Source organism: Rutilus rutilus, assembly GCF_951802725.1.
Source record: "Rutilus rutilus genome assembly, chromosome: 16".
Taxonomy (NCBI): Eukaryota; Metazoa; Chordata; class Actinopteri; order Cypriniformes; family Leuciscidae; genus Rutilus; species Rutilus rutilus.
The window spans coordinates 6,609,564-6,897,921 of record NC_140224.1 but is presented as its reverse complement, the minus strand read 5'-3'; the positions used below and the strand labels follow the sequence as shown (position 1 = coordinate 6,897,921).

The window sequence follows — 288,358 nt, the reverse complement described above, 5'->3', positions numbered from 1 at the left end:
ACTGTTAGTATAAGAATCGTTTGTCACAAGGTGCAACCCCTGTAGCAAACACTAATAATTGTGTGCCAAGGTTAATATGTTTCTTAAAGTGTCAAGTGTAATTTGATGTTTTTATGATAAAGCAATGTTTGTTCAGGTGAGGGTTATTATCGTCCACTGAAACAAATTAAAAACACACACACACACAAAAAAAAAACATTAACTGAAAAACCCTAAACTTATTTTATTTCAGCTAGTTGCCAAGTCAACATTACTAATTTTCATTTAGTTTAAGTTTGAAGTATGAATAACTAAAAACTAAATAAACAAACTTAATCAAAACTAAAAATAAACTATATAATGCATTTAAAGAAATCTAATGAAAATGACCTTTTTTTTTTACTGAAATATGAAATAAATCAAAATATTAAGAGATGCTATGAGTATATCTGTCACAACACAGAAGGCACCAGACGGTGGATGTAAAATAAACAGGGTTTATTGACAGAGTGGGAGCAAAACAGAACACAACAGGTGAAGGATGGTATTACTAGATGACACGTAGGACTTAGCTGACCGTAACGCAAATGAAGATGAAGAAAGTGAGGCTGAGGATGATGTAGATCTAGGAACGAAGACACAGGGAGGTTATGAGGATCCAAAGACTGCAGACTACTGAAGAAGACGAAGATGAGGATGAAGATGAAGATGAAGACGAGGTACGGGAATGCTGGGAATCTCTGGTGAGAGCAGGAAGAGTCTGTGTAACATGTGACGAGACCAGACAGTGAACTGGAGAGAGTGCTGGCTTGATATGGTGAGGCTGATGAGGGTGAACAGGTGCAGGTGATTAGAATTCCGCTGATGATGAACGAGCTGAGTGGATGGGGTGAGTGACTCCGTGACAGTATACCCTCCTCCACGGACGGCTCCTGACGACCGGAGATGACGACGGGGACGGCCTCGACCTCTGGGCGTGGGTCGATCTGAATGGTCAAGGTGAAACTGGGTCATTAAGCTGGGGTCCAGGATGTCGTCTCTAGCGACCCAGGAGCGTACCTCTGGGCCGTATCCTTCCCAGTCTATGAGGTACTCGAGGCGCGTCCCTCGTCGTCGTGAGTCAAGGATGGATTGGACCCGGTAGATGGTATCCTCGTCGGCGATGTCAGGCGGAGGAGGTACGCCATCGTCACCATCACCAGATCCTGTGGAGGGAGACAGAGGGTCAGTGTAAGATTTGAGAAGGGAAACGTGAAATGAAGGTGAGATTCTGTAATGTGAGGGGAGTTCCAGGCGAAATGTGACATCGTTGAGCTGCCTCTGCACCTTGAAGGGACCCATATAGCGGGGACTCAGCTTACGGCAGGGCAGGCGGAGACGGATGTCCCGGGTGGACAGCCACACCAACTGTCCAGGGTGATATTGGAGTGCGTTCCCTCGTTTGATGTCTGCCTGTTCCTTGTGTCTCCGCACTGCCTGCTGGAGATGGACATGGGCTGAGTTCCACACCCTCTCGCTCTGCTGGAACCAGTAGTTGACAGCTGGAACTTCTGATGATTCGCCGGACCTGGGGAAGAGAGGTGGTTGGTAGTCCAACACGCACTGGAACGGAGTTAGGCCAGTTGTAGCCTGGCGAAGGGAGTTCTGGGCGTATTCCGCCCAAGGGAGGAACCGGCTCCAGCTGTCCTGGTTCTGGTGGCAGTATGACCTCAGGTACCTCACGATTTCTTGGATCTTCCGCTCAGTCTGGCCTTTAGTTTGGGGATGATAACCGGATGAGACTGATGGTGATACAGAGAAGTTTGAAGGCTTGCCAGACAAGGGAGATAAACTGAGGACCTCTGTCGTAGACAATATCTTCTGGGAGACCAAAGTGATGAAAGATGTGTTGAAAAAAAATTTCTACGACCTCGAAGGTGGTAGGAAGTCCTTTTAGGGGGATGAGCTTGCAGGATTTGGAGAACCGGTCGACAATGACAAAGATGCAGGTATGAGAGTTTGAAGATGGAAGGCCGGTCATAAAATCGATGCCCAGATGGGACCAGGGACAGTTGAGTATGGGTAATGGTGTGTGATGAGTTTATCTTCTGAGTTTACCCCGTCGACTGGGAGTGTTGCTGATGGCACAGACTATGCATCCTCTGACGTATCGGGAGATATCCTGAGCCATAGAGGGCCACCAATAGCGTTGGCTGAGGAGCGAGAGGGTTCGCTGGCTACCTGGGTGTCCAGAGCCCGGAGAGGTGTGAGCTGAGTCCATGAGGGACAGACGATAGGTTGATGGTATAAAGATACGTCCCTCAGGACCTCCCGGTGGAGCAGGTTCAGTCAAAGTGGCTTGACGGATTTGGTCATCGAGTGCCCATTGATGATGAAGACAAGAGAGAAAGAATTGTCCGCCTTACAATTCTTGCTTCCAGGTCGGTAGGTGACTACAAAGTCGAATCTTGTGAAAAATAGAGCCCATCTGGCTTGACGAGGGTTGAGTCGTTTAGCTTCTCTTAAATCCTCAAGATTTCTGTGTCCGTAATGACTTCAAATTGGTGAGTTGCTCCCTCCAGCCAGTGTCTCCATTCCTCTAGAGCGAGCTTTATGGCGAGGAGCTCACGATTCCCAATGTCGTAATTCTGCTCCGCCGGGGACAGCTTCTTAGAGTAGAAGGCACATGGATGGAGGCGTAGGAGATCACCCTGCCGTTGCGACAGCACTGCTCTGACTCCAGTGGTGGATGCATCAACCTCAATGACAAACGGTAGCACAGGGTTCTTAATGCGATCTTAAGGTCTGTGAAGGAGAGGAGGGCAAGAGGTGTCCAGGACAGAGACTTGGGCCGGTTTTTCAGGAGAGAGGTAAGCTGTAACTCTTGATGAAACGACAGTAAAAATTGGCGAAGCCCAGGAATCTCTGCAACTCTTTAATGGTGGTGGGTTGTGGCCAGTTCTGGATGGATTCCACCTTCTTCTGGTCCATTTGGATGCCATGTTGATCGATGATCTACCCCAGGAAATGAATGGAGGAAGTCTGGAACTCGCATTTCTTTAATTTGAGGTAGAGTTGGTGATCCTGAAGATGCTGGAGAACTCGTTTTACATGTTGATGTTCCGACAGGGTTTTGGAGTAAATCAGAATATCGTCTATGTAGACTAGAGATGCGCAGTTGGCGGTTACAGCCGCGGACTCGGGCGGGCGGATGACGTGACGAAAAATTATATTTTTATAAAATTTGGGCGGGTGGCGGGCGGTTGAACCAATCAAATGAAAAATATATGTATACATTGTTAAATATTGTTATCTGACTATACCTACATCCAAAAAAAATTATAATCGAGCACACTTTGAAATAGTCAAATTTTCAGCAGGCAGTAATATGCCCTAGTCGAGTCTATGCAGACTGCTTGTTATTATCAGAGATGGCAACACTGGCGAAGGAGGTATGTGACAAACTAAAAAAAGGAGAATTAAAAACAAAGGAAATAGAAGGTCAGAAAACTGTTTTAAAACAAGTTTTACAAAGTGGTAAATCAGGATGACACCAGTGCAGGCTATGCAATTTGCAAAAACTGCGAAGCAGTTTATGTTCATGACAGCCACAAGACGGGTACGTCTAACATGGTGCATCACAAGTGTGCTGCTAAACCTCAAACCTCCACGAACACCTTGACAAGTTTCGTCCGTCGAGATCCCAATAGAGTACCACAGGATGTAAAATCAAAGCTGACGGATGCATGTATGAACCTGTGCTCTCTTGATATGTGCCCGTTCGATATTGTTTCAATATCCACCAGGATCAACTCACACACTTGATCGACTTTCTCACCCTTTTCAAGTTAGCAATCAGTGAGCTTGAAGGGGAACATTACCCAACCATTCACATGGTGTTGCTATGGTTTTTTAAACCCAAGTTTGGAGACCCACCTTACATGAAAAGTCTCCGCTCTCGCACGTCTGCCCTTCTTGATGAGAAGATGTGCCCTAATGCTACTCATAAAATCGCCACTTTTCTCCACCCGAAATTTAAGTCCCTGAAAATGCTGGTAGAAGAGGACAGACGAGAGGTGATTAAACAAGTTCGCGAACTTCTACCAGAGGAAGGCGTCTGTCTAAGTCATGATGGAGAAGGAAGCAACCCTGTCACCGAGCCCATGCCAGCAACAGAGCAAGGTGGGTCGATACTTTGCCTATAGGCCAGGGGTCGGCAACCTTTTCGTTATAAAGTGCCATTTTAAGTTTCCAAATTCATCACTGTGCCACAACCCATATATACGTAGTATAACTTGTTTTATTAACTGTATTATAATTTATTAATAATCATTTATAATTTAGGAGCTCTTTTCCAAAACGCGATAAATCCATTTCAATAGTTTTCAGGAAAATGAAAGTTTTACCAAGACCCACACATTTTGTGAATATTCAATTTATCCTGTTAAAATGTTTTTTTTTTTGGCTCAGTCTGAACATGTTGAACAATGATTATTAAATCAAACAACAATATTGTTGATGATAAATTCAAAGTAAATTTTTTTTCTTTTCAAAACGCTATAGACCAATTTCGAGCCTACGTCACAGTTACGTCACAGCGTTAGCTGGTGGCAAAACGAACGGAAAACTGGAGGTGGCCAATACAAACCAGCACAGATTCGGCTACATAATAAGGCGCTTAAATTATTATTATTGTTATTAAATGTCATCTTGTTGTGTTATTGGGTGCAAGAATCGAGTACAGGAATTTTATCGCATTATTTGTGAATTATCTATGATTTTATACATTGTTTTGATTGATTGTGACTATAACAGTTACTTTTTGAAGAACCTGGTAAGAAAGGGTAATCAAATACATAATTAAAAAATGAATATGCTGTATCTGGAATTTTTTTTTCTAGAAAATATTCACATCGTTAAAATTGCACCGTAATGTCACTCTTTACATTGTCGTCTTTGTGTCTGGCCGTGGCGCTGGCTAGGCAGAACTACAGATCGTAGGCTACCACACAAGTCTTGTATGTAACGTGACCATTTAGTTAGAGGGAACAACCTCAGTTTCTCTTTACGCTCAGTTTCTCTATCAGGTAGGTCGTAGGTGTAGAAGTCAGGCCACTCAACCGGAGGTAGCGTTAACGTTAATCCTGTCAAATCGTCCATCCATTGACTGAGCGTGTCCGTTAAAATTAACTTTTGCAAATAACAATCGCAGTCCTGGACAGTGAGTGACCTTGCACATTAAGATAAAATCGGATTTTCTCCAGTCATTATTAAAAAACAAGCTAACAAAACCTGCAAACTAACGTTAGTAAAGCGGCCAGAAGGATCGTTCTGCCACCACCTAAGCTCCGCCCACAAAAAAACGTCACCATGTTTACCAACTGAAAATTGGTCTATAAATCCATCCATTTTTTTCCCCCAAAACGCTATAAATCCATCAATTTTTTCCCCCAAAACGCTATTGTCTTTTTTAAAAAGTCTTTTGTCATTTATTTTTCGTGTTTGCATTTATGAGGAAAAAACAATGTTATGTGACAGTTCTCCATTACGGATGCGACCACTCTGAAAGCGGCACTAAAAGACTTTCAAACTTTCACAGAGACCTCAAACAGAAAGCACAAAGCCTTTCTTTAAAGCGAATTTCGTTTTGTATTAATTGTATCTTAATTTTAATCCATGTTTCATTAACCAATTTCCTGGATTTAATAAATAAAAAGTAAATAGGCTATCTTGATTGTGTAGGCTATTTTTCATTATAAGTGTATTGAATATACTTGGCTGAAATATTAGGCTGTGTATACCGACATGGATCAATTATTAATATTAGATTTCATCTGTCTTTTGTAGGCATAGCTGATGGTGCACCAACGAAAAAGCCTAGGACTGACTTCACAGAATGGGAGGAGGAATCGGATACAATAATTCTGGATGAAGTACAGGAGTATTCCTCTACAAACTTCCGTATAGACGGATCAGCAGAGGAAAATCTACTTTCCTTTTGGGAGAAACAATTCCAGTCATTCCCACGACTACAGCACCTTGCCAAGATAATTCTATGCATTCCAGCAACAAGTGCTGCGAGCGAGCGCTCCTTCAGTGCAGCAGGGCACGTTATAGAGGCCAGGAGCTCTCGTCTGAGTCCTGACACTGTAGATGCTATTTTATTCCTGCATAGTGCCAAGAAAAATTCTAACTAGACCTAAGGTCAGGCATATTAAACCAATTAGCCTATGTTACCTAGGCTACACATAATAGCCCATGTTTGACCTAAACTTTTGAGTTCGGTCAGCTGATAATTTTACGTTCATATTGGTTTAGCCTATTCTATTCTAGACATATTGTGTGTTAGTTATTTGGCCTCGCTTTTACGTTCCGAGGCTTAAGGCTATTTTGCCAGAATTTCTTTGTCTGTTCTGTCTGCATTTGTTAAATAAACCTTATTATTACCTTCATCATCGTTTGTTACCTTCAACAACCACCACCAGCCGTTACAATATGATTGTGCAGTTGTTTTATCCATACACAAATACACCATTCTTCCAATATATTTTCATCCGTGGACCATATAGCACTTACCAGGAAATTGCACCCAGGCTTGTGGGAAATAATTTAACTTACAGTCAGATGGCATGGAGGTGTTTTTCCATTTTAGTTTTGTTTTTTATAACCCCAGTGTACTACTTTGTTCTAATGCAGTCACATGAACATCATACCGATATGGAACTCTATGAGAGTGTTTTAGCTGTTTAATGATCAGCAGTGTTGATAATGTTTAAGGATCATGTGTTCCTGCATTTGACACCGACACTATTGTGAAGTTTGTGGATGACACAACTGTAGTGGGGCTGATCAGGGATAATGATTAATCAGCTTATAGAGTAGAATTCCAGATTTTGCAGATTGGTGTTTGGAGAACAATCTATCTCTAAACATTGAGAAGACCAAGGAGCTCATGATTGACTTTAGGAGATCCCAGGATGGGAATTATGCTCCGGTCTTCATCAATGGAGAGAGGGTGGAGAAGGTTCCCATAATCCGTTTCCTGGGCATTTACATTACAGAAGACATTACTGAAATACTGTCACGATCCACACACGGGAAACAGGGGTTAGATCCAAAAGCAGCTTTATTTGGGTAATCCGTAAATCATAATCCAGAAACAGGCAAAAGGTCGATATCCATGTAAGCAGTCCAAAACAAGAACAAACAAATAAACAAAGCAATACAAACTCTGGGAAACGGGTGACATAATACAAGGACCCCAGAACAATCACAGAAACAGACAGGGATTTATACACACAGAAACTAACAATCATGATGGGGAACAGCTGGGTGCAATGAACAGTGATGAGTGCAGACAAGGATTGTGGGGAATGCAGTTCCTAATGTGAATGACACCGTGGGGAAGAGGACCTCTAGTGGACACCCAGAGAAAACACAAACCAGACACTGTGACAAATACACTGAATAAAGCCGGACTGCCACAAGAAATGGAAGCTTTAGTGTAAGTTCTGCCAGGAAGACTCAATTGTTACATCACTTATTACTTTCTCATCTAACCAATCGTGTTCTAATACTCGTAGTATAAAAGATCTGTACTTACACATGTTCGCAGATGCTGACTCCAACATTCACCTCAATCCTCCCTACCACCACCAGGATGGTCCCTTCCCATACCTCCCAGGGGGTCGGCTGCGCCCCTGCCTTCGTCTTCAGGCAGGAAATGCAGAATCTGTTACTCTCGGATTGCGAGTTACGGATGGGGCCTACGCCAAAGAATTTATATCACAATACTTGCTTGCTGGGCTGTTAATAAATGTATGCTTTGTTATGTAATTTTGCCTCCCGAGTCTTTCTGGTAGAACTGCTGGTAACCTTCTACAATTGTTCATCATGACATACTGTATTTCAACGTGGTATCAAAGTTGCACTGCAGCGGACAGGAGGGCACTTCAGCGTGTCATATCCAATGCACACAGGATTATTGGGACTCAACTACCAGCGCTGGAGCATATATACAGCACAATGTGTCTCAGAAGAGCAAAACGTATCTGTGAGGATTCTACACACCCATTTCACTATCTTTTTGAACTGCTACCATCAGGTAGACGTCACAGAGCCATTAAATATTGCACAACCAGATTTAAGAACAACTTTTTCGCTAGAGCTGTGAATGCTCTAAATCAATCCCGGAACTTACAATGCAACTAATCGTCCACATATCTGCTAAAGCATCCTTTTTACATACATATTATCACACATAACAGTGAACATTATTATTTATTATAGTGCTGCTGCATTAATGTTTGTACTGTTTACCATCATAATATACTGTTTTACTATGGACAATAATGTTTACAATCATGCATGTACCTGTAATACTGATGTTGTTTTTAAAGTACTCTTGTCTTGCACAACCTTACTTTACAACAACACTATACTGTGGTTGCACTACTGTTTATACTGGGTATTGTTTAAATTATATTTATATCATTTATTTTCTTATGCGTCTTTTTTAGAGCTGCTAACTCCATTGGGTTGATGTGTACTACTGTGTGCATACAATGACAATAAAGAATCTTATCTTATCTGGATTGTAGGACGGTTGAGAGCACAGTGATAGTCCTTGTGGTGCTTCATTTTTATAATATGCCAATACTTTACCCTCTATCCAATCTCAAGGTGACGCATGCACTCTATTTAGCACAGAATATCGGTGTAGTATGATTCGCAAGGCTCATGCAGACACTGACAATCAATCATGTGTCAGGAACCCAAAGGCTATCATTTGTAGAGGATGTCAAATTATGAGTAGTTTGTACATTTTTCTCTGGCTCTTTGTCCTCTAGTATTCTGTTATGTGTGTGTGAATATCATAATGCATGGTCTCCTATACATTAGCGGGCATCTTTTGTATTGTGGGTAGTTGAGAGTCACAGACCTTCAAGAATTGTGGTAGGTAGGGTTTCAGTTTCAATTGATTTAGAAATGATTTAGTAAAGAGAAATGTTAAAGGTTAAATTTTTTTTATTAAATAAACACTTTTTGTTATACTGGTTGAAACTCTCTTCACATCCTGATTGCAATCAATAATAAGTGGTCTACATCTTAAAGCATGCACATATCTTCTGTGGAAGTCTCAGGACCAAAAATGTTCATCCAATCATTGCATTCGGTCCAACTGGCCACTCTTCATCCGGAACTTGACTCACCGGAAGCTAGTGATTATAGTTTACAGTTATTTTACTTTATGAACACCATAGAGCTGTATAGATTACTTTTATGATGGATGGATGAGCTTTTTTGGTCTTCAAAATCTCAGGCTCTACTCAGTCCCATTTTAAGCTTGGAAGAGCTTTAAGAGCAGAGTTAATATAACTCTGATTGTGTTTGGTTGAAAGAAGAAACTCATATACACCTAGCGTGGCTTGAGGGTGAGTCAATTATGGGATAATAGTAATTTTTGGGTGAACTAACCCGTCACCAGGTTAATTCTTTAATTAAAGTGTTAATTCTTCCATTTAAAGTGAGTTTTCAGGACAAGATGTATTTAAACTGTAAAGGTGTATTAGTGTAATGCATTAAGAAAGCTGAATTTGGCACTGCTGAAACATCCAGCTGAGAGGCATGTTCGGCCATGTCACTGTTGTTCAGATTAGTGTATGTGTGTGTTTCTGTGTGTCTACTAATTGAGTCTTAATTAAGATAAGTCTTTGAATTTTGGCATCACTGAATGGCCACCTAAATTCGGCACCAAGTGTACAAGTTCAAACCAACTTGCAAAATTAGGCTTAGTGTCCTATTTAGTAAATCTTCTGTTGTGATTATTATTACTTATATTTTGTAATTAAAGGATTAGTTCACCCCAAAATGAAAATTTCCTAATAATTTACTCCAATGCCATCCAAGATATCCATGTCTTTCTTTCCTCAGTGGGAGAGAAATTATGTTTTTTGAGGAAAACATTTCTAACAATGGACTTCATTGCTTACCATCGTTTTTAAGTCCAAATCAATGCAGTTTCAAAAGTCTTTGAAGTGTTTAAACGGGCTGTACGCGATCACAGCTGAAGAAGAGGTTATCATCTAGCGAAACCATAGGGTCATTTGAATTTAAAAAAAATAATTTATAGACTTTTTACCTTCAATAGTTTGGATTTAGCCGATCAACAAACGGACAGGGAACCACGTCATCACGTTGAAAGGTCACGCCGGCGCCGGCAGAAGTACCGCCCCACTGTTTACAATGCGACCGTACGTAGGAGGATAGTTCAAATAGTATTGTTTGCTATTATATATATAGTAATAGTATTCAGTGAATATGAATATGAATAGTATATGAATAACATTCTGATGAATATGAATAGTCGTTCAAATAGTATTGCCGGCGCCGGCATGACCTTTCAACGTGATGACGTAGTTCCCTGTCCGTTTGTTGATCAGCTCAATCCGAACTATTGAAGGTAAAAAGTCTATAAATTATGTTTGTTTTTTTTAAATTACCTATCGTTTCGCTAGATAACAACCTCTTCTTCAGCTGTGATCGCGTACAGCCCGTTTAAACTCTTCAAAGACTTTTGAAACTGCATTGTTTTGGACTTAAAAACGATGGTAACCAATGAAGTCCATTGTTAGAAGAAAAATCCAGAAATGTTTTCCTCAAAAAAACATAATTTCTCTCCCACTGAGGAAAGAAAGACATGGATATCTTGGATGGCATTGGGGTGAGTAAATTATTAGGAAATTTTCATTTTGGGGTGAACTAATCCTTTAACAAGACTGAACTAAACAAAGTAAACTGCCGTCTCAGCTACAGTTTCACTTAAACCCCAGGCATTAAGTCCAAAATGATTAAAATAAGGACCTAAAATATAGCATTTTATTACAAATATACAATAATTGCATTGTATACATTAAAACATTTACATTTATTCATTTAGCTGACGCTTTTATCCAAAGCGACTTACAATTGCTATATATGTCAGAGGTCGCACGCCTCTGGAGCAACTAGGGGTTAAGTGTCTTGCTCAGGGACACATTGGTGTCTCACAGTGGATTCAAACCCGGGTCTCTCACACCAAAGGCATGTGTCTTATCCATTGCGCCACACCACCACGATTTTTAAAACTGATTTTAAAAATCTATAGCGTTTAAAGGCCAGACGAACTGTAACAGGGTTAGGTTGACAATAATGATTAATTAGTCTTCATTTTGATGAACCAATATCTATTCTTAAATCCGTCAATGGTTCTTTTAGTCGATGCTGTTTTCCGTTGATGCGTGAACAAAACTTTATTTGTAAAGTGCATCCCATTCAAACATCATAATCTTTATGTTTTGTTACTTTTGATATGAAACTAAGTCTTCGCTTTCAAATGCTGTCCATTTTATCACAAAATTCAAACAACAAAATTTCGTTTTGACGCTTTTTAATGTGTCTGTTTAATAACAGCCACCTCAGTTCAATTGGCATGTGAACCGGTCATCTCTTCCACTTTATTGCTAGTTATAGCTGAAAATAAACATGAACGGACATCAGAACGTATGTTTAAAGAAACGGTACTTCTTACTGAAATGCGTTATGTGATGAACCAATGAAAGACCTGAAACACTTCAGCTACTACTATTAATTAAAATGGAAAAAAGCTTAACTAATCCTACCAAATTTAGGACTAAGATGGTTTCTTTTAGGTATTCAATAATTACTGAATGAGATTGGCCTCATTAATAACTATCAACTAACTATGACAAATTATAAAGAATTACCAATAAGAGTTCATGTGCCAACAGTCCGTCATTAATAGTTACTTTATTCTAAATTGTTTTACATTATTCTAAAGTGTTCTTTGTCCTTAAGAAAAACTGACATACAGTACCTGATATCCAAACTAATTGATATTTAATTAAATCAAGAGCTTGTGAATCAGAATTGAATTGATTTGTGAAATCTGTCAATACCCATCCATAATCTGTAAGTAACCACACAGAACAGGCTAAAAACATTTCCGAACACTCTAGCATAATGCAGGTGATTTTCACTGTCTATGAGAAAGACAGAGAAATACATTATCTTTATGTCTATAGTTCCAGAGCAGTGATCCAGAATCCGCTTGAATGTTGTGAGGAGTCTGACTTCCGGAATGAACCATGTGCACGATTAAACTCCACAAGACCGGTCCGAGGCAGATTTATTAGCCAGAAATGAGGGAGTTCATGCTAGTTTGCACAGTGCATGTGATCGATGAAGTGGCTCGGTGGGCCGTAGCGAGTGTGACAAAGGGAGCCTGAGTTAAAAGAATACAATATTTGTCATTTTAAGATGATGGGCCAGCCAGTTCACAGCTTCCAGGCAGCAGTCTCTTCTCACAAATGGCTCACATTTATATCCCTACAAAGCAGTGAGACCTACTGAGTGAGATGATTAATGAGTTTGGGTGCTACTCTCATAAATCCAGCTTTCCTTTGTGGTCTGTTCAACTGAGCATGACAAACCTGACGCTGGATGCTTCTGCAAGCATGTTTTTATCATGTAGCATTTGTTATGGTATTTGTCAGGTATTCCAGTGAATAATATTGAGTTTTTTGTTTGTTTGTTTTTTTATTTAAAGAGCTTTTTATTTATTTAAACGTTATCGTACCACTATCGTACACTAAAGTCAGCATAAAATTAAAATGGACATTTTTTTTATTTTTTTATATTGCAGGTAATTACGCATGCACATATATTTTTTTCATTAATGTGCCCTTGTAATCTTTAACCAAAATAACTTCCCCTCCCTCTGCAGTTGTCAGGGTGTGATGCAGGCAGAAGAAGACGAGAAGGCAAAAAGGCTCCAATACAAACTTTTACTAGCAATTCCAACAGCTACAGGCAGGCAGGATACTCACACACTAGTACAACAAATAACGGACAAAGACTGACTGAACTGAAGGAACTTAAATACAACACAGATGAACACTGATGAACACAGGTGATGTAGATGATGATGAATTAGACACAGGTGATACAAATGAACTAATAACGACCGTGAAGACATGTGGCAGACATGACAGGCAGACAAGTCCAATGAAAACAAACTAAACAGAACACAACTGTGACAGCAGTGGCATCTCTTCTCTGGCTGCGTTCCAGTCCAAAATTGTCATGCCCTTCACTCGCTAACTTCCCTCCGTCTCGTTCACTCGGATGTCCGTCATTGCTTACGTTGCACGAGTGCCCACTACTGGCGGAAACTGCAATGGGCTGAATTGGAACGTCCTAAGCCCTTGATCACTTGGAATCAGCTATGGAGTTGATTTATTATTTACATTTTTTTTCCGTTTAAGAATTTGTTTAATGCAGCATCCAAATGTATATAGGTGTGTGTGGGTTGTTTTAAAAAAAAATTTTTTTATTTAATTATATCATAGAGTTGTTTGTTGTGATGGTGATTAGACGAGATTTGTGGTGACGTCACAATCGTACTGCATTGTGGGACATATAGGTGCCTGAAGTGTACATATGAAGTAGACTCGCTCCCTCGGTCAAAATCGAGGGAACGAGGGTCTGTCCATATAAACTTCCCTTGTCCACTTCACGAAGTGGAACGCACTTCAAAATGGCGGCGGGGATTCCCCCGAGGGGAAGTGCTTAGGGAAGTTCGCAAGTGCGTGTCTAAAAGTGGACTGGAACGCAGCATAAGTGTGTTTACTCGTGTGAGATTGGGACAACCTGTCACTCACATGAGATCGACCAATAGCAAACCTCAACCACCCAATCAATTCCCGGTGGACAAAATCAAGTCCCGCCCTTTTTGCAACTATTGCAAATTTCTGTTTCATGTCGACTTTAACAACTCCAAACTTGAAACAAGAGTGTTTTAAAATTAATTGTTCCAAATCTAAATTGTGCGTGGATAAGGAGCATTTAAAGACCTTATAAAATGCAGATTAACTTGACACTTGTCAGAAATGCTAAAATCGGATATTCACATAATAAAATGTGCCTTACTGCAAGCCTAATATCAGTCCTGCTCGTTTCAATATGTACTTCACATACTAAAATCTAAAACTGTTTTAGATCAAAGACCATTTGAAGGGCTTTGGTAACATTTACAAATGCCATTGTCACACACAGAAAGTGTGAGACACAAACTCTCACTGGAAGACATTTCAAAATCATTTGCCTACAGAAGATTTATATTATCTCACTTAGGTGTCTCGCATGCCATAGCAGCCATTTCTTGCCATTTTCTTATCACTGAAATCAAATGCAAAAGTATCGGCTTTCAACAAGTGCTCGGTCTCAATTATTACTTCCATTGTTCTCACACTGTGGGCTCTGTGTCTCTGCTGATATGCTGCGGCTGTGAACATTCACCAGTAGTCAGGACAGAGAACTATTTCCACAGCCTCTGGGGCTTTAGGAGTGTATTTCTTTAAGACTACAGCAACAACATATGCTGTTGTGCCTCCAGAGCTGGGAATAATTTACATGGAATTCATGTAAAGATATATTTACCTTCACAGATAGTGTGCAGCTTTGCATTTTAGAGCTGGTCTGCATGTATTATTTAAGAGAGAATTAAGTTTTAATCACAGCAGCCAGGGAACCTTCATTAAACGAAAGCTTGTCTATGTAATGATAATGTGTGTGTGCGCTTTGTACAAAACCCACATTTCTGACTTCATGAAAGAGATGTATCATGAATATACTGTTGAATTTCAGAAGTATCCAGATTTCAGGAGTTTACTTGATGTATTTTCATGAATCTGTGTAGATCTTTAATAAAGAAATTTAGTCTGATGTGCAATTCAGGTGAAAATATGTATGTCCTGGTGACAAAGAAACAGTGGCAAATATTAACTCATTTTTTGCAAACAGGTACTAACTCTTTCCCTGCCATTTTTCTGAGATGAGATTTTCTGTCATTTATGACACAACACTTCCCCACCAATTACAAGTTTCTCCAGCAATCCGTATTTTCACTGTTATATGGAAGGGGATGCTGTTACAGATCTTCTGAAATCTACTCTGTATCCAGAAACAAGTGAAGAAGGATATCTGCGCAAACCAGAAGGACCGGATAGAAGCTGTTTATGCACAAGTAAGCTAATATGATCACCAAACATTCAACAGCATATAAAACTGCCTAATGTTACTGAAAAAAAATGTTGAACCCACATGAAGAGGTAACGACTTTGCAAACTTAGGGTGTGTTGATGGACTCGATCTACTCCATCTATGTTTTGTTCATCATTCTGAATCCAATCCAGAGGAAGTCTTTGACAAAAACCTGATTTTCTCAGCTTTTCGTTTGAAATTTTGTTAGCAACATTTACCCACATTTTTAAATGTCGATAAAGAAAAATGAATGAAGCTAGAAACTACTTTTTTAAAGCAGAGGCTCTATTCTTTCTTTTGATATATGTACTGTTTACATATTCATATAAAAAATATTCTGGGTCCCATTACATTTTTGAAAAATGTAAAAAGCTGGCGATGGATGGCTACTTACAGAAAACATTAAATGCTGATGAGGAAAGAGTTAACCAACCTAACCTTACCCGAATCCCAATAGCAGAAATAGTGTTTTGCAATACAACATGGATACAATAAGCACACTCTACCTTACTTTTATTTTTATTTTTATTTTTATGTAAATATACTATGTAGTACGGGGTCAAATTTGGCCGCTGTTAATTGCTACTACCCAAAATGAACAAACAAAATTTTTTATTTTTTTATTTAACTTCAAAAGCCCAGAGTGCCACTTCTGGCCCCTGCATAGAGACACCTAGTGGATGAATATTGAACTCATAAGTGCCAGAGTGGTAGTAACAAGATGGCTGACCACATGCTGTTTTGTTGAGCTGGAAACCTACCCAAACAAAATCGTCTTCTCAGCAAACCAGCGGTTGGTAAAATTGTGTATTTTTTGTTAATCTATTTAGTATTAGCTTGCAGAATGCCTAGAAGTACGTTTTATATTCTTTTTGGATAAATTAGCGACTCTGAGCTAGTTCAAAAACCGATGGGCCAAAAATGACCCTCTGGGTGTATGGGTTGAAAAAATGTCGGGTCATGACCCTTTGGTTCTTTGAGTGACTTTGATGGAGAATGGTGACAGTCTTGTATTTGGCTAAAGCCATGAAATAATTTCATTAGTATAATATATTTTAATAAGTTACCTCAGTAGTACAGGGCCAGAGACTAATAAAGTAGTATATCTTTTCAGGGAGTATGGGCGCTACCTTTTCAGGACAGGGAAAGCAACAGAGAAAGATCACTGTAAGACAAGTATTGGAGCAACTTGAAGCTGATGATAGTGACTTTGGCCCTGAACTGGACAGCGATAGCGATTCTGATGAATTGTTTCAACCGCATGAAAGTGATGGTGGTGAATCTTCTGCCCAAGAAAGTGACTCGTCCAATGACTCATCCAGTGATGAAGATGTGCTGTTTGCCGAGACTGCTAGCCCACAGATGGAGCCAAATCGTGCCGCAAAAACTTACAGTTGGCGAAACAAAGGCTTTGAGTTGCCTGACATGAACTTTCAAGGTGAACAGGTTGAGTTGTACCAGGATGGCATGATACGCCTAAAGCCCAATGGGTCAAATTTGGCCCTAATCCTAATACGCCTAAAGCCCAATGGGTCAAATTTGGCCCTAATCCTAAATTAGGGAATAAAGGGTTAAAATTGAAAAAGTGGATATTTTGGTGTTCAGTGAACTTATTGCAGTAATTTAATGCATAGTTCATAATTTTCCAAAGAAGAAAAGGGTTCTTGGGTTCTCCAGGGTTAAAAACACTTAGGCCCAGTTTCACATACAAGGTTTAGATTAAGCCAGGATTAGGCTTTAGTTTAAAGCTGGGGTAGGTAAGAATGGTCTAAAAAACTTATTTTTCAAATTTGTTTAAACTTTATGTATATATCAATACATAATTAAAATGTAAGTATTCTGAAAAAGAAAGTATAAAAATCGAGTGTATGTAGACCTCTAACGACTAACTCATTATTTCCATTCAGTCCACCCTCTCCCTTCTGGGGTCCTTCCAAAGCCACGCCCCCAAAACACATGAACGCGCGACTCCGACAGCTGAGCTGAAGACGCATTATTTACCTGAGACGAGCGGAGAGGAAGGAGCGCAGTGCATGTAGCATCATGTCAGAATCACATGTAATAAAAAAATCTAACTTTATCATTATGAATATAAACAAATAAGATGTATTTTAGTAGCCTACTCACTATCAAGCTATCATATCGATATTGGTAAAGTTTAAAATATATATTTTTTGATTCGCTAACGAGCTAGTTATAACTATAAGGCAAAGCTAAAAACAGGTTGCATTGATACACGTTTTTCCATTTCCATTAGTTGCACTGTGATGAAGATGAATTTCGTGTAAGATTCATAACATATAACGTTAGGCCTACTAGCTGTTAAACGTATTTTGTTATGTAAAGTTCCCCCCACAGCGGAGCCTGCCGTGAACGCGCAGGCTAGTAAACATGCAGGGTCACCGATGACGACGGATAAGATATAAGGTTGTCGCTAGATATAAGGTTAGCAGGTTTCAATTGTTGCTTTGCACAGTGCGTGACATTTTATCTGTATGTTATGCGGCTAGAGTTTTAACACTGAGTCAATGGGCTCCGATGGGCTTGTTTATCGTCATCGGTCTTTTTCCGTTTACCTGTCTTTGTTGTATGAGCAGGTTCCACTCGAGAAATTGTCAGTTTTGGTTGTTTGTCCGCCATTAGCACAGCTGCTCAGCACACCGGTACGGTTAAGATTTCACAATCTTGATTTTGAAAGACGGTACGCGCTGTGCAAGAGAGGGGCGATCAGCGCGTACGCGAACTTGATTGACACTGCTAAGACACTCCTCCTGGCTCTGAAGGCATCTGATTGGTTCTTTACATTCGCACCGAATGGCAGTGATTGGTCAGAGTTTTTACTGTCCTGCAGCTGCTACAGAGGTCTGATTGTTTTCATTCCTTTTTTTGAACACATAATGTATTGACTACTCTCAGGATGGAAGGACCATTTCACCCAGTATAAAAAAAAGTGTTTCTGAACAGGATTACCTACTATAGCTTTAAGTAGGACATTTAAGTAGCTTTTATAAACTTGCCTTAGAACAGTGGTTCCCAATTCCAGTCCTCGTGACCCACTGCTCTGCACATTTTGTATGTCTCCCTTATTTAACACACCTGAACCAGATCATCAGCTCATTAGGAGAGACTCCATGAACTGAACTGAGTGTGTCAGATAAGAGAGACCTACAAAATGTGCAGAGCAGTGGGTCACGAGGACTGGAATTGGGAACCACTGCCTTAGAAAATAAACATTACCGGTGTGCATCTTGAGACAAAACAATGCCACTGACATTTTAAGATATGCCAGGCTTAAAGGGGTCATGAACTGCATTATTTTATTATATTTCCTGGGGTGCACTTATAACGTTAGTATGATTTTTCCATTAAAAAAATGCATTTTTCCTACCCTGAACGAAGGGGCGTGTCTGCCGTGAGACTTAAGTGTAAACGCCCACTGCTGTGATTTGCTAATATCTTTGCATATGAAATAGCTGGGTAAACATGAGGAACTCTCTCGGAAATGTTTAGCAACTTTTTACTTAAGATTAACTAATTATGAAAAGTATTGATTGTAGCATTATATTTAGATCTATAGCATTATATTTAGATTGTGGCATGAAAGGTTGAAGTGATGGGCATTGTAGCTGATCACAGACATGTTGAGCGCATGAATGCAGTGATCTCGTCATTGCAACTCGATTTCTGCACTAACGAATGCTTTCATTATAACTAAGTGCAAACGCGATGTAAATAAGAGATTCGTTGATTATAACGGGAGTTTTGGCTAGAGTCCAGAACACAGTCACTGACAAACTCGTAGTGTTTTATTGACAGTTCCAGCGATTGTAATTCTTTGATCATTTTCTATATATAATTTAATCACAGAATAAATCACAGATTATTTTCATCCTACTAAGAAAAACAATGTGAAGTTGACCGTTTAGTCACTGGTTTGATTTGACTGACACATAAACAACGATTTTGAGACAAACGTACAATACATGACTCATTACACATCAGAAATCACTGGTCACTGGTGATTTTGGTTAGACACGTACACATAATCACTACATATCAAACTATCTTTAACAAAGCAATATTGAAAACGTTGATCTTCTTCTGCAGAGGCGGTCTTACACCTATGATGTCATAAATAGGCACATTCCAAAACGAGTCGTTCTCTGGGCTTGGTTTCAATTAAAGCTGTTTTTGGACTAACAAGGAAGTTTTCAGTTTTGAAACCTTCAGGATATTCTTATAGTATGATGACCTCTTATAAGTCAAAAGCTCAAGGAAAATTTGATTTCTCAATTCATGACCCCTTTAAGCCTTGTCTGTGAAACTAAAGAGTGACCAAAAATAGTCACTTCCATTTCTTATTCTCTTGAAACAAACTCTTTTTTTCTTATGTTTGTTATAGACAGCCTTTCAGAAGATGTATATAAATATCTTTTAGTATAATTTAATTATTTAATCCAGAACTAAACTATACATTGAGCTAACATATATTTTCACATGTTTTCTCACAATGAATTTCACTACTGTAACCTTTCTCATGGATATGTCATTCTCTCCTCTGTTTCAATGGAACTTTCTTCAGAGTTTTCTAAAAAATAAATAAATAAATAAAGTTGTTTTGTTGAAATTTGGACTGGGATGTCTCAGGGGTCATCATTATCCTGACTGCTCTTGCTTTGCTGTGATGCGTTTAAAGTATCTCAAGAGCGAGTGAACGACTGGGATGAGCTGCACTTGATGAATCCTGACCTCTCTGAATAAAAGCACATCACTGCAGCTAGTTTTAGGCATAAAAAGAAGATCTTTGAATCCCAAATGCGTGAAAAGTGTTCAGAATACTGACCATGGTATTTAGGAATTTAAGAGCTCACACAATGTGTTTCTCCATTCTGTTAATGTGTGTGGTATTTCAGTTGAATAATTTTTTGCTTAGCAGCTTGGGAAGCAGCTGTGCAAGGAAAATTGTAATTGAATTAAAGTGGCTCTTCATTCCCGTGATTCTCAGAAATGTTCAGGGTAAGACACTCAAGCTAGGGTTGCTGCACTTTAAAATCATATTTAATTCCTCTAAGATTCTAAGACATTTCCATGACATGAACATTTAAAAAAACAAAAACAATAAACAACAACAAACTCAAAATCTCAAAATACATAATGTGTCATAGATTGAGATCCAAAGAGGATTGACACGAATTCTGCATAGCCGCAAAACTTAAAACTGCAAATTAGGGTATTTGTAAGTTTAAAAAGTAACACTTTACAATAAGGTCCCATTAGTTAACATTAGTTAATGCATTAACTAACATTATAAGAATGAGCAATACATTTTTTTTTTACAGTATTTATTAATATTTGTTAACATTAGTTAATCAAAATAGAACTGTTCATTGTTAGTTCACGTTAGCTCAGGTCCATTAATATCAACAGATACAACTTTTGATTAGTCATTTTGAAATGAACATTTATTTATTAAGAAATGCTTAAGAAGTATTTCTCATTGTTAGTTCATGTTAAAGCTACAATATGTTGTTGTTTTTTCGCCACTAGGGGTCGCTAACCTCTTACAATAACAAAGGCGTAGATTGATGACGCATTGATAAGCGGAATCATGGAACTTGTTGTCATGCTGATGGATCTAATAATGTTTATGGATGAGTGAATACATTGATGTTTTTAACATGACTGTGGTATGAAGAAGGTCGCGATTGCTAATGAGAGACAGATACAAGCACCACACGCGAGTCCCGCGGATATAAAGGAATGAGGACATTTAATTCTACTGAAATGAAAGCTTTAGCGTAAGTTCTGCCAGGAAGACTCAATCAGCGCGTCATATATTACCTCACTTCTACCCAATCATGTGTTAACACTCGCTGTATAAAAGATTGGTACTTACATTTGTCTGAGTTCGCAGATGCTGACGCTGCCAATTAACTCCATCCTCCCCAACCACCACCAAGATGGTCCCTTCCTTTACCTCCAGGGGGTCGGCTGCACCACTGCCTTCGTCTTCAGGCAGGATATGCAGCTTCCGCTACCATCGCATTGCGCGCTAACGATGGGGCCTCCGCCAAAGAACTTTATAAATGTATGCTTGCTGGGCTGTTAATAAATATATGCTTGTTATATCAATTTAGCTCCCGAGTTTTCTGGTAGAACTACATGCAAGTGCTGAATTACTTCTCACACAGGTCAGTTTATTAGACGAATTAAACTCGTGAGGTGATGCAGCGTTGTTTCACTTGGTCTACACTATCACACTAAACTGCATATGAGTGTGTTGAAAGTTATAATGTTATTCTATGTGTTAGTTTGTTGCCTATATGAGACTAGCAGTAAGCTAGATCAACATTAGAATAACATACTGATCATATTCTAACATTTCATCATGTTGAGCTATATAACATTGATTCGTTTTATGTACATTTGCTCACCTGTCTAATAAAGCACATGCAAGAGCGGCGTCTCTGTCAAGTTTGTCGCGGAGCAGACATCTCGAAAACGCCACGCTGAAATTGATCCTTGTTTTATTTCTACTTTTGTCCCAAAGTCTGCTTGCCATGGCCCATAATGTTTGAACGAAACAACAACAGCGTGAGCTGGACGTAACGCACTTGTCCACGTCTGTCGCCATGGTTACTATGGCAGTACAAGCGGAAACCAGGGATAAAGCGGATATTATGTCACTGACAGCTGACAAGTGACAATGGACGGGCACTATTTAAAATTGTGCATTTCTCTGAATTTACAAATTCTTGGAAACAAGTAATGTAAGAAATGTATAACACTGTGCAAGTGGTTTTTGGATATTTTGATACAAAATTCTTACATATTGTACCTTTAAGAGAATCAATTTATTGAAATGAACAGAATGTAAGCCATTTTCAGAATGCATCCCAAGTGCTAAGAAAAATTAATACTTTTTATAATACTATATGGAAGCTTGTTTTACGCCATGGGAATAAATCATTTAAAAAGTTAATTACGACTTTATATCTCACGATTCTGAGAAAAAGTCAGATTTTTATAATAATAAAGTCTAAGTTTATATCTCACAATTCTGAGAAAAAGAATTGTTAGATATAAACACATAAATAAATAAAAAATACTTTTTTTTCTCAGAATTATGAAATTTAAACTTGTAATTGGGAATTATCAATTCACATCTGTGAGATGTAAATTCTTAATTGAGAAAAAAGGTAGAATTGTGAGATACAAAGTCTCAATTACCTTTTAATTCTGTAGCGGAAACCAGCTTCCGATATGCATACTTTTATTGCTTGAAACTTAGAAAAGTGAACAATTCCCCAAGTAGATTTTTTTTTTTTTTTACTTTAAACCTGCCGGGGAACCTGGTTGGGGATCAATGCTCTTATTAATCAAGATAAAAAGAAAATTGCTCACTAACATCCACGTTTGTAAGAGCGAGAGAGTGTTCGACCCTCTGGGTACTTGACAGATCTTTGATCTCCACCTTTACTGTCACTAAAGGGTTTTACATCAAATGATGCAATTTACAGCTTTCCCTCAAACACAGATGAGCAGGACAGTGAAACTGCTGATCTCCAACTATTTTATATAGCTGATTTTGGCATATTCCAAAATGCTGATAGTGTAATAAGCACTTTTCTCATTTTAATGTAAAGCACAGCTATTTATGAAACCTTTTCAACCAAAATAAAAACAACAAATAGTGCATGTACTTGTCAGTCGTGGGTAAAAGGAATTCAGAATGCTGGTATCCTAAAGTCAATGTGAAACTGCATTCAAAATCCATTTTACTTCCATAATCAGATGTATTTTTGAGTGAAACAGGATCTGCAATGAGAAGAAATGTGGGGCGGTACCTGATGTTATCCATTGAAAATTGATTGGATCTTGAAAAGTGGATTTTTAGTCAAGCGGTTTGAGGGGAAGATTTGCAGGCATTTGGGTTGGCTGAAGGTTTTTCAAGGACTTCCATGGTGATATATAAATATATACATAAAAATAAATAAATGAAATAATATATATACTGTATATATATATATATATATATATATACATATGTATATATAATTTTATTTTTTTATTTTTTTATTTATTTTCAATAACGTGCACCAGTAATTCATGGACAATAAGATCAGAAATGTGTATTAAAAAAGCAAATGGGGCTAATTTTAATTTCATGTTGATGTTCAGTGCCCTTTTACTTTCATTCGCTTCATAATCCTCATGGTTTTCCGAATACCATGATCATGTTCTAATGCTTTTTGCATATTTTTTATGTTCGAGGGCTTATGGCCACCTGCACAGGTCTGTGTCAATCATCCAGGAGCCCAGCTTACAGATCTGGGGACGGTTATGCAAACAGTGTGTAATTGGGTTTATTAATCAAATATATCACTGGACAAGCCCACATGCTGCCACGAAGGCTTTTTATTTACGGAGAAAGAACCTCTAGCGTCTTCCTCCTTTGATCTCTGAATTGCTGGCAATGCTTGATTTGCTCTGAATGAAAGCCAGTCTGCAGGGCCGTCTCCCTCCACAACAGTCACTCTGCCGAGCACAAGGGGTAATGTAACAGCAAGATTTTCAGCCCATAACAAACCATATAAATGCTAACCCAGAATTTAATAGCTTTTTTCAGTTTCATTTCAAGCCAAAATAAGAAAGGTGATTTCATGTTGGTTCTGGTATGGAGATAGAGTTGGCGTGAGGAGGTTTGCGCAAGAGTTCCATAAATTCAGTTACTACAGTTCACGTATGTCCTTGCTGTTAAGGAGTTTTGAGAGCCCCGCCATCTAAGTGCAAGTCTTTCAAGCCTTTTGAGTTAAGAGTTAAGCCCAGAGTTAAGTTCCAACCCTGCTCAAACACAAATACATGTAGTTGTCATATAAGGGTACATTTACACGACAACGACATGCTTAAAACGGAGAACTTTTTCCTTTAAGTTTTCCACGCACAGACGACACCATTGTCAAAACGATCCTCATTCACATGGATCCACGAAAACAACTAAAAACGCTGTATTCTGCTGCCAGGTCATGAGATGGTGATGATACACTATAGACTGAACACGTAATACGCATGTGCAAGACGTCATCGTCTTCAGAGATTCGCGATTTTGTTGTTTACATGGAGGCCGGTTTCAAAAACGTGCACTTTTGGTACGTTTACAAGACAACAATATGCTTAAACCGGAGAACTTTTTCCTTTAAGTTTTCCACGTACAGACGACACCATTGTCAAAACGATCCCCATTCACACGTATCCGCGAAAACGAATAAAGACCCTTTATTCTGCTGCCAGGCCATTAGATGGCGATGAAACACTATACATTGAACATGTAATACGCATGTGCATGACGTCATCGTCATTTGTGTTATTGTTGTTTACACGGAGACCATTTTCAAAAGTTTGCATAAAACGTTTTATGTTTTTATTTGAAACCGGTGTCGTGTAAACAGCCCCTTTGAAACCCGTTTTCAAAAGTTTGCCTTTTCAGGCACCCAAAACGCCGTTGTCATGTAAACGAATGGCCAAAACGCATAAAAAGTTTTACATTTTTAGTTGAAAACGGTGTCTTGTAAACAGCCCCTAAGCCTGAAGCTTAATCAGGTGCATATCATTACGGTTGAAGCTATACCAGAGATTGTGATTGTGGAAAATGTCACCACTGTAGGTCATTCATGCTGAATTGAGAATTACCATAGGAACTCACATCATCGTTCAGGGAGAAAACTGGACAATGAAATATGCTTTTTCGCCTAAAAAAGGGAAGCAGGATGAGGAGGACTTCAAAACTATTCACAAGCTTCTATGGATTTGATTATGGTTATCATTTGTTGAAATAAATACAAAAATACAACGTGTCGGTGTCTGTCCGCTGAATGTGATCCTCTCCGATTCTTGCCATATGGGAAAGCGAATATTTACAATGACAACAATAAAACTTCAGTTCCCTTTCAGGTGGTCACGTTAGACGTCACGTCTCCGTTCCCTCCTTTAGGGAACGAGGGTTACATACATAACCGAGACGTTCCCTTTCAGCCGGTCACGTCGACGTCACTGACATTGGGATCCCAAAGAGTAGGGCGGCGCTGGGGCTGGGCTAAGGGGGCTTAAGCCCCGAATGTTTTGTTACCTTGTCTTTCTCATAGAGCAAATCAATTAATCAGAAAAACAAATGTGAATAAGATTACAGCAGCCGCGATTACCTAATCATGAAAAGTGCATATTAGAGTTTTATTTATATTTTCCCTTTGCATTAAAGGTACTTATGGCGTGCTTTTGCAGTGTTAAGCATTGAAGCCAATCACAGACATGTCTGTTGAACGCATCGGCCAATCAGAGGCGTTTAAATGAGTCGAGGTGCTGAAGATGTATTTTGCGCGAGCTCACCGAGTTCTACACTTTCGCAAACCTGTCATTATTATTGGCAATAAACTTAAGATGCAGATAAGAGATTCACTGCAATATATTTGATATTCTTGATGCTGCTCTGATGCACTCCATTACGCACCGCTCTGTTTGTTGTTAGGATGACTAAAAGTTCAGCGGTCTAGCTCATCAATGTCAAAATGATTAAAGAAGGCGGGGCTTACTATTCACAGAAGGCTGTTAACAGTGAATGAATGCCTGGTAAAATGTAAGTAGATAAACATTTAATATTTGACTTTTACAATAGAAATGTTCAACTACCGATTTAATTTCCTTGATTCATTTAGAGAGAATGCATGCATAATTCAAAAATAAAATATTATTTGCAAATAGTTCAAATTATTTCACTAATACAATAAGCCTTTCTTTTTCTTTATTCCCTTAAATCGCTTTTATAATTAATTAATTAATTAATTCCTTTAAATAAAAATACCCAATTTTAGTTTGTCTAAAGCCCCGAATATCCACCGCCCCTGCCAAGGACGTTACATTTACACCTTTCCAACAAAAATATTACGTCTGACTCAGGATCTGGGTTACACAAAAACTACCCAAACACCGGGCTGTTACGTCTGACCCAGGAGCTGGGTAACGCAATAACTAACCAAATACTGAAAAAAATAACCCCAAAAAATTACCCAAAAGGCTCAACCCAGGATTTTAAGTCTAGGACACAGTGTAAGGCAGCATTTTTTCTGCTTTCGGGCAGCCAGGAAAGAAAAGTCATTTCATGGGGTCTTTAAATGACAACACACACTAAGATGGCACTAAAAAGGATTTAAAGTGTTCTAGCCCATTACCTGTGTAGTAACACCCTTACTATTTCTGATATTTGTTTTCCAGTTGAACAGTCATCCTGGGAGAGCCGTTGTTTTGAACGGAACCGTGCTCCTTTGCTCTATAACGAGAAAATAGAGTCCTGTTTTATTCTGCCAAGATTCAGGTCTCTTTAGAAAACATAATGGAAACATTGTGTCAAGTGTCAGAGCGATGAATAACAATTTGCAGCATTGAGCTCAGAATGTCTCTTTGTTGGTGAGTCATAATGGGGTGGTGGTGTACTGACTGAAGGACTCTTGGGACAGTGCAAATAAATGCATGCGCTCCCAAAAGGGTAAGGAGGGATCGCTCGTGTCTCTTTGAAGGATGAGCGAGCATTTGCATGCTCTGCACAGCAATCCTTATTTCCAATATTGAAACCGAATGAAATGAGCTGAAATATCCTCAGAGACCAAGATTCATATTTATTTATATACTTTAATTTTGTTGCTTTAATTTCTCTATAAATCTTTGCAGTATAAATGGACATTTTTCTATGGATTGTGATGACATGGAGCACAAAGGTATTGATTTTGATTGACCATTATAAAACCATACAGGTACATTAATGAATTTCTTAGCAAAACATGATGAGAATGGGCATTCAGCATTAGAGTATGCTGGTTTCACACAGATGACCGGTGTAATATAGAACCTAGATTTCTTTATTTGTCTTATAAAACAATGCATGTCTGTGATGGTTTCAGTGTGTGTGCCATCATGACTTGGTGACTGACTTTGAATGTAATTTAGCCATGATTATAAACACCACTGAGAAAAACAAAATAATTAAGATGACAACACAGGGCTATCCTATTAAAAATGCATGATCCCTTTTTTTTTTTTTTTTTTTTTTTTTTTACAAACTGCAGGGTCACTTGTGTTTATGTAAAAATATATACAGTGAGATTAACCAGATTAGCCAGCTGGACATTTGATCATCTGCCCGGGACCACAGTCACATCCAGGGGGTCAGGATACACAACTGTAATTATGAAGCAACTGCCATAGATGTTCCCAACATTCACTGAGCTTGTTTTTTTGTGTGTTTTTTTTACTTGGAATATTAAAATTCTGAATTCAGTTCAGTTTTTTTATTATGAACTGTATGCAACAAAAAAAGTGCACATCTAAACATCATCTTAGTCTGAACCAAGGAAATACTAAATATTTTTTCCTATTCTTTAAAAAATTATATTCAAATTTTTGCTTATTTTTGCACACTTGTTAGGCCTTGTAATGGTTAACTCAGAAATAAATAAACAAACATACATACAAACAAATAAATAAATATACATTATAAATAAAAATACAAATTAATTAATTATTTTATTTATTTTATTATTTATTATTATTATTATTATTATGCATTTTATTTATAGGCGCCGACATGACACTCAATGACACTTTTCAAACACAATATAACAATAAAATTAATCAATTAATAATTGTAAATATAAATAAATAACTGTAAATGTAATAGAAGTTGTGTTCAGGATAAAGACGACAAGCATTTTTCTCAGGCACCTGACATTCAAATATATATATATATTTTTTATTGAAATCACTCTCTTGACCATTTGAAATGTTTGTCATGTCTAGGGACATATTTGTCACCGTATTTTGAGTATTTCTGTATACTAGAACATTGTGCTGACCAATCAGAAGGACCATAACTATCATTTTTACTATCATAGTGCTAGCTGGTTTATTGTAAGTTGAATGTTCTTGAATTGCTTGTAAAATTAATCTTGTTGTAATGCAGCACTAATCCTGCTATGTCAGTTATGTAATCGCCATTGATGTGGAAATTATGCTCTATTTTTAAGTTAGGCTTATTCAGGAAGACTTTCAGAACTCTACCAAATATATATATTCTTTTTTATTCGTTGGATCTGTGGTCAATATGCAATGCATCTGAGGTAAATGATCAGATAGTCTTCAGTGGGGATGGAGTTTAGATAGCTTTGGGCCATTTAGCATTAGGGTTTAACATATAAGCCAAAAAATGATCCTGCCTTCCCAGCCTAACAGGACAGTCCAAATACAAACAGATCAATATGATTATCCACCCCCAAGAAATCTAAGACAGTTTAACCTTTCAATTGATCATTGAATTCGCCTAGTTTTTCGAGCAGTTAGGACTGTCTCCACATGTCTGAATTATATTGCTAATTCTGGTAAAGGTCATAGAAATAGATTGTATGTATTTATCTCATTTATCTTCACTCATGTTTTTTGCCTGTTATGGACCAAAACTCTGGGCCTCAGTATCATTTATCTTGGTTTGAAGTGACTTATGACATGTGTTGGTAATCCTAGTTTCTTCAAGATCATGGCTGGACAGTTAATGCTAACTCATGGTTCAAAGTTTGTTGTCTGAAGCTCAGAGAAGTACAAAGACAACAGCAGAATTCTGAAAAACCTTGTGTGGCTCAAAAAAACGTAAATATTTGGGTGAAAGGAAATCCATCTTAGTCTTATGTCTTAGGTTAGAAGATGGTAAGCATGATGATGTGTCACAACACGCAGTGCATTGCATTCTGGTTTGAGGATCTCAGAGATCATTTATAGATTTATAAAAATAACTTTAAATTCCTTTCTGTAACAGACCGGCAACCATTGAAATAAGATTAATACAGTGGTGATAGGATCATGCCTGGCCGCTGCATTTGAACCAGCCTATAACCATTTATGTATTTGTGTAAATATATACTGTATTGTTCTTGGCCAGAATAAACGACAATGTGGACCAGACCTCATGCTGATAGTCAAAGCTATGCAACAATGTAGTGCTGGACTTACATGTGTTTTTATTGCAGATTCAAATTGATTCACATTTCCTGAAGTATGTGACTCAGAAAGTACTGTGTGCTGGATAAAAGATAATTACTTTTTTTTTTTTTGTGTGTAGATCACAAGACAGCTACATTCATCTCTGCACCGGTGTTCAAAAACAGACACTTACTGTTCTGTAGTTAATGCTGAGAGACAATGAACTTGTTAAGTGAGTAAAATCTCATTTCATTTCATTCTGTTTCGACCTGCCTCATAAGACATATTTAACGCTTGAGGGAGTTTGCAATGGTCTGAAGGATCCAGCAAAGGCTTTTTTTTTTATTTCTTTGAAGGAAATGAGCTCCCAGATTAATTGAGCTTGCTAACATTAGGGCTGATTTTTAAGGTGGATCTTGTGTTCATCACTCTGCTTTTTAAATGAGATCAGGCTATGTGCTGTGTGTTCTCACAGGATTCAGTGATAGTGGAATATGCTGTTAAAAGGAAATATGTGTTGTCATTAATATCTAGATGACCTAGCCAAATTGTCTCTTGCCTAAATGCTTCTGCAGATCAATGACATTTGTTAGGCTTACAGCTGGCAGGGACTGACAGGTAATTAAAAATAAAACAAACATGGGTTTCAGGGCCATATAACCAATAATTCCTCATTATCTCCTCAAAGCAGACATTAAGGGGAGAGGGAGAGGGGAATTTGTGGAGCGGTGGTCATCCAGCTGAATATCAAGCTCATTTCAGGATGATATAGGGAAATATGCAGAGAAATGACCTTTTTCAAACAAGAACTTTGGGGAAGCTGGTTTGCTTAATAGTATTAAAATAACACACAGCACATTACACACACAGCTGCAACATCTAACAGCTTAGTAATGTGGCAAAATAATGGCAACATGTTTGTTTAATTGGAACTGTTGATACTATTCTTTGCTATTGAATAATAGCAAAATATACATACATACATACATACATATGTATGTTATTTTAGTATTGATCAGATACTATTATAGTTTTAATTAATATTTTGAATTCGTTTTTATTTTTGAATTTTCTGTTTTCATTTTAACTTTATTTAAAGGTTTACTAATTTCGTTTGTGGTTTTTGTCATTTTTATACACTTTTGTTTTTTAAATATGTCTAGAAATTTTCTATTTACTTGTTTTTCAGTTTAATTTTAGTACATCAAGTTAAACTAAATGAAAATGAGAAATGTTACCTTGGGAACTACCTGAACTTTTTTTGAAAGTTTATTATTATTATTATTATTATTATTATTATTATTATTATTATTATTATTATTATTATATATATATATATATATATATATATATATATATATTTTTTTTTTTTTATGGTTATAGTTTTAGTTTCAATTAACTATAATATCCCTGACATGGAGTTACTCTTTTTCCAGTGACATTTCCCAGTGAATATTTATAAACATTTGTTATCTTTTATAATGGTTTCAACACTGTTTTAAAATCACTTAGTTCATCCAAAAATTTTAATTAGCCCATGATTTACTCACCCTCAAGTCATCTTAGGTGTATATGACATTCTTCTTTCAGGCAAATACAATCAGAGTTATATTAAAACATTTCCCGTCTCTTCCAAGCTTAATAATGGCAGTGAATGGACGTTTCTGTTTTGAAGTCCATTTTGAAGATACATTTATCCATCATAAAAGTGCTCAACACGGCTCCGGGGGGTTAATAAAGGCCTTCTGAAGCAAAGCGATGTGTTTGTGTAAAAATCCATATTTAATTTTATAAAGTAAAATAACTGGCTTCCGGCCACATGAACATATACAGATTCCACTTAAGTCTAAGCGCAACTTATGCGATTAATGCTGCTGCTGCTGCTGATATTTATGCTATGCCATGACGCACTACGCTACTTACGACGTCACAAGTTGCCCATTAGGCACGTATGCCGGAAGCTAACGTGTTAAATATTAATATTTTTCTTACACAAACGCATCACTTCGCTTGTGGTGTTCTAAAAGTTCCGATATTTATGAACAGGGATGTTTAACTATTTCTGTGCTTGTGGTGTTCCAGACCAGAGCAGAAACGCAGAAACGCACACACGCGCACACACACACACCATTGTTAAGTATTTAAAGTGATTTAAGGTGCTCAGCTACAAAAGCCTTCATAGATCTATTTAATGTGAATTAACTTACTCAAGCAGAAGACAACATTGTCTTAGATGTGCACACTTTCTCAAAAATGAGTTTCAAGCCGAGTCATAACTTTAGGAAGTGGATTGTCACCAGCCATAAAGAAGAAGCTTGAATAAAAACAGAAGCAAACAAATGGACTGGAAAATAATCTTCTATGGCCTTGTGAAGTCATGTGACCTGACTAATGGCACCACTTTGAACTGTTTGCTGAATGTGTGCTTAACTTGTAATTGAATTCTCAGTTGTCACAGGTATGCACATCCAGTTCTCTGACTGTATCGAGTTGAGGGCTTGTAGAATCTATTGACTGAGGGGAAATAACATCTTCTCTCAAATCAAGCCAGCAGTTTAATTTAAAGTGAAAATGTTGCCTGGTGTTCAGAAATTGGGTGGATGGTAAATTCACTCACCGGTCGTTCTGCTTACACAGCACTTCTGAACCTACAGTAGCTTCATAAAAAGAAACATGTTTGACACAAATTTTCTATTTGTCAGGACTCTTTTTAAAGATTCCCAATACATTTCTGTAATTTAAAGCTGCATGGAAGATTTTTGGGGGGTTAAAAATAAACTAGTTATTAAGTATATATATATATATATAAAAACAAGCCAGTGTTCAAAACTGTCTCCATCCCTTATAATAATTTTTTATTTGAGGTATCGGTTTAGCAGAAACCATTACAAACCGGCTTGTAAATTCACACCAACATTAATAAAGACGATACCCTCTTACTCTGCCAACTTTACCAAAATCATCACATATGCATAGCCTACTGTATACATTGGATACAATGCCCTGTGGAGTGGTTTAGTCCGTCAGCCACCCGAGGAGCAGGATCTCGTGGAGGACCTTGTGGCGTCCTTCTAGTTCACTTGTAATTAGCTTCATTAGTGCAAGTTCACTGTGGAGGGCATGTCGTCTCTCAGGTGCCACAGACCAGAGCTACAGGCAGGTGGAAGTAATCTGTGGTAATCACCCTTCTGCAGCGTCTTCAGGATCACAGTAATGACTTTTAGCTCCCACAAACTTTCACATTTTTAAAGTCATTTGAGTTTCTATAGAAAAAGACTCCGATCTGTGGATTCTAAGGCTGTGAAGTTTCCTGAGAAAAGTTGGCAAGTAAAACATGAATCATTCCTAATTATGCCTCCAGAGAGGCAGGTCAGGAATTAGGTTTTCCGGAGATTAGAGAAAATCGCAGTTATTTGCATGGGCCAAATCTTCAACCATTTTTAATATAATATAAATTGCATGGGGCTGCTGGCTGACTGTTTGTACGAAGATTCAAGCATCTTTAAAACGTCTACGTAAATGCCCATATTTTCCATTCACATCAACATCACAGCAGCTCAAGATGAGAGGGCTGAACCATGATCTTTATAATTGTGATGGAAAATTTGATGCGGTGAAACCCAAAAATGTTGTCCCAAGAATTTGTAATTTTCATGCTAACTTTAATTAGCATGAACGCACTCTTTTCCCTTTTTGCTGTGCTTTGTTTAATAGTGTCACAGGTGGAAGTAATAGTGAAGCGAGGATTCAAGTTCAGGAATGAAGGGTCTTTAATAATAAAGATGAAACAAAATACAAACAAAACTCCTCAAGGGGGAAAAACAGGACAGGCATCAAGACACAACAGAACTATGGCAGGAAACATGAACACGAGGATACATAGATGACGAACCAGCACAGGACTGCAAACACAGGGAGAATAAATAGGGAAGCAAACAAAAGAGGGTACCTAGGGAAGGAGGGTGGGGCAAATTAATCAATCAGATAACAAGATGGGAGGGACTAGACAATCAACAGCACATGGCCAAGGAAACACATGCCAAGCCATGTGCTCACAACAAACAGGACTATAACACAAGCATATGACAAACCGGGAGTGTCAGAGCTCTGTCACCAAACCAAGATATAAACTAGACAGAGGTGACAGAACCCTGACGAATAGTCTCAAATAAGCACCACTTGCTGAGAGCAAAACCATGTTATAAAGTCAAAGTAAACAGAAACCTTACAGGGCTGAGAATGAAATCTGAGTCACGATTCAGTAATATTAGAGTTTAATTCTGAGCCTAAAATGTTCAGTATTTAGTGAGGGTCATGCTTAAAATAAGAATAATAAAAAGCAATAGGGAAAAATATATATATGTCAATATTAAAAGTATAGTTAATCCAAAAATAATAATAATAATAATGATAATAATCTGTCATCATTAACCCTCATGTTGTCCCAAACCTGCATCACTTTATTTTTCTGTGGAACACAAAGGTTTTTTTTTTTTTTACTTCACTTTGTTGTTTAAATTATTATAGCCATATTTATTAGATTTTCTCAAATTATATTTATATAATTTAAGCTCAAACCTTAAGTTTTTACTTACTATAAATCAAAAATGTTTATTATAATAAAAGACAAAAACAGCCATATAATTATTTATTACAAAGAACATATCTTAATAATTGTAGCAGTTTGTTACAGGTGCTGGGATAAAAAGGGACCCAAGAGCAGATTACTAAATTTATTGTCCAAAAAACAAAACAAAACACAAATATAAATGGCAGCTGAGCCACCAAGCAAAGGGGAAGGGACAGAGGCGAAATCCAAGGGTCAGGCAGGGGGCAAAACCAGAGGCAGATCCACAGCCCCGGGGGTAAAGCCAAGGCAATAGTCCAAAACAAGAGCAGAAGATCAAAACCAGGTGAGCAAGCCGAAACAGGATTGCAGGGACTAGGCAAATCAGAGAGAAAAAAACAAGATTAAATACACAGACAAGGCATGTAGCTAGGTACGACTAGAACAACACTGTTTTTTTTGTTTTGTTTTTTAGGACAGTAGTGAAACGGTTGGTAACTAAGACACACTGACAGAGAAGCAAAGAAAGAGAGAAGCATAAGTAGTGGAGAAAATCAATGCAAAATGGGAGACAGGTGTGTGTGTGTGTGTGTGTAAGGAGAGCACGAGTACTGATTAGAATGAAGTGCACCTGTGATGGCAGAGTGAGAGAAACTGACAACTAAAGGCGGGCATACACTGTGCGATGTCTGTGCGATTTCAGCAAGGTACCTACTCACACTGAACGAGTAGAACATATGCAATGTAAAGCCAAGGCCACATTTACACATAGCCGGGTATTTAGAGAAACGAATATTTGTCTCCCTCCGTTTTCAAAAATAACATCGTGCACACAACATCGTTTTCAAAAAAGTTGTCGTTTACATCAACCCGCATAAATACGCCGCCGAGCAACATCATAACTATGCCAAATCTATGGGCGGCAGTGTAGGGAGAAGGATAAAGCCATGCAAGCCAATCAGAATCCTCAAAATCGGCAACAACGAATAGCACGAGCGACTTCCAGTTCCTTTCAAAACAACAGACATGGCGCGAGGTTCGTTTGTGTGGACAGACAGCGAAGCAAATGCAAACAGGCCAAAAACGTTTGCACAAAAGTAAAAATGAGTACCACCTTAACAGCATCCATGATCAAATAGTAGCCAAACAAACTCTAAACATAGGGCGCTCACATGACGTAAGCATTTTCTGGCGCATAATGTGACGTTTGAGAACCTAAAACCCTGTTTCTCCCAGTTGACACGGCAACACATAACCGGCGTTTTCAGAAATCTCCACTTTGGCCGGATTTTTTTAGAAATAATCGTTTTCTGGGATAAAAACGGCGTTTTCGTGTAAATGACAGGCCAAAACGCAGGGAAATATCGGTGTTTTCCCATCTTGTAAACGGTGCCCAAAGCTCAGGATTTATGTGCTCACACTATGCGATCCGAACGTCGAGCTGCGACTTCACTGCTCACACTATAGAGCTGGTAAGTCCCGCCCCCTCCGCTAACCCCGCTGGACCTCTAGGTTGAAAAATCGTCAATGCAAGTGAATGGGAGAAAATCATTATTTTCTGGTCCCGTTTGAATTGTGCCATGAATGTGAACATATGTTGTCTGTGAATTTTTTATAAAATCTTTCGTGTGAAGAATGCTACAATTTAGCGGGTAGAAGTTTGATACGGTTAGACTTTGTGTGAGAGCACTTTGTGGACTACAACGCGTTTGAAACGTCACCACCATTCGCACACGGACACTAGCTCACGGATCCCGCTAAACACGACTGTGTCTTTGGTGCACTTCACCGCCTTCTTTCAGGGAGAGGACAAAATCGTTGAGGTTGGCGAAAACCACGGGTAAGTCAACTTTATGGGGTGACGTCACATAGGCGACATGTAGTCTTTCTCGTTATGTCTTTTCCACAACTGCTAGCTGAAGAATCATACCATATACTGTCAAACTCGTAACATGAAAGATTATATAAAAAATTCACAGACAACATATGTTCACATTCATGGCACAATTCAAACGGGACCAGAAAATAATTATTTTCTCCCATTCACTTGCATTGATGATTTTTCAACCTAGAGGTCCAGCGGAGTTTTACGGAAGGGGCGGGACTTACCAGCTCTATAGCCTACATGTGAAATATGCGTGAATCAGCGCGATAAACCCTCGTGCCAGGTTGCGCCTATAGACGATATCAGAGCCCGTCTACCGAGAGCCTGGCCACTCCCTATTAAGTCCTATTGTACCGAATTGTGGTTGTAGTTCCACCAGAGTTCCACTGGGGGCGATCGCCCATGAGTGCAAAATGAATGGGAGTCTATGGGGTTAGACGGCTAAATTTGTCTCTTTCACCCGATTACCGTTGAGAAATCTCAGATTTGATTGTAGGATTTGCAAGTTCCACATGGGTTATAGGTCGAAAGTTGAATGAACGAGTACTTATGTCCTTTTGATTTCTTACAGGTTGAGTTGTTGTTGCCTATAAAACGCTAGCATTCTGCTAATGAGCGCTGATTGGTCAGTGAAGGACTGATTACGACCAGAGATACCGTGTGTGTGTGTGTGTGTGTGTGTGTGTGTATTTTCGGTGTGGTCTTTTAAAACAACAAAACAAAAACTCTTCTAGCACGTGTATTTACCTGTGTCAGCTGTGTTGTCGATGCCTCGTTCAGAAGTTCAGAAGCCGGAAGTTTACTGAGAGTGGAAGTTCTCCCCTTATTAGACATTCTCTGACGATATCATGTATCCAGAGATATTGTCCAAACAAGCATCAGCTATCAATATCAAGATGATTTAGCATTTCCAGTTTATGTATTAAATTATTAGTAGTAGTATTGTATTATTATGATTAGAGAAGGCCTAGGCTACTTTTATTATTACATTGATAGGCTATTATAATTAAATTGCCACGCAATAATTTCATAGCACATCACTGCAAAACCAACGCGCTGTGAGGATAATAAAATATTACATAGAAGCTTACTCCTCCTCATTGAAAATTGTCAAAAACATTTAGGTCGATTGCAATGAATTATAGGCATATAATTAATTATTAACAGTCTATATGTCCGAACACTGCAACAATTCATCAATGACAATTTAAAACCAGCTTTATTTCAAAAACATTGTTTAACAAATTAATAAAAGAGGCAAAGTGTACATCGCAGGTGGCTTGGAAGACGTGGGTAATGGTTAATCCATTTTGCAACACGAACCCAAGGTAAGCAACAGTAATTTGTAGCTAGTTTGAACTACAGAACTTAAAGATCTCCCTCTTTTTGTGTTTTTTTTTTTTTTTTTTTTTTTGCTGCAGATGAAACTTCTGTTTTCGCGCAGGCGCAGTGAGGGAAAAAACACTGAGTTTAGGGCAATCGGTTTGTAGCTCTGCTTCAACTGTGTGATATAGAACTTCTAACATGCCAGAAGTTCATCCGACCATCCGATTGCCGGTCGGGAGAGGTTAATCGCCTCTCGTTTCCCCCTGTACACTGCACGACAAACGGCGCACGACAAAGCTGAAAATCGGCCCGACCCGAAAAAGAGTCGCACGAGTCAGAATTCGCTCAAAATCGGACGAAAATCGCACAGTGTATGCCCGCCTTAAAACACAAAACAAACACAACAGAAAGGCTGATGATCAAACCAGAGTCCTGACCGTTTTAGATTACATACTATAAAGAAAGAAATCTTCAAAATACCTTAATGTGATGTGTTTTTAAAATATTGTATCATATTTTCTGTTCTGTACTAATAAAGAAAAAAAACATTTTACAAGTAAGAACACCCACAATAATTTCTGTAGTCGTGAAGCTAGTCAGTGTTTGTTTCTTGTAACAGAGGCAAGCTAATGAAAGGCTGCAGTCTTTAGCGTTCTTGTTAAGACGCCGGTTCGAATCCTGCTCGGAGTGGGTCGAGTAGGACGGTTATATTTGGTGCCGTGACCCGGATGCGAGTGAGGTATAAATGAAAGTCATATCCAAACAAAGTCCATGCAAAAACCAAAGACTTAAGATAATGGAAAATAACTGAAACTGACTAAAATAAAACAGGCCTATGAAAATAAATTTCCCCTGTTGACAAAAAAAAAAACAGAGAGAAAACAAAACCGAGATTAATTAATTAATAAAAAATACAAATACTTAAAAATAATTAAATAATTAAACAAATAAATCCCATACAACATACAAAAAATATACACTTTATCACAAATAACATTCTTCTGGAACTGCACAAGTTTGGAGACGGAAGCTCCCTCTCCCTTTGTTTTCTGACACACGGAATGCATTCGTTCACTCCATGGACCAGAGTGATCTAGGACTCTGGTAAAGTTGTCCCTTGTCCTGATTTTTTCTCTCTTGTTCTTATTATAGATAAGAGGATTTCAATAAAGTAGCGAAATAACCATTTTAAATTAAACTTCAAAATATCCAATTTAAACAATGGTAGAGTCTCAATATGTGAGGTGGGCTAAGTACCCTTAACAATTTCAAAGACACACTATCTGCCGTTGGTGTTACCCCATCTCACTCCATTAGTTGAGTCAGTACCTGCGCTCCATTCTGAAGGGTCCTTTGCCTTAATCCCTTCGAAAGGTTTACCCTCTAGAGTGAGAGCTATGAAGGGATGAAGGGTGCAGGGAGCCAAAAAACATTCCTTGGCCAATTAAGGAGGCGCCATCATGGAACAATTGTGTACACTGCTTGTCTGCTCATGCATGGGAGTGAAGTGTCCAGTTGAACCCTTCGGAATCCTTCATTTCGAAGGGCCCTTTGTTTTAAGTAGGCAGTTTTGAGCTCTTTTCGTTTGGAACAGTACTTCAAGATGGCTGCCATGATTGTTCTCACTCCGAAGTGCCCTTTTGAGACGGATTATTCCCATTTGGAATGCACCCAGTGTTGCTGTGTCAGGCTGACCAGGCTGCTCAAACAAACACAGGGTTAACATCTTTTGTTTTGGGTGAATCAATCCTACATATAGCTGAATTATAGTTGTTTATGGGACAAGAGAGAGTATTTCAACATAAAAAAATAAACCAATTCAGCATTAAATAGAAGAGCTGTGTCATTTGATAGTGGTTTTGACATTTGGAAGCAGATCGGCGGTGTGTTTAGCCACCTGTCACGTTGCTGACCCCTGAGCCTCCACTCCATCACCAGAAGAAGCGCAATTAGAAATGTGATGATAGACTGCACTGTGGCCTTTTAGTTTTATGGATGAATCACTTGATTGGCTGATTTCATGCTGGGGCTTGAGCTCACAGATTTCATAAGCTGGCCTGCACATAGCTCCTGCCACCAGCATGCATGAGACATAAGATTACGATTTGTATTTTCTTACAGTGAAAAATACAGTTATTTAATTTCCTCACATACTAAATGAGTCTTTATGCATGAAAGTACACTACCGTTCAGTCAAAGATTTGGGGTCAGTAAGATTTTTCTAATATTTTTGAAAGAAGTCTCTTCAAAAATACAGTAAAAACAATAATATAGTAAAAATTGCATTAACATGTTTATATTTGAATACATTTTAAAATGTAATTTACTCCCGTGACTGCAAAGCTGAATTATTCCAGTCTTCAGTGTCACATGGTCTTTCAGAAATCATTCTAATATGCTGATTTGCTGCTCAAGAAAAAATTCTAATTATTATCAATGTTGAAACCAGTTCATATTTTTTTGTGGAAACCATGATGCAGTTTTTCAGGAACCTTTGATAAAAAAATTATTCAAAATAATAAGATCATAGTTATATACAGTATATATGTATATCTCTGTGTATATCTGCGTGTGTATGTGTGTGTGTGTGTGTGTGTCTGTGTGTCATGACAACACTCAGAGTGTTTGACAATGTTATGACAATGTTAAAGGGATAGATACAAACAGGGCAGGTCAACCGCGTTCGTCATTACGCTGTGTTCAAAGGTTACTTTTTCGCCGTAAATCGCCGGAAGCTAGTTATTTTAGTCGAGACGAAGTTTTAAATATGAATATTTTTCTGACACAAACGCATCACTTCGCTTCAGAAGGCCTTTATTAACTTATTAATACAGAACTTTGTATACAGTACATACTGTATAGTAGGGGTATTGTGAAAAGGTGAATACAGTGTGTAAACATCTTTATGAAGGTTAGGATAGGGTTTTGTGTGTGTGTTTTGTCTAGACTCGCTTTCATTTGTTTCAAATTAAACACATCTGCCCCTCTTTAAGTCTGTTAGCATCGTCCTTCTGCTTTGGAGGCTCATGTCACGTTTCAGAAAGCTTATGAAGTCTCATTGGTCTTTGTTTCAGGGACATTACAGATCCAATTAAATTGTAAGGACACATCTTAGATGCTGAGGAAAATGACATGAATGGAGTCTGTAACCCAATGCCATTTACTTTTGAGAAATTATATTTTGAAATTGAAAATAAAAAAGGCATCCTCTTGAGCTGATATATTAGGTTATAAAATGAACAAATAAAATATTGAACAAATGATTTATTTTTTATTTATTTTTTTGTTAAAAGCACACACAAGCCCATCAACAGACCAATGGTGATGGATGTAGATTATTTTATGCATGTATGTCGCAGAACAATGTGGTTTCTTCTTTGATGAAAACTGAATAAAATCCTCAAAATACGGTGATTTAAAAAATATATATATTTCATCTATGAAGAGAAAGGCCATCCTATGTTTACGACAGCTTCCTGTCCAACAAATGTTAGGAAAAAGCTAGAAGCACTGCTCATTTTTAAAACCTGGGCCTGCAGAAACCAAGACTCTCCTCAAAGCCCATCTAAAAAAATGTCAGCTTCTTTCTATTGTCCAATTTCACTGCAGAGGAGAGTGTGTTCAGCACCATGGACAGCACAAGAGGAAAACGGCTCTATCATTGCCTGCCCATTCCGGGCATAATGGATTGTGGTTAAATTGGCTTTATTTTCAAACTAACATGGCCAGTATTAGTGTTTATTGTTTACATTTTCAGAGAGTAGCCTCTCTTATTTATAATATAAATTGAACAAATAGACAGCTTTTGTACCTTTTTTTTTTCTGAGAGTGTAGAACTATTTTGCTAATTAACATCTTCCTATCTGAAACTACCACTTGTATTTAGATATGTAATATCAAATGAAAGTATCTCAACCTATGACCTTATCACATTTTCCCTCTCATCCTCTCATCTTACTTATTTTAGGTATAGAGGAGGGGAAAATTTGGGGCAGAATTGCACAGGTTGGGCACATGTCCAAATGAAATTAAGCTACATATAGATCCCTGAAGTAATTAGGCAAATAAAGATGGATATATTGTTACAGTCTGAAGCAATGAGAGATCAGTACTAATCCACTCTTGTGTTGTGTTAGGCAAAAGAAATGAACAATTTAATCCAAGCTAGCCTGACGTAAGACCTGATTTCATTTGCAGTCTTATTTTTTTCTATTATGCCACGCCACTACTATTGAGCAGCACACATACGCTTTCATTCATTAGTGCAAACCGCTACTACTAATTTCGGCTTCAACAAAAAGCTTTCTGATTGCATGTGCTAGGAAAGCAGGTGAAGCAATAGGCCTTTAAAATTACGTAAAATTACCTACAAGTACCTTAATGCACATATCGCCTTTTGAATCAGTTATTCGTTACCCATGACATGCAGCAGTAGAGCTCTGAATGTTATCGAGGCTGTGTAATTTGAATAAACCCCAGTACAAAATGTTTTCAATAGTGTTTTCTGGCACCAGACTGCCAAGACCTTATTGGCAGTTTGGTTTCACGAGTCTCTCTGGGGAAGAGTCTCTCTGTGAGGCTGTGAAGAAAATAGCGGGTTGGTAATGCTAGAGAATTGATATTGTTATAAGCACAACAAAAAGCTTTCAGACACACAGGATAAGTCATTTTTGAACGCAATAACGTCACACCCAGCATGTCAAACACTTCAAGTGCACTTGAAGGGCTGCACTATGTCTGCTGCTAGGTTATATAGCATCTATAAGCGTTATTCATGCCAGTGTGTAATTGCAATGTTTTTTTTTCTTTTTTTTTTTTCTTGTTTATATTGGTGCTGTACATGAACCCATCCGTCTTTCTACAAGAGTGGCCTCTTTGTAGCAGGCATTGCGGTATAGACTACGCATTTGAATGCTTCTCTTTGACAAATATGCATATCGAGTGGTATTGCAAGCTCTTCAGGCTTGGGTTTTAAAGGCGCATCTGAGCACCTGGCAACAAACAGTAGCCCTCAAATATCTGGAAGCTTATTTTTATGGTCAAGAGGTGCTATTCAGATCATGAGCACTGAAAAAAAAGAAAGAAAGGAAACGCATCACTTAATGAACAGATGTGTATTGTAAATCACCTATTACGGCTAATGAAACATGCATTTTCAGATTGTGAAAGCGCTGAACATCTGCTCTCGGTTGTGTAATGCCTAAACAAACAACACACAGTGTGGATTTTTATAGATTTTTAGTTTGATTTTAGTCATACAGTCGTAGAAGAAAAGGTTTTATATAGAACTTTAAAGGGTTCTGTCAGGCGCTTCAATTTTTCTCATTATGGGATCATTTTATGAGTTTAAGTTTAATTCATAAACATGAACATTAATCACTATGTTGTTGTTGTTGTTTTTTTAAACATAATCCATTAGTCATTGAAGACATTTCTCCTTTTTGACATAAATGGTTCTTTAAAGATTAAGATTTTTAGGCAGGAACCCCCATTAATCCAAGAGTGTAGTTCTTGTCTTTTTTATGAATTTATCATTTTCATAAATCTTACTTCTTCGTCGTATTCAGTAGTTTTCAACAAACTGCAAAATGAAAACAAATATTGACATTTTGTATATTAATTAAATCATATTTCATTTCTTGTTTTCATTAGTCACATGTCTTCCTTTGTTCTGTTTTCCCGCCACTCATTTGTTTCCACGGTAACCTTCATTAGTTCATCTGTCACACCTGTTTCTTTGTTAGTCTTGTCAGCTGTGTCTCATTTCCCTGGTCTGTTTCCCTATGTGTTTAAGCCCTGTGTGTTGCCTTGTTCATTGTCTGATGTTGTATTAAGTGTGTGTGAACCTTCTGTCTGTCTTTAAAAGTTTGCATTGGAACTTGATTCTTTTTCTTTTTCTTTGTCTTTTTCTGCCTGCACCACACCGTGACTAACAAAAGCATGCGGAACTATCCTTGTGATTTCTTGAAATAAGTTGAGTGCACTATATTGAAATAAAATATTGTGAATTATTTTTGCAGTAGTTATTAATTGTCCATTTTTAGTGTGTTATGGAAACAGTGTAACTTACACGTTCTGACTAGCTCCCCCATAGAAATGATTGAGAAGCGCTGTCAAATATACCGGTCGCAAAATTGTCTGTGAAATTGTCTTTATTCATTTTAAACTCTAAGCTTTTGTTTTGGATTATTACATTTTTAAAGTCCCCATGAAACCAAAATGGAAGTTTTTTGGCTTACTGTTATGTGCTAGTTAACTAGTGTGCTCCAAAACATTGACAAAATTCTCATTTAGAAGATATAAGCATTCAAAACTCACAGTCTCTCACTTATGGATCAATGATTTTGATGACATCACTCTGCACTTCAGCTTCTCATCAGATTTTCTGTCCAATTAAATGCTCTCTAGAATCTGAAGCGTCCCACCCCCTACACTATAAATAGTCCCTGATGAAACAGCGGCCAAAACTGGTCACTTGTTCACACATTTACTATTTTTTACACTATACAGGGGATAGGGAACGATTCAGGCAGTGTAAATGAAGAGTTCAGATGCAAAAGCCTCTAAATGCCATTTGAAATTTTCTTATAGAATGATCATTTTTATCAAGCTTGTATATTTAAGTTCAGTAATTTCACTTAAATGATAATTAATAGGTAATCTTCATTGCCATTTAAGTGAAATTATTGAATTTAAATATATGAGCTTGATAAAAATGATCATTCTATAAGAAAATTTCAGATGGCATTTAGAGGCTTTTGCATCTGAACTCTTCAAATATGCTTTCCATTGGGGTGAATGAATTCTGATTTCACATTAGTGTCGTGCAAACCGCCGCAGCGCGCACATACTCAGCTCCGGTCCAGAGACAGGACGGCACAGAGTGGATCATGATGTGCGCGGCTCGGCTCAGACCAGAAAACGCATTGGAGCCATTTGAATTCTACACAGAATGCTGTAATTTAAAGCGCAATGGAAGAGAAACAGTTAGAGATTAGAAGGAAACTACAGCTTTACCGAGCTCAACGACTCTGGCCGAGCTGTGATATAAAGTAAACGCAATTGGCCATTTAAAAAAAAGGGGAGGGGCTGTTGAATATCTCCAACCCCGTCTTCCTGTTTGAGTGGAAATTACGTCAACACACTGAATAATGCTGCGTGTTTCAAAGCGCTTCAGTGGGACTTTAATAGCATGTTGAAGCTTAGCAGATAGGCCGGCTATTTATTAAGTAATAAGCTGTCATTGAATTTCTGTCAGAGTTGTACAGTTCCTGTTTGTGGATCCCAGAAATAAATGGGAAGCGCTGTAAATGGAATCCTACCTGTTGTAAAATTGCCTGTGACTTCTCTTATAAAACAGCATTTTTTTATATATTTTTTTTCAGTGTAAACTCCAAACATGGATTATTCCAAAACAAAAGATTAATAGCAAACACATTGAGGAGTAGCAGACAGGCTGTCGATCTATTAAGTGATAAGCTGTTTCTCCACAAAAGCACTTTTTTCAACATACTGAAACCTTAACCTCGCTGACACCTATTCCAAAAAAAAAGCCTCTTCCCCGTGTTTTTTTTTTTTTTTTTCTAACCTTGGAGGTTTGCCTCTGATTTGAATCAGTTTGTGAATTCGTCGTAATATTCTGTTTATGACGATGCAATAATTAATCTCAGATTTACAGAAGCTTTTGGGTGAGATAATTAACCCACTAGTGAAGCACTTCAGTAATTCACCGGTGTTCATTGATTTTTCAGCATCAGCTCAAGCAGGTCAATCCTCAACATTACTGACTGATTAGACTATTTGAAAATCAAACTCTCTCTATATTTTTTTCTTCAAAAAGCGTTTTTGCTTTTTTATTGTCATATTTTCATTAACACTGGTTTACAGTAATTGTCCTCACAATGTACATTTTTCATATCATTTTTGTTATTGATGACAAACAGCATCTTTAATAATTCTGCCTGTGATGCATCACAGCACAGACACTCTTTTCATGGCTTAATCTTAAGTGTATTATGGTCTGTCTCTCCCGACACAGTGCAATTTTGACTGATCTTATATCCTATTAACATGAGTGTCCTAAAGCATGCTTGTTTAAAGTTCCCTGTATCTTTCGAGCTGTCCCCATACAGCTTATCAATTCCCTTTCTCCTTGGTAGACTATTTGATGGCCTCTTGGTGGATGGTTTTCTTAATACTGGGGCTGAATAGGATTTAATGTAATCCCACTCAGCGAACAGATGGACTGATAGCATTCCCTGCCTAAATACAGACCTACGTTTAACCCATGGGCTATATTTACACCCCCAGTGCAGCCCCTCCCAAAGCCTCTCACTGTCTTGGATTATATCTAGACATCAGTTTCCCCCCAACAATGATTCATTCTAGTGCATGAACGTTTAGAGATGGATCTTCATTTTGGAGACTCTTTAATGAACCACTTGCTAATAAAATGCCATATCAATTCATTTCAATAGTACATTGAGTTTATTTTATCCACATCTCATGTTTAATGTAATAGTTTCATTCTTACATATATTACAATATGTTGTTAGTCCAGAGATTCTTTACATTAATGAATAAATACTTATATCCACAACTAGCAATTGGATTCTAATGGTTTGGTGGTAGAACATTTGGTAAGTGTGTGACTGTGTGTCAGAGGTTCCGGGTTCTAATCCGCCCTTGTGTAGTTAGCTTTTTTCCTCATACAGATCAAAGATGTTCATCAATGATTGCATATCAAGAGCAGGGACACGTTTGTATGCATTTTGTTTTGTGATTTCACCGGATAGAATAGCAAGTCTCCACAATGGCATTAGGCGATAGATTGAAGCGCTCGTCTGTGTGAAGACTGTGCAGGAGCCAAAAGAGAACGTTCCGCAACTGAAAACATTGGCGACAAACACACAGCATGATTTAAAAAAAACGACACATTCCAGTTTGTCATTTATTTAACACAAGTGAATGTCAACTGGATATGTTTCATTTGTATTTGGTATATCAGTGCAGGGAGATATCGACAGTATCGACCCTGACAAAAAGTGGTGGGGACATGTCTGTAATTGCTTTTATAAAATTTGCTTCACAATCTGCTTTTAAATTGGGCCCATTCACTTCCATTATAAATTCCTCACCACAACCTATTTATATATTGTGGTAATCATTACAAATGCTTAAAGCTACACCATGTACATTTCTGTAAAAAAATATGGTAAAACCATAAAACTGTGAGTACTGGTGAATGTCACTGAGGACATCAAAACTCTCCGACCTCTGAATAGATAAACTAGCAACGAAAGAAAAAGATGATCAGAAAACTTTAAGCTACTACCACACCATATGCGTGAAAAAAAGAACGCACATCACACACATGCAGTCTATTCTTTATTTACGGAAACACACACAGACTAATGACGGAAGTGTGCAGTTTCCCGCGTAATTCGTCCCGACAGCTCTAAATTATAAATATTAAATAACAATATACCCATTATTATATGCTTAAAAGCTGTCAAAAAAAAGTTACAGTGTAAAAGTTCCCAACCCAAAATGTAAAGAGACACAAATGAAAAATATTAGAGCTATGCAAATAATATGAATAGCAAGGCTCAGATCCTTTTGGAGAATTTGACGGGGAATTTTTGAGATTATATTGAGATGTCTGACTTTTATTACAGACTTAATGTGAACACAGTTTAACAGCTCGTCTTTTTCTCAGGAGAACAATCTGAGAAGCATGAAGACTCCAATTGTTCTCCCTGTAATCCCATTGGTAGTAGCATTTGAGATTTTAAAGAGATATCATTTGTGTGTTTTTTCCCTCTCATGTGGGTGGCTGTGCGCTCTTCACACTCTAATAAGATTACTCCCACGCCAAGGCAGGTGCATATTCACCAATTTGAGCTCTCAAAATAGATGGCTGCCATTAAGGCGGATGAGACCTCAGAGGCTAGATCGCATTGCCACCCAACTTCGTGATATTTTCTCTCTGTGTGGGAATCCTCGCTTTCCTCGGGAGTGAATTAAAGACAGAGGGCAGCAGAGCTCCTAAACCCGACTACTCGGGATGTGTTCGGCACTGAGGAGTTTCTGATACTCTCCAGCCGTCTGAGGAGGATTTGCATGGCTTTACAACTCACGCGGTAAGACTTTCTGCGCTTCTTCAATCGCTGCGCAGTAGCGCGTCAAGGAAAGTTAGTGACACTTCGCGCGCAAAGCGACCCGATTTTTGGATTGTTATTCCGATGGTTGACAAGTCGTTGGATGAAGAGGTGAGTAGAAATAAGAGAGGGGTTATTTCTCTGTGGGTCGGCAGCACTGAATCACATTTGGGTCTCGGGTTGCGTGTGATGTGAATAGAATCTCGGTTCTTGGCGCGTAACGGCGCCTGGACATGTTGTGAATTTTTCACAGGACGCGTTGACATGCTAGCAAATGCATTTAGAAGATTTATTGATGAAAACCGGCAAGTGGTTTTGGTACAGTGACTGGCACAGTTTTCCAGCCTGACAAGAGGGATGTGTCTACAGGATTCCGGATTACCGTATGTTGCTCATCCTATTACGCCGCACATTCCCGCAATCTGTTGCCCCCGCGTTTAATTCATTTAACGAAAGTAAAAGAGAAATTGATCAGACTTTTTCAAACATTGACCACAGTCTAAAACATAAGATCCGAACGCATGAAAAGTTTGACTTGCATCCAGTCATTTTACTATCGTAAAAATACACAATACTATAGTTAATACAGTTATTGTTAAATCATACAATTAAGATCAGATCGCTTTTAAACAATACTCTTAATTTATCTTTATGACAGTGGTGGCTATTAACTTCTTCCAGTTTTACAGTGTAACAATTGCAACTATGGCGTTTTGGTGATCATGCTAGATTTTTGTAAGGAACTAATGGTAAATTATGTTGTTAGTGTTAATGAAAATGATCTGTCTACAGTAAAACAATGAAAATGTGCAGTTGTTACCTTAGGGAGCTATTTCAACCTGACTTGACCCTTGAAAAATGACTTCTGTATGTGTAACCATATTAAAGAAACCACTTTAGGTGTTACCACATGAAGAGAACATTCAAAACATATACATTTAAGTTGCTCCTTGACAAAACTAGATCATGTCAGAATTATAATCGACCAGTATTCAAAAGAGAAGAAACCAAAAAGATAATCTCAATAATGTCCAAATCTGATACCAATATGAACTTACTTCTGAACAATACAATTTCTCTCTGGGGAATGTCCCCATCTCAGTGTTCCTCTATAAGTAAGTGTGATCTGACACCAGTGATGAATTACAAAGTTAGACCATATAGAAGGAGCTGATGTGGAACTGCAGGAACACTAAATGCCAAGTGAACACAATAAAGTGATGCTGGTCTTCTGATAACCTCTTCTGGAGCACGTATGGCGTCTACCCCTCCTTTCCTCATTAATTATTGACCCCCACCACATGTTCCTCAACTCCCTTGTTATTTGTGATGGTGTCTGTCTCTGTGCCGCAGGTTAGGTCAACAGCTTGTGAGTCACCCAGTGGGTCTATTACCATGACGCTGTGTTTGCCCCTTTTAAAAATTTACAGAAGTAGACATGTGCTGGTGGGTGTTACAGTAAATTAAATACTATGTGTTTAATGAGGTAATCCAACCTAATCCCCATTTCCTCCAGTGACAAGAATATGTTAGGGATAATGTACATCCAGCTGGTACAGCACAAAATAAACCCAGAAAGAGTTATCAAGTCTCGCATCAACCTGAAGGGGTTTATTTTTTGTGATAACAACTATATCTGGATGTACATTTCCCTGCTTATTACACGGCTGCTCGCCACACAAATAATTATACACTAAATATTGTTTCAAGTTGAAATATGTTATTAGCTCAGTAAACGCAAAGCTTCCATGAAGAAAAACAGTTCTTAGCAAGCAGCTTTGAGCCTAGACAAATGAAGACTGATAATTTACAGTCGTATCATATCAGTTGAGGACATGAAATGCATAACATTTAAAAATCTTCCTGTTTATTATCTTATAATGTACAAAGCAATTGTGCTAGCAACAAGATGAACACTTCAACAACATTACCATAGAGCTACTATTAATACTAAAGTCCTCCAGTTTTATTTTCTTGTACATACAGTCATTAACTAAGGCGCAAGATGGCACATTTTAGGAAAACGAGAGAGAGAGAGAGAGAGTGAGAGAGTGTTATACGAAAGACATGAAAGAAGTGCTGGTCCCAAATACCCATAAGAGTGGTCATTATACAGCATTGCTATTGACAACGGTGATTTTTGGGTAATAAATGACTCCGGAATTTCGCAACTGACCTATCAGAATCAAACATTTTAGAGGGCAGTGTAATAAGGTAAATTAAATTCAGTGTATTTAACTCTTTCCCCGCCAGCTTAAAAAAAAAAAAAAAAAATTGCTAGCCAGCTCCAGCATTTTTGATAATTTTCACAAAAGTTCCATGGCCCCCAGACGATTTTGTTGTATGACTTTTTGAACATGCAATATATCAAACAAAATAACAAACCTACTGCTTTTAAACAGCAAAAAAACTTTTTATTCTGGCTTCGCGCATTCTTTTTTTATCAACACTTGAATGTGGGTGAGTTTCATAAAAAAACATTTTAAGCAAAAAGCTGAGAAAATCGCATTTCGGATTCAGAATGATGATTAAAAAATAGACAGAGTATATCGTGTCCATCAACACTTCCAAAGCTTCACAGTCCTATACCTCATCCTGCGTCGACATTTCATTTGGTAACGTTATAGGCAGTCTTCCTGTTTAATGGTCATGGCATTATTTTACATATGCATCTGGTTACATATGCTATCGCTTGTTCTGCTTCTTCACATGTGTTTTGATCCGGAGATTCTCTCTCTTTCAGAAGATGTGTCATAGCTAGAGATTTTCTTGACCGATTCAGATGTTTTTGTAAGTGTGACCTGCCGATACCGATTTTTGTCGATTCCGATTTTCTTTTAAAGAATAGCATATATGATATATATGACAGCATATATAAATAAAAAATTACCTTTCTTCAATGCAAAATTACATTTTCATTAAAAAAAAGACTATATATAATCTTATAAGTAATCTTAATAAGTAACAAATTTCAAACAACAGCACAACTAAATGCAATACAATAAAGAGAGATATGCAATAAACGCAGCTTTAAGTTTTTCATGGTGGGTATACAGTACATTCAGGTAATACAGAAATTAAAGTGATCAAATGTCTTCATTGTAAAAATTAAATACAGATTAATGCTTAAAAGTAGATACAAACGTTATTCAGTCAACAGCAGAGAGTAATTTTCTTTGTCTTTTGTTCTTTGATTAACATGACAGACAGCAGCAGGAAAATTAGACTGCTGTCACTTTAAGAGCTTATGCACAGATCCAATATACTGATACACAACTTGCGTTATAACTTGCGTAAGGTTCCAGAACTGACTGTGTTTAACTGAATACTCATTATTTTATTGGAGCGAAGGAGACGACTGAGTGAGAGGAGGCGGCTGTGTGTCACTTCGCCGTAGGAGAGAAGAGAGTGAGAACGCACAGCTGACGTGATTGCCTGTGCCGCTGGCAACAAAACAGACCAGCTCGTAATCGAAAAAAACATGATTCTGACCGGCCAGTTACCGAGCCGGGCCGATCATGTGGAAAATCGTCCAATTACGGTCCATGGCCGGTGGATAGGTGCATCTCTAGTCATAGCGCCTTCTACCATGTAACAGTGAAAACACGGAAAGCCGGAAAATTCCGTAAATGGCAGGGAAGCGTGGTTTCACAAATTGCAGAAAATTCCATCAATGGCAGGGAAAGAGTTAATGAGCTAATCCAAACCTATCCTCATTTCCTCCACTGACAAGAATATTACTACATAATTTCCTCACAGTTCTTAGTGCGCGTATTCACACTGGCTATTTTGAAATTGCCAATTTGGCCAAAAGCCAAGCATCCATCGCTTTTTAGCTACAGTATGCCCTACATGCTTGTGATTCTGCATATCTCAGTGTACCCTCCCCAAACGTCTTGGTTTGCGTGGGTTGATTCATTGCTAGGCTGCCCATCATTGTTTCACTGTCTCTGGCTGTCTCATTAAAGACATTGGCTAATAGGATTTATCCTGCTCCGAGGCAACCATAATAAATGCTCATTTAGCTGGAGCACCCTCATCAAATGGGGCCTCTGTAATCAGACACTCAGGGACGTTCGTCCCTCCAATTCAACTCGGCCACCTGGTCTAAACACTGGCTGGAGGAGGCGGCGGCACCGCGGAGGGCTTGTGGGATACAGTGAGCCTGTCATTAGAAAGAAATGACCCGTCTGGGGTTGGCAAAACCTGGAAGGGGAAAAAGTGAGAGGGTTTTGACCCTCTGATGGAGGTCGACCTCTGACAGAACCCTCAGTGGCTTTTACATTTGCTCTTGGGCTGAATTCTGTCAAGGGTTGAGGACCACATGTCTTTCTCCAGACTAAATACTTTTCAGCTAGAAGTTCAATGTCAGATTTGAGCTTGATATTTATAGATTCTTTTTTATTTCTGTGCTACCCTTGCAGGTCACAAGCTCAAAATCCAAGAAAAATTAGATAAAAGATACTTCCATGCACTTGTTCACATGCATTTCAAGAGATAGTTCACCCCAAGATGACAACTCTGTCATTATTTACTCACTTTCAAGGGGTAGTTCTCCCCTCCAAAAAAGAAATATCCTGTCATAAGTTTCTCTCCTTCATGTTCTTCCAAAACTCTTAAGACTTTTGTTCATCTTTGAAACACAAATGAACACATATCAACACACAGACATAGAGCTCATCAAATACAGTCAACTGAAGCTCAACCTTGCTTGCTTGTCAAGCAAGAATATTTGAGCTTCTGTTGATCTGCTGATGTGCTCAATGAATGTTCACTGATCATTGTTTACATTTGAATAGAAGCCTAAATTAGATCTGTTCATCATATAATGTGTTTGTGCCTCTTCAGACGACATTGCAGTCGGATTAAACCGCTCGATTCATAAGTATTTATTTTAGGATCTCTTATTGAATCATAAAAGTTTTGGTGGAATGGACTTTGAAAGGAGGGCTAGAGATCTATCAGGTTACATTTAAAATATTTGTATTTGTGTTTCAAAGATGAATCAACAGACTTATGCTTTTGGAACATCATCGGGGTGAGTAACTAATGACTGAATTTCCATTTGTTGGTGAATTTATTTCGTGTCGTTCCAAACCTGTATTTGTTTCATGGAACACAAAATGGAAAAATGTTACGATTGTTTACGTAGTTTTTTCCCCCCATATAATGGATGTCAGTACAAGTTGTGCATTATATTCCATATCGTCTGAAGCCACAAAATCATTATTCACTGAAAATCTGGTAACACTTTACAATAAGGTTAGTCTAGTTAATGTAACTAAAGTTAACAAATGGAACCATAGAGTGTTACCAAAACTCTCACCATGAAAATATTATTCTCATTCTGCATTTCAAAATGCCATACACACATGGAGCTAATGGTGTTTTGCATCAATGACAGCATGAGAGTAAGTAAATAATGACAGATGTTTTAATTTTTAAGTGAACTATTGCTTTAATTTACAGATAATGTGCTTGGATGCATCTTTAAATCCTTTGCATGCATTATTACACAGTTGTTTGTCTGGGTGACACCCAAATATAATAAGTCATAAACCCATGCTCATGTTTTTTTGAGCCTAAAAGGGTGTACAAATTAAAGAGTCTGTCTTTCTCTCCATGCGTACTGCAACATTTGACTAGATATAATGAATCAGCATGATTTATTATGTTCTTTTGAAGGAATGGTTAATAATGTCTCTCTTAGATGAGTAGTAACTATATCAGTATAAAAAATAAACAAATAAAAAATGATCCAAACAAATAAAACCGGATGAGATTGGAGATTACACGCTTCCATTAGTTTATCAAGATGGTTTTTCCCAATGTTTTTTATGCAGAGAATTTAGATTTGCATTAGTGACCTGTTTAGTTCTGTAATGGAAAAGAAGTCCGTTTGAAGCCATTTTCATAATTTTCCCATTTCATCCTTCCTTTTAGCATGCTGAACTGAAACATCTGTGGAAATTATCCTATGAATACTTTCAGGAACAGAATGAAGCGAGGAAATAATCAATTCAGCTTGTGTTTGAGGGACTCACACTGGTACACATACCCTGCTTATTTTACACTATTGATCACAGAATGGAAAAAAGTACATAATTTGACCATAAACGTTCTTTTGTGGCAAACTCAATTCATTTGATTCCTCATCTCAGAGCCAGCAACTCATAGGGATCTTGTGTTTTTGAATGACAGGAAATTATCAGCAAATGTAGATAAAACCCGTTAATAATTTATCCTCATTCATATATAGGCTAAACAGTTTTACTTCAAAGAGGATATAAGCTCAAGAAGCGTCACTCGTCACAAGGCAAATAGACAGAGAATAAGTCATGAGCCAGAGGAAAGACTTATTTTTGTTCATTTGCCGTAGCAGATGACGTCCCCCTCTCTAAGAATACACACTGCCTGATTACCTCACACCAGAGATAATGAAAGATGATTGATTTCAGCCACTCTCCTAATGGACAGTAAAACACCCTTGGCAAGATCAGGCCTTTCAGGAACTGTTCATCCAAAAATTAATTATTTTAAAAGTCTGACAGTCATGGTCACTGTGAACATATGAAAAATCATTTTTCAGAACTTTTTCACGTTAAAAATAACAGAATACAAGATTTGTTTTGACAAATAATTTTGTCAGATAAATGCCTTAACCAAGTTTAGTGTTGTTCTTCCCTCATATTTAAATAGTTTCCATTCCCCAAATATCAAAATATCCCCTTCAGACATCACATTTGGCCACTACTGTATATATATATATATATATATATATATATATTGGTCAAAAGTTTGGAACAATTAAGATGATATATTTCATATTTTTGAAAGAAGTCTGGCTCACACCAAGGCTGCATTTACTTGATAAAAAAAACAGTGATATTGTGAAATTGTATTAAAATTTAAATCTCTTTTCTATTTGAATATATTATAAAATGTAATTTATTCCTGTCATGGCAAAGCTGAATTTTCAGCAGCCATTACGGTAGTCTTCAGTGTCATATGATCCTTAAAAATCATTATGATGTGCTGACTTGGTGCTCAAGAACCATTTCTAATTATTATCAATGTTAAAAAAAGGTTCAAAAGGTGAGATTTAATAAACCAACAACAACAACAACAAAACATTTTATTCAGCAAGGATGTGTTTAATGTTACAAAGAAAATTGTTTTTATGAACTGTGTCCATGTAAACTTGTATACATGTAATACAGCTAAGCAAAGCTATCTAGCGTGGTCAACAGTGGTTGAACAGTATGTTAATTTCCTCATGGCAGAATAAATCACTGCCTCCTGCAGTTCCATCACACTGCATTTCGCCCCTGCCTCATTATGTCCTGACCGTTGTTTTCTAGCTGGCGTGTGGCTGAAGTAATGGTGTACTGTTCCACAGTCAGTGAAACAGAGAGGAGTGTAATGGATTACCTATGTTGACAGGTTCAGTGTGGCCCATTACCTTACTGATCTCTGTCAGAATCCCAGCCCACTCAGTTCAGCATTGAAACGGACTGATTTTAGCATTACCCACAGTTCTTTACTGAAAGTGCTTTCACACTTTGTCTTGCTTGTTGCCAGGAATTAAAAAAATGGGATCCATCCATCCATCCACCAACCCACCCACCCACCCACCCATCCATCCATCCATCCATCCATCCATCCATCCATCCATCCGGGCATTCAGTTTTTCTCAAACACTTTGGCACATTTTATGAAACAGTCTTAACATTTTCTATTTAATTCAATTTAATTTTTTAAGTTAAATTGTCACAACTGTTTACTCGAACATCTGAACTCTATTGCATGTCTGCAAAATGTAGTAACTCACCCAAAACATTTAATTCATGCTTCAAAACCTAGTTAATGTGTCAGTAAGTTCAAAATCAAAAGTGTTTTTGTCATCGTTTGAGCCACACTTGTCAAAATGTTTATATGGAAATGGAAATATACAATATAACAAGAAATTTGTTATATACAAATTTTAGGTTCATTTTCTACTTTTTTGTTGACACTAACTGCTTTATACTATACTAGAATGTCACTTTTGTCCACCTGAATGCTCTTATGGATCACACTGAGCTTTTTAGATCCAGATCCAGACAGTACATTTTACTTGAAAGGTCAATACTACAGTACACAAAAAGAAATTGGACATTTATACTGTACATTTATTTTTGCAGAAATTTGTAAATGGAAAATTCTTAGTTGCTTGTTCATTTTTACACACCCTGTTATGTCTTTCTCTAACATACATCTTCTTTCATATCTTCATATTGCTCTTGATTGGTTGATTGATAAGATTGTAGGCCATTTGCCAAGTTAGATATTTATGGGATATAACATGTCTTGACCATTTTGACAATTTTCAATGAAAGAATCTTTAGAGGTTGTGAATAGTGTGACAGTTTCTTTGAGAAACGACTTTTCAGTTTAAACCAACACGCCATGTGCATTAAGTCATTGTGCAAATTCTAGACAATTATTGTACTGACTCTTTTACACACATGTGCAAAATCAATAAGACATTCAAATCTGATGTGAACAAGAAACACATCACATTCAGAGATCTTTGAAATTATCGTTTGAGAAGAATTGAGCCAAATCAATTGAGAAAAACTGCACATAAAGGTTGCCTAGTGGTAACTGGTGGCACTCATGTGCACTCATCTCATAAATGCAAGTATTCTGACGTGATCTGAAGGCAGCATATGTTCAGCCCCTCTTTGTGAAATTGTGGCTCTGATAAGCCTTTACACAGTCAAGCAGGTGTTGTCTCAGTTACTCTGAAAGATTAGGATTGAACTAGAGAGCGCTGTTCTAGACCATTAGCTTATTGGAGGCCTGCAGCCTTATTGTGCAATGATTGTAGGACTGCACACAAAAGCCTGCACTTAGTTTCATGAAATTTCTCGAAACCCCCAAAACATTCGTAGGAAACGCATTTATAGAACTCGCCCCTTGACATATTGTGTCTGCCGTCAATCCGTTGCATTCTCACAGCGTAGCGCTGAAGCATCTCTCATTGATTGTCCTGAGGAAGACCTTTGTATTGAGGAACACAGGGGAGAGATATGCTTCCGTCCTGACAACAGAGGATGAAATTACATTCATGTCTCAAAAGACTCTTTCAGTTTGAAAGAACAAAGACCATTCATAATGATAGTCAGCGAGCATGGCAGTGCAATGATCGACTCCGGTGTTGAGGGTTTTGATGTAGTACAATTCGAAAGGCTTGAAAGTCTCCCTTTCTCTCTCGGTTGTCTCTTTTTCTCTCTGCATTGGATCTTTCAGTCAAGTATCTTTGGATTTGCCGTTTTGATTTGATGTCTGGATCACAAGAAGTTATATTTTTGTTGCTATTACTTTTTCAAAATAGCCTATGTACGTTTTGCAAAGCCATGTCCTGATACCCGAAGGGAATCTGTCAGGATTGTATTACAGATGCCAAAGACTAGCTTGTTCTCAGCTGATGTTCATGTAGCTCATGTCAGTATTTTATATTTGCAAATGAACTTATTTCCATTCATGCTGTATATCCGTCAATGACGTCTAATGATTTATTTGTGTCACTGAATCTGAGTACTGGGACAAAAATAGGTCACAATGAAAAATTGCAATTATGTTTTTGTTCAACCAAGTTAGTTTTTTTTTCCCTTTGCTTATTAGCAGACCCATATATGGAAGCTTGTTTCCACCACAGAATAAAGAATAAAACGAAAAAAGGTAATTGCGACTTTTTATCTCACAATTCTGACTTTTATTTTCTGACTTTATAACACGCAATTACTACTTTATATCACACAATTCTGACTTTATTACTCGCAATTGTGACTTAATATCACGCAATTCTGAGAAATAAAGTCAGAATTGCGAGATGTAAACTTGCAATTGTGAGATAAAATGACACAATTATCTTTTAAAATGTTTTATTCTGTGGCGGAAACAAGCTTCCATACCCATATGAATTTGTACCTGCAGAACTCATTTGTAATGCTCTAAACATATGTTTCACATGTTTTTCTTTATTAAATATTAAATAGCTATTAATGTTTAAATATTTTCAAATATTTATTTTTTGTTTTCTTATTAATGTTCATGATTATTTATTATTTATTATTTATTATTAAAGTTTAGGCTAAATTCTTGATTATACTTTCAGCTACCAATAAAACTGTTGTCCTCTCAGTTCCCATTAACACATTTTATTATGTTTAAATCAATTCAGAAGAGTTTCACAATGTCATAATCAGTATAGGTACTACACAGATTTTGTTTGGGTCTGCTCATCATCTGCTCATGGATCAACATCAAGTGTACTGTCATGTCAAATATTATTTATAAATATTAACAAAAATAACATGCAACTTTTATTAAAAACCAGTAATGGTCCTCAGCTCCATCTATTGAACAAGGTTGACCCACAGTTTTGGGAAAACCAGGTCTGGATCTGGAGTGAAATCAATTTCAGAATGCTTTCCAAAGGGATGTCACGGTACCAAAATTCCAGTTGTCGGTACCAATTTCAGTACCACAGCAAAATTTGTTGGAACTATTTTTCTATTTTATTTAACTATTTGAAAAAAATATGAAATTCAATTCAATTACTTTATTTATGACGGTAATCATAAGGAAATAATACATATAAGCATTAAAGGCTACATGCTGTTTAAACGTAAATATTGCTTATAAAAAATCCCATGGAGACGTAGCTAAATCTACTGTACAGTAGCCTAATTATTTCTGCCAATTTCTTCAAGTTAAACCGAACTTTTATTTTGACGGGTTGCCGTGAAGACATTTGAGTTTCTGTGTGTGTGTATGATATGACGATAGTTTTTTCTCAAATTAAACGGTAAAATGCTCATGAAGTGACTCTCAGAGTGGCTTTGGAGATGAATTTCATCATGTCATCATATCGTGAGGCAACAGAAACTGACAACCGCGCATCTGCGCCATTAATTCACACAGAGACAAGCAGAACATGCAGGGTTAATATTTAAATAGTCTTTTTGCAGTTTAATATACACAGACACTATATATATCGTGGTATATATCGGCTACAGACAAAAAAAAAAGTTAGTCTGGAGCCCCGCGCTTAGATAAAAACACGGAAGCGACTTAAAGCAGCTGCCTATTAGTGGGCATCGAATATACCCGGTACTACAGAAATGCTGGTATCGTCACATTTTCAGTACCGACTTGGTACTGAAGTAGCAGCTACCGGTACTTTGACAACACAGTCAACAGTAATGTAATGCCCTTTCCACATTTCACCTGTTATCAGCTACACAAAATCACACAAGCTTAAAGGTTGTGCACAATCATGATGTCAACACTGCCATCCAAACAAAAAGTTGTTTTGGATAATTTCCCTCCTTTTAGAGATAGATACTGATAGCGGTTTGACCAACAAAAAATTATGATTCTTTCATGTTTTGTTCATCATGAGAATTTTCACAAATCAACTTTTTAGAATTTTGAAGCATAAATACGATCGCCAGAAGTAAAAAGCTATAGGCTACAAAAGAACTAGCCTACAGCATGATCACTACGCTTCTTACAACTCTTTCAGTCTTTATTTAAAATGCATTTAAAATACCTTACTTACCCTAAAAGTTTGAGTTAGAATAGTTGGCAAGAGAGCGATTATAAACATAATGTAAAAGTGAACTAGTGAGTAGATGAGTTTACCTGTTCTGAACTTCTGTGTGATGATATTTAATGTCCCGACAACCTCTGAATGAATGTTTGTTCCATTTGTTCTCAGATTTAAAAGTCTGTCCATTTTATTATGAAATTTAAACAATATATTCAAGCTATTTTAAGGCATGATCTTTTTTTTCAAGGAAAACGTTTAAATATGTCATTTTGGTGATTGGTGATCAAAGATGAGTTTTAAGGTATACAATTATTGACTAGAGGGGGACTTTAAATGATGTTTTATAAACAAAGTTCGGGAGGAGCACGTTCAAATAATCAATCCAATCTACTCGTCATCAAACAATTATGTCTACCCTAATCAGCATGGCAAGAAGTATATATATATATATATCCACTCTGTCAACTCACCTAATATTCCTTGACAGTTTTCCAGCATCCCTCCACCACCCCGACTCCTCACTCTTGGCTCAATCTTTTACAGCCAGGAATACGGGGGGAGTTCTCTGGGTTCGGGCCGAATACCGAGCCCGGAGCCCTCTCCTCGGACAGCACGCCAAATATGCTTTTATTCTATCTGACTTATTTGTAAGTGTGAACTAGTGAAGTTAAGCTTAAAAAAATCACAAGGGGGTTATTACTGAAGTATGTTGTATAAAAGAATAAAACGTGAACATATCTTGAGCTTGTGTTAACCACAGACCTTATTTCAGGCATCGGACCAAAACCCTTTAAAAAAAAAACATTGACTTCAGGACGATAGAACAGGAGGTTCTAAACTCATTTACAGGTTTTGGCCTACAAACATTCGTCATCCCTACACCACTTTGTTGGAATGACAGGAAGAGGAGCTTACTGATTTATAGTTTAAAAAAAAATCAATCATAAATATATTATGGTTTTTACAAAGAGCTATAACACAGCTGTGAAACTTTGTAAAACAGGGGGATACAATAAAACAAAGACATAATAAAGTGAAATTGTACACTTGTTTAGAACATTGTCATTTCAGATAAAATGGAAGTGATATTTTCAAAAGTAATGATCTCAAATTAGGGCACCATTTTGTCCCGTGTCTCAATAATCAGTATTTTTTAGCACTGTTGTCATTCATTAAAGCCTTATCTAAATAATGACTATTGATTTGCTTGCATTATCTAAATTCTTTCAGATGTTACAGACTTGTATCATTGTAAGAATCACTTCTGACTCTCCTCTGATTAGTCATAATATAAATACATAGACTTTGGACCAAAGCTTATCTTTCCCTTGCATCCAGACCTGCCAAGACAGGTTGGTCTTTGAGTCTTTTCCAGGAAGGAGTTGTTTGACCCCTTAGACATGTTGCAGACTTCAAAGCTGCACTTGTTGCTGTGGATTGTTATGTCTCTCACATGGATCATAAACACTATCTCTCTGCTCACTTCAAAGGAAAAGGTTATATGTGCAGCAAATGCTTCCTGCCCGCTGTTATTACAGAGAATTTCAGTTTGATGCAACATCCCCAAAGCCAAACTTTCTATTATTTTTATGATGTAAAATGACTCGAGTAATTATGGTGGGGAAATTGACTCAGCCAGCTTCATTGTCTGTTTTGATGCCAGAATTAATTAGAACGTTCTTTGAGTAAACTTCAAAGTCTTGGGATTGCTTTTTATGGGAAATGGTAAATAATTTTGTCAAAGAGATGAAAATCAAACGGTCACTTGGCATCCGAATCCCCCTGTAAGCCCGTCTAAATAGGCCCAATGGAGGTTTCCAATAGAACGGGTGAAGGTGTCTGCGTGTTACTGTCTTTCTGTGTCGCAAAGTAATTTAATTTAATTTAAGCTTTTATCTGACTCCATTTAATATCTGAGTCCATTTTATCATGACCTCGAATTTAGGTTAGATTGCCAATTGGTTATTGGTCAATTATATAATAGTTTAGCAATACATTTGGTTTTTCTATTTAACTCTTTACTTATATTTTACCCGTTCATATTAGGAAGCTATGTCGCTCAGAGGTCCTCACGCCTTGTTTAGCGCGGGTCTCTCGATCACAAGCTCGCCAGCTTCGGTCACTAAACAGAGGTAATTGCTATATACCTGAGATTGGTCGCATTCACGCTTACACAATCAAAGATACTTTGGTATAGCCCCCATCATGGACTTGCATACACTTGAATTTAACGTAACGTTTACATCAGTAGAGGTATGGCCACTAGTACAGATATAAGCTGACCAACATTACTTCTCTAATAGCTTTTGATTGGCCATGCCAACACATTCTCATCCTAGGGCGTCATATACTGACGCTTTTGACATTTCGTCTACATCCAACGCACATGGCACCCTTTAGCGTCAATATGAGACGCAGATAGCTTTGTTCGGTTATGGGTAGGTTTAGGTCTGGGGTAGGGTTAGGGTTAGACCGCTAGGAGGCGCCTTCTGGCCCATATCTCTCTGCGTCTCATATTGACGCTAAAGGGTGCCATGTGCGTTGGATGTAGACGAAATGTCAAAAGCGTCAGTATATGACGCCTTGCGATGAGAACGGGTTGGCCATGCCGTGGTTTCCCACGTACACTTATCTAAAGTAACATTAAATTAAAACAGAGGTAAGACACACCCAAATTTAGATTGGTCAAGCAGCATTTGCTGTTCTAAAGGGAAGTTCACTTCTTGTCTTTGCAAAACCATGTACACTTGAATTAGTGCCAAATATTAGTCGCCACTAATCTGACGCAGAACTTGCGGTAAAATACGAATCCGTTTAATCTACTTGGGAAAATGATTTCAGAGTCAGTCGGAAATTATATCAAATGTAACAATTTATTATGTCAGGTAAATGTATCATGCCAATTTCATAATTAGTTCAAAGATAATAAATACAAAACATCAAATGCTCTGTAATAAAGAGAGAAGATGCGAACATGATAAAATACATGATGCGGAGTGGCTGCATACACTCCGCATCACAGGCTAATGTGAGTTACAAATCGCCACAAGCCTTCTTCAGCATCTCCCTAAATACTCAGACCAAGGCAGAAACTTCTTTCACATGGAAACATTGGCTAACAGTGGGAATTTGCTTTCAGAGTTTACACCTTTTTGGGAGCAGAATGCCATTTGCCTGGAGGAGCCACCCCTCCTCTATGTGCAAGTTATCTCTAAACTCTTAAGAACTTTATTACCTTTTGGTTTACTTATTTGGGAATGAGACATTTGTACCAGTCGCACTGAGACATTTCAAAGGATACCAAACATGTATAATACTGTATGATAATTATTCACACTAAACCATATAGATTTTGGGGTGAATATCTGGTGATCTCAGCGTGAGAGAGAGACAGCATGGGGGAGGTGATTGACTCGGGGATGCTAGTTTCTCAAGGGAGAGTCAAATGTTAATTTCCAGGAAGGTCCTTTGTCTTCTCGGGAGTGGTCGTTCCTCAACCAGGCATTTCTCAATTCTTACATCCCTGAGGTCTGTTATGAAATGCACCGTATTTAAAGGGTACCAATTATACGACATATGACTCATGCATCTTAAATGGTGCGCCATTATGCAGCTCATGAAAGAAGTGCGAAAGAAGCACTTCAGTCATAGAGGAGATCGTAATCTGTCTCTTTATGTTGGCAGGTGAGCATGCTGTAATACATGAAGATGCGCCAGAGGTCGTGGCTCTATAAGTGGTTGGGAATAGGCATTGGCGTTCTTCTGCTCACTGCTGCTAGCTATTCTCAAGATTCAGAAGGTAAGTTCTTCCTCATGAAGTTTCCTCAAAATCTTGCATCTCCAGTATTCCTGCTTCTGAGCAATTGAATTTAGATGATGATATCTGTGTTTTCCAAAACTCATAAGTTCTGTTTCATAAGCTGGCGAGCTGCCCACATACACAGGCACAGTCCTGATGTTCTGAAACGTAGGCAGCATGATTATGCTGTCTTCTGAGATAACCAATGAAGCATCACATGCATCCTTCGAGAAGAAGAAGAAAATCAAAGAATTCTTTGCTTTAAGCTCAGTCAAAAAAATTATCTAAGATGGCATACAATGTGAGAGAAATGTTGATCGTAGATGTAAATACTTACTGAAAAGTAGCAGTAAGTAAGTAATAGCGAAATGCTATTGTAAAATTTTGGCATTAACAGTGTGGTTCCGAGGTTCAATTTTAGCAGTATACAGCAATGTAGCACACTAGGTTTTGGAACAGAGCCCTTACATTTACAGATATAAAATGATAATTTTAAGCTTAATTTTGTGTAATTGTTTTTAAAACAAGAAACATTTTAAACCTTAGTTCATGAATAATAGTCTTTAATAAAAACCCTGACAGTATGAGTATTTTTTCCAACTATATGCTCTTTTGATGATGTAAAAATGATGGTGGTGGAAATGACTTCCTTAGGCTAATTTCATAGTTATTTTTATTTTTAATGTATTTTTAATTTCATAGCTACTACAGACAGTCGTACTGATATAATTTGTAGTTATATCAACTATTTTCACACAATAAAAATTCTTATTTAATACTATAATACTTTCACTTAGATTTAGATTATATATATATATATATATATATTCCCAGGACTCTTTATTAGGTAGACTACAGCTCTTCAACTGCACGTTAACTCAAATATCTATCACATGGCAGAAAATCAATGCATGTAGACATGGTCAAGACAATCTGCTGAAGTTCAAACTGAGCATCAGAATGAGGAAGAAAGGTGATTTAAATGACTTTGAATGTGGTGTGGTTGGTTTGAGTATTTCAGAAACTGCTGATCTACTCGGATGATCTTTAGGGTTCACAGAGAACGGTCAGAAAAAGAGAAAATATCCAGTGAGCGGCAGTTCTATGGACAAAAATGCCTTGTTAATACCAGATTCTGGTATTAGGTCAGAGGAGAATGGCCAGACTGGTTCGAGCTGATAGAAAGGCAACAGTCACTCAAATAACCACTTTTTAACCAAGGCCTCCAGAAGAGCATCTCTGAACACACAACACATCGAACCTTGAAGCAGATGGGCTCCCACTCCTGTCAGCTACGAACAGGAAAAAGAGGCTACATTTCGCACAGGCTCACCAAAATTTGATAGTTAAAGATTGGAAAAACTTGCCTGGTCTAGTGAGTCTCAATTACTGCTGTGACATTCAGATAGGTAGGGTCAGAATTTGGTGTAGACAACATACATGCATGGATCCATCCTGCCTTGTATCAACGGTTCAGGCTGCTGGTGGTGGTGAAATGGTGTGAGGGATATTTTCTTGGCACACTTGGGCCCCTTAGTACCAACTGAGCATCATTTAAATGCTACAGCCTACCTGAGTATTGTTGCTGACCATGTCCATCCCTTTATGTCTACAGTGTATCCATCTTCTGATGGCTACTTCTAGCAGGATAACGCACCGTGTCACAAAACTCAGATCATCTCAAACTGGTTCCTTGAACATGACAATGAGTTCACTATACTCAAATGGCCTCCACAGTCACCAGATCACAGTCCAATAGAGCACCTTTTGGATGTAGTGGAACTGGAGATCCACATCATGGATGTGCAGCCAACAAATCTATAGGGACCAAAATCTCTGAGGAATGTTTCCAGCACCTTGTTGAATCTATGCCATTAAGAATTAATTACTCATGCTGTGATTACAGAAGTCAACCCATCTCGTTACTGATTGAATCATCTTATTGATCATCATACATGTGACACTGTCTGGGTGGTATGGTTTTTAATGACGGGAATGGTTTTCTTTGAAGAAACATCTTAGAGAAGCTAATTACTGTACATGTGGCAGACAGCATGGATTAAAGCTGTTTGAATTTAACCATTTTATTTTGGTGGGAAAGATAAACCAATTTTGCCATTTTTGTAAAAAAATGCAAGCAAAAATAATAATAATTAAAAATCAATGAATCAAAATTAGGTTTTTTATTTTTTATTTTTTTTTAAACAAGTAAAATTATCTGCCAATGGTGTAAGAAAAATAATCTTAATTCAAACGGAAACATGGTTGATTCTCTTAACCTATTGGCAGATAATTTAGCTTGTTTTAAGCAAAAACTCTCTTCATTTTTTTTTTTTTTTTTTTTTTAGAAAACAAGACATTTTATTTGTCTAGTAAATGCAACTTGATTAAAAATCTTTAGATACTTGACCTGGAAACAAGACAAAAATACTAAGTAAGAAAAGCATTTTTTTTTTTTTTTTTTTTTTTTTTTTTTTTTTTGAAGTGTTTAGCCTGTCTGAATAACTATGATTATGGATAATTCATCTGGAGTGTTTTGTTTGTGAATGTTGTACAGAAGGTAGTATGACATATTATTTTAGGTTTGTTTGTATGGAATTTATGGCTCTACAGGGAGGCAATACATCTATTTAAATGTGTTTAAAAAAACAAACAAAAAAAACAATGCAAATAATATCCAAGGTCCAAGCAAGCCATAAGACATGCAAAAGTCTAGATTATTAAAAGAAAACAGAAGATAATAACTGAACAGTATATGGCAGGTATACTCAAAGTACATCCCCCCCACCACAATTTCGACATGTTTTGAGAATTTATTAGCAGTTTCTGGGTCAACAATACACATGAACACTCCCTTTATAATCAGCAAAGCTGGTTACATCCCAACAATTCATAATGTGAAGTGTTTAATTTCCCCTTAGTATATTTTACAACTGTGTAATTAGATGCATTTACAAAAGGTTTCACAATTATTATTCCCCTTTTAATAATTGTAAAGCAAAGCATTAGGAAATGCAAATACTGTAATCAGTGATTTGTGCATAGTGACAGACTGCAAGAAAATAGCACACAAATGTCAAAAGCTTGATAGCAAAAAAGACAATTTAACACAAAAATGGAACGATTGCTAAAACACTCCATCCAATTACTATGGAATATTGCTGTTCTGGACGATAAAAATGAATTATAGTGAATTTGTTGAGTATTTTCCATTTTTATAACAGAATAGAATTCTATGATAGATAGATAGATAGATAGATAGATAGATAGATAGATAGATAGATAGATAGATAGATAGATAGATAGATAGATCTAAAATATACTTCTTTTACCAGGTCATTTTGTTCACTGGCCCCTGAACACCCTGCATTTTCTGAAAGTGACCCCTGAGCTGTGCAATTTGAGTATCTGTGGTATATGGTTTTACTGCCCCAGGGTTTCTATGAAGAATCTCTAGAAAAATAAAAGGACAGTGCAGTGCAGGAATGACATCCACGTCAACACACTGCAGCACATGGATGGTTGTCCAGCGGGACACATCCATCACAGCTAAGGTCAAAGTTCTGAACTTCTACCTTCTGAGTGGGATGGATGTCTCCACGGGGAGCCATTCACTACTGTCTGCTGATCGGTCCTTTTCACGTCTCCTATACATCAATCTGCCCTTGTGCTTACAGTAAGTCACTGCTCTTGCCAGAAAATAAGTGTGAAGATGAGCACTCAGCAAAAAACTTCCAATCAATTTAATTTGTTTTGAATTTGAAAGTACAAAAGTTTGCATGAGTGTTTTAAAATTTTAATTGAAACTGTTCCGGGTGTTAATGCATGCCAGGACGCAATGATTGGAAGGAAGACGAGGAGGGAATTGCAGTGATGACACACGTACAATAACTGTCTGGTTTTTGCTCATTATGTATCCCATAACTTTAATCCACAAGCCAAATTTACTTTAAATTACTTTTAAGTCTTTAAATGAGGACTGACCTCTTTTGAGTGGAGAAATCATCATCAACTCCAATGGGCCTGCAGTGTATTATGCATTATGAACAGCTCTGACCTGATACAATATAAAAGTGTTGACTCACACCGCGTGGCGTCCCTGAAGGGAAACATTATTGCAATTCTAATGACCACTGAAATGTTTAGCAATGAAGCATGTCTGAGCTGCGAATTCATACAGCCTGATGAAAAATGGATGAGATTATATTTCTTGGAATGAATCTCGGCCTTGTCCTTAGTTAGCATTCAGTGGACACCGTGCCTAGCTGACCTACTCTGGCAGAACCATGTCCCTGAATGGAGCGGGTGCATCTGAAACTTCGGGGGCGAAAGACAAACCACCTGGGAAGCTGGACCGCCGAACTCTAGTGGTCTTGGTTCAAGTGATTGTGTAATTGTATTCTCGCACACTGCAATATGGGAAGTGTCAGCTGTTCAGTTCAAGTCCGCAGGGGTAAAAATACACCAGATAACATACAATATCTAATAGTATCAAAACTTAGTGGACCAAAAGGACAAGGTTTAGCTGGTTAGCAGTGGCCAGTTAGCAGCTACAACTACACACACTGTTCTAAAAAATGTTTTTCTCAATGGACAATCATAAATAATATATCAGGCAAGCTACTGCCATCGAGATGAATGGGAATGCTTAGGGATAGCTCTCTCTAGACCTCCATGTAAAGGACAGGAACCACAGCAGAGACAGTTTGAGAGATAAAGTCATTGACAAGTAGAGTCTCACAGTAAATTATCCTCTCTGTTGGTTTTGTCTTAAAGCTGCCATCAAACTGAATGAGTTTTGGCATCTATTGGAATGCAGCTCCATTTTACTTAAGCAACAAAAAAACAGCAAAAGCTGTGGCCCTGTTTACACCTAGCCTGGCTAACGTCAGACCTCTTTCTCTTTGAGACGTGGTCTGGGAACCACATGTGCATTTTCTCGTATTTGAGGCGTGGTTTACGAATGCCCAGAGCCGTTTATTGGGCGCTACAAATGTCTATCAAATGCGCCTGTACGTAGCTCATAGCCAATCGCTTCAATTATACCAGATGACGTATGTAGAGCGACAGATATTCAACGAAGAAGACGACGATGGGTCAGAGATTTATGTGTACACCAGAGTCCTGCACGGGTCCGATTTTGTAAATCCGCACCCGCCCGTACCCGCAGTGCTTAAAACCGCACCCGACCCATTTTCCCACAGCAGCACTAATTAAAATCTGCACCCGACCCGCTTAAAATAGAACCGACACCCGACCCGCACCCGAAATAAAATCAGTTAGACTATCACATTATAGACACACTTACAAAAATGTTTATTGCTGCCAGGTCATACAGAAGTTATTACACGACAATTAACACAAGGACAACTTCAGCCGAAGCTTTCAAAAGGCCGGTACATGAAGAACATGGCTAACGTTACCACAAAACTGAGTAGCCTTATAACATTTTACCAGTCGAACAGACGTGGCTACAACACTATATGCCACGCAATTTCGTCTAGCCTACATCTGACCATTTTGGGTTCAAACACGCCCTGCACACCACATATACTTAACAGTGTTAAATCTGAAAAATACCAATCGATAGAACTACTTTCTTACCACAGTTTCTGCGTGCTATCCAACACGAAAATGTTTGCAGCAAAGCCTTCATTTTCTTCAGATAACTCCAAATTTCTCCCACACACTGGACTTGATTTTTGATGACGTATTTTTGACAACTTTACAATCTCCACTATATTCTTTTATAACTATAACTCCTCAGCATCCATCTCGACGACTGCAGATCGCGCGCGCGGTTATGATGAATTTTTAAAAGTGAAAGTACAAAGTAGCCTAGGTAACGTTATAGGTCCCGGGAGGGCGTGGCGCGTCGGCACAAATAAACTGACGTGGATTTTAAATTATTTTATCAACTTGAAATACAGGCATATTTTTGTAGATGTGTTCCTAAAAATATGCATATATTTTTACGTCTGTCATGTTTGATCCATAGATATAAACAAACTGCTTCGGTGTGTCGCATAGATGTCGTCATCGTCTTGCTGCTCCCTCCCCGTTCTGTGATTGGTTCCCTAGCTGAGGTGAAAATCTTGTCCATGGTATCCAGACTGCCTAGCAGCGTGAATAAAATTGCGCTGCGCTCAAGGCAGCATGGGGAAACCCAGGCTAGTTTACACCTGGTATTAAGAAGCATTTTTGTCAGTCCGATCACAAGTGGACAACACTAAATACAGGTGTAAACGGGTTATAAAACGCTTTGACCTTGTCCACCTTCGACCACTTTCAGAGGTAGTCGAAAACACATTCGACCGGATTGCTTTCGTAGTGTGAACGCTCGTGTGGTCGAATGTGTTCGAACAGCCACAAAATAGCAGGCGCCTGCTCTCTGCCTACTGACTTAAATGCATAAACATTTTAGGAAGTGCTCTAGAAGGGATTTAAAATTTGTTGGCTGAAGACCTAAGTTTGGCTTGAAGACGAAAAACGTACCAAGCGCAATGTTCTCTCATCATTCCTGATTTCTAACACGCACTCACTGAGTTTGCCGTGGTCTTATGGCTATCAGAGCAGAAATGAAAGCTTCGTTTTTTTTCATTCATGCCCTGTTGCATTCTTATGGAATTTATGTGAGCTTATTTCATCCATTAGATTGAAAGATCTGAAAAAGCCCATACATTTACCCACCCATACACTCTCCCCTCAAAGAAATCAGGACCGAAGGGGTCGAAAGTGGACAAAAGAGACGGATTACGCAATGGCGGATCGACCAAAATACCTGGTGTAAACAGGGTCTGTAAAATCTACCATATTTCCCAAAATATAAGGTATATATATTACCTGTGGGAAATATGGTAGATCTTACAGACCTTGTTTAGACCTTATTAATAAACCTGGAGGTCAAATGGTCTTCAACCCAGACATACTTACTGTAGGTTAAATGAGTGGCTTCGTGGTACACTATATGGACAATTCCAGTTGTAGTTTGGCTTTTCCAATCATATCTGTGAGGACAAAGAGTAAACTATTTCTATATGGACTTTGTGCACGGATAAAATGTCATCATGGAACAGAAGAATGCCCCCTGTTGCCATAAAGTTGGCAACCCATAATTCTCCAGAATGTCACTGCTTGGTGTAGCATTAAGATTTCAAAAATCATACAGCTTCCAAAACCACCAGGGGAGGAGTCCATCTTACCTTATAGTTACTTTCCATTTGAACTGGATCAAACTGTTTATATGGGGGTTCATTTAGTATTCAGCTATTAAAGAACTGACAGTTTAATGGAGTTGTACAAAGCTGTTTTATGATTTCAGAAAACTTGAAAATAACTCAGCCATTATTTATACTACTTTTGTGAATTTCTGTCAATGGCTATGGTAACTATGAACTACTGTTGAATAGAGCTATGTGAAATTTTTTTTTTTTAAACTAATATTATTTTGTGTTAAATAATTGGGAAAAAATTATATTTTTGGGTTATATTTTAGTCAATACTCTAGGTAAAAAAAAAAAAAAAAAAAAATTGTCTAATTGTCTCCAACAATAACATATAGAGTGTGTTCAAGAGAAATTGGGGAGAAAGATCAATATAGAGAGTTCCTCTGATTTCATATCAGTGTGCTACATCAATAAAACACTAGGAATTAGACATCTGCGTTCCAGTGGCATCCAATGTGACAGTATATAGTGTGCGTGAGAAGAGAATCTAGTTGCGTTTAGACAAGCTGGAGATGCATTGTGCAAATTTTCTACATCACAATCTGCATGAAATTAGCATCTATCTTACTGTCATGCCAAGTCATTATGGTTTCTGCAGAGACTAATGTTTTCTACAAGCAATGCATATGAAACCGTGACTATGCAAAAAACAAACTGTGTAGCGTTGTATCAGTGAATATATGAGAATATGAAAGCATGTTTATTATATTTTGAGCACTTTTATTTCTCATGGGTTGTTTTTTATTAATTTTTATTAATTTACTTATTTTGTCACATGAAGGTAACATTGAAACTGGATTCTTTTTACCATAATTTCATCATCTTGCACCTTTTCAAGTGCCATTTATGGATCGATTTTACCATTGTGCCAATCCTGAAATACGAAAATCCATCATAAAAAAAACAAAAACAAAAAAGTATTATTCATTACACTCACTGGCCACTTTAATAAGTACACCTTGCTAGTAACAGGTTGGACCCCCTTTTGCATTCAGAACTGCCTTTAACCTGTTAGATCAGAGCAGTCTCAGATGCATCATGGAAGATTTTATGTACCAAAGTTTCACGCATGTCTTTAATGTTTATTTACATTTTATACTGCAGAAGAGGGAAATGGCAAATATGGTGTTAACTTAAGTTTAGATATTACAGTGTTTTCGGTTTCGATTACAGTTTTTTACTAATAAGGGCAAAAAAATCTGACAATTATTATTATTATTATTATTACTAATCTTTATTTAACCAGATAAGTCACTTAAGAACAAGTTCTTATTTTCAACAACAGCTTGGCAGGAGAGTTTAAATCTCCTGAAAGTCGTACAAACATACATTACCATACACACACATATACATTCATTTAAACCATTTACAGGCTGTAATAAAAACATTGATTTTTTTTAAATGCAGAGATTGAAATATATGTCTCTAATTTTAATTACTTTTGTAGCACATTCCAATCATTTGGAGCAGCAAAACCAAAAGCGGAACGACCATAAACAGTTTTCTTATAGGGATAATTAAAAGAATATGATTAGATGATCTGGTTGAATACGTACTAATGTGAGGTTGCAGCAACTCTCGTAGATATTTGGGTAACAAACCGAATAGGACTTTATAAATAAAAATATACCAGTGTATTTCCCGTCTAATATGTAATGACGTCCAATTTAAAAGGGAATACGGTTCACAGTAATGCGCTCTATAAGGTGCATTAGTAATAATCGGTCTAAAAGCTGCATGATATAACAAATCTAATCGTTCTAGAACACCTTTACGTGCATTCCTATACACATCACCATAGTCAAACAACGGTACATGTATCCATGTATTCATACCTCATAAATGAACCTTAAAGTATTTAAGTATTCACTCATTTATGTTGATCTTTTACTCTATCCATTTTATTCAATGTAGTGTCATTCAAGAATTAGCTTGTTGTATTTACATGTTCCTATATGTTAAGAGATATTTTGGTACTCGTGTTTTGTCAGATATTGGACACTTTCCAACTACTGCCTGAGCGATAATGTTTTTCAGAATTAGTAATTTACGGTACCAGGTGTGCTTGATGTACTAGGTCTCTTTTCCGTAAGATATGGTATTTGAAAAGTGCTAGCTTTGCTGTCTTTGTTCTAAACCACACTTCATATATCTATGTTCGTTTATATTTGCAACAGTCACGACGAACCGTCACGACGACCTGCTGTAAATATCGCACTGTGACACAATGGATCATTCGTTTGACCTTTTCTTATCAGAGCAAAACACACTGTATATGTTCGTTGCTCTTGTTTCTCTACTCTACTCTTCTAGCTCACTGCTACAAGGGCCCTTCTTTTGTGTTCTCTTCTGGCAAAGATGAATGATTTAGATAGGCAATTTAGGCAATCCAATTTAGGCAAATTCTTTCTTTTTACTTCAACATTGTACTCAATTATTAATAGTTGATTGTCATCATTTAAAATTGTTCTTCATTGATTTAACAAAATAAAATAATATTTTATCCAACTTCTTCATCTGCCTGTATCTCACTGCATCCTTCCTGTCCTCATCCTTTCCTTCCTGTCTGCTGGCTTGTTGCTGAGTATTGATTATTTGTTTAAAAATTTTTTCTGTGATTACTCCCATTGGCTCCACTCCAAGTTTTCAGAGGTGTGTTATCTAAGGCATTTGTAAGACCGACTCTCACCGTCTTGATTTTACACCTTTGATTTTGCAGTGAAACCTGGTGCCATACATTTAAAGAATGCTTCACCCAAAATTACAAATCTGACATTTACTCACCCTCATAATCAATCAATCAAATACTTTTTTGTTGTTGTTGTTGTTGAGTGGATCAACTGCTCTTTTCCATACAGTGAAGTGTGACCATGGGCTATAAAGCTTCATAAATGGCAAAGAGATTATCTAATAATGACTCAAATGTTCCTCACGCAAAGCTGAGATGTAGAATTGGAATGATTTCAGAAAAGTTGGAATATAGTGCACTAGTTGTATGGACCAGTGCTATTTTAGTATCATTGACATATTATTTTTATTTCATTTATATTTGAATTTGATTTATTTTTCTATTTCTATTTTAATTTTAGTTAAATTTTTTTTGTCATTTTGTTGTGCGTTTTAGTCATTTTTAATAGTTTTTAAAAAATATTTAGTAAAAGTTAATTTAGTACATCAAGTTAAACTAAATGCTAATTATTTAGTTTGAATTGAATTGTTGCATTTTTTTATTTTTATATTTTATATTTTTATATTTATTCGCATTTCAAATACTGAAAATGTTTTTTTTTTTTATGTTTGTAGTTTCAGTTAACTATTATAACCCTGGTATGGATTACCTATGGACAACACCTATTGTTATATGAAAAAGAGCTGCCAGAACATCCTGACAACCTCTTTTTTCGGTCGACAAAATACAAAAGGTCGACAAAAGACAGACCATCATGTTGTTCCAAAGCCATATTTAGTTGAGTAAATGATGACAAAATAAACATTTTTGGGTGAACTCTCTCTTTAACAGTGCCATATTTGTTTACTAACTTCAGGCTATACACAACACAAATCCAGATAGATTTGAGAATGGAGTTTTTGTTTCAAAACGCTCTCCATCCATACTAGCGTTTTCAAGCATTTTCCAAAAGTTTCCCGCCCACACTGAAACATTGGAAGATGCTTTAATCATCTGATTAAATGATGACAGACCAGACATAATAAAGTTCTCACTCTGTTCTTATGACAAGATCATTTTATTAGCAAAATCTCTCACCTGGTGCGTTCAGGTCGCACTGAATAGGCACTCATTATTTTGTCTGAAACGCAATTGGCCTCATGATATGCCATCGGACATCAACTGCGAGTACATTTTCTATCATTTTTGCAGGAATATAATTTAAAGACTGTACAAAGTAACATATCTTTAGCAGTCTGAGACAGTGAATGGCACATACTGGAAGAGGTGTTAGTGAGGCCAGCAGGGGGTGCTCACCCTGTGGTCTGTGTGGGTCCTAATGCCCCAGTATAGTGACGGGGACACTATACTGCCAAAAGAGCACGTCCTTCGGATGAGACGTTAAACCGAGGTTCTGACTCTCTGTGGTCATTAAAAATCCCAGGATGTCCTTCGAAAAAGAGTAGGGGTGTAACCCCGGCATCCTGGCCAAATTTGCCCCTTGGCCTCTGTCCATCATGGCCTCCTAATCATCCCCATATACTGATTGGCTTCATCACTGTCTCCTCTCCACCAGTAAGCTGGTGTGTGGTGGGCGTTCTGGCGCAATATGGCTGCCGTCGCATCATCCAAGTGGATGCTGCACATTGGCGGTGGTTGAGGAGATTCCCCCATCTATGTAAAGCGCTTTGAGGTCTCAGAAAAAGCGCTATATAAATGTAACGAATTATTATTATTATTATTATATCAATTATGATGATTACTGTTCTGAAATAAGACATCCGTTATGTCGACAAATGTGACCTCCAGGGGACGCAGCCTCCGAAATGAGACAATCGCATTGATCTGTACAATATGTGTCACATGACTAAACATGCATCGTTATTTTCAACTACCTCTGTTAACACTCCACATTACGAAGCAATTTTATCCACTTGTCTTCAAAAAGCGTAGTTTTTCACAGGACAAAAACGCCATCTAAGTGTGGACCGAAGGTCAAAACATAAAGAAAAAGATGTGTTTTCAAATGCATCCGGATTAGCGTAGACTTGGCCTCAGAGACTACAGAAACTCTATACTGTGGTTCTCACCTCAGCTGAAGCTGAGATAAATGTAGGTCACGTCTTAGGCTAAAAGAAAGACAATAAAAGCTTATTGGTCTAGGGTGCTACTTAGAACCCAATTTGTCCCAAGTTCATCAATGATACCTATGCTTCTGCCTGAGTCATGCTTTTCCTTTGCTCAGTATAAAAGGGCCCCACAGCCATGAATCTTTAATGGGAACACAAGATAGTCTGTCTTTCCTTTGAAACCCTGCTCGCCATCATAGGCCTAGTTGCTAAGAGAGCCCAGCTTGCCTCGGTTTAATGTGTCAGCACTTCTGATGTTAGGTAACGCCACACAAATGCTATCAATCTCTAATTCATGAGCGGCAGGCCAGAGACAGGACTTGGAGACACAAGCACCGATGCAAACGGTCGTCGTCACAACACAGCAAACCAATCCCAGGAACTTTTACTGTAGACTTGACCTTCATTTGCTCTTCAGACTATTAACCTTTGCGTAACGGGACAGTTAATTTCCTACTTGTCCTCTTTTGTGAATGAAGCGCGGTTTAGCGCCCCTGAAGAAAACCCATTTTGTTCATAATCACTGATCTGTGTTGCAGAATTCATGGTGTCGATTTTGTATGATTTATAGTCTACTGTCTTCTTCTCATAACTTGCCATTAATTTTCGGATAAGGGTACGTAAGGAGGAGAGACCGGTGGAGAAAAGCCAGCGAGTTGAGACCGGATTCCTCCCGCTAGCAACAGCGAGCAACAGCAGTCGTAGATCTGGTCTTGCCTACCGTGAAGGAGCATGTTAATCAAATCAGTCACTCAAGGACTGCAGCGTAGCACTGTCTCATTGCTTGCCACTGTAAATCAAGAGAGCGGGATAGTCAGATTCTGCACTGCTGCGGCGAAATAAAGCACGCAGGAGAAAAATGCAGTTGAAGCTTAAAGTAGAATTAGTTGGATGGTACAAGGTTAGAAGTTAGAAATTGAGGATTTAAGAGATACTTTGATGATTAGAAGTTGTGGATTTAGGAGATGCCTTGGTAAACATCTTGTTGCTTTTCCTGTTTAAAAGCAGCCCCCTTTTTTTTTTTTTTTTTTTTTTGCCGTTTCTTTTGACTGCAAAATTCAAAAGTGGACTGTACAAAATTTGAAGGTTTCCAATGTCTCTCTTGTAACTTCAAGAGGTGACATGTCTGAAGAACATTTGCTAATGGCAAGGCAATGGCTTTGAAAAATGCAATCGCTATACTGTCAGGAACAATTATATGTATGTCAATCATCTCTTTGTTGTTCTTAATACATGTAGCACTGATGTAGAAATTGCATCGGACTCAAACTGTTTGCAGCCCATTTTGCTGTCAAGCTGTACAGCGATTTGGACAAATGGGACATGTTTAGGATCATCATCCTTGTTGGTCATGGAACAAAATTACGTTAACCATTTGCGGGTTGGAGTGTGAAGAACAACTAGACTAGGTAACTAGAGAGAGTGTCAGCTCCATTTTGGATCCCTTTCTTATGAAGACTTCAGATGCCCCAACACCTGTGAAGAGCTCAATGTTTCTGCCATAAATTAATACATTGTTTAAATTCATATATTATTAGCCAACTGTGTGATTTGTATATGCACACCTCTGATAACAGATCACTCTTAATTGTAATGTAGACACATGCATTTTCTGTAAAGCTGCTTTGAAACAATATGCATTGTGAAAAGCGCTATACAAATCAATTTGAATTGAATTGCATTGAACATTCTTATCAATCTGTGATTTGATTTTAGGGTTAACGTTAAGGTTGTGGTTGGGGCTCTTGTTAGTCTTATCAACCAGAGTTTAAGGCAAGGTTTAAGGCTGGGGTTGAGATTCAAAAAAGTCATTCTTATCAACTCTATATTTTCATCGGTTTTTAGACTTCAAGGTAATGGTTAAGGTTAGATGGAGGCGTGTATACTGTGTGGTTAAGGGCTTTATTAGTATGAAAGTATTGCTGTTCCAGGAAAACTTGAAGATATTGATCTAGGTACAATTTGCCCTAATTGGCCAACTCATGGTCCAGGTCATTTGTGATTGTGACAATAGTCTTGCCAATTAGGCCATGTTCCTGGATCAACATTTTTGTTGGTATTGAATCAAATGTGTTTACCACCAACTGGGTTTTAAGTTTGTAATTAGTTTTGTTTAATGGGCTTGGATTTAGGCTAGACTAACATTCATTTAATTTCCCTTTGATTTTAGCAACCCAGGCTCACTGGAAATGTGCAACATTTCTAGAAAAGGGAAATGTTTTGTGAAATTTCTGGTTATGTTTGTGACATTTTCAAAGTAAAATGTCCAGGGAGTGGCATGCATGTTCAGTATTTTCAAAACATATTATTAACTTGACGGATCTGGTAATATTTTATTAATTTGGTTGGTGTACACATTGCAGTAGTTTGGAAATTAAATGTTGGTTAAGTGCTAAAAGATTAATGCTCTATTGAATTTGAAAATAATTCTTTATGAATTGATAATCTGCCCCTTTAATCATAATTTGTGTGAAAATGAATAAAAGTTGTTGGTGTTTTACTGCCACTAGTGTTTATTTCAGCTAGAAACTGCAGTGAATTATATGTAGTGTTATGTTTTTGCAAAAAAAAAAAAGAAAAAAAAAGGGAAAGTTTGTGGTCCACTTACTATATTTTTTTCTGAAAATAAATAAAATAAAATCATGATCACCTTGAGGTCCATTAGAAAATAAATGTACTCAAATGAACACCACTTGCACTGCTTGTCTTCTAAAATTCTCCATGTATATGTCTCTACTCTTTGGTTATTTTCTCTGTCTTATCTCATGAGCATTGGATGAAAATTTGATTTTGTGCTTCTTTCTCTTTTTTTCTTCTCTTTCCCCACCTTTCTGTCACTCCATCCTTCTCCTGCTCTCTGCCGATGACACTATCTGTAACTCCAGACTGGCAGTATGAGGGTAAGACAATGTATCTTATCTTTCTGTTACTCTTTTGTTCTCTCATCGGGCATGAGAGCACACCTCTATTAACCCTTCACAACCCCAGTGGTAACAGCTCTCTCTATACACATAAAGATATCATTTTGTAAATCTATCTTTGACTAGTGGTCCCGCGGTCGCAGTGGTGGATAGGTTACAGTACTCATAGATCTTTTTTTTATGTGTGGGTTGTGTGACTTAATGTGAGCTGAAATTGAAATGTCTTGTTTAGTATGAGTTACATCGAGGTCTAGACTGGATAAAATTCTGATGTCTCTTTTTTCCATTCCTTATTTCCATTTACTCTGTGTCCTTGCTTTTCAGAGTGCAAGCTCTCCAGAACAGGCCCACCTGCCACCATTGTAGCCATAGATGAGGAGAGCCCTAATGGTAAGTCCATATTAGTGGTTTCTTTTTTAAGCAGCATTTCATGAAACTAAAATGAAGGTCAGTGAGTTTGAAGATGTGTGGTCAGAATTCTTAACAGCACTTAAATTTAGTCATGAAATTCAAGTCTGCCAATTTTTGGTTTGGCTCAGATTATCTGTGATGGACAATTCACTAAAAATGAATTGTGCCCAGTCAGTGCGGCATGTTGTTGTTGTTTTGTTGCTGATTCACGAAAGGAATTATGCCAATATGGTAATAACACAAACATGTTCATAAAAATGGGCTGAATGCAATTTGAATGGTGCAATTCCCGATCATGCAGGTCTAATGCTGGGTTGTGGAGGATTCTGGTTTGCAAGCTCTTTATTCGATTTGAATTTGATTTAGTTTGGTTAAATTTAGGAATGCACCAATCATGATTTTTCAAGGCCAATTTTGATTTTTTACAAGAAAATGGGCCGATTCCGTTACCAGTTGATGATTGTTTTTTCTTTTTTTTCTTAAAGCTAATTTATTAGTCTGTTTGCACTTTTACAGACCAATCTGGTCTTAAATGAGAGGCAACCATCGCATTTTAATCAAGATCCAAGCAAATATGCTACACACATGTAGCATGAGTTGTTTTTGTTTTAAATTAGATGGTATCATTTCTAGATTTAAAGAAGCTCTGACATTAGCTTTTTTTGAAATTATGCAATATAAAACATAGGCTACCTGCTCAAAATAAAAACAGCTGAAAGTACTGAATGAAAATGCAAATCTGACAGTAGGTGGCACTTATGGAACAGTAGCGAAATAGCATTTCCTTGGTTATTGCTATACACAAAGCAGCGCTGCGCTTATAAACACTAAAACAAACTGGTTCAAAAGAGTCATTTGGTTGTGAATACACTGATCATGCAAGGACAACTCTAAACGAAGACCTGTTTTCTTGCCATTATTTTGTGGTAATGATCTTTTACATATAAAAGAGGTGTGCTTGTGCAGAAAAAAAAAAAAAAAACCGACTTAAATGACTTTATTTTTGTATACAGTGTACAAAAGTGGCGCAACTCTCCTGTGCAGTTTCCCTTCTATACGCGCTAATTGACAGTGATTAATGTGAACAGATTTGCTCCGATCCACTGGAGAACATTTGGACAAAATGATGTGTATGTTGCACTGATGAAAGCAATTTTTGTTCTTCACACTTATCTTAGACCTCCCATGGTGCACCTCACCAGGGTGCAGATGCACAGATGGTGTACAGTACGTTGCTTCTTTGATGGGCCTTTTCAAGTACTGTCTTTTCATTTTCTCTACATCTGCTCTCTGTTCTGTGTGCTCAAATTCTGAGGTGCAATAGAAAATTGACAGCTTACAGGTGTGATAAAGGGTCAACACTTTTGCTGACCTTCTACTCAGCTAACAGGGAACGTTCTCTTAACGTTCTGGCATGATTCTCTCAAAGTTATGAGCAAACATTCTTTCAGTGATGGTAATAGAAAGTTCGGTCAGAGCTATCTAGTCTTTAAAGGGGACCTATTATGCAGAATTCACTTTTACATGGTATTTGAACATAAATGTTTTAATCCCCATTAATCATAAACAGAGTCTCAGAACAAGCCTTCGTTTGCAGTGTGACATCACATATGCTTAGGCCCCGCCCACTACAATAACTAAAGTTATTCAATCAAGAGCAGTGAGTGATTTTCTGTTTTTCTTTTGTTGTTTGATTCATATTAAAAGCATATATAGCAGTAGGTACTGTATATTATGCTGCTTTCACTTTAATACACAGATCTAATAAACACATGTGATTTCTTTACTTGCTGTTTATGCTCACAGACATAACCGACTGTGTTTATGTGAACTTTGTGTTTTTTTTTACATAAACTTGTGTGTATTTGACCATTTAAGCGCAATAACACGTGAAAGAGAACTTAGTTTAATACTCAAGGGACACTCTATCTGACATCCAGCTTTCTGTGCGCGTGCTTCGGATGTGTGTTCGCTCAGAAAACCATATATCTGAAGTTTAGACTGATATGGCCTTAAAACGCATGCATATAAAAAAAAAAAACTTTCATGATGATGAAGAACTGCAATGTCATGTGAGCGCGACCGTGATAGAGATGATAATCAAAACCAAACAGATGTTTTGGCTGAGTATCTGAGGCAAGAGCTGTTAAGGCTCCGTCCTCTTCTGGAAAGTGGGGTTTGAGAGCAGCAGCTCATTTGCATTTAAAGATACATGCATGAAACCAGCATGTTTTTCCTTCTACTCAAAAATACGCTTTTACAACATGGTATAATAATGATCTGTGGGGTATTTTGAGTTGAAACTTCACAGACCCATTCTGGGGACACATGAGACTTATATTAAATCTTGTAAAGAGCCATAATAGGTCCTCTTAAATTATGTTCTCAAAATGTTAGCACAAAAAAAGTTATTTATACATCGTTCACAGAACATTTTTTTATGAAAAATGTAAGTTGGATGTTCATCTGTGGGTTTTTTTCTTAAATGCTAATACTTAGAACATTCAAAGAACTTTCAAAAGTAGCATTCCTATAATTTTTGCAAAATAATAAAGTGGAATGTTACCTTAACATTTACATTACCCCCATTTTTTTTTAAATGCTTTAACATGGAGATGGGGGTATGTGGCGAGGCCGGTGCGTGCGATTCCCTTGCCTCGTTCCAACGGAGTCTGGGTTTTCCAATGTTTGGAGATCATCTCAGCAAATAATTGTATTTTAGTATGAGTGAATCTCTTCTCTCTGTTTGTCTATAATACCATATCATGGCAGAAATAGATGAAATAGTTGAGCTTTTGTCCAAAAGTTGGAGAAGTGTTTACTTGGTCAAATTAAAGAAAATCGCTTCTCTTAGGCTTATTTCAGAGCTTCTATAAGTTGTCAGGATTTGTGGTAATCTCTCCTTTTGCAATTTACCTTGAAATTTCTCTCCTACAGCTGTGAATCTCTTCGCAATTATTAGAGTAAAGAATAATCATATTCATCCAAGAGTATTATCCTCCTTAATATATGCAATGCGACGCTGCCTTTACCTCAAATTACAGATAATATGCTGTTTTCCTCCATTTTCTCTCATTTCATCCTCCCGTCTCTGAGATCCACTCATTATCTTTAAAACCCCTTGAAAGCTACACCACATAAAGGATCATCATTTGACTAAAAATGTGTCAACTTTGGAAAGCTCAAACTGTAATCAAAGTTGCCACAGGGAAATAGCGATAAATGTTTTAGATATTAAATCTTCTCCCTCTCTCTCTCTTTCCTTCTCTGTCTGTTGTTTAATGCACTTAGTTACACTTTACACAATTCATGTTTGTAATCACAATATAATTACTTGGGTAAGTACCGAGTACAAATATTAAACATCATCTACTTGGAATGGGCAAGATGGCCAAGTTTTTGTCCAACAACTGACTAAATGATTGCTGAGGACTTCGGAGTTTTCAAACTGATGGCTGTAATGGTGGTACATTAAAGGGAAATAATTAAGAGAAGCAGCTTAAGCATGCGTTTTATTTCTTCCTTTGGAAGGGCCGCATTTCCCCATTTTGTAAAATTTTTTTAATCGCTAGTCAATGTAAACGCCGTCATGCCATTTTGTCACATCTCACTGTTTTTTTTCTTTTTCTCATGCCATGAGTTAAAATGAGTAAAGTTTTAAACATGCGCTTTGTGAATACCCTGCATTCCTTTCCATTCTGTTGTGCTTTATCTAAAGCACAAAGCGTTGGGGTTCTGGTGCACCCTAATTATGCGGGGTCTAAATATATGTATGAATTATTAATTCATAGATTTCCCGTATTGACAGTCATGATGGTCTGCAGGGGCCCTTTCTATGACTTCTCATTGCATTTATTTATTTATTGCATGTTGGTTGCATCACAGGGAAACTTTTCTTTGTAAGAATAATCAAAGGTTGTTATCAGAATTGTATGATGATTTTTCAGTTGCATAACCCTGGTCTGTTTAAAGTATGCACTCCAAAACAAATCTTATCAAACAAGAGGTGTATTCAATTTGAATTGTTTTTAAATATATTTAAATAAATTGATCCTGAAAGTGTTTTAAGTATTTAGATGTATTACAACTAAGCATGACTCATTCCCACATGTGAGATGTCAAACCTTCTATACCCCTATAGAATATATAATTTCTCAGGTTGTTGCTATGTTTGTACTTGAATGAAATATTTATGACTTATGTATGAAACTACTCACACACTATACTCAAAATCTGGAATGTTCCTGCAACTGCTGGGAAATTCATCTAAATGAAATAAACAATTTTTCCAATGGCAGGAAACAAATAAAACTGTAACCTCAAGGACGATTTCACTTAACGCTTGTCTCAGCAGTTTCTTCAAATGGCTGGAATTATGATTCTAAATAGCCTTCCACTGAAAAAAGGAACGATTTTCATCAAGAACCTCTCACCATTATTTAGTCCTGTAAGGCATTGGAGGACCATTGCACATTGATCATTATTACATTAGCACCTCATTATTGTTCTTGTGCTCCTTTTGTTTACAGTGAATGTGAGGTATTGGGGGTGAGGACCCTGGTGTTGATCGAGTGTACGTTGGAGGTTACTGCATTGGTTGCTGGATAGATTAATTGTCAGAACTCGACGAAGTTGGTGGCTCAACGGATGACCAAGCAAACCTGGTTTAGCATCCCCTTAAGTGTCCCCAATATAGGTGAGAAGACAAAGGTGGGATGCTTGGATCAGTGGGTAATTATTGCTACGTTTGAGTGACAGTTAGGCGGTTGGATGGAAAGACTATTGATCTAGGCAATATAAGTCTGGAAAAAGTGTGGGATTTTGGTGTCAAGGTAGAGTTGGATTTGTTGGAGGCTTTTGAGGACTCTTAAGGGGCTGTTTACACCTGGCCACTTCATGCGTTTTCTCAGATCGGATAGCTATCTGATTTATCAAAATGATTCCATTTACATCTGGTCCCCGATAACGCTCACTCTTAGCGTGGCTAAGAAGACTTGAAAGATATATCTTACCAAAGTTGTTTATGTTCCTAAGTGTGTTCCCCGAACCATACCTTAGGAAGCTGCTTAAGATATACCTTCTTACGTGCGACGTTACCGGGTGCTGTCCATGGCGATGGTGCTGAATCTGCTCGAGAATCAATTATTCTCTTGTGCAGGGGCTGTTTATGTGAGAAAGCGGTGTTCTTTATAAAAGAAGCACTTCAGAAATAGTTGAAATTGCATTTATTAGGACTCATGGGATATTATAAAAAAAAATCAAAACTATAATAGCCTATAATAGCCTAGCCTACATATTTTTTAATTGTATCATATATTGCTGCCATAATAACCATTTCAAATTTGTACGTGCTTTCTTCTCTTTCCCATTTTTGTTCGCTGAGGTGGAGCTGCGATGAAATATTGTTCTTGGAAATACTTTCCAGCATTTCAGTAATAAAAGTGTAGGCCTACATCTCGGTGCTCGGCAGTGATCAAAAAGGGTTTAAACAGTGGATTTTGAATCTCTTCTTGTAAACTCAGAGATGTGGATTCAGACGGCAATTAAATTACCACACGAACTGTTTGTCAAAAAACAGTAGGTACTAATTTGGCCAGGGATTTTTATGCGGGTTGGGTGAGAAAAAACACTGACTCACTAAAATCACCGACTCACCCCTATAAATGTTTAAAATACCATACAAGCCCATGAGAAACAATATTAGCATCCGCATAGGACTTAACTGACAGTAGCCTATGCTTTCACTGGCCTTTAAAAGCGCTTTTTAATTAAATTAATAATATTGTATAATAATATAATAAAAAATCTAACAACAATCAGTGTAATGACAATTTTATTCTTTGCATGAAAACACTTGAATTAGCCTAATTGAATACTGTCTGGGTGTATTACAACTTCAGAATTATATTCGTATAGACCTGTAACAGTGATAAGGTAAAGCTAAGAGTGGTCCAGACCAACCTTACGAAAGTGTGACTTACAGAAGATATACTTAGCGTACGAACGTGTCGGGAATCGTGCCATAACGTTAAGAGAGAGGTTAAGGAATATGTCAAGAACTACTTAGCGATAAGAACGTTTTGGGGAACCGGGCCCAGATGCACACACTTGTCCAGTTTTGTCTGGAATAAACTGACCTGTTGTCTGACTGCAAGGATGAAGGACATCCATTTATATCCCGACATTCGACATGTCTTGCATCAACTCATCATCTTCATCTGACCATGCTCTCCTCTGGCTTTTATTTTTACTTTTCTGGCAAATTTTTTATTTTTACCCACGCCAACAACTTAAAAGTTGCCCAGCGTGAGCGTCGAGTATGAGGAGGAAAGGGAAAAACAGCTCTATCCAATAAACAGTATGAGGGAGGGAAAAACAGCTCTATCCAATATTTTGACATTTCAACCACTAGCTGAAGTTTACATAGGGGATCTAGAGTTTATATACTACTTTACATACTAATCAATTTAAACTCTAGATTCCCAACTTTTTTGTCGTACATTTCAAAATTTCTCCACTGCATATTTGTTGTATGTACTGTTATGTAACATTTGCAGTCTGAGAGGTGTTTTATTATGACATTTTCAGGTAAGATCTTTTTTGGTCTTGGGTTACAGAGGTACTGAAGTGACGGTAGAGGTAAACAATTCTTAAAAACTGCTTGCGTGGTTTGGAGGATAAAGACTATTGTTAACATGAGTCATTGTGGTGACAGATAAATTGTTTCATAAGTCAATATGTTTGGCTCCAGTAATGTGCAGCAGATCATTTTAGCTGTAGCCTATAGCTGTTTCGAGTTGACAAAACCAAAACATTCCAATCAGGTCATGACACTGATCATCAACTTTCTCTATCAACTCTGGCTTTGATCCTGAGTTAAGGAGTTTAGGTGTGACATCATAGAGAACAGCCAATCACATGCTGTGGAACATTGGAACCACGCTTCACCTCTCGCGAGAGAAGCAGCACGAATCACTTTTCTCTATCTGCAAAATATTACGAGGTAGAAAGATATTAAGAATTTAAACAAATTTACACAGCAAGAAGAAAAGAATTATTAAGATAATAATTGATAAACTAAAATTGTATATGTGTAATGGATTAAGGGTATAATAATTACATAAATAATATCTAAATCATACAAAAATATTTTTAGAAATAAGCATTGCAAAAAGCCAGACGATTTTGTCTTTAAAATTCATTTGCTATATAGTGACCTTTAATGGGAGTATAAACAGGTGGAATGACTTTATTGCATCAGACATGTGTCACTTTGCTCACAGCTGATTGGCAGCCATTTTCGGAGCGTAAGTTACTATGGCTATGAACAGGGACGTCGTTAGGCCTATTTTAGGGGGGCTGAAGCTACCCCAAAATGTTCCTAAGCCCCCCTAAATAACAATTCGATTTATCAATAATCCGATCCTCATTTCATATTTAGACGCAACAAATTATATATATATATCCAGCAGCAAAAAATAGCCGAAAATTCGGAAGTTGGACAGAAGTACAAAGAGTCGTAACAGAGCTGCCAAAGCATTCACCGTGAGACATACGCAATAGACACTTTTCACACGCTCTCGCGCCACACATCCATTTTCTCACGCACAGAAAAATCGCGAAGACCGACAGACTAGACAGAGCAGGTTACTTTATGATATAAAAGAATCTCAACTCTCAGATTCTGTCCATTTTATTACGAAATTCAAACAATAAATACCGTTTTGGCGTTTGTAAATGTTCCGTGACAGATCCCTAGCGCATGTGAACCGATCATGTCTACTAGCTAATAGTAAAAAAAACACGAACATTGTTGAAAGATACAGTAGTCTACAACTTACCGAAATATATATTCCTCATACATAATATCGATCAATCAGTGTTTTTTATCAGCGTGAAGAGGCCAATAACATAGCTGGAGAACAATTACCTCAGGAAAGCCATTTAATGAACATAATATAGGCTATAGCACGTAGTTGGCAAGAAAAAAGCTATAGAGTATTTTGCTAAATATGTGTTCTATATTAGGCCTACATATTTATTATATTTTTACTTGTATCATTAAATAAAGTTGTTATTATAATAAAAAACACACTATATTTAATTTGAGTTATTTTTAACATTAAATAGGCTGATATGTTTACAGCATTAGGTTAGTTGTTTTTTTTCTTGAGAAAAATTAACGCCTATCTTGAGTAGGCCCTACCTAATATTTATCCAAATGAGTCAATATTAAATCAAATCACAATAATTGAATTGAAATAATAAAAAAAGCGTAGCTTACCAGAAATTGTACCATGCACCATAACATTTACATATAATTTTACACTTATGCTATACTAAAGCCTGAAATGGGCACTTTTTGTGACAGCAACCCTATCATTTTTGATCAAAGATGTGGTACAGGGTTGAAGAGACAAATACAGCTAAACATATACATAGTTGTTTTTTACTCAAATTCACTGTAAGATTTTCTATAAACGCAAGTTACAAATACCCTGGGGGCTAAGCCCCCCCTGTTTTCCAATCCTAGTGACGTCCCTGGCTATGAACACTGCTAAAAGCTGAGCCACTTTCATGGTGGTTCATCGCCCGTGTTGTCAGTTGGACTGCAGTACCCATTTCAACCACTAGCTGTCAATATTATATACTGCACCTTTAAATATCCAGCAGCGGCTTTAAATGCTTTCTGCTGGAGTGCACAGAGTATGTTTGAGCCATGTGCCTCATAGCTTACACTAACGGCAGCTCCGGGTGAACTTCTTTGGATGAACAAATTTTTCTGTCTCTGTGCGTAAACTAAACTAACACAAGACTAAATATTATATAAATGTGGCTCGTGCGTCTTGTTTTGTGTGAAACATGACAGGGACTGGGAATGAACGTAAACAATGTGACGCGTTGTACGCAAATCAAAGTATTTACATAATTTGCGTCATCGATTACGTCAGCACTTCATTTAGGTCATAGTCCCAGTTAGCTTCAGTGTTTCCTCTTCAATGTGGAGCATAGCTTGGCACCAGACCACCCCATTCCCCACATCCATTTCTTCTAACGACAATCTGCCAGGCCATATATAGGTTTATAGGGGAAATAAGCCTGTCTCAGCAGCTAGAGTCCTTCCCAAAACCACTTCATCACTGACATTCACCAAACCCTAGAGTTTGCATGGTCTCTTATTTTTACTAGCCGACTATTCATCCAGAAATGCACTTATCGACTAGTCAATGTAAACTCTAGATCCCCAACTTTCTCCACTACACATTTGTTGTATGCACTGTTATGCATTCGCAGTCTGAGAGATATCTTATCATGCACTTTTCAGGTAAGATCTTGTTTGGCTGAAGGTACTGACGGACGGTAGAGTTAACAATTCTTGAAGACTGCTTGCGTGGTTTGAAGGATAAAGACTATTGTTGACATGGGTCAGCCAGTGTGGTCACAGAGAAATTTTTCCATAAGTCAATATTTATGGCTCCAGCAATGTGCAACAGGGAATTTTAGCTGTATAATATATGGCTATAGTGAAGTAAACACACAGATGGCCTATATTTGATTTGTGCATGTTGTGAAAAGAGCTGGTGGAAACTTGGTGTCCGTGTTGTCAGTATTTTGTCTTGTCATTCCAAACCTATAGTACTTTCTTTGTTCCATCAACTAGGGATGTTAATTTCATCTTTTGTTTTCTAACCGACAACTGAAGCTCATTAACTAACAAGATTATGTGAAATTATAATTAAATTAAATTAGAATGGATAAGTGTCTGTGACTCTGAGTTTTACATGTGCAAATAGCAGCATAAACAACAAGATGAGGATTCAGGTGGATTTATCGTCACAACACGCACCCGCAGTGCTTCCATGAACGGAGGAAAAACTGAATAAAATCATATATATATATATATATAATGATTATAATGATATATATAATGATATATATATAATATATATAATGATTAAATATGCTAAATATATTTCTTTAAAATAATTAATAGATTCAAAAAACGAAAGTATAATAATAATAATAATGTATTATTTTCAAATTGTTTGGCTTCATAAAAACACTGTTGTACATTTAGTAATGTCAGAGAACGTCTAATGAGGGGAGAAGTGCCACTCAATAAACTTCCGGTTGCAGTTCCACTCTTGTTCCATATGAGGGCGCTCACAGGACGAGTGCAGAATGAATGGAGGTCTATGGAGCTATACCGCTCAAAATCCACTTTTCTTAGGATATAATTTTTTTTGTCTAGTAATTTGAATGTTGTTTTCGAAAGGGGATGCAAAGAAATTACACATTGCTTGGTGTTAGATTTTTTTAGAGTCACTTATTTGCTTTAAAAAGTCTTTCAAAATGTCAATGACGTCAGAATGCTGACGTCATTAGCAGAATGCTAGCATGTTATGGGCAACAACAACTCAACCTGTAAGAAATCGAAAAGAAATAAGTACTCGTTCATTCAACTTTCGATCTATAACCCATGTTGAACTTGCAAAACCTACAATCAAATCTGAGATTTCTCAACGGTAATCGGGTGAAAGAGACACATTTAGCCGTCTAGCCCCATTGACTCCCATTCATTTTGCACTCATGGCGAGCGCCCCCAGTGGAACTCTGATTGGAACTACAACCAATAGGACTTAATAGGGCGTTGGAGTGAACAGGCTTTCCGTAGACGGGCTTTGGTAATGTCTAGGTGGTCACTGAAAACGGGTTGGTGCTCTACATTTTGCTGTCAAGGTCCACCAGATTTATGTATTTAACTTTAAAACTTTAACCTGATTGTTTCCCCTGAGATTTCCCATACAAAACATTCTCATGGGTTAGGTTAAATGTACAGTATGTAATTTTTTTCGCCGCTAGGGGTCGCTAACCTCTTACAATAACAAAGGCGCAGTTTGATGACGCAACATTTGCTAAGAATTATGGATCTTGTCGTCAACGTCAAGCCGACCGATCTAATAATGTTTATGGATGAGTGAATACATCGATGTTTTTATCATGACTGTGATATGAAGCAGGTCGGGGTTGCTTAGAGACAGCTATCAGCTCTACACGCGGCGCGAGTCCCGCGGATATAAAAGGAATATGGACATTTCATTCTACCGAACTACACGCAAGTGCAGAATTACTACTTACAGGTCAGTTTATTAGACAAATTAAACTTGTGAGGTAACGCAGCGCTGTTTCACTTGGTCTAACATTACACTATCACACTAAACTGCATTTAAATGTGTTGAAATGTGTGTTAGTTTGTCTGTATGAGACTAGCAGTAAGCTAGATCAACATTAGAATAACATACAGATCATATTCTAACATTTTATCATTGTTGAACTATATAACATTGATTTGTTTTATGTAAATGTGCTCACCTGTTTAATAAAGTACATGTAGGAGCGGTCGAAGTCTCGGACGTGGAGCTCTCGTTTATATACGGTCTATGGGAGCTCTCGGCATCTCGAAAACACCGCGCTGATATTAATTCTCGGTTTAGTGCTCCTTTTTTTATCCAAAGTCTGCTTGCCATGGTCCATAATGTTTGAACGAAACAACAACAGCGTGCAAATAGACATTGCGAACTACACAGTTGTCCACGTCTGTCGCCTTGGTTACTATCAGAGGGCTCTGGTTGCTATGGCAGTAGGAGAGGAAACCAGGGACAACGCGGATATGACGACATTGGCGGCAACTAAACGGAAATAAAGAAACGTGACGTGTCTTCGAATTAAATTGCAAATTTCTCCTAGTTTGAAAGTTGTTGGAAACAGTCGGGATAATGTAAGTACACAACAAAAATATATATATATAACATAGATATAGTGATTTTTGCTATTTTTAAAGCAAAAAAGTTACATATTGTGCCTTTAAGTGAAGCAAAGAAGTGGATGATGTTTTTCTCGTTTTATTACACAAAAAGACAAATCTTTCAGCTTTCTAACGTTTCAGAAATAAAGCCTTGAAGTCACAACTCTAGAGGCAAACGAAATATAAATTCTGAGTTTCATGTTTTTGTTATAAGTTGGGAATTAGAGAACAGAGTTTGCTGTGCAGCTTTATTGGGATGCACAACTTTGGAGATGGTTTAGTATGTCTTTTAAGTTCCTCCCTGTGCACCCTCAGTTGTCAGTTGTCAGTTGATGTTTGTGTGTGTTAACCTTCGTTTCACACACACACTTTGTAACACTTTCTGTCAATTCCTGAGTTTATTGTATTATTAAAATCACTTCGTATTGGATCATGTGTACCTTCGTCTTCATCCTCATCTTCATCTTGTGACAACATTATTACATTTAAAGATAGTAAATAATACATGCGTAATTGTTACAATGTTACAAATCTATATTTATTTGACATAAAATTATGTCTATATTTATTTTATAGATATATAAACATATATCAAAATTACGCCATATGCTCTCATCGACAAATGCGGAACAATTAGTTCATGCGTTCATGACATCAAGGTTAGATTATTGTAATGCTCTACTGGGTGGTTGCCCTGCACGCTTAATAAACAAACTACAGCTGGTTGAAAACGCAGCAGCTCGAATTCTTACCAGAACCAGGAAGTATGACCATATTAGCCCGGTTCTGTCAACACTACACTGGCTCCCTATTAAACATCGCATAAATTTTAAAATATTGCTGATTACTTACAAAGCACTAAATGGTTTAGCTCCGCAGTACTTGAGCGAGCTCTTAACGCATTATAGTCCTTCACGTCTATTGCGATCTCAAAATTCCGGCCAGTTGACCTAGAATATCAAAACCGACTGCTGGCGGTAGATCCTTTTCCTATTTAGCACCAAAACTTTGGAACAGTCTTCCTACCATTGTCCGGGAAGCAGACACACTCTGTCAGTTCAAAGCTAGATTAAAGACACATCTCTTTGACCTAGAATTCACATAATACATTATAGACTTCTATAATTCAATGTTAGGCTGCATAGATTAGGTCAGCCGGAACCGGGAACACTTCCCATAAATCCTGAAGTACTCGTTACATCATAAGAAGAATAGCATCTACGTTAATTTTAGTGTCTTTGTTTATCCCGAGGTTTTCCCGCAGCCTGCCGGATCCAGGCCGTATCCAGATCTGACGAAGGACCTTCGCCTGGACCCGATGACAACGCAGTGCTGAAGTGCCAACTAGTCTCTCCCTATGGAGGATCCCTTTACTACTCCAGATAAAGCGTTGTCGGGAAAATTCGCTTCGCGTACCTACCCTGAAGTGACAAAATAAAATTCTGTATCAAAATGTATAAGGAAAGACCAGTACTTTGTTTAGGCTTGGTTTGTAGGGAATTACAAACCTGCGCACATATATTCAAACACACATAACTATAGAACCAATTCTTAATGCGCATGTGAACGCCATCAGCGTTTATCACAGGTTCGCGTGTAAAGTCTGTGTAGAGAGAATGGTGTCGTCTTAGCGGCCCCTAATTTAATAACAAATGATCGTTGCGACGGAAGCAAATCAATCAAAACTAACTTTAGCTGGAAAATAACTTCATTAAAGAACCGCTATAAAGCCAAAACAATCTCTGTTACCTTAAATGATACGGTTATCTCTGTAAAGCTGCTTTGAAACAACCTACATTGTTAAAAGCGCTATATAAATGAAGATGACTTGACTTGACTTGACTTGACATAATTACTCAAATAATTGGAAATAATTTGAAAATGAATCACTTAAATACTTTAAGTAACTTTAATAAAACAACTTTTTAATTGGTAAAACTAGTAAAAATACTGACTTCACGTCAAACTTCACATTACTTTGTAAAGTGTATTGTTTGGGAATTGTTATTTAATATATAAAATATAGTGTTCAAATACTCAAACACTATAAAACCAACAACTGGTCAGTAATAACAGGCAGTTTCTCTGTGAATCTGATGAAAACATGGTGTCCTGTGTAGTTTGTTTGAATTGTAAATGTCCTTATCAATGTTAAAACCATTCTTACTAATATATACGTAGATGATATTCATGGGCTTTAATATCAGGGTCAGGATGTAACAGTCTGGCTCCGCTTAGCAGGAATGGCTGATAAAACTGCCATTTGGTCTCCAACTGAGGGAATGAGAACAAATGTGCAGTACATTTCTCTTTTATACCGTTATCAATGTGAGTGATAAAACATTCACAGAATGTCAGATTCTCTGTGCCCAAAGAGTCTCTTTACACCACGTACATTTTCAGGCCAAGAATGATAGAGCTGGAAGGACACGGTGTTTTCTGCTGGGGTGGAACCCTGTAGAGAGAACAGTGAGAACAATGAAGGAAAGGAGGAGGATTCACATTGAAGTGTGAACAGAGATAACTCAGCATACTGTGCCGAGCATCACCCAGGTGTGCTGCCAGCTTGCAAGGGCTTCGGCCTGCTGCAAACCAGCTGCCAAGGGACATCCAGGATCAGGCACACCGCTGTTTGAGACAGCAGAGAGAGGGAATGGCGTGCCGCTTTCCAGAGTTCGTCCCAGTGCTCGCCAAGAATGCGTTCATCACCCATTGGCGTGACATAGAAAACCATCTGGCCGCATGCTGAGAGACAGGGCTTTAGAGAGGGGGGGAGGAGAAGTGGTTACCTGCAACCTGGAATAGTGTGAAAGAGCTGTACTGTAGGTGTACGCTGAGAGGAAGAAAAGAACACACTAGAGAAAACACACTTCTAGTGCTTTGACGAGCTGAGGAATATCATTAGTATGTTGTCAGAGTATATTTTTTCCTTTTTTTTTTTTTGCTTTTGTTTTTTCTATTGAAGTGTAAAGAAAACACACAATCCTTTTCAGTGGACCACAAAATATCTATCTGTCTGTCTGTCTGTCTATCTATCTTTTAAGTAAAATGAAAGGTCATCTAATGTACACCAAGCACCTGCAGAGTCACAGGTCACTTTGCAACCATTAAAAAAGTATGTTCTATATAGTATGAATGTGTGTATTATGAATTCAATTCTACCATAGTACATCTGTTATGTTGTCATTGTCATGTGACCTATGGCATCAGTTGCGTCGTTTCACCTCCATTCACAACTCTTCTCCCGTGGCCTCATGGGATAGTAAAGTGTCCATCGAGTGTACACTTCAGAATCTCGCCGGAAGTAGTAGGTCATCCGGGTACTTTCCGCTTACTGTTTTATGAATATGAATTCGGACATGTTACTGAGCTCACATACTGTTTTTTTTCCCGCCTGCTATATAGTTTGGAAGAAGGCATATTCAGATGCAGCGCAAGTCTGCTGAATTGGAACAGCACTTCAATTTCTATTGGCAACTTAAGGAAAGGAAATGATGTTAGCATTATAATGTTATAGTGCTCTTACTGTTAGATGCACTTGGCCCTTTAAAATGACACTGTGTTCCCAGGCTGTTTTATGGACAGTAATCACTGTAGCTGATGACTTGCAGGGAAAAGATGACTTATGAAACCATATTAGTTTATTTTCCATTGCTCAAGGTTTGTGCTTTGTTTACCCTGTTATGTGTCTTAGTGCACCGACTATGGAAGCTATGGCTGTGTTTTAAACATAAATTGTCTCTTACAATACGACGCAAACATATAAAACAATATTAAACAACAACTCAGTGTGGAATCTCCTCTAGGATTTAGTTTGAATTAATAATGTCCTACAGCTGTTTGAAATGAAAGGCTAAAGTGAGCGTGAGATGTTCTGCTCTACTCTGTGAACTGCTACTGTTGCTCACGCAGTGTGCTCTTATGCTGTCAGCTGCTTTAAATTACCTGCTGCAGTCAGAGAGGTCTCATTAAACCCACACAACAACACTTGGATACTGCTCTACACCGTTTTTGTTTGCATTTTCTGTGCAAAAGAAGTGTGCTTAGTGTGACTGTTTCTTAACACGTAAAACGTTCATTATGTATTAATGTCTAATGAAACGATTGAAGGACAGTTTAAAATGTTTTAATAATCCTTTTTCATGCTTTAAAAAAGTACACTTTTTGATTTTGATGAGTTGTGTTAACTGTCACGGGTTGTGTGGGAGAGACTCAACACACGAGGATGATGAAGTAGGTAGACAGGCTTTAATTCCAACTACGTTAATCCAACACGGTATCCAAAACACAACTGCACAAAGACGAGACCCAACCAAGACACACCAACTGAACTGAACTTAAGTAGGGGAGATAATGACACGCACACACTTGAACTCAGTGACGAAATCAAATGAGTGACCATGACGACATACAAGGCATCAAGAAACGGTGAACAAAAACAAATAGTTTTTGATGGTGTGACATTAACATACTAAATCACATGTAAAATACTTGATTATAATTTTAATTGAAGTTTGTTATTAGTTTTTTTTTTATATATATATTTTAAATGTACTATATTGCAACTTCATCATTACAAATGTGTAATTACAAATATATTTAAATACGTTTCAATAGTATAGTGTCAATAGAAATAAAATTACATTTCTAAGTTTAATTGACCACAAATACACTTTAACCATGTTTCAAAGACAATAGAAGTAATTATGAAATGACATATATGACAGACTTGTTCTGCACGTTGCACTTAACTGTATTTTCTTTCTTGAAGTTGTTCCAATCATATTTCAAGCAATTCAAAACCATCATGGTAAACAGTGTGTATCAGAAATGTCTCAGCTGAAGGAAATAATCCTTTAATATATCGGCCAAATTTTCTTATTGAATATCATTCAAACTGAACATATATTGGCTGATACCGATGTGGTGGCCTATATATCGTGCACCCCTACTAATTTCATTTAATATAAATGTAAACTATAATACATTTTCATTGAATTGTAAATAGCATGCAATTAAGTGTCTGAAAACATTACATTCATTTCGCAATTGTTATGTTTGGGCAGGGATGAAGAGAGGTGAGTATCCACTTTGTCCATTCAAAGACAAAGATAATCCAAAATTAGGTGCCTAAATCAAAAACAGGAGCAGGAGCAGAAACATGAAACAATGAAACATGAATCAGCTTTTACAAACAAAGACAACTGACAAACCAAGACTGAAACACAGGGGAATATGTACACAGGATAACAAAAGGTTAACAAGGCACACCTGAAACTGATGAATCACTATAACAACTAATGAGGGTAACTATGGCAACAAACAGGGTGGCATAGGGCACTGAACAAGGAAGTAAACATAGAAACAATGGGAAACAGAACACACTTCAAAACAAGAGTCCATAAACACAAACCAAGACGGGAACACAGACCGGGATCATGTCAACAATAATATCATTTTTTTATATTTTAAAGCATATCATTTAGTATGATTAAGTGATTATTTTTATTATTTTTTTCACAAGGGACAGTGTGATTATAGAACGATAAAATGGACGTGGATTCATTTTCAGGTCATTTGGTCTTGGAAGAATTTGGTGAGGTTTTGTTTAGTTCATGTTGATATCTTTGCAGGCAAACATCATTGAGATCTATTCAAAAAATTTAGAAGGGAAATAAAAACACATCTGTTCATCCGCTCTACATCTTAGGTCTCTAATTAGCTTTATTGTTTCTTCCTACCCAAAAACAACTGACACTTGAAAAAAAAAAAAAAGTCCCTAATTATATTAGCATGTGTGCCATTCTATTTGCATGCATATGACAAGAACAAGCAAATCATGCATTTGCATTTAATAGTATAATTAAATGATTAGGAATATGCCCCAAATGCTTTTTGAAAAAGAAACAGTGAGCAAATAAGAATGTTTGTTTGTTATTATCACAGGAACCCTTCTGGTGGAGAACATGCAGATAAACGGGAGAGCAGAAGACCCTGACAGGACCATCTCTTTATCTCTACGGGACAACCATGAGCACTGGGTCATTCTGGACCCGGTCAAGCAGCGCTTGTATCTCAACAGCACCGGACGAGTTCTGGACCGAGATGTAATTATCTGAAATCCTTTTGCTATTCAAGTCTGAGACCCTGAATTGAATTGACCCTGAATTGAATGCTAGTGATGCAGAAATGAACACACTTCACCTTTAAACATTACAATAAAACATGGGAATATTTTGGATTTTTTATGGTATTTGAAAAGCTTGCTAATTTTGTTTCTCCTACAATAGATTTACAGTGCTGGTCAGAATTATTTGCCCCCTTGGTAAATATGATCAAAGATGGCTTTAAAAAACAAATCTGCATTGTTAATCCTTTTGATGTTTTATAAATAAATAAAAAAGCAAAAATCTAACCTTTCGTTGAACTAAACTAATTGAAAGTACGGGGGGAAATCACATTATGAAATATATGTTTTTCTCCAAAACACATTGGGAACAATTATTTCCCCCCCTTTATTAAATACTTGGCCCGTTATAAGATTTCTAGCACAGGCTGTCAGGTTTAGATTTTTTATCTTTTGGTATTTGATCGAATCCATGATGCCATGTATCTGAACAAGATGTCCAGGACCTCTGGCAGAAAATTAGGAACACAGCATTAAAGATACAGCAGAGCTTTTTGGCAGCAAACACAAATATGGGTTTGGTTCATACAGGGATAAAAAAGTACCCCATGTGTAAAATGAAATACTCTGTATGCAATGTATATAATGCTGTTCAGATGTAGCATTACATCTTTAATGCTGTGGGCCTAATTTTCTGCCAGAGTTCCTGGACATCTTGTTCAGATACATGGTATCATAGATTCGATCAAATACCAACAGATAAAAAATCAAAACCTGACAGCCTGTGCTAGAAATCTTATAACGGGCCATGTTTGGATCTTCCAACAGGACAGTGATCCAAAAACAAACATCAAAATCAAAACAAAAATGGGTCACTGAGCACAAAACCAAGCATCTGCAATGGCCATCCCAGTCCCTAGACCTGAACCCTATAGAAAATGAGTGGGATGAACTGAAGAGAAGAAGCGCCAACATGGATCTGGGAATCTGAAGGATCTGGAGAGATTCTGTATGGAGGAATGGTCTCTGATCTCTTGTCAGGCGTTCTCCAAACTCATCAGGCATTGTAGGAGAAGACTCAGAGCTGTTATCTTTGAAAAAGGAGGTTGCAAAAAGTATTTAATAAAAAGAGGCAAATAATTGTTCCCAATGTGTTTTGGAGAAAAACATTTATTTCATAATGTGATTTTTTCCCCCCACTTTCAATTATTTTACTTTAAATACAAGGTTAGAATTTTTTTTTTTTTTTGATAAAATATCAAAAGGATAAACAATGCAGATAATGTTTTTTACAGCCATCTTTGAATATATTTACCAAGGGGGCAAATAATTCTGACCGTGCATCCAAGGTAAAAAAAAAAACAAGTTGTAAATTTTTTCATAATATGCATTGCACATCATCTCATTTCCCAAAGAGTCTGAAAATGGCTAGTTTGAAGATTCAGTCTCTCTAAACCACTCCTTTCCGAGAGCCTACTCTGCTCTGATTTGTCTAATGGCCCAGTCTGTTGCGATTGGTCAACCGTTTACAACGCATGTAAGAAACTAAACTCTCCAAAAAAAAAAAAAAAAAACTCTTCCAGACCTCAGAGGACGGGTCATAGTAGACGTTGTTTGCGAGCAGCCAATGAAGACCATAGGCTGTCATTAATCAAATTTGTTACATTGTTACATAGGTTTGTAACAGGAAGTGGATCTGGAATCGACGACAATAACTTTTTGTGGTTCACTTTGATCTTTAAAACTTTGCAGAAATTTTCACAAACGACTATATATACTGCATGAAATGTAATATTCAAATAAGCATAATAGTGGCACTTTAAAATCCTAAAATTGTTAGGCTGATAATATAATTTGGAATAAAAAATAAATAAAAATCAACCAGTGGTCTCAGACTTTTGGACACTCTTTATCTATTCATTTCTTTAGGTTCAATCAGAACTATGATAAATAATAAATAGCTGGGAAATCTGTTGTTCACAGCATGCACTTTGTAATGGGCTTCATAATGGACTGCAAATGGTCATTTTTAGTTCATCCTGCTGAATGCACACCATGCAAATGAACTGCTTGAATTCGATCTTTTCTTTTTGTCTTTTAGCCTCCCTCCTACATTCAGTCCATTGTAGTGCAGGTTCAGTGTACTAATGAGCTTGTTGGCACGGTGATCCTACACGAAGTGCGGATAGTCGTCCGGGATCGAAACGACAACACCCCACGCTTTCAGCAGCCACGATACTATGTAGCCATTAATGAGGTGAGTTTCTATTTAGCAGGGCTTCTTTTGTTCTTCTTCTGTAGTTGTAATGACTTTTTCATGAACACCGAAGTCACTGGCATTCTGGAGCACACGTTATTAAAAGTTTGGAGAAGTGAGTTGCTTAGCTAAAACTGAACATTTGCTAGCTGTAATTGGAAATTCAACCAGTGACTTGTGTCAGTATGATGGTTTACCTACGCCGGGGTTATTTTGCGGTAAATGAATTGCACTTGTGGGCTTTGGAGCTGAATCATTTAGCTGTTAACATTTCTCTGTATTTGACTGCCATGTAATTACCCCAGAAGTGCTGTAGCTCACTGAGTAAATCTGCCAGTCACCTTTTGTGACTTATTTAGCTTCTCTTTGTTTTTCCACAGCAAGGGTTGTGTGAATTCCCATTACACCGTTGTTCAGCATACACAATATTGAAATTTTAGCTGAAACCTTCTTGTGATATACTCTGCCCCTCTCTCTTTTTTTTTTTGCATCCCAAATCACAACAGCTAACATTCATCTATTCTGATCCATTCAAAGAGTCAAAAGTTTGTAATAATTAAAGGGACAGGTAACCCAAAAATCAAATAGTCACTCTCATGTTGTTCCAAACCCGTAATACTTTCGTTCATCTTCAGAACACAAATGAAGATCTTTTTGATCAAATCTGAGAGATTTCTGTCCCTCCATTGACAGCTACTCAACTGACACTTTGACGCTTCAAAAAGTTAATAAAGAGATCGTAAAACTAATCCATATGAATTGAGCGGTTTAGTCCAAATTTTCTGAAGTGACTCAACAGATTGAATTTAGGTAACAAATAGATTTTTTTTTTTTTTTTTTGGAAAGAAGTCTTTTATGCTCGCCAAGGCTGTTTTCAGTTAGTTAAATTTAGAAAAACAGTTACAATTAAAAACAGCTGTTTTTTATTTTAACATATTTTAAAAAGTAATTTAGTCCTGTGATGGCAAAGCTGAATTTTCAACATCATTACTCATTACATCATTACAGTCTTCAGTGTCACATGATCCTTCAAAAATCATTCTAATATGCTGATATCTCATTTTGGTAGCTAAATGCATTATTAAGTCCAAATATAAGAGACATGCAATGGGCAGGGGATGTGTAAAACTTTGTGAATGACAGTAATGCTGGTTCCGTGGAGTTTCATGGTGGAGATTTTGTGTGGGCCTCCCATTACGGTCACGATACACCACATTCTATGACTCTATCTTTCCCGTTAAAAATGGCGTCCTTTTCTGGACATTCATTAGACCTATTTTTATTTTTTCCTTCATTTTTGATTAGCTTCCGAGAACATTCAACACGTAGTGTCATGGTGGGTCTGTAGCAATGCTGCCTCGGTCTCCAGAGATCTTCTCACATTGGATTGACTGCATGGAGAGTGTGTGGCTTTCAGCTAATTGAGAGTTGTTCCCCGGAGAGCTGTCAGTAGAGATTTCCCTCATTAGGAGGCAGCTTCAGTGGCAGGCAGCCTCCTCTCGAGTGGCCTCAAAAAACGGCAGGCTGTATTGCCCGCCATTGATTTAAACCGGAGTTTGAAACGTCTGACTGACACACAGATAAGGGGGACTAACACAGCTCAGTCCATCAGTCAACAAGCACTGCAGAGTGCACTATAAAAGTCCACCGAGTGGTATGCTGAGTTTAAGAGAGACGGTGAAGTAAATAATAATGTTGGGGGGAAAAGCATTTGATGGACGTGTGGATTGAATTGCAAGTGGTTCTAAATGGCTAAAGGGTTGTTTGTGTTCATAGAGTGTCTGCAGATGCTGTGAAGTTATAGAGAAGTTCAGGTGTTCATTGATCAATGTCACTAACTTAATGTCCTTTTGCCCTACAGCTATTGAGATTGATTAAACTGTAAGGTACAAGAGGCTGTGCTATACTGAAATTTGTCAGGCTGACAACTGTTGATGACCATTTTAGTCACAACTATATTTACTTGTAGCATTTTATTTATGTCAGATCCAAGAACCGTGATTAGCTACTGTACTTGCTCTTCATGGCTGTCGGACAGAAACCTCATATCTCCATATTTCGTGTTTAGTTTTTCTTTTCTTTTTTTCTTCCATAAATCATTACTATTGGTCACACTTTATTTTACACTATTAATTTTGGTCAAATGTTAATATAATGACACGCTCAAGTGTCTAACCATATGTGACCCTGGACCACAAAAACGTGGTCAATGGGTCATGGGTAAATTTTTTTTTTTAATTGAGATGTATCCATCACGTATAAGCTGAATGAATAAGCTTTCCATTGATGCATGGCTTGCTAGGATAGGACAATATTTGACCGATATACAATTATTTGAAAATCCGGAATCTGAGGGTGCAAAAAAATCGAAACATTGAGAAAATCACCTTACAAGTTGTCCATTTATGTTCGCGATTGTGCTGCATTCACTCACAAAAATAAATGTTTTATATTTTTACGGTTGGAAATTTACAAAATATCTTCATGGAACATGGTCTTTACTTAATATCCTAATGATTTTTGGCATAAAAGAAAAATCTATCATTTTGACCCATACAATGTATTGTTGGCTATTGCCACAAATATACCCGTGCGACTTGTGACTGGTTTTGTGATCCAAGGTCACATATGTAAGGCCACAGTATCTACTTTGACAACACATTGCTTGAAAAAAAAAAAACAAAAAAAAAACATTTTTTTTTTCCATTTCTTGAAAAATAGTAGCCTGGCAAGCCAGACGTACATCAAGATGTTTAGTCTGGCAACTCACCATAGACACATAGGGATAAACGGCTGTCTTTCAAATTCCCTCTGCACACAATAGGACAGCGCTTCAACCAACCAGAGCGTTTTCCCAACAGCGGAGCTAACGTTAGTTGATAGATTCAACTTTTAAATCTGGCCGACAAAACTACGAACACATCTTCCTTTTTTTAAGAATGACTTAAGTGCCGTTCTTTGTTCTTTTCTCAAAGAAAAACTTAACTCCAAGTCCTCCAGAGTTGCGGCCAAAGCCGATTCGAAAGACCGTTGTTCTCCATCCGCAGCAGCCATTCTTTGTTTTCAAGTGGCAGGGAGCCGTCACAACTCTGTCGTCATATGTTAAGCCCGCCCCCGCCTACTCTATACAAGACGTGATTGGCCTGACCCAATTTAGGTTTTTGCAGCAAAAAGGTCTATTGAGAGTTGCTAGACCCACCCTGGCTGCAAAATAATTTTGCTGCCGCTAGGGTGCGTCTAGATTTCTAGGCTAGAAAAATAGTGAATTTGGGCATACAAGGTTTCCGTCTGACAGCAACACATTGCTTGTGAGAGCAGAAAGGACATTCTCAGTCTTAAGATCAATTGATTGGACAAAAATTTTAGTGCAAGATGAGTATTAAGACATTAATATTTCATCCTATAAAACCTGCTTACAGTGTATATATACAGTATATATATATATATATATATATATATATATATATATATATATATATATATATATATATATTGTATTATATGTTAAAAACTGCAGAGCTTTGATCATAAAAGTATTTAAATATAATATTACTAAGACATATTATTGGGAGATATGGAATGACAACTAATATTTAATGCATTAAGTAGTCTGCTATACTTTTAAAAAAAAATCTCACTGATTGCACTTTGTGGAACATATGCTAATAGCTATGCTATTGTGCTTTATTTGACACTGTCAGATTTACTCAGGATTTTGTTTCTAGGAACTCATTATGCATAACAGGCTGGTTAATTATTCTTTGTTCAGATAGCCTTACATGACCTCATCATGACAGCAGTCAGAGAGTTTTCCTCACATCGTGATGGCGGTTATTTTCATCATAAAGGCTCTCTGAAGCATCCTAACTCTCTTTGCCAGTTTTGTTGTCTGGAATTTGTCTTTTTTTCTGTGTAATATGTCTTGTCAGAATGTCAGAGTAGCGGCGCAGGAACTAACGTCTCAGTTCCCAGGTGCCTGTAGCTTCCGCAGCAAATTCATACCTTTTACTTCCTCTTTTTCTTTGCACTTCTGAGAGCCGCACAACGGCAGGGGCTTCTCGGATCTAAATAGTAATGGGATACTAGTAATTGTAATGGGATACTATCAGAGAGCTATGTATTATGCTGACAGCTTGTCAACCACTCTGTACTGCAGGTAAAGACAATTTGTATCCATAACAATGAAATGTAAAAAACGTATAAAACATACTAGAAACTCTCTTGTTAACTCACCATTAAATACAATATTAAATACCATTACAACCATTCTGGTTCCAGTTGTTTTGAAAAAAGCCAGAATGCTCTGAAAGATATGAAGAGAATGAGCGCTGTGTACTTTATAAGAGCATCAAACTCTCCCTGTTTAACACAACGGTCAAGACACTTAAAGCATAAACCAGTCCGCCAATACCAGCACCAGAAATCAAGCACTAGATGATGAAATGGCAGTAGCAACTAAGGATGAAACCACGTTCATGCTGATAGGCGGCCAACTGAGGAAGTGTTAAAGATGCTAAACTTGTGTTTCTGTCTTTTTCAGCTAACGCCTGTTGGAACCACCATCTTCTCAGGTTTTACAGGGAACAACGGGGCTGTTGACCTTGATGATGGTCCTAACGGACAAATTGAATACACCATTCGGTACAACCCTAAAGATCCAGTACGTGTTTTTCTTTCTTTCTTTTTTTATTGCTCAGAATGTCCTCAGAATAATAATAATAAAAAAGCTTAAAGCTAACATCTTCAAATGTGATTTGAGTAATGAATATGTATTATACCGAATATGCACTGATATGAAAATACAACAGCATCAGCATCAACAACAACAATAACATTAATACTAATTTATATTGATTATAAGAAAAGTAACATCAAAATATGATTACTATTATTATGAAGTCATTTTAATACATTTTCAGTAACACATTATTTTACAATGTCCTTGTTCTATTATACAGTACATGTTCTTACTATAGTAATAACAGTAAATTCTGTATAATTATAAGCAACCCAAAACCAAACCCTAAACGCATAGTAAGTACATGGTGCTCATTTTAATTTATTTTTAGTTGTCCTTATTACAATGCAATTATACATTTAAGTACTGAGTAATAATTAACTATGTGTACTTACTATAGGGTTATGGTTAGGAGGTTTGTTGCAGGGTTAGTTGCATGTAATTATGCAAAATGTATTGTTATTACTATAGTAACCATATGTAACGTGTAACAATATATTTACATGTTTGTGTAATTACACTGTAACAATATCACCTTTAAATAAAGTATAACCCAATTTTCAGTTAGTCTGCCTTCTAACAACTGGTCAGAAATATTTTGTTATACGTTTAATCACAATTGTGTTTTTTTATTTTATATGATTTTTATTGTTTGTTATTTTACTTTATTTTATTGCCAGCCACAGTTTTATATTTCTCTCCAGGTTTATTCATTTCTCTATATGGTCTAGGTGTGCTGGAGCGGTAACAGAGACTTTTCAGCAAGTTCTTTTTAATTGATTTACTCCACAACCTTACAAAACCTAAACATTGGTGAATACATTGTGCATCATTGATACAAAGCATAATTGAGCACAATTTGGCAACATGAAAATATACAAAGCAGTAAATACACCAAATTTAATATAGCAGAAAGTATGCATGCGATGAAATGCAAATACAATTCAGCAAATCGTTTAAATGAATATGGTGGTATTACACATGCAAATTGGTGACATTCTCTGATTGCTTCTTAATGAGTGCAGCATTATTGCTTTGAGTGGAGTGAGAGGAGCTAAACACCACTTAACCATTTCAGGAATATTTTATTCACAAAGTTCAAGTGTTTTGTGTGACATCTCTAAATTCGAAGTATCAGCCTCAAAGTAATGCCTTTAAACCACCCACAGTCTGTTCACTGACCATCTGACGCATATGTTTACTGAAAAGCACTCTCAATGTGAAGCAATGAAATCTGTAATTGAGCTCTAAACAGTAATTTTATAAGTTCACCTGGGTAAAAAAAAAGTTGCTTTCAAGGTATGGCGGAAAATTTTCAAGGTAAATAATTATTCCGTCTAAGTGGGTGATTCTTGGCCAGAGTAACCTGCAGTGTGGATTGGATTTAATGTTGAAATTCAAAGGTCTAGCTATGCAAAGACCACTGCGTTCACTTTCTAATTCATGGTTAGGTAATTGTGATAGGTGGCCATTTACACATCAAACATTTTTATTTCAAAAGAGCAAGGAACATCCTGTCTCCATGTCCCTTTTAAAGTGTTACGCATTGTATGTATTGCTAATAAGGGTGAGAAGGTTTTGAAAGTCAAGCAGTTTTGTCCCATCAGCATTCTCTTCTTATTGAAGCAGATAGATGATGAATTTCTCATGAGGCTGGAAGTGTGTGAGCCTTTGTGTATTTGTGTGTGTGTGTGTGTGGGAAACCCTTTTGACCTACTCTTTCCTTCTCCACAGACCACAAACAGGACATTTGACATCCCTCTCACCCTGTCAGGATCTGTGGTTCTGAGAGAGAGGCTGAATTACGAAGAGATCACACGCTACCTGGTCATCATTCAGGCCAACGTAAGTCCCCACGGGAGGAGATGATATATAGTACAAAAGAAAAAAAGAAAAATGTATTCAGCCTCATGTCATTCCAATCCTGTATGACTTTCACAAACTGAGATGTTAAACAGAGTGTCCAATCTTCTTTTGCCTATAAAACAAAAGTGGATGGTCGTTTACATGGCCAAACTCCAAAACGAAAAATGAAGAACAAAAAAAAAACTACTTAAATGTAGTTTATACAACTCTGAAGTCATATGAGAATTTTGTGTGAGGAACAGACTGAAATTGGAGCTGTTAATCACTGGAAATCTCTGAATCCCTCAGGTCGCATTTGCTGTTGTGTTCAATTCAGAAATGGTGCCTTTAGACAAGTAATGCTTTGCGTTTAGCGTTAATTGGAGCTAAATGGCATTGGTTGGACTTAAATTTCAGTCAGTCCCCTACACAAAGGCTGAAGTCTTGGAATATAGTGGGAAAGAGTTGTAGAAACTAATTTTGTGATACTTATTTTGTCATTTTGAAGCAAAAATGCGGTCTTAAGGTGGTCACATTTACCGTTTTAAATTTTAATCCACATGATCAGAATTTTGCATGAGGGAGAAAGATTTCCCCGAAGAGATTTTACAACAGGTTCAAGATGGTCACACATCTTTTTAATGTGAACTTTATTCAGTATCTTAATATTGTTTGTATGTAGCATTTTTTAGACCTAAACAGCTTTAATGTCCAACCAATTCCATTCACAAGATATTTAACAAGAGAAAGATGTAGGACTTGAGGGGACTTGAAAGGGATTTAAAAACTAAGTGAGATGCCCAGTCTTCTCTTTCTGTCAGTAGAATGTCTTATTTTGACTTTGACTGGAGTCTTTTTGGGTAGCGAGTAAGTTTGAAATCTTAGAGTAGGATTAAAACGTCAGCCCTAAAACCAAAGTTTGTGTTTCCCTTAGGACCGAGCTCCAAACCCAAAGGACCGGCTCACCGCCACCACTACGCTTACGGTGGATGTGTTGGACGGAGATGACCTGGGCCCCATGTTTCTACCTTGCAGCCTGGTAGACAACACCCGAGACTGCAAACCTCTTACTTACCGCGCCAGCATCTTGGAGCTCACAGATCCGGTGAGTGCTTCCTGATCCTGTGCTTTAAGTAGTAGCGTTAAGTCTCCTCATGCTCTATCTTGTAGCTCCAGCCCGAGAATTTAACTGGCAATGGTTTGTAGTTTGACTGAAGTGTATTTTGCATTGCTGGTCTTGAAAAACATCTTTATTCTCTATGACAGACCAAATGGCTTTGCATTGCACATGCTTCTACCGTTAGAGACCTTTTTAATTCTGGTTTCATTTCCGAAATCACTTAACAATTCCAGTGTTTTGATTCTTTTAGTATTGTCTGTCACAAATTAAGTATCTTGAGACATTTGGCACAAGTTTCGGTTCATTTTGAGTCGGACATGTCGAAAATAATGCCTTGCTGAGGGTTTGGATTTGTTGAGGGAGTGTCTCACGAAACTGATTCAAACAGATTAAACACTTATCATTTTGAGTGTTTTTGAGCCATATGTTGAAGTTTAGTAATTAAGCCAAGAACCACTCCAACCAATTTAGTAAGCAAGTCCTTAGACTGATTTAAACTGATAACCTTTCAGTTGGAGACGTTTTTTTTTTTTTTTTTTTTTTTAGCAATTCATTTAAAATAAAAGGCTCATTTTGTGAAATTGACAACTCTGGTCTTGCTGTATGTTTACTTGCAAAGGTGTTGCTACACCCTTTTTACTAGGGCACGAGCACTAGTGAAATACTGCTGCACCCAAATAAAATATTTTTCTATAATCTTTATCTCTCAATGGAAATATACTAACCTCAAAATCTTTTTTCCTGAAAATCATGTTCAGTGTTTTCTATCAGCTGTTTAAAATTGTAACTAGTGAAGCCAAATTCACAAATAACTCAAGTTTTGATTTAATATGTCAAATAGGTTGGCAAAAGGGTCTGAATTTTTGCAATTCATTTTGATTCATTTGGAGAGTTCAATCATACACTGAATCATCAGCAGGGGCTTCTCGGATCTAAATAGTAATGGGATACTTAATCAGACAGCTATGTATTATGCTGACAACTTGTCAACCACTCTGTACTGCAGGTAAAGAAAATTTGTATCCATAACAATGAAATATATGTACATACATACATATATATATATATATACCACAGTACGTTAACTCACTCTCTTGTTAACTCACCATTAAATCAAATATTAAATACCATTACAACCATTCTGGTTCCAGTTTGAAAAAAGTGGACACAGTTCTGCAAAAGAACCAGTTCTTGGTTACAAACCCTACAAACAAGTCACTGTTGCATTGGCATTTCTTTTTAATTACCACTTAAAATGATTTTTTGAAGTGAAACATAATGTAGACAAATGAGGTGAATAAGGGACAATTTGTGAGTGGGAGTGAATGTGTAGGCGACACAATGCACATGTAAAGTGTAAATAATAAAAAAGTCGTATTTTTGTGCTAAACTTTGTCTGGCTCAAGGGCAGAGTGGTGATGGGGTTCTTAGTAACTCAGTTCACGGGTCACCCCTATCTACGATTGCACCTGCAATATTTGCAGCTCCAGCGAAGAGCCTTGAGCACTAGGATATCGCCACCCGGCTTATGTGATAAATGCTTCTTTAAAAACATGAAATTATGGCCATGGGGCATACAACCTTAAATCAGCATTTCTATTAGCTTCAAAATTTGGTTGATGTATTGAAAACTTGATTTATTTTCAGCCAACTCTCAACAAAGTGAAATGATGTTTGACTGAATGATGAATATTGCATGCATTGTTGTTGTTTATTTTTTTATTTTTTTTGCATTAAGCTACATTCACAACCTATTTTATTATGGCAATGTGTTGTGTTTTTCAAGTGAAACAGGGTAACCAACCAAAAAAAAGGTAGGACAGAACATTACTGTATTCATTGAGGGTTAATTGGATAATGAAAAGTGAGAGTGTCAAGAATACAGTGCTAGTTAACATTAACCAATATCCCAGGCAGCCTATGTAACGTTGCTTGGAAGTTGTTGAACCTCTGTTATTGGCACCAACCCTAATCCAAGGTTACATCTGTTGGACGTCTTGCTCGATTGGTCTGCTTCTTGTCCCGCAACAGTGTTTGGCAGGAATGAGTTCTGGAAATTTCCTCTGTTTGAGTCACTCTGTTGGTGACGTTCTACTTTATATTTAGTCATTGGCATGTTGCTTGAATAAGCTTTGAAGTTTTACATCACAGGCTGGTGCTTTAATATTCCGCTGTACAATGTCCCGATACACCTTTTAATTATTTTGTTCCTCAATGATAGAAACCCACTACCAGAAAAAAATAAATGAATATATATATATATATATATATATATATATAGCATGTACCAATATACTCATTCCACAATGCTTCACAGTTTGGATGATGAGTTGAGTAGAAATTAGTTGCAAGTAGAGCAAGAGCAGCTTTTTCTATCCACCTTTTTCCCCATGCACGAAAGTTCCTCATGATTCAAACCAGACGCCTGTAGGCATCTGTGTTTTTGTTTTGTTTTTACATTCATGTTGCTTCATTTTTATAAAATTATAAAAGACCAATTCAGTCACCATGAAATCAAAATGGACTATATTCTTATTGTTTATGGAATATTGATATTCATTATTAATGATTTATCCATGCACATATATATTCTTTTTTTAATTCATGTGCCCTTGTAATAGATAATCAAAATAATATCTTTTCTCTGATGACGTGTTTTTTGGCGTGAGGGCGGGGCAAACTGTCACTCACATGACATCACAGCAATAGCAAACCACACTCATCCAATGATCCAATTAATTCCAGATGAACAAATCAAGGCCTTCCCTACATTTTTTTTTCCTTGTTCGAAAAGACGTTTCACTCGAATTACTCTGTCTCAGTAGGGAAGATAAGACTATCAAAACTTCTGTTTCATGCCAACTTTAACTGAGTCTTAACTAAAGTCGAATTTAACAGTCTTTAACCAGAATCACATTTGTTTAAATGTGAAATTTTTGAATTTCATTCTTCCGGAATTGTTTACACAAATATTTCCTAGATAGATATTTTTGTAGCAAGCAACAACAGCACATTTAACTTAAGCACACATGTAACTTACATTTCCAACGCTATCTCACGACCAATTCGTACGAATTCGTACGAATGATAAAAAGTTGGCTAATTGGTACTAATTCGTACGACCTCACTCATACGAATTTGTACGATTTGTCTAAACCCACGTGATGGGTAGGTTTAAGGGGCGGGGTCAGGGGTAGGTCATTCGTATGAATTCATACGAATTGGCCAATTCGTAAAATATGTACGATTTTGCAAAAATCTAATTCGTACGAGCCAGGTCGTATGAATTCGTACGAATAAGCCACCTCGTAGAATTTGTACGTTTTCCCGTGAGATCGGGCTGTACATTTCACACGGTTCTGTTAATGGTGTTTGTATAGCTTTTACAATGATTTTAAATGGGACCAAACAATTTAAAGCAAACAGGGAGTCTTCATTGTTTGGTCAAGAAACATGAATTTACTGGCTCTTAAATCTGTTGTGTACGTTGTTAGTTGAATTTGATTAAAAACATTAGAGAAGCTACAAGAGTAAAAAAAAAAAAAACATCTCATTGTGGATATTTTGAATATATTCTTTGTTATAAACCCCAGTGTGTTTATCCAGTCAAGCTGTCAGTCCGCAAAGTGCATTAACAGTTCTAAAAGCACGGAGAGCTAAAAGCATTACGAGACAGATAATTCACAGGTAATTAGTTTAACACTTCAAACGCGAGAGGTGACAGTGATTCATTGATTAAATGTTCCCAATTTAAATTTAAAACAGATAGCTTCTTAACAGCCTACTGAAGAAAACTTTTTTAGAACAGAAGGGGAAAAAACATTTCTTAGCCTTACTTCTCACTACAGAATCATTCAGTTTTATGACTGTATATAAATAGTAGTTTGCTTATTGTTCACGCATTTCTGTTCGTTCACTTGTTAATTAGGTTTGTAAAGTCCCACAACCTTCTATATAGACTAGAAAAAGTTGCATAAAACACATAACAGGTTTGAATCACATTTGCTTTTTCCCAACCGTAGTAAAAGCAACCTAAAAGCTTTTTTGTTCATTGTGGGAGTGTTACATTAGCGCTTTAGTTCTTTCAGCCCATTTGCCTTATTCATGCTTGTCTGACAGCCAGAGTGAGCCAAGAGGTGCTCTAAATCATGTTTACTTTAACATTTGGAGCCGTTTGACTCCGGGCCAGCAGATACATCCAAGGACACGTTTTAGAGGAACTGTGTTGTGCGTGGCCAGTGATTAGGCATTCTGAAGCCCAGCTGTCAGAAGAGCTGCACTCTGCTCTGTGTGCTGTTACTCAGGTGGTCGGTTCACAGCTAGCCTCTTTTCACTTCCATGTGTTTGGACCCTCTTCAATTTTACACATCTGCACTCCTCTTGATTCTCTCTCTCTTTTTTCCCCTAGCCTCCTGTGCTATCTCATGATGTGCTTCCTTGAGTATATCACTACCTCTGCTACAGCACAATTGAAGTACTTCATGTACTTAATTATTTTGCTCATGTTCTTGCTAGATTAGAAAATGCCATCTTCAGAGTATACATTTAAATAAAAGAAAGCTTTACATACGCGCGAGTGATATAAATCATATCATGCTGTAATTTTTTGTAAATTAATTTTTTTTTCATGGCAACCAAGGGGTTAGTGTGTGGATATGTGATATAAATATATATGGGAAAAATAAGTAAGTAAATAAATAAATGAATCAATCAATATCTTATGCAAATCTTTATCTTGTTTAAATCACACATTTAAAGATAATAAATGCAAATATGCTTGAGGTGTTAATTAGTTAATTATTTTTTTTATTTCTATGTTTAAAATAAGATTATATTAATAAAAATGATCTTTTATAAATATATATATATATATATATATATATATATATATATGATACAACTATTTATAAAAATCGTCATTAACTATTTAGTTTGAATAATTATATATATATAGTTATATATAATCATGAATTGTACTAATTAATTAAGTCTTATATTTTGTCTCTGAAAGATAAAGCAAATTTGCATGATTTTAATTAACTAATTGATATTATGCATATTTGCTTTATCTTTCAGATATATCTATTAATTAGTAAAATTAATGACTATATATTTATAAATTATATTAATTCTACATGCTTGTTTTTCATCTCAGTTTAGCATCTTTGCTCTAACTCTGGTCTATTTATTTTTATTTTTTTACTGGAAAACAAGAGAAGAATACTGATTAACAAATCGTTTTTGTGATGTTCATATCGTCCAGCACTAGCTCCACACATTTATTTTAATTAAGAAGTCATACAGCTTGCCTACCATGTACACACACGCATACACACCTTACCTCAAGTTATCTCATCCTTACAATCCTCTATTTTTTTCTCAGAAAAAAGCTGTTTCCTTTATGCGACAACATTTCTCTCAGCAAATCAGCAGAAGAGAGACACATCTGTTGCTCTCCTGCACAGAAGAATAGCGTGTGGAATTCAGGTGTGAGGAGCGTCGACGCTTTCACCTAGACAAACTGTTTTATTCGGTCTCTGAGAGCCTTTCCACTCCTAACACAACATGAAAGGTCAAGCAAAGCCAGCCTCGAGTGGTGAACGCCTCCCTTTAACCATCTCCCTGCGTAGGCCACCTGAAATGGATACCAAGTCAAATCCCTTTGGGGAAACGGATGAGTGTAAATGTCACATATCCCCCATCCAGGACTGAAGAAATTAATAGCATTTTTCGGAGTCCTGCCCATTTTGGCTGAGCTACAGCTGCTTTTTGAAGTCCTCTCCCGTTCTCACATGGATGATTATTGAGAATATACATGCAGGATTCACTGTAATGGCTTTTCTCCATTTCAACACATAGCTGAAAAAGGGTGAGTGAGAAAATGCAGCAGCCGTTGTGATCCAGGTGCTGTTTTATAAATCCTGTAATGGCGATGATTAGGTAATCTTCTGCTTTTGCCATGTGCGTTTCATGTGTTGAGGGCATCCATTACTGTATCACCTGCATAGAGGGTTCTGCGCTTTTAAACCCTGAAAACTTCCATTTCTTAAACTTCATTTTCTAGCAAAAAATATCATCATAAACATTATGGTTTAATTTTTATTACATTTTTATGATTATGATCTTGAATTTACTGATACAATAAAACAAGAATATTTTTTTTTTTACTGATTAAAATTATATTTTGCAAGTCAACTGACAGATGATTCAATCTTTTTAACCATATCGAATACATAATTTTTATCCCACCAGGGGTCTGAATGTGTTACACTGGAGACTCTCTGCATGTGGACTCTCTGTGGAAAGCAGTCTTGAAGTCAGTCCAGTTATATCTAAAGGGCAGAAAACAGGGATGACACACTTTTTGATAATCTAATTTGGTTATTTGGCCAGTTAATTGGTTCAGCGACCTACTGTTGGGAGCTCTTGGTGGGAGGTTAATAAAATGCCAGTAATGAGTCACGTTCCTCATTAATTACTGTAATAAAAGACCGGGTTCAAAGATCCCGCATGGACCGCGCTCATCTCAACCCCCTTAACACTTAGGCAGTTTTCTGTTATTTGGATAGGGCAGTGTGGAATGTGGACAGTAAGTGGGAGAGAGAGAAAGAGAAGGGACTGGAAAGGACCATGAACCAGGATTCAGAATCGGGTCAAAACTGTTATGCAGTTAATATGACCATAATGACGCATGCAATACCGTTCCAAAGATTGAAGTCAGTAAGTTTGTTTGTTTTTCTAAGAAATTAATACTTTTATTCAGCAAGGATGCATTGCACTGATCAAGTGAAAGTATTTATTAGACATTTATAATGTTACAGAATATTTGAAATAACTGCTGTTCTTTTGAACTTTCATTCATCAAAGAATCCTCTTTTTTATTTAGCACATGTTCCACAAAAATATTAAGCAGCAGAACATTGATAATAATATTTTTATTATATTACATATATTATATTTTTTTTGAGCAGCAAATCAGCAATCATGTGACACTGAAGACTGGAGTATTGATGTAGAAAATTCAGCTTTGCTAAAGCCCACTATATCACTATAGAAAATTCAGCTTTGTTAAAGTCCATTATAGCACCCCTTGTGGCAACGCTGATAATTGCATTGCATTTTGAATTACACTCAGGACACAATGTTGCATTGTTTGCATAGCGAGAAGCATTTGTATTCACACACTTAAAGGAACACGTCGACTTTTTGGGACTTTAGCTTATTCACCGTATCCCCCCGAGTTAGATAAGTCCATACATACCTTTTTCATCACCGTGCCTGCCTTAACTCTGTCTGACGCACCCAGCCTAGCTTAGCACAAAGACTGGAGGTAAACGGCTCCAGCTAGCATACTGCTCCCAATAAGTGACAAAAAAACACCAACATTTTCCTATTTACATGTTGTGATTTGTATAGTCACAGTGTGTACAAATAACAAGGTCACATGAGACACAGCCATCTTCTAACTGTACATACGGGGAACTATATTCTCAGAAGGCGAAGCACTGCTACTTCTGCGGAGTGATTTACTCCAACTCTGAGCGAACTCTCTGTTCCTCACCACGGGGCTTCTCAGGTGCTGCGAGCAAATCACTCCACCCAAGTAGCAGTGTTACACGCTGTGAAATCACAACACAGGGTTGCCAACTCTCACGCATCTGGCGTGACACTCACGCTTTCAGCATCAATCTCACGCTCTCACGCACACGCAAGGAATGTCACGCCAAAATCCAGGTTTCTCCCCTCTCAATCCGTTAATTTTCTGTTGATGACTATACTAGACCACAGTGTATTAATGACAGGAGAGGAGTTTAAGGCCCACAGCTGTAACATCTGCCTACAACGTTCTCACTGCAGTATTCTCTGATCGTTGATTCGCTGAAAACCTTGCACCTGATACGTCAGTTGCGTGTGAAAAGTTCAGAGAGAGTTCGGAGCATAGGTTCGGAGTCGGAGCCACTGATGCGCGTTTGAAAGTTTGGATGGCAATAAAAGTAAGCGGAGGATAAAATGGTGTGCCTTGTTGTCACTACAGACGTAGCCTTGCCTAAGCAGTCGGGCAAGTGGCATTTTAAAATTCCCCAAATGATCAAAGGTTGCCCAGATTGTGTTGAGCCTGCCACACTCAAATGCGGATGCTGAGCGAACCTTTTCAGTTATTGGCCTAAACAAGACTGACACCAGGAACAGGCACCCTGTGAGTGATGGGAAGTTCGGATCATTTTACTGACTCGCTTGTTCTACCTCGTTCATTAAAATGAACAAATCTTTTTTCGAGTCATTTCGTTAATTCATTTCGGGCTTTAAATGTTATACTTTTAACAGCCAAATTCCACGAACACACCCACCCTACGCAGTCTTTATCATATTCTGAATTAAGAAATCATTATAAAGCAGTCAAAAATAATTTACAGGGAACATAAATAATCACTTTACCATCCGAGTCTTTCGTTCATTTGTCACGTGACAGATGCATTACGGTTCATGAACGGATCGAACCCTGCTTCAGATACGAGCCTCCTGCAGAGGTGGTGAAGCAGGCCAACACTGCCACTGTGGCACAACAGGCCTAATGTGTGAAACCAGTGTGTTGTGGTTTTCTGGGGAGGTGGAGTAACTATGTGTCCCTTTTGTTTTGAGATTTCTTAGTTTTGATGTTGTTGTTTTACATGTTTGTTATTTAATCACCTCTATCTTAATTTTTTTATAGTGCAATCGATAAATTAATTGTACAATTTGAAAACACGTTTCCATTCTATTCGGGTTTTTTTTTCTTCTTTTTTTCCCCATAAATCAGGGTTTATAGTAAACAAGGACTGACATTTTTAAAATTAGGGTTAGGGTTGCCAAACATTTTCTCCGCGCACGCACACTGAAGTTTTACAGAGTCTCACTCCAGCCAAAGACCCAAAGTTGGCAACCCTGCAACATGTAAATAGGAAAATGTTGGCATTATTTTGTCACTTATTGGGAGCAGTATGCTAGCTGGAGCCGTTTACCTCCAGTCTTTGTGCTAAGCTAGGCTAGCGGTGGGTGCGTCAGACAGAGTTAATAATAATAATAATAATAATACATTTTATTTATTTGGCGCCTTTCTGGACACTCAAGGTCGCCTTACAAGAAGGTAAGGCACGGAGATGAAAAATGTATGTATGGACTTATCTAACTCTGGGGGATACGGTGAATAAGCTAAAGTCCCAAAAAGTCGACGTGTTCCTTTAAGTAGGCTATATTACGGGGCTACATTAAGACAACAGCACCATACAGTTGTCAATCCTGTTTGATAAGCTAAAAATGGTTGTGTTCATACGTGACAACCTGCAATTTTCATGGGTCATGACTGAATGTTTAGATTGTGTTCAGTTGGTAAGTGGTGTATTAACGGAACCACAGTCGACAATTAGCTGCCTGTCTATGTCACTGACATATATGTGGCATAAGCGCTCTCTTCGCAGGTTATTGTTTTGCTGTCAATCACTTATTGCCTGTGAGGTTAGGAAAAATGGCAGAAAATAGGGCTATTGTGTAGCTGTTGAGCGAGACTAAACTCCCATTCTGTTTGGGTGCAGGAGGACATACAAAAAAAAAAAAAAGAAAGAAAACCACATAGAGAAAATTGTTTGCAACAGAAATATTCAATAATGAATTGCTTTTTATTAATAATCAATTATTTCTAGTATAGTTTATTAATTTAACTATTTATGCTGTTGCCATGCAACCTACTAACTTAAAAACGCTTTGATGGACAAACAGCCTTAATTTATTTTAAAATATTGATTTGGCAAAGCAAGCATACTAGCCAAACATATTCATGTTTATGTGGACAAACATTGCTCTAGCTAATATGAAACAAAGCACACTGCGAACTGTGAGCTACTTCAGCTTTCGATGTCTAAGTATATATCAAATATATTACTGTAAATAATTAATTTTCCCTTGTGTATTTTCTCCCAGGACTGTACAAATACAGCGTTTGTGTGCATAATGGATGACTGAGAGAGTATTATGGGTAATCACACCGAGCGAAGACCCCACAAGCTTGTGATTTACTGCTGTCAGAGGAATTATAATTGCAGGGGCCTGGAATTACAGGGCAGCCATAAGAAATAAATATTAACCATGCTGATTTTCTGCTGCTGCTTATTAAGTCTAGGAGGAATACATGTGTTTGTGTGTCCACTTACCATTTTTATGCAGCATAGCCGAGACGGGGCAAAGTGTTGGGTTTGTCGAAATGAGAAATGAACTTTGAGATTGTATTGCTCATCTTGCATTTGGCATTCGTGATCTACGGTTGTATTTGGATTGTATTTATAGTGTTTCATGCTTATATCCTATAAGATTATATAAGCCTTTCTGATTACACTCTACGTCAGTGTTCATTTTACTTTAACACATCACTATCACTATTGAACAATCCTAGTGACATACCCAAAATAAAAAAAAGGCACATAACCAACATATATTTAGAAAGTGAATGTATATATTAAATGTGCAGTGAATGTTGAGCAACAATAATCTGGGTACGTAAAGTCTTTGTACGTAAAGGGGTTAACTGAACATCGCTTGTTCTGATTATAAACAAACGACAGAAATTATGGGAGACACAAATGTATTGCTAAAGTATTGGCAGGAAACATTGTAACATTGTGAAACATTGTATCAGAAGCACGTGTACAAGCACCAATGCAATTGGCTACGGAAGTCATCTGACTTCACTGCCACGCCAGCATGACTATAAAAGGGCACCTGCATAAAACATCATCAACTTTAAATTTCTCATGTACTATAGCCTGGTTAAAACCAGACCATTCTCAGTAGTAACTGAGTTATGGTCTGGCAAAGCTTCATTAATAACTCATTTCCAAAGGGGCGTCACCAACGGACGTCGCTCAAATGCCTCTGGGCGCAATTGTATAGACCTTAAACCAATCAGAGCGATCGTCATCGTGTAAAGCCATATTTGCTGCGTCCCAATTCGCCTAAATTACACTACGCCAGTATGTACTCTTTTTGTGAAGAAAAGGTATTTACTTTTGAATGTGTAGCAAAAAAGTAGGCAAGCTTTGGGACATACTACTTCGTCATCTTTATCGGACGGATCTGTCTCGTGCATCCTGTCACGTAAACTTCCCTGTCAATCATCTTGTCACAGTTAAAATCCTCTATTAAATCGAATTTAATTTCCTACCGTTTCGGAGAGAAATGTAGTAGCACGTTCATCTGCCAGTGGGTCTTTCATGGAGACTGTCCTCATGTGTTTGCAATTTGAATATAATAATGCATTTAAAAGTTGATGCGCTTCACCAACAGACGTCGTTCAAATGCCTCTGGGCGCAAGTGGATAGACCTAAAACCAATCAGAGCAATCGTCATCGTGTAAAGCCCGCCTCAACGTTTCTGATTGGTGCCGCGATTTCGACGGATTAGAAATGGGCTTGAATGAGGCCAGAGCAAATCTAAATTTGCCGTAAGTTGTCTGGGTTTTCCCAGGCTACATATACTATGCAGGCATGGGTAAATTATCAGTGTCTAAAAGGCCAGGGGGTGAAATCGGGACATAGAGGAGGAATGATTTCTCCTTCTCCTTTATTCTTGAGACAACGGCACACGCCAAAGGCATCCCCATAGCGTCAGCAACTGAAGTGGCATCTCCTTCTCTTCTCAGGGAATCGAATTACATATGTAACCCTAAGACGTTTATTCAACCCTGCTACTTAATCAATGGTTTTGCTTCTGAAAAATTGCTTTGCCACTGAAACTGCATGGTTTAAAAATGAAACCACATGAAGCTACACAATTTGACACTACCACCTTGCTACTGAGAAAGGCTAGCCTGGATGCCAGCCGAACTTAGGCCCGCCCACAAACTTTTTAGGTCGGGAAGTTCGGACTTGATCCGTTGTGGAGCAAGTATGCTCGAACCAAAGCTGTTCGGACCAATCAAATTGTTAGGGCGTGCTTTATACGATGATGGACAGATGATCAACAGTAACATAATCATCCACGTCACCAAGGGCGCTTGGGTTGAATTCGTTTTCAACAAAGATGACTGCCGCTGGAGAATTGAGATTTCACGAGTTCACACTTACAAATAAGTCACATAGAATAAATGCGCATTTAGCGTGCTGTCCGAGGAGAGGGCTCTCTCATGCTGATAGGGTAGACATGGTAATTGTTTGATGACAAGTGTTGTTGAATTTTTACTCAGAATTGAGTGTGATGTCTCAATTGCATTAATACTAATGGAAAGTATTAAGATGTCTTAAATTGCCATCTTTGTCTGTCTAGATTTTTCCTCACCTTTTACTAAAATCCTCTTTAAAGTCAGCATGATATGAAAATTCACTCTATTTTCTAAACGCTTTGTATAGATATTACTGTGAATGATTCATCTGTGCGTATGTTTGTTATTATTTTTTTACCTTGTCATTTTTAATCAGAGACTTCTCTCTGGTGACGTATGACGTATCTCAAAATCCAATCAACAACTGATGCATAAAACACCATTTGAAAAGTCCCCATTTGATTCACATTTTTTATTTTGTCCTGAGAAATGATGACAAGTTGTGGTATTACTTTACTCATGGCATTACATGGCTTGCCCATCTGTGTCCCTTTGATCCTGATTATGATCCTATATACATTATACCCACCTATTATCAAAAATCAGTCTAGAAAACCAAACATTTTCTTACGACCTTACATGAATTATTTTAACAACATACATCATGAAATATGAATGAAAAGGTGAATTATAGCTCAAATTAGCATGAAGTTACACAAGACAATTTATGAGATTAAAGGTACAATGTAAGAACTTTGTATCAAAATATCCAAAATCCACTTGCACAGTGTTATACATTTATTTCAATTATGTACTTACATTATCCTAAATGTTTACAAGAATGTGTAAATTCAGGGAAATTCACTAATTTAAATAGTCCCTTGTCACTTGTCGCCTGTCAATGACGTAATATCTGTGTTATCCCTGGTTTCCGCTCATACTGCCATTGTAACCATGGCGACAGATGTGGACAACTGCATAATGTTTAGCGGCGCACTGATGTTGTTTCGTTTAAACATTATGGATCATGGAAAGCAGACTTTGGGACAAAAGGAAAATTAAAATGAGGATCAATATCGGCGTGGCGAATTCGAGATGCTGAGAGCTTTGCGGCAAACTTGGACTTGACGCTCTTGCATGTACTTTATTAGACAAGTGAGCAAATGTACATAAAACAAATCAATGTTATATAGCTCAACATGATGAAATGTTAGAATATGATCAGTATGTTATTCTAATGTTGACCTAGCTTACTGCTATTCTCATATAGCCAACTAACTAAAACATAGAATAACATTATAACTTTCAACAGACTCAAATGCAGTTTAGTATGTTAGTGTAACATTAGACCAAGTGAAACAGCGCTGCGTTACCTCACAAGTTTAATTCGTCAAATAAACTGACTTCAGTAATTCAGCACTTGCGGGTAGTTCGGTAGAATGAAATATCCTCATTCCTTTAATATTTTACTATACTATATTACTATAATATTTTATATATAGGGACTCATCTGTCTCTCAGTAGCAATCGCGTCCTGCTTCATACCACAGTCATGTTAAAAACATGAATGTTTTCACTCATCCATAAACATTATTAGATCCATCAGCATGACGACAAGTTCCATGATTCCGCTTATCACTGCGTCATCAATCTGCACCTTTGTTATTGTAAGAGGTTAGCGACCCCTAGCGGCGAGAAATAAAAATACATATTGTAGCTTTAATACTAGGCCTTTACTCATAACTTATGGAAACCACCTTTGAGTGTTTGTAATAACTTCTGACTGCGATCTAATGTGGATTTTGGTCATATGATGAGGCAGAAATGTGTTGTTCGAAGTATTTTAGAATAAGCTAATCGCTACACCTGTTTAGCATTTCTCTTGTAAACATCCTTTATTCTTATAAAAATATCCCAAATCACATGATTTTCTTTGTCGATAGTCTGTTAACTCTGATGTACGTCACAATATGGAAGAAAATATCTGTTGTTACTTCAATTTCATCGCAACTTTAAGCTCATTCCAGGCACTTTGCTTTAAGTGTTTATCTCAAGATCCTGCCACCCAATTGGACACAAAGTTTTTCAGAACAGGGTTTTGGCACAGCTGTCTTGAGAATTCGTTTATCTCTGCTCTCTGCTGACTTGCAGAGCAGATTTATATTTATTTATTTATTTTCTGGAAACTTCATTTTTACCCTGGTCGTCTCAGGGTTCACCCATGCCACTCACTGTAACACTGTCATTTTTCAGAGGCGGCTTGAATTATAGATGAGCAAATTTACTGACTGGTGATATTATGGCCGAGACTGAGAGAGAGGCAGGCGGAGATTTGCTTATCCCTCAGGCTCAGGAAACGTGGAAGACGGGTCTCCGGAGCTCATAAACGAGAGAGGGGAAATGTGGCCTTGAATTTTTCGGACAAACATCTGCAGCTCATTTGCAGCAAGTGACAGGAATGTTGATGCTGCTTCTCACATGTGATCATTGTGTTGTCGTTTTGTCCCATGATAAATTTATGCTGTGTCAATCTCCCCTTGCCGTCTGCTTACCTCTATTTACAAGTAAGATGCACATACTGTATGATGTAACATGACAATGCCAAAATCTTATTTTCTAGTAAAAAATCGTACAATTGCACAACATCCAATTATTATGTGACTTAAATGTCTAAATACTGTTAGCTTTTATTAAGTATGTTTATTCGAAATGATGTTACATCTATTAATTTATTCCAAAATATTTTCTGTGGTGTTAATTAATTGAGTAAATGTAATCAGGTAATGTACTTGTGTATCTTTTGGCTACTTTGCAGTTTTACTGAGTATCAAAGATATTAGCGTTATTGGAATTGGTGACTTTGGAATTGGAATTGGAACTTGCAGTGGGATCATTTTCGCTGTAAGATATCTGTAATTTTACAAGTATGGTTTTCAGGTACTTTTGACACCTCTGAATATATTACAAATATGAGTGAACACACATGCTATATGATATGAGCATGTAATCCAGTTTTTGGGGGCATGAAGTGAAAAAAATAAAAATTCTTAGATGTCATCTGTCCTGATAAGATATTGAAGGAAAACATAGTTTAAAAGAAAACCTTAAGTAGTTTGGTTGATTGATTGATTGATTGATTGATTGATTGATTGATTGAAAAATAAGCCATTTTGGGTAAAATATTTGAAGAAGAAGAAAAAAAGCAACGGTCTGAATTAAAGGGTTAGTTCATACAGAAATTAAATTTCTGTCATTAATTACTCACCCTCGTGTTGTTCCAAACCTGTAAGACCTTCGTTCATCTTCGGAACACAAAATGGGATCTACGTCAGAACGCTGGCTCATTATTGGCTAGCATTCATCATGGTGCTCACGTGAACAGCGTCGGCCAATAATGACTCAGCGTTCTGACGTAGAACCCAAAAGTGCTGCACTGTATTTACAACTTAAATAGTGTACATGGAAGAGAAGAGATGCTTTGGGATTACTGCCTATGGCTGGTTCAGAAACCTAGTTAGAAAAATTGGTTGTTCAAATTTAGCAGACTTAAAGTATACCAATTTAGTCTACTAAAAATACAATCGCAGGGTATTTATATTAAGTACATAAATATGTTAATGTATTTGTAGTATACTTAGCATAAAATAAATGTATTTCAAATACATTTTAGTATATTTATTTTTCACTAAGGAAATAATGCAATAATCTTCTCTGTGTCTCTTATCCAGAGCCGAGTTAACCCTGTCAATGTGACTCCTCCCATTCAAGCTGTGGATCAAGACAGAAACATCCAGCCTCCGTCAGACCGCCCAGGAATCCTGTACTCCATTCTCATTGGTAGGTGGCCGTCAGGCCCTCTGTACTCTATATCGAGTCGCTACCGGCATGTAAGGCCTCACCGTGGAGGAAACAGTGGTTTTCCAAGAAAAGGCAGAACAGAGTGGCAGGTCAGAAATTCAGCGGGAGTCAAATGCATTTATGCCGCAGGCAAGGTGCGCCCACCAACTGTGCTTTGAGATGAAACCTGAAAGCGGGAAACCACGCTGTTCCCGACCTGAGCCGAGGAACTAAAGTGCGCTGCCGGAATGGTTAGACTTCCAGTCAGGGATATGTCAGAACATATTGTAGGCCACAGCTGTGCTGGCTCAATCTGACAGCAGCCTCATGCTTTTAACTATCAACAAAGCACCCACTATTGAGTGTGGCTATTTATAGAGGAAGTGCATTAATGATTTTATTCTGCCTTTCTGTATGAAGTATGGCTATGAAAATGAATACACTATGTTTCTAAATCATGGTGAGTTATTATGTTCAATGGCAAACACTTCAATACAAGTCGTTAATCTTATGCATCCCTCCATTTCACGACCATTTTTCTGTGTTTGTAGGGAAACCGGTGCCATATGCAGAGTATTTCTCCTTGAATCAGACGACAGCTGAGCTCCAGCTCCTGAAACCCATCAAAAGGGAACAGTACCAGCATTTCGACTTGGTAATCAAGGTAATGATGACAACTTTGACAACAAAATGTTCACTAATGTAAGCAAGCTAGTAAATAAGTAGTGAAGCAAGCAATCAAGCAAACAAGTGAAATTAAATGTCAGACATCAGGACATTTTTAATATCTTACATTTTTGGATAAATAAGTAAATACATACATACATTCATACATACATAAATGCCTCGAAAATTAAATGTCAAACATCAAGAATTTTTAAATATCTCTTTTGGATAAGTGAGTGAGTGAGTGGGTCAGTGAGTGATTGAGTGAGTCTGAGTGAGTGAGTGAGTGAGTGAGTGAGTGAGTCAAATGTCAAACAAATGTCAAACATCAAGAAATTTAAAATATCTCTTTTGGATAAGTAAGTGAGTGAGTGAATAAGTGAGTGAGTCAGTCAGTGAGTCTGAGTGAGTCAGTGAGTGAGTCAGTGAGTCAGTGAGTGAGTGAGTGAATCAGTGAGTGAATCAGTGAGTGAATCAGTGAGTGAGTAAATAAACAAGTAAATGCATACATACATTCATACATACATACATAAATGCCTTGCAAATTAAATGTCAAACATCAAGACATTTAAAATATGTCTTTTGGATAAGTAAGTGAGTGAGTGAGTCTGAGTGAGTGAGTGAGTGAGTGAGTGATCAGCCAGTCAGTCAGTCAGTCAGTCAGTCAGTCAGTCAGTGAGTGAGTGATCAGTCAGTCAGTCAGTCAGTCAGTCAGTCAGTGAGTGAGTGAGTGAGTGAGTGAGTGAGTGAGTGAGTGAGCAAGCGAGCAAATGAATGACTGCCTTGAAAATCAGTGAAATTAAATGCCAAACATCAAGACATTTAAAAGATCTCATTGTCTTGGATAAATTAGGGAATTAATAAATTAATACATACATGCCCAGAAAATATGTTAAATTAAAAATGAAACAAACACAAATCAATCAATATGCAAGCCTGAGAAATCAGTTTTAAATATTATTTTCAGTATTTTAAGACATACATAACAGAGGTATAAAACTGTACTGCATTCTAGGAATGACTCCCAGAGGCAAGAGAAAAAAAATATTGTGGAGTTGAGCCAAGTGTGTTCATGAGTGTATGAACTGAACGTCAGGCTCTAGGATGATACTCTATGCAAGCATGATCTGTAAAGAATGCTGTGCATGCCACTGACCTTTACACAGTGGGAAGCATGGACTGGACATGGATTTATGCTGATGAAACAGACTGGGTGTTGAACATTGTCACTCTTTTCAGGATCAAAGAGCAAGAACAAGACTAGCTGCATACAGCAATACCGCTATGGTTCATGAGAGTGAACAGATTCAAGGCTAATTGACTACATTAATAATCCTGACAATATTTACTCACTCTCATGTCATGTCAAACCCATATGCTTTCTGCTGTAGAAAACAAAAGGAGCTCGAACCTCATGTGCCAAGATTGGTCTGTTCATCACATAGAGCTACTGTACAATTTCAGATGTCGTGGAATATACAGTAGTGCACTAGTCATATGAAGTATTTTCATGACTCTTGCATGTCTTTGTGGTCCTTTTATGTCCCTTTTGGAACTTGACCTGGCCACTGTCTGCTTTCAGTGTATATAAAAGAGAAGCGTTTACAACACACATTTTGTTTCGATCAGAATTCATTCATTCAAATTGAAACAAGGCATCTTTGGATGAGAGTCCGAAACAATAACTGGTGGTCTTGCTTCACTTCACAGATGATGAGTGGAAGGAGTATTCTATATTATATGGTTTTTAATGTGCCCACAACCAAACTGAAATGTTAGCTGGGTTGGATATATTCATGAATGTACTGTTGTCGTACTTCACAAAGTATCACAGAGATGCCAGGTACAGTAGTTTTTCTGCAAATCAGTGTAAGATCAGCAAACGAGTAACTCTTAGTTTTTCCTTAGGGAATTTCAGTTCTAGCACCACACATATAAAATCAGTCCTATTGTGACAACAGCATGTCAACCTGCCAGTCAAGATCTCAGTTTCAAAGCAAAAGCAGCAAGGCTGAGCCCCCTCAAAATCCAATCACGTAGTCCGTACGCTACAAGATTCCCAGAATCCATTGGTTTAACCACGACCTGTCAGTTGGATTCTGTATTATATCAGATATACAGTGGCTCCCAAAAATATTCAAACTCTTAAGCCACACTTAAAAATGGATGAATGTTATTGCATTAGATCAAACTCAATGCTTCAGTAACATTTTTGTTCAGTATGAATGAGAATGTCAGTCAACAGTCTGTGGGTGAACCATAAGCTGATTCACTCGAGTGAGACTAGCTTTATTGACGGAAATATAATCTCTTTCTGTTGCTTTAATTATCTTTTTAATAATGTCTTGCTGTAAGCCAGTATACATCCCACCACCAAAATATTATACATCATTTAATTTCACATTTGCATGCATCCCAAACTAAAAATGTCTGCGAGGTTTCAATTTGAGCGTGAGAGGTAATCTAGCTGATGCAATAAACTTCATATTCTGATGTTAGCAACAGCCTTTAGCAAAAATAAAAGCTTAAAAAAAAATAAAAAAAGTTTCACAAGTGAGTACGACCAACGCCATCTCACGACCTATTCATACGGATTCGTACGATTTGTCTAAACCCCAGTGATGGGATAGGTTTAGGGGTGGGTCAGGGGTAGGTCATTCGAACGGATTCATACTTGTGTTAACCTCAGACCTTATTTCAAAATTTCAGAAATATCATAGTCACCCCTAAATCATGCAGCCCTAGTATTCAGTCTGCTTTATAAGGGGCCCTATCATACACACGGCAAAATGCAGCGTCAGGAGCGGCGCGAGTATTTTTTGCTAGTTTCAGCCCGACGCAGTTATCATTTTCATGTCCTTTAAATGTCCTATTTATGCGCCCATGGGCGTGCTGGTTTGAAAACGAGGTGTGTTCAGGCACATTGTTTCATTTCATTTCATTTATTTGTTTATTTTACAGGGACAATGCTCATTGATTAACAGTAAAATAACTGTAAATGAGCCAGAGTTAGCTCAACAGGCTAATTTTCATCTGTTGTCCCTGGCCAGTTATTATAAAGGCAACCTAAAATCAGCATATAAAAAAACATAAAATGACTTTTTACAGTCCACAAGTAATAACAACATAGAAAAGTAATAATAAAACAGATACAACACACCACAATAAGTAACAAACAACGTCAGCACACAATATAGGCTAAACATAGGTTGGCACGTTGCTATTTTGAGGCAACTGAAATAGACTGCGCCATTGACCAACAAAAACCTGGTCTAAAGTCAATGGCGCAGTATTTTATTTTATTTTATTTAAAGAGCGCGTTAGTAATGCGCGCCTATAGGCGGGTCCACAACGCGCGTGTACTTTGTCGCATAGATGGTCTGCTTGCGCACTTTAACCTCGCGCACGAGCAGATCCGTTTCCCCGCTACACAAGCGTTCAGTTTTTCCGCTTGCAAATTCCGCCATGTAAATAGCGAATCCCCCATGGCGCGAACATAACTGGCTTTTAAAGGGAATTGGTTTATTGCACATTATGCCCAAAACACACCCTTTACTCATTAAGAGAATAGGGACAACCCTTTTAGATAGGGCTGCACGATTAATCGCAATTTCCATGTAATCGCACTTAAATCGAGATCGCTTATCGCGATTTTAAAATCGCAAAGGCTGCGATTATTTTTTATGCGCAGTTTGTCATTGATGTACGGCTCTGTAAACGCTGCTCCATCTGAAAGCACTGTGAGTTTGAGTCACTTATAACGTGCATTTGAAAAAAAAAACACGAGTCAAATATCTTTCCAAACACGAGAATCATTTATGAACCTCGTTTTATTAACATGCAACATTTAATAACATGCATTTACTCCAAACTCACTTCATAAGGACAGTTGAGCTCCTCCTTCTGTGAGATGATGAGCTTCTGACACAGAATAAGGCAGTCGTGCATTTATAAGTCATGTTTAATCAAAGCGTTTCAATCTTCTGACTATTCAGCTACAGCGACAGGGATTTCCTGGAATGATGCACCGTTATTGTACTTCTGCGGCGGGGCATATTTAGCGTGTTTGCGTGAGAGCGCCCTCTGGTCTTCAAATGGGGCAGTGTTTACTACCGATCAGCCGCACTCCACTGACAAGCTGCGCTTAAAATAATCGCAGCCTTTGCCAAATCGCGTGCGGTTTTATTGCGATTAATCGTGCAGCCCTACTTTTAGACCATGCGCCGGGCACACCGACCATTTTTCCCATCATTAAACTAGCAAAAGTGGATTCGGACACGACCTAAGTGCATTTGTGCTGTGCGCTTTAGACCATGGCTTAGATTGTTAAAATAGGGCCCAAAGTGTGTAATTTTAACAGTACAAAACATTTCTTTATATCTACATGGAGACCGTAAACCATGCATTTTTTAAACTTCAAAATCACTGCATGACCTAGTAATCCAGGACCTCTGTTCGGGATTTTCAGACATTAAAATGTTATGTTAGTGTTATGTAGGTGCTGCTGGTGAAGTAGGAATTTGAGCAATAGTTACTACACTACATTTTCAGATTCCCAGAGCACTTGGGTGTATGCCAGGCTCAGATGGAATTAAGTTTGAGAATGGCCTGAATTAATCAGCCATGGTCTTTATTTAATTTAGCGGGGCAGATAGTGTTAAGCCCTCGTATGCCCATAGAGGCTTATCACATTGCAATTATTATATGCTGCATGCAGTAATCCAAAAAAGCAGTGGTTTCACACCACAGTATTCCATCTTAAGGTCAGGATCTCTCAACTCATGGCATTATTTTCTCTAGGCGGAGCAGGATAATGGACACCCTCTCCCAGCGTTTGCCAATCTCCACATTGAGGTGCTTGATGAGAACAATCAGGCGCCGTACTTCCAGGTGGCCACTTATCATGGATTCATCTCGGAATCTGCTCCGCTGGGCACAACTATCTCGAGCAGTGCCAATCTCTCCACCCCCCTCACCATTATAGCCCTGGATAACGACATCGAGGAGGTGAGGACTCGCTCTTTTTCTGTGCTTGGGCTCAGACAGCAATCATTTTCACATGTCCTGAGGGATGTTTGTGTATAGAAATGTTCCTCTGATGTTAACCAAAGCTCCTGCTCTATAGAGCATTTAGAAAAGCAAATTAAAATTGAAAACAGCATCAGAGATACGCTCTCGGAGGCTAGCACTTAGAGAGTTATTGGGGTGGCGCTTAGTGCGCTAATGTTCTCTCTTTGCAATTATCTCCGCTTTATAGAAAGGCAAAGTATTTAGAACATAGCGAATTCTGACAAACATCTAACTTAAAGGGACAGTTCACACAACAATAAAACAATCATTTACTCACTCTCATGTCATAATAAATCAGCAGAATGCAAAATAAGATATCTTGAAGAATGTCTATGTTGCTCTTTTTCCTGCTTCTACTCTCATAAGTCAAGTCACCTTTATTTATATAGCATTTTATTCTATAAATTGCTGAAAAGCAAACAGCTTTACAGTATTAAACATGAAAAAACTGTCAGTGGCACTTTTCATTAGAATTACAACTTACAGTTTCTACTGTAAAGCAGCTGTGCAGTGTGTTCATGTTTTTATTCGCATCTGAGAAGAAAAATAAATTAACTTGAATAAATGAAGATGTCCACATCAAAGAAGGCGGAGCCTCAGAGCCACACCTACGTTTTACGTAATCACCATTGACCAATCATGTTTACTTTTCTGGAAAGTTTGCTTTAGCAGTCTGTTTTGAACTCCCGAAATGAACTCCAAACAAACTTCGTTTTGGCCTGATTTTGTTCGAAATGATGTCACTCCAGTTCGTTGTTGATTTCGCTTGCAGTATATCGTGATCTTTATGGTGTATGGAAAGTAGAAGTCTGGACATTTTGTAAAATATGTTCTTCTGTGTTCCATGGAAGAAATAAAGTTTTGGAATGACATGAGGATGAATAAACAACGACAGAATTTTCATTTATAGGTGAACTATCTCTTTAATCACATAAGTCTTATAGATGGAAAACACTCTAATGTCAAGCATATGTTTTGTCTTCCATCTAAAGCTGAATCCCAGCGATGTGCCTGTAGGTATTAAGGAAATTACTGTGAGATGTGAGAAGTGAAAAAGCCCTTGTTTGCTTTCTCTTTCTCATTTTTGCTGTGCTGTCTTTTTGTATTATTCAATTTGCTTAATGCTCTGCATGATTACTGCCCTGCATCTTGTTTATTGATTTTGATTTACATTTTTGGGCTGACTGGCAATCAATCTAATGTATCTCATTAATAATGTGGTAAATTTGGAGGACTGCATTCAGATGAAAAATCTAGAGCATAATGAGGAATTGCAAACATTTGTGTTACATTTGTTACAAGTGTTACATTTGAAGTGTGTGATTTGTGTGCCACTAAATGTAAATGCAATAATAATAATAATAATAATAATATAATAATATATATATATATATATAATATTTCCCGAAAAGTTTTGTTTTTCACTGTAAAAAATATTCCTTTACATTTATTCTGAAAGACTGAATGTAGTTCATTCTACCTGAACTAGCTCCCCCCCCCCCCCCGCCCCCGCCCCCGCCCCCGCCATAAATTAAATGGTAATGATAGCTTTTCACCATGTATGATAAATGAATTTAACAAAAACTAAAAAAACTATTTATATTTGTATTTATTTATTCACTGTAGCATTTTTACAGGGTTTTTTTTTTCTATACAAAAATTACAACCCTATTTTTTACAGTATAGCATTGCCAAAGCCAAAATTTTACTTGTTAGAGAATTAAATAATGTAATGTATATATAATATTTAATGCAATATGCAATATATATGCAGTAAATCTCAATGTCTTTCTGGGCTACTGTGTAACATTTGGATTAAATATGGGATGTCACAAAAACAAATGTTAGTGAGTCATTTTCAAACTTTGTATACGCAGTTTCTGTGTACAGAACCACACATTCTAAACTTGTCTAGATGTAAAATATTTGATGCAATAACCTTTCCCAATCCCTGATAATCTCAGGGATTCTATTTACAAAAGTGTGTACATTTTGGTAGTAAAAAGGTCAGAAATATAATACTTGCTCACAGCTAAGTGAATGTCATGAGAGTATGTACATAAACAGATAAGAGGCTACACAGTCAATGTTCTAAGCCAGTTTACTTCTTTTGGCAAGACCACTTAGGGTCTTTTTTGGTCTTCCAACACCACAAGTATTGGGTGAAGCAGGGGTCAGCACCTCTGTAAGGACAACATTGTTATTTTCATCAGTTGTAACCTTGTTTAGGGCATACAATATCTCTATAACTTTCTGCCACAAATTCCCAAATCTCATTGAAGAGGTACATTTTCCTCTTGTTTCTAAGTCCTTCTGGAACCAGAGTGGCAGGTTTCTCACTGTTTGACTGGCTCTGACTGTGTGGCTTGATTGATGGACGCTTTCTGAAAAACTGGTAGGAACCGGTAGGAATTCCAGCCATACATGGGGACAATAACAAAGCCTTGTACCCTTTTCCAAGGTTCCAGCAGTTTGGAGTCACCATTCTCAGCTAAAACTCTGCAGCACTCCTGGACCTTGCTGTTGTAGTATGAATGTTGTTTTGTTGTGCCCTGCCACATATGTTTTTCTGCTTTTGCTAGTGCTCGCCCCCAAGTCTTTCTTTGAGGCCTTTACCAAAAAAGCACTGTCCTTTTGTCAGGTCCAGCATAGATCCGAAATCAGTTTCAATGGCGACACGTTTGGAACATTCTGCTGCCAGAGACAATAAAATGTGCGTTCACTTATGGCTCGAGAGCCGATGACCTCACTAGAATCACTATACAGTTTGTGCATGGCAATTTCACAGAATACCTCGTTTTAGGTTGTCCCTAACAAGTATATACAGTATATTGAAGTAAATGGTGCCCCACAACTGTTTGGTTAAAACATTCTTCAAAATATCTTCCTTTGTGTTCAGCAGAACAAAGAAATGTATTCAGGTTTGGAACAGCTTGCGGGTGAGTAAATGATGATAGAATTTTCATTTTTGGGTGAACTGTCCCATTAACAGGTGTTGACCTGAATGCCGTTGGTGTGGATTGATATTAAGGCCTGTTTGCATTTTCTAATGGCAGAAAAGAAGTTCCTGAACTGAATGATACAAGAATCAGCAGGTGTTTCTGCACCGAAAGTAAACCAAGAGATGATTGAAATTGTTTACGAAGCCAATGTCTGATTTTTTTTTTTTTTTTTTTTTTTGCAAAATAATAAAAAGTAGTGTCGATGGTATAAATGAAAATTTGAGTACTGTGTCTCGAATCCCTTGGTGTAATCCACCAATCACAGCAATAAACACACATTACCTATTTTCTTCATTTTGATTAATTTGATACTCTTCATCTCATAATTAGATGCTGTGACTTTATCCGGGTTTTAACAGACGGGGTCACTTATTTTGCACTATATTTTTCAATTAAACCTCACACGCAAATTTGTATGTCATGCACTTTTTAAGAGGTCTGCAACAGTATCTGCATTCAGATCACATAATGCACAGTGTGCCATGAAAAATGTATGTATACTGCAAGGGCATAATGGCTGATTTAATAGTCTACATAGATTGTAGTACTGCAGGAATTCTAGGGTCCAGCAGGAATTTGAGCAGGTATAAACCGCAATCTGCTCTTTTAGATAATGGTTGGGTGGGAGTGAGAGAACCATGTGAAATAACAGCATTCATACAGATGGACAATTCTTAATGTGATTTCAGGAACTCTTTACTCAAAATTTGTCTAAGTATCTTTGTTAAAGCAAATATTTCAATAAAACATAGTTACAAAATATTGTTAGATCATACGTGATATTATGGGTTTCCTATCCCATATTATGTGCAGAAAATACAACGCTATTTTAACCGATTTTGTTAGCATGAAAGTGCTTTTTCAGCTGCTCTCTGAGTCTTGAAATGCTGTTGCTCTTGTATAAACTCTTTAGATATTTATGTTCCTTAATTTACTTTGATATATCAGATATCAGTGCCTTTACCTTCACAAGTCGGTGCTTCTGGCTCTTGCACTTTCTTTCAGAAGGTTTTAAGTTGTTTATCTTTCTTATGACTTGTTTTCTTGAGTTCTCCTTACAGTGTGTATCTCTAATGCACTAGGTCTATGAGTGTTTTCCAATTCATAGCAATTTGTGTAGCCATGTTCCCAGCATGCTCTATCTTCTGATGTCTCTGCCTTCTGACACGGGTGTTTACGGTGATTTATTTCCACTGCAGACGAAAGATCCTATGGTGCACATCTCTCTGGACAACTACAACAGCATCTTTGCAGTGACGCCCAGTGGGATGGCACGCTACCTGACACTACTGAGGCCCGTGGACCATGAAGAACAGCCGAGTTATGCCTTCACGGTAAGGGCTCCGTGCCACCTTTCCTTGACAAGCCTGCTTAGCTCAGTTTCTGTCACTGGGGTGTGCAGCTTTCATGTCATGGACTTTGTCTAAACTCGCTTCTCCATACACTACTCCATTTTTCTCTCTGGGGTTATTTTTAAAACTGCATACTGCACTAAAGGAATTCTGATCGACTGCAATCCGTGTCGTTGTATAGATTCTCAATGCAAGTGGAAATATTTTATTATATATATATTGATATATATTGAGTCTGAACTGAATCTGGATCTATAATGCCCTTTTACAAAGTCAGATTTTTTTGTTTTGGGGGGCTACTTAGAATATATGTGACCTGATCCAGCAAAATGAGACACAGTGACCCAAGATTGGTATGAGATTTTGGTATTAATGGAAAGAAGAGATCATAAGCTTTCAAATGATATCCTAGTCAAAGTCATACCTTGAATGGTTGTAAAGATATACACATTTGAATTATGGTCGTCTGCCCTCTTTTTCCAATTGAAAACCGCTTTTAAAGTTTTTTGCCCGTTTTTTATTGATATCTTTCAAAATCCATTGCATTTAAAGGGATAACCTGTTTATTTTACAGCTTAATTTGACCAAAGACATTAATATATATAAATGCTATTTAACCAGGCTGAAGCTCAAATTGTTTTAAAGTTTTTATTTGAATAAATAATTTAAAAGGTATACTTTTATACAAAAATGTCCTAAAATCAGAAAGATTGAACAGAGGTGCTACATTTTTGCTTGAGAGAGAGGGTGTAGTGTTTGTTTGTGTGTGTGTGTGTGTGTGTGTGTGTGTGTGTGTGTGTGTGTGAGAGAGAGAGAGAGAGAAAGTGAGAGAGGCAGAGAGACAAGGAAACAGAACAAATAATGTTAGCCTATGCAATCATATCTTTGTGTAGGCTAGCTGACAATAACAGTGTAACAAATTCATAACGGAGATACCAACAGTTAAATATTGGGTTCAAATAAATCAAACTCATTGTAATGGATTCTCCTTGCAGATAAATACACTCACACAATAATTGCACTCACTCACATCCATACACAATAAATACCACAGGGCTGTCACTTTCGCTGTCGCTGTCATCAGAGGATGACACGTCTCCAGAGCCAAACAAAATCACTGACTAGCCTTAGCCACTCTTGCTGACCAGCAGGAGAGCTTAGGTTAGAAGCCTCCAGTGAGTTCGACGCTTTTGGCGACTTTCTGGCGACTTTGCTCTCTTTTGACAGCGACATTTCTCAAATGAATAATATTTAATCTTTCTGAGGAGATCTGCTAGCTTGTTTACACAGAGCGCTGCGAGTCTGACAGGAGGATGGCTGGACCAATCGCGTGCCGGTCAGTCGAAACGGGGCTTCCCATTGACAAATGATCAGCGTTTGTGTACATTTCTAAGCTTTTTGATTGGTTCTATACAACGTGTAACACCATATTTGGAGAGCAGAGATAGTTACGTTTCAGGGGATACCCGGGAAATGCTCAGAGATGAGGAGAGGAGTTGAGAAAAGCAATGTTCATTTCCAGCGAATTTAGTAAAACTTTGTAAACTTTAATAGTCATTTAAATACCTTTACTCAATTATCTGGACTACGAAACTTTGGGAGATTATTTTTGAATGTCTGTTCTTGGAAATTAGCAAAAAAAAAAAAAAAAAAAAAAAAAAATCTATTATTTCATTGTTTTTCCATAATCGGCCCATATCTTAAAATGGAACATTGCGACTTCCAACTCATTTCGCCAGAGCGGGTCACATATTTTTATGCTTGAATGTTCACATATTTTACATTGTTGCAGCACCTCTATTCACAGTCTGTCAGTAACTCTCTGTTTAGTTCTGGTGTCTATGAAACCGTTATGTCCGAAATGCTCAATGTGTTCTGATTGGTCGGCTGGACCAGTGTGTTGTGATTGGTTAACTTCTTGGTCAAATGCCATGCCACTTAGCATAACCATGAGTTTCATCACACTACTAATGCAACTCAACCAGGCCTCGCCTCAAAACTGCAATTGAGATTTTTCAGGGAGTTCAGAAACAGTGTGCACTGATATAGAGAATAGCTTTATAACTTTGCAGAACTTTTTCATGCTCAAGCAGCAACATAAAAAAAAAAAAGAATAAAAAAAAAAAACCTGTGAAATGTATGTGTGAAACCATTTATTTTATTTTATTTTATTTTATTTTATTTTATTTTATTTTATTTTATTTTATTTTATTTTATTTTATTCCTCAAATATTTATAATATTTTAACAAAAAAGGCTGTACTTGAACTTAATGACTTTATTCATCCTTTTTCATCCATTTAATGAAAAATCTAATGTTTATGTATTTTTGAATTTTAACTTTAATTTTTGAACATTTAAATATAATAATTTATTTGAAAATATAACCTTAAGAGTTAAAGATGCAGTATGGAAGATTTGGCCCATAATATGTAAAATTGCAAGTTACTCACTGGGGAACATTGTTTTTATAATTACATGAGATGTGCTTCAGCTCAGCACTTGTGCGCAGATGAATATGATGGTTTGAGGCATACTGGTATACCTGTGATTAAAGTCAATGATTTTATCAGAGCAATTTTCATTAACAATGGCAAAATTCACACCCTCCAAAAAGAAAGGACATAACTTAAAAAAGACGATTATCCATACATTGTCTTTTGAGTAGATAACTGTCTTCTACTGATGTTTTTATTCAATGAAAATTATAATTATATTAAAATAATTACCATTATTATAGTCTTACCAGTGTGAATCGGGATAAGGAAACAGTTTTGAAATCTGATATGTGATATACTTGCACAATAATTGATTTCTGTTGTTTTTTTAGCCAAAAAATCTTCTGTAATGCAATTTTTAATAGTGTCGCTGTTTTTAGTAAGTTACTCTCCAGCAATGCTACTGTGGTGCCATCAGCTAATTCTCTCTGGGTCCTGCTTTTCAGTTCATAACAGCACCATATTTCACTGTCTTTCAAACTGTATTATGAATATAAGCAAATCTCAGTTTGGTAACATGGAGGTTGCTGTTTTCTTAAAAGAAATTCTTGGTGGTGAATGGGTTTGTATTAACGCTGCTAAGCACGTCCATGATTATTTTAGTCTCTGACATATATTACAATGACACAGTGGAGTGGAGTGTATTATAGCCCTGCTGGCTTGTTAATGAGAGAGAACAATGGTATTTTTAGAACCAGGGAAATTGTGGTAGTATGGGTCATACTATTATGACCTACACAAAGGATACACAACTGCATCTCCCTGGTTAATGGAAACACATTTTCTGTGATTACGCATGTTGGCACACTTACTTGTCAGTTAACATTTTTAGCAGCATTTTCTATGAAGCCAGAATAAATAATATGTTTTCATTATAAATGTGGTGTTGGGCGCTCTGGATTGAGATGGCACCTTTGTTGTCAGGCATCTGCATTCTATGTGATGTATGCAATTAAAAATAGCATGTAGTGTCATTCAGTAGCTGAGTTTGGTGGAGTTTAGTGAAGTAGCTAACAGCATTTTGTTCTATTCTAAGTTACCAATGAGATAAGCAGTGAAGCACTAAACTCTACTCCATACAAAATTAACAATCCATCCAAGTGTGGGGACCCAAACCAGACGCAATAAAAGAAGAAGAAGAAGACGAAGAAAAAGAAGAAGAAGAAGAAGAAGAAGAAGAAGAAGAAGAAGAAGAAGAAAAAAAGAAGAGATTACACCTGCATTTATTTAAATGTCAGGACATTACCGTAATGGAGGGATCACTGAAATGTCCTGGAAATGTGAATGAACGCAGGTGTATTCTTGGAATTGTATGGCACTGACTGAACCCGAAAAAAAGCTGAATTTTCAGCAGCCATTACTCCAGTCTTCAGTGTCACATGGTCCTGATTTAGCTGTTTTACCTCTTCTCATGACAGTAGTAGTTGCTAACCTTACTTCTCAGTGGCATATAAAGATGAAATTTCAGCTTTAGTAATGGTGCCTTTCAATAATGAAGCTAGCTTACACTTACTGGAGATACAAATCCTTCAATTAGTTTTTGACAGAGGGGGCCGACATGAAGGACTCCACCGAAGCGGCACCCTGGAGATAACTGAGATGTCTGAGCTTTCCAGTTTGACATGCCAAACTTTGCACATGTGATAAGCACAGCTCTTGAAGCACCTCGCTGACATGATGTCATGACTGTATGATTGATTCCCCTTTCAGTGTCTTGTTGGCAACAGCAATTTTCTATTGCATTATTTTTGGTACAGTGCACTCTTACAGTAACTAGGGATGTGCACCACACCTAATTTCATTAATGTTTAAATGGGCATAATGTAACTGACTAGTCAACTAGTCTAAAAAAAAAAAAAAAAAAAAAAAACAGTATATGATTATATGTATGACTCAAACAGTCTAATCCAATATTGAATACCACTGAAAAAAATATTATAAATATGCAATGTTATTGCCTTGCATTATGATCTTTGTACACTAAACATTCACTTAATGGATATTAGCCAATAGTGACATATTTATTAAAATCAACAGGCAGTGCAGAACCTTTTACCATACAATGTGATCAGGGTTTGAAATTAACTTTTTCACTCACTGGCCAATTTGGCTACTAAATAAGTTACCGGCTATTCAGAACCTCTACTAGCCAAAAAAAAAAAAAAAAAAAAGAGAGAAAATAAATAAACCAGATTAACTATGTCACTGCTTATGTCACAGCTATATATATATATATATATATATATATATATATATATATATTACAAATGTATATCAAATCAAAATTCATACATTTCTTTCTTATTTTTTTTATTCAAACAAAAACCTGTCCTGCGTCCCTCATCTCCTCCCTCTTTCATCCTCATCCTTTTCACCAAAAAATTATTTTAGGTGGACATAAATGGACATTTTTTTCAAAAAAAAAAAAAAAAATTAGGATGTTGGAAAATAACAATGTATTTTCTGTTAACCAAATGCTTTTTAATCTGTAATTTTTAATGATATATATATATGGGGATTATTAGGAGGCCATGATGGACTTAATGTTCAAGTAAGCCAGATATGTGCAGATTCTGCGCAATACGCTATATTTAATACATCATGATGACTCACGAGTTGAGTATTTGCGTTAAATCTGCGCATATTTGGCTTACACGAACTTCCCCAGCAAAGTGAGTAAACATAATAAGTAACCCGCTAAATTAGCTAGTGATTCGACAGTTGATTTTTACCCGCATTTGGCGGGTGTTAATTTCAAACCCTGAATGTGATGCATGTGATACACCTGGACACATCGTAAAGTGATGTTGGGGTCATCAGTTGATTTGGCCTTGCCCAGGGGATCCAGGGTTGATCAAGCCCCGACTTGTGTCCAGGTAGCACTACCCCACCCACGACTCTCCTCTTCTGATCCATAACCACCTCGAAGCAACTTCCACTGCCTTTGTGGCCGACTTAATGCCCCTTTGTCTACTGGCCCCTTTTATACCCAGCATGTCATAGGCCCTGCAGAGAGACTGAGCTGCGAACCTTCTGCACCCCACCTCAATGGGCTCGCACCTTGCATTCTAGCCATTAAATCATCTCTCTTGTACCAGCTCAATGTACTTGGCTCAATGTACTCTTCCTCTCATTGGCCTCCTCGAGACAGTCCTTCCAGGGGACTGAAAGTTCTAAGAGGATAATCTGCTAGGAGGCTTCTGAGATCAGCACCATATCTGGCCTTAGCGATGTAATGGCAGCAGCTTCTGGAAACTTCAGTTCCTCAATTCGACTTTGAGCTCCCAAGCCTGTGCTGCTGTTAGCAGGCCACATGAGGTGATTCTGGCAGCTGGTGTTACCTTCTCCCCAGCCCTGACAAAAGGGAAAAGTACAATAAACACAAACTTAATAGCCCATTATTAACAGAATTCCTCAAATAAAAGTCAATCAACATAAATCAGCACGTCAAGGTATTGTTGTTAATTACACATCAACCAATGAACACGCTTCAATGTATGGCCCACGGACCGTTGGCTTTCGGGACTTTCGAAGTCATCATTAGGTGAATTCTACAGGAGTTCTGGGAGATTTGTGTCACGTTCTTTAATGGTCTGCCTGGAAACAAAGCCGCTGTGACACCAAATCCCATCATGGAAGAGGACAGCTATCGTGTTTACAACTGTAACAAAAGAGTGCTTATTGCGATCAATTAAAAGCTGGATTTTCAAAAGTATGTGAAGTATGGTAAGTTCACAGCATAGGCATTCAAGAGTTTTACACGTCTGTCTGTTAGGGACATCAAGTTCAGATTTTCACGTCCCTAAACATGATGCTGAACTAAAACTGTGATTGCTTGCTTTAAATGTCAGTCAGACTGCCTCTTGGGGCGGTTCTAGGCCAATGAAAGCTGTTATGGAGTCCAGACCTTCTGCCATTAGTCTGAAGGTCTGGCTATGCAAGAGTAGGACATCCCTACACTTAACGCTTCATACTTTGCCTTTTTTTGATTTCACAACTCCTAAATTGAGCCTACAGGTTAAGTCGCACTTTGCAAAATGATGCTTCTTTATTTTTCCCTGTGTTTTCTTTTTTAAGTTTTACAGGAGATTCATCTTATTTCTTAGATTGATGCAGTGAAGAGGAGGCAGGAAATTGTGAGGGAGAGAGGAGTGGGTTTAGATAATTGCATTCCCCATACCAGATGCAAACTTGCATCTACCACAAGAGAGCCACAACTCTGACATGTCAAGTGCACAGGCACTACCTGACAGATATCACTGAAATATCTGTCCTGTGCAATCACGTCTGTCTGACTGAACAAAACAACATTGAGGGGGTTGGCTTATGCTCCCTTTTAGCCAAACCCTGATGACCAGGGGCCTGTTGCACCAGCTGTCATTACAACTTAGCCTAATTGCAAAGTATAGAGGTTTCAACTAACACTAAGTTTACACTAAGCTTCAACTAACGCACTACTAAATATTTGTGTTGTGCCATTAAACTTAGCTGAAACGTAACTCTGCATATAAACTAAATATTTACGGAATCCTCCAATAAGAAGTAACCGTTGGACTAAAACAGTATTGATCAAATTGCATCATTAAGCTCATGTTTTCCTTAGTTTTGCACAGTTTAGCACATATCCTGTAAAGTTTACTCCACTTGATAGCGTGCTTGAACTCAGGCAGTCAACACATGCATGCAAGAAAGATTCATTCTTGTCCAGTGTCTGCGTTATTTCTCTCCAAATCTTATGAGCGATAAAAAAATGTCTTTGTACTTTTCTATTATCCAGTAGTTTGTCGTTGTTCTGTCTCCTCTGCTTCTTTTTCAACTGTGAAACAACTGCCTTATGAACAAACTAATTAGTGAAAAAAATGCATACGTGCATATAGATTATATGACAGTATGCACTTTCGTCAAGATTAATTGTCACAATACACATTGTTTCAAAGAAGCTTTGTAATATCTTCATGCCTTTTGAGATATGCTATATATTATATATCACTATAAGTGAGTATACTCCATGTTTGTGGATAAAGTTTGTAAACATTTTGCAATGGTATTTTCAGCAGTGATTTGCTATATACTGTAGTATTTATTGCTTTACATAAGTATACTGAATGTATGCAAGTAAGTAATATGTACTATATATCCAACTTTTAATATATTCCTGGGTGGTAATGTAGTAAAAATTTTTTGACGATATAACAATCAAGAAGTTGAAATGTGAGATGTACAGTGTGTAAAAAGCAATGTATCCGGTGGGTTTTTCACTAGGCATTTCTCAACATGTTTTCCCCGTTGAAAAGACCTTCGTGCCTGATTCTATAGGAGTGTATAATTACGGTATGAGAAGACTAAATTGTGGAGAGGTCACAGACTGAATGCTGATTCTCAGTCAGACGTGCGTTAAGGTTGGCTCGTGGGACGTGTGCTGTGGGACTTAACATTCACTGCACTCCACCTCACTCCTGCCGAATTCATTCAGAAACTGAAACCAGCTGGTCTCGTCTAAGGGAACAGAAGAGTCCGGGTCCCGCTGGTGATGTTACTGTGCCGTGTTAGGCTTGTGTATCACATACAAATGGCTGCTTAGAGATGCCATTATCTGTTTTGCGACAAGATGAACTTTGTTTGCCGAAGCTGTGGAATATCAAGTATCTCATTTGTCCTGTCTTTGAAGCATTGTTTTCACTCATTTAAATGAGTCTGTAGGGCAATGTTGATCTATCCATGATGCGGTAAATTTGTAGGAAAGTGTTCCCTGAAATTAATTTTGTTTAGGTCCTTCATCGATGAATTGTGCCAGCAGCCATATCACCCTCTAGCCCAAGACTGGTTGCCCACTGAAGCTAAGCAGGGTTGAGCCTGGTTAGTACCTGGATGGGAGAGCTCCTGAGAAAACCAGGTTGCTGCTGGAAGAGGTGTTAGTGAGACCAGCAGGGGGCGCTCACCCTGTGGTCTGTGTGGGTCCTAACGCCCCAGTATAGTGACGGGGACACTATACTGTCAAAGAGCACCGTCCTTCGGATGAGACGTTAAACCGAGGTCCTGACTATCTGTGGTCATTAAAAATCCCATGGCATTTCTCGTAAAGAGTAGGGGTGTAACCCCGGAGTCCTGGCCACATTCCCTCCATTGGCCTTTGCCAAACATGTCCTCCTAATAATCCCCATCCACTGAATTGGCTCTATCACTCTCTCTCCTCTCTCCACTATAGCTGGTGTGTGGTGAGCGCACTGGCGCCGTTGTACTGTGGCTGCCGTCGTATCATCCAAGTGGATGCTGCATACTGGTGGTGGTTGAGGAGAGACCCCGACATGATTGTAAAGCGCTTTGGGTGTACAGTAGTACATATGAAAGCGCTATATAAATGCCTCATTCTATTCAATTCTTCTAATTATCGTGTTTCAAAGCGAACCCTTAATAAAATTTACTGTGGTGACAATAGTTTCTGCCAAAAAAAACACTGTCAATACACTATCAGTAAGTACTGTCATAAAAAACGGAAAAAAAAACGATGTTGTTATAATTTGTGAAAAAACTATGCAAAACAAGCTGCCAAAAATGCTACGTTGTTAGCATGCTGTGATGGAAGTTCTTAGTGGCTTGTGACATTGAGGTTGCTGAAGTGTTGTTAGGTAGTTACTAGGGTGTTGATGGTGGCTGCTTAAGCCCAAATTATACTTGAATGTCTACTCTAGAACACAATGTCTACTCACGCACAAACATGCGTGGGGAGAAAAATCCGGAGACCTATACAATACAAAACACAAAACTAGATATTTTGAACACCCGGTAGAAAATATATACATCAATAATTAATCATACTTACAGGTTGTGATTCTGAGGAGCAAGCTGGTCCAAATAAACTGGGTACTGACTCATCTTTCAAGAGCAAGCATTTTGCGAATCCCGCGTTGAACTCTGAGATTTGAGAAGCAGTCGTCAGTAAAATGAAGTGTTTGAAGGCGGGTCAAGTTGTTGGCGGGTGTAAAACGTACAACATACATACTGTAGGTGGGAATTATGCGATTGTCTTTTCTAGTGACGTAGAATCCTCACGCAGTAGGATTTGAAACACAAACAACGCGTATTGGCGGTCCAGAGTCGATTCTTTCTTTTGGGAGACAATAGCTTTATTTATCATGCACTTTTGACTTTACAACTTTGCAGAACGTTTACAATCACAAACAGCTATATTATACACTATATGAAAGGGAATATCAATATTACTTGGTCTTAACATCTGATGCCTTGAAGCAAGTGGTGCTGCTGGAGTTGACCCTTCCCTGGAAAGAGCGGATAGCCCGCGAGTGGAAGAGGGCTAAGTACCTCGAGCTGGTGGAGGCTTGCACAGGAAACGGGTGGAGGGGCCGCTGTGAACCTATTGAGGTGGGATGCAGGGTATTTCCAGGGCAGTCTCTTCACCGGGCACTCAGGCTCCTTGGTATTAGAGGTTTCCAACTGAGAAAAGCCACCAGAAAAGGCGCTCACGGGTGTCTGTGGATCAAAAGGGGAGACCCATGGTGTAGCACGCTGCTTGGAAACAAACCGGAGACTGATCACCCCTGGTTGGGTCGCCCAGGTGAGGGTATCTGATGATCGAAGACACGGAACACCCTATGAACCTGGGTTCATCACTGAGGATGTGTCTAAGCCGCGCCGCAACATCTAGATGTAGATGGTGCTTCTTCAACCTTCTAACTGATTGGTAGTGTATAACCTACTGTATTGTTCATGCTTACCCTAGTATACAAACAGCCCCCCTGAGCCCCCCTAATATTGAAATCCTAGAATTGCCCCTGGACAGCACTGAGAACCAAGTGTCTGAGTGCAAACGCACATGAGCTTCATTGGCTTCCTGCGAACAACATCTACTTTGACCCGCTCTCAAACACTGTAGTAGTAGCTGAGGCCTGGAAGAGTTTGGTTTGTGTTGTAAGCATGTCGAAAAGACGCTGTTTTCTGCATTGTAAAAGCCATCCACTTTGCATGCTCTTCCAAAAGAATGGGATGAGGGCTCAAGCTCGAATTGATACGGTAAGACCAACGCCAGTGTTACTGTTCGGATCACTGTGTATACGAGTGCCGAGTGCGCTGTAAGCAGTAGACCTATCACAACAGACTGGGCCATCTGACCAACCAGAGCAGAGTAGGCTCTCGAAAAGGAGGGGTTTAGAAAGACCGAATCCTCTGTCGAACCGTTTCAGACACTGTGAGAAAAGAAGTGATGTTGCAATGTATATTATGAGAAAAGTTTTTACTTTGGATGAATTTAAACCTATTGTAGGAGACCTTCAAAACAAAGTTAGGAACCTTTAAAGGGACAATGTGTAGGAATTTCTCCCATCTAGTGGTGAAATTGTATTTTTGCATTCAAACGAATACTGCTCTCCAGCGCCTCGCTTTTTCAAATGCGCGTTGCATCTACGGTAGCCGTTACGTACCATAAAGCTATGACAGGATGTCTTTTAATAGCACTTCATCGAGTTATACTGTCTGTCTATATAATAAAGTACACAACCAAGCAATGAAAAAAAGCTTGTAATTAAGACCGTAACATTGACTTACCTGTCGAGAAGAAAGCAGGCAACTTCAGCGTCCCTTTTGAAAGCTTTCTCCTGCATTAGCTCTTTCCACCTGGAAAAAGCTATCCCGACATTAACCCTTGTTTTTTGTAATCTCCGGTCACGTTTCGTTTTTACGGTCTACTTTGGACTTTTTCGACGACGAGGACTCCTTATCCTGTGACTAACCGTACAGTGCAGCCTTTTAAACTTGCCGCGGCAGTGACAAGCGCCTCTCAACTGCTCTGCTCCTCCGCTTCTGCTGGTTTCAGTCACGTGACGCTGGTTCTGAACGAAAACGCGTTGTGGAAACGCGTTGGCCTAGTACTTTTTGTCCCTCTCTGCTATTATAGTTTTTCAAGATGGCGGAACTACATGGAAGCCTCCGTGGACCTACCCGTCCCATGTATATAAAGATAATAAATTCTTCGTTTACGAGGATAAGTCAGATAATTAGCAGAGGTATTTGTACACCATTGAGGACATATTTAAGAATAAAAATATTGATTTTAGATAATAAAATACCTAAAAAACTACACATTGTCCCTTTAAGATAGCATTTAAATTCATAATGTTATACTATCCTGCACTTTCCAGTTTGCATATTCACAAATATTCACTGTGTACTGTAAATAAAAATAGGATTACCTTTTCTTTGAAAAATTATGATTCTTAGTCCACACAGATAGACTGTACTGTTGGTTACAGTGTTTACTTCCAGTGTAACTGACTTCTTTATTTGTAAAAAAATACTGTAACGGGATCTAATAATCAAGTTCAAATAATTTCTTAAATTTTTTTTGTTAATGTTATGAAATACTCTAAATTGCAGAAATGATGCACATGTTATTTACTATCTTTAAATCAAATAGTGTGATATCATATAGGCCTATATCGGCATTCATATAAAAAAAAAAAAAACATCATCGACTACCAATTATCAACATGTTTTTATTTTTTTGTGTTGTCTTTTATTCATAATATTTGACTTCACTACATCCTTTTTTGCTCGAGCTTCTGCTTTTTTATTCCGTGTGGAGGTTGACAAAAACACTTCACCCTTCTCACAGCACAGTCTACAACCTCTCTGTGATATGCCATTAGTCTAGTTGACAGCTAGTGAGGCAGTTGGGAGTACCGCCAATGGACTGTTCTCTCTACACAAGAGCTTTCATTTGAATAATTTGGCTTGGCCTATGCTATCACAATAAGAAAAGGGAAAATGTGAAAATGTTATGTCACAGTATATGTTTGCTGATGTGTAATTAGCAGCAATGTTTAAATTTTGCTTTAAGCCTTTCCTTTCTCAAATGGCTGATTTTCAGTGATTCATCTGTGCACAATGTCCAATTATGAAATTAAAAAGCAAATGTGGTTCTTATCAATGCCTTTCTCTGCCTCACGGTTTTATTACTTGCCTGTGTCTGTAGATGATTGCCTCAGATGGAGTTCAGGAGAGCTCTCCAGTCACTGTTAATATAACTGTGATTGATGCCAATGACAACACACCCACCTTCCCCAACGTCTCCTACAGTGTGAATGTTTACACAGACATGCAGCCTGGGGACACAGTCTTACAGGTAATCATTAAGTTATGCTTTTACTGCAATAAAACCACTTTCTTTATTAGCATTTCGACTTGTTTTCCAAGGAAGACATCTAAGCATCCTCTAGTTTAACTCCAACCCTGATAAAAACTCACCTGCCTGTAGCTTTAGTAATCCTAAAGACATTGTTCTGGTGTGTTTGATTAGGGATGGTAGACAATGGCCCACCAGGACCGAAGATGTCCATCCCTGATCTAAAAATAATTTACTTTTAGCCTCATTTTAAGAAATTTTTATTTTATTTTGTGCTTTATTTATACAGCCAGAAAAAAATAACCATGGATATATTCTCTGAAAATATCCATAATCTTAATATTTTACTAAATTTGTCTTCTACGTTGATCTTGTGTTAGTGATGTTTAGATATGTTTCCTGGAAAACAAGACTAAATGTTTTTTTTTGGTTTTTCAAATTAATCCACTCATTTGAATTAATAGCTGTAGTTCCCACATTTATGAGGGGCTTATTGCTAGAATAATTGCTCAGATCTCGGTTTAATCTTTGTCTTAACCGGAATTTTCTTTTGAAATGTGTGCATAAGTGATACTCTTTGCTATCAGGACATGAGCAGAGCGCAGATTTGCTCTGACATCTGACAAGATTAACCCCTTAAGTCAAAATTAAAAAGTGCAAGTTATATCATCTAAAAGGTTAACTGCTACAGTGTATGCTTGTAGTTGTCACTTTATAAAGGTTCTGAAATTAATCCTTATCTCTCTGTCTGAAGAATCAGTGAGTCGAAAACATCAATGCTACATGGTATTAGTGTAATTCTCACAAAATATGTCTGGGTCACATTTCGTATTTAATAAAAAAATAAATAAAAAAAAAATCTGCATAAAGAGTAATCTTCTTAATATTTATGCATACAGTATATAATTGTTTTTTTGTGTGCATATTTTTGTTATGCATATTTTTTTCATTTGTAATTCTCATTATTGTATTACAGTAATTATAGTAATTTTACTATTATTATTATTATTATTAAATTTCCATCTATATAAGTATTTACGTTTTTGTTAATTATGTATTACTGTATAAATTAAAGACAATCAATACGACCCTGAGGCATAAATATTAAATACATACTTAAATACAATTTATATATCATAAAATATATATATATATATATATATTTTTTTTTTTTTGCATTATGGTAATTCAAATTTAGATGCGAAATATGATTAATTGTCATAAAAAATGTTTGAATGGATGTATGTATGTATGTACTGTATGTGTGTATGTATGTATGTATGTATGTATGTATGTATGTATGTATGTATATATGTATGTATGTGTATGTATGAATAAATTAATCAATTAATAAATGAATGAATGAATGAATGAATGAATGAATGAATGAATGAATGAATGAATGAACGAACGAACGAACGAACGAACGAATCACTAGTAGTGAACTTCTGCACAAAAAAAAAAAAAAACCTGTGCCATTATTCACAAACCACCAACAATCAGTGTTGCCAGGTGCTGAATGTGCTGAAATATTAAATCTGAATATTTTATTGAATCTGGCAAACATGACCCGGTTCTGGACATGTACTTGACAGGTTTCATGATTCAAAAGCTTGGACAGTGATGAACGTGAATAAGCGCCTTTGCAGCTCCTTTCTGAAGTAACGGCACCAATTCATTTTTTTTTTTTTAGCTGACAGCAGTGGATGCTGATGAGGGTCCCAACGGGTTGGTGAGCTACAAAATCTTGGCGGGTGATCAGGGACACTTCACCATCAATGACTGTACAGGAGTGATCACCGTGCCGCCCAGTGTCAACCTGACCGTGGGCCGCTCCTACGCCCTCACCGTTAGGGCCTCCGACAACGGCCCTGTGTCCCAGAGGAGGTAAATCAACTGAAAACCCAATGAGGGTTGAAAAGGAGTGTCCCTCTCACTCTCTAACAGAAGATTCAACCTCACATGCCCAGTTTTAGATCAATACAGTGCCACATGGTGACAAATTTTGCTTCGGAAATATCTCTGAGAACACGATATTGGCCCCTGCTCTTGTCCATCTGACACTTGGAAGAGCGGAAATTAAGGGCTTTTCACTCTAATTGCCACTACCTTCCCTCTTGTCCAATTCATACCAGCCGCTGCCCTCTGTAATTCTTGCTGACCGCTGGATCAATACAGCGGAATGAAGCAGAAATAGAACGAGTGCAAGCGAAGTTCAGGAAATGCATTGTTTCACTTTGCTGTTCGCGAACTAGTTTAAGAGCCTTTAATATACACAACAAATCAACAGATCCTAAACTTGGAAGTTCTTCTCCACAGAGTTATACTGGTAACACTTTTATTTCGATAGTCCACTTTAGACATTCTACTAACTATAAGTAACTTTGCAACTACATGTCAACTAACTGTCATTAAAGTGTTAGTTGACTGTATGCTTAATATCTGCCAACACTTTATTTTGATGGTCCCCCAACAGATATTCTACTGGCTATAAGTAACTTGGCAACTACAAGTCAACGTATTCTACTTACCCGAACCCTAACATCTGACAGTCTACTACAGTCTACTAATAATCTAATGAGAGTTAGTTGACATGTAGTTGCAAAGATACTTATAGTTAGTAGAATGTCTAATGTGGACTATCGAAATAAAGTGGAACCATAATACTTGGTTAGAACTGTGTTTCCACTTATTGAGGTACACTTTATTTACAAGTGTTCCCACTTAATTAGGTCATTTGATGGAGTTTTTCGGTTCCTTGCCACTGTTGCCTTTGGCTTGCTCAGTTGGGGATATTCTGGGGATATTTAATCTGATTTTATCAATCAATAAATTCCACTAGAAACAAACCTTGTTGTATTATTTTAATTTAATACTGTGAAGCTGCTTTGATACAATCTGTATTGTGAAAAGCGCTATACAAATATACTTGACTTGACTTTATCGAGGCCTAAAATTAAGATTTATGTATTTGAATTGACAACACTTTATTTTGATGGTCCCTTTTGAACATTCTGTTGACTATAAGTAGCTTTGCAGCTACATGTCAACTAACTCTCATTAGAGTATTAGTAGACTCTCTGCTTCATATCTGCTAACACTTTATTTTGATGGTCCTCCAACAGACATTCTACTGACTATAAGTAACTTTGCAACTACATGTCAACTTATTCTAACCATAACCCTAGCCTGACTACGTCAGACTTCCTACTTCCGCTAATTTCATTTCGCTCCTGTAGTCAGTCTGAGATAGCAGCCTATCTTTCAGTTTTCCACCGGCCTTCAGACGGCCGGCCAATCAACGAACAGAGGGCGGGCTGAGAGCCGTGACGTAGACGCTGATTGTACCGTGGATGCGTAGATTTACTTCACATAATCTGCAAAAGTCGTTCACAGCCATGTTCACTCCGGTATTTCGCTCGATGGTTTAGTTTTTGCATCATACATGCGTTTACAGTGGAAGTTAGATGCGGCTGAGCATGCGCATAACACACGCCATAACCAAACGTTATGTGATTGGCTTACGGGTAACCAATGATTTTAAACTTCAGACAAGCGCCCCCCCGCGAGAGAGAAAACACTTCTCTATTATGCTATTCCAGACTCTGTCTACGAAGCAAAGTGAAGTAGCAGAGTCTGGTATTACCAGGCTACCATAACCCTACCAGTCTACTAATACTCTACTAACACTTCAGTGAGAGCTAGTAGACATGTAGGTGCAACGTTACTTATAGTCAGCAGAATGTGTTAAAGGAACCATCAAAATGAAGTGAAACCAAATTTTCCTTTCCTTTGGATTACACCATTGTAGCATAAACAAATGAGCAAACTGGGAACACTTTGCAATAAGGTTCTATTTGTTACCAATAGTTAATATGAAAGCATTTAATAATCTAACTTAATGTTAATTTTAACATTTACTAATGTTACTTAAGATTATTACAATTTAAAAGTTGTATCTGTTAATATTATTTTAATGGACCTGAGCTAACAGGAACTAACAATGAACAGTTGTTAACAAATACCCATTTATGTATGACTGACAAATGTTCATCACATTACTTTTTTATGTGAACACTTATGTAAAAACTGTGTAATCTTAACAGATGGACAAGTCAAAAACATGAAACTTTAGACTTAAATATATATTTTTGTATTAAAGGCCTTTTGAGTTAAAGGCAGCAGGTGTGCTATTAGATGTGTTGGACAGATGGTGGTTGAGCTTGTGAGAACCAGAGAGTTATTTTCATCCTTTATCTTCCCATTTTAAAATTTTATGAGACCGCTGGCATCAAATCCACCATATTGGAAAGTTTCCAAATAGAATTATCCCCAGTCCAATTTGCTTCAACCACAGCTCCACACACGTTTGATGAGTGCCTTGTAGGGGTGGCACGGTTTACAAAACCCACGGTTCGGTTCGTATCACGGTTTTAGGGTCACGGTTTTCGGTTCTGTACGGTTCTTGTTGTTATTTTTTCTTTTAATCTTTAACACTCCAAAAATTTACTTCATCATATGATATATAGCTTAATTATCTAATTATTAATTAATTTATTTCATAAATGGGGCATGTTTGCAAAACGCAGCTTCTCATTTCCCATTTCGAAGTAATATAGTGAGTGAGCGGTCACCGTGAGGAAACTTTCAGTGGCCCTGGAGGTCCATCCATCTGTAGTGAGAGCTACGTGGGCTGTGTCGGACAGTTCTTTGTCAATTTCTCCTCGTGTCTCGTCATCATAGGCGTAATTTGCGGGTGGGACATGTACCAGGGTCGATATCTCGCGGCACGGATGTACCAATACAAATAAATAAAACATCTCCAGGTAACTAGCAAATTATTCGTTTCGTTCGTTTGTTAAATAAAAAGCAATCTAGCGCTGAAATGTGTTTTTTTTAATCAAGTGATCAAAGTGCTCGTTGCCGCTGCGATCAGTGGCGCTGATACAGTGTTCACTCGGACGCGCGCTTCAATCCGTTGAGGAGACTGTCTATTCGTTCCAGTGAAATCACAAAACAAAATTCACACAAATCTGTCCCTGCTTGATATACAACCACTGATAAACATAATCGGTTTTGATGAAAAAGAAAAAAAATATATACACTGTAAAAAATTTGTAACACTCCCAAATCAAAAATTTCAATTGACCGATAACATCTAAATTTTTCAATTGGCCCAAGTGAAATTCTGTAAATTCTAAAATTAAATGTACAGATTTTCACTTGGGCCAATTGAAAAATTTAGATGTTATCGGTCAATTGAAATTTTTGATTTGGGAGTGTTACAAATTTTTTACAGTGTATACGAGTGCGGATTAGAACTCAGATCCTATGACACGCTTGGAAAGAGTTCTGCCACTGGACCATTAAAGTACATACGTGAAACAGTCGATCTATGTATTTATTCACGTGAAAAAACAACAAATAGTGGAGCAGATCTCATTAAATGTCTAAGTAAACCCAGTGTACTATTTAAATCGATTGCTGGACATCATAATGTTATTCTACATACATCTGATTTATGATTTAGCATTGTATTAGCACGGGCACGAGGCTACATTGCGCATGCGTCGAACCGTGTGACGCACACACGCACCGAACCGAGAAAAGCGAACCGAACGGTTCGGATGTTTTTTCATGTACCGTGCCACCCCTAGTGCCTTGATACAATGTGTCATAAAATAATGACAGTACATGGTTGGGTTTTCACTAAACATCCAGAAAACAACCTAAGCAATTGGACTGCTATTGTTAGCTAGACTTAAAAGTGTTCAGATCTGGAAGGAAGCTTGGTGATATCTTTTGTCAAAAGACAGAAAATCCATATCAGAGCCCATACAGGAAATGCTGCATTTGCTCAATCGAAAGCATCTGATTACATCTCTTCATTACTGCAGAAAGTATGTTTGAATCGTCTTTCAGTTAGTAAAACTGAAACCAAGAGAAAACAATGTTTACAATAATGTACTTACAATGGAAGTCAAGGGAGAACAGTTTGTCAAAAACATTTCTGTGATGCATTCATAAAGATTAGAAAACTCTTATACAAATAAATGTATATGTAACAGATAGTAAGAGTGGGTAAACCTCACTCCCCTGACCTCAAGAGGTGCACTGGCAACTGATACTGCGGTCTTTGGCATCCTTGTTAGTGCTCCCACCTCACATGTCCGAAACACCAGTTCAAAATCCCACTCAGAACAATGCTAGTACTGGAAGGGTAACATTGGGTGGGAGTGAGGTTTAGGGGAGCGACTGTAACAGAGTCCTCAAGTGGCGCATTAGTGACTGACTGACTATTTATTTATACTTTCATCCCTTGTAGGTAAATGTGTTGCCTTATAGTTGGGCCAAAAGATGGTTTCTTAGAAGGCAGCATAATTATAGAATCTCTATTTGTTTTGCAACAGGAGTGTCTGTGGTGCCTTACAATGGTGCCTATTTTATTAGATCACTATATTTTGGAACAAAGCCATAGTATTTCCAGGAAATTATATGTTGAAACTCCATTCCTGATTGTTTTGTGGCTGGTCAGGCATAGTTGGTAACTGGAGGGGAAGCATAAGCTATCATGTCATACCTCTGAGTGAGTCACTTAATACGTCTGTCTAATAAAGGAATATAAACTCTATTCCTTTTGATTCTTCAGAAGTTCCATCACTACGGTGTATATCGAAGTGCTGCCCCCCAACAACCAGAGCCCTCCCCGTTTCCCTCAGCTCATATACAGCCTGGAGATCAATGAGGCCATGAGGACTGGAGCCACACTGCTCAACATACAGGTGACTTCCCCATCAGCTCCATTGGTGATTAAAGGGATCGTTCACCCAAAAGAGGAACATTCTGTCATCATTTACTCACCAATTGTTGTATCAAACCTGAATGAGTTTCTTTCTTTTGGTGAACTCAAAATAAGATATTTTAAATAATGTTGGTAACCAAACAGTTGATGTCATTCACATGTCATTCACTTCCAAAGTATTTTTTACCTGTTTGGAACAACTTGAGGGTGAGTAAATGACAACTGAATTTTCATTTTCGGGTGATCTGTCTCTTTAAGCTACTCTCATTAGGATCTTGTTTAAACAAGAATGTGTTGAATGCATTGAATGATGCATTTTTGGTTCATGATTCTTTGATAAATAGAAAGTTCAAAATAACAACATTTATTTCAAATATAAATCCTTTGTAACATTATAAATGTCTTTACTGACAAGTATTGTGTCCTTGCAGAAAAAGATTTATTTTATTATTTTCTTATATTTATTTCATTTATTTTAAAAACTTTGATATTGATAATAAATGTTTCTTGAGCTGCAGATCAGCATATTAGAATCTTTTTTCAAGGATCATGTGACACTGAAGACTGGAACAATGATGCTGAAATTCCAGCTTTGCCATCACAGGAATAAATTATATTTTAAATTATAATAAAATGGAAAACAGTTTTTTTTTTTTTATCAGATAATTGCAGCTTTTGTGAGCGTACTTTTAAAACATGAAAAAAATCCAAAATTATTCAAAACTTTTCACCATTTATATAAATATATCCACATACATTATCACCTAAACATTGATGTTGAAAAAAAAAATCTATATATCTGACAGCAAAACAAACTATATATTGTATTTAGGCATCTAACTTATATATATATGCCCAAATACAGTATATATTTAATATTTTGCTGTCAGAGGTTTCGTGATGACGAAGTATGGCGGTTGAGTCTTTCTGAGCGTAATTGAATTAACACACAATCGCTTTCTGTCATTTGCAGGCAACCGACCGTGAAAGAGATCCCATTACATATACCATCCCGAGAGGAGATCCAAACAACGTCTTTGAAGTCTCCCAAACGTAAGCTGGCTTTAAAGGCCGGAAAAAAGGCTGCTCTGCCAAAATCTATCGTTTCTGGCTTTGAATAAGCAAAAAATGATGTCTCAATTGTGATACAGGCACTGACTTTAATTTGCTTTGCACTCACACAGAAAAATACAGAGAAACAAAAGCGTATTCTCTTTGAAATATTTGTGTCTTGGTTAGCCACGTCCTAGTATGCACTGGATTCAGATTACATTCTGACACAAACATGATGCATAATTAATAAGAACCGATGAAAATATGAAATCCTCCATTTCAAATAGCAGCTTAAGACATTTCAGGTTTTGCTTGCAGCGAAGGACCGATAGCCCTTAAATGTTTTTAGAGCAAATCCTCAGATGCATTTTATTTGATTTAGCACTCAGTAAAACGAGTAAACAACATTAAGTGATGATAGTGGCTGATATCTCACACTCTCTTTCTTTAGTAATGCATTTAGTAAAGCATGTTATAGTCCGTAGTGTGGAGGGTACCAAAGGGTAGTTCAGTCATTGCCTGGAGCAAAGTTTCTGATCCTGTTCTCCAGTTATTTAAGCAAGATACTGTTTCACAACCATACACTTCTAATGAACTGTTACTGTTCTTTCAATAAGCAGAATAGAACTAATGTGGCTTGATTTCTTGCTTTAACTACCTGTGCTTATCTCTCACGGTTACAGCCCCTTCCCTTCCTCTCCTCCTTCCCACAATGCCTTCTGCTCCCTGCAGAGTTTACGTTAGAGCTGTCTGTAAGAGGGGATTGTGTAACTGTGGAGCCTAGAAAAGTCTGGCTGGAGGGTGAATATGATAATATAAAGTGTATGTTTAAAAAGCACAGTCATTGGGGTTGAAAGTGTGGGGTTAACCTTTCATAAAGTAAGTGAAATGAAAATTTAAAAGTGGAATTATTCAGGTAAGTTCAAAATGACTGTGATAGATTTTCAAGCGGAAGGGATGTAAGCGTTTTAAATGGATTTTATATATTCTCTATTTAGCTTAGGCTCACCTACTTTATTTTGGAAACCAGATATGTCTGATAACTTTTACATAAAGCACGATAGATTAGATCTTCGAGCTTTGTGTCTTCGGGGTTAAGACACTTAATAGCATGTTGTTTCATGGGGGCCGTCTTTGTAACTTAAAAGGATCATATCACACTTAAAAAATAAATACATAAAATAATAATAATTATTATTTTATTTTCTTCCCTGAAGTCCACTTCTAAAATTGTAATTGTTTTTGGCACCTTTTTTATTGTTATTTTATCACTTACCCTTTAATTAACTCTTTCCCTACCATTGGTGAGATTTTGTGTAATTTAAGAAACAACGCTTCCCCGCCATTGACATGTTTTTTCAGCAATCCGTGTTTTCACTGTTATACAGTAGGTGGCGCTATTATGCATATACTTAAATAGTACGGAATCTCCAGATCCAAAAACAAGCGAAGAAGATCTGTGTAAACCAGAAGAAGTGAATAGAAGCTGCTTACAATGCTGCGTTCCAGTCCACTTTTAGACACGCACTTGCAAACTTCCCTAAGCACCTCCCCTCGGGGGAATCCCCGCCGCCATTTTGAAGTGCGTGTTAGATGGGAAGTTTAGATGGACAGACCCTCGTTCCCTCGATTTTGACCGAGGGAGCGAGTCTACTTCATATGTACACTTCAGGCACCTATATGTCCCACAATGCAGTACGATTGTGACGTCACCACAGATCTCGTCTAATCACCTCCACAACAAATAACTCTATGATATATTAATTCATTTTTTTTTTATTGAAAACAACCCAAACACCATATATACATTTGGATGCTGCATTAAACAAATTCTTAAAGGGAAAAAAAATGTAAATAATAAATCAACTCCATAGCTGATTCCAAGTGATCAAGGGCTTAGGACGTTCCAATTCAGCCCATTGCAGTTTCCGCCAGTAGTGGGCACTCGCAATGACGTACATCCGAGTGAACGAGACGGAGGGAAGTTAGCAAGCGAAGGGCATGACTATTTTGGACTGGAACGCAGCCCAAGTAAGCAAACGTAGGGAGACCAGCACATGCAAGAAAAAAAGGTAAACCAAGGGAACGAAATAGTAAATCGTGCGCACAATTTAGTGAATCGAGGGAATGAATTTGTAAATTGCGCGTGCATGTCATGTGCGGGGCTCCGTACAAACGTGATCACCAAAGCATATAATCAAAACCGAATTACATTGCAGCATTCATAAAACAATCTGGACTGAAATGTTACATTCAAACTGTTACAAGATTACTGAAATGATCATAGACATTGTTAAAAATGAAACCGTTGGGATTCCTCAGAAGGATATGCAGAGCTGTAGGTGCTACACACAGCCAGGAAAAGCAGTTTAGCAGATTTTTCTGCATAGTGTAAAGGGTGTTCGGCATGTCATATTTATTTTGCTTCAATGTGACAAGTTTCTGTCATTATTGATGTGTGACTGTGGGGAATCTTGCATTTATGTGCATTTATTCAAATGTATTCTGCCTGACGTAAGAGAGTTGCAAAAGTAACTTTAAAACAAATCTTTTTTTTTAACTTTAGTTTCGATTGAGGAGGAAGTTTTGCGTTCTAAAAGTTACAGTATATTTTCATATTACAAAAATTTTACATATTAAGAAAATTTGATTCAGGGCCTCTTTAGTCTGTGGCGACATCATGACAAATCACAACAAATTCCAAGTCTTGTGACTATAAGTATCATACGGTTCACTTTTAGGTATTCATAAAACCCCAGATATAAATGCATTTCCATAACCAGCTCGTCTGGTTTGGTCTATCTTTGCAGCTGCAGTCTATAATAACAGTAATAAACTCTGTGTTCCCTGGTTATCATTCCAATTGATGCTGTTCAGTAGGGCATCGTCTGCACGTCTAAAAGCATACGTGCACCATGCATGCATGCTTTTTTTTGGTGTGCAGACTTTGCTTTGCAGTGAATGTGTTATGAATATACATGAGGTCCTCTGGAGACTTGGAGATTCTGCATGACTGTCAGCGGTTGTGTCCAGCCTTTTTACAGATCCTCTGTGGGTTTTGGGACAGTTTGCGTCAAGACAGAATGATTGACTGTTTGAAAACATGAAAGGGCAAATTCACTAAATAATTTTCTTTTACAAATGGTATTTCAGCAATGCATCTCATTAATTAAACATTCGCAATCTAATTAAGAAGGCATTAAATGTTCTGAAATATCTGCAACATTTTTTTTCTGCACAAATTAGGCCTGTAATATTTTATTTTAGGTGTGTGTGTGTGTGTGTACTCTTTATATCAAACAAGGCAGCAGTTATTTATCAAATGATAAAAAATAATAATCTTGATGCTTTAATCTTTAATAACAACAAAGTCGATTGCATAAAAGTGTGATGAAATAAGTACCAAATTAGGTCTTATTTTTTATAACTCTATAGATATATATATAAAAAAAAGCTCACTTTTGTAACTTTATTAAGGATTTCTATGCATTTAATTTATACAGTGAAGAATAAATAAACCTAAGCTACCTAAAAAGCACTGTTTATTTCAAATGTATCTTTGTTCTGATGTATTTATATAATTCTCTTGGCCAGCTGAATGTTAAATGGATCAGATTCGTGTTCATTAAAAATTATTTGATGATATCCAGCTGGTATAACTTAATGCATGCGTTTTTTAACTTTCCTAAATGAAAACATGATCAAAACACTGTCTATTTGAATGACAAAACTTTAGATAAGAGAGCAAGTGACAAATATCGGTATCAGATTCGGACAATAATTGTTTGTTAAAATCGGCATCGGCCCCCCAAAAAAATCCTATCAGTGAATCCCTAATGTCTATGCATATTTTTCATTTCCCAAAAAAAAAAAAAAAAAAAAAATGTTCACTTCCCAAACATTTCATTTAATCTAATGTGCCATAAATGCCATAACGCCTACCATGAAGTGTGTATTTATTTATTGATTTATTGATCTATTTGGTTTGTATTGGTATTCGTTGAATAATCAAAGTAACCCGGCCACCAAACAATCCCCCAACTTTCACAATCCTCAGTTTTGTTGTATGGCTCACTCACTGCTATATACGAGTTCTCAATTAAACATGCATTGCCATGCAAACAAAGGTAAATGTGTGAACAAACGCACTGCGTACTAGAACTCATTTGAATGGGGCACAATGTTTCAGTCATGGCTGCTGTCGACTGACAATTAATTCAGTCCTAATCGTCCCCAGGCACACGTAAAATATCCTCAGCCTTTCACGGTGGCGTGAGTCTTGCAAGGAATGAACATATTTGCTGGCCATGTCATTCAGCAGCACATAATTCCATCCATTCCTATATTTGATGAACTAATTTCCGCCGAAAATGATTCACTTTGTCTGGATTTTGGCTGTGGCCTGTTCTGCGTATGACATTTTCCAGTTTTGTTTTCTTAGCACATGGTGTGAATTTTAACACTTTTATCCTTGTTCCACTTGTCCTCAGGTTTACAACACAATCTTTGCTTTCAGGTCTGGGCTATTGTTGCTGGCGAAGACGTTGGACAGAGAGATCGTGGATCACTACACGCTTACTGTCACAGCCTCCGATGGAAAACCAGATGGGGTAAGACTGAAGTCTGTCAATCAATCACACGAAACGCTGCTGTAGAGTGTAGATGCAGTTCAAAAGATCGCAATCGAAACGTCTGCTTAAACGGACATCACACGTAGACGCTGTACAACATGTCAAGCAGAGTCTAGCAGAATCAATCATGTTGAAGCAAAGAAGTGCAGACACAAGAGTTCGAAACGATCATAAAGATGTGCTGGGAATATTGTACAGTCATCTTTAGTACCACAAATCTGTACAGATTTATAGGCTGCATGAATGTTTTTTACACAGTCGTGTATAAATTAGGGAGGCACCGATATATTGGCCAATACATTTTTGTTCTATAAATATACTGTCATTAAAATGTTCATTTTAAAAATACAAAAACATTTTAAAAAAGGTAAACATTCTGAAACATTGAATCAGATCCTATAAATCCCATAATAATTTTATAAAGTTTTACAGTAGTAACAAATAAATATGATATTTTATTATTTGATATGATTAATATTATAATTTTAAATATGATGGTTTCATTATAATCATGGTGATAAATAAGGTGGACACCTAATTTGATAAATTATATTTACCACCTGAATCTAACCATGTCATGTCAACTATTTATTATCATATTAATTATTGCGCCTGTCGCCCCGACAGCAGGGGTGCTTTTACCCCAGTTACCGTACTTTTATATATTCTTCTGTTGTTGAAAATATTTAGCTTTTTTTTACCTTAAACAAAACTAAAAATCAGTAACAACAAGACCTTTGTCTCAAAATATATACATAATCTATAACATTTTAAAAAACATTAAATTAAATTAAAATCAGCGTAGAATCAACTTGCATTGACGATTGCAGGATGGGGGGCTTGTTTAAAAAAAAATGGTTAGTGATGTTTTGTTCACACATCAACAGAAAACAGCATTAGATTAAAAGATTGATCTTGGGATTTAAGAACCCATATCAGTATTGATTCAAATTGAGAAATCGATATTGTTCACCCAGCCCTAGCGTCCACACAGCTGACATGTTTACCTGTTGTAGCACAAAATAGACAGTCAAAATGTGCCATTGAAGAAGCGTCAATTAAAAGTTATTGTTTCGGTCAATACTTTTGGCCCTCCACAACCATTTAGTCTGAAACCGAAAAGTGCAGTTTCAGTCGATAATTTTCAGTTGCCAAAATTTCGGTGCAAGTACTATATATTCGCATTTCGCAATGGTGGACATTTAAATACAGAACGAGCAGTGCGCTGCATTTTTTATGTTGCTAGGCAACCACCGAAACAGCTGTCCTGTCAGTCAAGTAAACGTCAAATCAGCCTTTTTTTTCTTTCTGTTAACATTGTGGTAGTTACGGCTTGTGAAGGCGTTAAGCTCCTGGTAACCCGCGAGAGCACCACAAGTTTATCCTCCATCCTCGCACTCTCCGGGCGTTCAAAGCAACTGTAGCTTTTATCACTACAACGGAAGGCCCGCCTCTCCATTCATTCGATTGGACAGTGAAAAAAAAAAACGTGATGACGTTGGGCGCATCGAGTTGCTTTTTTTTCAACCGCAAAAATGCGAGCCGCGCAGAACGCTCACTGCCATAGGAAAACAATTGAAAAAAGGCGCCTCTCACTGCAAAAAACGCGTAACAGGGCCTAACATTGATTCATTTATGCAACAAATCAGTCAATAATGTGAGTCAATCAAACAAATGATTCCGCCACTCACTGATTTCTGTTTGTTCATTCATTTGTTCATTTGCTCGTTTGTTTGTTCTTTTGTAAAAGTATTTGATTTCCCTTAATGGGGTAAGTTTCCTAGCAGTCGCTAGTGACTCTCCTTTGCACTCCACTCTGACAAAGGGCTCAAAGAGATTGATCTAAATAGAGGAAAATGAGGTGCATCTTACAATGGAGTGATTATGCCGTAATGATGGAGATAAAATGAGCCGAACGGGCTTTTTAATTATGAAGCACCTTCTTTCACTCCATTTTCTCACTGAGCCTATCTTACTGGATGAACCAACAAAGAAAATCTCACTTAGTATTCATCAATAAAAGAAATGCCTGGATTTACAACCCGCTTCAAGGACATGTGATGTGTTCACCTCCAAACTCAAGGATAATCACTTGCCTTCCTCAGGAAGAAAGTGCATAAAGATCCGGCCTTAAGCACAACGGTGTCCATAAATATCCAAACTGTCAAGGTGTTTTTCAGATGGTGGAATTATGTTACACCAGAGTCGCATGTCTTTGCCTTCACCGTCACGTCAGCGTAGCCTTTACAAACAAATGCATGTGATTCCAATACTTTAATAACCCCTAGAATAATTCAAAGCACATCTTAATTGGCAGAATTCTCCGAGCCTTGACGGCTCCTCTTTCCTGACCTGTTGAGAAAGACGTCTCTGCGTGCTTAGCTCATGAAAGTAAGATGAGAAAACAGTGCAGCAGGTTTCATTCCCATCTTCCCATTTACCCACGAGTGTCCCTCCGTGACCTTTCTGCTTCTCTTGCGGATAAGAGCTAAGGGTGAAGTTGAGACATAAGGCTGGGGGAGCAGGTGCGGTTTGGAAGGTTTTTAAAATTCAGTGACCTTTGCTAAACCACCTGGTCATTAGCCAATTCAATAAACTGTCCTTTTTTTCTGAAGAGGAGAGTTGGGGAAATGGGTCCCTTTCTAAGGGCCCTTGGCGACACTCAACGTTTGACCTCTGTGCCTGCTGAGGGCCTACAGGGAGTAGGAGAGATTCGAGCCAGACAGATTCACAGAAACAAAGTCCACAAGAGAGACTTTTTCATCCCCAAACTATGGTTAGAGGAACAGACACAGCCAGACGTCTGTCTTGTGTTCTCATACATTTGACTATTGGCATAAAGTCTTTTTTGTTATCTTTGCATGGATGGGTAAAATTCAGAATTTTGAAAAAAATTGTCTGTCCATCCGTCCAACCATCCATAATCTATCTGTCTGTCCGTCCGTCTCCGTAAATACACTTTTAAAGCAACAGGTTTTAAATTCCGTCCGTCCGTCATTAAAAACTTGTTGCTTTAAAAGTGTATTTAAAGTCCGTCCGTCCAGGCGTTGTCTGTCTGTCTATCTATCCGTCCGTCCGTCCAGCTATTGTCTGTCTGTCTACCTATCCGTTCATCCATCCAGCTATTGTCTGTCTGTCTATCTATCTGTCCGTCCGTCCAGCTATTGTCTGTCTGTCTGTCTATCTATCTGTCTGTCTATCTATCCGTCCGTCCGTCCGTCCAGCTATTGTCTGTCTGTCTACCTATCCGTTCATCCATCCAGCTATTGTCTGTCTGTCTATCTATCTGTCCGTCCGTCCAGCTATTGTCTGTCTGTCTGTCTATCTATCTGTCCGTCCGTCCGTCCTTCCAGCTGTTGTCTGTCTGTCTATCTATCTATCCGTCCGTCCAGCTATTGTCTGTCTGTCTATCTATCCGTCCGTCCGTCCGTCCGTCCGTCCGTCCGTCCAGCTATTGTCTGTCTGTCTATCTATCCGTTCGTCTGTCCAGCTATTGTCTGTCTGTCTATCTATCTGTCCGTCCGTCCAGCTATTGTCTGTCTGTCTGTCTATCTATCTGTCTGTCCGTCCGTCCTTCCAGCTGTTGTCTGTCTGTCTATCTATCCGTCCGTCCAGCTATTGTTTGTCTATCTATCTATCCGTCCGTCCAGCTATTGTCTGTCTGTCTATCTATCCGTCCGTCCGTCCGTCCAGCTATTGTCTGTCTGTCTACCTATCCGTCCGTCCGTCCAGCTATTGTCTGTCTGTCTACCTATCCGTCCGTCCGTCCAGCTATTGTCTGTCTGTCTATCTATCCGTTCGTCTGTCCAGCTATTGTCTGTCTGTCTATCTATCTGTCCGTCCGTCCAGCTATTGTCTGTCTGTCTGTCTATCTATCTGTCTGTCCGTCCGTCCGTCCTTCCAGCTGTTGTCTGTCTGTCTATCTATCCGTCCGTCCAGCTATTGTTTGTCTATCTATCTATCTATCTATCCGTCCGTCCAGCTATTGTCTGTCTGTCTATCTATCCGTCCGTCCGTCCGTCCAGCTATTGTCTGTCTGTCTACCTATCCGTCCGTCCGTCCAGCTATTGTCTGTCTGTCTATCTATCTATCTGTCCGTCCGTCCGTCCGTCCGTCCGTCCAGCTATTGTCTGTCTGTCTATCTATCTGTCTGTCTGTCTGTCCGTCCGTCCGTCCTTCCAGCTGTTGTCTGTCTGTCTATCTATCCATCCGTCCAGCTATTGTCTGTCTATCTATCTATCTGTCCGTCTGTCCAGCTATTGTCTGTCTGTCTATCTATCCGTCCGTCCAGCTATTGTCTGTCTGTCTATCTATCCGTCCGTCCATCCGTCCAGCTATTGTCTGTCTGTCTACCTATCCGTCCGTCCGTCCAGCTATTGTCTGTCTGTCTATCTATCCGTTCGTCTGTCCAGCTATTGTCTGTCTGTCTACCTATCCGTCCGTCCGTCCAGCTATTGTCTGTCTGTCTATCTATACGTTCCTCTGTCCAGCTATTGTCTGTCTGTCTATCTATCTATCCGTCCGTCCAGCTATTGTCTGTCTGTCTGTCTATCTATCTGTCTGTCCGTCCGTCCGTCCTTCCAGCTGTTGTCTGTCTGTCTATCTATCCGTCCGTCCAGCTATTGTTTGTCTATCTATCTATCTATCTATCTATCTATCCGTCCGTCCAGCTATTGTCTGTCTGTCTATCTATCCGTCCGTCCGTCCGTCCGTCCAGCTATTGTCTGTCTGTCTACCTATCCGTCCGTCCGTCCAGCTATTGTCTGTCTGTCTATCTATCTATCTGTCCGTCCGTCCGTCCGTCCGTCCAGCTATTGTCTGTCTGTCTATCTATCTGTCTGTCCGTCCGTCCGTCCTTCCAGCTGTTGTCTGTCTGTCTATCTATCCATCCGTCCAGCTATTGTCTGTCTATCTATCTATCTGTCCGTCTGTCCAGCTATTGTCTGTCTGTCTATCTATCCGTCCGTCCAGCTATTGTCTGTCTGTCTATCTATCCGTCCGTCCATCCGTCCAGCTATTGTCTGTCTGTCTACCTATCCGTCCGTCCGTCCAGCTATTGTCTGTCTGTCTACCTATCCGTTCGTCCGTCCAGCTATTGTCTGTCTGTCTATCTATCTGTCCGTCCGTCCAGCTATTGTCTGTCTGTCTGTCTATCTATCTGTCTGTCCGTCCGTCCAGCTATTGTCTGTCTGTCTATCTCTCTGTCCGTCCGTCCGTCCGTCCTTCCAGCTGTTGTCTGTCTGTCTATCTATCCGTCCGTCCAGCTATTGTTTGTCTATCTATCTATCTATCTATCTATCTATCTATCTATCTATCTATCTATCTATCTGTCTATCTGTCTATCTGTCTGTCCGTCCGTCCAGCTATTGTCTGTCTGTCTATCTATCCGTCCGTCCGTCCAGCTATTGTCTGTCTGTCTATCTATTAGGGGTGGCACGGTACATGAAAAAACATCCGAACCGTTCGGTTCGCTTGTCTCGGTTCGGTGCGCGTGTGCGTCGCGCGGTTTGCACGGTTCGACGCATGCGCAATGTAGCCTCGTGCCCGTGCTAATACAATGCTAAATCATAAATCAGACATATGTAGAATTACATTACAATGTCCAGCAATCGATTTATATAGTACACTGAGTTTACCTAGACATTTAATGAGATCTACTCCACTATATGTTGTTTTTTTCATGTGAATAAATAGGCTACATAGATCGACTGTTCCACGTAGCCTAATGGTCCAGTGGCAGAACTTGCCAAGCGTATCAAAGGTTCTGAGTTCTAATCTGCGCTCGTATATATTTTTTTCTTTATCAAAACCGATTATGTTTATCAGCGGTTGTATATCAAGCAGGGACCGATTTGTATGAATTTTGTTTTATTATTTAATCGGAACGAGTAGCCTTGAGTCTCCTCAATGGATTGAAGCGCGCGTCCGAGTGATGAATGTGCGGCCGCTGCGGTGTGTGCGCGAGCCACGAGAACACTGTATCAGCACCACTGATCGCAACTGCAACGAGCACTTTGATCACTTGATTAAAAAAACACATTTCAGCGCTAAATTGCTTCTTATTTAACAAACGAATGAAACAAATACTTTGCTAGTTAACTGGAAATGTTTTATTTATTTGTATTGGTACACCCGTGCTGCAAGATAATATCAACCCTGGCAAAAAATGGTGGGGACATGTCCCGCCTATGATGACGAGACACGAGGATAAATTGACAAATAACGGTCCAACACAGCCCACGTAGCTCTACAGATGATGGACCTCCAGGGCCACTGAAAGTTTCCTCAGGGTGACTGCTCACTCATATTACTTCAGAATGGGAAATGAGAAGCTGCGTTTTGCAAACACACCCCATTTATGAAATAAATAAATAAATAATTAGATAATTCAGCTATATATCATATGCTGAAGTAAATTTTTGGAGTGTTAAAGATTAAAAGAAAAAACAACAACATGAACCGTACAGAACCGAAAACCGTGACCCTAAAACCGTGATACGAACCGAACCGTGGGTTTTGTGAACCGTGCCACCCCTACTATCTATCTATCTGTCCGTCCATCCGTCCGTCCGTCCGTCCAGCTATTGTCTGTCTGTCTATCTATCTGTCTGTCTGTCCGTCCGTCCGTCCGTCCTTCCAGCTGTTGTCTGTCTGTCTATCTATCCATCCGTCCAGCTATTGTCTGTCTATCTATCTATCTGTCCGTCTGTCCAGCTATTGTCTGTCTGTCTATCTATCCGTCCGTCCAGCTATTGTCTGTCTGTCTATCTATCCGTCCGTCCGTCCAGCTATTGTCTGTCTGTCTACCTATCCGTCCGTCCGTCCAGCTATTGTCTGTCTGTCTATCTATCCGTCCGTCCGTCCGTCCAGCTATTGTCTGTCTGTCTATCTATCCGTCCGTCCAGCTATTGTCTGTCTGTCTATCTGTCCGTCCGTCCGTCCGTCCAGCTATTGTCTGTCTGTCTGTCTATCTATCTATCCATCCGTCCGTCCAGCTATTGTCTGTCCGTCCATTCATTCGCTCCAAGCTTGTATCCTTGCTGCTCCTAATCACAAGATGTGAACCTGTGTTTGTTGACAAATGAAAGCACCTTGTGTGCATTTTGCCTCAACTCCAGATCAGTTTACCTTATGTTACCTCCACAGCGTAGTGCAAACTCAGCAGGCTTTATTGCCGGCACATGAAAGATGTACAGGGCCAATCTGCCAAATACTCCAGCATTTAAACCTTTAACATATAAGTCCAAGCAGCAGGGGAGAAAGAAAAAAAAATCTGCTAATTAATGGAATATTGGTTTCCTCGCTCGCCCGTCTGGGATTTCTCTCTAATGTTTCATGTTTCAGGGAAAGTAACAAAATTGACTCCGACTTGACATAAATGGATGCAGAATGATCCGAGAAGAGACTAAACAACGTTGTCAGGGGAAAACTTCCTTACTTCATGGTTTTCAGTCTGCTAGGTTTTGGACTGTTTTCCTTCTAATTGTTTGAATGATGTATTTCTAGTGATGGAGTATGTCAGGCTGCTTGTATATACAGTGTCCCCAAATAGTATTTAGCCATTTAAGACACTATTATGAATCTGTTTTTGCATTATATATCAACACATCAAACCAACAGTCATTCAATTTAAAGAAATATATCAGAAATACACTTTTAAAGCAACAAGTTTTTAATGATACTGATCATTACGATACACTGCTGATCTGTTTGTCTGACTTGCTTGTTCATTCATTCGTTTGTTTGTTTGTTTGTTTGTTTGTGAAACATGGTCTAAAAGGCCTGGCTGGCTCACTTGCTCATTTATTTATTTTTGTTTGTTTATTCATTTAGTCATTTGTTGGTTCACACAAACTTCTTTTTTTTTTGCAGTAGTAGTATTTGTTTTGTTTGATTTATTATGTAATTTATATTTGTGTAGTCTGATAAGAGTGTCTAGAAGACTTGGTAGGAGGAAAAGCAATAATTTGTGTGAAATGTTCTCAGACACAACTTTCACCCTGTAGACTATGCACTTCTAATTTGATTTGACTGCTGCTTCCAACCTAGCCAGCTGAAGAGACACTACATCACCGGACTTCCGAAAAAAAACACACAAAAAAAAAAACACTTGGACTCAGAAAATAACCACACACAAATAATACGATTTAAAGTCTACTGCAAAGAACTTTTGTAAAGTAAAGTCAAAGCCCTCAATTTATGTATTTATTTATTTAACTTTTTGCTTCTTTTTGACTGAGAAATAAGAAAACACATGGCAAACTTTGCTTTCATAACCACTAGGACACCTTGAAGTTGGTTATAAATGCCAACATGAGTTACTGGACCATTGGACCATTTATTTCTGTCAATAACATATTTTATGGGGTTTTATTTCTCCCCAAAATCAAAAGAAAGAAGCAAGTAATTATCTATAGAATAAATGAGAAATGAAAAATTAGACCGTTTTAGGATATTTTGGATTATGGCATTATGCAAGTTTAATAAGTAACAGTAGATAAATGTTAATTATATGTTTGCTGTGCTTGCGTGAATGTGTCAGTGTTATGTTTCCATTACTCATCTTTCAAAATAAGACACTTTGTGAAGTATCGGAAATGTAGACAGTTAATTTTTGTTACTGAGTAGACGGAATTCTCCCTGCCAGCTTGTTAATTTGGTTGCATCCATCAATTTGTTGAGGCGATCTATACTCTGAAACACTAATCTGCTCAACAGCTGTGGATATTTTTCATTAGACCCCATTCATAGCTTGATGATGAATGCAAATATGTTAGCAATTTTGCAAGTTCTTTGCAAATTAATCAGGGGAAATGGATAATTGTGTATGAAAGCCAACACTGTATTACCAGACAGTAACAAAATCACTCAAAGGCACACAAGGTTTGAATTTCAGATTTATTGATGTCGTTAGATCACTGACTGAAACTGTGGAAGTTTTTTATTTAGAGGCGTCCATGTAACGATTTAAGTAACCTGAAGGCTCTTGTTTTCAGACCTCGACTGCTACGGTGAATATAGTGGTGACTGATGTCAATGATAATGACCCTGAATTCGATCCTCTGCTGCCCCATAATCTCACAGTTCAAGAGGAAGAGGCAAATGCTTTTGTGGGTCAAGTAAAGGTAAGGTCGCAACCACATTCAAAATTCTTTATACTTGTTCTCCTCTCTGTTTGATCTCCAGACTATTTGCTCTGCAGCAGTTTTCTGCCCACTGGAGTCAACACAGATGGAAATCATGAATCTCTACAAGTTTACTCTTCAGAGTTTAACTTTCTGATTTCTTATATCTTATAGTTGATTTAAAGGAGTATCTTCACCCAGAAATGAAAGTGATTTTTTTCACCCTCATGTCGCTCCAAAACCGAAATTGCAAAATCATCTTTTACACCTGTTATATTGAATTTTCCAAGTTCCCTTTCGAGGGAACTCGAACTGCGTCGATAAGACTCTTTGGGGAACGCCCTTAACGTAGCGGCTCTGAAGCATGAATGAAACTAAGCCAATCTTGATTGGTATTGCGTCATGACGTAACATGTGACGGCATACACGGAAGCTACAAAGGGATGCCGGCACACAACAGAGTTAGCTTTTTGCTCTTCAGCAAGTGCTCTGTGTGAAACTGTCTGTCCTATTTGATGTTGTTTGTCCCATAAGAATTGTCCCAAATAAGGTCTGCATTGCAATATAGAATCTAGTGGCTCGGATCTCGCGTTTGCCGAGGCAGCGCTTAGATTACGGGTCTACTCTGCAATAAAGATTCTGTGACTGGGATCTCGCGTTTGCCGAGGCAGCGCGTAGATTAAAGGTCTGCATTGCAATACAGAATCTATAGTGGCTCGGATCTCGCTTTTGCCGAGGCAGCGCGTAGATTACGGGGCTACTCCGCAATAAAGATTATGTGTGGGTGCGAGGCATGCACAGTCAGCTCCTGAGGGTGCTGGCAGTGTTCATTGAGAAATATCTCGACGCGCGTGCATCCATGCGCTGTCGGATGTTTCAACCTCGCACCTGTTGACTTTCTTCTCGAGGGATGAAAGGCAAATATATTGTAACGGCTCGAATCTCGCGTTTGCCGTGGCAGCGTTTATTAAAACAGTATTGTCTGGTGATTATGGCTGCATTTAATTCTATGGAATTAAAATGATGGAATATTATCTGACTTTAAGAAGTTAGATATTTTAATTTTTCTTTTAATAAGTTTCACTTATCCAGTGTTTTTGGCTGCATTTAATTCTGAGGAATTAAAATGATGAGCAGCGAACGTCGAAAATCGAGACGAAAATGGCTGTCCCCATTTTCCCCCATTCTCGCTCGTGGAGGGACGAGCGAGAATCGCTCCTCCGCGGAGCCCTCAGGAAATCGATGTCTGTATCCTGCCGTAAAGTGCGCTTCGGGACACACCGGTTTCCAGCGAATGCACGCTGCTCTGTCTGCCCCACGGGCTTGCGGCCAGGCAGCACTCGTGTCCGCACATCGAGAATCGTTTTTGACCAAACCCTGCCAGAGAGCCGCTTCAGGGGATTGAGAACGAATCTCGAATGATACCCGAATGACATCCTTCCATCTCACAGGAAGTTCCTGAGGTTCGCTTTCGGGGGCGAAGCGTTCCAATATTGGATTATTCTGTACGGCCTAGCTATGGATGCAGCTCTAGCTCCGCTGAGGCTTCAAAAAGGGGTGTCAGGGTGCTAAATGATATTGATGACTGACTTATTATGGCCCAGTCACAAGAGCTGGCAGTTCGGCATCGAGATGTCATCCTTGCCCACATCCAGAGCCTGGGGTTTAGACTCAACATGAAAAAAGCGTGTTGGCACCAGCCCAGAGAACCACGTTCCTGGGAGTGGCGTGGGACTCGGTCACGATGCGGGCACAATTGTCTCCTGCACGGATCGAGTCCATCCTGGCCATGGTGACCAGTATAAAGCTAGGTCAGTCCATCACTGTAAAATATTTTTAGAGAGTGTTAGGGCTCATGGCAGCAGCGTGGTAGGGCCATGCAGTGGTGGTTGAAAACCAAGGGGTTTTCCCCGAGGGGAACCCGTTCCACGCAGATGGTTTCGTTCCCTATCTATGTGGAAAAAAAGCTTGTTTTCTGTCCCAAGGCCCTGTGCTGGGAGCGTCATGTCGCCGGAAAGCCGCTTTGACAGACGCCTCCCTCACGGGCTAGGGCACGGTCATGGATGCCAGGGCTCTGAGGAGCTTCTTCCCAGGAGGGACCTGCTTCCACAGGCCGGGGGCTCAATATTCAACCTCGACCAGACCTGTGGAAACTTTGGGCCTGGCCCCTGAGGGGGCTCAGTACCTAGAGGTTGGCCTGTTGGCGGGAGTGGTTTAAACCATACTCAGTTCTAGAGCTCCTTCCACGAGGAGATTGTACGGCCTAAAGTGGAATGTGTTTCCACTTGGTGTAGAAAGTGTGAGGTGGAACCAGTTAACTGCCCGGTTGGCTTCAGTGCTGGAGCTCCTCCAAGATCGCCTCTTGGCTCGTCTTACCCCGTCCACACTCAAGGTGTACGTGGCTGCCATTGCGGCTTTCCACGCTCCTCTGGGTGATGGGCCTCTGGGGAGACATCAGCTGGTCGTAGGTTTCCTCCGTGGGGCTCGGAGGATGAGACCTGCGGCTCGTACCGGAGTTCCCACATGGGACCTGGCAGTGGTTCTCGAAGGGCTGGTCGAGGCCCCCTTCAAACCTCTGGAGTCGGCTGAGGCCAAGAACCTTCCCTCAAGCTTGCCTTCACCTTTGGCCGTGAGGGCTCATTCAACCAGAGGCGTGGCGTCCCCTAGAGCCCTCATTTCAGGGGCCCCGATCCTAGAAGGGTGCGATGCAGCAGGATGGGCCACCTCTCATACTTTCATCAGATTCTATAGCCTGGACATTCATTCTATGCCAGGCACTCTAGTGCTCTCGTCCTAAGTGTGCCTGTGTGCAGCTTCACACTGGGACAGGCAGGGCTCGTTGTGGCATAATGAGTACTCGTTCCCCAAAGTGTCTTATCGACGCAGTTCGAGTTCCCTCGAAAGGTAACGTCTCGGGTTACGACTGTCATGACGCAACACCAATCAAGATTGGCTTAGTTTCATTCATGCTTCAGAGCCGCTACGCTAAGGGCGTTCCCCAAAGTGTCTTATCGACGCAGTTCTGTCAGCATCAGTACAGACGCAGAACAAGGGTTACAGTTTTTTTTTTTTTTTTTTTTGTGAGAAACAGACCAGTATTTATGTTATTTAGAATCATCACCTCCATGGAGCTGTTAACTGAGAACTGCTATTACCAGACTGAATCAGTGAGTTGAACTTGTTGAAGGGATGGTTCAGAGTAAAATCAACCTAGGGTCCTTTGCAGGTCCAACCTAGGGTCCCCCCCCCCAGAAACCTTGTTTCCCTTGGTCGAACATTATTAAAGTCAGTTGAATGGCTTAGAGCAGGCGCTAATGCTAGATACTTCACATTTGCGTTACAGACTTAAAGGGGTCATATAATGCCATTTTTGTACAAGCTAATATGATTCTTTAGGGTCTAAATTAAAAGTTTGTAATATACTTTAATTAAAAATTCTCATTAGTATTGTAAGAAAACACTAATTTTACCTGGTCAAAAACAGCTCTGTTTTCAGCACGCCGTTTCAGTGCATGTGTCTTTAAATGATAATGAGCTTTGCTCACCCCGCCCCTCTGTTCTGTGGGTACACCGTATTAGACATTCTCTGACCGTATCTAACACAATAACCACGTGTTATTCGTTATAAACGTGGGATTATGAATTATATTGAGAACGTCGTACATAGAAAACATGCCGTAATGTACCCTGAGTGTAAACCTTAGACGCATTCATCGTGAAGCCTGCAGCAAGGTTTGCAAATTCCGCAAAGATTAATATAAATACTAATATAAAGGTTAATAAAACATTACACTCACATCTTCTGGAGGTTCAGCAGGAACACGTTGGTACCGATCCGTTTTTTCTCGTTTGTGAAGCTGTCTGGTGTGAAATGATTCGCGCAAACATGAAAGCACAGACGATCGTGGGGAATCCCCGTGAGGGAATCCCCGCGTCAATCCTTTGGGCATATCGCTTCAAAAACAAAACTCAGCCACTGCTTCTTCAACGGCTCGGATTTAGGAACATCCAAATGACTGCTGTGTTCCTTATTACATCTAAGAACAGAACACCACAATCGCTTAGACGCCATTCTACTCCAGCATATCAACAATGGCGGACTACTATGACGACGGCTGTCACAGCTTGCTCAGGGCGGGTCTTGTGTTGAAACACGGCTGTCAATCACAATAGCGGGAGGGGCGTACGATCTTATGACGTCACAATATCGAACGGCTTGATTTCAGAGATGGTCAAACATATAAGGAGATTAAAACAAAACCACTGGATGGATTTTTATCATGATAGGATGGTTGTGTACAGGCACTGCCAACAGACATTTCAGTGCAATCAACTTGTAAAAGTGCATGTACCATTATATGACCCCTTTAAAGTCTCAAATCATGTGCTTGCTCTGTCATAGTTATGTGCACAGAGCATGAATGTTCTTTTGTCCAGTTCTATGTGAGTATTTCAGTCCCTTCCGCGGTCTCATATGAGTGGTGTTAATCAGTGCCTGCTGGGGTTTGGGCCTGACGCCAGCAGCTGGAGTGTCTTCCTCTGCCCTCTTGAGCCCTCATCTCACTCTTTTCCCATCGCCCAGCTGGCAAACACCCGCAGCCTATCCGCCAAAGTCCCTGCCCGCTCCACTGTTTATGATTTTCCAATTAAAGAAATGTAATTTAAATAATTTGTTACCTTCGGGGACATCCTGTAATGAGCAGCTTTGTTGGGCTCTGTTAAGCTGCAAGACTTGTAATTAGTGGTCTAGATTAATAGAGCCGCACTTTGTCATCAAAATAATCACAGGCTAATGCTGGCAGACTGTTTATTAGCAGAGCGTTCCTTAAACATGTCTACTTTGTGTCTGATAAATATACATTACACATCACAAGATGGATGGGCACCATGTTCCAGGGCTTGATTGCTGCTGTCTAGGAATAAGCACAAAATCCTATATCATTCTATGTTATTTGATTTGATGGTAATGAGGCTGGAAATAAATAAAATAGTTTAGATTTTTAATAACTTTGTGTTAAAGTTCATTTTTGGAAGTAAATGGTTTATAAATGCTACTTCATCTCATTTGATTATTTTCTATTTTATTTGGGACTTGATTTGAATGCAAATACAAATTAAGATTATGCATAAATATTATGAATAAGTCTGGGATCAGTGCTGAAACAGCTTCATATCATACACAATTTAAGAGAGACAAAACAGTGAAGCTAATTTTATAAAACAGGCTGGATATTGATACTGTTGTTTTTGATATTCTAAAAAGTATCAGCTCATTGGGAGCATTTGTTTGTGAATCAGACTACACTGCTCGCATTGTGTTTTGTTTTTGGTTACACTTTACAATAAGGTTCATTAGTTAACATTTGTTAACTACCTTAGTTAACATGAACTAAGAATGAACAATACTTCTGCAGCAAATCAGCATCTTAGTTAATATTAATTTGAACATTTACTAGTACATTATTAAAATCAAACTTACATGAACAAACAATGAACAGCTGTATTTGTAACATTTAACATCTAACATTAAGAAAGATGAATAAATACTGTAACAAATGTATTGCTTATTGTTAGGTCATGTTAGTTAATACATGAACTCATGCTAACAAATGAAGCCTTATTGTAAAGTGTTACTGAACAACTCAGTTGGAAAAAAAATTATGTTTGCTTCTCAATCATTGAACTCACTTTCACATCTTGAATTGGGCCACATCCCACTCCATATTTGACTCCCTTTTTCTCAGGTGTAATTAACACAAAGTCATCCCACCCTCTGATATTCACGCCAATATGTATACTTCAACTACAAGCTTCAGTTACAAACCCTCACTTGTCTTGAATTCATTTGGAGCTCCTGACACGTCTCCCAGCATGTTGGACATGGTCCAAAGCTTAACGCTAGCTAAACATCCCCTACGGCTAACATAAAGCAGCAGAGGTTTCCATATCATTAGAGGAATGCCCACAGAGCTCTATCAGCGCTATCACAGCAGAGCCTGCATCGCTGTAGATATTACACCTGGCCGACGTGCTCATTTCAAATGATTCCAAATAAGCCACAGCATGGGGAATTTAAACTTGTTTGAAGTTGGTTAAGTTCAGGCCAGGCAGTCCTGCCTCACTGTCTGTGGTCGGAGTGCTTGTCAGTTGACTTGCTGTCTAGACTCTTGCAATTGTTTTTCATCAGAAAGCTTTTTATGAACTTACTTGCCATATTGATGTGGACAGAAGCAGACACCTTCATTTTCTGCCGGTCTTCTCTTTGATGTGCTTGTCTGCATTCCGTCAATATGCCTAATAATGATTTAAAGCAGCTGTGAGACAAATAAGTGGGCTAATGTTGTTATCAGAGATGCTACAAAGTAGTGTGAAATATGAGTGCTAATTAGAAAAGTTAGTTAGAACTTGTCTTTCTGCCATTATCTGCCTGATAGCGCAAGCATCCTTCTTAAAGTCAATGTGAAACGCTTTTCACAACCTATTTACTTAAGTTTTACCGAGTGAAACAGTATATTCAACGAGAAGAAAATGTAGGACTAGACTTGATTTTGTTTAAATTGATTATATACTTTCTCACCTCCTACTGTGTTTTTACAAGACAAGCATCACAACACGCGCCCAAACACGAGCATGCATCGTGTGGCATTTCTGCTGTGCCCTATATTCAAGTTTAATTAACTTTCGATTGATTGCTGAGAAGATGAATGTTTTCATTACCAGCATTTGCTTACCTTAGCATGTGATAAAGAACGCACAGGAAGTTCTGCCATCTCCTTAATGCTATCTTTATTTCATGTTTGTTTTCCTACCATTTTATGCCTTTTTTTTCAGAGGGCAACTAACCTAAAAGTTTCCAAATAATCAAAATAATGAATAACAAATAAATAGTAATAATTCATTTAGAGCAGCAGAAGAAAGAAAACGATTTTTTGACACCATAACAGCCTATAATAAAGGTGCTGTGTTTCTGTGAAATTAAGAAATACATTATTATTACTACTACTATTAGAACACTACATTAGACATATTGCTGCTGGTTGATTGAGTTATCAATTTCAACTTACTGTTTGGAAAACTGCAACAGAGTTGCACTTGATGTTGAATGTCCGCTTTGTGAAAATCGAGAACGAGAAAATCACAGAGATATAGATGTATAATTGCATGCAAATGTGGTGGATATGCACAAAGATAATGATAAACATTTAGTTTTATGCAAATAAAATGCATCAGTGACTCAAAAGTTCCTATATTTATTGATAATAAAATCTGTTTCTGAAAACATTTGCTGAGCCAGGTGCATAAAACACAGTAAATTATCTTCTCTTTTCATAATCGCACACCTGCAAAACATACGTTAGCGGTGCCATTGTGTTTCTTAATACATCATATTCTGAGCATCGGTTAATGGAACGTTATGTGAAAGCAGCTGATTTGTGGTTTGCAATCTGCATATTCAACTGGGATTGGAGAAAGTATTTTACTACTGAAAACACAACAGTTGTTTTATATAGCAGTCATTGTATACCCTAATGAAAGTAACAGCTTCTGTAGCTGATGTGATATTTTCAAAAAACAGAAAAAGTGTCTTCTTTGGTATTATTAATTGAAGAAACAGGTCGACTTTTCACTTTTACTGTTACTTTTGACAAGCTTGTTGGGCTTTAGAAAGCTCATTGTCACCACCACTTCAATTACTACATGCTAAAACATTTTATGGACCGTCTATGTAAATAACATTTTCTTTAAGCATTTATCCCTCCAAATTATATTTGAAACACCTCAAATAATACAAGACATCTCTGTAACACACACGAATGGAGAAAAAATGAAAGGAACATTTGAAGCAAGCATTGCATGAGGCTAATATCCCTTCACACGTAGAGCTTGATTTTTCTGATTCTGTTCCTTTAAACATGGAAAATATGACCTGTCTGTCAAAGGGTCGAGTCTGTCATTGACTGCGCCATCGCCATCTTGGCCTCCTCTGGGTTTTCAGCTTTGACGGAAGTAAATGAGTTTGGGTCCGACCCTTTGGCGAAGGACAGTGCTCGCTTTATCTATGTCTGTAAAATTTATCGCAGGGGGTCTTTGAGCACTTTGTTTCAGGCCTTATCAAAAACAAAAGCACTTTGCCTTAGTGTCAATGAGGTGCTTTCATGCTCTAGTGCTGAACGAATAAGAAGTGGATAGCACAGTTGGTAGTTTGTTTGATACCATTAAGTCAGATTTTTAAGACTTGTCTATATGGAGAAACTTGAGAGACCGCAGAGATTGTCATTGACCATGCCATTCCATATGACATTCTTTCTTCCATGAAACAAGAAAGGAACGTTTTTTAACAAAATCCGGGCAAAATCCGGGCTTTCAAGTTCCAAGATAACAAATAGGGAGTCATGTGGACAAATTTTATAATTCTTTTAAGGTGCTTTTGCATCCTTTTTGAAGCTTGAAAGCTTGCCATATGGGTTTGGAATGAGGGCAGTGGTGAATAGTAAAAAAGTATTTTTACTTTGTTAATGTACTTAAGTACATTTTTCAGCTATCTGTACTTTATAAGAGTATTTAAATTTTGTAAACTTTTGCTTTTACATTATTACATTTCAAAGCGTAATATCATACTTTTCACTCCACTACATTTCATTAAAACATGTCGTTCCTTGTTATTTTGAAGTTAAAAAAAGTCACCCACAAACAAGCTGATTCTTTTCAATTAACCTGTTAAATTGGTTTGCAAATCACATTAAACAATTCAAAGATTGATTCATGAATTTGACCAATCCGATTGTATCTCATCAACTCAGTAATTCAAATGATCCGGTCAGGGCGAGTCTCCAGTTAACAATTCACAGAATTCACAAGTCAGACTCAAAATGAACCAAGAACGGGAGCTCCTTGTAACTTGACTACACACGCAACTGATGGCTGTCACCACAGCAAAGAATCTGTCATTATCTCCCCTACTTAAGTTCAGTTCAGTTGGCGTGTCTTTGTCGGGTCTCGTCAATGTTATAGTCGTGTTTGCTTGCCTGCCTCGGTTTTGGATTTATCTGTGGATACTATTAAAGACTATTGTGGATCTTTATCTTCTTCGCCATGTGTTACTACAGACAGAAGACCTTTAGTTTATTCTTTTTCTTTTTTTCTTTTGTGTGTTCATTTTGGACTTTTTTCATCATGGAAGGCTCCCTCGAGAAGGGGCCTCGAGGGAGCTTTGCTGCATATGTGGAGTGGGTGCTTGATTCATGCAGATCTGCGCTGACCTTCGGACTGGCGGATGACGACGCCAGACCCACTACCAACCCTGTGTCCAGCCAGTTACCACCCCGATGCGAGGATCTACAGTATGTGCCCACCGCAGATGGAGAGAGCACCTCAGCCGCAATGTTGTTCTCCAGTCTCCTCTTCAGCTCTCAGCCACTCCTACCACCCAGTCATGACTACCTCCCATCAGCCCCTCAGTACCACCTCAGCCTCCTCTCAGTGGCGTGGCTAGGACCCTCTGGGAGCCATCTCCTGGACAAGAGAAGACCATGGCTCCCCCTCCAGCCTGTGTGTGCTCTGCTCCACCTCGACCCATTGCCCTGGCTCCTGCACCTACATTCCTTCCTCCCTCGACTCCAGCGTGGACCATCAGCCGGGCTTGCCGGGCTCCCTTGGTACATCGGCTCCACCTGGGTCAGACATTACCACGCCGCCGCTGTGGTTCGCTGCTCTCCGGCCCTCCATCCTTTTGGCTCCGGCAAGCTCCTCCCTCCCTCAGTCTTCGCCTCTGCCTTCTGTCACTCCAGCTCCACCTCTGCCCTCTTCCACATTGGGGGGTTGTCGTAGCTGTCTAGGACCCTTCAGTTCCGCATCCTCCTGGTCAGCCGTCCTTCTCCAGAACCTCCTCCTGTACCTTCTGCCGGTTCTGTCTACCCTCCGCCATCCCCTTAACCAACCATTCGCCATCTCCACATCCTCCTCACCTCCTCTCTACGGCGCGAGGACGCGCCTTTCGGGAGAGGGCGTTCTTTCACACCTCTTCGTTCACCGTTTCTCCCTGTCTTGTTTGTCATCATGGTAACCAATTTGATTTTGTAATTGTGTTCAGGTGTGTGTGTGTGTCATTATCTCCCCTACTTAAAGACAGCTCAGTTGGCATGAAAAGTAAGTTAATAATTCCAAATTTAAAATGTATTCTTTATGAAAACGTCTCGGTTACGTATGGTAACCCTCGTTCCCTGAGTCCAGGGAACGGAGACGCCTTATCGGGGGAGTTCCCCTGACGAATTAGGATCACGCTAGGGAGACCAATTGCCTACGAGTGAATTAAAACGAGCCACTGAAAATTGGCATGCAGGATTTGCATTCCGCAACCCTCCTACCAGCGCGGGTATAAAAAGGTGGAAGCAACGCATGCATAGTGCTTTTCGCTGAGGAGCCGAACGGTGTCCAGTCCTCCGCGAAGGTACATGGCGACGGGACGAGGCGTCTCCGTTCCCTGGACTCAGGGAACGAGGGTTACCATACGTAACCGAGACGTTCCCTTTCGTCAGAATTGGGATCCCTACCAAAACACCATGGTGCTGGCCCCTTCCAGCGCCCAGCTAAGCTACAGCCCTGCAGCAGTTTCCAGAAATGTTGCGGGAGCTAGCTAGGGAATCACACTGCTGTTCCGCAAGACCCAATCAGTGGATATTGGATAACACTGGGAAAGCGTGCCCGACCCCAAGGAAAATAATAATGGGGGGGACGCTGCGGAAGCTGAGGCAGCCTAGAGGAAGGCCCTCAAATACACACATGTACTAACCACGTAGGGTAGTGAAACATATGGCAGTCCTTGAAGGTAGTCCCAGTCCGGAGGTGTGAGGAGCGTACTCAACAGGGACGACAGAATGAGTCTGTCAAGGGGAAGACACGGCTGAACTGCACGTGGCAATCAAGGGTCGCCGCAGGAACCACTGGAAAAGGCACCCAGTCTACTAGCAACTCCTTACTGAAGGTAGCAGACCTGGTGCCGGGTGGTCCGCAACGCCTGGCACCGAAGGGGGTGATGGAGGAACTCACGAGGTTAGCCGTTTGTTGGGTAACCAACGGAGCCAAAAAACGCACGTATCCGCTCACGGAATGGCGTCGCAAGCCGACACACCTATTCCCTCTAATTCCTGGCCGTAGCGAGTACTCGGGAGGAAACAGGTTCCACACGTAGGCTATAAAACCTAGCGAAAGTGTTCGGTGTCGCCCAGCCCGCAGCTCTACAAATGTCTGTTAGCGAGGCGCCTTGTGCCAGAGCCCAGGAAGCGGCAACACTCCTAGTGGAGTGAGCCCGCAACCTGGGTGGGCAGGGCTCATAAGCCCTGGTGATAGCATCCACTAGCCAGTGGGCTAACCTCTGCTTGGAGACAGCCTTCCCCTTCTGCTGGCCTCCACAACAAACAAAGAGCTGATCTGAGGTCCTGAAGCTTTGCGTTCTGTCTATATAAATCCGGAGGGCCCTGACGGGACAGAGAAAAGCTAGGGCTGGGTCTCCCTCCTCCTGGGGCAGCGCTTGCAGGTTCACTACCTGGTCCACGAAGGGAGTGGTAGGAACCTTGGGCACAAATCCGAGCCGGGGTCTCAATATAACACGAGAAAGGCCAGGCCCGAACTCTAGGCACGATTCGTCGACCGAAAATGCCTGCAGATCCCCTACCCTCTTGAAGGAAGCCAATGCTAACAGGAGCGCTGTCTTAATGGACAGCAAATTAAGCTCTACTGTCGGCAAAGGCTCAAAAGGAGGACTTTGGAGCGCTCTAAGCACTAAAGTTAAGTCCCAAGAGGGTACAGGGTGCAGAGGTGCGATTTAGCCTCCTAGCACCCTTGAGGAATCTGATGACCAGGTCGTGCTTCCCCACGGACTTACCTTCAACTACATCGTGATGTGCGGCTATTGCGGCAACATACACTTTGAGGGTGGAGGGAGACAGCCTTCGCTCCAACCCCTCTTGTAGGAAGGAGAGCACGACTCTGATCGGGCAAGTTCGTGGGTTCTCCCTGTGGGAAGAACACCAGTCGACAAACAGGTTCCACTTCAGAGCATAGAGGCGCCTCGTAGAGGGGGCTCTAGCTGAAGAGATGGTGTCTACCACTGCCTGAGTTTCCAAAGGTCTGGACGCGGGTGCACTAGGGTGCCCCTTCTCTGAGAAAGTAGGTCCTTTCTCAGATGAATCGGCCAAGGAGGGGCTGTCGCGAGGAGCATGAGTTCTGGGAACCAAGTCCGGGTTGGCCAATACGGGGCCACCAAAAGGACCTGCTCCTCGTCCTCCCTGACCTTGCACAGGGTCTGTGCAAGAAGGCTCACTGGGGGAAACGCATATTAGCGTAGGTCCCGGGGCCAGCTGTGTGCCAGGGCATCCGTGCCGAGAGTTCCTTCGGTCAGGGAGTAATACCACTGGCAATTGGTCTTGTCCGGAGAGGCAAACAGGTCTACCTGTGCGGCTCCGAAGATTCGCCAAATCAGCTGGACCACCTGGGGATGGAGTCGCCATTCTCCCGGAAGGGGAGGCTGACGTGAAAGCTCGTCGGCCACATGATTGAGCTCCCCGGGGACATGAACGGCACGAAGCGACCTCAGATGCTTCTGACTCCATAAGAGGAGGTGGGAGGCGAGTCGCGACATACGACGGGAGCGTAGACCACCTTGTCGGTTGATGTACGCAACGGTCGCAGTGCTGTCCGTACGGACCAGTACGTGCTTGTGTTTGAGAAGGCCCTTGAGGCGACACAAGGCTAAGCGTACTGCTTGCAACTCTAGGCAGTTGATGTGCCAATGCAGCTGGGGCCCCGTCCACAGACCCGAGACTGCATGCCCTTTGTACGTGGCCCCCCAGCCCTTGGCAGAAGCATCTGTGAATACCACAGCATGCCTGGAAACCTGGACTAGGGGCACTCCGGCCCGTAGAAACACAGGATCCGACCAAGGGGTGAAGGTTTGGCGACAGTGTGGGGTGACTTTGACCCGGAACGTGCCGCTCTGCCACGCCCACCTCGGGACTCGATCGTGAAGCTAGTGCTGGAGCGGTCTCATATGCAACAGGCCGAGCGGCGTTACTGCGGCTGCGGCTGCCATATGCCCCAGGAGCCTCTGAAACTGTTTCAGTGGGACCGCTGACTTGAGGCAGTTGAGCACTGACTGGACGCATTCCTCCGTGAGGCGCGCAGTCTGGGCGACCGAGTCCAGTTCCATACCGAGATAAGAGATCCTCTGCACAGGGGAGAGTTTGCTCTTGTCCTAGTTGACCCGAAGCCCCAACTGACTGAGGTGCCGGAGCACCATATCCCTGTGATCGCACAACACATCTCGCGAGTGCACCAGAATGAGCCAGTCGTCGAGATAGTTGAGAATGCGAACGCCTTGTTTCTCTCATGGGAACAATGGCCGCCTCCGCGACTTTCGTGAAGACACAGGGCGACAGGGCCAGCCCGAAGGGTAGGACCTTGTACTGATACGCTCGACCCTCGAAAGCAAACCGAAGAAATGGTCTGTGTTGGGGAAGAATCGAGACATGAAAGTACGCGTCCTTCAGGTCGATCGCTGCAAACCAATCCCGGGGACGGATGCATTCGAAAATGCGTTTCTGCGTGAGCATCTTGAACGGAAGCTTGCTTTTGCAGGGCCCGATTCAATACTCGCAGGTCCAGGATTGGCCGTAACCCACCGCCTTTCTTGGGTACAATGACTGCCGTCCCACTCTCGAGCGGGAGAGACTGCTTGTTCGGCAGTCCCAACCGTGAATGACCCAGAGGAGGAAGAACTGCTCTTTTAATAAGGTTTTGGGTACCACCGACCGACTGGTCGGCGGCGGAACAGAAAGAAAATTCACCAACAAAGGATTCTCCACCCGGCCCTCCTCCGGGGGAAGGAGTGGTGATGACACGCACTCCTGAAGAGCAGACATCACATTCTCTGGGTCGCTCCTCTCAGGGTCGTTTCCCTTCCCTTTGCTGGGGGGAAACGAACTCCGAGCGAGCTGGTTTTGAAGCGCTTCTGGACCACCAGAGTGGACATCGTCTGACCGAGGGCCAGCGCTGAGACTAATCACGGTCAGTCACCAAGCACAGCTCCACCCCGAATCAGAACTACCCACGTGCACTGAATGTGCAGGGGTAGTGAGAGAGGAAAAACTTCTGCAGATTTAGGCATGTTTGGCTTGCCATATTGGCACCAAAATGCTTCCATACTGCCAAAAATGTTCACACCCATCCAGGCACTTTAGACCCAGGAAGTGTGGCTGTCAAGTCTGAATCTTCAGCACGAGAACACACCATTATAGTAGGAACTCAGCATCATTTTCAGAGTATAACAGCCCTCTCTCCGATGTAGCGATCGACATCTGTCCTCCCCTGGAGCCTCGAATGAAATGCTTGGTCCCTCATGAGAAGGACCAGAATCCCATCCGAAAGCCTCGACGGCACACGGCACGCTGAGCGGCTCAAGCCCTTACGCAAAAGGGGAGGTGAACAACGTGCCGACGTGGTCATGCACTCATGAGAGAACATGAACCACCCACGAACGCAGCCTCAACACACTTGATTAGGCATGTGAAACAGTGATCGTGGCCGCCAACCAGGCATGCAAGACAGTGAACGTGGCCATCGCCTCAAGCCTTCAGGCAAGGCGAACAACGTGCCGACGTGGTCATGCTCTCATAAGAAAGCATAAACCACCCACGAACACAGTCTCAGCATGTTTGCGATGCGCTAGAGGAGTGAGTGGTTCGTGCTCACTGTAACCCTCAGATCACCAATGTTATTTGCCAAAGTAGCCCTCCTCTGGTGCACCAGAAGAGAAACTAGATCGGGAAATAAGCAAAGGGACTCACCTCATGCACGCAAGTCTTGATCTTGACCGCGCATCTTGAGCGCCAAATGACGCGCGCTGGGTTGCCGTGACAACCCGCGCTGTCAATCGGCAGCTCGACGGCACACGGCATGCTGAGCGGCTCAAGCCCTTACGAAAAAGGAGAGACGAACAACGTGCCGACGTGGTCATGCACTCATGAGAGAACATGAACCACCCACGAACGCAGCTTCAACACACTGATTAGGCATGTGAAACAGCGATCGTGGCCGTCAAATGAGGACAGGAAACGAACGCATCCAGAAACACACGTGTGAAACGTCATACTGAAAAGGACGCGATCTTCACTCGTGTTGCTCTTTCAGGAAGAAAGTACTCTCTATATTGTGCTGAAGCACACAGGGACCCAACGCGGCAACACAGCGGGAAAACTGCAAGCCCGCTGTGCGCACTCAACCGTTTACCAGCTGTAAAAACAGCTTTTGAATTAACAGCGTGTAGACGCAGCCGGCAGACAGGAAATTGCGCGGTCGCTGAAACGCCGTCTCACCAACACAGAGAGATCCTTTCTTGAAACAGCAGACTCGTAGAGCGTTATATAGATAAAATCTTAAAGCTCATTCACTCAGAGAGGACACAATCGGTCGGCTCCGAAGCTAAAAGCACTATGCATTCGTTGCTTCCGCCTTTTTATACCCGCGCTGGTAGGCGGGTTGCGGAATGCAAATCCTGCATGCCAATTTTCATTGGCTCGTTTTAATTCACCAATTCGTCAGGGGAACTCCCCCGAAAAAATAACGCAAATTAATGTCCATGCATCTTCTCAGCTGTCGTAGCAGTTTCAAATGATATAAAACTAGTATGTTTGCACAGCGTTCTTCTTAAAATGGTAACACATTTTACCCTATGAGACATCGGTTTATAAACTTAAGTACATTAATCAAGAATTTTTGTACTTTAACTCAATTAAAATAAAAAAGGAATACTTAATACTGGAGTAATATTGTATTAAGGGATTCTGTATTTTTACTCAAGTTCTTGATTTGTGTACTTTGTCCACCACTGCATGAGTGTGAATGCAGTTTTCTTTCTTTTTTTGGGTGAACTATTCCTTACTGGTGTCTGTGAGCTGAGTGTGGATAATTGCCATGAGAATATCAAAGAATAACACATGCACCTGTGTGGGCCACTGCAGGGAGTCACAAATCTTGCTGTTGTTTTTGTTGATTGTCTCATCACCCCGCTGATGAAGCAGGTGTCTCTAGGGGTGTGTGTGGTTCGTTGACTCTGCGTGGTGACGTGTTGAAATTATAAATTAAGGTTATATTTTCACAGCCATATGGACAGGTTATTTCTCTCTGTGTGTGGCAGGAATCCCATAGTCAATGAGAAATCTATGGCAATTTTGGTAACGCTTTACTGCAAAGATCAATAAATAATAATGTTGGGTATAATTTATCATGAACAAAGCAATGAATATTTGCATTTGATATTGATCTAATATTCTATTGTTCATTACTAATTCATGTTTATTTGTAATATTAACCGTTACTTCATAATATCATTTATTTTAAAAAAAAAATCATAATTGTAACTATTGTTAATTTATTTAACATGAAATTTTAACGTGTACTAGTAGTAATATAATGGAACGCTGTAAACATATTGTTCATTGTTAGTCAATGATACCTAATGCATTTGTTAATTTTACCAAATTGAACATAAAGTGTATCCAAAATTTCTATAGTAGAAAAATAGTTTCAAAAGATTGCGGTCAGTAAGATTTAAAATAATACAAAGCCATATCCAGAAAAGTTAAGACATTTTATAAAATGCTAAAAAAAGAAAAGAAAAAAAGAAAAGAAAAATCAAGAATCTGTGATTTGTAAATTATCTTTAAAATTAATTTAACTGACAAAAATACAAAGAAAATACTTTCAAAGTTTTCACTGACCAATTTTGATTTTGATGGCTCCAACACACTCTAAAAAAAGTGCCTATATAAAGATTCCTAAAAGAAAGAATCCTAATCCAGTAATCATGAATGACTGAAAGAGTAAAAAAATAAATGTCACATATGATTCTGATGTCCAGGTATCCACATTATTATTATTATATTTTTATTTTTTTTGGTGTAGTTATGTCTTCTTTTAGATATGGTAAATGTTTATATATGTGTGTGTGTGTTTCCACATCCAGGCCACTGATCTGGACCTGGGCATTAACGGGCAGGTCCGTTACCGTCTGGTCAGTCACACAGATCTCTTCAGGATCAGCACAGACGGCAGCATCTTCACAGCTGTGCCTCTGGACCGTGAGGAGAGGGCTCAGTATGATTTGGTTGTGGAGGCTTCGGATGGGGCCAAGGACCCTCGCCGGACCACCATTGCACTCTCCATCAAAGTGCTGGACGTGGATGACAACAGCCCAGTCTTCTCCCAGCCTGCCTATCACTTCACACTGCCAGAAAACAGCCCAATGGGCATGGTCATCCTCAATATCAGTGTAAGTTATACACAGGCAAACACACACACACACACACACACACACACCGCCCATGCATATTCAACACATCAAACACGGCCAGATCAAAAACATGACTCCATGAAATTAGCCTCTTGAAAACATTTCTTTTGCTAATGTTATGTCTTAACTTGACAAGTCAGACATGTTTTACATTTGTAAAGGTGTTCTTGGCTTGAAGTTAATTTATTTGAAATACGTAGCTTGTTAACTTGAAACCGGTTGGATTGTATGGTTAGTTGCATTTTATCGTTTCAATCAGAACAAACCTGCTGCCTATTTTTGCAGTTTCTACCCACCATTTGATAACCACTGTGAGGACAATTTTTGTCATCAGAACCTACACTCTGCCTCATAGAAACATCCAAAGGCCTGTGTCCTCTGGTATGTTGTTCAGTTTGATGTGATGGTGAATGTGTGATTTCCTGCTGCTCTGTGCCTTGCTGCCAGTTCTAATTTACTCATTGCTTCAGGGTCACTACAGGATTCTGATTGTAATCATTATTGTAACCCGGTCATTTGGTTTATTCAGAAAAAGTATAAGGGCCCTATTTTAACGATCTAAGCGCATGGTCCAAAGCGCACGGCGCAAGTGCACTTAGGGCGTGTCCAAATCCACTTTTGCTAGTTTATCGATGGGAAAAAATTGTCTAAAAGGATCGTCCCTATTCTCATAATGAGTAATGGGTGTGTTTTTGGATTTAAGTGCATTAAACCAATCAGAATCTCATCTCCCATTCCCTTTAAATGCCAGCTGCGCTCGCGCCATGGCAGATTCGCTATTTACATGACGGAATTTGATAGTGGAAAGACCAAACGCGTCTCCAGAGCGCAAACGGAACTGCTCGTGCGCGAGGTAAAAGTGCGCAAGCAGACCATCTATGGGACAAGACGGATTCCACCATATCTTTATGTACACAATAATAATATTTTACATTGTAATCCTTTTATTTTAAATATTTGGCATGTTTGTGTGCTGCTGTGCGTCCCTGTGTGTTTAATAAGCAGATCGTGTACACTCATTGTGGACCCGCCTATAGGCGCACATTACTAACGCGCTCATTAAATAACAAAAGAAAAATTGCGCCATTGACTTTAGACCAGGTTTCAGTTGGTCAATGGTGCAGTCTATATCTGTTGCCTCAAAATATCAACGCGCCAACAATGTGCCAGAACACACATCGTTTTCAGACCAGCAGCCCATGGGTGCAAATGCATTTGCTATTTAAACAACGTGGTGCAGGACGTGAAAATGATAACTGCGTCGGACTGAAACTAGCAAAAAACACTTGCGTCATGCTTGGTGCTGCATTGCACCAGGTGTAAGATAAGGCCCAATGAGTTTAATTAATGCTGAGAGTAGAATTACTCATTTGTGTTTTGATCCTAATGATTGTCTCACGCAGGCACTGGACCCCGATCTGGATGCAAACGTCACATACCGTATCAGGACCAAGGAGGCCAGAGAGCTGTTTGCAGTGAACCCCCTCACTGGAGAGCTGATGGTGCTTCACTCACTTGATTTCGAGAAACTCTTACCTAATGGAACAACACGCACCTTTGTGGTGGAGGCTGTGGATGGCGGAAGTGGTAAAATGCCCCCGGGGTTGGCCTCTGTTACCATCACTGTATTGGTAAGTCTCAATTATGTCCCTCAAATTCTTGACTAGGGATTAACCATTTAACCATGGGTCATTCTAAACATCTGGGTAAATGGAATCCTGGGTTATCTTGCTTCACGTTTCACACTGCTCATGATTTACCTGGGGTTAACAATCTATCCTGGGTATTCATATGCTGACTTTTCACACTGTAGGTTGTGGGTTTCCTAAACCCTAGGTTAACGTTCTTATTTGTAAATTTGTGGTGTCAGTGTCATTGATTGCACATCCTCCTATTTAAATATTTCCAACTGTTGTTTATCCTCAATGGACTTTGCGGACTATAAATATCTAAGAATGAAACGGCCTCTTAAAGGTGAAGTATGTACAATTTTTTTACATTTTACAATGTTTTAAATACATTCTCTTATAGGGTGACCACCTGCTAATAAGCCCAAGGGGGGACAAGGGGTATGTTTCTGAGGGACAATGTGGGACACTGCCTGGCGCGGCGGTGCCCCCACCCCACGGGCAGACTCACTGATAGTGGTTTACCCATTTCTAGAACATACCACCTTATATGGTATATTAATAATGCCCTATTCCCCTAAACATGTGTAATTGCTGATGTATGCTCATGAATAGGCCAACCAATGTGTATTTTTTTCTAAATAAAGATTGTCATGACAACAACGAAAAAGTTGACGACAACCTAGTCAGCCGTTCAACTGAGGGGTGGGTGTGGCAACAGTAGCGTGCTGAACTGTCAAGTAATGTTCGTTTGGCTGCCTGGGGCTCGAGGATATAGAGCGACCAACTTTTTTTTTTTTAGCAAGCATAGATTATGCGTGACACGGTCTCAATTTGCGGGACGCATGAATTGGGCTTCAAACGCTGTGCGCGCACGCGCTACGCGGGACGGGTGGTCACCCTATTCTCTTAACCCAGTTTTTTGGTCATTGACTACTTTGGTATGCCATTCATGGGTTTATCTCCCCCAAAACTGAGAGTGGTACAGATCTTTACATTTCTTTCCATCTCAACCAATAGTATGAGTTTGGGGCATGGATACAGTAGCAGGTGGAGCCAGAGGATGTTTAGCTGGTATGGGACCATGACTGATGCATTACATGAGAAAAGACATTCAGCTTTAGTTATTGAATTGCAAGCCAAATTTCTCTGCATTTAGACCTTCAAAGGATTAAACAGGTCATGACTATGTCAGAGCAAATGAGGCGTTGCAATGCACTACAATGGATGTTCAATACAACAACATCACACAACTGTTTAGAAAGCCAAATGTCCCAGTTCATATTGGTTACTTTGATGTGTCCAGTGTAGACAGCCTCAAATAGTTACAGTGGGTATGTCAAAAAATGTGCGAGATGCTTGCGTTCACTCTAGACAGTGTTAGCCTAATCAATTGCTGAACTGACTTCTGCTGAACAACAACCGAAATGCGTAATTTTCTTGTTATCACTGTAAAGCTGCTTTGATACAATCTGTATTGTATAAAGCACTATATAAATAAAGATGACTTGACTCGTTACACATAGCAACACAGCTAAAAGTATCCCTAATATGTTAGTCTTTGAGTTGGGGTAGGTCCAATGTGCAAAAGGGGCATTTGCTAAATATGCTGTATTTTTGTAATTCCGCTAGGTGCAACTAGTGTCGCAGAAACTACATACTTAATTTTTAACTCCGATTGTCGTGCTTTATCATCATTTGACATTTTCCCTTGAACTGAAACATATTTTTTATACAACGTACAGTGTTTCCGTGACTTTCCCAATCATGTAAATACAAGGCACACGATTGGATATTGGTTCTAGGCGCAACATTCTAACACCGCACCGTTTCATACTGTACACGTTTGACACCACAAAAGCAGTGCTAACCCTGCTCTGAAGGGTTTCATAACCCCTCTTCCAAATTACAAGCGTGAAATCCTTTACCCTGTGTTAAAAGTGGGGTTTAGAGTGACGACAACCCAGGGTTTAGGGCATTGTGAAAAGCCCTTATCTGTATCCAACCAAACCCCTTTATGCCAAATGTTCTAACCTGGCAAGCAAGGAGATTCATACTGGTTTAAGCTGGTCTTTTCAGCAGGGGATATCCCGAAACGTTGCCATCCTGTGATTGCTCTCGATAGCCACTCCTAAGCCCTGTGGACAGTGACAGATAGACCCTGGATTTTGTCTGAAATGGTCATTAGGTCCACAAGATCTCTGTTGTGTAAGTAGCTGATTTGTAAGGTCTCAGAAGATTAAATTCTACACACGGGATGAATGTCAATTAGCTCTTGCTGGAAATGCTGCTGTCGGTTAAGTGGGTAGAAGAGGTGGTTGTGGTGGTACAGTATTTTTGTTTATCAGTGCATCATATATATATATATATACATATACACACATACATACATACATACAGTCGTAATCAAAAAACGTAACATTCTCATTTTCCACTAGATATTTTCCTCTACATCTCATCAGCAATTTCGATTCACGCTCTGCAGCAGCTGACCACTAAGGAGCGAGTGTGCAGTGACGTGACATAACTGCCAGATTCAAAATGTGCTTTCGCGCTATGGCTGGCGCTGAGCCAAAGACGGACATGCTCAACGCTTTTCATATATCACAACTATTCAGTGTTTTTAACCACATGTTTATTTTAGGTTTCAGACAATTAAATACATATAATTTATATAAAAACAATACATTTATAGTTTGTAAAATACACAATAGTTTCTATGCCAGACGTACACCACTTCTGACCGAAAAGCATAAGCAAAATCGGCTCCAATTTGCTCAAAATCATATAAATAAGCCACAGAAGTTTGGGGATTCTGTTCTGTGGAGCGATGACACAAAACTGGAACCTTTCGGCCCAATGGATCAGCAGTATGTCTGGAGGAAGAAGAATGAAGCATATGCTGAAAAGAACACTCCCTACAATTAAGCATGGTGGTGCTCTGTGATGCTCTGGGGCTGCTTTACATCCTCTGGCACTGGAAACCTGCAGCGTGTGGAAGGCAAGATGGATTCATTGAAGGATCAGGAAATCCTAGGAGAAAACGTCATGCCATCAGTGAGGAAGCTGAAGCTTGGCCGTCATTGGACCTTCCAACAGGACAATGATCCCAAGAATACCTCAAATTCCACCAAGGCTTGGTTGCAGAAGAAGTCCTGGATGATTCTACAGTGGCATCACAGTCACCTGTCTTGAACCCCATAGAAATTATCTGGTGGGTTTTGAAGAAGGCAGTTGCAGCACGAATAGAATACCCAAGAAAATTACTGAACTGGAGGCAGTTGCTCATGAGGAATGGGCTAAGATTCCTCAGAAACGCTGCCAGAAGCTGGTGTCTGGTTATACATCTCGTTTGCAGCAGGTGTTCTACTAAGTATTTATTTACTAGTATTTACAGTTGAATTTGGGGAAACCACTTGAAACATTTGTTGTGTTGAGCTGTTTCAAGTTTGAATTTTTTTGATCCACAAATGTTGACTACTGTAATTAGTTGATTATAATAAAAGCATTGATAGGAAGTTTTGTACCATGAATTTTGGTTTGGATTTTGTGGTGCATTACTTTTTTTCCCAACAAGTTTCAGGGTAGTATTTCAAAGTGCTATATTGGCTTTTTTTTTCTTCTTTTTTTTCACAATCTGTTCACACACATAATTACAGTAAAGGGACTTGACACAATAATAAATATTCTCTCCTGAATTGTCATTTAGCACATTCAGTGAATTTGAATGAATCGCTTCATTTTGACTTTTCAAATAAATTAAAGTTCACAAAAATGATTCAGCCAATTAAGGTAGTTTTTGAAGAGAAGTGTTTAGTTTAATGCTGTTGTTAATCATTATATTTAACTCTTTTATATAAATGGTGTTTTATTTAATTACATTTTTAGTTTTAGTAGTTGAATTTAGAGTAAAGGATGTCAGTTAAAATACTGTCACCATCTTTGAGATCCTTATGGTTTTTGTTCCAGATGAATTCTGCTCTCATTGCTAAATTTTATAATCTGATAGTTCTTTATTTCAAAAGATATTGATTCAGTGAAGTTAGCTACTTATTGTTATGAACTTTAAAAAGATAATTAGACTACAATTAAACTACATTATGAGTAGCGTGTAGTTTGTTAACCTACAGTTTCGCAATGTCTTACCCTATTCATATGACTGTTATATTCCCTTTGATTAGACATTTAACCAGTTGTATAAAATCACATCTGTTTTTTTTTTTCATGTTTATTTCAGTTAGCAAACCTTTTGCATTTGGATCAGCTTCAAAGATAAAGAGTTTAAGCAAAAGCATTTTCATGCAAGGAAACACACAGCTTATTACGTCCTCTACAGTCTCCCAAGAAGCCCTAATTGTTTCTGTGTTGGAATTATTTATTAATTTTCCTTCTGTGCACGGTGTGGCTAATTGAAAATTAGTTGCTGTGGAAAATGAAAAGCAGAAATGAACGGTGGAAACAAATGTGCTACCTGATGCATGGAGACTCGGGATATCAGAGTGATTATGATGGGATAGAGGCCCCAAGGCACCGTCCTGATGGAGAAAACGGTCCCAGTGCGACTAAGAGCACCATCGTGAACTCACTACACTTTGCAGATTTACTTTAAGGCTTGACAGATTTTATTTTTCATCTGGGAAGAGAGAAGACACACAGAAATGTGTGGGATCGAAAAATAAGAGAAAAAAAAAATACCAATTTCACTCCAAAGTACTTTCCTCAAGACCTTTTATTTTGGGGATGTGAGCAATTGCAAAGTTTTATTAGTCGGGACTCAAGACTCAAGGGCATCCTTGAATAAGCGCGTTCTCAAAGAAAGGACGAAGGGTGGGGGGATTGACAGGGGAGGGAGGTGTAATTTGGATACCTGAACCCACCTGGCCTCTCCTTGGACTCGGAGATGGGTGATCTATTGAGTGTATTAGGTCGCATTGCGTCTCTTGCATCTCCCGGAATCACCTGTCATCAGCATTCGTGGGAGCCGACCGCACTTTCTCTTTGCTGTATCTTTCACATATATAACTTTGTGGGGAAAAGTTAATGCCCTCTGCAAAGTAAGCACCACTATTTCAAAGTTCAAAGAGTTTTAAACCTTGAACCAAACAGTTACAAATATTGATTTAAAGAATAAAAAAAAAAAAAGGGAAAGAGGGAAAGATCCCATAAGGTGTTACAAATTATCACAATGGAAATGTTACAATGGACTATGCATGCCGACTGCCTACATATTTCCTCTAAAATCTCTGTGATAGTAGCAATCTTTTTCTGTCATATTTCTAATAACTGTCGATCAGAAATCAATTAATAAATTAATTTATAAATTATAATTACACTGTATTATAATATAACACATCATATCTATATTAAACATAACATTTTAGTATATTAAACAATAATGTTGTTCCAGAAGCCTTTTGTGAGATTGTTGATCTTATCAGTATTGCTTTGTCCTCTCATGCAACAATTCATTAGGATTTAATTTTGTGCTTAATTTTCCCATAATTTCCATACACTGCGCTGCACCGGTTGCAACTGAGGCTAAATTCGGAAGCGTTTTTGCAAAGAGTCCATTGTATAAAAGTGATGGTATGATATAAAACTATCCACTTAGAGTACATAACAAATTAAATAAAAAACAATACTAAAACGAAAGCTTTGGGATTGGTAAGATTTGTAATGTTTTTAATCCCGGTCCCAAACTTTTGAAGCAGTGTATATATAGTGTGAAATATTTAAATGTTCACAAATATATCAGTGACTTAAGTGTTGTAAGACATTTTTTTATATTAATGGGAGTGGACAGTTGCTACTGAGCTTTTTTTGCAGTGATTGTCATTTCTAGAACAGTGAATTCTCTGATTGGTGGATATCTGTTTAGAATTATGGGTAATGTAGTTCTTCACTGGAAGTTGAACTCACATTAAGAAGCATATAGCACTGTTACAATCTTCTGAGGGCATGGTATGTGTTACAGGTAAAAAGGAATTTCTATATGGAGAAAAGGAATAGAGTTTTTCACTCCCTAACCCTATACTGTTGAACTATATTTACACCCCTTTTCAGCTTTGCCTCTTTATTCTCTCTAGTAACCTTTTCATCTGCCTTTTGCAGTCTCTCAGCGGCTATAATTATGTCTCACCCAACTTTTCCCCAAAAAAGTCCCCGGGCACATAGCACTGTGACACATCCTTAATGCACTGCATGATCTACTATTGAATAAATGCCATTTTTGCTTAGTGTTTTAGTGTTCGGGGCTAGCTAATGGGGCCTGAGTTAGCGCACAGTCTGACAGTTGCAAAAGAGTAAAGGCAGGCGAAGAGAGCAGGAATCGAGGCACTAATCGGAGTTTGATATTCTGTGTCTGGACAGGACATGAACGACTTCCCGCCAGTGTTCAGTCAAATGCTGTACCGGGGAATGGTGGCACCCAACGCAATCAAGGGGACCGTAGTGACCACTGTGCATGCCGAGGACCTGGACCCACCGGTGAGTTGGCTTGATTGTGTGTGTACCTTCATCACTAAGGTATTTAATTTTTTCAAATTGTGACTGAAGATATATCGAGTGTAGCATCAAGTCTCCCATGATTAAGCTCGAGTGTCATTAACAGTCTTTATTGGTCACTGCCTGAAGTGATTGTGAATCGGTCTGACTGTGGTGTGCAACGAGCGAATGTGTGCTATGTGGCATGACTTCAAAGGGTTAAGCACAATAAAACAAAGATAAGAGGAGAAAAAAACATCAGCAAAAGATTCAAAGCTGTGTGTGTGTGTGTGTGTGTGTGTGTGTGTTTAACTGAAGAGGCAGCCACACCAGCCCGAACCGTGAATAACAGCCTGTCACGTCTCCAGCATAAAGCCCCAGACTCTACGCTCAACAGTCACAACCACAAACAAACACAACCAGCGTCACACAACAGCTTATACTTTACTCAGCCACAGTCCAGTGCCAATATAGTTTTGAAAATGTTCAGTTTAGTTATAGATAGTTTTAATAGTGCAGCAGTTCTGTTCTGTTTTGCTGTGATTTGCTTTTTGTTTTGTTTGTTTTTTAATGATAATGACTTTTTTAATTACTATATTGAAAAACTAGATCGAATTACTGATAAGTTGTAGGTTATAAATGTGTCAGTCATTCCTATGTCATTTAACTGTAAATTTATTTTAAGAAACAGTACAAAATGTAAAAAAAAAAATTCTCTCTCTCTCTCTCTAAAAAACGAGTGGCTGGATTTGCCGGATTTTACAAGGTTCATGTCATGTAATCTCTGAAATATATTCAAGAGTTTTGTTTCGGTAAATTTGAATCAACTAAACAAGGTTTATTTTACAAAGTATAATGTGACAATTGCTTAGTCTTATAGGGATCTGGAGAACCAGAAACCACCAGTAGTGTTTTATACTGCATCTGATGACATGCTAGCATTATTTTCAGGGCAGAACTGGGCAGCACACACTGATAGTATTGGGAGATAAAATGAATGATCATATAATATAATAATAAATATACTGCTTGTTTTAATTTATTAATAACTTTGTCACTGTCCTGCAAATCCCACTTAGCAACTACACAAACAACCTTTCTTCTATTTGTTGTCAATTTGGCTTTACTCTTTCCCTATCTCTTGCTCTTTCATGCTTTCTGTTTTCTTACTTTTTCAGTCCAAATGCGTATTCTTGTGCAGGTCTGCAGATGAAATGGTTCTCTATGCCCTCACCTTGTTAGAAACCTCAACCTTAAAAATATCAATTGTGCTTCTCTATTCAGCCCATAACTCAGTGCACATGCCAAGACTGGTCAGGGCCAAAGCAGGCCAACAGTCCCAGCTGTGGCTGGAAATTGAATTTAACCTGACAGTCATGCTTGCATGTCATCAGTTGCAGTATAAAACACTGCTTGGGATTTCTAGTTCAACACATCCCTATAAGAATAAGCAATTGTCCCATTGTACATTGCTGATATACTGTAGGTTAATGGAGAGATTTCTGTTTTCATTGGTGAACTGTAAACTACTGTTGCTTGCTAAGCTGCAGTCTGCTTATAATTACAGAGGGAAGTTGCGCTTCAAGCTGCAGACAAAGAAAAATTATTAAATTGAAGCTACTTATTGATGCTAATAAATATTGCATTTAACTGTATTTTTTATTTTATAAATAAAAATATGTATTGATATTTAAAAAATAATAATAATTATGGATGAAAAAAACACAATATGGATATTAATTTAAATAATAGCATCAAACTGGAACAACTAACCGCACTTGATCAAATTGAAAAACTGAAGCTAATCATTGATTGAAATTAAAAAAATAATACTTAAAATAGAGCAGGAACAGCATAACAATACCAATCCAGTTCATTGAAACCATCAAGATTAATGTTGTCAGCTATTTTTAAATTTAGACCATGTCCTGTTTTTGTTTAGATAAGTTTTATTAAACTATGTCTGGGCATTTTAGTCTAGTTTTAGTCAATGAAAATGTGTCACATTATCGTCATGCTGCATAATGGTTAAATCGATAATCGTGATTAGTTTGCTCAAAATTATAATCACAATGATTGTTGTCATTTGAGAAATAAATGTTTACATTTAATCAGAATGATTGCACTTTCACCTATAAGCACAAATCAAGAGAATGTCAAGTCAAATGCATGGTTAATTTGACCTCATCTAGTTTCCTGGTTTATTATTGGCTATTTGTAGTATAAATTAACACACACATTACATTATGAAAACTGGTAAAACAAGAAACTTCTCACAAAAATGAAACCAGTGAAATTCCTAAAAGTAATTCCAACAATTCCAAATGACATTTATGTTTTTCTAATAAAACAACAGCAAAAAAAAGACTGCATTGTTACACAGAGGTTGCATAAAAGCCCTTATTCCAGAACCACAATCGCAAACAATATAGTTAAGATCCATGTTTATTACAGTTGTATGACACTTTCATTTGAGTAGAATATCCCGAAGGAGATCACTAAACTTTCTTTTCAGATTAAAATCTTGTCAGAGCATCTTTTTTTCCACAGTGTAGAGAAAGCACGCATGGTTGCCAGATTATAAAAAAAGTAAAAATAAAATGTATTCTTTTAAGAGAAAAGCTCTGATTGGGAGATTTCAAATCTTGACAACAGCAACCACAAACTTGAAAGCTGTAATATTTGGTCTCCTCTTTTTTTTTCGACAAAAACAATGAGAGAGATTTTGGTAAAGTTTTTATTTTGTAACTACATTTTAGTCTCGTCTTTTTTCGTCAACAAAACGCATCACTGATTGATGATTGACTCTGGACGAGTTTTCTTGTGCGCGTTTTTAATGCGTCTTGACTGCCATACAGTCTGACTTTAATGACAAATTTAGATCTTACAGTGTGACATGGCTTACAGCGAGGATCATGTTCGTACTGACAAGCAACAATCGTAAAGCACTGTTATAAATCGTACAGTGTGCACCCGGCTTTAGTCAGTGATGAACATTTTTCGTCATACTGTAGATTTCGTTAACTAAATGAACACTAATCCAAATGATTTGGAACAGAAAATGTTTTTTTTTTTTTTTTTTGCCATAGTTGCTTGAGAGCAACATTGCTCTTATATGCCTCTGCTTGCTCAACAGCAGCATGTGAAATGTGGCTCTGAATTGATGTAAAAAATGAAGTTAGGTTAGTAGCATCACTGTTTCTGTTAACTACTTAACACTGGGACTACATGAGTGATTTGAACAAATAATTATGTGAGGATACATCTGTTGTGGCGCTAAACCGAAATTGAATTTCTGACTCCGACGTCAACTTGAGCGATACACAAGGACTTTATTAGTGAGCGTTCTGAGAAATGGCAGTGTACAAAATGTCAGCTCATTGCATTTACAGGAGCAAGGTAAATATGTGTAAGCGACACTGTTTATCTGTCTTTGAAAGTGAGGGATACTTATCTTCTTCACTGTATCTGATCATGCAGAAAGCTGTTATCATTCATAAGAGCTGGAGCATTTTGTTGCAAATGGTGGTTGTTGAATGTCAGTTATCTATTTATTTTTTGCATGAGTCAGAGTCTAGAAACTCAGTTCCTGCCATAGATGACATTTCAATGGTTCAATTTTGGCTGAAAAGCAGTGCTAAGGAATACAGGGCTCGGTTTTGAATCTCTTTACACTTGTAATGGGTTTTATTTTTAGAATATTCTTTGCTTCTTGCAAGTAGTCATTTGAGCTGCAACTTCTGGTATTCACCCTGTTGAGTTGTTGCAGACCATTTTAACCTGCTTTTGACTATAGCGCAGATTTAATGCAACTTAATGTACATTCTTAAAAATAAAGGTTCCAAATGGCTGTTTTTGCATCAATGCCATAAATGAACCATTTCCTGTTCCCCAAATAACCTTTCAGTCAACAGTTCTTAAAATAACCACTTTGTCCCCCTTTAGTGTGAAGAACATTCTAAACCCTTTTCCACAATAAAGAACCTTTTTGTGGAATGGAAAGTTTCCATGAATGTTAAAGGTTCTTCATGGAACCATCAATGCCAATAAAGAACCTTTATTTTTAAGAGAGTAAACTTTTCAGTCTGAGACTTTATGACATGATTCACAGATTGTCACCTTGTCTTATGCACACTCTCAGTAACAAACAGGGAATTGTGACTTTTGAGTTGTTATTTGCAGGGTTTTCATTGTCATAAATATGATTTACAGGCCTGGAAAACTCTTTGTAGAAATCTTTGTTGAAATTTGTAGTCAACATCAGTGTTTCCAGTCATTCTCTGTTCTAAAGTATTTCTTGGCTTGTTTTAGGGATTATTATAGAATCCTCATCACAAACTAATGGAAAAGTCATTGAAAAGTCTTGGGTAAATCAGTGAAATTCATTGGTCAGAAAGGGAGAAAATCATTTCATTTTTAATGTATGGTCAAACTGATGCTTGATCAGATTGCAGCAGCAGAATGAAAAACATGAGCAACCCGTTTCCAAGACTTTGTATCAGAAAGTGTTCTTGTCCCTCTTTAAACTGTGTTAGTTTTTTTCTGTAATTGGAGGCTTAGGTTACCCGTGATTACTCGTTACGCATCCAGAAATGTTGGTATCATTAAAAAGTTGCATTTCTTAATGAGGGCAGGGTAATGACAGTCTACTGGGCTTTCAGTATCTAGAGTTCAATTAGTATTCTAATTTTCCATCTTGCCTAATAATGTTTTCGATGTGATGCGCAATTAACAAAATCCTATAAACAGCTTGTGTGGTAATCATTCACTGAAGTGGTATGAAGTAATGCATCCAAGATTGAAAGACATTTCCCCATTAATATGACTGATTTGTTCTAGTCACGTGTTGTTGTGGATCATTTTAATTGTGAGCCTCATCATTAGCCTCGGGGAATATGTACTCCTCAGTTGATTGTGCCTCCTTATAGGATGTCCTGTATGTGTTTGTCACTGTTGTGGTAGTGTGAGCCTGAATTTGTACCTGTGTTGGCGCTACATTGGTCCAGATACAGGTATATTTGTGTGCCCCTTGTCCCTGAGTTCTTCTGTAGCAGACGGTGATTGAGTTAGTTCCAGGGGCCCTAGAGCCCTATTGGTCAGCTCACACTGAATATTCTGAGAGGCTCAGGAGCCTTAGTGACTGCTTGCACTACATACACAAAAGGACCCATTGCCCCAGAATCCATAGCAATCAGCTCACATTATACATTCAGGGTCCCCGGAGCCCTAGTGGTCAGCTTATGCTGTAAAGGCTTGCACTATATATTTTAGGTGCCTGAGGGGCCCTAATGGTTAGCCTGCAGTTTATGAGCCAAAGGTACTGGTTCAGTATTGTTGGGCTGTGCACCCAGAGGCTTTTGAGGCCTCTAGCCAGTCTGAGGCACTATAGTACTGGCCCTATCCATAATTCAACCCTATAGTTTGTTTCCTCAAAAAAAAAAAAAAAATTCAGATAGCATCTCAGGGACTCTCATTGAGTTATAATTTGGCATACTGTATTTGACCTCATGTGAAGCACCTTGTTATCCTCTTGCACATTAAGCAATTAACAATAGCACTATCAATATTTTACATTTTAAACTTTGAGTGAGCAAATGTTTTAATGCTAATTTGACAGCATATTACTTACCGGCCTGTTAAAGCACGACTGATTGAGCCTTTTGCAGATATTCAGGCAGAAATCATCACATCCAAAGCAGTGCTTAACCCGTAAATTACTTCAATCTTGTTCATGGACTTTTGCATATTCTCTTGCCAAATTAAATACACACACACAAAAAGAAAATCAAACCCACTAAGCAACATCATTTTCAAGGGTTATTTTGTACTGGAACATAATGATTTTGTTTTTCGCAAACAGCAGCTCTTATTTACGACATCTCTTCAGCGGGCTGAAGGGTGACTGGTGACCGGGTTTGTTTTGCTGTCTATCAATGTGTTTCTGGCAACTCTCTCCTTTTCTCTATTCTCTGAGCATCTGTCAGATGGCACTTCATACTGGAATCTGATGTCTTCTCATGCCCATGCGTGTTTTATTCATTAGCCATCCTCACACACACAGAAATAAATAAGAATTAAACCTGAGCGCTGTCTTATCCATGCCTTCCTTAATATCTTGTGGAAAAAAGAGAAGTCAAGTCAAGTCAAGTCATCTTCATTTATATAGCGCTTTTAACAATGTAGATTGTCTCAAAGCAGCTTTACAGAGATAAGCGTATAATTTAAGGTAACAGAGATTGTTTCGGCTTTACAGCAGAGTTAAGTTATTTCCATCTAAAGTTAGTTTTAATTGATTTGGTTCCGTCGCAATGATCATTTGTTATTAAATTAGGGGCCGCTAAGACGACACCATTCTCTCTACACAGACTTTAAACGCGAACCTGTGAGAAACGCTGATGGCGGTCACATGCGCATTTAGAATGGGTTCTATAGTTATGTGCGTTAGAATATACGCAGGTTTGGAATTCCCTACAAGCCAAGCCTAAACAAAATACTTGTCTTTCCTTATAAATTTTGATAAGGAATTTTATTTTATTTGTTGCTTTGGGGTAGGACCGCAAGACGAATTTTCCCGACAACGCCTTATCTGTAGAGTGGTAGTGGGATCCTCCATAGGGAGAGACTAGTTGGCACTTCAGCACTGCGTTGTCATCGGTCCAGGTGAAGGTCCTTCGTCAGATCTGGATACGGCCCGGATCCGGCAGGCTGCAGGAAAAACCTTGGGATAAACACAGACACTAAAATTAGCGTAGATGCCATTCTTCTCATGATGTAACGAGTACATCAGGATTTTTGGGAAGTGTTCCCGGTTCCGGCTGACCTAATCTATGCAGCATAACATTAAGCCCTGACTTTTTCTGCGCATGATGCAATCATATCTGCAATTATAGAGTCTCATCAAATTAAAAAGACATCAAATATTAACCTTCTGGTGCTCTTCAGTCAGTTTTTACCGAAACATTTTATGTTTTTGTTTTTTGTGTGAAAATAGTCACTCTTGTGCTCCTTGCGGTCAAAAATGACTGCATTGGAAATGAATGGGAGACGAATATCATAGTGAAAACCTTTTGTACTGCGGCCAAACAAAATCTTACTGAAAGCTAATTTTTTGAGATATCAAGCTCAAATTTGGAACACAACTTGTTTAGATTTATGGCTTTGATTTACTTGCAGTATTTTGTGCATTTTTAATAACAATAAACATAAATTAATTTTTTATATTACATTTTATTTCTTATATTTTTTCACTTCAGCAATAATCTGCCAAGTGTTGTCTTTGAAAAGAGATTGTAACGAGTTAGCTCAAAGGGGAAATATTAATAATGAATTATTAATATTTGGGTCAGTTAATTGGATTAACTTGATGTAGCTAAATTAATATTACAATCAATTAATCAGTTCGTCCAACGAACTCTTTTGATTATTCATTTATTCTAAGAAAAGCGTATCTTTCATGGCCACCAAAAAATAATTATTTCTTAGCATGTACAGCGCTTAGAGCATGTAACAAGATCAAGATCGTAAAATAGACTTTGTTGCAAGCAGAGAATCATAACCAAATACATATTGTGCACAAGTTTTATTAACTAAATCACAAACATAACTAAACTAAACAAACATAAATACTGTACATACATGCATAGGTAAAATGGTGAGTGATATGGAACCGGAAGCAGGAAATGGAAATATGGAAAAGATCCATTTAACTATGAAAAGAACCATCAGCTGATCATTTTCAGAGCACCTCATTAAATTGATACTTGCATGGTCTGTGCAGTGGACACAATTCTTGAAGTTGTTGAAAATTAAAGTTGTTGAGGTTGCAATCGTTTTCTTCTCCGCTGGATGAAGAATATATGATGAACTTGCATGGTTAGTTCGACTCATGGCTGGAGTGCAGATCGTGGCCTGCCGGCCCTGGGCCGGAGATGACACGCAGAGCAAATGGTGGGAGTTGTGATGGACTTCTTCTGCATTGAATGAAGACGTTGAACTCCTGAGGTTGTCCTTGATTCTGTTGTGGTTGAGAGAGAGGTCCTCTCTCTCCTGGATGAGCACATGGCTGGTTGTGAGTCGAGGCCTGCTGCCCTGGGGCCTGCCTGCTGAGGCCACGCTGGACAGCACGGCACCCTGAACGTACCGAGAAGGCCAAGAGTTGATCGTTGTCCATTCAGTGATGGTAAGGTTGCAGTTTCCTTGGATTGAAGAAAAGACAGTCTGACTCCTTTGGGACAGTGAAAGGATAGCAGGCGGTGGTCATGGCCTGCCGGGGCCATTGGGCCCCCGGGGGGGTCCCCACAGACATCAACCCGAAGAAACAGCAGTAGAGAGCCAGAAGAAGAGAGAGAGTCACTGCCAATTTGTCTCTAATAAAGCCTGAGAAAGGCCCCACCTCTCCGGGTTTGCTTGACCAATGAGAAGGGTGGAATTTCCAAGCAGGAAAATTCCTCTGTGGTTGATTTATTAATCTTTGTTTCAAGTGTGCTCATTTGCATGTGCAGCTGGATTGGTTTCTGATGACGAAACTAAGAAAAATGATTGTAATACTAATATGTTGCACAGCTATCGGCATATCATGTACACAATCATTTCGATCTTTAAAGTACCAATTTATAGAGACCAAACATGGTATAGGTGAGGTTACATTGACCGTTGGTTCTATCATAAAATACACAGTATCAAAAAAATAATAGAATTAAAAACACTACACAAGACAGTAAATCATTCACACAATTTTCTGGGATGCATGTTCATTTATAGATCAGATTAATGCAGCAAAGTCTGTTTTAAAGTCTGTTTCTGTCTTCTCCATTGTCTTTGTCTTGACCAGTGAGCACATTTTTAACAGCCATAAAACCAACTTATCTGATCGTGGTCATGGTAACTAAGACCTTCTTGCCCTTGTTGGGGGGATGGGATCACAGATCCTAGAGTGAGTGTTAAATATTATTTGGTAAACTATAACAAATACTTGTATCTGATTTGTCTCAGTCGTTACAAGATCAAACTTAAGTCTGTGCTCTACAGCGTTCAAGATTTACGACAGTTTAAGTTGGAAATTGAATTTTCAGGTCTATGCTCAGAAAGTGAATAAATGGATTTTAAATACAGTGTAAATATAATTTAGTACCATACAATCCCCTAAAAATACAAAATATTAAATAAATAAAAAAATATTATCAAACTAAAATATAGTATTCATTTCATTGAAAAAAAAAAACACATTTCATTTTTGACCGACATGCAAAGAGCACAGTGGCTGGAGAAAAAAAGGTTTTGAAGAAATGAGAGTGATGTTAATCAAACTCCTCAGGATTTTAAAAGAGCAGCGATGAAATGTAATGTATGATAAACCAGAGTGTGGCATAAAAAGCCCCATGACCCCAGTCCTCTCCATATGCCCTGAAGACACAGGAGTGAGCTGAAAAATCATTTGTAGTCTGATTTCACAGCAAACGCATGCCCCGACTGGCACTACGTGTGGTGCTGTCCCCACCCGTGGGTGGATGGATGGGTTTTTCAGCACGTTCTCGCGAGGACAGGCCCACCCGCAGGCTCCATTTCTCACCCGGCATCACCCTCGTAATTATCTCCATCTCAGCGGGTTACAAAACCCTTTTGTCCCCAGGCCAACTCTACACATTGACTCTCACAGACTTATGAAACTCACAGCGGGATACGTGACTTTAGAAGAACAGAATAAAATGAACAAATTGAGTTTGTCAGATTTATTTGAATCCTGCTAAGAGCACTCTGCAAAAGAATTTACTTTGACCATTGCTTGAAAGATTTTGGTTTAAACATGCTTTACACCTATTAGAGTTTGTGTCTTTTATCCTGATTTATAGCTCTAAAAGCTAGAATACAGTACATGACTTTTGCCCAGATTTGCAGTCTGAACTTGAGCGGCAGATTTTGGCCAGTCAGATTGGACAGATTTCACAGAAAAGTGTACTAGATATTTGTACTATGATTGTCCAATCGGAGGATATCAAACATGTATGAAATTTTGAGCCAATTTTTGAACACATTGTTTTCTTTTGTCTTGTGTTTCCTAGCAACAAGGCACGTTTCCTTGAGTTGTGTTCGAAATGACTTTCAAGTTTTGTAGTATGTGACCCTTAGTCGTTTAGTGTACATTGCTCAATTCTTCTCTATAATTAGGCTACCACATTCTCTCTTTTGAAAAACGTTTTATTTTGTAATTTAATATTAAAGGGATAGTTCACTCAAAAATGGAATTTCTGTCATTAATTACTCACCCTCATGTCGTTCCAAACCCGTGAGACTTCCGTTCATCTTCGGAACACAAATGAAGATCTTTTTGATGAAATCTGAGAGATTTCTGTCCCTCCGTTGACAACTTCCACTTTGACACTTCAAAATAAGATTGTTCATAAAGAGATCGTAAAACTAATCCATATGAATTGAACAGTTTAGTCCAAACTTTCCGAAGCGACTCAATCGCTTTATATGATGAACAGACTGAATTTAGGCTTATATTCACATATAAACATTGATCCGCGAACATAAAACAGAAGCTCAACCTCACTTTATTGACGAGTGAGAACAAACCTCTTGCGGAACCCATGAATGACCCTTATTGGTTCTCACATGTCAAGCGAACACACTTAAGTGTCCGTTTACCACAACTGATCTGTGTTTTAATGAATGTTTATATTTATAAATTCAAACTACATTCAATCTGTTCATCATATAAAGTGATTGAGACTCTTCAGAAAATTTGGACTAAACCACTTGAATCATATGGATTAGTTTTACAATCTCTTTATGAACTTTTGAAGCTTCAAAGTGGTAGTTGCGTAGCAGTCAACGGAGGGACAGAAAACTCTCAGATTTCATCAAAAAGATCTTCATTTGTGTTCCGAATATAGTGTTCGAAAGTCATGCGGGTCTGGAACGACATGATGGTGAGTAATTAATGAAGGAATTTTCATTTTTGGGTGAACTATCCCTTTAATACAAAATACTGATATAGTTGGAACAAACAATGGCTTTATTTATTTATTTATTTATTTATTTTTATCTTTCAGGGTACAGCGGCCAGTCGAGTTCACTATAAAGTGGATTTGGAGCATTTTTCTTACAGCACTAGTATCTTCGACGTGGAGGAGAACTCAGGCAATGTTCTCACCAGGGTCAATCTGAATGAGGAGCCCAACACTAAATTCAGTGTAAGTGCATAACAATCTTTTCTTAATACAGGGCTTGTCAACTAGCAACCTACAGGCCATAACTGGCCCTTCAATCATTTTTATGCGTCCCACAGATTGATTTAGATGAAATTGCTGGACTGCCTGATGTAAAACTAACTGACTGGTGAGTTTAGAAACACTCAATCATAATGGTTCAAATTCAGACGGGATTGAAGCTTTTCTAGACATACTTTCCCCATGCATGACCCCTAGGGATGGGTATCGTTTGAATTTTAACGATTCCGATTCCAATTTCGATTCTGCTTATTGATTCCGATTCTTATTGATTCCTAATTTCGAATCTAATAAGGTTAAAAAAAAAAAAACTTAGATATCATTCACATTAATCTTATTGCAAAACTTTAATTGTAGCTGAATATCATGAACAAAAACCAACAGGCTAGAACACTTACACAGGCCTGTGAATTTTCTCATTGTCTTTTGTTGTTAGATTAGTGTTATTTATTATCGAGACGGCAGTTGCTGTCACTTTAAGAGTTTCCCAATAGTTACACATGCCTGCAGCACTGAAAACATACTCGGTTACTAACGTAACCTCGGTTCTCTCTAGAAGAGGGAACGAGTACTGCGGAAGTATCTTACGCTAGGGGAAAATCCCTTTTCCACGAGGTATTGAAGCCAAAAATTATCCTTAATTTTGTAATAATGTAAAATGCGTTGCGGCAGCATGCAGACATAGGCAAGACAGCTCGCGTGCCTATTGGCTGACCTGCGGCAACTGCAGCAGCCTATCGAGAGAGGCCTCTCGTGACGTCAGATCCAATGAGGGCGCTTCGCGCCCACTGCGTCACGTCCCGCCGAAACAGGTGTGGCTTAGGCCTATAAATACGGCTCGACAGGCTGATAGAATCTGGTTTTTCATCGCCGAAGCGAACCAGAGCGTGTTGCATGCACAGCTAAGATACGCAGTACTCGTTCCCTCTTCTAGAGAGAACCGAGGTTACGTTAGTAACCGAGTACGTTCTCTTACGAGAGGTCTCTCGTACTGCGTAAGTATCTTACGCTAGGGGAACCCAATGTAAAACGCCGTTCGTGCTGAGATCCAACACCAAAGTCCCAAGGGCAGGTGCCCGGGGCTCATATAGTGCACGATCACCAGGGGACTCACAGAGAGTCCGGGAAAATTTTTTCCCGATTTAGTAGCGTCCTATAAGGCGCAAATTACATTAATAGTATTCCATACAGACAGGGCGAAAAACTCGGCTTGAACTGATGAATATTGTGGGTCTTACACACTGCCCATAGAGCTATTCAGTCGATCAGCGAACAGCGCTCAGCAGTTTCAGTATTCTAAGCCGATAGCATCAGAACATCTATCTTGCAAGGCAATCCCACTGGACCAGGCCCACGACGAGGCCATGCCTCTTGTGGAGTGCGCTCTGACACCTAACGGGCACTGCAGGCCCTTGTAAGAAGTGTAAGCCAGCGCTATAGTATCAACTATCCATCTGGATAGACTCTGTTTCGATGCAGCTAGTCCCTTAGAATGTCCGCTGAACGAAACAAAGAGCTGCTCCGTCTGTCTGAAGACAGTCGAGCGAGACACATAAGCCCTTAATGCCCTGACCTGGCAAAGGAAGCTTGCGTCCTTCTCCTCATTAGAGACCGGCAGGGCCGACAGGGAAATCACCTGTGCCCTAAACGGTGTGTTGAGGGATTTTGGAACGTACCCGTGCCTTGGTTTGAGTATGACTTTCGAGTCATTTGGCCCAAATTCCATACACGTCGTGCTCACTGAGAGCGCTTGTAAGTCCTCTATGCGCTTCACTGAAGCGAGAGCCAGAAGAAACACTGTCTTGAAAGACAAGTGTTTAATATGTATCATTTGGATTGGCTCGAATGGGGCACCTTTCATGGCTTCCAAAACCGTAGAAAGGTCCCACACGGGGACTGAAGGAGGTCTAGGAGGATTCAGCCTCTTAGCTCCCTTAAGGAAGCGGATGACTAAATCGTTCCTTCCAAGTGACTGGCCGAGCGCCAGTTTAGTAAACGCTGCTATGGCCACCACATAAACCTTGAGCGTGGATGGGGTCCTGCCCTTATCCAGCAGGTCTTTTAGGAAGGAGAGAACCTCCGTCACCCCACAGTCTGGGGGTGATATGCCACGAGCTGTGCATCAGCTAGAGAACACAGACCATTTTGAGGAATAGAGCCGTCTGGTAGACGGGGCCCTAGCCTGCGTGATCGTGTTTAACACTCTCACGGGGAGGTTAGCGGGTACCCGTTGATAGCCCACACATGTAGGGACCATAGCTCTTGGCGAGGATGCCAAATCGAGCCCTTGGCCTGAGAGAGGAGGTCCCTCCTCACTGGTATTGGCCATGGGGCAGTGCTTGTCAGCTGCATCAGAACTGGGAACCAGGCCTGGTTCTTCCAGAGCGGAGCCACGAGTAGCACTGAGCATCCATTTTCCCTGATTCGCTCTAATACCCGAGGCAGGAGCGTGACGGGGGGGGAAGCATAGAGCGGGCAGCGGGGCCAGACATGGGCCAGCGCATCCCTGCTCTTGGAAAAAAACTCCGGACAGTGAGCGTTTTCTTGAGACGCAAACTGGTCTACCTTCGCTCTGCCGAACTTCTTCCACAGCGGTTGGACTCTCTGTTTGTGTAGAGACCATTCTCCTGTCAGAACATTGTCCCTGGACAGTCTGTCTGGTCCTATATTCAGAAATGAGGGCAGCGAGCGCAGCGCAGATTGTGCTGAGCCCATACCAGGAGGCGTTCCGTCAGCCTGTAAAGGTTTCGGGACCTGATACCTCCCTGGCGATTTATATAAGCCACCACTGACATGTTGTCCGAGCGGACCAAGACGTGGTGTCCTCTTAGCTGGGGACAAAAACGCATCAGCGCGTTGTCTACCGCCAACATTTCCAGGCAGTTTATATGCAGAAGCTTCTCCCGTTCTGACCACTGGCCGAAGAACGGTCTGCCCTCGAGCAGCGCTCCCCATCCCGAGGTGGAGGCGTCCGTAGACACCACCTTCACACTCGAGGAAGTCCCCAGGCTTACACCTGATTGGTACCAGTCGGTTGCTCTCCAAGGATTCAGAGCTGAGACGCATTTCTGATTGACCTTGAGACGAAACAGACCGGAGGTCCACGCTCGGCGCGGTACTCGCGCTTTTAGCCAGAACTGCAGTGGGCGCATGCGAAGCAGACCCAGCTGGAGTACTGACGATGCTGAGGCCATGAGACCCAGCATTCTCTGAAATTTTCTGAGCGGGACAATAGCGCCGCAGCGGAAGGATTCCGTCATGCGCTGAATATTCAGTGCGCACTGTGGCGATAGTTGCGCTGTCATAGACAGCGAGTCCAGTTCTGTGCCCAGAAAAGATATTCTCTGACTGGGAGACAGTGAACTCTTCGCCCAATTGACTCTGAGACCCAGATTCTCGAGGTGTTCGAGTAAAATGGTCCTGTGCTCTATGAGCTCTGAGTGTGATTGAGCTAGAATCAGCCAATCGTCCAAGTAGTTCAACACTCGCATGCCCCGGAGTTTCAGGGGTGCGAGCGCCGCGTCCATGCACATCGTAAATGTACGGGGTGCCAGGGACAAGCCGAACGGCAGGACTGTGTACTGATATGCCTGGCCCTCGAAGTCGAATCTCAAAAATCGCCTGTGATGTGACGCTATTTGTATCTGGAAATACGCGTCCTTCAGATCTATTGACATAAACCAGTCCCTTTGGCGAATTTGCGTGAGGATTTTTCTGGTTGTGAGCATTCTGAACCAGCGTTTTGCAAGCGCTTTGTTCAGCTGTCTTAGATCTAGTATGGGTCGGAGACCCCCGTCTTTATTCGGTACCAGAAAATATCTGCTGTACAGCCCCCCTTCGCTCTGAGCTTGAGATAAAGGCTCTATGGCCCCTTTGCTCAACAGTTTCGTAATTTCGGCTGGAAGTAGGTGTGCTACCTCTTTCTTCACCGTAGTTTCTGAACTGAGAGTTCGACTGAACTGTAGCGAATAGCCTCTCTTTATAATGTTCAGCACCCACTCTGAAACCCCGGGAAGCTCTGCCCATGCTTCTGCACGAAATGGCTAGGGGTTGAATGAGGTGTGAGCTCTGGTCGCGTGGCGACCGAAGAGCTTCGGTGTGCTGTAACATAACGTGCTTGCGACATTCGAGGCAGGGGGCGCGCTGATCACAGCGGGCAGTCTGCCCGCGCTCGACCCTTCTATGGCGGTTCGCCGAGAGGGAGAGGGCGGGGCGAGCCCCGTGGGGCTTGTCATGTCTGTGAGTGATTGTGGGCGCGGGACAGCGGGCACATTTACTGCACTGAATACACCGTCTGCCTGGGCAGACTGAATGTGCGTTTTTTACAGAAACCGTGAGACATGCAGAATGTAGTGTTTGTGGGCACTGGGTCGTGGGCACATTTACTACGTTTAATGCACAATCGACATGAGTCGATTTCATGTGTGCGAGCCCTGGCTTGTGGCGGGCTGTGTCTGTTTGTAGGAATGAGCACTGAGCTGGCATTTTTACTACACTCATAACACCCTCGGCCGTGGCCGGAATACCAGAAAATACACTCTTTATGGGATTTATCTGGGTCGCCGTAAAGACGGCGTTTGTGTGCAGGCAAGCGGGCTGTGGTTCCGGCTTGTTTACTGCAGAATACACTGGAACAGTCGCATTGTCTGGAACTGAACGAGCGATAAGTTTTGGTGGAAGTCTGGCCGCAGCGAGACCTGAACACCGTCGTTTCCCTAGACGTGCTAGGACGACTTTGAGGCCTCAGGCTTTACCGCAATCCTAGGCCGGGGCCCACGCGGAGGGGGCCGGCGGTTAGCAGAGCGAGAGCGTGGTCTCGAGTCCCGGGCCTGTCGGCGCTGCGAAGTGGCGGCAGTGGGCGGAGGCTGTGGCTGTGAGCTTCGAGCAGACGGTTGTTTCACACGGCCTGCTGTGGAGCTGGAGCGCTTCGGCAGGAAGTGCTTCATGGCCTGTGACGCTTTCTGCGCTCTGAATCAGACATCTCCGAGAGCGTCAACCACAAATGTCTCCCAGCTACGGTGAGAAAAGGCCATGCTCCGTCCTATGGCCTGTGCAGCGGACTTAGTGGCACGGAGAGCGAGGTCCGTGGCGCTCCTTAAGTCCGGCATGCAAATCGCTTCCAGTCCATCCTCATCCAGATTTGCAAGGTGGCCACCGTGTGCAACGCTGATGCAGCCTGTCCAGCGGCGGTGTAAGCGCGGCTGAGCATGGTTGACGTCGTGCGGCAAGCTTTGGAAGGTAGTGCCAACTTAGTGCGCCGTCCAGCAGAGGGCGGGCAAAGATGAGCCGCTATGGCTTCTTCCACCGGCGGAAGAGAATGGTATCCTCTGTCTTTGGCACCATCAACCGCGGAGAATGCCAGCGAGACAGAGGAACGCATTCTGCTTTGGAAGGTAGTGCCAACTTAGTGCGCCGTCCAGCAGAGGGCGGGCAAAGATGAGCCGCTATGGCTTCTTCCACCGGCGGAAGAGAATGGTATCCTCTGTCTTTGGCACCATCAACCGCGGAGAATGCCAGCGAGACAGAGGAACGCATTCTGGCTGAGAGGGGAGCGTTCCATGACTTAGCGACTTCTTCATGAAGCTCAGGAAGAAAAGGCGCGGGTCTAGAAGTCGGCGAAGCGCGGTCCCCTTGAAGGAAAAAATCCATCCAGCCGGTTGTGCGCAGGCTGCTCAGGCATTGACCACACTAGGCCGAGGCTCGCCGCTTTTTGCAAGTAGACGCATCAGCTCTGCTTCGATGCTGGCTCTTTTTCCAGACGGCTCGCGAGCAGAAGGCGCGAGATCCACAGAGCTCGCCCAATCCTCACTGCCCGACGCCAGGATAGAGCAGGTATCATCCCCCACAGACGCGGCTTCTTCGTCGATATCCACGACGGAAGCGGTGGAAGACGGCGGCGCTGTCCATCAAGAAGAGACTCTAGCGAAGCAGGCGGGCGAACCGGCGAGCTTTTGCGGGTTGGGGGAGGTTCCGGGACCCGTTGAGCACGGCGCTTTTTACGGCGCGGTACCGCAGCGGGCGGAGGTGCAGTCTCAGAGAAGGATGCCAGGCGAGTCCTCAAAGTCACCATAGGAAATAGCTTGCAGAAAGAGCTGCGTGATCCTCACCCAGGCAGGAAATGCAGATCACGTGGCGATCCCCGTCACTGAGTGGGGCTCGACACGAGCCACAGGAAAGGGGCATCTTGAAAAAGACGCCCGGCTCTTTTAGTGCAATGAGAGTGTGTGTCGCGGCGGCGAACACACACACACACACACACACAAAACACAGTAGCAGAGAAAAGGATATAACGCCGGATAGCGCAGCAGGAACGGCGACTGAAGGCGGCTCGGCCAGCGGCTTCAGGTGCAGTGGCTCGTCCCGCTGAAAGGCTTTTTCAGACGGCGCGGCTTCTTTCTCTCCGGATCCAGCGATGCGTGAGCTTCGCTGAAGAGATGAAAAATCAGATTCTATCAGCCTGTCGAGCCGTATTTATAGGCCTAAGCCACGCCTGTTTTGGCGGGACGTGACGCAGTGGGTGCGAAGCGCCCTCATTGGATCTGACGTCACGAGAGGCCTCTCTCGATAGGCTGCTGCAGTTGCCGCAGATCAGCCAATAGGCACGTGAGCTGCCTTGCCTATGTCTGCATGCTGCCGCAACGCGTTTTACATTATTACAAAATTAAGGATCATTTTTGGCTTCAATATCTCGTGGAAAAGGGATTTTCACCTAGCGTAAGATACTTACGCAGTACGAGAGACCTCTCGTAAGAGAACAGCGCGTATCACGCTTGAATGGTTTAAAATCGCATTAAAATCACCTTTTCTGCGCGCACGTTGTGTGTGTCGTCTCGCGCTTGAATGGTTTAAAAAAAAAATAATTATTGTGAGCGCGAATTGGATGCATGTGCAGCACATAAAATAGTGCGAGAGTCGTCTCGCGCTTGAATTGTTAAAAGTGATATTGAAATGCTCACAAAGGAATCGATAAGGAATCGAAATATTAATTTTATGACAAGTATCCGATTCCTGACCTCAAGTATTCGATTCCCAACCCTAGACCCAACACAATGGTTCTGTCTTATCAGATGCATTAGATGAGCCACATTTTTTTGTCTTATATAGGATGATATTGTCACACAAAAAGAGAACAGATCTTTTCCACCAGTTCACAAGTCTCGTCTTTTGCACGCTCATCTACGCCACAGTGAGATGAAAAAATCTCAATCTTTTCTAAAAAAAAAATCGGACAATCTTCAGAATGCCACAAGCATTGTGGCATCTTGTCATGTGACAAGAACCAGATTCACCCTTTCTGTGACAACACTGAAAGCTCAGACAAAATGGATGAACAGCTGATTATATAGCTGTACAGGGCAGGGTTTTTTACTCATCCCCATAAATATATCTTGTAGCAGAGCTAATGCAAGGGCTGGAAATCAATTTATGCATTGCTGAATCTTCCTCGTCTTCATGGAGAACACGGCTTATGATTGCTTAGCTACGGGCTAAAATCACTTTTGAAAGGTGGAGAAAGTGGCGCGGCCGGCATGAACAGCCCCTTAATCAGTATTTTTTACTTGTTTTTATGACAAACTTTGATCATCCTTAAAATTAGGTTGAGTTATGTGAGAAAAAGGAGTGTAAAATATTAAAACGTTTATTATATATGTATGTCTGAATGTCCATTCTAATGTCCATTAGAATTGTAATAAAAGTATATATATATATATATATATATATATACACTTTTATTACAATTCTAATAGAGACAGTAGTAGTGAGAAAACTAAAAAGGAAGTCAATTGGAGTCAATGGGAGGGGGGCTGTGGTGTTACGGGGGACCAGGATGGGACCATGAGCCTGACAGCTCAATATATTGGTGCATTTGTCCTGTCCACAAGACCACCACACAGACTAAGGCTTGTGCAGAGGTGCAAAGAGTACAAGGGTACAAGCAGAGAGTGATATCTTACAGTGAAAAAGACTCCATTACAGTACCTTTGCAACTACATGCCAGCTACCAGTCATTAGAATATTAGTAGAGTGTCTGCTTCATATCTGCTAAAACTGAATTTTGATGGTCCCTCAACAGACATTCTACTGACTATAATTAACTTTGTAACTACATTGTATTCTGCTAACCCTAACCTAACAGTCTACTACAGTCTAATAATTCTCTAATTAGAGTTAGTTGACATGTAGTTGCAAAGTTACTTATAGTTAGTAGATGGTCTAAAGTGGACCAATGAAGTAAAGTGTAACCGTTACAAGACACCAATCCCAATACCACTTTAGTAAAAGTCTTAGAGTATCTGATTTTAACAGTATTTTACTCATGTCTTATACCATTGTTAGATTATTATTTTTTGTTCTGTAAGCATAAACAAGAAAAACGATCTGCAAAGAGAAAAATAACAATGATCTTGTCTTATTTTAATGCAGTTTTCTAAAGTAAAGTACATTTATTTTGTTTAAAGATTGTTTGTAACTTTTACTGCAACAAAAATGACAAAAATGTATATTATATTATATTATATTATATTATATTATATTATATTATATTATATTACCCTGAAATTAGTTGTGGCCTGTGTTAAAATTAGACCGTTATACAATCCTCAATGCGGATTCCTAGTCCTTGTTTTTTCTTAAAATTGATTGTTCTCTTGTTCCCAAACAGTTGGCGGTTATTGCCTATGATGATGGCGAGCCGATGAAGTTCAATAAGACTCTGGTGGAGATCACTGTCCTGCAGCCATCCATAATTCCTGTGTTCACGCAGGAGGAGTACAGGTGAGCAAACACTTCATGTGAAAAAGAAAATACACCCTTTTGAATTCTATAGTTTTACGTATCAGATTAGATTACGATTAATATTAATATTAGGTAAATACAACCTCAGATGAACAACAACACGTGACATTATTTATTTAACAAAAATAAAGCTAAAATGGAGAAGCCATGTGTGACAAACTTAGTACACCCTATGATTTAATTGCTTGTACAACCACCTTTAGTAGCAATAACGAAGTAATTATTTTTTATATGAATTTATTTGGTCCTGCCACAACATTTCAATCGGGTCGAGGTCTGAACTTTTACTGGGTTATTGCAACACCTTGATTCTTTCTTTTTCAGCCATTCTGCTGTAGATTTGCTGGTGTACTTGGGATATTTTCCTTCGGCCAAGCTTTAGCTGTCAGAGAGATGGCCTCACATTTGACTCTATAATACTTTAGTATACAGATGAGTTCATGGCCGACTCAATGACTGCAAGGTGCCCAGGTCCTGTGGCTGCAAAACAAGCCAAAAATCATCTCCGCTCCACCACTGTGCTTGACAGTTGGAATGAGGTGTTTGTGCTGAAATGCTGTTTGGTTTTCGCCTAAAGTTGCGCTGTGCATTATGGCAAAACATCTCCAATTTGGTCTCGTCTGTCCAAAGGACATTTGTCCAGAAGTCATGTGGTTTGTTCAGATGCAACTTTGCAAACCTAAGCCGTGCTGCCATGTTCTTTTTAGAGAGAACTAAATAAGCCTTCCAAAACAAGCCATACTTTTTCTAATTGCACTGTCATGAACTTTAACATTTAACATGCCAACTGAGGCCTGTAGAGTTTGAGGTGTAGCTCTTGGATGTTCTGCAGTTTCTGAGCAGTGCATGGTCTGATTTTGTGGTGAATTTGCTGGGATGTCCACTCCTGGGAAGATTGGCAACTGTCTTGAATGTTTTCCACTTGTGAATAATCTCCCTCACTGTAGAATGATAGACTTCAGATTTTTTTGTAAATGACCTTGTAAGCCTTCCCAGATGTATAGGCAGCAATAATTTCTTCTCTAAGATCATTGCACACCTGAATGCTCTAGGCCAGCAAACTGTTTAATTTCCTCATAATATACATTTGCACATCACCACATTTTTCAATGATTCTCAAACGACTCGTCAAATGAATCAATCTCTCTAAATCCCGCCTTTCCGCAAGCTACTCTGCTCTGATTGGCCAGACAGCTCAGTCTGTTGTAATCGGTTTACCGCGTACAGCGCTCGCGTTGCAAACAAAAACGCCCATTGCCATAACAACGTCAGCTGTCCTATGAGGCTTCCTACACCATAAACTAAAGACAGTAACAAACAATGACGTCGATTTTACCATATCAATTCGAGCGCGAGTCCGATGATGAAACACTGGAAGAACTGGTCATTCAACCCGAACCTCCATTGCAAGGACGACTCGAGCAGGACGTTTCTCAGTGATACACTACTCAGTTTGAGGTACATTATGAGATGTTGCAACTGTAATTCCTCACCATCAGCATTAACAAGTGCATGTCCATCAACAAACCGATTATTTTACTTGTTCTAATTTATTTACAGAGTATTTTTGTAATATATTGCGGTGAACACGTGGAAACTGTATCAATAACAGTGCATGTATGCAATGTATACATTAGCCGAGCTCTAGCTTGAATGACTGATGTGAATGACTGATGTAAAATAAACGTTGTTAAAACAAATCTTGCTCCATGCTTAATCTTTCCTCAAAGTAGTGAGAATGACAGACAATCTGCATTAATACACAGTTATAGGTAATAGTGGCCCACAAACTGATTAGCAGAAGTATTTAAGTAAGACAATGATAACGTGAGTTAGCCAGTTAGCAGGAGACCTACACAATATAAAACTCCAACTCAAAAGTATTTTGAACGCCATCTTTCAAGAGCAAGTGGTTTGCGAATCATGCCTTGAACTTTTGCGTTTGCTGATGGCCATGTGTGTTTGAAAGATGATTTTTACACAAATATATGTTTAGTTATATTGCATCTTTTGATATAGCCTAGATATGTGTGTTTTAGACAAATTTGATCCTGTTTTGATTATGAAGATGCATTAACATGCAATTGTAGATAATTCACAATAAGACACGAAACATGTATTTTAAAAAGTAAATAGGGTCTTTAGCATAAAAGCACTATGAAAATAACCAGCTTTAGGTAGTTTTATTCAGTATAAAACTGTCAGCATAGATGTAATCATAGACTGATTATGCATAACAGCTAAAAGGTAAAGTGTGCTGCAAAGGTGCAATGTAATGTTTTACACACACTGTTGTTTCCTCAAAGGACATTTGCACTAAATTAAATTAATTGTAATTAAATTACTTATTTAATATGTTTGACATGGGGTAATCAGTTCAATTCACATGGTTCTGAGGCAAATAAGACTTCCACTGGCTTGCCTAAACTGATTTAAAGCTAAAAACATTTAAGGCTTATTTTGCTGAATTTATCACACAACCTATTCATCTGTATGTTCAGAAGAAGACAGCACCGTCTGTGCAGATAGATCTGTGATCAAAAATGATTTTATTAACAGCTTTATAGTGAGGTGGTAATTGTACGCAGGCTTTGATGACCAATGGGGTTAAAATAGCCTTGATAACATCCTTATTCATTGATTAATCAGGGCTACGGAGACAGAAACATGGAGATGAAAAGACTTGGCCGAAGGTCTGAATTAATGTTGTGTCCTACAGAGCTGCAGAAAGGTCATAGTTGATAGTAGCTCTGCAGCACAGCGAGAATAACAATAGCTTTCAGACGCAGCCCTCCGCCAGCTCTTGACTGCTGCCAGTAGACACATTAGCCAGGTGTCTGTTGCCCCGGTGTGGTGAGCACAGGGCTGGATAGAGTTTGTTTGATCTCCACGGCTTTGCTGCTTCTCGAAACTGCTCTGTGGGATCATCTAGATGTGGACTAGAGATAACCCTGCCTCCATAATTACCTACTCACGGTACAGTCTTCAAGTAGTTTACATTCAATTGTGTGAGAAATAGCTTTCTAAGGCAAGCACCACTATTTTTATTGCTAATATGATACAAATGATACCTCATATTATGGTACTTGTTGAGGAGATGCATTCTGCTTATTGTCTCTAAAATTAGTTTTGGAGCTTTTTTATTTTATTTTTTACTTTAAAATAGGGAAAAATGCAATAGTTGAAAATGCAGTAGACTGAGTCATTTCTGCTGAAGTGGTTTACTTGTCTTAACTGGCCACCAACCTGTTTTGCAACACTTAGGCTAGTGTAGTGTGATGGTTTTACATTAACATCTATGCATTTGCATTTTCAACCTAGGCTCATTGGAAAAAATGGCCTCTACCTACATTTCTGCAAAATTCCAAAAACATACCTAAACATTTTTTGCCTGGTTACTTGCACAATACTATGTTATGACCTCAAAACATTTTTGCAATTGTGTATGATTTGTAAACTAATACATTTGCATATTTAATCACATAACAAACTCCATATGTTTGGCTTTAAACTTGCTTGGTAGCTCACCTGGTACAGCTTTGCATTTGTAATGCAGTGCACACAGGTACGAGTCCCGTGAAACATGTCCCGATCACAGAGCTGAAATGGCATGGTTGCTTCAACAAATTTGTTTTTATCAAACATTTTGACCTTTTAGCGCAAGTCGTCAACCAACATAATTAAAATGTTGCTAGATTCTCATTAATCTGCTTTGGATAAAACTGAATATACTTTTAGTGCCACTCACTGGACATTTAACTCTGAAAGTGTCACGAAACATGCAAGAACATGCCAGCAGCCATATCACCTGGTGGCCAAAGACTGGTTGCCCACTGAAGCTAAGCAGTGTTGAGCCTGGTCAGTACCTGGGTGGGAGAGCTCCTGAGAAAACCAGGTTGCTGCTGGAAGAGGTGTTAGTGAGGCCAGCAGGGGGCGCTCACCCTGTGGTCTGTGTGGGTTCTAATGCCCCAGTGTTGTGATGGGGACACTATACTGTCAAAGAGCACCGTCCTTCGGATTAGACGTTAAACCGAGGACCTGACTCTCTGTGGTCATTAAAAATCCCAGGATGTCCTTCGGAAAAATAGTAGGGGTTTAACCCTGGCATCCTGGCCAAATTTGCCCATTGGCATCTGTCCATCATGGCCTCCCAATCATCCCCATATACTGATTGGCTTCATCACTCTGCTCTCCACCTATATGCTGGTGTGTGGTGGGCGTTCTGGCACAATATGGCTGCCGTCGCATCATCCAGGTGGATGCTGCACATTGGTGGTGGTTGAGGAGATTTCCCCCTTCCATATGTAAAGCACTTTGATTACCCAGAAAAGCGATATATAAATGTAACGACTTATTATTTTTATTATTATTAAGAATCAACAAAATATAATTTTCCAATTGGTTGCATTTATGCATTTCCATTTATCCATTTGCATTTATCTAAAGTGACTTACTTTGCCTTACAAAGCACAGGTATGCATTGTTTTTAATCAGTTGTATGTCCTGTGAATTGAACCAACAACCTTGGCATTGTTAGCACCATGCTATTCCGTTTGAGCTACAAAGCAACAGTTTAAGAGGGGTTTGGATCATGCTGAGAGAGTGGCTGGCCAACCATCTGCACATTGTCAAGGTAAAAAAAAAATAAAAAAAAAAACAGCTTAGCCTGGCTGTGATACCTTAAAAATTATTTTAAATCAGCTAAGACCAACAAAGCGCCTTATAGCTGGTCATTTTAGCAGGGGTATTTCGGTCTTTTGACCTGGTCTAGTATGCAACCACTCAAAGCACCCCAGCAACCAGATAGCAACACCCTAACAACAGCTTTAAAACACTTTAACAGATGCATAACAGCACTCTAGAAACCATTCGAGTTTGCATTTTCTTTTTGCATTGAATTCAGCGGATGTCACTCAACAAAAATTCACATCACTGCATGAAAAACTAAGCATATTTGATAATGGCTAAATAAGAGTGAAATTATGGGATAAAAGGCTAATAATAAAAAATTAAAAAACGTTGCATCTTGTTAGCAGCCGTAGAGTTTTTGTGATGTTTGCCAACTAAAATGTGCAGCCTATGCATTTTCGCACGGCATATCTCATAAAAATGCTTAATGAATCTCTGTGACTGCTAAATCACCCACAGAGGATCCTGCCACTTCTGTTTTTCATTTTGACGATCACACCCATCCATCACTGTCTCATTTTTATACTTTCCTTTTTGTGAATGTTTTTATCAATTCAGTTTTTCTCTTCAGTCATGCAGTTGGAGAAAAGCTCAGAACAAACTATATCTGCACTTACATGCTAAGCTTGTACCAAAACGAACATTGAATTCCAAAATATCTGAGACGTCGAAGTTATTTTACTCGTTTATTTAATTGCATGATAAACGTTTGTGTTCGTGTCTCATTAGTGCATGTTAAATTGATCCAAAATGTCAGTGCAAGCAAGGCTGCATTTGCGGAGCATAAAAGACATAAAAAATGGTCCCCAATCTTCATCAGTGAAGTATCTGTTCCACCTTTCTTTCCTTTTCATTGAGGGGCTGTTTACACAACATGTGTTATGTGTTTTGGCCGTTCATTTACACGTCAACAGCGTTTTGGGTGCCTGAAAACGCAAACTTTTGAAAACGGGTTTCAAAGTGCAAGTTTAAACAACAAAAAATGTGAATCTCTGAAGACGATGACGTCACGCATGTGCGTATAACGCTTTCAGTCTATAGTGTTTCATCACCATCTAATGGCCTGGCAGCAGAATACAGCGTTTTTAGCTGTGTTCACGGATCCGTGTGAATGGGGATCGTTTTGACAATGGTGTCGGAAACCTCAAAGGAAAAACTTCTCCGTTTTAAGCATATCATTGTCGTGTAAACGTGCCCTCAGAGTCACTTTTTCCACCAACCATTTAGCTCAGTTCTGGAATGCAATGCTGAATAATGACCCAATCATTTCTGATGGATACTATTCAGATAAAAGTAAATAAGTTTTGCTTTAAAATCCATCAGATCATAAAAGTAAAATTGGTTGTGGTAGGCATTTCACATTCTCTTTAAAATGGGCTCAACACATTCATGTTTAAATGATGCAATGCATTAACCTATTATTGATTATATCTTACAGTCAAGTCACACCAGAGCTAATCAAAATTAACCTAAAACTGATAGTAGGCTACAGTCAGCAATACTAGAGCTTTTATGTAAACAAGTTGCGTGCTGCGTTCATCCAATCAATGACACTGACACCGCAAATATGCAAATAAGAACGTTAACCCAGGGTTTAGGAATGTACAATGTGAAACCTCATCTTATGAATACCTAGGATTAATTGTTAGCCCTAGGTAAATTATGACCAGTGTGAAACGTGAAGCAAGATAACCCAGGATTCCGTTTACCCGGATGTTTAGAAAGACCCAGGGTTAACTATTCAGGTGTGAAAAGACCGTAAGTGATATTGGAGGACCAAATTAATACAAAACATACCATGTACAGACAAGCAGATGAACCAAGAATATGAACGCAACATGTTAAACGTTAACTGTTTTCCCACAAAAAACCATTGTAAAGAAAATGCTTATCATGCAATTTAGCGCATTTGCATTCATATTCTTGGCTCATCTTCTCGCCTGTAGAATGCATCATCATCCATAAGATACTGAATTTGATCTTTTAAAACCACTGTCTTATTACATTAAGCCACGTCAAGCATTTTTCATGTCAAGCGGTTTTGATTGTCCCTCTGTCTTTAGTGATTGAAATACACATCTTCATTTTACTTTATTTGAGAGGTGATCTGAACAATTATTGTTTGAAACAAATGAAAAAATTGAGAAGACATTTCCTGCAGTTCTATGGATGTTTTGCCCTCTCGGTCTCCGCACCAGTCATGTGGCTGAAAACTATTGAAGGGGTGGTTCACCCAAAAAAAGAAAAATACGTGAACAAGAGCCTAAATTAAATCTATATATAGTCACAATAATGTGATTGTGTCTCTTCAGAAGACTAAAACGCTTGATTCAGATGGATTTATATTACTCTTTATGAACATTTTTAATCATCAGAGTTTTGGGTGAATAGACTTTAAATGGAGGGACAGAAAGATTGCAATAAAAACATTGTCATTAGTGTTTCGAAGATAAACAAAAGAACATCAGAGTGATTAAATGATGACAGAATTTAACTTTCATAATTTAGCATTTTACTGTTCAGCTTTCTGGGGTTTTGTGCATTTATAAAACTTGAATCTGGTGCTCTACAAACTTTGACACACATTTCTGCCTGCTGTGCAGTAGAATCAGTGTTCAAGTGCGTGATAAATTGTTCCCTCAAAAGTGATTCCAGTGTACATTTATTTATAATTGGAGAATTTATTTGGCCTCTGCAAAGGTTCGAGTTCCTGTACACTAGTGTGTCTCTTTATATGTGGCTCTAAGAGTACACTGGATATGTGATGAGACGGTCGATCATATGTCTGCGGTTCTCCTTCCATCGCCTCGGATGCTGGAGTGCAGATTGAGATCCTCTTTACTCAGCTTCATTTGACAGTGAACGAGCAGCACTTGAGCCGCCGCTGAACTGAAGTATGATTAGTTTCTGTGGGTAAAGTTATCCGGACAGCAGTAGAGTTCCACTCTTGACAGGAACAAATGACTTTGATTCTCTTCCTCAAGTATCTTTTTTTTTTTTTTTTGTAAGATTTACCCAAAAGTGTTTGGCTCGCAGGTGGAGAGCGTGTCATCACGACAAGTTTTGAGAGAAATTTAGTTTGGAGTGCCGGCTGACGATTGCATCCCTTGATCTGAAGTGCTGTTACGCTGTCAGGTCGTTGTACAGTGTGTTGCTGAAACGTTGCATTGCCGAATGTAATCTGCCATGAATTGCTGTGATGGGACTCCAGTTAACCACATGTGGAGCTCTTTTCTGATACCCTGTGGTCTCCCCCTCCAGTCATGCAGAGGTAATGGAAACGCTTGGCCGGCGCGGGAGTCCCCGTCTCCTCTGCACCTGCAGGATTAGTATGCAGACACTAGTGGTCCCTTTGTGCCGTCCCACCAGCTCAGGGTCAGACAAACAACCACACCATTAGCACAGCGCTCCTTATTAACATGTAAAGCCCTGCCGCTGCTGTCGTTTTCAGACCGCCACACTGGCATACTGGCATTAGACTTGATAATGAATGTAACTGAGATGTTTTTAGATTCTGTGGTTGTGTGATGATGTATCATCATGATGTTGTTAGCATACACATCTACAAACAGGTAATTTAGGACTGTGCAAAATTGCATTTCATTTGGTAAGATATGGTTGTTCTTGTGTTGGATTATCTATAATCATCGCAAAACATTCATTTCAATGTTTGGGAGTTTTGAGTTGCTTTAGTGGATACAATATTTACATTGGTGAATCCTGGCTGCATTTCTTGCAGGTGTCGTTGACACACAGTATGCTATAGCCCATATGCTAGCATATAAAACATAGCATATTTTCTATTTGCATGCCATCTTTTATCACACTGAATAAGTTATTTCACATGTTTACATACTGTAGTCCACAAGATAAAATTATTGCTAAATTTATAAAAATGATGTCGTTCAAAAGTTAATCTTTGTTTCCTAATACTGCGGTTTGTTACCTGGATGATGCGTTGTTTTCTTTTTAAAATCTATTAAAAAGAATCCTTATCTGAGTAGTCAGAAGTCATTAAAGCGGGGCTCGCTGTATTTCTTCGCTGTATTCTCGCTTTTTGCTCGCAGGTTTCTCTCTAGAGCTCCCCCCACAGCTTCGGAATAGATATTTGACAACACTGTTGTAAAAACTCGTTGGCGATTCTCAGACACCAGAGGCTAGTAGATCAACGACATCAAAGCAGATGGGACATTCTTTAAAACGTCTTCTTCATTCGGGTTCGAACAGCGTGAGGGAGCGCAATAATGACAGCATTTTAGCAGATTTCTTTTGGCCGTAAAGCAATTGTTTACATCGCGAGACCTGATATCACGCGATACTTCCTGACGCGGCGGCCCAAAGTTGCAAGTGTGGATTTTCCGCTCACGGGCGAAACGACCACCATTCAACCCGAAATAAGTAATATAACCATTCCAATGACTCCGAAGCTGTTCAGTTAAGGCAGTGGTTCTCAATTCCAGTCCTCGGGACCCCTTGCTCTGCACATTTTGTATGTCTCTCTTATCTGACACACTCAGTTCAATTCATGGAGTCTCTCCTAATGAGCTGATGATCTGGTTCATGTGTGGAGACATACAAAATGTGCAGAGTAGCGGGTCCCGAGGACTGGAATTGAGAACCACTGAGTTAAGGTAAAAAAGTTACTTAGTTCACCTTTAAGTTGCAGTAGTACAACTTACATAAGATATTTGTTTATAACAAGTCTATATTTTAAAAACTTGTGAGAGCATTTGATGAAATGATTCATATCTGCAGAACTTTAGCCATCAGGTTTTCAGACTTCCATGCTCAAATGTGAGAAGAAAATTTTTTAAGTAATAAAAATAAACTTTACATCAGCATGTGTCACAGACGTTCAGTTATTTTGGTCTTAGTTTCATTTTCATGGACTTTTAGTTTGTTTTCATTAGTTTCCTGATTGTCTAGTTTTCCCACCACTTAAGTGTTGTCATAGAGATTAATTTAATTATCACAGGTGTTTGTCATTATTACCCTCATTTGCCTTCTATACTTTACTTTGAGTTTTCCGTGTACAGACGACACCATTGTTAAAACGATCCCCATTCACACGGATCCGTGAAAACTACTAAAAACGCTGTGTTCTGCTGCCAGGCCTTTAAAAAAGATTGTCAGGCAACATAATCACAAAAGTTTCTTCATTGAATACTCAATATTTTGTTAGTTTTTTGAGGGTTTTTAAAAGTATAAGGACTTTCTGCTTTTGATGCCACGGTTCTTTATTTGTGTTCTTGTACCTTAAATCAATTGCTGTTGTCACGATGTAATTTTCCGGTGGCTATGATAAGTCACATGGCATTTACAGCTCGGATGATTGGCCCAAAAATTCAGTGGTTCCTATGAGTAAAGATGACAGAATTCTAAACCGGCTCCTTCCGCCATTGAGATGAATGCTAATGCTAATGGATTGTTTCTCCAGCAGGTATTAAACCTCCTTGTTTATAATGTGCCACCAATCTCCCAGAATTAATGTTTGGTACAGATATATAAATTATCAACACCTATTGTCAACAAAAAAACGATTTCCCTTTCAAAGTCAGCTTCCACACACTGTGATAATTAACTGAATCTTTCTCCTTAATTAAAAGTTATGCTTCCATTATGGCCATAAAACAGCTAAAAGGTGCATTTGTATTGACTCTTAAAACTTTGTGACCTTGCAGCACTTTAAGTTGTAAACAAAGCTGTTTCATGTCTTTAATATATAACGTTTCAAGATGTTCTGTTCTGGCTAATCTCATCTCCTTTTTTTCCGTGTCCTGTTGCATTCTAGTTTAGAGTGCATGCTGTGTTTGTCTGTCACCCGTTTGAGAGAGAATAGAAGGCAGCCGCGAGGTCCGCTTCTCATTAATCATCTCAATGAGCTTTTGTTACTTTTTTTTTTTCTTTCCAGAAAGGGTCAATCAAACCAAGATGCTTTAGCGCATTTTCTTTTGTCTGTTTCTTTCACTAGGGCTGCTCATCAAATATTCATAGCTTTTTCAATAATTTATTTCTCGTACACCCTTATCTTGTTTTAAGACACTCGTGCATGTGATTAGTAAACTTCTGAAAGTGTGCTATGTATGTAAATGAGGCCGACATTTTCAACGAGATCAGCTGAGAGTTTATAGCTACTCCAGCTTTCAAGTGGAGCTATTCATCTCTCTTTTCCTTCTCCAGCTTTTATGTCATTTACACATCATGTAGAAGCACCATCCCTCATTATTATTCTTCTCATGTCTTCATCTGTCAGTTTTTGCCATTGACCCTCAAGCCTATAATGGTACTAAAATGTCAGTAGTCGATACCAGAGAAATTTCACAATTCCCCAAACCAATTTAATACCAATGCTAAAACTAATATGATACTGAGCACACTTTTTAAATGAAATATTAACATAGCAGGGGTGTTATCTAAAATGAGGCAAGGGGGCAGCAGCACCCCCCAAAAAAAAATGAATGAGAATGTAACAAAAATGTTTAATCAGTACTACACAGTCTAACGCTGATTCTCTACCGTCATTACAACCACCAAGACATAACTTGGTTACTATGTCACATTTTAATGTAATCGATCAAAAATTCCTAGAAGAAATAGTTAGACATCTTAAATCTTCCACGTGCTGTCTAGACATACTGCCTTCAGACTGTGTGAAATTATTTTTTTTAGCTCTATAAAAGCAGATCTGCACCAAAAAGTCAATAGTTCTTTGCAATCAGGCATTTTTCCAACGTCCTTGAAAACCGCTGCCATTAAGCCCATATTAAAAAAGAGAACAATGGATGCATCTATAATGAACAACTATAGACCTATTTCAAATCTACCTTTTATAGCCAAGATTATTCAACTATAATGAGTTTGTGACTTCAAGTGGTCTTTTAGATAAATTTCAGTCAGGTTTTCGACCACACCATAGTACTGAAACTGCCCTAATTAAAGTTTTAAATGATATATACGGCTGAATGCTGATTCTGATAAAATAACAGTTCTGGTTCTATTAGATCTCAGTGCAGCATTTGACACTGTAGATCATAGAACTCTTATTGATAGGCTGGAAAACTGGGTAGGAGTCTCTGGGACAGTCCTTGGTTCAGATCTTACCTGTATGGTCGGAGTTACTTTGTTACCATTGGAAATTCTGAATCTGATAGGGTGGGTGTGACATGCGGAGTTCCACAGGGATCAGTTCTTGGACCGCTTCTGTTTAATCTCTATATGTTACCTTTAGGCCAGATTCTACAGAACAATAACATTAATTACCATAGTTACGCTGATGACACTCACATATACATGGCTCTTAATTCAGATGAGAACAGTTCAATAGATTCTTTGTGCCACTGTATAGAGCAAATACAAAACCTGGATGAATCTAATTTTTTTACAACTAAACCAAGATAAAACTGAGGTTATTGTGTTTGGCAACAAAAATAAAAGAACAAGTATTATTAAAGAATTAGATTCTCGGGCCTTTAAAAACAGGGATCAAGTGCATAATCTTGGTGTTATGATAGATTCAGATCTCATATCATATCAGAGCGGTCATCAAAACAGCATTCTATCATTTGAAAAATATATCTACAATCAAAGGCTAGGTGCCTCAAAAAGACCTAGAGAAGCTCATCCATGCTTTTATCTCTAGTAGGGTTGACTATTGTAATGGCCTATTAACCGGACTTCCGAAAAAGACTGTAAAGCATCTGCAGCTCATTCAGAATGCTGCTGCTAGATTATTAACCAGGACTAAGAGAATAGAGCACATTACTCCGGATCTTAAAACTTTGCATTGGCTCCCAATCAGTTCTAGAATAGTTATTAAAGTTATGCTTTTAGTCTATAAAGCGCTGAATTGTTTAGGACCTGAGTATATTTCTGAAATGATTGAAAAATATAAACCAAGCAGGACTGCAGGATCAATGAACTCAGGTCAGCTAGTGGAGCAAAGAGTTAGAACAAAACATGGAGAAGCTGTGTTTAGCGTCTCTGCTGTACACGACTGGAACAAACTACCAGAAGATCTTAGATGCGCCCCAAATGTGTTGATTTTTAAATCCAAGTTAAAAACATTTCTTTTTTTCACTTGCTTATGACTGAGCTCTTAAACATAGCTATATTGTTCAGCCTTACAGTTTCTTATGCCTTTTTTTCCCCCATCTTTTAAATCTTTCTTGTGTCTGTGTATTTTTGTACTATTATTATGATGTTTGTATTTTTTTTTCTTTTTTTTTCTTTTTTTGTAAAGCACATTGAATTGCTTTGATGAATGATTTGTGCTATATAAATAAATTTGATTTGATTTGATTTGATTTAAATTAAATAGATACCTTGAGTGTTTTGGTTTTATGAAAAAAAAAGAAAAGATATGGTACCTAATAAAAAAAAAAAAAAAAATATATATATATATATATATATATATATTCGTCTTACTCTTACTTTTATTTCTTTTTTACATTTATGTTTAAAGCAAGGATGGACAAATACTTAAAAGTGTAGTTGGTTTAAACATGTTAGTTCTCAGTCTTACCAATGCGGTGCTGCTATTGTAACTTTTCTTTTTTAACTTGACTTGGTACCAATTTACCTCCACTTTTATTAGCCCTAATCCATATTTAGACTTACTGAGGGTGTGTAGATCTCCTTAGTGAAGTTCTTAACGCTGGGTAACATAGATTTGCCCTTTGTAAACCCATCCAAGAGCAAACAAACCCATTTGTTGTACACTGGCTGTGCATGTAATGCGCGACTCTTTCAGTATTCATGTATTCTGCTGGAGTGAAAGTTGTTTTTGAATGATGGAAGACGAGCAAGCCTCCCTACCCTAAGTTCAGCAGGAGGAAATTTGCCCTTTGCCTCTTGTTTAGAAACGACAGACACAGTATGGCACGCAGTTGCCAAACGCACTGATCTCAAATAGTTTGAAAAGGTCAGTGGCTAATCCACAGGCAGAACCTTTGAAAGCGGCAGGAAGGCGCTTTCATTTGAAGAGGGGCTGATGGTTTTGCAGTGTCATGATGTTGACTCGTTTTTGTCCAGTGTTAAGTGCTATCTGTCTGTCTGTCTGTCTGTCTGTCTGTCTATAGACCTTATTCACAGCTGAGCCATCTTAATTTTTTAACTGGAATGAAAGCGAGGCTGTGAGGAATAGACGCACATCTCTTCAGTGGGTTGTACTTTTATTTAATTTGTTTTTGGATTGTTCTGCTGATGAAACATGGCAAAAGAAATCTGTAAATAAAAAACTCCCGACAATATAAGCTGTGGAAAATTGATCTATGAGCTTTATACAGCTTTTTACTGCAGATGCCATTGAAAACACAGTAAGTCTATCCCTTGCAGCCTCGCTTTTATAACTGCCGTTGCTCTGAATAATGTAAATAGCTTCCTTTATATTTATATATATATATATATATATATATATATATATATATATATATATATATATATATATATATATATATATATATATATATATTGTTGTTATTATTATTATTATTATTATTATTATTATTTATTTATGTTTGGGGGTCTGTGGCATCAAAAAGTTTGAAAACTAGCACTAGCATCAAAGCTAACATACATGGGCTAACACATTTATTTCATGGAGCTTTTCATGTTGATATGAAATATGAAAGGACATTCTTCCTGATAAAGAGTATTCATAAGGTACAGATGTGCTGTTTATGTATAATCCATGTTGTTTTAAGGATTTTCTGGTTAACCTTCTAAATTGATATAATCAGAGGCCAATACAGTAGGTCTCTTATCATTGGCCAACAAATAAATAAAAATAAATGCCTGGGTAAACCAGAGGCATTTCAAACAAAACTGTAGTCAAGCCATATATGTAAACAAGGACATTTATATTCAGATTAGTGAATATGTTATTCCAAAATGTCATGCAATTAAAATCAGATCCGTTTGTGTTGCCAGAGCTCCTATGTTCGGGAATTTGTTACAGAGATTTTAAAGACAGTTGGCTTTGATTCATAAACGACCCTTTTACCCTTTAAATGAATTTGTATTCCTGCAGGTTGATGTCGATAACAAGCATCTTATGTTTTATTAAATAGCAGGATTAAATGAGTCCTGATAGCTGTTATGTATTGCTGGTGGAGGCCTGTGGTTTTTACTCATTTTATAAAAGACCAAGATCAAAGAACATGATACAGGGATTAGACTTCGACCGTTTCCAGCGTCTCACGTCATCAAAGTAAAAAACAGCAAATCTACATGAAAAATCCTGTGATCTATTGTTGATTAACTCAATCTTTGATATCACAATCATTTTCGATGAGAAGAGGTCAAAGGTTCTGTATTGCTATTTTGATATTAATCTAACAAACAGAAAATCTAACATCAAACAAATGGAAAAGTAGTTAGAAACTGCCCTGTGGCCCTTCCTCATCTTTTGGATTAAACACAGTTAAGTCTCGATTGAACGCCATAGGTTCAAAAATGGCCCGGAAAAATAATGACATTGGAATGGAGGTTGCAGGATGCCAGTTTGCCGGCTCAGTGGACCTCATTAGTGTCGAACACTTGAGCGTGTGCTTGTGTGAAGCGACCATTAGAGCACTGTCAGAACACCGAGCGTACAAGGAATTTTTCCTCTATTATCTGCAAGAACAGCACACCGTGCACCAGACAAGAAGGCGCCGCTATACAGGGTGAACATGTCCATGTGTGTATGGAGGGATTATATGGAAGGTACTCTGTCATCTTTCTGAATAACAAAAACCTGTGTATCTTCCACGGAGCAACCCAAGGGAGACAAATCACCCTGTAAGCCTGTGTACAACAAACTCTAAGCACTCCAAACCGAGGATGAAGGTTGTCTTGTCACCAAGCCGAGCACGAGAAACGCAGTGAACGAAAGTAAAAATCACTGAACAGACGATTCTGACAGGATTATTAGCTTTTGTATTCAAAGTGTCCTTGAGGAGTTGTTGTTTTTTTTTGTTTTTTTTTCTGTCCATGTTGTTGGATTTGATAGGAAAAACCTTGCTGTTCTGACTTAGAGCTTTTCACCTCACTGTTTGCATGCTATAAGTTTTGAAAGACTGCAGACTTGCTGTTTGAGGACAGTGAGCTTTGAGAGACATTCTTCAGTTTGTCCTTTAAGCAATATACCAGCAGTGAACAGTTAACAGTGAAGCGTCTTAGTACAGAAAGTCAAATTTACAGAATGTTTGTCCTTGAGTCTTTATATGTCAACAATATTTGAAGTTTTCAGACAATGGGAGCTGGGAACGGCTAAATTATGGCAGTTCAATTACATGATTTTGTAAGATTGCCCACTTACAAAGAAATGAAGGGTCAATTTTTATGCTAGGTTTATTTTAATGGATAGAGACAGAGTAACAACCAAAAAATCCAGAAAAAAAAACAACACACATTATATATAGGTTATAAATTGATTTGCATTTCAGTGAGTGAAATAAGTATTTGATCCCCAAGCAAAACATTGTTTAGTATTTGGTGGAGAAACCCTTGTTGGCAAGCACAGAGGTAAGACGTTTCTTGTAGTTGGTCACCAGGTTTGACTTTGCACTAGTGATCGACCGATATATCTGTCGGCCGATATATCGGGCCGATATTTGCGGGTTTTACTCGGCTACTGCGTTCGCCGATAGTTTTTTCCCGGCATTATTTACAGACAGGCGTCCGCAGGCAGCTCTGTGTTGCTGGAGACGCTGCAGTTCACGTGCAGCCCATGCACTGCCCGTCCCGCACTAGCAGAGTGCGGGAGGCCTCTTCAAGACAACGGCAAGTTTTAAACTTTCAAAGCATCTTTTAACTGTTTGACTTAGCTGAAATATTGCCATACACTTTGAAAGTGGAAACACGTTGCTCTATGTGCGTGCAACTATAGCTAAGCAAGTTTGTGGGTCCAAATGGAAAACGCGAATGCCGAATGCCTCATCTATAAAACTGCTTGTCATTTTATTTAGGGAGCTGCAAATAGCTAAATTTGAGGCTATCCATATGCATACGGCAGCTGTTACGAACACTGGTCATAGGATTAAATAATGCCGACGTTGTTCCGTGATTCCGTGATATTTGTGGGAGATTTATTCACCGACCACCTGGCTGAGGTTTGGACGTGCGCTCATAAAAGAAGCGACGCGGTTGCGACACGCATGCGATGCAGCGCGGTTTTTTGTCCAGGCGCTCCTATGCCGTGGTGAGATGAAAACATCTAAACTTTTCAGAATGCCGCAAGCGCACACTGGTCATGTGAGAAAAAACAACTGACCTTTCCATGACAACATCGAAAGCTCGGCCGAACAGCTGATCATAGCTGGACAGGGCGGGCTTTTATTTCTCATCTCCATAAATATATGTAGTCGTAAAGGGCTAGAAATAAATTAATCCTTACTTCCTCGTCATCATGGAGAGCGCAGTTCATGGTTGCATAGCAACGACAGACACCACGGGAGCACAAGCGCTTGTAGAAAGGAGAAAGCGGCGCGGCCGTGCTTTCCACATTTAGACGCGATATGTGAACAGTCCCTAATTCATAATAAACTGAGAATCTGTTTGGTTTAAAATCGTTTTTGTTTTGTTTAAAATGGACTAGGTTGTAAATAGTTGGATACTTTTATTTTATTATTTTATTTATGCTTAAATATTTATTTTCAGAATTTATTTTCAGAATTTGAATTATGCTTCAGTATTTTCAGCACTGAACTTTTTTTTTTACTTGTTCTACCTCACATGTTTTTAATATTTGTCAAATATTGTTTTTTTAAGTTCAATAAATGTTCCTTTTTTAAATTGAGACTTGTAACATTTGTTATCATCATTGTGTCATTTTTATGATGTAAATTGAGTGAGCAAAAGCAGTATCGGCTCCAAATATCGGCCCAAGAAAATCGGCAGCCCGTATCGGTCATCGGCTAAGGCTGATAAAAAAAAATCGGTATCGGCATCGGCACTAAAAAATCCATATCGGTCGATCCCTTGTTTGCACACATTTCAGGAGGGATTTTGGTCCATTCCTCTTTACAGATCCTTTAAATCCTAAATCCTTAAGGTTTCTTGACTGTCGCTTTGCAACTAGAAGTTTCGGCTCCCTCCACAGATTTTCTATAGGATTAAGGTCTGGAGACTGCCTAGGCCACTCCAAGACCTTAATGAGCTTCTTCTTGAGCTACTCCTTTGTTGCCTTGGCGGTATGTTTTGGGTCATTGTCATGCTGGAAGACCCACCCACGACCCATCTTCAGTGTTCTGGCTGAAGGAAGGAGTTTCTCGTCCAAGATTTTACGGTACATGGCCCCGTTTGTCGGCCCCTCAATACAGTGAAGTCGTATATAATGTTACATAATGAATACATAATGTTTCCACCTCCGTGCTTGACTGTAGGGATGGTGTTCTTGGGGTCATAGTCAGCATTTCTCTCCCTCCAAACAAGACGAGTTGAGTTGATGCCAAAGAGCTCGGTTTTGATCTCATCTGACCAGAGCACTTCCTCCCAAGCCTTCTCTGAATCATTAGATGTTCATTGGCAAACTTCAGACAGGCTTCTATATGTGTCCTCTTAAGCAGGGGGACCTTGCGGGCATTGCAGGATTTCAATCCACTGAGACGTAGTGTGTTACCAATTGTTTGCTTGGTGACTGTGGTCTCAACTGCCTTGAGATCATTAACAAGCTCCTCCCTTATGGTTCTGGGCTGATCCCTCACCTTTCTCATGATTATCCTTACCCCATGAGGCCAGATCTTGCATGGAGCTACAGACCAAGGGTGGTTGATGGTTATTTTGTATTTCTTCCATTTCTGAATAATGGCAACAGATGTCTCCTCCTCACAAAGCATCTTGCTGATGGTCTTATAGCCCATTCCAGCCTTGTGCAGGTCTACAATCTGGTCCCTGATGTCCTTTTACAGCTCTTTGGTTTTGCCCATGGTGGTGGAGAGGTTGGAATGGAAGATACAGATTATGTGGACAGGTGTCTTTTATACACATTACAAGCTAACATCTTAAAGTAACAGGATTAATCTGTGTTTCACATGGGCACATAACCAATGGGAGGCAGCATTCTTGCTGGTTGGTAGGGATCAAATACTTTTTTCACTCTATCAAATGATAATCAATTATAACCTTTTTTTTTTTTTTTTTGGTTGATATTCTGTCTCTATCCGTTAAAATTAACCTACCATAAAATGATAGACTCTTCATTTCTTTGTAAGTGGGCAAACTTACAAAATCATCAGGACACCAAATAAGTATTTTCTCCACTGTATCACTGCTATACATTCTTAAAAATACAGGATCTTTATTGGCATTGACCAAATTTACATGCACACCAGTACGCTGATAACTTACAAAAAGCAGCTTGTTGAAATAACCTGTTGACCTGGTTTACATGCAAACCAATAACCCGACAACGCAAGTTAACAGTGTTTACAAGACTTTGTTTATTTCCCAGTAATGACGTCAAACCGTAATAAAAAAATTCGAATCTGACTCAGAGTATGTCATTTGTTATGTCAGTTGTGATGTTAAATGAAGCATTACAAACCAAAGAAAAGTATTGCAACGTCAGCGGGAAACTTACGGCTCATGTATTCTCCTCTCATGCAGTTACAGATGCAGCATTTTGACTGTATACCATTTCTTCTGTTGCTGCATGAGATTGAGAGCACTTGTATAATTTTTTGGGTCAAGAAAGAGTCTGAGTTTGCGATATATATTTCCTCCTCCCTTACTGCAAAATACTCGCTCTGTCTGGATGCGCTTAAATCCACATTAAGGATGCATTCCTGTCAGATATCACACACGCACACTTCAATAAGCCGACAGAAAGCAGGTTAATGCGTTCACATGATGGGTGAAATCTTGCAAAAATCTAGCTGTGACGATCGGTTTATGCTTAAGCCGTTTATGACCATACTCCGTTAAAGGAAAGCGGGTTAACGCGTTTACACGATCTCTTGCATTGTCGGCTTATTAAGCATAATTGGGTTAAGAATGTGCATACGCTCTCATTGATGGTTTCATGAAGAACCTTTAATGTACAAAGAGTTCTTTATAGTGAAAAAGGGTTCTTTATGTAATTAAAACGTTCTTCACTTTAAGAATAAAATGGTTATTTTAATAACTATTCACTGAAAAGTTATTTGGGGAACCAAAGTTGGTTCTTCTCTATAGCATCACTGTAAAAAAAAAAAAAAAAAAAACCTGTTTTGAAACCTTTATTTATTCATAAGAGTGTATGTGCCAACAATATGCAGGTACATTTGACAAACTGTTAATTATCATTCATCAATTATTCACCAACATGCGCCTTTCTGGAGCTAATAGAGTCCAAAATCTAATTTATGCTGCTTTAATAACTAATATTGGGGTAAAACAAAAGGAAGCACACGGAATTTACTAATTATATTCACCAGAGGCCTTTTAGATTGCACACACATACAAAATTGGTAATTAAGGAATATTAACAACCGTATTGTCATGAAAAAGAATTACAACCCTTTCTGCCCCTGGCTGGTTAACTTTAGTAGCTTTAATAAGCCATTTGAAAAATATAATTAACATGAAGTTCTACAAGGCTGCATTTATTTGATACAGTAATATTAAGAAATTTCATTAGACTATAAAATAACTATTTTCTGTTTTAATATGTTTCAAGATGTAATTTATTCCTGTGATGGCAAAGCTTAATTTTCCGCATCATTACAATCTTCGGTGTCACATGATCCTTAATAAATGTTTTTGACATTTCTTATTTTTATTGTTGAAAGTTTTAAACAGTTGTGCTGCTTAATATTTGTGTGGAAACTGATACATTTTATTTAGGATTCCTTGGTTAATAGACAGTTCAAAAGAACAGAATTTTTTTGATAATGTCACTTTTGATCAATTTAATGCATCCTTGATGAATAAAAGTGTTCATTTCTTCTAGCGAAAATGACAAACAACCGACAGGAATAAAAATGAGCATACCGTACACAAGAGTATACAAGGAAGAGTTGGTTGTTAGTCGGCAGCAGCACAGCAGCTCCAGATAAACAATGACACCTAAAATTGCAACAAAGGCTCATTGGAAAACCGTTCCTGTGGCAACATTTTTGCAAAACGCAAAATACGTACCAATACGTACATATCATTGCAGTCTTTAAAAGAAATGAACACTAGAGGCAGTAAAACAGCAAGCACTTTTAATCGTTTTGACACACAATTATGTATATATTATTAATAAAGACAAGTTTTCACGCGGCTCCTTGCACAATTATGTTATGACCTCAAAACACTTTTTACCAGAGTGCAAGATTTGTAAACTAATATATTTTAGAGTTTGCATCACTTAAGCAGCTGCAGATCTTCATTTTGTGCTTTTTAATCTTGCTCAGTAGCTTAGTTGGTAAAGAATTGTACTTGTGATGCGAAGAGCTCGTGTATGAATCCCGTAAAAGATGAGTCACGATAAAAGAGCTCAAAGTTCAAAATCAAGCTAAAATGTCCATGGTTGCGATTACGTTTTTATGACGCATTTGCTTTTGTTAACACTATCTGGTAGGTTTAGGGCAGGAAATAGGTTGTGTACGTTATTTTAAAACGTAATTGAGCATTGATCTTTTGGCGCCACTCACTGGACATTTCAATTCAGAACTGCAGTGATGCGTACAAACTCATACGTAATAAAACGTTGCCATATTCACGTTAATTTGTTCCGGAAAAAAACGAAACCTGCTTTTAGCGCTACTCACTGGACATTTCACTTCGAAACTGTCGCGAAACGTGCACGACGCAACGTATATCATGAAACACTCTAGACTGAACACGTAATACGTATGCGCATGATGTCATCGTCTTCAGAGAAACGTGACCGTTTTCAAAAACTTGCACTTTGAAACCCGTTCTCCAAACTTTGTGTTTTCAGTCACCCAAAACGCTGTTGTCATGTAAACGAGCGGCCAAAACGCATAAAAAGTTTTACGTTTTTAGTTGAAAATGGTGTCATGTAAACAGCCCCTAATATTAACACAGGTCCTAAAGCTCTTGCCTGATCATGACTCTTCTTTTTCCAGTGATATTCCTCTGACCTTTTCTCTTTTGTAATGTCTCTCAGCCATCTCTCTTTCTACAGTCTTTCTTCAAATCTCCCTCTTGCTCACTCTCTTTCCTCCCCCATCATGAGTGATTGGCTACAGGTGTGTTGTGGTGCTCAGTCTGATCCACTTTTAACAGTGTTTCTCAGAAATCGCTTAATTCTCCTTTAACACTGCCCACTTGTGATTGAAGTGTACAAAACTAATAATAATACCAGATATGAACAGGGTCACACTGGCTACGTTTACATGCAACCAAATAATCCGTTAGTAATCGGATTGACAGCTCAATCGGACTGAAAAGCCTTCATGTAAACACCTTAATCGATCCAAATGAGCTCGATCCGAATGAAATTTCGATCTGATTGAAAGGGGTGGTTTATTCCTTTTGTAATCGATTCGCGAGAACATGTAAACTCTTGATCGGATTGAAAACCGAAACTGAAAGGACTGCACATGTGCAGTGACGTTGAAAAAGTGTAATGACGAATGATGCGCGGAACGAGCTTATTATATGCAATTATTACTATTATAAGAATTATTATTATATGCAAACAGCGGGGAACTCTGTAAATTCGTGCAGTGTCTGCACATGCCAAAAAATCTATTGCGATTTGAAGCTTGTGACATATAAACACGCACATCAACCCGATCACATGTGTAGCGTTCATGTAAACACTACGTTCAGATTCATCAATCGGAATGAATTCAGTCCGATTGAAACACAAGTTGTGCATGTAAACGTAGCCACTATCTCTGATAGCCACATTGACTCCTCCATATTTTTTTTTTTTTTTTTTTTTATATATATATATATATATATATATATATATAGTACAGGTCAAAAGTTTGGAAACATTACTATTTTTAATGGTTTTGAAAGAAGTTTCTTCTGCTCATCAAGCCTGCATTTATTTGATAAAAAAATACAGAGAAATGTAATATTGTGATATATTATTACAATTTAAAATAATTGGTTTTCAATTTATTTTACTTTAAATGATCATTTATTTCTGTGATGCAAAGCTGAATTTTCAGGATCATTACTCCAGTCTATCACATGATTCTTTAGAAATCATTCTAATATGATGATTCATTATCAAAGTTGGAAACAGTTCTGCTGCTTAATATTTTTTCATAACCTGTGATACTTTTTTATGATACTTTGATGAATAAAAAGTAAAAGAAAAAAAGAAGCACATTTTTTAAAAATAGAAATCTTTTGTAACAACAATATACACTACTAGTCAGTAATTTGGGGTCAGTATTTTTTTTCTTTCTTTTTTTGAAATAAATCCATACTTTTATTCGGCAGGGATGTGTTAAATTGATAAAAAGTGATAGGAAAGAAGATATATATTATTAGAAAATTTTTTTTTTATTTTGAATAAATGCAGTTCTTTTTAACCTTTTATTCATAAAATATATTAGGGAGCAGAACTGTTTCCAACACTCAAAATAAATCAGAATATTAGAATGATTTCTAAAGGATCATGTGATAGACTGGATGTCACATGTGACACTGAAGACTGGAGTAATGATGCTGAAAATTCAGCTTTGCATCACAGGAATAAATTATTTTTTAAAGTATATTCAAATAGAAAACTATTATTTTAAGTTGTAATAATATTTCACAATATTACTGTTTTTTTTTTTTTTTTTTTTTTTTATGAAATAAACGCAGCCTTGATAAGCATTAGAGACTTCTTTCAAAAATATTTAAAAAATCGTAATGTTTCCAAACTTTTGACCTGTACTGTATATATATATATATATATATCTATATATATATATATATATATATATATATATATATATATTACAATCATTTGTATATAGTCCAAATTGTGCTTTTCTCACCCACTGGCTCTGAAATATGTCTCGTAGTTCAATGTATGTTTGTTCTGGAGAGGCAACAGCTGATATCAAACATATGTTTCATTATGAATCAGTTCTGCTGTTGGGTTCATTTGAGGTGAAGATCTGTTCAGTCTCACACTCACATTCCATTAATATTCTTCATTCTGCCTAGTTTAGCAACTGTGTAGGAGGCCCAATTAACACTATGATCTGGTTAACTTCTTGATTGATTCATTTCCTGTGAATATTTTGTATTGGTAATTATGGACCTGAATCCATTACAGCTCAAATTAATTATTTTTTTTTATAAAATAAAACTGTATGCTGTCCGTGCTTGATTCAAAATGTGAAACAATCATGCTGACTTGGCAATTGATTTTCTGTCAGATGTGTGTACATTTAATTCTGTTTGATAGTGCTGAATAGCCTACAGTGCATTTATATCAAGGAGCAAAAGTGCACCATTTAGATTATCAGTAGATTCAGTAATATGCGGTTTTGCAGTTCCAGCAGTTCTTGAAACTCAAGCCACGGTTTTGACTGACCATTTTCCAACCTCTATGTACCTCAGGCTTTTATTCTGTGCCTTCAAACATTGCTCGTAGCTCAAACAGTAGAGTAAAGTGCTGGCAATGCCAAGGTCATGAGTTCAAATCCACGGAAATGCTAACATACTGATATACAGAAATGAGTTTATACGTTTAAATACAGTTAATTTTCAGCATCACTACTCCAGTCTTCACATGATCTTTCAGAAAGCATTTTAATACTGATCTGCTGCTCAAGAAACATTTCTTATTATTGTCAATGTTGAATGCTTATTTTGCTTAATATTTGTGTGGAAACCGTGATACATTTCTTCATGGATTCTTTTAACATCCCCCTGTGGTGAAAATCAAGGTTTTAATATTGTTTATACACTCACCTAAAGGATTATTAGGAACACCTGTTCAATTTCTCATTAATGCAATTATCTAATCAACCAATCACATGGCAGTTGCTTTGTTGCAAAATGCCTTGTTGATGCTAGAGGTCAGAGGAGAATGGGCCGACTGATTCAAGCTGATAGAAGAGCAACTTTGACTGAAATAACCACTCGTTACAACCGAGGTATGCAGCAAAGCATTTGTGAAGCCACAACACGCACAACCTTGAGGCCGATGGGCTACAACAGCAGAAGACCCCACCGGGTACCACTCATCTCCACTACAAATAGGAAAAAGAGGCTACAATTTGCACGAGCTCACCAAAATTGGACAGTTGAAGACTGGAAAAATGTTGCCTGGTCTGATGAGTCTCGATTTCTGTTGAGACATTCAGATGGTAGAGTCAGAATTTGGCGTAAACAGAATGAGAACATGGATCCATCATGCCTTGTTACCACTGTGCAGGCTGGTGGTGGTGGTGTAATGGTGTGGGGGATGTTTTCTTGGCACACTTTAGGCCCCTTAGTGCCAATTGGGCATCGTTTAAATGCCACGGCCTACCTGAGCATTGTTTCTGACCATGTCCATCCCTTTATGACCACCATGTACCCATCCTCTGATGGCTACTTCCAGCAGGATAATGCACCATGTCACAAAGCTCGAATCATTTAACATTGGTTTCTTGAACATGACAATGAGTTCACTGTACTAAAATGGCCCCCACAGTCACCAGATCTCAACCCAGTAGGTTGAGGTCCATCAACTGCAAGATGCTATCCTATCAATATGGGCCAACATTTCTAAAGAATGCTTTCAGCACCTTGTTGAATCAATGCCACGTAGAATTAAGGCAGTTCTGAAGGCGAAAGGGGGTCAAACACAGTATTAGTATGGTGTTCCTAATAATCCTTTAGGTGAGTGTATGTCAATGTGGTGTTTTTAATATGCTTTAAGACAAACCATGTGCAAATTCATGTCAACACCATTGCTGAGTATTTTCTATTTAAAACTGCAGTGAACCGAAGACAGTCTCAAAAACGTGATTTAAAATCGCTGGTGTTTCTTACGTCACAAACTACCTCGTAACCAATCACTTCAACGTGTGATCTTCAACAAGTAGATCTCTGAGCTGGTGTAAGTGAGTGGAGACGGGGCTCATTTGCATATTCATATAACCACATATTCTATATGAGGCAAGGGTATAGTTACATTCAAGTAATTTTAAGGCATGAAGATTGATTTTCCAACAAGTAGATCTTTGAGCTGGTGTAAGTGAGTGGAGGCGGGGCTCATTTGCATATTCATAGAACCACATATATTATATGAGGCAAGGGTATAGTTACATTCAAGTAATTTTAAGGCATGAAAAAAACACTTCAATATGTCATTTTGGTGATCAAAGATGAGTTTTAAGGGATAAAATGATTGTCTACAGGGGGACTTTGAGAATTGAAAGTTCAAAAGAACAGCAATTGTTGAACAGCATCCTTCCTGAATAAAATGTGTTCTTTATCTTTTTTTTTCTTTTTTTTTATCTGCACAGTAGGATACATTATGAGCAATACTTGTGTGAATATATGCACAGTAATTGTGTGAATGTACAGCACTCAGAACTCTCGATTATATTAAAGTTTTTTTGGCATATTTTGTTGTTCCCTGCAGAGCCACCGTCCATTTTCCCCTTTCTGGACCTTATGGGTGGAGCTTGTCCTCGTCCAGATCCACCTCTATGGACCTAATGGGTGGAGTTATGTTTAGGGATAGGGTTATGGGTAGGGTTAGGACCATCTAGCTCCACCCATTACATCCAACCCGTTGGCTCTGCAATGAGCAGCCTCTCAAATAATTTGGCACTTTTTGCTTTATTTTATTAGCAAGTTTTAAAACTCATTCTAATGCAGTGGAACAACCCACCAGAACCATTATATTATGTGCGATTTGTGATACATTTTTAATGCAGTGCACTGTGTATGTGCAGGTTCTTTCCTGTCAGCGAGAACGCTCCCGTGGGAACGGTCACAGGAGTCATCTTGGCGGCTGCCATAAACCAGACCATCGTCTACTCCATCATCGAAGGAAATGAAGGCGGTGAGCACTTACCGGGTTTGCATAATTTGTTTAGTGAATCAAGTGCTAAAACGATGCAGAAAGGGCATGCAATTAAATCCTCACTGGCAGTTCTCATGCATGCTAGCCCTTTAAGTATATACTTCACCAGAATATGGTTTATTCCTTCACCAGAAAGATTGCGGGAAATGTCACACTGGTCTTTTATGAGCTGGATATTATTGAATTGTAATAAATTATAGTTTGTAAGACATCAAGCATGGGATAATGACAGCCCGCACACTCCTAGACGTCATTTCGTTGGTGGCTGTCAACTGCAAGTTATCAAAAGTTCCATGAAAGAATTTTTTTTTTTTTTTTTTTTTTTTGCCGTGTGTCATTGGAAAGCGAGTGAGAGCAGGAAGAGGGAGGTGTGCGTGATTAAATCCTCTCTTCTGACATTCTGAATGTGTTCAGATGAAATCACATTTGAATCCATCTGCCACTGGTTTAGAGTGAAGGGGAAATCGTTTCGGTACATTCTCATTAGATGGAATCAAGGAGCGTTGATAGATAATCAAAAGGCTGTTTTCATTAGCGTAAACTAGAAAAAGCGAGGAAGAATAAGGTAATCATCCCACCCTTCAAACCGCCTGGATCCAAGACATTTAATGCGATGACATCACCAAGATCAGAGCTAATCCTTTAGGAATGTTAATGAGACTCAAGAGGTGGGTAGTGCACTCTGGACCTGAAATCCCAATATAGCTAAGTGCATTACTTATACAGTTCACTGAAGTGGTGAAGGGATGAGTTGTAAGACCTGGGCTTAGAATTACTGTGAGCGAATTCTTATATCCTGGTATGAGTTATGTCATATCACGGTAAAAGTATGGATAACAATATAGTTATTTTTTCTGTAAATGCAATGGAATAAAATTGTTTATATAGTAAATAACCATGCGGTAAATCTATTTTGGATAATCAGGTGATTAAAATCCAATGAATGCTTTACAAATGAAAGGTACTTCATCTCACTTGATCATTTGGTAACACTTTACTTTAAGGTCCCATTAGTTAGCATACAATAATGCATGAACTAGCAATGAGCAATACATTTGACAAATTTCATAAAAATACAGCTGTTTATTGTTAGTTCATGTTTGTCACGAACTGCTCCGAGACAAGAAGGTTGAGGATCCAAATGCAGTATTTATTGAACAGGGTAATCCAAAGACATAATCCAAAGTACAGGCAAGGTCAAACACAGGCAGGCAGTCTATACAAACAAACACAACAAGGCAGGGAACACGAACAAAAGAGTAATCCACGGAACAGGCAAGAAATCCAAAACCAAGAGATATGAAACCAGGGACAATGCTCGGAATTGCAGTGTAACACTAAACAAGACTTCGCAGGGAATTAATGAGTGTACATGGTTTAAATAGGCTGAGACTGACAAGGTAATGAGACACAGGTGGATGCAATCAGGCATGATGAGTCCGGGCAGTAAGTTATGGGAAATGTAGTTTGTGAGGGAATGACAATAGTCTGATGTGGAGTGCCCTCTGGTGGCTCTTAAGGGCACTCCAGCTGGTGACCGTTAGCTCAGTTCCATTTAATAATATTAAAAGATTAATTAAAGAAAGTACATTTTGAGATGAATCAATTTGGTAACAGTTTTACCTTGTCCTTGTTACATAATAAAAGTAAATTATGAATAATTACATGCAGCTAACCCTAATTTCTCTGTATTTAAATGTATAATTACACCATAACAAGGACACCTTAAAATAGTGTAAACAACATAAATGCTTTAGAAGACGTATCATTCATTGTAAATTCATGTTAACTAATGTTGTTAAAGGGGTCCTATTATGCTTTTTTACATTGTCAAGTTTTGTTAGTGTGTATGTTGCTGTTTGATCATGAAAAAGTCACAAGTCTCACACTACATAATAAATATCTGAGATTAAAAGTGCATAATTTTGACTCTGAGTGTGAAGCTGTTGTAAAATAGCAAGTAGGCTAAAGGTTTTCTCTCCCGTTGCGACAGGTGAATTTGTCATGAACAACATCACTGGAGTTATCAGCACTGCCAAGCCGCTGGACTATGAGAGCAACAGCAGTTACGTCATCCGCGTGGAAGCCCATTCCATGAAGGTGGTGTCGTCCAACCTACGAGCCCCAGCCAAAAGTGAGGCTATTTTTAGTGCCTGTTCACACATATAATGATAATTATAAAGTTTTAATAATCATTCAAATTCTGTGAAAATAGGGATGTTTACACAACGACGACAAAGAGAAACAATAGTGTTACAATCACTTTCAGAACTTTTTTTTTTTTTAACTAATGAATGATAAAAATACTGACAGCCAATGAAAATCCATTTGCTTTAAAGAGCGAAAGCATTTAAAGTGGCAGATAACATGCAGATGTTAAATGTATAAAATATATAATCTACATCTGTTTATTATATTATAATAAACAGATGCTAATGTATTTATTGTTATAATTATGTTTCTTAGTGTGAACGGGCCTTTACCCAGGGCCTAAAATTATGACTAAACTCAAATTCTTCCGAATGGATTTAAATGCTTACATGTATTAAACAGAATTTTAGTCTTTGAACACATCAGTCAAGTTATCCAAGATAAAAACACTCCGTATTGTTCTGCTTTTGACCCTGGGACATTTTATGCGGCTTAAAAGCTTGTTCAGGATGTTTTAGCTTTTTCATTTCATTTTAGAGTGAATAAAACACTTCCTTTCCAGCGTGCCAGTGCAGAATGTCGCAATATAATTAAAATATAATGACTTCTTGTCATATAGCGTTCAGTGAACGTGGGGGGATGGGGGTTACTTGTCCATCCCTTCCATGTGCAGGTGATTATGGAAAATCATTATTTGAGAAATCTTTTCTGATTAACCAGAATCTGATTAACCAGTTTAATATTACAAGTATTATTCAAACCTGATGATAAAATCAAATGATTAGTTGAGTCCAGTCGTGCCGTGTCAGCTTAGTGGTATTAATTGATTGTTAAAAGCAAGTTTTAATTAATTATATCTTGTCAGTGTGCTTGAAAGAGCTGCCAGATCCTTTGATTTAAATAAGACCTCATGGGTCTCATGAAAATCTAGATGGATAAATATGCATATTATTCCATAGATCAATGTCTGCTGAAAAAGAGAGAATTTAAATATGTTACATGATTGTGGCTTACGAAAGCATTTAGCTGTCATTTTATAGTTTGTTTTATTATACGCGTTAATTTGAAACATTTGCTTTGTGTTTTCAGGTGGCTCATTTGCTAATTTTATTCATTGTCGTTGGTTTTCATTGCTTTACAGTGGTCAGCGATACTCTTGTGCCATGTCACTCTGCTCTGTGCAGCGATGCTTCAGTGCTCCACACGGAGTGACTGTGCAGAAATGAACAGAAGGCTCTGGAAACCCCTTTGGCATGAGCGCTGAAGTGTGTCAGATGATAAATCGTGTTGTTACTCTCATACCCCCACAAAATATGACTCTGCCTTTTACTTTGAGAAGTGACAGATGATGGTCGTGAAGGACTTGATGAAGAAATGCTGTGTATAGAGATGTACTTTAGCAGCTTAGATGTTCAGAACTGAGGGTGGTGAGCTGGGTTTTGATGATTTACTGAATTTGATTTTAATTGCTTTTAGGCATTGTCCATGAATGAAAATGCGGTCATTGGAAAAATGACAAGTTAAAACCAGTGCAATCATTTTTGAACTAATTGACAGCCTACACCACTAATTTGATGCTTTAAAAAGTTCATAAAGAGATTGTAAAACTAATCCATATGAATTGAGCGGATTAGTCCAAATTGGTTCTTGCTGAAGCTCAAACGTGCTGCGTAACACGAGAATGAACCACATTGGTTCTTGCTGAAGCTCAAACGTGCTGCGTAACACGAGAATGAACCACATTGGTTCTTACTGAAGCTCAAACGTCTGCATAACATGAGAATGAACCTCATTGGTTCTTGTGGAAGCTCAAACGTGCTGCGTAACACATGAGAATGAACCTCATTGGTTCTTGCTGAAGCTCAAACATGTTGCGTAACTCAAGATTGAACCTCATCGGTACTTACTGAAGCTCAAACGTGCTGCGTAACTCAAGATTGAACCTCATCGGTACTTACTGAAGCTCAAACGTGCTGCGTAACACGAGAATGAACCTCATTGGTTCTTGCTGAAGCTCAAACGTGCTACGTAACACGAGAATGAACCTCATTGGTTCTTGCTGAAGCTCAAACGTGCTACGTAACACGAGAATGAACCTCATTGGTTCTTGCTGAAGCTCAAACGTGCTGCGTAACACGAGAATGAACCTCATTGGTTCTTGCTGAAGCTCAAACGTGCTACGTAACACGAGAATGAACCTCATTGGTTCTTGCTGAAGCTCAAACGTGCTGCGTAACACGAGAAAGAACCTCATTGGTTCTTGCTGAAGCTCAAACGTGCTATGTAACACAAGAATGAACCTCATTGGTTCTTGCTGAAGCTCAAACGTGCTGCGTAACACGAGAATGAACCTCAATGGTTCTTGCTGAAGCTCAAACGTGCTGCGTAACACGAGAAAGAACCTCATTGGTTCTTGCTGAAGCTCAAACGTGCTGCGTAACACGAGAATGAACCTCATTGGTTCTTGCTGAAGCTCAAACGTGCTGCGTAACATGAGAATGAACCTCATTGGTTCTTGCTGAAGCTCAAACGTGCTGCGTAACACGAGAATGAACCTCATTGGTTCTTGCTGAAGCTCAAACGTGCTGCGTAACACGAGAATGAACCTCATTGGTTCTTGCTGAAGCTCAAACGTGCTGCGTAACATGAGAATGAACCTCATTGGTTCTTGCTGAAGCTCAAACGTGCTACGTAACACGAGAAGGAACCTCATTGGTTCTTGCTGAAGCTCAAATGTGCTGCGTAACATGAGAATGAACCTCATTGGTTCTTGTGGAAGCTCAAACGTGCTGCGTAACTCAAGATTGAACCTCATCGGTACTTACTGAAGCTCAAACGTGCTGCGTAACACGAGAATGAACCTCATTGGTTCTTGCTGAAGCTCAAACGTGCTGTGTAACACGAGAATGAACCTCATGGAAAGCGCCTTGCTTTAACATATTCTCAGATGTTTTGTAGGTCTTATATAGGCCGTCGCTATGATAATTTGTATTTTGTGATCTTTTTTTCTCTTTTAGGCAACACAGCAAAGGTCTTCATTGACGTGCAAGATGAGAACGACCATCCTCCGGAGTTCACTAAGCTCTTTTACCTCGGTGGGGTTGCAGAGGATGCCAAGACCTTCACCTCTGTTTTACAGGTCCAGGTAAAGTGTCTCTCCCCTGCAGGATTGTAACCGTATCCATGAGGCCTCATGCAAGCAGCAAAACCATGGATAAGCCAACAATCGTTCACTAACTGATGCACATTTCATAAGAATGGCAAAAGCTGGCACAAATTGTAATTTGATTGGGTGGCTGCTAAGCATGCATAATAAGATGTCAGTCCAGCACCAATGGACGCATTTCAGAGAACAAAGCTACATAGCAATGAAAAATAATTCAGTTCTTCAACATGAGGAAATCACCCATTTTCATGGTCATGGAAAAGTCATGGATATTAATCAACTCTTAAAAGTCATGGACATTTCTGTGGTGAATAATATTAATTTTTCAAACGTTTTAGTGTTTTGAAATTGCTCTAGTGTGGAGAAAACTACAACGTGATACGCAAGACATTCTAAGATGCTAAAATGGTGCAATATTTATCGTTTTGATTATTTACTTAGTGCAGTGGGCTTGCAGACATAGCTCCGCCCACACACTCTTCTGATTTGCTGATTTTTTCTTACTTAATTTTGTCACGTATTGTAGTCGTGTTGTCAGTGTGTGGTCAGACACACTTGCTTGTTGTTGTAATCTCACTGCATTGTGTCTGGTTAGGACACGTTTTAAAGAAGTAATGGACAAGCGATGGGAATTTATTGTTGAAAAAGCTTGGAATGCTAGTTTTTGCTGGAGTGCCGGTGGTTCTTGGTCTGTGTGAGGTGTTGCTCAGATTGCTGGTCTCGGTTGAAGAGCTTAAGTCTGACCAGCTGGGGTCTGAAAGATTGGATCATCGTGAGACAGCTTATAAAATGCCACGGCTCGGGAGGCTCGCTGATACAGATCTCAACACAGCTGTGGACAAGGGCGCCGCATTCTTTGGAAAAGAAAATGAATCAAAGATCCTCATAAATCAGCCAGGCTTTCTCTTAGAGCACAGAGCACTGTCCTTTTCCAGCCTCTTTCTCTCTCTGTAATATTCTTTTGTTTTCTCTCTCTGCAAGTTCTTTTCTCTCACAGTGACTTTCTGTGTTCTCTGACTTACCGTTTCTCACTCATATCTATTTTTCATGCCTTTATTCAACCATAAGCCTGAAATTTTACCTATACAAGTACATAAACAGATACTACTAGCTTCTCCAGCTTGATTTTACGCTTTTTTTCCGATTTGATTTATAACACACAGATTTAATTGTCAGTGTTGCAGTGTGGCGCTATAGCAGAAAATGTCTCCAAGTCAAATCCTTTCATGGCAGAGTAAAAGTTTCTCCATTAAAGTGAGTTAATCTGTTGCCATGTTTATGGCTGACTACCAGAATAATAGAGTGCTGCTGTATTTTTGTAGGCCAAAACCCAGACATGAGTTAATACGGTATTTTAGCTTACTTCTGTTTCCATCTTCCTGAAGTCAATGGGTTATTTGAATGGATTTTTGGTTAAATGACTGAAATAAGGTCTGTAAACACAAGCTCAAGATATTTTCCTGTTTTATTCGACCACATAAAATACAGCAGTAATACCCCCTGTTGATTATTTTAAAACTTTAACTTGTCTTGAAAATAGTAGTCCGCTTTCACAGCCTTGTTGTATTTATAATCTTGATTATACGCTCTTGCAAATTATTCTTACTCAAACTTTCAGGGAAAATGTTTTAAATAAAGACTAAAAGAGTTGTCGGAAGTTTAATGGTGACGGCATTGAAGTCATATGACTGTAGTTTGTTTATTGCTTTTGTTTAGCTTTTTACTTCTGCTGATTTATTTAGGCTTCAAATTCAAGTTGTGTTCATTTGTGAAGATTATTATGGTGGACAAAACTTGTAGGTACTTTTAAACTTCACTAACTTCACTTCATAAACTTTTGTTGGTCACAGGTTTTTTTTTTTTTTTTTTGCAATAAACCAAAAGTCAATGGAAAATGGTAACAGAAACAGATGGAAACAGAGTTATGCTGACTTCAGTTGGCCTACAAAAATACATCATGTAACATACAGCACAGATTTGAAGGTAACTCTACCGTCCCCTAGAGTGCTGAAGTTCTAGGAATGTCTAAATATCCAGTGCCTATACAAAGTTGATTCTAAATTAAAATGCAAAAATCATAATGTTAATTAAAAAAAACAGTATTGACAAGTAAAATAGAAAAACACTCACTGCTTTTGGCTGGAACATTTTAATAATTAATCATTTTAAGTTTAATTTGAACTTTATTACTAATTCATTTTAATTAAGTATAATTGACTTTAACTTTAACTTTGAATTTAACATTTGATTACTTTTTACTTTGTTTACTTGCTTGATAGTGATGTCAAATACCCAGAAAACAAGCACTGTTTATTTAATTAGTTCTAATAGCATATTAGTTTTTACTGTGGTATCAAAATTGCAATGTATTTTTTCAATGTAATTGAAATAAGGCATTTCAATTTCTGGCCTCAGTGTTACAGCCTGAAAAAGTTGTCCATTTAATTACATCAGTGTTACTCTAATCAGACATGCAGACCACATGCTGCCACTCACACTGGGTTTTACCTCATATGGCTTCACCCTGCCTTAAGTTCATGTGCCGACTATAAGAACACCGGCAGTGATGCTATCAGATGGCCGGTGTCCTACGTTCGTTCAAGGAGACCTTATTAGCCAAGACCCCAGACTGAGTTAAGCCACGCAGCAGAAGTCCAGGGTTTTATAGGGTCACATTCACTGCGAATACAGATTACCACTCGTCATGGTCTTCTGTTTACTTGTAGAAACATCTGAGATGTGAAGTTCAGCGGGCAAAAAGCCAAATACGCTGCTTTGACATACACAGTCATGCTTTTTGTCCATTTCTCAGGTGTCATGGGAATTGCGTAGGCCACTATGGAATTTTGTTCAAACAGCTCAGGGGTCGTAGATTAGACTACTTTAATGTACTTTGAAATCCCTCTTTAAATAGTTTTGAGGAGAAAAGGGCGAGAAAATTTAAACCGGCCTTTGCTCTGCCAACCCTAAGGACAGGGATTGAAATGCTTTTACTTTTACGCGTTGTTGTGGAAGCGCCTTTTCCGGTTCTCCCTGCATTCATTGTTCCCTCCTGATCTGATAATTAGTTTAAGCAATTCTTCTTAGAAAACATTGCCTTACTGATGTTCTCCGAGTTTAATCTGAGGTTTAAGAACATGAAGAAAGAAACGAAAAGAGACGTTTGTGGAACTACAAACTCAATTTCAAACAGTTTCAGCTCAAGATCTCACCGCAGCGCAGATCGAAGGTTTTTCTCCACCGAGTTTAGCCACATTAGGCGACCAATTAAAAGACAGACCTTTTGTTTGCAAGGGACTTTAATACACACTTACTGTATTTATTGAAACGGGTCTCCCAGGCATATTGGTAAAAGTCTCATTTGTGTTAATGACTCTGCCTGGTCCAGGGCACCCTTCTGCCCGTGGAGCCGCTTGTTTCCCTCTCATGTAAAAAGCCATTATAAATCATTGTCACCGCAGTGGAGTGCTGTAATGCTCATCCGAGACTAGCCAAAGTGACGTTGGTGCCGGGAAATCGGAGCTTGGAGCTCCTCCTAAGGGCCGAAGGTGGAACGGCGTGTGACGGCAGAGGTTGAGCAGCTCTCTGTTGTAGGTGAAAAGTAGCTCATGGCTATTCCTCTCTTTGACATGTCTGCTCTATTGTTTCTGACAGGCTCTGGATAAGGACACAGGGAATTTCAGTGCCATGCTGTACAGGCTGATTATCCCCCCAACTACTGACGGCAAAGACGGCTTTGTTATTGAGCCCTTCACTGGCGTAATTAAGACAGCCATCATGTACAGGAACATGCGGCGCTCCTACTTCAAATTTGACGTGGTTGCTACAGATGACTACGGGGAGGGACTCAGCAGCAGTGCTCAAGTGGTGGTAAGTATGTGATCGGGAAGCATAAAGTTGAGCGTTTTTGTCGTTTTCCATTCAAAAGTCAGATTTGAGAAAGAGCTGGTTCTTTTTAACGAATCACTCAAAAAGATGGTTTGATTACAAGTCCCTTATTCGCTAAATCAGTCTTAAATGTAACATATGACTCAGTAAGTGGAACTTTCAAGACATGTCTTCACTTTCATTCGTATTGGTTTAATTACTGTCTGGTTGTTCATATGACAACTAGGGTTGCCAACTGTCCCGAATTAGGCGGGACGTCCCGTATTTTGGGCCTAATTTATTTGTCCCGTGCGTGACCTCCCGTGTCCCGTTTTTTGACTAGCTGATCTAACCACTGACTGATACAACAGCAACAGCAGCAGTGCTGACCACGACACTTGAGAATGATCACCGACACCTGTCATCATCCAATCATAGCTTTTTTTAATCATTTTTTTTTTAGACAAATCATTGTTTGATTTGCGAACATAATCCTCTGCCGTCTGGTCGCCAGAGGTGGAAGTAACGAATTACAACTACTCACGTTACTGTAATTAAGTAGTTTTTTTGGGTACTTGTACTTTTTTGAGTATATTTTTAAATCTGTAATTTTACTTGTACTCAAGTACATATTAAGCTAAGTAATCTACTTCGCTACTTGTAAAATCACATTTCGTTACTGAGTACAATTTGAATTGATATTCAAATCTTTGAATGGCATTTCGGTAGCCAATAAAAATATTCGATCGTAAACGGACCAATAAAACCCCTGATATTTGGACTGAATGAAAGCCGCCGCAGTCGCAGCAGGTTTTGAAGAGCTGATCATGAAGGAGGCGAGGAGCTCAGAGTGATTAATGGCTGGACTGAAAGTTTGGAACAACAAACTACATAGTAGTATTGTCAAAATATCTATATTTTACAAGCTGCGCGTTCTCATTCTCTCATCTCAACGACAGCGAGTTTGACACACCCGCCTCCTCAGCGCGGGATTGCAGGTAGGCCTATTACGCATAATTTTATTAATACCTGCAAGTTTCTATGGTATATTTTAATGGCAAATGTCACGAACAATATTATAACGCGAGGGCACATTCATGTAATCGCAGAAAACTGGACGCGAGCTCTCAAATATAGCCTACGAACGAACTGGACTCGGATATTGAGTGTGCGCTCTCGGACTGTGTGTCATATCCATAGGTCATATCATGTGCAATCGCGAATCTCTCCAAGACAAGTGGTTCTCACTGCTGACTCAAATGACAGCTCCAATCTCTCCATGCTCTTGAATTAAACGCTGTCAAAAGTTATGAAAAATCTAGTCTTTTTGCAAATTAAATTCAGTTTGAATTGAAATCAAGCTTCCTTGTGCTGTGTGTGAGCTATTGCAACAGTTCACGTTACCCTATTGTAAAGACAAATACACTGAGTGAGTAAATATTAGATTATTGTAATGGTTATTGATCAATGTTTAAATATGTAAACAAAAGCCTAAATTAAAATCTCACCTTATAAAGTGGACGTGTCTCTTCAGAAGACTTGAATTAAACTTTTCCATTCAAATAGATTACTGTTACAATGAGTGTTGTGCTTTTCAATGCTTGAAAATAATGATTGCCTTGACAAAATGGATGGACAAAAATGTAGATATTAAAATATTTAGTATGTAGTAGTTTTCCCGATGGTATTAAAAATTATAGGCTAGGCCTACTGAATATTGACATATTTCAAGGTGTCATACTGAAGTTAGAAATTCCAGTATCCACTAATTAATGTCCTTTGACAATAAGGTAAAAACATGTTAAAAGTAGCTATTTTCTACATAAATCTATGATTTTGTTGAATATTTTTATTGGTAATGCATTAACTATCGCCAGCTAAAAAGTAATTAGTAACTAGTACTCTGAGTAGTTTTTGAGAAGAGTAATTTGTACTTTTACTTAATTACTTTTTTGACACCAGTACTTTTACTTGTAATTGAGTATTATTTCAGCAATGTAACGGTACTTGTACTTGAGTACAAATTTTCAGTACTCTTTCCACCTCTGCTGGTCGCTTCCGCCATGGCTTCCGCTTCAAGCTGGACTCGTCTCGCGCTAACGGTAATTTCCTTTCACTGTCCACGTTTTGATTTCGGCAAATAAATTTTGGCGAATGCAAATAACGTGATTATTGTTCATGAGTCTAACATCCAGCCACGCAAGAAAACATGTAATCTACCTGAGGGAATAATATGCTCAAAAAACATTTCTGATTAGTATTAATGTTTAAAAAAAGCTTTTAGAAAGTAAATAGAAAGCTTTTGTTACATTATAAATGTCTTTACTGTCACTTTTGATTAATGTAATGCATCCTTGCTGAATAAAAGTAGGCAATTACTTACTTTAATTTTTTTCCCAAAAAATATTCTTACTAACCCCAAACTTTTGAACTGTAAACCTAGTGTATAATGTTAAAAAAGCTTTCTATTTTAGATAAATGCTGTTATTTTGAACGATGGTTTGTTTGTAATGTGACTTTTTTTTATGTATGACATTAAAATTATTTTTAGAATTAAATACATAAATAGGTTAAGCAATACAAATGTGTTTATGTCTGATAACCTTTTAAACACATGTACTTAACTGCAGACACTGAAATGACGTACACTGTGTGATACAGTACAAATATTTTGAGTGTCCCTCATTTTCCTATAAAGAACCACAATTGTCCCGCATTTTCCTTTTCTGAAGTTGGCAACCCTAATGACAACATGTGTTATATATTAATATTAATATTTTATATATAAATAACACATTATTCTTAAATATATACATGCATGTGTGTGTATTTATATATACAAAATAAATATACACAGTACAGTGAGTACACACATATATATTATGTAAACACAAACTTTTATTTTGGACGCAATTAATCGTTGCACACACACACACACACACACACATATATATATATACAGTGGGTACGGAAAGTATTCAGACCCCCTTAAATTTTTCACTCTTTGTTATATTGCAGCCATTTGCTAAAATCATTTAAGGTCATTTTTTTCCTCATTATTGTACACACAGCACCCCATATTGACAGAAAAACACAGAATTGTTGACATTTTTGCACATTTATTAAAAAAGAAAAACTGAAATATCACATGGTCCTAAGTATTCAGACCCTTTGCTGTGACACTCATATATTTAACTCAGGTGCTGTCCATTTCTTCTGATCATCCTTGAGATGGTTCTACACCTTCATTTGAGTCCAGCTGTGTTTGATTATACTGATTGGACTTGATTAGGAAAGCCACACACCTGTCTATATAAGACCTTACAGCTCACAGTGCATGTCAGAGCAAATGAGAATCATGAGGTCAAAGGAACTGCCTGAAGAGCTCAGAGACAGAATTGTGGCAAGGCACAGATCTGGCCAAGGTTACAAAAAAAGTTCTGCTGCACTTAAGGTTCCTAAGAGCACAGTGGCCTCCATAATCCTTAAATGGAAGACGTTTGGGACGACCAGAACCCTTCCTAGAGCTGGCCGTCCGGCCAAACTGAGCTATCGGGGGAGAAGAGCCTTGGTGAGAGAGGTAAAGAAGAACCCAAAGATCACTGTGGCTGAGCTCCAGAGATGCAGTTGGGAGATGGGAGAAAGTTGTAGTAAGTCAACCATCACTGCAGCCATCCACCAGTCTGGGCTTTATGGCAGAGTGGCCCGACGGAAGCCTCTCCTCAGTGCAAGACACATGAAAGCACACCTGAAGGACTCCAAGATGGTGATAAATAAGATTCTCTGGTCTGATGAGACCAAGATATAACTTTTTGGCCTTAATTCTAAGCGGTATGTGTGGAGAAAACCAGGCACTGCTCATCACCTGTCCAATACAGTCTCAACAGTGAAGCATGGTGGTGGCAGCATCATGCTGTGGGGGTGTTTTTCAGCTGCAGGGACAGGACGACTGGTTGCAATCGAGGGAAAGATGAATGCGGCCAAGTACAGGGATATCCTGGACGAAAACCTTCTCCAGAGTGCTCTGGACCTCAGACTGGGCCGAAGGTTCACCTTCCAACAAGACAATGACCCTAAGCACACAGCTAAAATAACGAAGGAGTGGCTTCACAACAACTCCGTGACTGTTCTTGAATGGCCCAGCCAGAGCCCTGACTTAAACCCAATTGAGCATCTCTGGAGAGACCTGAAAATGGCTGTCCACCAACGTTTACCATCCAACCTGACAGAACTGGAGAGGATCTGCAAGGAGGAATAGCAGAGGATACCCAAATCCAGGTGTGAAAAACTTGTTGCATCTTTCCCAAAAAGACTCATGGCTGTATTAGATCAAAAGGGTGCTTCTACTAAATACTGAGCAAAGGGTCTGAATACTTAGGACCATGTGATATTTCAGTTTTTCTTTTTTAATAAATGTGCAAAAATGTCAACAATTCTGTGTTTTTCTGTCAATATGGGGTGCTGTGTGTACAATAATGAGGGAAAAAATGAACTTAAATGATTTTAGCAAATGGCTGCAATATAACAAAGAGTGAAAAATGTAAGGGGGTCTGAATACTCTCCGTACCCACTGTATATATTCATTCATTCATGTTTTATCAACACTTGAATGGGTAAGTTTCATTCAAAAACAGCATTTCGAACAAAAATTAACCAGTAACCATAACCGTATAAGCCAGAAAAAGCGGGGAATCGTGGTGTCTTAAATTAAGAAAAATCTTGTCAATGGCGAAGAAAGAGAAATAATTTTAGTATTAAAAGAATCATTAATGGAATTGTAAAGGAACCAGAATCATTAAGTGGCATCAGAATCAGGGCGATTGCAGATGAGAAGCAATTCTGCTTTTGCAAGAAGGATAGAAATTATACACTTTGCCTTTAAATACACATTCCCAGGCCAGTTTGAACAGAATGATTCAAGTTTAATGCAGTAATCTGTCCTGAGATGCAATCCATCATCTGATTTTACAGCAGTGGCAACTCCGTTAGCTGATTTTGATTAGAAAAATACAGTCCATGTAAGCTTGCTTGAAGAGCGTCCAAAGCTGATGCCGAAGAGACATCGATTTTTTTGTGGGCTGAGGGGCTCCAGCAGTATTTAAACCCATAAATCAATCTCTCAATAGCTCTCACTATCTTGAACCTGCACTTGGTCTGTGAGTTAAATAAATATGCAGAGATAAGGGTATTTATATGATGTCAGCTAGCCCGCTCCATGTATAGAGCTTGATTTAAATACAGGCTAAAGGAATTTATAGGTTACGAGTCCTTAACAATTCCATTTGTGATTCTTCTAGTACTTTTGAGGGAGATTCATCACCATTATTACCCATATACATTCGCTAATACTATTTTCGGTGACACACTTACGTTAAGTTTGACTTAATGTCTGAAGTTCATTGCATTCAAAATATCAAACCAATTTTTTTTTTTTTTTTTTTTTAACAGTACATCAAGTATATACAGTTGTGACCAAAAGTGATGTCCAAAGGGGATATCTGATCAAAGGAACATCAAAACACTAAACTTGGTTAATGTATTTATCTGACAAAATAATTTAGCAAAAAAGGCAAACTACATATACAGTTTTTAGTTTACTATGCAAAAAAATGCATAGAACAACAAAGAGCACACATTGACTACAGCATAATCGGTTATTAATATTCCATTGGTTCTCTCTTTGTTTTGCAAGTGTTCATAATTTCTTTGTATGACAAAGTACGACCTACTTAAAGTTTCTTGTTTAATTTTTACTGATTTCTGTCTCCCAGTTTCATCAACCAAAGGAACAGCATATATTTGAAACAGTTCAGAACCTTCATGCTACACCATCATTTTCCCTTTTTTAACTAGAGATTATTTTTGTCCTATCACCCAGGTGTCAGTGGTTAACCAGCTGGACATGCAGGTGGTCGTATCCAACGTGTCGCCCACTGTAGTTGAACAGAACAAGGATCAGCTGATTGGGTAACTCGTTCTATACAAACACACTCTTCACCCAGACACACTCCCCGACATAACATTCCAAGCAGCCAGAGAGTGCTTGAAGCCGTAATGTATGCATGAGTACTTGACTCCTGCTGGTGCAGATGTTTATGTTGGTGATCAGTGGGCTGCTTGATTCTGTCAAACCCTCTCAGATAAAAGCAGGACCCACACTGTTTAACATCTGCATCAAGAGCAGAATTACCAGAAACCCCCCACCTTCCTCTGTCAGCCATGGGAATAGCACTTATCTTTGATTAAAATGCTTAAAGAAATAGTGCACTTAAAAGTTATGCTTTTATCATTTATTTACTTTGTTATCACAAATCTAAATTATTTCCTTTTTAATGAAACATGAACATAAATGGAACATTCCCCTACCCCCAGAATTTTGACGCTGTAAAACTCTATAAAGGTCCCAATATACTAACAGCAATTATTTTTTTTCGTTCTTCACTTAGGTTTGCGGTATGCTATTTTTGAACATCCCGAATATTATGTTATCGCCACTGACTAGTGGTAGTTTTAAATAGGGCTGCACGATTAATTGAAATGAAACCGCACACGATTTGGCAAAGGCTGCGGTTATTTTATGTGCCTCTTGTCAGTGAAGTATGGTTCTGTGCTCAGTAGTAAATGTTGCTCCATCTGAAAGCCAGAGGGCGCTCTCGCGCAAACATGGCAAATATGCCCCGCAGAAGAAGATAACATGTCATTCCAGGAAATCCCCATGGGCATCATACTCACTAGCTGTGTCCCAATGTTGAAGGCTGCATCCTTCGAAGGACGCAGACTTCAAGGATGCAGCCTATGCGTCCTCTGAAGGACGCACCATGTAGCCTTCCTAGGATTTCCTAATTGTGCAACCAGGTGTTCCCGATCACCGCTCCTGGCGCCAAGCAACGGTGCGAGAGGACAGCTGCTATCCTGATCATTCATTTTGATAACTGAGTAAACAGCTATGGAGCCAGAATTGGCTATTGTCATTTTTATGTTTTATATTTTACTGGAGGTCATTGTGTAATATGACGGCGCTGCCGGATCATGTATTTTCGGTTTAGCCCTGTTTGAATACAAAACCCAATTTAATATAAAAAGTCCAGTATTTCTCGCGCTCGTCATCTGCAGCTGTCACGGTTGCCAGGCGACAAGAACAATCCTTCGTAGGCTAGACCGGTCCGAACGCTTCAGATGCGCCCTTTGATATGGGACGCTGCTGTAGTTAGCAACAATTTGTCAATATTGTGACAATAAGCCTACATTTTGTTACTTTAATTTTCGGAACTGCATATTTCGTTAAGTATTCACTTACAAATGTGAAGTAACCTTAAGTACTTTTTTCCCTCACATCACAATGTGATTACATTACACTACACAAAAGTATATAATGTAACAACCAGATATTACTGTATATTGAAAATATACAGAAGTAAAATGCAACATAGCCTACGCAGTAATGCAGTAGTAGCCTAATATAAATGCAGTAGTTATTAAAAGTACTTTTTTCAGAAAGCCGTCGATTGAATCAGCCCTGCAAACCTGTTGGTAGACAACTTAGTGGATAGTGGAAATATGCACTCAAACGCTCTGGAGACCATCCCAGATGATGTCCCACCAGCAGGAGGCATTACCAGGGGCAGCCCATCCCGGTCCAGCAGCTCAGCTCAATAGAGTCTACATCAATTTTTTCTTATTTTATGTATTGTAAAATTAAATGTTTATGTTGATTTTGATATGTTTAACGTATTTTGTAAATAGTTGGAAAAAGTACTTTAATGTAGCCTAAAGAACAAATGATTTTCATTTACCAATTTTATTTGAAAAAATAAAAAGGTATAGAATTTGTTTCATGCAGAAAGTATTACTGTCATTACAAAAATAAATAATGTCCAGAACAATCAATTCTCTTTTATTTACACAATTAAAGTTGCATAAAAATAAATGTACATAATTTTTCTTTTAAAAAATAAAAGTGAAAAAAGTTAAACAAGAATATGTAGAAAATATATATATTTTTCAATCATTCTCTCAAGAAGAGAAAACAGCCTGTCCATCCTCTTCCTTCTTTCCTGTGCACTCCTCGCCTCTGCCTCCCTCTGTAGTTGCATTTCTTCTCTGATCAAGTCCAAAAACTCGTCCTGTCTCGCCGCCTTTGTGCTGCTGCTGCCCCTGGCTCCTCCTCACCGTGGGCACCCACTACTGAACTCGGCCCTGGTGTGTCCTCAGGGATTGAGGCGATGAGGACAGGGGGGTTGGTGCAATGCATCTGTCCCAACACCTCATCCATAAGGACAAACCAGGGCCAAGTTGCAGCAGTGGGTTTCCCACTCACACCCTCTCCTGTCCCAGGACACTTGCAATCCTAAAGGCAGAGCAAATGAACCATGGCTTGTTAACAACAACAGGACAATACATTTCAGCAAAGATGTGTGTATTACTGTTCTTTATATATATATATAGACCCATTTTTTCCTGAATTGTTCTAAAAAAGCAGAAAAGGGTACTTAACACAGAGGAGCAATCTTAAGTGTATTGTTAACAGTGCAAAATATGACACATCAAGACATGCATACAAAATACTTAAGAAATCATATTTCTGTATACTAAAATTTGGTTAAAACCACATAGCTTGCATGACAGCACTACAAAAACACATAAAAGTGAAACCCCATTGCCTTATCTACTGCTTTTCTTATTGTTTTGGGCTTTATTGGGTGAGTGATATTTCTTATAATACACAAGTGCAAATATTACAAATAGGTCGTTAAACTAATAACGTTATTACCACAAGTTTTGCCTAAAACTACCTGATAAATGAAGCCATGCAATGGTGACGAAGGAGTTAAGAAGTTTATAAGAAAATTTAACTCTGGTTTCGCTAGCTATTTAAGTAAATGAAAACATAATACTTACATTTAAATGTGAATTTGCTGTCCACCACCGATCTCTAGTCTCGGCCGCCTTTAAAAATAAATAAATAAATGCTGTCGTCAACGGCGCGCAATGACTTATGGGGTAGAATAGGCCGCTAAGTGTCCATTTATGTATCCTTCTTTTCACGGGGAAACAAAGGGTGCATTTGGCGTCGCTTTTGAATCAGGGAAGCCTTCGTCGCGGCGCGATGACGCAACCGGCCTTCGAATACGGCCTTCGAAGGATGGAGAATTGAATTGGGACAGCCTTCATCGCGCCGCGGTGACGCAATCGGCCTTCAAATGCGACCTTCCAAGGATGCAGCCTTTGAATTGGGACGTCCTTCGTCACGCCGCGGTGACGCAATCGGCCTTCAAATACGGCCATCCGGCCTTCAAATACGGCCTTCGAAGGACGCAGCCTTCACTTTGGGACACAGCTATAGATATCATATAATAAAGGCTAGATGTCTTGTCCGCGCTGCTGGCCAATGGAGGTCGGCGTCCACACACGGCGGCCATCTTACCACAGGGTGCTCGCTCACTCGTAACATGGTGCATGTACTTTTAAATAACCATAACTTGCTCAATTTTCAACCGATTTTCAAACGGTTTGGTTTGTTATAAACGTCAGAGATGTAGTTGTGTGTACTGCATACATATGAATAATTATAACAATGGACTTCCATATGAAAGAATTTTAGCCACGTTAATAATGTTTGTAAGAAACCAAACCGTTTGTAAATCCGTCAAGATTTCAGCGAGATAAGAGGATTTGTGTGCGCGCTGATCACTCACCTTAATTCACAGCTTCACTGTGGTAAGATGGCCGCCGGTGATGCCGGAAGTGACTCCGCCGTAAGACATCTAGCCTTTATTATATGATATCTATGATCATACTAGCTGTAGCTGAATAAACGGAAGATTGAAACGCTTTGATTTATTAAATGTTGTCTTTTGTTGGACAAGAGGTTCATAAATGCTTCTCATATTTGGAAAGATGTTTGACGCGTGTTGCTTTCTCGAATGCTCGTTAAAAGCGACTCAAACTCGCAGTGCTTTCAGATGGAGCAGCATTTACTACTGATCACAGAGCCATACGTCATTGACAAGCTGCGCATAAAAAAATAATCACAGCCTTTGCGATTTCATAATCGTAGTAAGCCAAATCGGTTTAAGCGCCATTTCATGTTAATTGCTATTAATCATGCAGCCCTAGTTTAAAAGTATTTACCAGCCAGAGTAAACTCCCCAAACGAACCTCCTCTAAACTAACTTTATTTTGGCATTATTTTGTTTGAAATAAAACCGCACCAGTTTGTCCTCCTATTTCGTTTGAAATACATCAGGGTCTTAAAACTGTCCCCTATCGACGGCTCTGGACTACATTAGCTGTATATGCACTTTATTCCAAGTTTTCTGATGCCATACATTAGCATTGTGAAATTTAAGTTGCTATAAATCACAACTGCAGCTTTGTGTTTATTTATATTCAAATGTGAAATATGAAAATTCTTTCATCTGTGATGCCAAACATGATTCATTATTGTGTGGCATAACCAATCATGAATGGCAGTTGAATTTGTCAAATTTGAGATTTTTTTTGTGAATAACAACTTCAATTTCAGTCCCTTTCTCATACAAATTTAGAATCAGATCAAGAATCAATCAAGTGTGCACAAGGAATTTGGTATGGTTTCCGGAACCTTTAGGTACTTACATGCATATATACACAAGAGAACAGAGAGAAAGAAATAAAGAAGAAAAACGTATCATAATATACATCTAAACATATTAAACAAGTATAATTTAATACGAGTAGATTAATGACCTAAGAAGACAAAATATAGAGCATAAACCTTCATCATACTTTTAGGATGTTGTTATTGCAGTTTGGTGGTCAACAGCACCCATCTCCATTTATCTTCATCATATGGAAAAGAGCAGCATGAACTTTTTTTTAATATCTCCTCGTGTTTCACTGGAGGAAATTCGGTAACACTTTATTTTGATGGTCCCTTTTAGACATTCTGTTGACTATAGTAACATTGCACCAACATGTCAACTAACTCTCATTAGAGTATTAGTAGAATATAAGTAGACTTAGACTGTCTGCTTAATAAGACTTTATTTTGATGATCCCCTTTAGACATTCTACTAACTATAAGTATATTTGCAAGTGCATGTCAGCTTATTCTAGTGAATAAGTTAACCTAACCCTTATTCTACTAACCCTACCCCTGCTCCTAACAGTCTACTAATACTCAACTAATACTCTGAGAGTTAGTTGACATGTAGTTGCAATGTTACTTGTCTAAAGGGGATCATCAAAATAAGGTGTAACTGGAAATTCTTTTGGTTCTGGAATGACAAAAAGATGAGAGTATTCATTTTCACATAGACAGCAAAGTGCTGAGATAGTGTAGTGCAAATATGAAGACATAAACACATCTTTATATTCCTAGTATATACACCGACACTAATACACATTTTCTGCCTCAGGTGATATAACTCACAGCCCGAGTTTTCTCAAACCTCCTCATCATCTCTTGTCAGGCTGTTTCCTCAGAAAACCCGCTCCTTGTTCCTTTAGAGTCATCATTCCAGCCTCTGTTCTTTTTTGTCCCATGTTCTTATTTCCCCTCGGCAGCTGTGAAGGGGATATCGGAGGCACTGCTGGTAATTGGCTGAGCAGGGCTGGCTGCTCAGAGATGTGAGCTGAGGGGTAATAAAGGCACCTATTGGGAGACAAGGACACCAGCTTTGAAGCAACACTGTCTTACACAGCTCATTTCAGCCCTTGCTTTGTATTTGTCCTACGCGCACCTCTGCGTTCAAAACTGCTCCCGTTCAGCCTGATAAACATGGATAATATAGGGGTTTGCAGCTTTTGGGTTAGATTTAGGCAGTGTAATTGTTGCTCTTGTGCAATTTTTCCTGTTTTATTTATCCAGTTACGGTGATTACTGCAATTAGTGTTTGTTGTGCATCTTTGCAATTGTGTGGAAGTTGATTGTCAGTTTATTTTCTCTGATTTATGCCCACCAATTAATGGCTTAGGGGCTCTCAAATTAGCACAGAAAAAAATTGGATGCAGACCCTCTAATTTTTTTTTTTCCCACAATCCCACAATGACTTTTATTTTGTGTTCAGTTTGTTATTTGTTCTCATTTACAGACCAAGTTTGTGGTTTTGAAGTCCATATGCAGTATTCTTTAAATTGTTGGTGTACCCTGTTCCAGTACAACGTCTTTGGATCTTTTCTTTTCTTTTCTTTTCTTTTCTTTTCTTTTCTTTTCTTTTCTTTTCTTTTCTTTTCTTTTCTTGACACGCCCTGTGTAAAAATGGCATTCTTTGCTGAGCTGTTTGTGTAGAGCTTTCCTTTACTATAAATGAATAGACTGTCGCAAAATATTAAATGGAACATCTCTGGTATGTAAAGATCTCTCATCTTCTGTCTGTCTCTTAATTCAGGATTTTAGAGCGCTACGTCCAGGATCAGATCCCAGGAGCTAAAGTAGTCGTGGAATCAATCGGGCCTCGACGTTTTGGTGAGGGTTATGAACAGGAGGACTACTCCAAATCTGACCTGATGGTTTACGCAATTGACCCTCTAACCAACAGAGCTCTCTCAAGACAGGAGCTTTTCAAGTAAGTGCATCCAATTTACCCAACTTATAACTGTATCGTTTTCAAAAGTCAGCATTTTCGTACTACCAATACGCTGTTTTCGTGTAATTGAACGGCCAAAACGCATAAAAAGTTTTCCGTTTTTAGTTGAAAATGGTGTCGGTCCCCTGACTTTTCCCTGTAACTTGTGCGCCTGACTGTTTGAGACATATCTACCCTTCATACACTTTTAAAAATAAAGGTTCTTTATTGCCAATTGATGGTTCCATAAAGAACCTTTAACATTCATGGAATCATTCCATTGTACAAAAGGTTGTTCCTTGTGGAAAAAGGTTCTTTAGCTATTTTATGTTCTGCGTACAAATAAAAAGGTTAGTTTGCTGAAAAGATTATTTGGGCTCGGTCTATGGCATCGCTGCGGAAAAACCCTTTTGGAACCTTTATTTTTAAGATTGATACTGTGAGACTGTGTCTGTGTGGCTATACAATCAATGGACAGGAACGCTTTATTATTTACATTATGTGAAAATGCAGAGCACTGCACATCTAAAAAATGCCACAACAATGTTGTTGGTGCATCAAGTGGACATGTTTTGGATTTGAAAAATGTAACACCACGTAAAAAAAATACTCCCGCTGTTGTGTCCCGATATTGTGTTCTGTTACTGGAGGTGAAAATATGACTTCAATTTTACCAACTACAAGATGAAGCATGTTGGCTGTTTGTGGCTCTCTTGGCTCATTTTGACCAGTCTGCACTGATGTCTAACTTATTCATTTGTTATGAATAATCATTTATTTTGTGTTGCGTCAATCAGGTTCCACAATAACTTTGAAATAAAATTGCTTACAGCTTAATTTAAGAGGCCATCCATCCCTAGCCATTAGTTAGTCTTACGACGTGCATTTATGTTTGCCCAGTTTTTTCCAAGCAGCACGATAAAGCAGATTGAGTGTGTGTTTATGTTTGTTTAGACATTTTCTCATTTTTCATAAAAATGAGACTTGTGGTTAAATCCTTAGCCATATTGTCTGTCTTGTCACAGTAATTATGCTGCTCAGACAGCACTGTTTCTAACACTTGTACGGGCAAATCATGAATTGTAGGCTGTGGAATGCACTTTAAAACCCTTTTGTTCTAATATAGACAACATTTCTTTTATCAACGTTTTGTTTAGCTGTCTGCAATGTGAATGATATTTAGAAATTGTGCACATTGCATTGCATTTAAACATAGAAATTGGGACATATTTGAGAACTTTATTATAAAAGTTAATTTTAAATACGTTTGCTTAGTCATTCACTGATTGTCTAAAAAGCAAGTGAGATCTCTCTTGCCAGATTTATGTTGCACTTGCACTGCAGAACTAATCGAATAGCATATTCAAGGCCACATACGTGACTGTTTGTTTGGTTTTCTCCAGGTTTTTAGATGGGAAGTTATTGGATATCAATAAGGAGTTCCAGCCCTACCTAGGTCGCGGAGGACGCATTCTGGAGATCCGCACACCGGATGTGGTGGAGAGCGTAAAGAAGGCGGTTCAGTCTGTTGGATACACTGAAGGAGCACTGCTGGCCCTGGCCGTCATCATCATCATGTGCTGTATCCCAGCCATTCTCATCGTCATCATCACCTACCGACAGTGAGTGTCACCACTATAGTCCAGTACACCTTAAAGCTCAAATCCAAATCCCCAAAAATGTCCTTTAATAATAATGTTTAGTAAAATTAGCCATCAGACAATTCATCTGTTGTAATTCTTTGCCTTTTTTCTAGTTTTTTTTAAACAGAAATATTATGTTGCTTTCATGCCCTGTGTGGGAATGCGGGTGAATCAGTGGAAAGACTGTTCAGACCGAAGATTTCTCCACTTAGCAACTAATAAATAAATATAAAACAAATTTTAAGTTCATTAAGTTAGAAACATTTTGTGTTAAGCAGGCAGCTTCCCTCCGCTGGGATTTCAGTGCAACATTTATGCGTACACACATTCTCTCTTTTCACAATGGTAACACCTTTGAGCACTGCATGGTCTTGTGTTTATTCCGTGTGAAAGAAGATTAATTAAGGCCATGAGAGGTAAATATGAGAAAACCGTCTGTAGTTGATGAGTTTTACATGTTGTGCCAGCTGAGCCAGTGCCATATGGCAGACCTGACGATGAGATTCAGGAATGAGATGACACGATCTGAGCTAGAGATATAAGGGTCATTCTAGAATCAATGATGGTTTAGTTTGGGATGAAGATAATTCATACTTATTGGAATCAGAGAGCAGATTTATTAATTGTGTGGCTGAAATCCACCATACATTTTTGCAGTGCTGTTACTGATACTGCTGTGCAATAAGTGTCATTGTCTAATATATCTCTTTTTTCTTCTTTTCACAATGCATCAATTTCAGATTCAAAGAGTAAGTATTGTACAGAGACATGTATGTGTTATGATATGTTGGTTATATATCCTGACCATTTCCCTCTCTCAAGCATTATTCAATTCAGTGGTTCTCAAATGATATTGCTTCAAGACCCAGATTTTACATTGAAAATATACTAGCAAAAACCAAATAGCAACCCAACACTACCTAAATAGCTTGTCGTACAAAAGTCAATGATACAACAACAAACAACAAAAATCAACAACAGTGAAATGTATTAACATAAAACATATTTTTTGTATTGTTTGGTTTCTAAATGTCTCTTGAATTTTAATGTGTATGCTCTTGACAGTCGATAATTCACTGCAAAAAAAAAATACAAATTATGTTTATCCTCATTGCAACCCGTATTTAATGTAGTCTGGGATTATATATATATATATTTTTTTTTTGTGTAATTTTCCAAGGATGAGGGCACATCTTGCAACCTGTCCATGGTGGCGTTTGCCAAAATATGACTAGCTTAAATACATTTTAGCCAAAATACCATTTTAATTAACAACTTTTGGCATTAAAAAAAAAGTATTTTTATTGTGCACTCCTAACTATACAATATTATATGCTTAGTTGCATTTTATTATTTACATAGCATTGTTTATTATTATTATTATTATTATTATATTGCTGTCTCTGACCCACAATTTGAGAACCACTGATCTAATTATTATTATTATTTATTTATTTATTTGTATATATATATATTTTTTTATCTGAGAAACTCCAAAATAGCTAAATGTCCAGGGAATATTTCATTATATAAGACAATGCTTTTATTTTGCTCAACTTGTTGACTTCATTATCTAAAGACGGCAGGCAGAATGTGCAAAAACAGCCAGGATCCAAATGGCGCTTCCCACTGGCAAATCCGGAGGTGCTGCCACCAACAATCTGTATGAAGAACTCGGTGACAGCACCATGTAAGTTGTATACCTTCAGAACTTTACTTGTCAATGTCTCCAAACTCTGACTGACATAAATAGTCTAAAAAAGTTTTTTTTTAAAGTCTGTTTATGACTCTAAATTAAGTAAAAAATGTTAACCACATTGCCATTTTTAAACAAGAAAGCATCTTGTTTAAATTATAATTTAGAGTTGTACGATTAGAACAAGACCTTCAATTTGAGTAAATGGACATTTTTGTTTGGTTGTTAAGATGCTCTGGGTGCAGTATTTCTAATTAATAAACATATGAATTAACATAACCTGATTTTATGGCTAAGCAAAGCTTGGGCTAGGGCTTCTGTTGATGGTGTTCCAGGTTGGGGTGATCCCCAAACTGTTTCTGTTACCCCTAGCTCCCTAGCTCCCTAGCTCCCTTGTCCCAAGCTCACAAGGTTTTTAAAAAAAGTTATAATATAAAGCTTCCCGTCTTGTTTGGTGTGTTTGTAGTCATCATTTCATAGAATATTACAGGAAGGTTTGTTGGAAATATCAAAGATCCACTTTTATCATGGTCTGATTATCATCTGACTCAAATCTGTTGAAGACTGGACTTTTTAGGAGGTGCAGGAAGGCAGGAGATTTGCCCTCGTGGCAATTTAATTGGCAAAAAAGTTTTGTTGCCAAGATACAATCAAAATTCCCTTCTTTTTCACTGTCATATTCAGAAGTGTTTTGCATGCCAACAATTTTGTTTTACCTTTTTTGTTGTTTATTTTAAATTGTTCCTTAACTTTTGACCCCAAAACTGGCATAATAGTATAGTAGACAGTATGTCTTCTATGAATATGCCGAATTTCATTTACTTTTTATCATACAATTCCAGGGATTTCCATATACTCCCTGTGTGGAAGAAGAATAAGCAACCAACTGATTCCTTGCTGGTTTTCGTTTTCTAGACAGCTTTGGTGCATATTACCTAATTAAGCTTTACGTGAGCATTTTCTACCCTTTTTCTGAACTGGCTGTTTTTATACTGCTACCCGGATCTAATTGTGATTATCTAACCATTAACACTGGAATAACTGTGTTACTGCACCCTTAAACCCCTAAGATTTATCTGGAATGGCTGTGTCTGGTGTTAGGCTGGTTTCCCTTTTAAAAGACTAACACTTACAGTATAAACTTTACAAAACGTTTTTAACATATTGCTAATTTCACTTATATATATATTTTGTCTTTTCCTCATCTCTCATTCTCATTTCTTGGATATCAGACCTAAGTAAGTAGGCAGTCATCTGTTTCCAAATGTTTTAGACAATTTAATTAAGGTAGAGATGTATTTGTGATTGTGATTCTCAGAAAGCTGTTGAACATTCTTGCCTTCCATTGCCTAGCATTGTGATCAGTTGCCTCGCTCCTTCTAATTAGTGATATTAGCTAAGAACTGTGTTAGTGCCCTTCATTGGAATGTGTTGTAGATGTTTGCCTAGGATTTAATTAGCACGTTTTGTTATTTTTACTGAAGTCAATCCAGGCAGGTGCTTTTTGTAGCTGGCTTCCATCCTACTTCCCCGTCTACCTTGTTGTACACATCCTCTGTTAAGTCGTTCTTTGTCTCTTTTTGCGGTTATGCTGAAAGCAGGACTAAGAGGTGTGTTCTGAAGGAAGGCGATCGGCAGCGTCTCATTAGCTCATTTGCCACCCGTGCCATCGCTGCTCACAAGCTGTCCACCGCTAATGGAATCCTACTGAACAACTTGCCCAAGTCGGAAAGCAACATTACCTTCCTTTCAGATGAGAACCCGCTTACTACAACCAACCCCCTGTACCATGATGACGGCACCCTCAGCAGCCCTGAGCACCAAAATCTGAGGTACCTCCTGGGCATGTATTCACCCAGCATGAGAGGTCTGGGAAAGTCCATCCTGCGCTTCCCATCTGCAGGCTCAGGACAGTCCTGGACTTTACCCTCTAGATTGCACAAATGTGAGACCAATGAAGCCCTACGGAGTAGAAGGGTGGTAATGGACCCAGTTCAGTGGGAGCTGCAACTTCTGAAGTCTGGCCTTAAGGACAGTAAAGAAATGATTGATGAATTTGATGGGCTTGAGGACGAAGACACAGAGCCCAAATTGACAGTAAAAGAGCAGGCACGGCAGTTTGAGCAGCAGGCCATGCAGGACATGAGGCAAAGGCAAGGCCAGGACTCTCGTGGGTCGCTCTCTTCTGATATCTTTCTCTCTGTTTTTGAGACCCCACAATCTTCAATCATGGGACATAACAACAGGCCCCCATCCATAATCATTACCCAGAGTGATGGAACACCTCCGCCCAGTCACAAGCCCACTCCGCCAGTTCTGCGGAAATACAGCAGAATAACTTCCTATCCTGATGCGGAGTCTTATGAGGTCAATGTGGAGATTATCCCCGACCCTCCAGATACACCTGCCCCACCACCACCACCTCCTCCACCTCCCTCCAGTCCTCCACCACCACCACCTCTTCCACCCCCCATCAGTCCCCCACCCCAGTCTATTCCTATCCCTCCATCCTCACCTGTTCCTCCACATCCAGCCCCTCCACCTCCTCCTCCTCTCCCCCCTGCCTTATCACCAGTCTTTTCCCGTCCCATGCCTCCTTCTCCATTCGTCCTTCCTCCTCTTCCCTCCATCACATCCCTCCGACCGGTGTCCTTACGCCCCGCAGCACCTCCACCGCCGTCCGAGTCGGAGCCTCCTAAGAGGGAACTCAAGGGGATCCTGAAGAACTTCCAGAACATAGCAGACTTAGAGAAATCTGTTGCCAACATGTACAGACAAATAGATAAAAAGCAGTGCCCGCCAAAGATTGTCCCCAAACCACAAGTGTCTGTCGAACCAGAGGCTGGCGTGTCAGATGCGGAGCCTGTACAAGAAGCACCACCACCAGAGCCCAATCCAAACATGAACTCACTAGTGGAGGAGCTGGAGAAACGCTTTCCATCTCAGTCCACTATCATGTGACACTCTATTTGTCCATGTTGCTATCACTCTTTTAAAAGGCAGTTCACACAGGATGCATTCTAGCAAACATTTTAGTACAGCGGAACTGAAAAGAAGTCATGTCCATATGTAAATATTATGGACAAAGTGTTCCTAGAAATTCCATGCTTCCCAGGGAATGCATAGTTTGATTAAAGGTATACTTTCAACGCAAAGTAAAGCTGCATTTCCACCGCAGGAACTAGGAACTTTGTGGTGGTACTCATTGTGTTTCGACCACAGGAACCAGGGTCTAAATAAAGTTCCGGGTAAATATTTCCCCCTCCAAAAGTCCCTGCTCGTGAAGGTAGTACTTTCAGGGGTGGGACTTGGGAACTGAACATGCTGATTGGTTGAGTTCATGCTGCATTTTGATTGGTTGACTCCATGCAGCATTTTATTTCAACCACCATCTGTTGTGTTGCGTGCAGTAACAGTTGTCTGCTATTCGAATCAACAATGGAGTTTAAAAAATACAACAGATGGACCGACGACGAGGTTCAGGCTTTTTTAAGCTTTTTTAAGTCGCGCGCAGTTCTACGTCACCGGACTATTTGCCTAATCTTCACGGTACTTTAGACCGCGGTGGAAACGCAGACAGCAACAGGTCTGGGGGGAAAAAAAAGTTCCTGGGACAAATTGTTCCGGGTAATTTCTGTGGAAACGCGGCTTAAGTCACTTTGGATTAAAGCATACATGTAAATGTTTTTCAAACCCCCAGAAACGTGATGTTTTGTAACCTGACATTGATCCACCACACTGTAAATAAAATAATTAAAATGTGGCACTAGAGACACTGAAGAGTGAAATGAAAAAAAAAAGGTTAATCTAGCACACGTATACGTAGACCAAAAATACCAATTTAATCATTAAAAAATGGCGAAGGAGCAAGAGAATGTGTCCTGTGTGAATGGCCCATTAGACTAACACTACATTATTGTCATCTTTACTTTTTGTCTTACCATTGTGTTTCATCTTACTATAACACAAAATCAAGTGTTTGTGCTTCACAGTTTTTGTAAAATATTTTTAATCAGTTTTGCAAGAGTGTTTTGTTATTTAGTTGAGTTTAAACCATTCATACAGGCATTTTATTGTATCCCTTCAAACTGTTTTAGTACACAAAACATTATAACTTATTCAGAAATGATCTTATTCATATGCCCTAATGTTGGGCTATAAGTTACTGTCACTGGATGGGATCAATGTCCTCTATAAAGCTTTTTCTCTGAGGTACACTGCATGCTCTCACCTCTCATTTTTTCTTTATTTTCTTCTTTTCTCCCTCTTTTGAAAATTGTGTTAGCTTAGCCTCTGTGGCCACATTTAAACTCTCTACCAGTTTTCACCAATATCTGTCACAGGATATTTATGTAAACTGTGATCAATTTATTTATCAGACACAGCTGTTATGGGTCTCTGGTAGAAGGACTAGAAAGGTGCAGAAAAGAAACAAGTTTGTTTTAATGTTAAATGGCTTTATGTTACGTGACTGTGCACACATTAGGAGGTTTGAGAGGCAACCGAGTCGTCAAGTTGGTTGTAATTACCGGCTAAATCAATTTTGTGTGTGTGTGTGTGTGTGTGTGTGTGTGTGTGTGAGATAGAGAGCTTGTGTGATTGGCGACATGTCCTCCATTTACTCTTTGAGACGGAAACACGCTGCATTCAATTCAGCAAACGTCCTCCTAATCCCAGCTTTAATTGTTGTGATACTAATGGATGGATACTGCACCATTACATCCGATTATTGTCGACTCGCAGCAGTACACAACTATACCATATTGTTTTTGTTCTTGTGCTGTAGCACATTCAGAAGTGTCTCCATGACCTTATGAAAATTGATTATGTTCTGTTTCTGTAATGATTCCACCTTCTGTTTACAGTGAGTTGCACTGTATTGATGTGACTCGGATATTCTGGTTGTTAGGCTTGTTTTAAACCTCTTTCCCTATTAAAGTTCTGCAATAAATTCAGCCCCTTAATACAGACATTTGTTTTGTAGGTCACCTCATTGTTCATGTGCTATATATTTTTGGCTTTATTCAGTGTTGTTAAACTAAAGAAATTTAAGAGCAAAGTCAGAAAATCTTCTAATGAATGTTCAGCATTATTGCAATATTTGTTATTTGAATTGTGATTTGGTCTTCTTTCTTCCATTTATTTGTACACTGAATTGTAATTATCCTTTTCTTTCTTATGCAACCATTTAAAGTTCTTTTACAGAGCAAAGATGAGTTGTGTTAATACTCATGTGTCACTTCCTTGGCAAAGAAAAGCTTAAAACCTGGAAATACCTAAAACTTAACATAAATACCTATTCCTTCAAAATGTCTTTGCAGATAACCCAGGCATGCCACACTTTCCCATCTCATATCTTGATTTGTTTATCTACTCTGTAGCGCCATGTTCCATTAAGACTAGCAGTTGCCATCATGACATATTAACAGTGTTCGAGAACAGACAAACAAGCAAACATCCTTATGGCAATCAGAGGGAGGAGGGAAAGCTCTGTTAAATTTAGCACGATCAAATAAGATTCATCTGTCACCACTATTGTCTGTTTAGTCAGCATTTCAAAGCAGATCCAACATACAAACTGCAGAAAAGCATATATGTTTAAAACTAGTACTGTCAGCACATTAATTCAGTGTTTTTGATTATAAAAAGCAAAATGTGCTAACACATACATTGATACGGTATATGTAATTACACATCATTCATTTAATTAATATGCATATCGTAAGTGTGGTCATTTTTTTGTGAGTGACCCTATTTAACCAATTTATACTATGGTAACTATTTATATTATTGATAATAGTTACCCTATTTAACCTATTTATACTATGGTAACTATTTATATTATTGATAATAGTAATAAATAACTTTTATGTTTGTATTTATCACACAAATCTTAATCAAATTCTACATTTTTGGTCAAAATCCATTTAAAAAAATGCAAGGGGCTTTTGACATATCAGTGGTGTTTGTCCTGTTATCATTAATATTATATATATTAATATATATATATATACCACTGAAAGCACTTAGAATAAGGTATTTTAAATACAAAAAGGCTACCATATAGATCTCACATCATGTTATGTATATGATGTTGAGATCTATATGGTAGCCTTTTTGTATTTAAAATACCTTATTCTATGTGCTTTCAGTGATTCCCATTATTTAAATTAACATTAACTCCACCTACAAAGAGCATGCCAGCCAATGGTAAAAAAAAAAATGGAAATCAATAATGATTTAGTGTGACCTTGAAGGAAATGAGAAAGATAGGCCTAATTAATATAGAACAGTAGGTTTAATTTAAGTTTCATTTTTTTTTCATTCAAGAAAAATAAGAGATGGAAATGCCACTGCAATCGTACCATGACCCTGTTAAAACTATATAACATAATTAGTATTTAATCATAGTGTATAATTATACACTTTAATTATAATTACATATCATGTAATACATCATGTTTAATTCATGGACTGCCACATTACTGCACCTGCAAACACGCTCGCATAGAGAGAGAAAAGTCAACAAAACAGAAGTCCCTTGAAAGTCGCATTATCGTTAAGAGATAAATCTTCATTTGAATCCCTCGTTATGCCCACATCAGGGAAGAATTGCTGTAATTTGCTCTCGCTGATCTGCTGCCTGGAGAGAATTTTAATTTGCTACGCTTTCAGTGAAATGGCCCTACCACTTAGGAAAGGCTGGCCCGTCTCCATGTACACTATGTGTACCCCTAACACACCTGATAAACTGTTATAAAAAAAAATTTAGGCTGTCTGCGTGCCAAGTATTGTCACAGATGATATTGTCTAATATCATTAAAGGCTTGAGGGTGTTAACATTCATCTGACTGATAAACAAAGTGTGCCATGTGTCCTTGCAGCTAAACAGTGTAAAGCTTTTCTCCTCTAAAGGCATGTCATTCTTGTATTGTCTACTTTGAATTAGTTGTGTTAACACTGATTCATTATTCGATGAGGTAATGAACACTCATTGACCCCTAAACTAATGTCCCCAAGACTAAAATCTCATAATTAACAGCACAGTCGATAAAGAAGTTTTAGTGGCTAAAAAAATAAATTGACATATTAGTAGGTTACGCTTAATTTTTTATAGTCCCCTTTAGACATTCTACTAACTGTAAGTACCTTTTCAACTACATGTCAATTAACTCTCATTATATCATTAGTAGACTGTTGGGTTAGTGGAATAAGTTGACTTGGAAAGTTACTTTTAGTTGGCGGACCATCAGCAGATATGAAGCAGACAGTCTACTAATACTCTAATGACCGGTAGTTGACATGTTGTTGGGAAGTTGCTTAGTAGAAGTGGACTATCGAAAAATAAAGTGTTACCTATTAAAATCCTAATGCATCATCATGGGAAATTGTGCTGAAGACAACCATTCGTTTTTCCCCCATATCTTCTGCATATTAATCCGCACACATATGCTCAGTTCTTCACAGTTATACATTATTTATCAGAGTTTGAGACAGCCATGCAAAAGCTTTAATATTGACATTGTCTTTGAAACCTCTAGGACTCAAGGACTTCAATCTCATGTATATGCTAAACATTTAAAGACTTTGTGATCTGACCATCCAGTTTGAGAAAAAAGAATTAACTTTTTCTAGATATTAAATATCAAGGTTTTCTTTTGATAACCTTACTGACTTTATTTCCATACTGTTATCTCCTCACAGGAGAGGCTACGGGCATCACGAGGTATGTGTTTATATTCTTTGGAATTGCATTATGTTTAAATAATGTCCCATCTTGAGACAGTTTTATTGGCCATGATTTTTATCAGTTGATGCTTTTTGATAGGGACAGTGATGAGAGAGGAAATAACTATTTGTCAAGATCTCATCTTTAAAATTGCTGAAGGCTAGATCTGTCAGTCTGGGGTTTGACTTGCTGATAACATTTCTCAAATGTTTTTGTTCTTAGTCTTTGTTCTTCAAATCTTTTATGAATGCTAAAGTGTCTTTTATAAAACTATAGCAACTGCAATATGATAGATAAATAAATTGTTATATTTATATTGACACTATACAGTTTATTGACACTAAACTGTGTAATTACTAATTTCAAGACTTATAACATCTTTGTAAACAGATTTATTCTCTTCTCCCTATATTTTACAATGGGATCCTAAAGTCTGGCAACACTAGTGAAAATGCTTCTATTTTCAGGTTTTCTTATTGGATAGCTTTTTTAATGATAAGCATAATATGAGTGAAAAATTTTAACTAAAATAAACAAAAATTGAAGAATGTCAGTGTCTGAAAGCAAGTACGTCTTTGTACAAATCCGTTCTCAGATGTCACAAATTTGCTGATTTGGTGCTTTGTTACATTTTTTTCAGGCTTACAACTCTCAGGTGTAAATGTAGATTTTGTTTTGAATTGCAGATTTTCAGTGTAATCTCAGACTTGTGGATCCAACTGTATTCATCTTCTATTATTCACCACCTCATAAATTCATAAATGTAATATTCCTACATTTCTCTCTTGTTTCTGCACTGTTTCTCTTCTAAATGCTGTGCAGCAACAGCAGTTGCTTCGGCCCTCACTGTTGAGACCAGAGGTAGAGTAGAGAATCTCAACTTTTCTCCTTGCAGAAAACTGTTTCTGTTGAGCTGAACATGCTGTAGTAGAATATACAAATACTGTAAACTGAATTCAGAACTGTTTATTTTTTTTATTTATTTTTTGTAATGGACAGCACTTTCATCTGACTTCCCCAAGGATTTCGCCTAAAGTGATGCACACTTTGAATTATAACTCTTTGCTCCGCTTACAGGAGCTCTCTATGGAATCTGGCATTGACCCAGGACAGGACTATTATACACAGGATTACTATAACTATGAGCATGGGTGAGTGTGCGTTCATTGGTTAAAATGTGCTGCTGGTCCAAATCACACCTTTCAGATATATTCCTGGCCTGCTGCTTTTAATAAATCAGTTTGTATGATTTTCGCACCATTTTATGTCTTCCAGATGATGAACTTTGTCATTTTCCCTTAACATTGTGGGCATCCATTTGTGTTTTTGACTGTAATAGCAAATACGATTATTTACTGATGCTTGTGCAAGGTGAACTGGAATCATAATGAGCTGGAAAAAATTGAAATAATAAATGCTATAAATGAATGCCCTCCTGAGGGAAGTGATGGTAATTGCAGACTATCAAATATATTTGAGCAGGATTAAATGCTATCCAATTTTCTTACCGTGTTTTAAAGTAGGTCATACAAATTTCATCGGTAGCAGTCCCCATCCATATCTCACATTGGTCTTATATATCCTTCTATTCTCAATAAATCCAATTGAAAGGCCTCCATGACTACAGGCGGGTGAGGGTCAATATAATCCTGAATTCCAGCTCGTTTCTTGTTAAATGGGCTGTCTGAGCTGTATTTGGGTTCAGACAGCCTGCTGCTCCCCAGGAATACACATAAGTCCTTTAATGAAGGTCTGTTTTGACCTTTTCCATTCAGTGTTATGTGGAGGTTCTGCTACTAAATCTTACTTATTGGCTTTGCCTTTTCATTTTTCTGTTCCAAATGTTATAGTTTTGATTTAGTGGATAGGGACAAAGTTGTTGCTCATTTATTCAGGAATGTTTGCACTGGTGTGTGTGTTTGAGGAATATGCATTAATCATGTAAACCTGTTGTTTAGATATGACTTGCCTCAGTATGGGAGTCGACGGAAGCTGATCTCTCCAGCAGGAATGTATGATGAATATGGAGAGGTGATTATGGAAGATGACGGTAGCTACTACTACAGTCCACACGAATCTGAGGGAGAGGTATCACATATTTATTTGTTCTGTTTGGTTGGCTTAAACCAATTATTTTTTAATAAAGTTAGTTTTATCCTGCCTGTGGCTTAAGGTCCTTACACATGACTCATGTCAGGGCTTCAATGCCTTCAGCACTTTGACATTCACCTGAAAAGCAGATAACAAGGTGGCAAGGAAGCCGGAGGTTTACACAATGAACAGTATAAACAGTGCAACCAAATGAAACATATTTGAGCCTACAAAAAATAGGTCCTTGCGATTACTTAGAATCATTGCAAAAAAATAAATAAAAATACTGGTCAATTTTTTTTTACTCTGAATGTAATGATATGTTTTTGATGATATTTTGCTTTAAACAGATATGTTCATTATCACTCAGGAATATCTAGAAGGTGACCCTCATAAAAGAGCACATTTACTCCAAGGTGTATGGTTAGGGTGATTCTCACAAGAGTTTTGCAAAACAAGGGCATGGATACCATCTAGGGCAGGGACGGGCCAGTCCGGTCCAGGAGGGTTCAGGATTCACTGGTCTGCAGATTTTAGCTCCATCCCTAATTGGAAATTACAGGCAGGTGTGTTTGATTAGGGATGAAGCTAAACTCTGCAGGATAGGAATTGGCCATCCCTGATCATTATGTTTTGATTTTTGCTGGCATCACCCATGTAATGATATATCATGCTGATTGTCCAGTAATCAATGGAAATTGGGTTCAAGTTCAAATTTACCATAGTGTTACAATGTTGTACTTGGGGGTAATGTTGTCCCTTGACACTCCCCAAAGTGCATTTGGGAATGCTGACATGAGTCATGTGAAATGGCCAAAGTCACAAAGATGATGAGTGATTTGAATTGTTAACTAAATATTCCGAATGATAAAAATCCTGGCTAATATCAATGTAATAGGTTGTGAGGCAAGGCAGAAGGCTGGCTCCACCGCCAGGCAAGTCTCCACCATGGAGGCCTAGACTAAGTTTTGGAGACCAGCATCCAGGGCTTGAGAAACACCTGCCTGGACCATCTGAGGGCATAACACACCCTTACAGCTCAAAGGCTGAAACTACACTCAAAGCACCCATACAACCCAGCCAAATGTTTGACAGAAGGCCCGGTCCAGCTCCATTCCACCTTCCATGGAAGAACAACAAAATTTTTCCGATTGCAGTTCCTGAGGAGAAAGGAGGAAGTTCTGATGACCCCAAACCACCCAGGATGCAGCATTCAAACTGTGTGGACAATGGCATGGTCATTGATGGCAGCTATTTCCAGACTAAAGAAGCCATGCCTTCAGCAAAGACAAGACTTGGCAAAGTTTTGAGTCAGATGAACATCTTTAAAACATTGCAGACTCAAAAGAACACTCTGAGTAGCATTAGTGGGACTGTAGATCATGAGAGTAATGGGAACGCCTCAAACTCTTGGGTACTCAAGGAGCCAGAGAGAGAATCACAGAGAATCCCAGGTGATATTGTGGAAAGTGAGCAAGAAAGAGGTATAAACTGGGAAGACATAATTCATCAGTCGTACACTGGAAGTGCCATGTCTTTCACACCTTACCATCCATACAGACTCCAAGAAGGAGCACATATGAGTAGTTTAGACTCGGATGATGATCAAGACCAGAGTCCTGTTGATTCAGACAGGGAGAGCCAAATAAAAACTCCACTAGATGACACTGAAATAGAGTCAAGGACTGAATCAGACTCAGACCAAGACACAGAGATTGAGACAGAACAAGAGTCAGACACAGAGAGAACATACGAGACGGAGAATGAATCTGATTCCGGACAAGAGGCTGCAAAGGAGTCAAGCTCGGAGGAAGATAGCAGCGGAATAGAGAGTGTCAAATCAGAGGAAAGAGGAACAGTGTCACCTGTCAGGTCTTCCCAGTCCAGACACAGCAGCACAACCTCTGAAAGCATCAAGTTCAAAGCTAGTTTTGCCGGCAGTGGTACCCAGAGATCAGCAACCTACAGGCAAAAGAGCAGCAGATCATCTCCAGAACCTGCAACTTTCACCCAGACCAAAGCATTAGAAGAGACCATCATGAATGAGGATGATAGGGAAGGCAAAGGGCAGTTGAAAGACTCTGAGGGCCAAAAAAACGATCCAAAGTCCTCTAGGTCTAAAAGCAGCCATTCTCCAGAGAGAAGACCAGATTCAAGCTTCCACGGCATGAGCAGCTTCTCAGTGGCCAGCAGTAGTGTAGCAAGAGCTTTAGAGATCGACAAACTTTCTCCAATAGATGAGAACGAAGAAGGAGAAATTACTCCAGAGAAATGTGGCAGCCCTGGTGATAGTGCAAGCTCTTCGGATGGACCAAGAATCCTTAAAGTAGATGGGGAGGATGAGGACTCTAATTCAGATGCAGTTGATATTGTCGGTGCCTCCTGAAGTATATTCTGAAATGTTCAGTAAGACTAGCCATTGCCTTCATTTCTTGTGTTGAACTTTTTATTGGCCTTTTGAATGCCCTCATCTGATTCGAGTTGTTGTTCTTGTCTTCCTCTCGCTGAGCACAACTTGGCATTTCTCCTTAACCTTTGCTGAATGACATGCATGCTCTTTCCTATGTAGTCTTACCTGTACAGGTCACCCTTCAAAAGTTTAAGTCAGCAATTAATGTTCAGATCAAAATTATTATTATTATTATTATTATTTCTGTATAAGAAACCTGTAATCCAATGACATTTGGTCAATGAGCACATTGCTTTTAATGAGCCCATGAAAGGACATTAAGTGTGTGTGTTAAGTTTTTTTGTTTTTTTTAATGCAGTGGTGGTCCAGGAGGGAATTTTCTGGTGATGTGTAAATTTAATATTCATCAAACCTGCTTTTGTAATAATATTTTGTTGAATCAGTTTTCCAGATCACCAGTTTGTCATATGAAAAAAAAATTGATATATCTAAAAACATGTATGAATGAATGGAGAGCACTATTTGTGGAGAGCAGTATATCACACATGACTTTCTTTTTTTTTAAATAAAATATATTTTCCCCAAAAAAAATTGCCATCTCTACATGCACATTGGTAGGACATCAATTAAAACAACAGCTAATAATATAGCTTTAGTTGTGCCTTTTTGAAAGGCTCTGCTTTCCTTGCCTCCTTGGACAGAACACCACTGTTGTGTGCTGTGTAAAAAAACAAAAGACTGTTATTCTGTAGTCATCTTACACTCCTGTTTTCTTTTTTCCAGTACGGTAGAAAAAAGAGGATCAAGCTAATTGTAGATCGTGAATACGAGACCAGTTCAACTGGAGAAGAAAGTGCACCTGAATCGCACAGGAACCGCCTATCTAATGTGAACAGCCACAGCAACATTAATGGGAGCATATACTTGGCCCAGAATGGCTCAATAATCCGGACACGACGGGTCGCACACACCAACAACATCAAGCTCAACTCTCCAACACGACTGGGAAAGCACTTTAAGAAACTGGACAAACTTGCTGTTACGCACGAAGAGCGAATTCCTTTAAACAGCCCCATAATCACAGGCGCCTCAGCAGGTGAACAGAACCTCACGACCAGGCCCTCCAGTGGGTCCCTGGCCTCCAGCACCACAGGCCCAGAGAGTATAGCTTCAAAATCAAACGTGGTAAATGGTGGGGGTGAAAGAACACAAAATGTGGATGAGCAAGAGTCCACAGTGGGCAATCAGGAGGTGAGGGACTCTTTAGGATCACACAGTGACCGTACTCAGTCAGATGAGGAGGAGCTCTGGATGGGGCCTTGGAATAACCTGCACATACCAATGACAAAACTGTGACTTGTGACCTACAAACAGATGCTCTATTGTCTTAAAGAACTTAAGGGGAAAAAAAACTGAATTTGCAGCAGAAAATGATGAAATTGCACTTTCATTCAGTATTATATTTGCTTTTCCATGGCCCTGAACAATGAGCTTCTCAATGATTGTTGCATTCATAAGTACCTTAAAAATCAAACACTTGTTTTTAGCCCATTGATATTTGCTCATCAGTTCTTTATTCTATTTTTATTTGGAATTTGTTATCAATGTATTGTATGCTTTCACAAATACATTTCTGTGCTTTTTACCGTTTAAAAGGCAAAAACAATTGTCCGCTGAAGTGTATTTTTGGTAAATAATTGTGATGAATCTAAGGTGCACTTATGCGCCGTACGTTTGCTTAATGCCACAGTCATTTAAATGGACTTGCACCAGAGTTCAAAGTGCTTTATTTTTGTGCTTTTTATACCGAGTTATATCAAAACAGAATTATTCAGTATATGGTCACATTATGTTACACAAACTTGCCAAACTGAAGAGAACAACTTTTGTTGTTGTTGTTTGATTTTTATTTTGTTTCATTTTATTTATATTATTGGCAGGCTGGTTTATATATATATATATATATATATATATATATATATATATATGAAGAGTTCAGATGCAAAAGCCTCTAAGTGCCATCTGAAATTTTCTTCTAGAATGATCATTTTTATCAACCTCATATATTTAAGTTCAGTAATTTCACTTAAATTACAATTAAAAGGTCATTTCCATTGCCATTTAAGTGAAATTACTGAACTTAAATATACGAGCTTGATAAAAATGATCATTCTAGAAGAAAATTTCAGATGCCACTTAGAGGCTTTTGCATATATATAATTTATATATATATATATATATATATATATATATATAAACTGCTCTCATTGTGCAACCTTTGATGATACCTGGCTGTTTCTACAAAGCAGAGGAACGGGCGCATCAAATAAAACATTCCTGATAAAACTACAGCTTTCCATTTATCCATATTTTCATCAATATAATGAAACAAGAAGGCGGCACATGATTTTTTCACCGCTTAAAGATACATTCTGGAATTATCTCTATTTACATCTGGGGTTGAAACAACATTGCAAGTACTAGGAACAATTCTGACATCAGGTGTGCTTCGGCACTGTTGTTCTACGTGGATTAACCTAATGATGTTTTGAGCAGGGCTCCAGACTGCAACTAAATGGACGCATTTTGGGCTTTCCTGACAGTGTTAATGATTTTACTAATGAAAATAAATTTACATCTGCAGGGAATAACTCAAGCTCAAGCTGCTGTCAAATGCGCATTTCTAATTGACAAAACATGTAATATTATGTTTTATATTACATTTAAATGTGCATCTGTAGAACTTGGTGGCACCGGTGCCACTGCTCTCAAATGTTAGTCTGGAGTTATTAATCAGAATGGTATTTTTTATTACTTGGCCTGCCAGACCCATGGATTATCCGCAGTGTCCGCAGATATAACTGTGATCCGAGGATCAATAATCTCAAGCCATCGGATTCATCCACTCAGAATAGTGCAGCCTAAGCACAGCCCAGAAAACAAGCAATCACTGAATCAATGTTGGTGGCTCAACATTAATTGCATTGAATTAACATTACAAAGTGAAGTTTCTTCAGTATTTCTTTTGCACCCTCAGTTTCTGTTGAAGCAATGTTGAGATTTCAACCACAAATCAATGGTTAATGTTATTGATTCAAGATTACAAAGTGTTGTTTCTTCAGTATCACTTTTGCACCATCAGTTCCTGTTGAAACAATGGTGAATTTTCAACAAAAAATCAATGATAATGTCATTGAATCAATGTAATGTAGTGATGTTAGTTCAATATCATGTTTGCACCTGCAATTACTGCTGAAACAATGGTGACATTTAAAAAAAAACAATGGTAATTCTATTAAATCAGCATTATAAATTAACAAAAATAATCAATGGTAGTATGTTGAATCAACGTTACACTAATAAAAATCAATTGTAATGTCAGTGAATCAACGTTACACTATGTTGAATCTTCATCACTGCTGTTGAATCAACACTGAAATGAACTAATATAATCTTTTGGTAATATTGGACGATCAATGTTACAATGTGATATTTTTTCTAAATCACATTTGTTGAAACACTGAAAATACAACTGAAATGGATAGTTAATGTTGAAACAACATTAATATTTTAACTACACTTCACTGGTATGCCAACAAATTCCTGACCATTTCATAGTTTGAATGTCAAATGACACCTTTCCAGCAGTTGAGTCAATTTATTTTATTTAACAGTTTAACACAATCAATTACAAAACTATATAAAAGGTTTCCATAGCCATTGATTTTCATAGCAGGAAACAAATAATATGGATGTCAATGGCTAACGTCAACTATCTGGTTACAACCTTATTTCTGGTTCTCAACGAAAATGATGGTTTGGATCAAAACTCAACATTGTATCAATGTCACCATGCTATCTGGGCAACACTATCTCACGACCAATTCGTACGAATGATAAAAAGTTGGGTAATTCGTACGAATTTGTACGATTTGTCTAAACCCACGTGATGGGTAGGTTTAGGGGCGGGGTCAGGGGTAGGTCATTCGTATGAATTCATACGAATTGGGCAATTCGTAAAATATGTACGATTTAGCAAAAATCGTAATTCGTACGGGTGAGGTCGTATGAATTCGTACGAATTAGCCACCTCGTAGAATTTGTACGTTTTCCCGTGAGATCAGGTTGATCTGGGAGCTCACGTTAACAACAAAATGTTCGTCTGCCAGTTTCATGCTTCAATTGCTATAGAGGGCCAAAAGTTACTACACTGTAAATGCAAACATGGTATTTAATTAAAAATAGTAAATTGACCTTGATCATTTTTTTTCAACCTGCTATTACACTCGCTTTTAGTAAGTTACTTGTACTTTGAGGTTGAAAAATCTTACCAGCTCAGTCTACTTGAGCTGGATTCATTTAGAAAAGGTAAGTTTATGACCTGTGGGCATGCGCAGATCAGTCCTCTCTACGCTAGATGGCGATATATGGCCACGCCAAGACCCGCCCTTCAATAGCTACTATTGGCCAGGCGTCCATGCTTACACAAGGCAACGTAACCTGATTTGTACAGGTCCTATCCCCCTATACACTGTAAAAATGAATACGCTAGATCTACTCAGTAAAATTGTGGCAAGAGATTACAAGCAATATTATTAATTACATTTAACAAATTAGAATTGAGTAATAATTAATCAAATTAATTCCTTAAAAGTTAACCATTTAAAATGAGTAAAATTTACAACATTTTTTTTTTTTTTTATAAAAATATCTGAATAACAGACAGACGTCAAAGATGAATTAAGAACTCCTTATTTTGTATTGCCAATATTGAAGAAACCTGATGTTAACAAGCAGAATCACTGAAGGAGAAAACCATAATTGTAAGCCACCATTATGGTGATCAGTGTTTGTTTTAGTTGGGCTCTTGACCCTTATATCATTCATTTTAGATTTTGTTTGGCTGCTGTACCTGAGTTATAACAGCCAGATGAACAAATAGAAAAGGTGATATGATGGTGTTGGTTGTGTTTTAACATAATCGTTATTTCACAATCATTTGACCTGAATCACTGAACTCATATAGAGCCCAATTTCTGAGTTAGGTTTACTTATTTATTATAGCAGCACTGTCCTTGCAACAAGGACCCATTCAAGGAAATGGGTTTCTTTAATTTAAGTGAACTTGAAAAATGAGTGAGCAGAACTAAAAGTGTTAAGTTGTAGGTATTTAGTAATTCTAAGTGGGGTTAAATTTATATCAAGCAATCCACACAAAATGAAAACATTAAATTAACACTAAGCATGGCTATTAAGTTACATGAACATAAAAAAACGTGCTAGTGGTACTACTTGATTTAGTACTGCACACTTAAAATAAACAAGCTTTTCTAACTCACTAATCTTAAGATTACTTTGCTTCATTTTTTTGAGGCAACGGGTTTGCATACTTTTTTTTAAGTAAGGTCAACTAATTACATTTTACAGTGTATAGGCCTGTTCCAATACCCACACTTGCGGTCTTTGTACTTGACCACTTGTCTACTTACATGACGTATTTCCTGAATTCAGCCAAAGGGACTTGAACTGAGTGTGAGTGTAGGACTTATTAATATCCAGAACGTAAGTATCACACTTCATATTGTGTGAATGCTTGCAAATCGCCTTTCTAAATGTGCTTGCACGCTGTATAGCTAATGTGGCTAAAGTTACCATTGTCTCTTACTGTATTCACAGAGACCAGAGCTATGTCGTTATTTTTTATTTTTTTTAAATTAAAATTTAAAATAACTACATAGCTATGCTTTCTGTAAACACAGTAAGAGACAACATGCTAACATGCACATTTGCAAACGTTCATGAAATATGAAGTGAGGGAGCAGAACACTGGAACAGCATTTATGCTGCATTTGATATCTAACTGGGTTAAATTATTTTAGTCAAGATCAATCACTGGATGTGCACGTCTCCCAAACTAAAGCCAATGGAGTCATGACCAACCTGGTCAGATCACTAAAACAAACACTGCAATTCTGTTTAGTCCCGTTAGTGGCACAGAAATGACACACTTCACCTTTAAGGTATAACGATGAAGAAACACCAAAGCTTGAATGTTCAGAGGTTACGGGATGGGGGACAAAAACTATTTCCCCATGAACACATTTTAAGCCCATCTCTGAAATTGCCTCTGCAACCACTGTGACCTTATCCTCTCTCTTCAATTTCCTGTCAAATTAGTGTCATCAGATGACACCCTTAAAAACAACCCAGACCCCCTGGCTATCATAATCCATCATGAAGTGTCAGAAGACCGGGTTTACTGTGTATAGCCTTAAAAAAATTGGCTGGTTATAAAATTGTTCCTTCTCTAAACCGTATCTGTCAAAAGTTTTTGAAAGAAGTCTCTTATACTCACCAAGGCTGCATTTATATAATCACAAATACAGTGAAAACAGTAATATTGAGAGATATTATTACAAATTAAAAGAACTGTTTTCTATTTAAATATATTTAAAAAATTTAATTTATTGCTGTGATGCAAAGCTGAATTTTAATTACTCCGTTCTTCAGTGTCACGTGATCCTTCTGAAATCATGATTCTAATATGCTGATTTGTAACATTTCTCATTATTATCAATGTTGAAAACATTTGTCCTGCTTAACATTTAGAAAGTTCAATGAACAGCATTTATTAAATTGGTAACACTTTACAATAAGGTTCATTAGGTAACATTAGTTAACTACCTCAGTTAATATGAACTATAAGAATGAACAATACTTCTTCAGCATTTATTAATATTAATTTCTACATTTACTAATACGTTATTAAAATCAAATCAAATCAAATAAAAATTTGTAACATAAGTTAACTACCTTAGTTAACATGAACTAAGCATGAACAATACTTCCACAGCATTTATTAATATTCATTTCAACATTTAATAATGCATTATTAAAATCAAAGGTTGTATTTGTTAACATTAGTTAATGCACTGTGAACTAACATGAACAAACAATGAACAGCTGTATTTTTATTTACTAACATTAACAAAGATTAATAAATACTGTAACAAATGTATTGCTCATTTTTAGTTAATGTTAGTTAATACATTAACTAATGTTAATTAATTAACCTTATTGTAATATGTTACCATTAAACTTATTAACGCATTTATTACATATATTCTTTACCATTATACATGCCTTCACTGTCACTTTTGATCAATTTAATGCATCCTTGATGAATAAAAGTATTAATTTCTCTCTCGTTTAATCGTAGGCTACCACAAATGTGACCCTGGACCACACAACCAGTCACATGGGTATTTTTTTTATATTTTTTTTATTTTATTTAGATTTATACATCACCTGAAAGCTGAATACATAGACCTAAGCTTTCCATTGATGTATGGTTTGTTAGGATAGGAGATAGATACAACTATTTGAAAATCTGGAATCTGAGGATGCAAATAAATGTAAACATTGAGAAAGTTGTCCATTTATGATTCGCGATTGTGCTGCATTCACCCACAAAAATAAATGTTATATATATTTACGGTAGGACATTTACAAAATATCGTCATGAAAAGTGATGTTTAGCCTGCTTAATATCCTTATGATTTTTGGCATTAAAGAAAAATCGATAATTTTGACCTACAATGTTTTGTTGGCTATTGCCACACATACACCCGTGCTACTTGTGACTGGTTTTGTGATCCAGGGTCACAAATGTTTGAATGTTATCATTCACTGTAAAAAATTTCTAACCCTCCCAAATCAAAAATTTCAAGTGACTGATAACATCTACATTTTTCAATTGGCCCAAGTGAAATTCTTGTTGCAATAGTCTGTTATCATTGGCTCAATGAGAAATAATACGTCAGACTAATTGACAAATTTAGATGTTATCGGTCACTTGAAATTTTTGACTTGGGGATGTAATTTTTTTTTACAGTGTTGTTTCCATAAAAATGTTAAGCAGCAATAACGAGAAGTTTACCAAAATGTTGATTATGCTTATTCCCGTTATGTTAAAGTGAACAATGATAAACACTGTCGAGCTTCAAAAATGATAACAAAAACCATAAGTAGGCTAGTCCATAAAGTAATATGATCGTTTTGTGTGAGGAACAGCCGCTAGAAATCTTCTCATGTTTCAGAGCACGTGGTGTTCTCATTTTCCCCACTAGTGGGCATAAATGACCATTTGTTGAAAATCAATCGACCTCTGTTGCAGGCAGCGGCTTCTCCACTAGGTGTCACGAGACTCTTATATTTGTGCTACTAAATCTGTTGAAATTGATAGGCTATAATGTGTCTGTCATTTTAAACTATTGTATTTGATTCAAGAAACACTTCCAAACCTGTCAGTGATCATATGTCTGAAAACTCTTCAACCCAAAAGTCACGAATTCCCTTCCATTAAACATCCCTTAGGGAACACACTAACGTCTGAATCATACTATTAAAAATGCCAAGAGCAAGAAAAAACACGATTATCCAGGGCTTGGCGAAGTAATTACACTGTAATGATTACTGATGAGCTCATGTTAATAACGTCCGCGGCACTTTGATCTTCAGATCACGATACCAGCGGTTAATTATTGCAAACAAACATCCGAAAAGTAAATACAGTCAGTAATTACAAGCTGGCATACATGTTATTACGGGTACCTGCCCACGCGTCACGGATATTTAAAATTCTATAATTAACCATCAGATGAGAGACAGAGCGAGCGTTTCAAAGTATCAAACTGCACATCCTGGAGCCAAGTGTCAGGGTGTGTGAGCGTGTCTTTAAAAAAGACTAAATACATAAACACACACTTTTTTTTTTTTTTTTATGCATACACTTCATGGGTGCCATCTAAAAGCTCCCTGCCGACAGTTTGGCATCAGTGGTTAATGGGTTTGTGGTCATGTTTTAAATGCACTGAATATGGAGACACACCTGACACATTCAGTGTCAAGATGAAGATCCCTTTGATTGTGGTAATTAAGCGTTGATGTCTTTGTTGTCAGGTAGACAGCGCTTTTGTTGTCATTGGACATGAGGGACAAACGTAAATACCTCATCAGTTGAATGCATTTTAACCGTGGCATATTTCCACATATAATGATTACATTAATATAACTGTATATCTAATCATGTTTGTTGGATTTAACCAAACTGTTTCTGTCAGAGTTATCACAATCATTTAACCAATGTGATTTTCTTCAGACCCAAACTTGGCTACGTTATACTGTCCTAATGTAATTTTCCTTAAACTCAAACTTAGCCATAATATTAAACCAATGTATTTTCAGTCAAACAGCTGTTACATTGTGAAGGGGGTGGATTGGAATCCACTGCTGCTTCAATGTATATGTAATGAGCGATTATAATCAATATTTTTCCTTCTAAATATCACATGAGTTGAATGACTTCTCTGGAGATTTTACTTTGTTATAGAAGTTACCAGTGTGATTACTGAGATGTTCTTTTCATGTATTCTTTTTAATGTCAGTATTTGACATTTCCAGAAATTAAATAGGGACTTGTTTTGTGTTTGAGAAAGGTCTTCAACATGTTAAAACACATTGAAGCCAATAATTTAAGGGACCTTAGCTTAGGACCGTAGCTCTCCGTGAGAAAGAACGCATTATCTTGATGTTTTGAGACGAGACTCCTGTTTATAGTTTGAGTCTGGCCAAATCCAACCTTGGAAAAGTTGTGTGTCGGTGTGTGTGTGTTAGTCTTCTTGGTTACAGGTTAAGGAACCACTGGCATTGTTGGAGATTGACTGAGTTGTTGTTCGGGACATGCTGGCGCCCAGCATCCCAAATCTGCGACCTGGAAGGTCACGACGTGCCTAACTTCAGGCTCCGAGTGTCAGCGGCATAATCTATGGAGATATGCTTCTGTCTATCTGTATATGTGTGGAAAATTACTATGTTTATCAATTTCTTAGCCAATCAGAATCATTCAACCTGTAAGCAATGATGTAGCTTAGACCTTGGAAATGGTATAACTGCTGTGATCTTTGTAACTGTAAGTGGGACGGCCTACGAACTCCTGTGTGAGTCTTGAAGCTGAACTTCTGCTGATGAAACTGCAAACTATCTTCAGTAAAACTTTTCTTCAATTTTTTATAATTCTGACTCCGGGTCTTCTTTCAAACATCTGGTCGTTGGGTCCTAAACTGTTAACCCCTAACAATTGACTCAAGCTAATACATACACTAGCATATCTTCACAAATATGGACAGTATGTACACCAAAAAGCAAACTAATAGTCTTTCCTTTATTAATTTAATACATTTAACACAATTGGAAAAAACAAACAAACAAATTGACACGACATACTGTATGGATGGAAGAACTTAAAATAATATCAGGATCAAATTACTCTCGTGCCATCCTATATACAACTCTCTCTCTCTCTTCAGATGAACACAAACAAAGATTTTATGGCCCAAAGGCCTAGTGTAGCAGGCTAATTCATGAGACTTGCAATGTGAAACCAGACATAGCAACTATTTTTGTGAACGGTGTATATTTGGAGCCATTTTTTGGCTAGTTTTTGGTTTTCTAAACTATATGCTAAGTGTTCCTCTTCCTGTGTAATTTATATCCATACAGAGAAAGTTAGTATTTGAAAGATGTTTGTGATCATCCTGATGAAAAAAAAATGAAAAAAAAAATCACACACACACTGCTGCACTTGCAAATATGCCGCATACTCTAGGAGAGGGAAAAAAATTTTGATGGCATCCCACCCAAGCATTTTATTATTTCTGAAAGGCAGGGCATATAGAAAAATATAAGTTTGGCAGTCTGGCTCTCGTAATGAAGGGGTTGATCAGGCATGGCTCCAGTGCAGACATTTGAAGATATGCCTTGGCCATCGTGCCACCGTAACCAGTAATATAGCATGTCACAGGAATATAGAAACGGTCCTTCATTTGCCGTCATGCGTGCTGTTTGTACCTGCACGCTTGTCAGAACTCACGTTTTGTCTCGCATTTGTTAAGTGGAGTTGACGCTGTAAACAAACCCATACTTGCTGTCCACAGCTAAACACTTATTATTATTTTTTCCCCATTATTTGTTCAGTTGGCTTTTTCACATATTTTATTTTGTTTATATTTTTTCGTATTTTATACACTTTTTATATTCATTTTTTTTTAGTTTTTTCATTTTGTTGCATGTATATATATATATATATATATATATATGTCTCAGGTTATGAATGGAAGAGGGAAACGTGATGCTGCACCATGACATTGACGCTATGGGAATGCCTCTGCATGAGCCAGTGTCTGAATCTGATGGATGTCACAACGCATTGTAGTGCATCACCAGGTCCATAAATAGATGCCAGAAACAAGCACTGACAGATTCATTTGACTGAAGAAGACGCTCAGGCGTAGCCAGGGCAGAGCAACAAGATGCAGTGTCTCATTCCCCTCTCAGGGAACCGAGTTACAAACGTAACCTGAGAGTGGAACTCAATGCCACGTCATGATGTTGACGCTACTGGAACTTGATTCCAACGTCGCCACACCTAAGGCAAGAGCCTGCCCACAGGGCTGTGTATAAGCACAAACTCTTGTTGAGCGCAGACTAGACTTGGACTAACCCTGAAGGATATGGGATCCTGGGGTTGAATCCATGTCTAAGCTATAAAACCTAATGAAGAATGTGTGGAGAAGACGAGCCTTCTGCAGCACAATTATTGTGTAAAGGTGCACCCCTTGCAATAGCGCTAAAAGATGCTACACTCCTAATGGAGTAGGCCCTAACGTCTGGAGGTGAAGCAACGCCTCATCCGCCCACACTCCCGCCACAGTGAGCGAGTTGCTGCTGGACTATGTGGACATTTTTTTTTTTGCGTTTGAAGAGGATGATCCCCTGCCCCCGCTGATTCCACTCAGCATTAGTTCTCCTGTGTCTCTTCTGGTTCCGCCCAGCAAAAGTTCCCCTGTGCTTCCAGTATGCCCTCCCAGCCTTCCTCTCCTGCCTCCTCTTCACACCTCAGCCTGTCCCTCTGATCAGTCCCTGTTGTCCCCCATCAGTCCCTCGTCCTCTCCACTACCTCCTCTCTGTGGTGTGGATTAGTGTTGCACGGTGCACCGATACTTCAAAAGTATCGCGATTCTCGGAAATGAAAAACGTCACGATTCCTACATTTATTTGTATCGATACTTTTAAGAATGACCGCGTTCTAGATTTGTAAGAGACGTATTTCATGTTGGTGTGTGCAACGCACGCTTCCAGTGCCTCCCTATGGACGTCTGTGTTTTTTCTCCTCACGCACGCAGCAAAGAAGCTGCAGCTGTCATGTGACAAACACTACAGCGAGATGGCTGCATGTGCGAGCACAAGAAAAAGATGACCGAGGAGTGAAATATGGAAGTACTTTGCCTACCTTGCTGACAGTGAGGGCAAAGCTACCGATAAGTCGAGACCTGTTTGTCGTCAGTGCTGCACACAAAGGGAGCCAACACCTCGAACCTGGCGAAACACTTGGCCGACAAGCACGCCGAGTTGTACAAGGAGTTTAAAGACCGACAAGTTAGTTCACGAGTTCACACCTACATATAATTATTACGGTAAAGGTTATGCGTATTTGGCGTGCTGTCCGGGTGGAGGGCTCCGAGCTCGGAATTTCTGCCCGAACCCAGAGTACTCCCCCCGTTGGTAAGAGTAGATGGAACTAGAAGTGAGGAGATGGAACTAAAAGTGAGGAGATGGGGTGGAGGTGGGATGCTGAATAAACTGTCAAGGAACAGAGGTGGGTTCTGCTGTTATTTATATTGTCCTGAGTTGATTACTGATTGATCTCCACTTGTGCTAATTGGGTTAATTATCTGCACCTGCTCCTCCCGAACCTTGTTAATAAAACATCATTATGTGAAAGATAACATGATCACGTTCATGCCCTTAAGTCAAGTGAGAAGGCTATGGTTTATTTTGTGACAAGTCACTATTTTGCACCACCGTAGTTTGACGAGGCTATCTAGAGAAATAGTAGGCTAACTATGGGCATTATCCTCATAATGCTGCTAAATTTATAATTTTTTTACCTTGAATGTCATTGCTCTAATTTATTT

General features: G+C 38.6%; 2 protein-coding genes across 3 annotated transcripts; both read left to right on the top strand.

Annotated features, from left to right (window-relative positions):
* The first annotated feature begins 46,948 nt into the window (after positions 1–46,948).
* On the top strand, positions 46,949–275,835 carry LOC311305984 (protocadherin-15-like). Of its 2 annotated transcripts, XM_084434059.1 has the most exons (37): positions 46,949–47,125; positions 62,301–62,415; positions 77,324–77,338; positions 77,684–77,749; positions 95,523–95,683; positions 97,805–97,960; positions 102,501–102,620; positions 104,433–104,543; positions 105,478–105,648; positions 121,459–121,567; positions 122,119–122,231; positions 127,034–127,240; positions 131,505–131,639; positions 144,140–144,289; positions 145,983–146,176; positions 150,939–151,071; positions 152,065–152,144; positions 156,661–156,754; positions 165,772–165,900; positions 182,918–183,223; positions 184,648–184,875; positions 191,242–191,358; positions 202,410–202,550; positions 211,249–211,361; positions 237,893–238,002; positions 240,017–240,157; positions 243,192–243,319; positions 246,995–247,210; positions 253,086–253,174; positions 259,579–259,755; positions 261,159–261,377; positions 262,978–263,088; positions 270,799–270,820; positions 271,646–271,684; positions 271,901–271,974; positions 272,782–272,911; positions 273,813–275,835. In XM_084434059.1, exons 2-37 carry the CDS (start codon positions 62,319–62,321, stop codon positions 275,298–275,300), a joined length of 6,090 nt encoding a protein of 2,029 aa, XP_084290185.1. In that variant the 5' UTR covers positions 46,949–47,125; positions 62,301–62,318; the 3' UTR covers positions 275,301–275,835. The 2 variants fall into 2 exon arrangements, with proteins under 2 accessions (XP_084290185.1, XP_084290184.1); XM_084434058.1 differs by lacking the exons at positions 262,978–263,088; positions 270,799–270,820; positions 271,646–271,684; ... (1 more) ...; positions 272,782–272,911; positions 273,813–275,835 and adding an exon at positions 262,139–262,478.
* On the top strand, positions 263,418–268,059 carry LOC311305673 (protocadherin-15-like; the record flags this gene model as incomplete). Its single annotated transcript, XM_084433487.1, has 2 exons — positions 263,418–263,429; positions 264,658–268,059. 2 exons carry the CDS (start codon positions 263,418–263,420, stop codon positions 266,053–266,055), a joined length of 1,410 nt encoding a protein of 469 aa, XP_084289613.1. The 3' UTR covers positions 266,056–268,059.
* Positions 275,836–288,358: the final 12,523 nt, after the last annotated feature.

Excerpts from the sequence above, each read along its gene's own strand:
- LOC311305984 (XM_084434059.1), top strand. The coding sequence starts at position 62,319 with ATGAAGATGCGCCAGAGGTCGTGGCTCTATAAGTGGTTGGGAATAGGC. Across the intron at positions 131,640-144,139 it reads AGCCGAGTTATGCCTTCACG|ATGATTGCCTCAGATGGAGT; the intron begins GTAAGGGCTCCG and ends CTGTGTCTGTAG. Across the intron at positions 151,072-152,064 it reads CCACACTGCTCAACATACAG|GCAACCGACCGTGAAAGAGA; the intron begins GTGACTTCCCCA and ends TGTCATTTGCAG.